Source organism: Oncorhynchus gorbuscha, linkage group LG03, assembly GCF_021184085.1.
Source record: "Oncorhynchus gorbuscha isolate QuinsamMale2020 ecotype Even-year linkage group LG03, OgorEven_v1.0, whole genome shotgun sequence".
Lineage (NCBI taxonomy): Eukaryota > Metazoa > Chordata > Actinopteri > Salmoniformes > Salmonidae > Oncorhynchus > Oncorhynchus gorbuscha.
The window spans coordinates 33,868,392-34,156,749 of record NC_060175.1 but is presented as its reverse complement, the minus strand read 5'-3'; the positions used below and the strand labels follow the sequence as shown (position 1 = coordinate 34,156,749).

At 44.8% G+C, this 288,358-nt stretch overlaps 3 protein-coding genes across 5 annotated transcripts; all 3 read right to left on the bottom strand.

Annotated features, from left to right (window-relative positions):
• Positions 1 to 52,197: 52,197 nt before the first annotated feature.
• LOC124031254 (PAK4-inhibitor inka1-like) lies at positions 52,198 to 55,646 on the bottom strand. Its single transcript, XM_046342307.1, has 3 exons — positions 55,490 to 55,646; positions 55,348 to 55,385; positions 52,198 to 53,304 (listed from the first exon to the last, which is right to left on the bottom strand). Exons 2-3 carry the CDS (start codon positions 55,348 to 55,350, stop codon positions 52,330 to 52,332), a joined length of 978 nt encoding a protein of 325 aa, XP_046198263.1. The 5' UTR covers positions 55,351 to 55,385; positions 55,490 to 55,646; the 3' UTR covers positions 52,198 to 52,329.
• An 11,190-nt stretch (positions 55,647 to 66,836) lies between these two features.
• Positions 66,837 to 159,270, bottom strand: LOC124031253 (guanine nucleotide-binding protein G(i) subunit alpha-2-like). Of its 2 annotated transcripts, none has more exons than XM_046342305.1 (9): positions 158,326 to 159,270; positions 91,468 to 91,510; positions 85,912 to 86,053; positions 82,513 to 82,673; positions 72,669 to 72,797; positions 69,241 to 69,370; positions 68,895 to 69,048; positions 67,324 to 67,538; positions 66,837 to 67,135 (listed from the first exon to the last, which is right to left on the bottom strand). In XM_046342305.1, exons 1-8 carry the CDS (start codon positions 158,441 to 158,443, stop codon positions 67,348 to 67,350), a joined length of 1,068 nt encoding a protein of 355 aa, XP_046198261.1. In that variant the 5' UTR covers positions 158,444 to 159,270; the 3' UTR covers positions 66,837 to 67,135; positions 67,324 to 67,347. The 2 variants fall into 2 exon arrangements, with proteins under 2 accessions (XP_046198261.1, XP_046198262.1); XM_046342306.1 differs by having other exon boundaries at positions 66,837 to 67,124.
• A 4,825-nt stretch (positions 159,271 to 164,095) lies between these two features.
• Positions 164,096 to 206,990, bottom strand: LOC124031252 (sodium-coupled neutral amino acid transporter 3-like). 2 transcript variants are annotated; one of them, XM_046342302.1, is made up of 16 exons: positions 206,721 to 206,990; positions 205,920 to 205,952; positions 205,608 to 205,692; positions 205,340 to 205,455; positions 192,944 to 193,017; positions 190,785 to 190,877; positions 189,655 to 189,736; positions 183,562 to 183,644; positions 182,241 to 182,299; positions 179,649 to 179,786; positions 173,780 to 173,859; positions 173,205 to 173,305; positions 170,877 to 171,001; positions 169,435 to 169,579; positions 168,245 to 168,348; positions 164,096 to 167,061 (listed from the first exon to the last, which is right to left on the bottom strand). In XM_046342302.1, exons 1-16 carry the CDS (start codon positions 206,882 to 206,884, stop codon positions 166,957 to 166,959), a joined length of 1,587 nt encoding a protein of 528 aa, XP_046198258.1. In that variant the 5' UTR covers positions 206,885 to 206,990; the 3' UTR covers positions 164,096 to 166,956. The 2 variants fall into 2 exon arrangements, with proteins under 2 accessions (XP_046198258.1, XP_046198260.1); XM_046342304.1 differs by lacking the exon at positions 205,920 to 205,952.
• Positions 206,991 to 288,358: the final 81,368 nt, after the last annotated feature.

Here is a 288,358-nt window from a genome sequence, read left to right as displayed (position 1 = left end):
ACACACATCAGTCTCTAACATTCCTAGGCCCAACCTATCTGAATCTGAACCCTCCTTTGTGGCCGAGTGGAATGTCCCGTGGTGCGGCGGGCTCCGGGGCCGAGGGGAGCACAGGGGAGCAGTAGCGCCAAGGTCGCCCCTCACAGGCCCGCTTTGTTGACTCCCCACAGCAAGGAGGGCCATCTCCTGCCCTCACAGGAAAAACTCCTATTGGAAACAGATTTTCGCTGACAGTTGACTGTGATCCCAGGCTCAGCTGAAACCACTCTCAGCATCTCCTGCTTTGAAACTCATCTGCCTCATCTGATGGGAGGAAGTGGGGGTTCTTTCCTTCATTATTTCACTTATTTATGACTGTTTTTTCTCTCTCCCTCTCGTCACAGATCTACAGCCATTGCTTCCCTGTGTTCTGATCACGTTTCACTGGTAAACGCATGTTGGGTTTTCAAATGTTAACATGCAGGGTCAGGGACGGGTGGATGGAGCCAGGGAGGAGACACCCAAACCTCAACAGTGTGGCGGAGGTCCAGGCAAATCCCTGTGCAGATGGACCAGCCGTAGCCCCAACATAAATAGTGTAGATGACACACCATCACAAAGCACTTTTAAACCTTCAGCCCCTTCAGCCAGAGGGAGCTAATATCTGAGCCCTGGAGTGCAAATAGGGCAAATAGGGCCCAGATATTGACAGTTATCTATTGGGTATATTCAACTGTCAGGAGAAACATGACTGACCCTGGTGTCAACCCAAACACAGCCTTCCTGCAATGCCCACCACACACGCACACACACACAGAGTCTGGCTGACTCTGGCTGACTGGCACCACACGTGCTGACAGATCAGTCTAATAAATAGTGAATGTGATGGACCATGCTGCTGCTGTGGCGTCTGGTGGATGCTGAACGGATCATTTTATAAGGCATAGGGCATCACATAGGGAACAGGGAATGGCCAGTTGCATAAGAATTGTCAATGGAGCACTCACTCATATGTCAGAGGGATGCAGTACTTCCCTGAAATGTTGTATAAATGTTCCCTCCAAATTGTATTTACCTATGAAAAGCCAACTGACATTGACTCCTGAGGTGCTGACTTGCTGCACACTCGACAACTACTGTGATTATTATTATTTGACCATGCTGGTCAAATCTGAACATTTGAACATCTTGGCCATGTTCTGTTATAATCTCCACCCGGCACAGCCAGAAGAGGGCTGGCCACCCCTCATAGCCTGGTTCCTCTCTAGGTTTCTTCCTAGGTTTTGGCCTTCCTGGGGACTTTTTCCTAGCCACCGTGCTTCTACACCTGCATTGCTTGCTGTTTGGGGTTTTAGGCTGTGTTTCTGTACAGCACTTTGAGATATCAGCTGATGTACGAAGGGCTATATAAATAGATTTGATTTGATTTGATTTGCTACCACACCAAAGCTACTCTCTGTTTATCATACATGCATAGTCACTTTAACTATACATTCATGTACATAACTATACATTCATGTGCATTCATGTACATACTACCAATGACATACTACCATACTATCAATTAGCCCAACTAACCGGTGCCCCCGCACATTGGCTACCCGGACTGTCTGCATTGTGTCCCACCACCCACCACCCGCCAACCCCTCTTTTACTCTACTGCTACTCAGTTTATCATATATCCGTAGTCACTTTAACCATACCCACATGTACATACTACTGCAATTAGCCCGACTTACCGGTGCCTGTATATCGCCTCACTACTGTTATTTTTCACTGCCTTTTTACAATTGTTTTTCATTTCTTTACTTATTTATTGTTCACCTAATACCTATTTTTTAAACTTAAATTGCACTGTTGGTTAGGTCCTGTAAGTAAGCATTTCACTGTAAGGTATACATACACCTGTTGTATTCAGCGCATGTGACAAATCCACTTTGATTTGATTTGAAAGACTCGTTAATTAATACACCCCACCCTGGCAGCTCATATTCCAAATACACCCCAGCAGAAGGGTCATTTCAGCCTGGCAGCTCATTTTCCAACTACACCCCAGCAGAAGGGTCATTTCAGCCTGGCAGCTCATATTCCAAATACACCCCAGCAGAAGGGTCATTTCAGCCTGGCAGCTCATTTTCCAACTACACCCCAGCAGAAGGGTCATTTCAGCCTGGCAGCTCATTTTCCAACTACACCCCAGCAGAAGGGTCATTTCAGCCTGGCAGCTCACTTTCCAGATTTTCGCTGACAGTTGACTGTGATCCCAGGCTCAGCTGAAACCACTCTCAGCATCTCCTGCTTTGAAACTCATCTGCCTCATCTGATGGGAGGAAGTGGGGGTTCTTTCCTTCATTATTTCACTTATTTATGACTGTTTTTTCTCTCTCCCTCTCGTCACAGATCTACAGCCATTGCTTCCCTGTGTTCTGATCACGTTTCACTGGTAAACGCATGTTGGGTTTTCAAATGTTAACATGCAGGGTCAGGGACGGGTGGATGGAGCCAGGGAGGAGACACCCAAACCTCAACAGTGTGGCGGAGGTCCAGGCAAATCCCTGTGCAGATGGACCAGCCGTAGCCCCAACATAAATAGTGTAGATGACACACCATCACAAAGCACTTTTAAACCTTCAGCCCCTTCAGCCAGAGGGAGCTAATATCTGAGCCCTGGAGTGCAAATAGGGCAAATAGGGCCCAGATATTGACAGTTATCTATTGGGTATATTCAACTGTCAGGAGAAACATGACTGACCCTGGTGTCAACCCAAACACAGCCTTCCTGCAATGCCCACCACACACGCACACACACACAGAGTCTGGCTGACTCTGGCTGACTGGCACCACACGTGCTGACAGATCAGTCTAATAAATAGTGAATGTGATGGACCATGCTGCTGCTGTGGCGTCTGGTGGATGCTGAACGGATCATTTTATAAGGCATAGGGCATCACATAGGGAACAGGGAATGGCCAGTTGCATAAGAATTGTCAATGGAGCACTCACTCATATGTCAGAGGGATGCAGTACTTCCCTGAAATGTTGTATAAATGTTCCCTCCAAATTGTATTTACCTATGAAAAGCCAACTGACATTGACTCCTGAGGTGCTGACTTGCTGCACACTCGACAACTACTGTGATTATTATTATTTGACCATGCTGGTCAAATCTGAACATTTGAACATCTTGGCCATGTTCTGTTATAATCTCCACCCGGCACAGCCAGAAGAGGGCTGGCCACCCCTCATAGCCTGGTTCCTCTCTAGGTTTCTTCCTAGGTTTTGGCCTTCCTGGGGACTTTTTCCTAGCCACCGTGCTTCTACACCTGCATTGCTTGCTGTTTGGGGTTTTAGGCTGTGTTTCTGTACAGCACTTTGAGATATCAGCTGATGTACGAAGGGCTATATAAATAGATTTGATTTGATTTGATTTGCTACCACACCAAAGCTACTCTCTGTTTATCATACATGCATAGTCACTTTAACTATACATTCATGTACATAACTATACATTCATGTGCATTCATGTACATACTACCAATGACATACTACCATACTATCAATTAGCCCAACTAACCGGTGCCCCCGCACATTGGCTACCCGGACTGTCTGCATTGTGTCCCACCACCCACCACCCGCCAACCCCTCTTTTACTCTACTGCTACTCAGTTTATCATATATCCGTAGTCACTTTAACCATACCCACATGTACATACTACTGCAATTAGCCCGACTTACCGGTGCCTGTATATCGCCTCACTACTGTTATTTTTCACTGCCTTTTTACAATTGTTTTTCATTTCTTTACTTATTTATTGTTCACCTAATACCTATTTTTTAAACTTAAATTGCACTGTTGGTTAGGTCCTGTAAGTAAGCATTTCACTGTAAGGTATACATACACCTGTTGTATTCAGCGCATGTGACAAATCCACTTTGATTTGATTTGAAAGACTTGTTAATTAATACATCCCACCCTGGCAGCTCATATTCCAAATACACCCCAGCAGAAGGGTCATTTCAGCCTGGCAGCTCATTTTCCAACTACACCGCAGCAGAAGGGTCATTTCAGCCTGGCAGCTCATATTCCAAATACACCCCAGCAGAAGGGTCATTTCAGCCTGGCAGCTCATTTTCCAACTACACCCCAGCAGAAGGGTCATTTCAGCCTGGCAGCTCACTTTCCAGATTTTCGCTGACAGTTGACTGTGATCCCAGGCTCAGCTGAAACCACTCTCAGCATCTCCTGCTTTGAAACTCATCTGCCTCATCTGATGGGAGGAAGTGGGGGTTCTTTCCTTCATTATTTCACTTATTTATGACTGTTTTTCTCTCTCCCTCTCGTCACAGATCTACAGCCATTGCTTCCCTGTGTTCTGATCACGTTTCACTGGTAAACGCATGTTGGGTTTTCAAATGTTAACATGCAGGGTCAGGGACGGGTGGATGGAGCCAGGGAGGAGACACCCAAACCTCAACAGTGTGGCGGAGGTCCAGGCAAATCCCTGTGCAGATGGACCAGCCGTAGCCCCAACATAAATAGTGTAGATGACACACCATCACAAAGCACTTTTAAACCTTCAGCCCCTTCAGCCAGAGGGAGCTAATATCTGAGCCCTGGAGTGCAAATAGGGCAAATAGGGCCCAGATATTGACAGTTATCTATTGGGTATATTCAACTGTCAGGAGAAACATGACTGACCCTGGTGTCAACCCAAACACAGCCTTCCTGCAATGCCCACCACACACGCACACACACACAGAGTCTGGCTGACTCTGGCTGACTGGCACCACACGTGCTGACAGATCAGTCTAATAAATAGTGAATGTGATGGACCATGCTGCTGCTGTGGCGTCTGGTGGATGCTGAACGGATCATTTTATAAGGCATAGGGCATCACATAGGGAACAGGGAATGGCCAGTTGCATAAGAATTGTCAATGGAGCACTCACTCATATGTCAGAGGGATGCAGTACTTCCTGAAATGTTGTATAAATGTTCCCTCCAAATTGTATTTACCTATGAAAAGCCAACTGACATTGACTCCTGAGGTGCTGACTTGCTGCACACTCGACAACTACTGTGATTATTATTATTTGACCATGCTGGTCAAATCTGAACATTTGAACATCTTGGCCATGTTCTGTTATAATCTCCACCCGGCACAGCCAGAAGAGGGCTGGCCACCCCTCATAGCCTGGTTCCTCTCTAGGTTTCTTCCTAGGTTTTGGCCTTCCTGGGGACTTTTTCCTAGCCACCGTGCTTCTACACCTGCATTGCTTGCTGTTTGGGGTTTTAGGCTGTGTTTCTGTACAGCACTTTGAGATATCAGCTGATGTACGAAGGGCTATATAAATAGATTTGATTTGATTTGATTTGCTACCACACCAAAGCTACTCTCTGTTTATCATACATGCATAGTCACTTTAACTATACATTCATGTACATAACTATACATTCATGTGCATTCATGTACATACTACCAATGACATACTACCATACTATCAATTAGCCCAACTAACCGGTGCCCCCGCACATTGGCTACCCGGACTGTCTGCATTGTGTCCCACCACCCACCACCCGCCAACCCCTCTTTTACTCTACTGCTACTCAGTTTATCATATATCCGTAGTCACTTTAACCATACCCACATGTACATACTACTGCAATTAGCCCGACTTACCGGTGCCTGTATATCGCCTCACTACTGTTATTTTTCACTGCCTTTTTACAATTGTTTTTCATTTCTTTACTTATTTATTGTTCACCTAATACCTATTTTTTAAACTTAAATTGCACTGTTGGTTAGGTCCTGTAAGTAAGCATTTCACTGTAAGGTATACATACACCTGTTGTATTCAGCGCATGTGACAAATCCACTTTGATTTGATTTGAAAGACTCGTTAATTAATACACCCCACCCTGGCAGCTCATATTCCAAATACACCCCAGCAGAAGGGTCATTTCAGCCTGGCAGCTCATTTTCCAACTACACCCCAGCAGAAGGGTCATTTCAGCCTGGCAGCTCATATTCCAAATACACCCCAGCAGAAGGGTCATTTCAGCCTGGCAGCTCATTTTCCAACTACACCCCAGCAGAAGGGTCATTTCAGCCTGGCAGCTCATTTTCCAACTACACCCCAGCAGAAGGGTCATTTCAGCCTGGCAGCTCACTTTCCAACTACACCCCAGCAGAAGGGTCATTTCAGCCTGGCAGCTCATTTTCCAACTACACCCCAGCAGAAGGGTCATTTCAGCCTGGCAGCTCATTTTCCAACTACACCCCAGCAGAAGGGTCATTTCAGCCTGGCAGCTCATTTTCCAACTACACCCCAGCAGAAGGGTCATTTCAGCCTGGCAGCTCATTTTCCAACTACACCCCAGCAGAAGGGTCATTTCAGCCTGGCAGCTCATTTTCCAACTACACCCCAGCAGAAGGGTCATTTCAGCCTGGCAGCTCATTTTCCAACTACATCCCAACAGAAGGGTCATTTCAGCCTGGCAGCTCATTTTCCAACTACACCCCAGCAGAAGGGTCATTTCAGCCTGGCAGCTCATTTTCCAACTACACCCCAGCAGAAGGGTCATTTCAGCCTGGCAGCTCATTTTCCAACTACATCCCAACAGAAGGGTCATTTCAGCCTGGCAGCTCATTTTCCAACTACATCCCAACAGAAGGGTCATTTCAGCCTGGCAGCTCATTTTCCAACTACATCCCAACAGAAGGGTCATTTCAGCCTGGCAGCTCATTTTCCAACTACATCCCAACAGAAGGGTCATTTCAGCCTGGCAGCTCATTTTCCAACTACATCCCAACAGAAGGGTAATTTCAGCCTGGCAGCTCATTTTCCAACTATACCCCAGCAGAAGGATAATTTCAGCCTGGCAGATAATTTTCCAACTACACCCCAGCAGAAGGGTCATTTCAGCCAGACCCAGGACAAGGCCAGGTATATTACCCAGTAGCCACTGGGCCATTCCTTTTGGGGGCCATTGTCAGGATTACCATGGTGATAACCCTAAGGGTCAAGGGAAGTGTGGCAGGAGGAGGACCCCCCCATACCGAGGCAGGAACAGGCTCCCAGAGGACCAGACTCTTGGTATGTTTACCTCGCCTCAATTCTTCCACTAATAAATGAACAAAGCAAACAGAACATAGTGCATCTGCTTGATCCTAAGGGAGGAGGAAATAATTCCAAGCCACACAGAACTCTGATGCATGCTGGAAAGCACATGGACACATTGCACGTGGACACAAAACATATACCGTACAGTCAGGGGTCAATTTAAAATATATATGTAATGTCTTGAGATACCTCCTTTGTGTTTTACAGTTATTGCTTGAATAGGATGATTGAGGATTCATTGAGGATGCTCAATGTGTACACACGCTAAGCAGCTGGCAGCTCATTGACATTCTCCAAAAATCATGTGCAAAGCACACCAGCATGAGAGCTCATAAATATAAACACAACCCTCTGATGCATGTGCTATTGTGCAACATTTTGTTTACTTTTAGTATGAGAAGCATGGAGCAAAACCCACATTTTTTCCATTGAAAAGGGATACTTATTTGTGGGCAGCCTGTGTGAGTAACTTGTCCCAGCTAATCTGGGTTTGTGGTGCGGTTAATGCAGGATGATTTCCCCTTCCCTAGGTGTTGTATTTCTCCATGACTAATCCTCCTCTCATTTATAACCTTTTCTCTCCTTTGAGTTGATTCTTCTGCACCGCTGTGCATTACTTCTCCCTCTTCAAAGCCTTTGTCCTGTCTGCCGGTGGTTCAGGCATCAACCTACCTGGGTAGGTCTTCTTAATGACCCATGGGTCTCCTAGCAACCGGGCAGGTGAGCTGGGGGTTCGGAAACAGAGGCAGATGTGGGTGTATTATAATCCATAGTCTCAAACCAAGAGGCTGCAGTAGGGCAAACTAACTCTCTTAAAACATCCCACAAGTTGGGTCCTAGTTTTTCAGCACCATGTAACTTAACATAAGTGTAATCATAGATCAACTTCACCATGATTCTCTCCACACTCCAATTGCTACAGTACAGTACACCTCTATTATTCCAAGTGTGTGTGTGTGCACGTGTGTGCAGCCGTGTGTGTGTGTGCCCGTGTGCCTGTGTGTACGTCCCTGTATGCAACCCGTGCGTGTGTGTAGTCTCCAATCTCTAGGACATAAGGGACCTCAGGAGAGAGCTACAGTATGTCTTCAGGGAGGGTGCGGTGACTTTTCCCAGCTCTCTTTCTCTCTGGCTGTGAGAGATAGAAATGGTGTTCACAGGCCTCTTAATAACATGCATCCTGGGATCTCTAAACTGGGGTTAGCGGGAGAGGGTTCACCCTCCCATCACATTCTCTCCACAGGGTTGGTTGCTGCCATGCCAGAATGACACACTGCAATTTGGCTGGGGCTGCAAGAGTGTATGCTGCAGCGTGCTGCTGGGAAAGAATGTGCGCTCTGTATCATTTTATCCCTCTAGCTCTTGCCTATATTTGAACCTGAAGACATCTACTGAGGCGAAACAGATGCTTTGTTCAGAGTTCAAAGAGGAGGCTGTTATTAGCTGGGCCCAGTGATAAAGCACTGGAGAAGGAATATGGACTGTACATCTCAGTTCTCTCACCACCACAGCCCAGGCTCAACTGACCTCCATCTGGTAGTGCTGCCAAGAGCTGTGGTCTGTGTGTGAGTTAGAGACATGAGCACTTATACTGATCTGATGCTACAAGGGACAAATGTGACATTTAAGAGCTGAACAGCAAGTCATTGAGATTTATGAGTGGAAATCCTCAATGCAAGGTTTGCTTTGTACAAATTTGTGTGGTATGTGTGAATCTCTAAATGAGTAAGCACATTATATAATATTACATGATACAGTTGGAAAGAAAAGAATGACAATACGGTACTGCAATGGCAACAACTTACTGTAACAGTCATCAATTTGTATGCTCTCCAGTTGCAGGGTGGCGTAGTGTGTGACACTCTGTGGTGACAGAGGTACTGCTTATTGTCCTGAGATAGTATGATGAAGTTATATAACTGAATGGAAAGACAGAATAAAACTGTCACACAATTTGTCCAGCTGTATTTATTTCTCTTTCTTTCCCATCTCTCTCATTTTCCATCTATAGTCATGTGTACAGGGGGGGGGGGGCTGGGTCCAGAGAGAGTGTGTTAACTGTGAGCCCCAGTCCTCTTCACAAACGTGACCTCCCTCACGAAGCATTCCAACCTTTTGTGCTATTGAGAAAGGCCTCCTTCAACTATGCAAAGAGCGACACTGCAGGCTGAGAGATGAGTTTCACATATCCCCATCTGCTACGCTAGCAGAAACAAACTGTAGATGTATTAACACACACACACACACACACACACACTGAATCAGCCAGCTGAAAATGGTTAGTAGTGTATTATAATAATAATATTAATATTTCATCATATATAATAACAGTAATATTATCACATTCCCGTTGGATCACATGCATAGAGAGCGTTGATGCAATTCATGCATTTCAATGATATGTTGTTGTTATTCTTGCTGTACTTTCTGGGGCCTATTTTGGGGCTTTCATTCAAAGAGGGGTTAATCAATCAATCACGTTTATTTATAAAACCTTTTTTACATCAGCAGAAGTCACAAAGTGCTGTACAAAAAAAAGCTTAAAACTCCACACAGCAAGCAATGCAGAACAACTCCCTAGAAAGGCAGGAACCTAGAGTAGGAAGATCTAGAGAGGAACCAGACTCTGAGGGGTGGCCTGTTCTGGCTGTGCCGGGTGGTGATTATAAGAATACATTCCCATTAAGGCGTGTGTATTTTTTCTCTACATGCAGTCAGTAGGGTATCAGTTTGTTCCTAGCCTAGCGTTGACAGAGGGGACTCACAAGCCCCTGGCTTGCATCACAGGGCACCCATCTCCCTCCTTATGTCCCAAACAACTTATCCCCCCTCCTCCCCTCCCCATCCTCCCCCCTCCATTAGCCCCTCCGCCCATCTCTCTAGTATATGCTCACTGCAGGTAGCCAACAGTGGGCTACAAGAGGCTCCAGACCCCCTCGCCAACATAAACATAGTAGTGGAGCTCACACACAGAGACAGGTTGGGTCAGAGTTAACACTGGACTGATATGGCTGCTCTGCTGTAGTACTGTTGTACTCGGTGAAAAGCAGTGGCAGTCTTCAGCTTTTGCCTCTTTTGTGTTTATTGACACTCCATCTCCATGACAGTGGAGACAGCATGTACAGCATGTTATTGATTTATTCAATACAAACATGAATGCTGTATGTCTTGCTGTATGTGTTACTAATGGGTTATGTCAGGGGGTCCACTCTGGTTCTTGTTCAGGAGACATGCAGTAGTGGTAGGTGAGAGAGGTGAGGAGGGGCAGACCAGTTCTCTGACTTGCCCCTCTAGCTAGCTTGCAATCTGTTGCCAATTATCCTGATTGGACGGCTGCTGGCCTACAGACAGCCTGCAGTGTGAGCGTGATTAGCTCTCTCCCAATGCTGCAGATACACCATCAGGTGTGAGGACCACATGGAGCAACGGTAATGAGAGATGGGTAGGAGCCATTTGGTGAGGTCCAGCTGTGTTCCACTCAGGCACTTTGGTCAAATAAGATTCCGGTGTTCACAACAGTTAAATCAATTTGGCTACACAATTAAAGGGCTGTTCCACTCAAAATACAACCTTACTTTAAAGCTAATTTTGTAAGGCAAAAGGCTCATTGTGCATGAATTGATGGGAAAGAGAGGGGAAAGAACAGCAGGTCTGGTGGTGTAACATAAGAAGAGACCGGGTACTGAATGGAATAAGTCCTTAAGAAAACAGTTTGAATAGCTTCCGGAATATTCCATTTTCACCATGGCCAAGTGCTATGTCTTTAATTATGAAGTATTTCACCATTTTTTAAACACATATTTGGAACACTTCTAGAAGGTTAGTCCATAGATTCTTACTGAATTGTATAAATGTTTTTGTTGCTGTAGTTATATTTGTATTGGTTTGGTTAAGATTAAGATCATTTTATTGTACACAAGGTCCAACTGAAATCTGACTTCCTCTTTATCCCAACCCCTCCGAAAGACACATACATGTTGGAGAGGTTGGAGCAGCGGGCTGCCACACTGAGCAGTTGTTGTGGGGGGGTTAAATACCTTGCTCAATGGCACAACGGCAGGCAATGGCAGCTAGGATTTGATACCAACAACCCTCCAGTTGCTAGCTCACTTCAACAGATTTCTCCCATCCGACCCGGGATTCAAACTGGCAACCCTCCAGTTTCTGGCTCGCCGCTCTAACCGCTAGCCTACCTGCTGCCAATTTGGCAATATTTTACGCACATTATTAACTGATGTTAAGATGCATGATGATGTTAAGATGATGTTAAGATGTCATAATATGTATGGTATGGTGTGGTTACAAGAAGCAGCATATGTAACCAAACATGATATTTGATGTAGAATAGAATATACTGTAGCTTCCTCTCCGTTTCCACCTCCCATGCTATTGTTTGGACAAGCCACTGTAAACATCTCCATCTCTGGGGAGGACTATTAGTGAATTGAGTTTGTTGATATTCACTCATGACACTAAGGCAGCTCAAGACAAGAGCAGTATCCTTATATAGACTTGGAGCATCAGTCTGTCTGACTGCAGTAAACATCCTCCTCAACCTCAGACTGTCCCATTCAGCCCCATACCTTCTCACTGATATCAGCCTGCTCTCCTCAGCCCCATACCTTCTCACTGATATCAGCCTGCTCTCCTCAGCCCCATACCTTCTCACTGATATCAGCCTGCTCTCCTCAGCCCCATATCTTCTCACTGATATCAGCCTGCTCTCCTCAGCCCCATACCTTCTCACTGATATCAGCCTGCTCTCCTCAGCCCCATACCTTCTCACTGATATCAGCCTGCTCTCTTCAGCCCCATACCTTCTCACTGATATCAGCCTGCTCTCCTCAGCCCCATACCTTCTCACTGATATCAGCCTGCTCTCCTCAGCACCATACCTTCTCACTAATATCAGCCTGCTCTCCTCAGCCCCATACCTTCTCACTGATATCAGCCTGCTCTCCTCAGCCCCATACCTTCTCACTGATATCAGCCTGCTCTCCTCAGCCCCATACCTTCTCATTGATATCAGCCTGCTCTCCTCAGCCCCATACCTTCTCACTGATATCAACCTACTCTCCTCAGCCCCATACCTTCTCACTGATATCAACCTACTCTCCTCAGCCCCATACCTTCTCACTGATATCAACCTGCTCTCCTCAGCACCATACCTTCTCACTGATATCAGCCTGCTCTCCTCAGCCCCATACCTTCTCACTGATATCAGCCTGCTCTCCTCAGCCCCATACCTTCTCACTGATATCAGCCTGCTCTCCTCAGCCCCATACCTTCTCACTGATATCAGCCTGCTCTCCTCAGCCCCATACCTTCTCACTGATATCAGCCTGCTCTCCTCAGCCCCATACATTCTCACTGATATCAGCCTGCTCTCCTCAGCCCCATACCTTCTCACTGATATCAGCCTGCTCTCCTCAGCCCCATACCTTCTCACTGATATCAGCCTGCTCTCCTCAGCCCCATACCTTCTCACTGATATCAACCTACTCTCCTCAGCCCCATACCTTCTCCCTGATATCAGCCTGCTCTCCTCAGCCCCATACCTTCTCACTGATATCAGCCTGCTCTCCTCAGCCCCATACATTCTCATTGATATCAGCCTGCTCTCCTCAGCCCCATACCTTCTCACTGATATCAACCTACTCTCCTCAGCCCCATACCTTCTCATTGATATCAGCCTGCTCTCCTCAGCCCCATACCTTCTCATTGATATCAGCCTGCTCTCCTCAGCCCCATACCTTCTCATTGATATCAGCCTGCTCTCCTCAGCTCTATACCTTCTCACTGATATCAACCTACTCTCCTCAGCCCTATACCTTCTCATTGATATCAGCCTGTTATCCTCAGCCACATAACTTCTCATTGATATCAGTATGCTCTCCTCTGCAGACAATCCCAGAGTCTTACTCTCTCTCTCTCACCATAACTTAACCCATGCTGGCCTTGCTTGGTCCTTTGTGTCATAATGGGTCCCATTGTTTTTAAGAGTGTGATTGGGTCTCTCTACAGTGGTCACTTCTAGCCAAACGTCCAGTTAGGAGCAAACGCTAATAAGCTACTGTCCCTTTGACCAGCAACAGAGGCTGACCCATTGTTTTAAAACTGCAGGCCACATTGATGCTCAGTCTGTCACAAGTGACCCTATTGACAACTTCAACTACTGGGACATCTGCTCTGTGCTAATTTACAGAGTTCTCATCTACAGGACAGACTGCTGCCAGGCTAATTTTCTCTCCAGTGTTAACTGGCAGACCCAGAGGAAGAAGGAAGAGTGTCTCCCTTCACATTGTTCTCCTAACAGACACAATCTGAAGGGGTATTCTCTACATTTAATTTGCCACTGCACACCATTGTTCTGTCTCTATCACTGGTATTGAATTGTGAATTAGTGCATGATTTGTTGCAATGAAAATATACTCTCTGATTCAATACAATTGTCATAAAAAATGCACACTGTAATGCTAATCTATCTCTGTTGATCGTAGCTCCTGTGTGGGAAAACATAAGTGATGATGTCAGCTGTTCTGTGAGTGACCCAGGTTTGTGAGAGTGGGCTCTGCTCTGTGTTGATCTCCTGAGGGTGGGACACAGTCGTTTCTGGGGTGGTGAGGACCTTCAGAGTGTACATGGAAAAAGAGAGGGAGCAGATCATTGGGATTGAATGGATTCTTTCATACCTGGTATAAATGTCCAGTTGAGCAGAGTGTTAAGGGTGTGTTGATGGTTTGTGGGTGCGGCCAGTACTCTGTGCCACATGTGGGCGGATCGGCTCCCGCCCCTCAGAGAGCAGACAGAGGGGCACACATCACCTCAGGGGTCAAGAGGAGTCACACTTCCTGTGGTCCGGGTCGACCGGTCGTCAGACCCCTGCTGTCAGACTCCTTTACTGGCTCCCTGATTGTTCTGATTTATCATCAGGCCCATTGATGTGGAGCCTGTTGAACACCAAAGAGTTTCACCACAAACCAGATGTAGCACCAAACGACCTCTCTGCAGGTCATCACTGAGACTGATAAAACACAAGGAGGAGTGATGGCTCATATACCTTCACTTAGTCTATATGTACTAGGAACTATTTAATCTATAACGAGGTAAACCTCTAACTGGCCAGGCTGGGGTCAAATATAGCATTGGTCGTCACTCACCCCCAGTTTCAAGGCATCATCTGAACTGTCAGAGCGAAACTGCACGACTCATTTCTGGAATTATTTCGGTGGGTAAATACCGGCCTGTAGCGTAGTTTAATGTTTGTGGTAGGGAGGCGTAGTCTGTCCCCAGAGAGAGAGAGACCCACAGGGTGACGTGGCCCTGATCAGGGACTGGAGAAGGAGAAGTGGCCACCATGGTCCTGTGTTTATATGTCTCTGCTGATGGTACATGAAAGCCTACCGCCTCACTAAGGACCAGAGAAAGGATCATCGCCCTGCAACCCTGCTGCGCTCCAGAGAGAGGCAGGTAGTGGAGGCGGCCAGGGACTAATGTGATCACATCAACCCCATTAGGAGGGTCCCACGTGTGGCAGGGCCGAGTGGTAGAGGGAGTGCACACAAAGGGGTGCACTGTCCCCCCCACCCTTCCCCACCATCGGCTGGGTGGAGGAACTGCCTCTTGCTAATGTGAAAATGAACATAGAGGCTAATCAGAGACAGCAGACCCGTGCACTTAACCACTGAAGTACAGATGATGATGCATATTTAAAGTATGAGGCCAGTGACTGTGGTTTCCTTTGGTGTAATGCAATAAGAGAGGGAGTGAGGCACATCTGCAGCCAGGGGAGAGAAGAGAGGCCTGGAGCTACAGCTGTGGTGGGAGACCAGAGGAAAATTCTCTCTCCTTGTACATCACTGGGATTGTGTTCACATACTAACTATGTTCAGGGACATAGTGTTCCACAAACACAAGGCACAACAGCACACAGTTTTTCTACAAAAACTGTCTTTGGATTTGTGGGACTTCAGAGTAGACCTACTACTTTATTTCCAATAGACTTCCTTGATTAAATAAGAAAGATGAGTATAATTTATCTTTCGCGGTTATTCTGGCTAAACATGATAATTTCCTCAAGGAAAAGGCACTGTTGTCGAGCAATCAGTTATAGGTAAATGCAGCAATCAACACCTACATTACAGCAATTACATAGTCTATAGTGAGAGTAAGTAAACACTGACATGAAAACCCAATCAACAGAACCAACCAGCTATTAACTAGCAACCAGCTACCAAACAACTATCATAGCAGCAATGCTCAGTGTCATATTTGGGCTTTTATAGGTTTTATTGCTGCCTTCCCTTCACAAAACATGTAAATAGATCATCTACAAGTCAATACTGCTGGTAATATAAAAAGTATGGGAAAGACACAGCCTGGTCTCATAGACTAGATGTAACATAGTAAACGTAAATCCAGGACATTAGTATGATATGTTCCATTTGGTATGGTTACATAAGACAGAAGGTTACTTAAGGCAAAAACGGAAGGTAGGTGGTTGGTCGATGGATGGATGGATGGATAGGCATTAAATGTGAACGTCTAGCATGGATGGATGGTTGGGCGTATAACACAAATTGTTATACGTCCATCAAATTGGAATTTGTAACAAATAATACGTATTGCAAATTCTTAACAAATTGTATGTATTGCAATTTATTACATATCATACAAATTGTCATTTGTAACACATCATACACAATGGATGATGGACATCCACAAATTAATGCATACCATACGAAATGTAACATATTAAATGGAGGGAGACATATTTACATGTACTATGTTACGTCTACCCAGTGTCTCGGTTGCAGCACCACACGCTAAGAGAATTAATGACTTCTGTAGACTCAACTGTTTACTGAGGTGAATTTATCAAACCCGAGTCTAAACCAATCCATCTTGACAAGTCACAGAGAAGATTGCCAAATTGCTGCAATAACACAGCATTCGACCGAAATCCAACACGTGTTATTTTTAAGTGTAATTTAAAAGAGGATGAAAAGCATAGCTTTTCTGGAATAGCTTCCCTGGTTGTTAGGCTCAGGTTTAACACTCAGCAGGAATGTGAAAGTGAGGATCTTAACTGCAATCAGGCGTGTGTGTGTTTTTGATCTGCACTGAGCAACACGCATTAGTCACAATGACACGTTCCCTGAAAACCAGCCAAGAAACCAGCCTGACTTCCACTGCATAAACACTAGTATTATCAGGGTTTATTAAGCCTGGTTGGCCTGATGTATGTATGTGTGTGTATATATAAGCATATAAGGGTCATTCTACAGAAGTGATGCAAATTGGGGGTTGGAAAAAAATAGAATTTGTATTCTATTTTTCTCAAACTTTTAGCACACGTATTCAAACATATGTCAGGTAGATATACTATATATACTACTCACACACTTTGTTTGTATTGCATATTTAAAATATTTACCTGAATTCCTTACCACTCCACGAAATTTGGCACTACCCAAACATAGAGGTAGAACAATGAAGGTAGAACAATGATTTAGACATTGTTCATCGTTTTGATTAACCTTCTATTACAGATTACTTTTAGAAAATGAATTTGCATACCATTTAAAACAAATTTTTAAACTTAATTTTAACCAGATTTTCAAAAACTAACATTTAATTTAGAAAAATATAATCTCTATTCTTCTCTGTAAAATGTTCAATGTTGGTTGTATGAATCTGAAAATAAACTAGTTGAATGATTGAATTAGTTGGTAGAGCATGGCACAGGCCACTTTAAAATGGAGATGCCCCCTATTAGATGTTCTGTAGGGACATTTCTTAAAAATACATGAAGATTTACCAACTTGCTCACTTATTTTCTCCAAAATGTTTGCAGACTACTCACCATGTGCCATGTTGGAGAGGGCTGCAATCTCATCACCTGGTGATATTTGTCGGGTGTGACATCAAAAGTTGAGACAGCATTCTTTTGGGAAAAGGTTTTAAAAATGTATCAAATATACTAATTAGATCAGTATCTTTCAACGTAATAATATGCAACTTAAGATGTTCTATTGAAATAATAGTGTTAAAAAAACAACTTTCACGTTTGGAGAACGTGGATGAACGTCTAATTCTGCTGTGAGACCGCTTATTGAGTTTGCTACAGCAGGAAAATAATCCTGCAGCAACAGGATGTTAATTACAGTTGCAGTCAGAAGTTTACATACACTTAGGTTGGAGATATAAAACTTGTTGTTCAACCACTCCACAAATTTCTTGTTAACAAGCTATAGTTTTGGCAAGTCAGTTATGAAATCTACTTTGTGCATGACACAAGTAATTTTTCCAACAATTGTTTAGAGACAGATTCTTTCACTTATAATTCACTGTATCACAATTCCAGTGGGTCAGAAGTGTACATACACTAAGTTGACTGTGCCTTTAAAACAACTTGGAAAATTACAGAAAATTATGTATTGGCTTTAGAAGCTTCTGATAGGCTAATTGACATCATTTGAGTCAATTGGAGGTGTACCTGTGGATTTATTTTAAAGCCTACCTTTAAACTCAGCGCCTCTTCGCTTGACATCATGGGAAAATCAAAAGAAATCAGCCAAGACCTCATGGGATCATGCTGCGGTCATACCGCTCGGGAAGGAGACTCGTTCTGTCTCCTAGAGATGAACATACTTTGGTGTGAAAAGTGCAAATCAATCCCAGAACATCAGCAAAGGTCCTTGTGAAAATGCTGGAGGAAACAGGTACAAAAGTATCTATATCCACAGTAAAAATTTGTCCTATATCGACATAACCTGAAAGGCCGCTCAGCAAGGAAGAAGACACTGCTCCAAAACCGCCATAAAAAAGCCAGACTACGGTTTGCAACTGCACATGGGGACATAGAGCATACTTTTTGGAGAAATGTCCTCTGGTCTGATGAAACGAAAATAGAACTGTTTGGCCATAATGACCATCATTATGTTTGGACGAAAAAGGGGAGGCTTGCAAGCCGAAGAACAACATCCCAACAGTGAAGAACAAGGGGATGGGGGGGGGCAGCATCATGTTGTGGGGGAGCTTTGCTGCAGGTGGGACTGGTGCACTTCACAAAATAGTTGGCATCATGAGGAAGGACAATTATGTGGATATATTGAAGCAACATCTCAAGACATCGGTCAGGAAGTTAAAGCTTGGTTGCAATTGGGTCTTCCAAATGAACAATGACCCCAGCATACTTCCAAAGTTGTGGCAAAATGGCTTAAGGACAACAAAGTCAATGTGTTGGTGTAATGCTGCGGGTGTCGTGGGTGTGGAGTCAAACGCAGGAGACGGAGAGTGCAATGCTGTGCGTCTTTAATAGCACCAACGCACCACAGGGTGCTCACAATAGTAACGGCCCCAAACACAGGGAATGAAAATGGACGACGGAAAAGTCATGACCAGGCACTAACACGTACCTCGACAACAGAGCCGAAGGTTACACTGAAATAATCCCACACAACAACCAGGCGGGCCGGCTGTCTAATAAAGACAAACTAATCATATATAAACAGGTGCTACCAATCAACATACAAGGAGGGGGAGGAAAGACAATCAGTGGCAGCTAATAGGCCGGTGACGACGACCGCCGGGCGCCACTCGTGACAGTACCCGCCCCTGACGCGCGGCTCCCGCAGCGCGCCGACACCGGCCTCGAGGTCGCCCCGGAGGACGAGGTGCAGGGCGATCCGGATGGAGTCGATGGAAATCCCTCAACATGGATGGATCCAAGATGTCCCCCACCGGTACCCAGCACCTCTCCTCCGGGCCATACCCCTCCCAGTCCACGAGGTACTGCAGGCCCCTCACCCGGCGTCTTGAGTCCAGAATGGCCCGGATCATGTACGCCGGGGACCCCTCGATGTGCAGAGGGGGGGGGGGACCTCCAGAAACCTCACTGTCCTGCAGAGGACCAGCTACCACCAGCCTGAGGAGAGACACATGAAACGAGGGGTTAATACGATAATAGGAAGGGAGTTGTAATCGATAACACACCTCGTTTATCTTCCTCAGGACTTTAAAGGGCCCTACACACTGCGGACCCAGCTTCCGGCAGGGCAAGCGGAGAGGTAAGTTTCGGGTCGAGAGCCAGACCCTGTCCCCCGGTACAAACACGGGGGCCTCACTGCGGTGGCGGTCAGCACTCCTCTTCTGCCATCCACTCGCTTGTTGTAGAGATTACTGGACGGCCCTCCAGGTCTCCTTGGAGCGCTGTACCCATTCCTCCACCGCAGGAGCCTCGGTCTGGCTCGGATGCCATGGTGCCAGGACCGGCTGATACCCCAACACACACTGAAAAGGGGACACGTTAGTAGAGGAGTGGCGTAGTGAGTTCTGAGGCATTTCAGCCCAGGGAATGTAGCGTGCCCACTCCCCTGGCCGATCCTGGCAATACGACCGCAGAAACCTACCCACCTCCTGGTTCACTCTCTCCACCTGCCCATTACTCTCGGGGTGATAACCGGAGGTCAGGCTGACAGAGACCCCCAAGCGTTCCATGAACGCTCTCCATACCCGAGACGTGAATTGGGGGCCCCGATCAGAAACGATGTCCTCCGGCACCCCGTAGTGCCGAAAGACATGGGTGAATAACGCCTCCGCAGTCTGAAGGGCTGTAGGGATACCGGGCAACGGGAGGAGACGGCAGGACTTAGAGAACCGATCCACAATCACTAGAACCGTGGTGTTCCCCTGAGACGGCGGAAGATCAGTCAGGAAATCTATGGACAGATGTGACCATGGCCTCTGTGGAAGGGGGAGGGGTTGTAACTTCCCTCTAGGAAGGTGCCTAGGAGCCTTACTCTGAGCGCACACTGAACAGGAGGAGACATAACCCTTAACGTCCTTAGCCAAAGTAGGCCACCAATACCTCCCCTGAAGGCTCCCCACTGTCCTCGTCACCCCAGGGTGACCCGAGGAGGGTAGGACATGAGCCCACCGAATCAGCTTGTCCCGAACACCAAGCGGTACGTACCTTCGCCCCGCTGGACACTGAGGAGGCATGGGTTCAGCCCGTAACGCCCGCTCGATATCCGAGTCCACCTCCCATACCACTGGTGCTACCAGCTTTGAGGCGGGAAGGATGGGAGCAGGTTCGGTGGACCCATCCTCCGTGTCGTAAAGGCGGGACCGTGCATCAGCCTTTACGTTCTGGGCGCCCGGTCTATAAGACAATGTAAACCGGAACCGGGTGAAGAATATGGCCCACCTTGCCTGACGTGGGTTAAGTCTCCTAGCTGCCCGAATATACTCCAGGTTCTGGTGGTCGGTCCAGATGAGAAAAGGGTGCTTAGCCCCCTCAAGCCAGTGTCTCCACACCTTCAGAGCTCTAACCACCTCTAGCAACTCCCGGTCCCCCACATCATAGTTACGCTCCGCTGGGCTGAGCTTCCTTGAGAAGAAAGCGCAGGGGCGGAGTTTTGGCGGCGTACCCGAGCGCTGCGATAGCACGGCACCCACCCCAGCCTCGGACGCGTCCACCTCCACTATGAATGCTAGAGAGGGGTCCGGATGCGCCAACACGGGCGCATCAGTGAACAGCGCCTTCAACTTGTTGAACGCTCCGTTCGCCTCTGCTGACCACTGCAACCGCACCGGGCCCCCCTTCAGCAGTGAGGTAATGGGAGCCGCTATCTGGCAAAAACCCTGGATAAACCTCCGGTAGTAGTTGGCAAAACCCAAAAACCGCTGCACCTCCTTTACCGTGGTTGGAGTCGGCCAATTACGCACGGCCCTAATGCGGTCACCCTCCATCACTACCCCAGAGGTGGAAATGCGATTTCCCAGAAAAGAGACGGCTCGTTTAGAGAACACGCATTTCTCAGCCTTGACGTATAGGTCATGCTCCAGCAGTCTACCAAGCACCTTGCGCACCAGAGACACATGCGCGGTGTGAGTGGCCGAGTAGATCAGAATGTCATCGATATATAAACAACCACTCCCTGCCCGCACAGGTCCCTGAGAATCTCGTCTACAAAGGATTGAAAAACGGCTGGAGCATTTTTTAACCCATACGGCATGACGAGGTACTCATAGTGGCCTGATGTGGTACTAAATGTGGTTTTCCACTCGTCTCCCTTCCGAATACGCACCAGACTATACGCGCTCCTGAGATCCAGTTTTGTGAAGAACTGCGCTCCGTGGAATGATTCCACCGCCGTAGCGATGAGAGGTAGAAGGTAACTATACCCCACTGTGATGGCGTTTAGACCTCTATAATCAATATACGGACGCAAAACTCCCTCCTTTTTCCTCACAAAAAAGAAACTCGAGGAGACGGGTGAAATGGAGGGCCGAATGTACCCCTGTCCCAGCGACTCCGTGACATATGTCTCCATTGCCAACGTCTCCTCCTGGGACAGCGGGTACACGTGACTCTTGGGAAGCGCAGCGTCTACCTGGAGATCTATCGTACAATCCCTTCCCGGTCGATAAGGTGGTAATTTAGTCGCTTTCACTTTACTGAAAGCGATTGCCAAATCGGCATACTCGGGGGGAATGCACACCGTGGAACCCTGGTCTGGACTCTCCACCGACGTGGCACCGATGGAAACTCCCAAACACCTTCCAGAACACTCCTCTGACCACCCCTGGAGAACCCCCTGTTTCCACAAAAATTTTGGATTGTGCCGGGCCAGCCAGAGAGTCCCCAGCACCACTGGAAATGCAGGCGAATCAATAATAAAAAATTACTGATACGCTCCCTATGATTCCCCTGCGTCATCATGTCCAGTGGGACCGTGGTCTCCCTGACCATCCCTGTCCCTAATGGCCGGCTATCTAGGGAGTGCACGGGGAAAGGAGAATCTATCGGCACCAGCGGAACCCCTAACTTAAGGCCTCCTCCTCCGGTACCCCTCGGTGCAGCCCCTCCCAACTCCATCGGAATGGAAGCGGAGGGGCTGGGTGGTGGAACGCACAGGACCCTCTCTGAACGCCCGCGGGCAGCCAGCAGATTGTCCAGTCGAATGGACATGTCAATCAGCTGATCCAGTGACAGAGTGGTGTCCCGACACGCTAACTCCCGGCGGACATCCTCTCGGAGACTACACCTGTAGTGGTCCATAAGGGCCCTGTCATTCCACCCAGATCCGGCTGCCAAGGTCCGGAACTCCAGCGCGTAATCCTGGGCGCTCCTCCTCTCCTGCCTGAGATGAAAAAGTTGTTCTCCCACCGCTCGGCCGTCTAGAGGGTGATCAAACATGGCACGGAAGCGGAGGGAAAACTCTGGGTAGTGCTCCCGCGCTGAGTCTGGGCCATTCCAGACTGCGTTCACCCACTCCAGAGCACGACCCGTGAGGCAGGAGATGAGGACACTCACCCTCTCCGCTCCTGAGGGAGTGGGTCTAACGGTGGCCAGGTATAGCTCCAGCTGAAGCAGAAACCCCTGGCAACCCGCCGCCACTCCATCATAAGCCCTCGGTAGCGTCAGACGGAGGGTGCTGGAGTCGAGTGATGGGGAGTCCGGAGCCGGGGGTGCCGAAGGTGGAGAGAGGAGACCACTCCTCTCCCATCGGTCCATTCTCTCCATCACTTGATCCATCGCGGATCCGATCCGATGGAGAACGGTGGTGTGGTGGAGAACCTGTTCCTCCATCGATGGGAGAGGGTTGGCTGCTGCTCCTGCTGACTCCATTCAATTTGATTTAGGTGCGGGATTCTGTAATGCTGCGGGTGTCGTGGGTGTGGAGTCAAACGCAGGAGACGGAGAGTGCAATGCTGTGCGTCTTTAATAGCACCAACGCACTGCAGGGTGCTCACAATAGTAACGGCCCCAAACACAGGGAATGAAAATGTACGACGGAAAAGTCACGACCAGGCACTAACACGTACCTCTACAACAGAGCCGAAGGTTACACTGAAATAATCCCTCACAACAACCAGGCGGGCCGGCTGTCTAATAAAGACAAACTAATCATATATAAACAGGTGCTAGCAATCAACATACAAGGAGGGGGAGGAAAGACAATCAGTGGCAGCTAATAGGCCGGTGACGACGACCACCGAGCGCCACTCGTGACAGTTGGAGTGGCCATCACAACACCCTGACCTCAATCCCACAGACAATCTGTGCGCAGAACTGAAGAAGCATGTGCAAGCAAGGAGGCCTACAAACCTGACTCAGTTACACCAGCTCTGTCAGGAGGAATGGGCCAAAATTTACCCAACTTATTGTGGGAAGCTTGTGTAAGGCTACCCGGACCGTTTGACCCAAGTTAACAATTTAAAGGCAATGCTACCAAATACTAATTGAGTGTATGTAAAATTCTGACCCACTGGTAATGTGATGAAAATTCTCTGTGCTATTATTCTGACATTTCACATTCTTAAAATAAAGTGGTGATCCTAACTGACCTAAGACAGGGAATGTTTACAAGGATTAAATGTCACGAATTGTGAAAAACTTTAAATGTATTTGGGTTTTAACTTTGCTAAGGTGTATGTAAACCTCCGACTTCAACTGTATTATGGGGTTATAATTAATGGACATTTTTTGTAGGTGTTTTTGTACATGTTTTGTTAAGACAAATCAAGTCTGACATTTTAAAGTGGCAATTACAAACTTTAGAAGCCTTGTTAAACCTCAAATACTCTGTTTGCATTTCTCTGCTGTGCAGGAAAATTCTCAGCAACAAAAGAGTGATCAAAATAAGGTCCTTTTTTCATAGACAAAAGATTAAGGAGAGGAACCGCGACGACATTTCAATTGACATAACATATACGGAAACGTTTCAATTTACATTAGCAATGGAATGTTATGTGCCGAGAGAGGGTTTGGGCTTTGCAACTGACATTTACCATGAATATCCCAGTATATCCACTAGCCAGCAGCCTAACCATATTACATGTTTGACTAATGGAACCAAACCACATCACACTTTGGAAAGATGCATTAATTCCCAAGCAAATGCAGACAATTAAAAAAACATATATTTTTAAAAATTAAGGGATTTATTTTCTCATCCGTACACATTACAATTTCGCTTCAAGATAAAAGTTCCTGCGAGCTAGCTAAAGTTAACAGCATGTCTTCATTAAGTAACATAGTCTATTAAAATTGAATATTTGAATATATAAGTAGGCCACAGTAGGCCTACCTTACAACTAAGGCTTCGTTTTTATCATTATCATGCAAATCATTACATGTTGTAAAAGCAAATTGCCACTGAAAACGTGTGTAAGTTAATTCACTTGGAAGTTGCAACAATCTGTTTTGTATGGAAGCCGTTTTTTATGTCAATAGCTACAACAACAAAACAATTAGATAATACATCATTCATATAGGTTATGCTTCTTCATTTATGGCATTTTGTGGCAAATTCCATCTATCCACATTGCAGAGATCAGCACAGCAGGACAACCGGCAAACGTATGGTGAACTGGCATTTAGATTTTGGTTTAATAAAAGATCTAACACAAAAGCGTTGAAAAGATGGACAAAATACTTTTGTTTAGACTGATTTCTCGTGCACAAGTAATCTTTGCTTCAGTCTGATCAACTGTAGGCTATTCGGACAAAACAGAGATGATAGTTCCAGATCGCAAGAAACCCATCTCGTCCAAATAGTTGACTGAAGGGCCTCCTGAGTGGAGCAGCGGTCTAAGGCACTGCATCACAGTTCTAGAGGTATCCCCACAGACCTGGGTTCGATCCCGGGTTGTATCACAACCGGCTGTGATCGGGAGTCCCATAGGGCAGCGCACAATTGGCCCAGCGTTGTTAGGGGAGGGTTTGGCCGGGAGGGCTTTATTTGGCACATTGCACACTAGCAACTCCTTGTGGTGGACCGGGCTCCTGCAGGCTGACCCTAGTCATTAGAACCGTGTTTCTTCTGACACATTGGTACGGCTTACTTCCGGGTTAAGCAGGCGGGTGTTGTTTCCGGGGGACGCATGATTCAATCTTTGCTTCCTGACCCTGTTGGGGAGTTGCAGTGATGAGACAAGATCAAAATTGAGGAGAAAAAGTGTGTATAATACAAGTTTGTCAAAAAGCACCTGGATGATTATCAAGAATGTTCTATGGACCGATGAGTCAAAATGATAACATTTAGGAAGAGATGGGTCCCATTATGTCTGGCGAAGCCTAAACACTACATTCCACAGTAAGAACCTTATACCAACGGTAAAGCATGGTTGTGGTATTGTGATGCTTTGCTGCCTCATGACCTGGACGACTTGCCTTAATAGAAGGAACCATGAATTCTGTTCTTTATCAGATAATTATACAGGGGAATGTTAGGCCATCCTTCTGTGAGTTGAAGCTGAAATGCAGCTGGGTCATGCAGCAAGACAATGAACAAAAACACACAATCAAGTCTACAAAGAAATGGTTAAAAAGCAACAAATGTGAAGTTTTGGAATGGCCTGGTCAAATTTGAGACCTAATCCCAATTGAGATGTTGTGGTAGGACTTGAAACGAGCAGTTCATATCACTTAGTTAAAACCTCTTAGGGCTGCAGCCCTGTACAGGGATCAACATCAGCGGAAATCAGCGGAAATGTTAGAGTGACAACTAATAGTACTCGATACAACTCAAACTTTCATTAAAACACACATGCAGGGTACTCAATTAAAGCTACACTCGTTGTGAATCTTGCCAACATGTCAGAATTTTAAAATGCTTTTCGTCGAAAGCATGAGAAGCTATTATCTGATAGCATGCAACCCCCGAAATACCCAAAGGGGACGTAAACAGAATAATTAGCGTAGCCGGCGCTACACAAAACGCAGAAATAAAATATAAAACATTCATTACCTTTGACGAGCTTCTTTGTTGGCACTCCTATATGTCCCATAAACATCACAATTGGGTCTTTTTTTCCGATTAAATCCGTCCATGTATACCCAAAATGTCCATTTATGAAGCCCGTCTGATCAGGAAAAAACTGCTTTCAAAAACGCAACGTCATTTTTTTTAATTTAAAAAGTTGCCTATAAACTTTGACAAAACACTTCAAACTACTTTGGTAATCCAACTGTAGGTATTAGTAAACGTTAATAATCGATCAAATTGATCACGGGGCGATCTGTATTCGATAGCAGCAAGTCTTGAAATCATGGTCCATATTCTCCCTGTCATAACTTCCTCTGGTGTACCCGAAGACAGGAAGTGCCTATTCCTCATCTAACCAAGGATAAACTTCAGGCCAATTACCAGTACTGGCAACATCGTGTGGAAGCTGTAGGCATTGTAAACTGGATGCTATCTCTTTTCCCTTGCCATAGACAATACAGAGACTGGTGGAGGGATATTTCTTTTGTGTTTTTTGTGAACATTTTTCATTGGGATTTTGCCTCCTACACACGTTCTGTTATAGTCACAGACATGATTTAACCAGTTTTTAACCAGTCTATCCACACATACTAATCATATGCATATACTATATTCCTGGCATGAGTAGCAGGACGTTGAAATTTTGCGTGATTTTTAATAAAAAGCTGAAAAAATTCACAGCCTCCTCAACAGCAGTTCTGCATGGAAGAGTGGAACAAAATCCATCCACAGTGATGTGAGAGACTGATCAACCAAAAGCTTTCTGTAGTTGCATGTAAAGGTGACAAAACCAGTTATTGAGAGTAAGGTGACAATTACTTTGAGCTCAACGAGACAATTCTGTTTCCACCAACTGCCGGGCGTGTGTCATGCGCTTCCTCTGGAGGTAGGGGTCGAGATGTAACAAGTTCACAAGTTTATATTATAGTAAAAAGTCTAACCGAGGAAATTCGCTCAAAACCTCTAGAGAATCTGTTGTAGAGTGAAGACCTGCTAGAATCCTACATCTGTAATGCATGGGACCACAAAGTGAGCTAATAGTACTGACTGAACTCACTAAAGAAGCAGTGCGTCCATCTGTCTGAAGATTGTTGAATTTTGAGGCAATGTCTTTTGAGGCAACATCTTGTTTCTGAGAACCAGGAGTTGTTTTTGCTGTACTGTTTAAATTGCAGCTTAGACCCTAGTCAGAATCTCAGCTGGGCTAGGGCAGTCTCTCCCGCACAGCCACAAACTCTCATTCCAATCTAATATAAATACAAATGCAGTTGGAAATTGACTAAATGAAAGGCAGATTCCATGCTGGATGTGTTTGCAGTTGAAAGAGGACCTCTACTTTCACTACTGTCACGAGTACAGTGGGGAGGGATGGTGGCTGTATAGTGGCTGGATGGTGACCATCTACAGGGGGTCAGTGCCCTGTGGTCAGGGTGATTAGTCAGACAGTGATCAGGCTGTGTGGTCAGATGTGAAGACTTGTCAAGTCCTGCCCTGCAGCATTACTTGTGCTGTGCGCTGAGGGACATGGCATCGTAGGTCAAATATGTCTAGCACGGTCATCAAAGACAAAACAGCCATTCACTACCTCCATTATTCTCACCCTCTTTCGATGTGTGTGTGTGTGTGTGTGTGTGTGTGTGTGCGTGTGTGTACGTGTATCTGTATGCATGTGCATGCATGCGTGAGCAGTAACAATCATGCATGCCTTACCAGTTTTTACAACCAACGTTGAAAAGCTACATTGTTGAGGTGACAGTAATGGTTATGACACTGTTTCACAGTTTCCCACGCTGCATCACATTTGTCACTTGTCTCCGTCATGCTAAACAGCTGAACTGGTTCTGCCAGTCGGCCGTCTGAGGAGAGTTCCCATGTAGAGTGCCATGCCTCTCTGCCGTGCCTTGTGGCGTAGAGAGCTAGCTGTGCCTTGTGGTGCTGCCTGCAATGACTGCTCTCACCGAGCAGTCTGGCCTTTTCCTTGACTCAGTCTTACTCACCTAGTTAGCCTCCGTTCACACAACCAAGTGTCCCACTGACAGTTCATACACATACATTGTGTCCCTTACAGCTGAGAATCAAGATATCCCCTCAGTAGGGTGGTTTTCCTTGGGCCATGGATGGTTTCTGGGACAACTAGGTATAGGAAGGTTTGATAGCCTGGTGTGATTATATCTGAAAACAGGCTTGTGGCTATTGTGTGCCATGTGTGCTGTGTACTGTATTGTACTGTGCTGTGTGGCGTTTGAGGTGTTGGTTGAGGCTGGCTGGGCCTGGCAGGGCAGGGTTGACCTCTACATCAGACTAGGCCACAGCAGTCATTAACTCTAATCTATTTTCAGATCATGTCATCAGATGAGCTCAATCAGAAAGCATCATTAGATCTCAAAATAATAACCACCCCATGACTGGCTAATAATCATGAACTGGCATGGGTCTCTTTATACAAAGATGTGATCTCCATTAGGTGTTTCCCCTGTTTCACTTTAGCTTCAACCATTGACTTCCCATTGCCGATAAACAGTAACTGGCATCTTAAACCGAGAATAAACATAGGACCTGAAATTCAGGTCAAGAGTTTGACACTGCCATAAGGTGGAATTTGTCCTGATAACTCATATGTACTGCTGAGATAAACACCAAGAAAATCTAAGCATAGGCCTTCTATAACATAATCAACCAAAGTAATGAATTGTGGTTCTTTTGCTTGTTATCTTGAAACTACTCAATAGGGCCTTTTAGTGTAGTAACTTATTATCCTAACTTTAAAAGTAGTATAGGTTAGTCACTTGTATTTAGCACTGTAGTTTTGGGGTCTGGGAGAGTGTGTTTGAACTGTGTGTGTGAGTTTAATATTTTACTTTAATATCAGTGACGCTGGGATAGTCTCTTAGTTATACAGTCTCCAGTACGATCTGAAACCTCTGTTTAAAATCAAGAGCGGTCCAGGAGCGTGGGCTTGGGGGCAGTGGCGTCATGCCCATAGGGGACACAGGGGCATGTGCGCCCTCAGATTTGTCCTGTTTAAAAAATATATACAGGACCAGACAAAAGTTTGGACACACCAACTCATTCAAGGGTTTTTCTTTATGTTTTACTCTTTTTTACATTGTAAAACTATTAAAAAACACATATGGAATCATGTAGTAACCCTAATTTTATATTTGATGACAGCTTTGCACACTCTTGGCATTCTCTCAACCAGATGTGTCTGTTACTTGAACTCTGTTAAGCATTTATTTGGGCTGAAATTTTTGAGGTTGGTAACTCTAATGAATGTATCCTCTGCAGCAGAGGTAACTCTGTGTCTTCCATTCCTGTGGAGGTCCTCATGAGAGCCAGTTTCATCATAGTGCTTGATGGTTTTTGTGACTGCACTTGAAGAAACTTTCAAAGTTCTTGAAATGTTCCAGTTTGACTGACCTTCATGTCTTAATATAGTGATGGACTGTCATTTCTCTTTGCTTATTTGAGGGTTCTTGCCATAATACGAACTTGGTATTTTACCTATCTTCTGTAAACCACCCCTACCTTGTAACAACACAACTGATTAGCTCAAACGCAATCGGAAGGAAAGAAATTCCACAAATTAACTTTTAACAAGACACACCTGTTAATTGAAATGCATTCCAGGTGACTACCTCATGAAGCTGGTTGAGAGAATGCCAAGAGTGTGCAAAGCTGTCATCAAGGCAAAGGGTGGCTACTTTGAAGAATGTCAAATATAAAATATACTTTGATTTGTTTAACACTTTTTTGGTTCCATATGTGTTATTTCATAGTATTGATGTCTTCACTATTATTCTACAATGTAGAAAATAGTCAAAATAAAGAATAACCCTTGGTGTGTCTAAACTTTAGACTGGTACTGTATATAATAATATTACTTTTGTTGCTGTTGTTGTTGTTTTGCTGTAATACTACTAGCCACCTACCAATTTTATGAAGTTGGCTTTAGCTAGCCCAAATAGGTTCCCAATGTTCCAACCTCATAACTAGCTACCAAGAAGAATTTCATGGTATCAATCAAGTTAGAGTAGCTAACTTGTCTAACTATCTTAGCTGACATACCTGCTGGCAAGGTTCAGTAAAATAACTAAATGTACTGAAGAAGACTCACATTTCTTTGAAATTCCTGACTTGATTTCCCCTAACAAAAAATGCATCAACTCGTACAGAAATGCCCATAAATGATAATACACATAAGAATTCACATTTCCTGTTGCTGCAGGAATTTTTCTGTACACTCTGTAGCCATACAGCCTGCTACGCATTATGAACACACCAGCCAGGCCATCAGCAAACCACTCTCTGATTAGGGGCCTTTTCTATGATTTCACACTGTTGCCCTGTGGGGCTGGGCGATATGCATTATTGCACATTAGACAACCTACATTTTTCTGATAGAGGATGGTTATTTAACCCATATTGACTTCTCATTAACCCATTACCAGTAATTACACTGGAAGGGTAGAATTATACAGCAGTAGAATGATGTGCATGATCAGTGATCACGAAGTTAGCCTGATATGATTTCATTTTAAAAGCTGGAATCTCCGTAATATGATTTGTTATTGTTTTGTTGATGAAACGGAGGAGAGGAACATCCCAGTATTGTGGAAAAAATAATAATTGCAGGACATATTCTGCTGTTCTATCTCACGTAAAATGACGTCTGAAGGGGAAAAAAGTGTTTGTTTGAAGTAACTTCTTTGTTGTAATATCCCAAGCGGACATGGCAGTTTCATTAAGTATGGATTCCAACATTAACTGGTCCATCATGTGATAATTTGACCATTGAAATAAAGAGAAGGGTGCAATTGAGGCCTGCATGTGGTCTTTCCTGCATCTGCATGAACCCCTCTTTGAACCTACAGTGCATTCAGAAAGTATTCAGACCCCTTCGCTTTTTCCACCTTTTGTTACATCACAGCGTTATTTTAAAATTGATTAAATAAATACAAATCCTCATCAATATACATACAATAACTCATAATGACAAAGCAAAAACTGTTTTTTATAAACTTGTGCAAATGTATAAAAAAATATATAATAATGATGCATAATTTACATAAGTATTCAAACTCTTTGCTATGAGACTAGAAAAACCAAGCCATGAGGTTGAAGGAATTGACCGTAGAGCTCAGAGATTGGATTGTGTCGAGGCACAGATCTGGGGAAGTGTACCAAAACATTTCTGCAACATTGAAGGTCCCCAAGACCACAGTGGCCTGCATCATTCTTAAATTGAAGAAGTTTGGAACCACCAAGACTCTTTCTAGAGCTGACCACCCGGCCAAACTGAGCAATTGGGGGAGAATGGCCTTGTCTGGGCGGTGACCAAGAAACCGAGTTCCTTTGTGGAGATGGGAGAACCTTCCAGAAGGATAATCATCTCTGCAGCACCCCACCAATTAAGCCTCTAGGGTAGAGTGGCCAGACGGAAGCCACTCCTCAGTAAAAGGCACATGACAGCCTGCTTGGAGTTTCCCAAAAGGCACGTAAGATACTCTCAGACCATGAGAAACAAGATTCTTAGGTCTGATGAAACCAAGATTGAACACTTTGGCCTGAATGCCAAGCGTCACGTCTGGAGGAAACCTGGCACCATCCCTACGGTGAAGCATGGTGGTGGCAGTATCATGCTATGTGGATTTTTTTCAGTGGCAGGGACTGGGCGACTAGTCTGGATCGAGGGAAAGATGAACGAAGCAAAGTACAGAGAGATCCTTAATGAAAACCTGCTCCTGCTCTCAGGACCTCAGACTGGGGTGAAGGTTCACCTTCCAACAGGACAACGACCCTCAGCATACAACCAAAACAATGCACGAGTAGCTTCGGGACTAGTCTCTGAATGTCCTTAAGTGGCCCAGCCAGAGCCCAGACTTGAACCCGATCAAACTTCTCTGGAGAGACCTGAAAATAGCCACTCCCCATTCAACCTGACAGAGCTTGAGAGGATCTGCAGAGAAGAATGGGATAAACTCCCCAAATACAGGCGTGTCAAGCTTGTAGCGAGGCTATATTCACTGCCAAAGGTACTTCAACAAAGTTCTGAGTAAACGGTCTGAATAGTTATGTAAATGTCATATTTACATTTTTTTATTTGTTAATACATTTGCAAAAATGTCTAAAAGCCTGTTTTTGCTTTGTAATTATGGGGTATTGTGTGTAGATCTAGGGGGAAAAAACAAATTAATCAATTTCAGAACAAGGCTTTAATGTAACACAATGTGGAAAAAGTGAAGGGGTCTGAATAGTTTCTGAATACATTGGTCCATTTTTAAGCTAGGACTCTGGTACACAGGTGGGAGGTGGGGGCGTTCTAGTACAGTAGGTGGCGGTAATGTAGCAAAACAATAAGCACCATAACCACCGATAAACCCCACTTAAGAAGAAGAAGAGGCGGGGCCGACAACAGTAGCTAGCTAGCTAGGACACAGGTAGACAGTGTCCTTTGCCCCTGAAAAACTCTAATAGTTTAATTTCCCTTTTGGCCAACATTTTAATTACATAGACAATCAGTGGAAATCCAAAACATCAGGTGGCGGTAATGTAGCATAACAATAAGCACCATAACCACCGATAACCACCGATAAACCAAAAGGGGAATCCAAAATATCAAGTGACTCTCAAGCATGAACACACAAGCATGAAGATGTTATCCTCGAGGGGGGCAGGAACCAATGGGATGCTTTAGTGGGGGCAGTCATGCAGGAACCAATGGGATACTTGGGGGGTACAATTCCTGCAAATTCAGGGGCACAAAGGCTGTGTGAAACCAAATGTTTCTTCACTGCAAAAGGCAGTGTGACAGCCTTGTAATTAGTTCTGTAAACCCTCTGTGTCATGTCATCGTTTGGAAAGAGGAAAAAAATAATCTCCTATTTTTTGTTGCATAACAAGGATGAATCTAATGATATCTTTAGTCCTAGCTGCTGGCTCTGCTGACTGATTTAAAGACAGTAACTGTCAGTAGGTCAGGCCTAGGAGTCTGATTTGTGTGTCTGACCCCACATACCCGCCTTCACCACCATATTCTCACTACATCAACATCTGCTTGTGTTCCCACCATTTATATGTACAGCTACTCAGCTCTGCTCTAGATCAAGACAGGGGGTCATTTAACAGATTCTGCCCTCATACAACAAACTATGCTCCAACACTGACAGACCAAGGGTAAAACAGCAGCCAGTCACACAAGTCTAATGGAACATTAGGAAAAATATAGAGTGATGAATATTCCCTGATCTGCAAGTCTGAGAAGCAACCATGCATTTGCCAGGAACAAAGATAATAATAATTTGACAATTTAGGTTATATTGTAACCAATAGTTTCAACTGTTTTATAGGATGATGAAATGTTGTAGGAAGTCAGGATGACACAGGGAACAGAGCAGGAGGAAGTGGGTCAGTGAGAGCACATTGACCACATTGAGACAAACACAGCCTGTCCTCTCTATGGCTGTCTCCTCAACACAGTGCCTGTCCACTGCTTGTCCACTCAACACAACGTGTCTGGGTCTGGAAAATGGCCCCTTTGTTGTAGACTGAAGACTGTGGGAGGGCCTTCTCTATGGAGCCGTGGAGGGGACAATTTGTGACACAGCCATGCTGGGTTCCACTGTGGTCCGCGACAGGAAGACAACTTATCAAGGTCACTGTTCTGACCTCAGCTTCCTGCCTGCCAGAATGACCCATTGTGCAGCTCGTAGACTGACTTCATCACTGCAGTTTGCCCACATTGCTGTACCAGCCTGGTCCAAGTCAGTGGGTTCAACATTTGTATTTAATCCTCACGTCTAACTAACGCTGTCAGGCAGGCCATACATAAGAACAACAGTTAGAGCAGTTGATTCAACTTTAAGCACTACTGATCTCGGACCAGGATACCATTTCTCTCTTTCACACATCCCTGTGGTGTTTCACCATCATACAGCTTTTCCTCCTCAGCTCAAACAACCCACACTCCCCCTCTCTTCTCCTCACAGAGCTGGCTTTGTGTTCATCCTCGGAGCCTCTCCTTATCTCCCCAGACCTTGGGTTCATCTGACCACGAGCCAGAAGTTGCTCCGCCCCTCCTCACTCCCCCAGTCCAAGACATTTCCTGTGTCTCGAAACGTTTGTAGAGCTGCGGTTATTGCTCTCCCTCTCACCCATGTATATTCTAATATAGTCGCCACAGTGGTTAAAGGTGATGTATGTCACGCTTACATGCCACGCTTGCTCTCTGATGTTGTGTTAAATGGGAAATCGAATTTCAATGGATGTATAGTTGCATATCAGTAAGGCTTTATATGTTGTAGGGATGGGCATTTTACATTTTTTTTATTGTCCAAGTACTCGGATATATATTTTTTTGAGCACTCGAATGAAAAAATATGTACCTTTTTAGAATACAAGACCCACACTGGAACAAAAATGTATGCATTTATCTATATGTCAACAGATGCGTAGTTTATCATAGATTTGACAGATAACAAATCCTAATTGCTAAATGCCCCATATCAGCCTGGTCTCGTAGACTTCATTGTGCTATTGTGTGTTTTTTTTCATTATTTGTAACTTATTTTGTACATAATGTTTCTGCCACCGTCTCTTATGACCAAAAAGAGCTTCTGGATATCAGGATAGCGATTACTCACCTCGTACTGGACGAAGATTTTTTCTTTAACGAGTCGGACGCGAAGTATTTACTTCTGACACCCGACAAGGCCCACATCCCCGTTATTCGCATGAAGAAGAGACGGAGATATTGGGGACATAGGTCAGGGGGCCTTGATATTGGGGACATAGGTTAGGGGGCCTTGTAAGGATCTGACGGCAAGTGAGTAATCCCCTTCTACCATCAGTCCTATTATTCAGATAACAAAATCATTGGATAACAAAATGGATGAGTTCCAATCAAGACTATCCTGGCAATGGGACATTAAAAACTGTAATATCTCATGTTTCACCGAGTCATGGCTGAACTACGACATGGATAACATACAGCTGGCTGAGTTTTCAGTCCATAGGCAAGATAGAACAGCTGCCTCTGGTAAGACAAGGGGTGGCAGTCTGTGTCTATTTGTAAATAACAGCTGGTGCACAAAATCTAATATTAAGGAAGTCTCAAGGTATCTCATGACAAGCTGTGGACCACACTATTTACCAAGAGAGTTTTCATCTATATTTTTTTGTAGCTGTCTATTTACCACCACAAACCGATGCTGGCACTAAGACGCACTCAACGAGCTGTATAAGGCCATAAGGAAACAAGAAAATGCTCATCCAGAGGCGGCACTCCTAAAGGCCAGGGACTTTAATCCGTCAAACAGGCAAAGCGTCAATACAGGACTAAGATTGAATCGTACTACACTGGCTCCGATGCTCATCGGATGTGGCAGGGCTTGCAAACTATTACAGACTACAAAGGGAAGCACAGCCACGAGCTGCCCATTGACATGAGCCTACCACACCAGCTAAATAACTTCTATGCTCGCTTCGAGGCAAGCAACATTGAAGCATGCATGAGAGCATCAGCTGTTACGGACAACTGTGTGATCACGCTCTCCATATCCGATGTGAGTAAGATCATTAACAGGTCACCATTCACAAGGCCGCAGGGCCAGACGGATTACCATGATGTGTACTCCGAGCATACGCTGACCAACTGGCAAGTGTCTTCACTGACATTTTCAACCTGTCCCTGACCAAGTCTGTATTACCAACATGTCAAATCAAATCATATTATATTGGTCACATACACATGGTTAGCAGATGTTAACGTGAGTGTAGCAAAATGCTTGTGCTTCTAATTCCGACCGTGCAGTAATATCTAGCAAGTAATCTAACAATTTCACAACAACTACCTTATATACACTTGTGTAAAGGAATGAATAAGAACATGTACATATAAATATATGGATGAGCGATGGCCGAACGGCATAGGCAAGATGCCATCGATGGTATAGAGTACAGTATATACAGTGGGGCAAAAAAATATTTAGTCAGCCACCAATTGTGCAAGTTCTCCCACTTAAAAATATGAGAGGCCTGTAATTTTCATCATAGGTACACTTCAACTATGACAGACAAAATGAGGGGAAAAAATCCAGAAAATGACATTGTAGGATTTTTTATGAATTTATTTGCAAATTATGGTGGAAAATAACTATTTGGTCACCTACAAGCAAGCAAGATTTCTGGCTCTCACAGACCTGTAACTTCTTCTTTAAGAGGCTCCTCTGTCCTCCTCTCGTTACCTGTATTAATGGCACCTGTTTGAACTTGTTATCAGTATAAAAGACACCTGTCCACAACCTCAAACAGTCACACTCCAAACTCCACTATGGCCAAGACCAAAGAGCTGTCAAAGGACACCAGAAACAAAATTGTAGAGCTGCACCAGGCTGGGAAGACTGAATCTGCAATAGGTAAGCAGCTTGGTTTGAAGAAATCAACTGTGGGAGCAATTATTAGGAAATGGAAGACATACAAGACCACTGATAATCTCCCTCAATCTGGGGCTCCACGCAAGATCCCACCCCGTGGGGTCAAAATGATCGCAAGAACGGTGAGCAAAAATCCCAGAACCACACGGGGGACCTAGTGAATGACTTGCAGAGAGCTGGGACCAAAGTAACAAAGCCTACCGTCAGTAACACACTACGCTGCCAGGGACTCAAATCCTGCAGTGGCAGACGTGTCCCGCTGCTTAAGCCAGTACATGTCCAAGCCCGTCATAAGTTTGCTAGAGAGCATTTGGATGATTCAGAAGAAGATTGGGAGAATGTCATATGGTCATATGAAACCAAAATATAACTTTTTGGTAAAAATTCAACTCGTTGTGTTTGGAGGACAAAGAATGCTGAGTTGCATCCAAAGAACACCATACCTACTGTGAACCACGGGGGTGGAAACATCATGCTTTGGGGGCTGTTTTTCTGCAAAGGGACCAGGACGACTGATCCGTGTAAGGAAAGAATGAATGGGGCCATGTATCATGAGATTTTGAGTGAAAACCTCCTTCCATCAGCAAGGGTATTGAAGATGAAACGTGGCTGGGTCTTTCAGCATGACAATGATCCCAAACACACCGCCCAGGCAACGAAGGGGTGGCTTCGAGTGGCCTAGCCAGTCTCCAGATCTCAACCCCATAGAAAATCTTTGGAGGGAGTTGAAAGCCCCAAAACATCACTGCTCTAGAGGAGATCTGCATGGAGGAATGGGCCAAAATACCAGCAACAGTGTGTGAAAACCTTGTGAAGACTTACAGAAAACGTTTGACCTCTGACATTGCCAACAAAGGGTATATAACAAAGTATTGAGATACATTTTTGTTATCGACCAAATACTTATTTTGCACCATAATTTGCAAATAAATTCATTAAAAATCCTACAATGTGATTTTCTGGATTTTTTCCTCATTTTGTCTGTCATAGTTGAAGTGTACCTATGATGAAAATTACAGGCCTTTCTCATCTTTTTAAGTGGGAGAACTTGCACAATTGGTGGCTGACTAAATACTTTTTTGCCCACTCAATGTTAGTGATGGCCGTTTAACAGTCTGATGGCCTTGAGATAGAATCTGTTTTTCAGTCTCTAGGTCCCAGCTTTGATTTACCTGTACTGACCTCGCCTTCTGGATGATAGCAGGGTGAACAGGCAGTGGCTCAGATGGTTGTTATCCTTGATGATATTTTTGGCCTTCCTGTGATATCCGGTGATGTAGGTGTCCTGGAGGGCAGATCGTTTGTCCCCGGTGATGCGTTGTGCAGACCTCACTACCCTCTGGAGAGCCTTACGGTTTTGGGCGGAGCAGTTGCCGTACCAGGCGGTGATACAGCCCGACTGGATGCTCTCGATTGTGCATCTGTAAAGGTTTGTGTGTGTTTTTGGTGACAAGCCAAATATCTTCAGCCTCCTGAGGTTTAAGAGGCGCTGCTGCGCTTTCTTCACCACGCTGTCTGTGTGGGTGGACCCTTTCAGTTTGTCTGTGATGTGTACGCCGAGGTACTTAAACCTTTCCATCTTCAAGCAGACCACCATAGTCCCTATGCCCAAGTACAACAAGGTACTGTAACCTGCCTAAGTGACTACTGACCTGTAGCACTCACGTCTGTAGCCATGAATTGCTTTGAAAGGCTGGTCATGGCTCACATCAATACCATTATCCCAGAAACCCTAGACACACTCCATTTTGCATACTGCCCCAACAGATCCACAGATGATGCCATCTCTATTGCACCCCACACTGCCCTTTCCCACCTGGACAAAAGGAAGACCTATGTGAGAATGCTAATCATCACTAAGCTAAGAAGCCTGAGACTAAACACCTCTCTCCGCCCCAGGTGGTAAGGGTAGGTTACAACACATCTGCCAAGCTGATCCTAAACACAGTGGCCCCTCAGGGGTGCGTGCTCAGTCCCCTCCTGTACTCCTTCTTCACCCATGGCTGCTTGGCCAAGCACGACTCCAAAACCATCATTAAGCTTAGCAGACGATACAACAGGGGTATGCCTGATCATCGACGATGAGACAGCCTATAGTGAGTAACGGTACAGAGGTCAGAGACCTGGCAGTGTGGTGCCAGGATAACAACCTTTCCCTCAATGGGATCAAGACAAAGGAGATGATTCTGGACTACAGAAAAAGGAGGACTGAGCATGCCCCCATTCTCATCAACAGGGCTGTAGTGGAGAAGGTTGAAAGCTTCAAGTTCCTTGTTGTCCACATCACCAACAAAATATCATCAGTCATGAAGAGGGTACGACAACGCCTATTCCCCCCTAGGGGACTGAAAATATTTGCCGTCGGTCCTCAGATCCTCAAAAGGTTCTACAGCTGCACCATCGAGAGCATCCTGACTGGTTGCATCTCCGCCTGGTATGGCAACTGCTCGACCTCCGACTGCAAGGCACTAGAGAGGATAGTGCGTACGGCTCTGTACATCACTGGGGCCAAGCTTCCTGCCATCCAGGACCTCTATACCAGGCAGTGTTAGAGGAAGGCCCAAAATATTGCCAAAGACTCCAGCCACCCTAGTCATAGACTGCTCTCTCTGCTACCATGCGACAAGTGGTACCGGAGCGCCAAGTCGAGGTACAAAAGGCTTCTCAACCACTTCAACCCCCAAGCCATAAGACTCCTGAACAGCTAATCAAATGACCACCCGGACTATTTGCATTGTCCCCACCCCACCCCCATTGTTATTCTGCTGCTCCTCTCTGTTTATTGTCCATGCATAGTCACTTTACCTCTACCTACACGTACATATTACCTCAATTACCTCGACTAACCGGTGCTCCTGCACATTGACTCTGTACCAGTAATCCCTGTATATAGCCTCGCTACTGTTATTTTATTGTTGCTATTTAAAAAATAAATAAATTGTGATTTATTTTCTGTTTATTTATTTTTTCCCCAGTTAATTTAAGTGAATACTTTAACACTTTTTTTCTTAAAACTACACCTGTTGTATTCGGCGCATGTGACCAATCAAATTTGGCTAGCTAACGCTAGCTAACCTTAGCCACCTAAGAAAACATTAGCAACCTAGCCACCTAACTAACTTTAGCCACAACAAATTGGAAGTCGTAACATATCATACGTTTTGCAAATTCGTACCATATTGTACATAATACAATTTGTAACATATACTGAGTGTAAAAAACATTAGGAACACCTTTCTAATATTGAGTTGCACCCCCTTTGCCCTCAAAACCCCCTCAATTCATCAGGGCATGGATTCTACAAGGTGTCGAAAGCGTGTCGAAAGCATTCCACAGAGATGCTGGCCCATGTTGACACTAATGCTTCCCACAGTTGTGCCAAGTTGACAGGATGTCCTTTGAACCATTCTTGATTCACACAGGAAACTGTTGAAAGTAAAAAACCCAGGAGCGTTGCAGTTCTTAATACACGCAAACAGGTGCGCTAGGCACCTACTACCATACCCCGTTCAAAGGCACATCCATTTTCTGTCTTGCCCATTCACCCTATAACTGGCACACATACACAATCCATGTCTCAATCGTCTCATGGCTTAAAAACCATCTTTAACCTGTCTCCCCCCTTCATCTACATTGATTTGAAGTGGATATAACTAGTGACATCATTAAGGGATCATAGCTTTCACCTGGATTCACAGTCAGTCATTGAATGTTTTGTACACTCAGTGTATTGTACGAATTGCAATTCGTAACATACATACAAACTGGATGATGGACATCCACAAATGAATACACACCATACGAACCTTAACATATCAAACTAATTGACATATCCCAGATTTACATGAACTATGTTACAATTTTCAAAATGGATGAACTATTCCACAATGAACACTGCATGGTGATGAATTACGGCCATGGCATCTGTTTGGTGACAAACAAATGTTTTTGCATATTTTCATTGTGGAACCTGTATGTTTAGGGGGGTTATAGCGTAGGCTAACCAATTTCTAAACGGTATTAGCAGTTTGCAAAGTACCTTCAGCGGAAAATAGATTATCAAATTATTATCAAAAATTGCAGCTCATTGTTGGATCACATATTTTCTTACTTCAATCAACCAGTGCACATAGAATTAGTCATAAAACTCATCATTTAGGCGAGGAATGTTGCTTGTGTATCCCATCAGTTAAATATGTTTTTACAGGCATTTATTTCTGGAGCTTGTGTGCTCACTTAGCAGACATGATTGAATGAAACAAAGAAGGGAAAGGGAATTTAGGAAGAAAAATGGTGTGATACTCGGCTTAGTTTCATTTTTGTTGTGCCCTGCAAATGCACATGTACAAATGGAACACTAGAGTCAAAGCAAATGAACGTTGTCTTCAAGACAATTTAACTTGCCCGTTGGGGCAGCCACAAATCACATTCCACCAAATAGTTTTACAGTATTATTATTTTTTTAAATCTCTGGTTAAAAGATCGAGCTTTGATGTCCGTTCGAATACCTGATTACTCTTGCCCATATGTTGTGATTGGAGAGGGAATGTTTATAGTGGTATGGTGGCTGCAATAATAGAAAAGATTCTGGAGCTCAGTTCTACAGGTCCTGCTGGGTATAAAGACAAGAACTAGGGAGAAGAGGCTGATTTATTGATTTTACCCCTCAGAGTCTGTGTGTTTTAGAGAGAGAAAGCATGTGAGGATTCTGGTGACTCTGTTTGTGTGACTGGGAGAATGTGGACATTTGTGTTTGGCAGTGAGAGTGTGTCTCTCCAAACAGTATGTCTTACAGTTTGGTCCTTTCCTGTTTGAGCACAGACACAGAGCGACACACAGACAGCAGCTTCTTCTTATAGCAGGGGCATGGAGGAATGCATCGAACTTCTCTCCATATGTGTTTCACAGCTTTCCATGCTTGGGTTGAGGTCTCTTTGTGACTCTCATTATGTGACTGCAGTTGATCATTGTATAAAATGCACTGAATTCCTACATGTCAAACTGTGATTTCTTACTGTATTCAATGGTCATTTGGCATTGATACTGCATGGGCCAATTGTCGTCAATACGCTTCCCTTTACAAACAAACAAAAACAGACTACACAACGATGTGATATGTTCTGCTTGTGCCATTGTTTCCAACAATTGTCTATTATTGCATGACAGTCTTACTTGGACGTCTCTTTTCTTAGACAAAGAGGGAACTGGACTCTGTTTTATGTGAGTTTAGAAACAAGAGATCGAGCGGGAAACAGAAAGGGCATTAATTGTCTCCAGAGAAGTTCATGTTTTTTCCGTTCTCCTCTATTGTGGTGTCTTTTTCCGATGCTTGGAGACATCACGGTTGTGGCTGGCAGCGGCTGTGCTTTAGTCTCTGTTCGTGACTGCTGGGGTTTTTGGAGAAGAGTGGCCCACATCTAAAATCAAAATCAAATCAATGTGTATTGGTCACATACGCCGAATACAACAGGTGTACACTTTACAGTGACAGTGACTTTACAATGCTTACTTATGAGCCGATTCCCAACAATGCAGAGTTTAAAAATAAGACAAATATTTGCTAAAGAAAAAACGAAATAGTAACACAATAATATAACAATACCGAGGCAATACAAGGAGTACCAGTACCGAGTCAATGTGCAGGGTAACGAGGTTGTTGAGGTAATACAGAATGTACATGTAGGTAGGGGTAAAAGTGACTAGGCAATCATGGTATATAATAAACAGAGTAGCAGCAGCATATGTGAAGAGTGTGAAAGTGAGCGTGTGTTGATCTTGAACAAGTCTGACCATTCTCACATTGCTCATTAAGCATCTACTGTAAATCAGAGGAGGCTGGTGGGATGAGCTATAGGAGGACGGGCTCATTGTAGTGGCTGGAATGGAATAAACAAACAGATCAAACTTATGGAAACCACGTTTTACTCCGTTCCATTCATTCCATTCCAGCCATTACAATAAGCCTGTCCTCCTATAGCTCCTCCCACCAGCCTCCACTGCTGTACATGCAAACAGAGTATAATGTCCATCATGCAAAGTGTTCCTACATGAATCTACTCAATATAACACAAAAAACACTGCACTGCATGAAAACACACAACCTTCACCTGATTTATAGACTCCTACATCAACTGTGATTCGACCTTTAGCACGGCTGTACATGCAGAGGTTGTATTTATACTGAGCCATGTCTTATTTGCCTGTGAAAGAACCTGTTTGGCCCAGCAGAGGAAGAGGGGTTTGACCCCAGGGGTCATGTTTGGCCTTCATTGCGTTACGGCCATGAGAACCCAGGCAGGCTGGCCGGGCTCCATGCAAGCTAAGGCCTTGTGGGATGCTCCCTCTCTGTGTGTGTCAGCACCTCTTATGTTTCCCATGAACCTCATGGTTAAGGTTTAAGACACATCATGACATTTAGAGGAGTACAGCTGTGTGTTGTCACTAGATCATAAAAGTAGAACATATTAAAAAGTCTGTTCTTTTACAAATGGATTAGGGCTATTTCATTATGCAACATTTAATTCTCATGAATAAGATAACGTTTTTTCTTATTTGATGGCAAGAAAAATAACCATTAACATGATTTAAGACTATATAATAAAACTAAAGGCACAATTGTAGGCTGAAAATTAGATATACCATACTCCTCTAGTCCTCCTGACAATGCTGTGAAGGCTGTGTCTGTGAATATGTGGAGTGATTACTGTGTGCTGAGTGAGGACTCATTGCTGACTGCACCTTCTGATTGATTTTATTTACCCAGTCCTCTCATAGAGAGAGATGGGCATTAATCATTTTCAGCTTTTGTCATCCTTTCTCAGACTCCAGCCTTGACTGACTCCACCCACACACACACACCCCTCCCCTGCCCCCCATCCACTTCCTGCCTACCACGCTCTCTCTGTGGAAGATTAGGTAGTGAAGGAGTTTGTGTGTGTGTGTGTGTGTGTGTGTGTGTGTGTGTGTGTGTGTGTGTGTGTGTGTGTGTGTGTGTGTGTGTGTGTGTGTGTGTGTGTGTGTGTGTGTGTGTGTGTGTGTGTGTGTGTGTGTGTGTGTGTGTGTGTGTGTGTGTGTGTGTACTTCTCACGTGGCACCAAGACAGAAGGGAGCGAGAGAGGGAAAAAGAGTTGATTATACCTTCTTTCAGAGACAGAAGTGGTCTAGCCCAGTGGCAGATATATCCTTAATCCTCAGTCTGTCTGAGTCTGGGTCTGATAGTGGGAAGCTCACCACTGGGCAGGGCTCCAACACATTTTTTTAATCCTTATATTGCTTTAGAGTCTGCAAGCCCACTGTGGTCATCATTATTTTCTAGCATTCAAAAGCTAACTCTTCAACTACGTTGTCCTCAGTTACTTTTTCTCTAATATAACAGACATCCTGTGAGATCATTACTGCACATATGGTGTTGTTGTTGTCCACATGTTTGGCCACAGGATGTTTTTTGACCCTCCTGAGTTGACTGAACGATAATGATTCTCACTGAAGAACACTGCTGCTACACTTGGCTAATTCATTTCCATTCCAGAGAGGGACGTTTATGAACGGTTGGTTAAGAGGTAGATAATGAATTTAATAGAAGCATAGACAGTAGGATCAAACTTTCTATAGATAAGTATTCTGGAGAAAGAGCACGACAAACAGCCAGGCTCGTGTTATTATTTAATTGTAAATGTAACCTTCATTTAACGAGGCAAGTCAGTCAGGAACTAATTCTTATTTACCGGAGAACTACCTTGTTCAGGGGCAGAACGACAGAATTTTACCTTGTCAGCTCGGGGATTCAATCGAGCAACCTTTCGGTAACTAGACACTAGGCTACCCGCCACCCCAATGTTGAAACAACTGCTTAGCCTAGTTCTAGCTTGTTGACACCCAGTAGCCAGCACAGTGGGATGAGTTCAGACATGCTCCTTTATCCCCCTCATGTTCCCTCCATCTCTGATCCTGACACCAAACCACATTCCCTGGAAGTGGTAAGGAAAACCAGGGCTTCTGACAAAAATGTTACCACCATTATGTTTTTTTTTTTGGCCAGTCAGACTTCTAGGTGACATATTTTAATAATGTGCATAAAATCCATCATCTTCGGTGTAGTCGGCGTCTGCAGCTTCCAATGTACGGTGAAATGTAAATACACCATGACTGAACTGTTTTATTACTTCTTTCCACTCCCATTTGGAAATTGAGAAAGAAAAGACGGTCCCGGTCTTCACAAGATATCAACTGCTGTTTTGAAACCCTTCCTGGGGTGTGATATTAACCACGGCAGAGCATTTAGAGCGTTGGGCCAGTAACCAAAAGGTCGCTAGTTTGAAGCCCCAGGCCAACAAGGTGAAAAATGTGTTGATGGGATCTTGAGCAAGGCACTTAACCCTCATTGCGCCGGGGTCACCACTGGTAATAGGACACCATAACTCTCAGGGGGAGTTGGGATATGCAAAAAAAGAAAAGAAATACAATACACACTTGTACATGTGTTAAATATAAGCACCCTCTTAATTATTATATTGGTTTTCTATGAAAACCACACATAGCGAGTAGAATCTAAATGTTGTGTTTCGAATTGAGTTGCGAACTAGGCAAAACCCTGAGCACACTACACAGACTGCACAGAGGTATGAGACAAAGGTATGCTAAATGCTAACTGACTATGGCCTTCACACCTTTATCCCAGCCTAAAAGTGGCAACAATCATTACCATGGCTGAGCAGCTCTAGGGCTGATTGGAGGGGCTGTTGGCAGGTACGCTACAAAGTTCTTTGTCACCATCCACCCCAACTCCTCTCATCTCATTTCTAGTCTCTCTGTGAAGAGCATGACCAGTGCTTGAATTGAGCTGGTACAAAATGTTTTGTACTGCCTGACTTCCGGCTCCTCTTATAGAATACTGACTCTACCCGCACCTAACTATATAAAGAGTACCAGCACCCACAATGAGTATCAGTACCTATTTCAGTCCACTTTAAGTACTGCACATCTCCATTCCCTTTGCCCAGTAGTTACCCCCCTGCTGCTCACACCTCTCATCTGAGCCCCCATCCCCTCTGCGACATTTGTCCACTTGATGTCACAAAGACAATTCGTCCACCCCCTGCTCAGATAGCCCCTATTGAAGCCATTCAAATACAGAGCCCGTTTAGGATCCGGTCTGTGTCTATACTGTTCCCAGAGTGTTGGTGCATTTCAGGTTTGGGGGTTACTGATTATACCTGGCTTTCACCCTTTTCTCCTTACAAACTGATCTACTGTAGTTTAGAAAAGCTCTGGGTGAAATAGGTCTACCCCGACACTGTAAAGCCACAAGAATGAGGAACATGCCAAACTTTAACAGAGGTCTGTCTATTTGTCTGATTCACGTTTGCTTCCTCAGATCATCTGCCCGAGTTGATCGCTCGCTGCCTTCATCCTCTCACCTGAATGGCATCGAATGATCTCTAAACCATCACACCTCCGGCATCCACACACCTGTCTGTCTGCCCGCCCGGCTGTCTCACTGACAGTCCTCAGAACCCCAGCAATGATAAAGCTGTGTAGAGAAGCTAGAGTTGACCACTCATAAGTCTTCTTAGGATGACTATGATATTACTATTGTAATCACAGATCTGTAGGGTCTTATTAGGGCAGCAGGTTCTAGTAGTTAAGAGCGTTGGGCCAGTAACCGAAAAGCAGACTAGGTGAAAAATCTATAAACGTGTCCTTGAGCAAGGCACTTAACCACAGGAGGTTGGGGGCACCTTATTTGGGGAGGACAGGCTCGTGGTAATGGCTGGAGCGGAATAGGTGGAATGGTATCAAATACATCCAAATATTGGTTTCCATGTGTTTGATGCCATTCCATTTGCGCAGTTCCAGCCGTAAATATGAGCCGTCCTCCCCTCAGCAACTTCCACTGCACTTAACCCTAATTGCTCCTGTAAGTTACTCTGGATAAGAGTGTCTGCTAAATTACTCAAATGTAAATGTTATTAAAGATATTCAAGGATAATTAAGTGGTGTATTGTTGAAATGATTGCATTTGAACTACATTGGATACTACTATCCATTGGACCAGAGTTCATACAGTAGAGTAGACGTCTCTGGTTGTTACCCATCCCCGGTGTGAGGGAGACACGACACGACAGCTTCATCTCAGTTTAGTAGTTGTCATCCACTCCTGTGTGAGCCCCCTGTGCAGCATGGCACTATAAGGACTGGGATAAGAGGACCAGGCTCATTAGTGGCCCCTTTAATGACTTCTACAATCAGCACATAACACTTTTTTTATTCTGAATTAGCAAAAAACACAACACCTCAAGCATCTACCTACTCAAACTATGATCTATAGACCAAGTCAAGTGGAGGAACAAAGAAAACTTTTTGGAACCTGTATGTTGGTGTAAAGTAGTTTCAGTAAAATGTGCTTGCTCCACAACTCTACAGCTTCATCTCTCTATATCTCTTATCCCTCTATAAATGATTCCCAGAGTTGGAGACAGATTGATGCACTTAGTAGCCGGGGTACCCAATATTTCTAAAAAAGGAAGCTATAGGCACTCAGAATACTTCCATACAAACTTCTAAGTTCAAACCCTCGTTTCTTCAAATACTAGACAAACCACTCTCATCCAGCCTGTTCTTTGTTGAGCATGTTTCTATAAAAATATTTTCTCAGCCATAAGTTTTTCCATACTTTTTTTTCAATGTAGAAACTTAAGAAATTGGAGGATAAGGGTTCACCTCATCACAGCTGCCTCAGGTAGAATGGGCCTGGCTGGCTTTCTTGTAGGAAACCTAGATAAACAGGCAAAGATAAACGACACCCTGAGAGAGTCATCTCTCTTCTCTAATCCCCCGAGTCCTCCTTATCACATGTGATTGGTGGAGCTGTTTGCCCCTATGGAACTCTGGGAGAATGTGTGAGAATCTATGCTGGAAACTCTTTTCGTCTTTACTTCTTAATGCTGTCAATGTACTTTTATCATTCAACTGGACATAATAATTATAGAGGAAACCCTAAATTAGTGTGTATCTTATTTTGGTGTAGATTTCCTATCTGTATCCTGTCTGAGTGAGTTAGCAAATTGTAAACAAATTGTACCTTCCATTAGCCAATGACTGTGGATGAGTGGTCACTACCTGTGAGTCCAGCAGCCAAGTGACTATTAGAGCTGGATAAAGGAGGTGGTGGGCTGTTAGTTTGCTAGTGAGAGCCCTGCTTAGTAAAGCGAGGGATGAGGAGAAGAGTAAACTTATGCTCAATCTGAACACAGCTGCTCTGCTCAACTTCTCCTCACATAGCTCTGTTTGGACACATGAGACATTTGCTCATAAGACAGATGCAGCTGGGGCTGAGGCAGGCAGATATTTGTGTTAATACTCCCCACGGTCTGTAAATAACTTGGTTGTCCTCTTTACGCTCTCTGGGATATATTCAGATATATTCTGTCCCTGTGGATACGGTAATATATTGGAGTGGAACAGTGAGACACAGGAGGTTGGTGGCACCTTAATTGGGGAGAACTGGCTTCTGGTAATGGCTGGAGCAGAATGAGTAGAATGGTATTAAATACATCAAACTCCGTTATCAGCCTTCCTCCCCTCTGCAGCCTCCACTTATGTGAGGACATTGTGTTTAAACTGAGTCAAATATATGCCCTGAGGGAATAAATGAAAAATATATATATGCAGTGAAATGTGTGGTTTTACAAAGTTAGCTATAGCAGTACAGCACCCCAGGAGAAAATCAGGTTTAAGTGTCTTGCTCAAGGGCACATCAACAGATTATTCACCTTGTAGGCTCAGGTTTTCGAATCAGCAACATATTGGTTACTGGCCCAGCACCCTAACCGCTAGGCTACCTGCTGGTTACTGGCCCAACACCCTAACCGCTAGGCTACCTGCTGGTTACTGGCCCAACACTCTAACCGCTAGGCTACCTGCTGGTGACTGGCCCAACACTCTAACCGCTAGGCTACGTGCTGGTTACTGGCCCAACACTCTAACCGCTAGTCTACCTGCTGGTTACTGGCCCAACACTCTAACCGCTAGGCTACCTGCTGGTTACTGGCCCAACACTAGGCTACCTGCTGGTTACTGGCCCAACACTCTAACCGCTAGGCTACCTGCTGGTTACTGGCCCAACACCCTAACCGCTAGGCTACCTGCTGGTTACTGGCCCAACACCCTAACCGCTAGGCTACCTGCTGGTTACTGGCCCAACACCCTAACCGCTAGGCTACCTGCTGGTTACTGGCCCAACACTCTAACCGCTAGGCTACCTGCTGGTGACTGGCCCAACACTCTAACCGCTAGGCTACGTGCTGGTTACTGGCCCAACACTCTAACCGCTAGTCTACCTGCTGGTTACTGGCCCAACACTCTAACCGCTAGGCTACCTGCTGGTTACTGGCCCAACACTAGGCTACCTGCTGGTTACTGGCCCAACACTCTAACCGCTAGGCTACCTGCTGGTTACTGGCCCAACACCCTAACCGCTAGGCTACCTGCTGGTTACTGGCCCAACACCCTAACCGCTAGGCTACCTGCTGGTTACCTGCTGGTTACTGGCCCAACACCCTAACCGCTAGGCTACCTGCTGGTTACTGGCCCAACACCCTAACCGCTAGGCTACCTGCTGGTTACTGGCCCAACACTCTAACCGCTAGGCTACCTGCTGGTTACTGGCCCAACACCCTAACCTCTAGGCTACCTGCTGGTTACTGGCCCAACACTCTAACCGCTAGGCTACCTGCTGGTTACTGGCCCAACACCCTAACCGCTAGGCTACCTGCTGGTTACTGGCCCAACACCCTAACCGCTAGGCTACCTGCTGGTTACTGGCCCAACACCCTAACCGCTAGGCTACCTGCTGGTTACTGGCCCAACACTAACCGCTAGGCTACCTGCTGGTTACTGGCCCAACACTCTAACCGCTAGGCTACCTGCTGGTTACTGGCCCAACACTCTAACCGCTAGGCTACCTGCTGGTTACTGGCCCAACACTCTAACCGCTAGGCTACCTGCTGGTTACTGGCCCAACACTCTAACCGCTAGGCTACCTGCTGGTTACTGGCCCAACACTCTAACCGCTAGGCTACCTGCTGGTTACTGGCCCAACACTCTAACCGCTAGGCTACCTGCTGGTTACTGGCCCAACACCCTAACCGCTAGGCTACCTGCTGGTTACTGGCCCAACACTCTAACCGCTAGGCTACCTGCTGGTTACTGGCCCAACACTCTAACCGCTAGGCTACCTGACACCCTACAGATGAGGGCAAAGTAGAGGAGAAAATATAATTTATTCCAACTTTTGTAAAGAAATCTTTGTGGTCTTTCATTTTATCATTCAATTATTTGATAACGGGAGTGATAAAAACGGTTTAAAAAACCAGTATTCTGGTGACTAAATGGTCCAAATGGTTTCTCAAGCTGGCGTGATTTCTACCACTCTTGATGCAATTTGCCTTGAGTTCTAGATGTTTCTAATTAACAACATAGGGTTGTTCAATTTGATTTCAATCCCTTTTTGACCGCACCCCTTTTGATTTGAACAAAACTTTCTATACATATTTTTCCATGGTAGAAGTGGTCAGAAAGTAACTTTTTGGACCTGAATGCCAAAACATTTAGGAGATAGAGGTGCTCCAAGTTTTGCATACCCCACCCTACCATGAGACGTTCATGTCTTCATCACTGGAAAAGATAAACGGTTGAGGATGATATCATTTAAAAGCTTAAAAACAGGTTTGGCAAACTATTTATAATTTCTAAAATTATAACTGTCACTTTTTAACCATTAACGCCAATTATCTAAAAACACGTAAACACAGATTTGTTTGTGTGCCTTTGACCATATTTCACATAATCGGAGGTGTTTGTGTTGTGCCCGCCATTGGTTGAGACAACATGCTCTTGAAAACAGGGTGGGTGTCATGTTTTGGCTGATAAATGTACTGAAATGGGAATACATTTTTAATTTCCTCTTTCAAATGGTAGCACAAAGCTGGCTGACATAACTTTAATTAAAAAAACATTTATTTCAAGAAATTACAAAATAGTTTGACAACCCTGTTTGTAAGCTTTTCAACTATATCCAACTCAACCATTTATATTTTTTAGTGATGAAAATAAGGATGTCTCACAGTAGTGTGGGGTATGCAAAATGCGGTAACTTTCAGCACCTCCATCTCCTGAATGTTTTGGCACCAAAAAGTCACTTTCTGACCTCTTCTACTATGGGCAAATGTGTATGGAAAGTGTCGTTCAAATCAAAAGTGGTTCGGTCAAAAAGTGAAATCTTTGACATCAAATGGAACAACCCAGTAATTAAACCCTGCATTGCGTTCAAAGTGGAATTATTATTTTACCCCATGATGTCAAAGTGGAATTATATTTTTGTTGTTGAAATTTTAACTAATTAATTAAAAACAAAAAACTGAAATGTCTTGGGTCAATAAGTATTTAACCCATGTTTTAGGGCAAGCCTAAATAAGTTCAGGAGTGAAAAATATTCTTAACAAGTTATGTAACCGATGTGAAATGGCTAGCTAGTTAGCGGTGTGCGGGCTAATAGCGTTTCAATAGGTGACGTCACTCGCTCTGAGACCTTGAAGTAGTTGTTCCCCTTGCTCTGCAAGGGCTGGGGCTTTTGTGGAACGATGGGTAACGATGCTTCGTGGGAGGCAGTTATTGATGTGGGCAGAGGGTCCCTGGTTCCAGCCCAGGTAGGGGCGAGGAGAGGGACGGAAGCTAAACTGTTACATTGATGCTGTTGACCCGGATCACTGATTGCTGCGGAAAAGGAGGAGGTCAAAAGGGTGGTGAGTGTAACGGATGTGAAACGGCTAGCTAGGTAGCGTGGTGCGCGCTAATAGTGACGTCACTCGCTCTGAGACCTTGAAGTCGTTGGTCCCCTTGCTCTGCAAGGGCCGCGGCTTTTGTGGAGCGATGGGTAACGATGCTTTGAAGGTGAATGTAGTCTGTGTGCAGAGGGTCGCTGGGATGAGGAGAGGGATGGAAGCTATACTGTTACAGTTACATAATAAGTTGCATTGACTCCGTGTGCAATAACAGTGTTTAAAATGATTTTTGAATGACTACCTCATTTCTGTACCCCACACATACACATCTGTAAAGTCCCCCAGTCGAGCAGTGAATTCAAGCACAAGTTCAACCATAAAGACCATGGGGGGTTTCCAATGCCTCGCAAAGAAGGGTACCTATTGGTAGATGGGTAAAAAAAAGAAAAAAGACATTGAATATTTTGAGCATAGTGAAGTTATTAATTACACTTGGGATGGTGTATTACACCCAGTCACTACAAAGATACAGGCGTCCTTCCTAACTCCGTTGCGGGAGAGGATTCACCTTCCAGCAGGATAACCTTAAACACAAGGCCAAGTCTATACTGGAGTTGCTTACCAAGAAGACAGTGAATGTTCCTGAGTGGCCAAGTTAAAGTTTTTACTTAAATATACTTGAAAAATCTATGGCAAGACCTGAAAATGGTTGTCTAGCGATGATCAACAACCAATTTGACAGAGCTTAAAATTAATATTTGGGCAAATGTTGCACAATCCAGGTGACTTAGAGACTTACCCAGAAAAACTCACAGCTGTAATCACTGCCAAAGCTGCTTCAACAAATTATTGACTCAGGGTTCTGAATACTTATGTAAATGAGATATTTCTGCATTTCATTTTCAGTAAATTGCACAAAAATGTAAATACATGTTTTCACTTTGTCTTTATGGGGTATTGTTGGAAGATGGCTAAAAAACTACAGCAATTTCATCCACTGTAAGTCAAAGGGATATGAATACTTTCTGAAGGCAATGTATTTTCTATGAAAAAAAATTGATGGAAAAGTTCATGGAAACATAGCTAATGACACAACAAATATTTCCAATTTCAAATAATACAATGTTTTATTTTTGGCAGCTTATAGTCAGAACATAGTGATAACATTTTAAAAAATATTGTGAAACATTGTCTATTGTTCAGAATGAGAGTCTGTTAGTGGCTGACCTGGAGTCAGATGTAGCCAATGATGTCATTACAGATAATAGGCTGTCTGCTGCCAGTCTGCATGAGGGCAGTGAATTGATAGAAGTCTGTGTCTAGATCATGAAGGCCAGAGTGGGACTGGTGGAAGAAGGGGGACTGGCGCGGGGCAGGGGCCTGCACCCCTAGGGGGCAGGAGAGTCGTTTGGGGGCCATAGCTGTCCGACTCACACGAGAAGAAGAATCTGAGGACCTCATCCTCACCCTCTCCTCTACACTCTTTGACATGCCAGCTATTTTCCGCCTCATGTTGACCAAGAAGCCTCGAGCCAGTCTGCACCCAGAGCTGTGCTTCAGTTCTGCTGGTGCGGGGAAGTCCGGTAGGTCCATCCAGTTCTGTATGAGGTCAGCAAAGCTGTTGTCCCCCAGTACCAGAGGTTGTCTGTTCCGTCCCCGCGTCAGCAGCGATGTGGTCCAGTCCTCAGGGTCATTGGCCTCGAATGAGGTCCAACTCTCCAGGGATGCGTCTGATGTGGATTTGGGTCGGACCCGGCCACTGGGGGCCAGGTTGGTGCGGAGGCAGGCAGAGGAGGACACCCGTACATTCCTGGTCCTCCTGAGCACCACGCCCTCGTCCTGCCAGGAGGCCTCAGAGTAGCCAGAGTCAAACTCCAGACTTTTCTCACTACTGGGGGAGGTCAGACCCAGGCCAAGGCCCAGACCCAGCCGGCTGCCTGCATCCTCCTCCTCCTCCAGAGGACTGGCCAGACAGCAGGCTGAGTCATAGGTGCTGGCCGTACTAGCGTCAGAGATGCGCAGACGGGTACGGCGCTCCAGCTGAAGTGCCCTCTGATAGCAGGCTCGTGCCACTGCAGAGCGGCGGGCAGGGGTGATTGCAGGGGCAGCAGCAGGGCAGGTCCTTCTAAAGTGCTTCAGGTCCTGCAGGGACCTCATCATGTAGTGCATCTGGTCCCGCAGGCTGCCTCCAGAGTCACGCAGACACAGCTGGGAGGGACGGAGAGTACACAGAGTCAGACACAGGCTGGTACACAGACACTATGACACATTACTATGTTCACTTAAAGAAAACAAAGTCAGTAGTTGAATGCTATTCTTTTGTTGTTGCAAATATTTTTTATTAAGCCGGTGAATACAAAATGATATAATGCATGTTGTAAATAATGTCCAGCCTGCAGCAGATGTTTGATAGACTGAACATTCTTTATGAAGTCTGGTGAACTCTTTCTAATAAGCACACTGCATTTGTTGGTGACTATAATAGAGACCGGCTCTGTCGGACAGGCTCAGACTTGCTGATTGGGTGACTGCTGCTACGTTTCAACTGTATGAAAAAGCTACACCTCTTCTCTAATGTTGAACTTTCACAGCAACGCACAGCCACAATAAAAAATGCCCTACCTGTCCTGCTGTATCACACCACACTTGAGCAGTTTTCATATAGATCCACCCACACCAAATGTAATATCAAAGTTACCTCCCACCACACCTACTGTACGTTCATTTACTTCACCACACCTGTGCCTAAATGTGTGTACCACAACCATCACCCGCCCACACCATAATGTATTTGAGGTTTTATTTGAACAATATTAAACAACAAGTCTCCCTTCTTCGTCACACTGCAATATAAAGGCTGAAGTCTTATGGAAATGATGACTACTTTTCTGTAGGGGGATCTGCAGGGGGATTGAGGTTTCTCTGATGTAGTTCAAGGCACAGGATGTAGGTATAATGGTGTGTGTCTCCTTAAGAGTGCTGTGTGCCTGCATATGAAAGTCAGCTGTGGCATACTAAAGACCATATGCTCTAATTTCCTCTCCCTCTGATTCACAGGGACCCACTCTGATTGGTCCAAACCAACCAGTGAGCAGTGTCGGCTTACACTCAAAATCAAACAGGGTTGACCGAGCATAAAATTGTGTGAACCACACAACGTTACCTCTAAAGGAAAAAGGTGGGCTATAAAACATGCACAACAAAACACACACCCTGATACTTAAAAAGTGGGATCGAAGAGTAAATCATGTGGCCCTGGAAGAGACTGTAACTGTTAGTTAAAAATAAAACATTGAGAGGATCCATTAACTCTTTTTCATGTCAGTGATAATACCATATGACAGTACCAAATGGCATTACAATTGTCATGATGGCATGTGACCTTCACCTTCAAGCCCTTTATGGGGGGGGGGCTGATCTGACAATGAGGTGAGAAATGTTTAGCAGACCAGAGGAGGAGAGACATAAAGCCCTCTGAGACACAGGTTAATGTGCCAAGACCTTCAGCCTCTGTTTGCTCTCATGACAACACTATTAGATGCAACAGGAACTGGAGTCCGCAGCCACAACACTGGTTGTGTGGTACTCTCATAAAGACACACCACCTCCTATAAAAGTCTGACTTAGATGAAACATTATAATTTAGCTATAGTATAATAAACTTCCTGCAGGGATGCAAAAACATGTGTTCAAAAAGGACAAAGTGATTAAACACCATATCTACTTTCAAGAGTAAAGCTAAATACAACTAGGAAGGAAATGATTATGGAGCCCTTTCCATACAGAGTACATTTAAATCATCTCTAACAAATTAAACAACCATATGCTTCCTAAATTTAGAACACATTTACAAACTGCTATTTCTTTGTTTACCCGACACATGGCATAGCCTGCAGCGGATAGCACCACTCAGCAGAGGCATTTGGGCATGGGCATCTATAGTCATTGTGCGGGACAACGTCGTCTGTGGACAGAGCGTTGCCCTGCAGATGTTGTCCCCGTATGCTGGTGTAAAATAACGCCATTATTTCAGGGACTGACAGTTAATTTAGCTTTTATAAATTCATTGCGCCTATTTAATTTAAAATGTGGCAGGCCTGTAGTTTATCTAATTAATTGTCGTTTTACGCACAGAATAATGTCCATTTGATAAGACTGTGCATAAAACAATTAAAATGCCATTGTCCACTACTGTACTGTATTGCATGATAATCTATGCTTAGGTTACAGAAGGGAGGGAAAAATACTTACCATTTTATTTATTTCAGCATCACCGTGACAATTAACTCCTAAAATATAAAAAAAGAGGAGATTACATTCTGTACGATTTAGTCTAGAAGTATAGTAAGAGCAAACTCCTTCAGAATTGTATAATTAGTCTGTTGATACTCACATTTGATATGGCACGTTGAATCCAGTTTGACATTAATCCCTAAAGGGTTGATGTCTTTCCATAAAGTAAATTTTGCGCACAGCTGTTGGTATGAATCCTCGTGACTGAAGGCGCACGGTGAAGTTGTAGTGATTTTTATCTGTTTCGCTTTCTCCAGCGTGCGCTCTCCAGCCAGTTATAGAGCGTCGCATCTCTGAAGCATTGAAACAGCCAATCAGAGTTTGAAATCTGATCAAGTGAATAGCTAGCTAGTCGCCACCTCTTTGCTACACACATCTGTATCATAATCTTCTAGACATTCACAAATCATGCGCTTGTCATCGGTGGCCTAAATTTCATTTAAAATGGACTTTGTGTCACTGTTCTACACACACTACCCCATAATGTCAAAGTGGAACTATGTTTACGACATTAAAAAAAACGTTGTCATAAAAATGGAGCCTATGCATTTACTAAAACAATGTTTTTATAAATGACAGATGTGTATAAATATTTGTATCATGTTTTGGTACTAAATATGCCGTTTTTTTATTTGACCCCTACTATAAATATAGGTTGAGAAATTCTTCGGGCGTCTCTGAGGTCACGAGTTCAATTTGTCACGACGATTATTCTCTGGAAGACCCGTGTGGAACCAGCAATCCCAAATGGGAAACTGTTCAATCTTTAAAGTATGTGAGGCTACATTGTGCTTGTACGGTATTCCAGCAAATGGAACACAATTCGCTGGTAAAAATTAAATCAGCATCAGAAATGTCAAATCTGGCCTATATGTTGTGGAGGATCCAACGGAATGTAATCTATAGTCTAAGTACATTAAACACATAGCTAAGTGCTTAAAGTATATTGCGCACAAACATGACTGAAATGATTGAAATTACAGATTAATTCAATGTTTGAAAATTAAAGCACGGGGGCTGCCACAGGGATAGAAATGTATAGGGCCACATTTGTCGCCATCTAGTGAGATATATGCTGAAAGCCACTGAGCAGGTGATAACCTACAGTCAATGGGTCGTCACCCATTTGCACCATTGTGTCATGTATTGTTATTCATGTCAGTGTGAAGGTTCACTGTTAATTGGACGAATCCAAATTTGATGGTCTACTATTCATGTGCAGATGTTTTCCTCTCCTCAACCATGATGTGACCAGGTCTGTGTAGGTGCATCATATTGCCGTGACATGTCTCAACGTGCTTCTACAATTTATCATTTTTCTGGAAGTGAGTAGTTGAATACATTTAGTCCACACATATTTTTTCATATGGTGCAAAATCCAATGTATAACCTAGTTCTCCAGATGCCTGACAATTCCATCCTCTAATGCTTATTCTAATGTATAAAACCAGCCCCAGCTACCTCAATGACATCTTGTAATGTCCATGGGGCTGATTTTATAATGATGTGCCATGTTTTAATTAAGTAATTCACAAGATGCTTTTAGGGTCTTTTGAATGTGTTTTTATGAAAAGGGCCACTGCTTTCTATAAAAGGGTCCATCATTATCATTTAATGTCTCTGAAAAAATGTCCATTAACAACTGCACACTTCAATTATAAACGTTTTTATGTGTGTAATAGCAGCTGTAAATGCCACTGCATCTACATTTTGGATCAATTATGGCTGTTTTCTTTAAATGCATTAGGCCTAAGTAATTACACTGTTCCACTTCTTTTGAATGGGTTTGTGGCCCTTAATGCATTATGACCGATCGAAATGTGAATTCATTTTAGGAACATCCAGGCCTTTCTTTCTAATGGATTATATATACAGTATACATTAATTAAGATGCAGTTTTCATGTTCCCAATCTCTTTCCTGTTAATGTGATTGTTATATAATAGAACATGTTATCAGTTATCAGTATTACTGCATTGTCGGAACTAGAAGCACAAGCATTTCGCTACACTCGCATTAACATCTGCTAACCATGTGTATGTGACAAATAAGATTTGATTTGATTTGATTTAATCTTGATTTTAGGATCATAAATGTGGCAAGACCAGGCAGAGTTGATGTGGTCATGTACTGTATATCTGAGGTGGAGTACAGTGCATTCGGAAAGTATTCATACCCCTGGACTTTTTTTTCAGATTTTGTTACATTACAGCGTTATTCTAAAATAGATTAAATATATTTTTTTCATCAACCTACACACAATAAACACCCCATAATAACAAAGCAAACTGGTTTTTAGACATTTTTGCAAATGTATGAAAAAAAAAAAACAGAAATAACTTATTTACATTTGTATTCAGACCCTTTGCTATGAGACTCAAAATTGAGTTCAGGTGCATCCTGTTTCTATTGATCATCCTTGAGATGTTTCTACAATTTGATTGGAGTCCACCTGAGGTAAATTCAATGGATTGGACATGATTTGGAAAGGCACACACCTGTCTATATCAGTGACGATTTTAGCATGTAAATCTTGGTGGGGCAAACACTTTTTTGGGGGGGGGCACGCCAGCAAAGCCACTACACTACACAACACTACAAACGGTGCCCACAAACTGTTAGGGCTTACATAAAACTGTCCCAACAGCAGTCCCAACACCTTACCACTGCTACACCTGGCTATCTGTGGAGCCTTGTCTGGCAGCGAAACAGTTAATTCAGCCTCATTTCAATCAAATCAAATCAAATGAAATTGTATTGGTCACATACACATGGTTAGCAGATGTTATTGCGAGTGTAGCGAAATGCTTGTGCTTCTAGTTCTGACAGTATCTAACAAGTGATATCTAACAATTCAACAACAACTACCTAATATATACAAATCTCAGCAAGGAATGGAATAAGAATATATAAATATATGGATGATATAATATAATATACTGCCTTTAAAAAACATAGCTTCAACAAATGTGGTTTCTACTGACAATTGAGATGTACAAACTATGGCATAAGGGGACGACAAGCGGATAAGAGGCAATCCGTAATTTCAATTAAGACATTCACGAGGGAACTAGGACAGATGTAGTCAATATAGCTATTTGTTCCACACTTTTAAAATGTACAGCGACAGAATTCAGAACATGGGCAGTTCTTGCAGTGTTCTCCCTGTACACCATGTCCAAACCATAGGATAAATCAAGGGGGCATATAAGCAGACAATGAAAGCTCTTACAATATTCAATGATTATATTTAGGTTATAGTCTACATGGGCACCACCAAGTCAGAACAGTAGGCAAAATTAATAGGGATTCCGATGAGGCACATGGGTTACTAACATCTTACTACACAAAATACACTTAGTATTACTTTCTTAGCAACAGTATACATATCTCCCTGGCATATTACATAATTTATGCAGCAGCATACAAGACATTTTTGGACTCACCTTGTTGTGCTGTGCTCACTTGAACAGGAAGGTGGTGCGGCAGTCCTTGAGGGCACATTTTGTCATCAAACGTTGTCATCAAAGTCTGTCATTCTCTGAATTTATGGTGCTTTCAAGACAACTGGGAACTCTGAAAAACACTAGGTCGAATCATGATGACGTCAGTGATCTTCAGATCGTAGCTCTAGAAAGAGGCTAGATTTCCCGACTTACAATTCCGAGTTAGATGATGGTTCTAAACATATTTCCCAGTCAGATCTAGTTTTTTCCTGAGTTACCAGTTGTCTTGAACACACTGAAGTCAGATTTAAGTTATTTTGAGCACGGTAGAAATTATGCTGGATTGACAGTAAAAAATATGCACACTGAAAATAATTGTATAGATTTGCCTGCAACATTTTATACCTGAATCACATGACACTTCGAAATAACTATTTTAGCCACATTTATTAAGAGATATTAGAGAGTAATCAGATATTTAGCATTTTGCTTCTAACAACGATCACACTCACAACCACCACCCCCACCACACAGGGGCGGATTTGGAACAGAAATCGGCCCTGGCATTTCTCCAACACTGGCAATTTTTTTCCCATGATGCCCCCACACCGGCCCATTTTTTCTCAAGGCCCTGACATCGGCCCATTTCTTCCGTGTCCCCCCATTAACCAAATGAGCAAATCCTCCTCCCAAGTTAGACAGGCTCCCTGGGCCAAAAAAGGTCCAGTCCATCTGACATTTGCCAGAAATGCCAGATAGCCAGTCTACCCCTGCCACCGCACCACAAGCCATAACACTCAGCCCAGGTGAACAAGAAGAGTATGTTACTCTTTTTCCTCCTCACGTTCTAAAATCACACATATAATATGCCAGTATAATATATCAGTAGCCCTGCCCTATGTATTTCTGTTCTGTGCAATAACCTCATGCTGTATTGTCGACACAAGCTCTGTATGTTCTGTTTAGTATTTAGAGCAGTGGTCACTGTGTTTTGGCTCCCTCTAGGGTTCATAGACCTCCCTGCATCTGTGTCTGTGTCAGAAAAGTACCCCCTCCAGGAGTGTGGTGGTAGAGTTTCTGGTGCAGAGCTCCAGTTCTCTCTACAGTCAACATCCTCTCTTTTCACTCCAGAGTTAGCAGTGTTTGAGACGCCCATCGTCAACCCTATTAACGTCTCTGGTATCTTCAATGTCCAGGTCGGAACAGACAATTTAGTCAAATATCAGTTTTCATGTCTCTTCAACCCTAACTTTAAGCCTAGCCTCTAATCCACACCCCTGCTTAACCCTAACCCCTGTTTTCAACATGAACAAATGAGACATTAGTGAAGAGAAATATTTTGTGACTAATATTGTGTACGTATAGATAGTGTTGAACGGTTCTCTGGACTATGAGAAGGCCAGCAGGGTGAGTGTTTGTCTGGGCCTGGTCACTGCATCAGGCCATGTAGAGCAGACCTTCCATATCAGTGTGTTGGATGAGAACACGTCACAGTGTGAACCTCTTTTCCAGCTGCCTGGTAACACACCCTCACCTCAATCACTACACATACATTATACACAGTGTTTACATGGCTATCACATGTTTATTACAATGTTATTACAAGGGTATAAGGTTAATGTTTTGTTAAGAGGGTAATTTATTGATGGTCTGATGAGTGTTTGTGTACAGTTGAGGTTCATGTCCCAGAGAACCTGTTCTTGTGACTCTCTACACTGTCCTGGCCTCCGGCCCAGTCCGCAATGACACACTCTCTGTAATATACACACAACTGTATTACTGTACCAATACATAGTCCTATTTGAATGAATGCATTCAGTTATGTAACTGACTAGGTATCCCCTTTCCCTTCCCTTTAGTACAGGTTTAGATAGTGAGTGTTGATACATTTCTGTTTGTGTGTTTGTGCTGCAGGATCAAGATCAAGACTTTGCCTTCTGAATGCTTATCTATTACTTTTTACCTTTATTTAACTAGGCAAGTCAGTTAAGAACAAATTCTTATTTACAATGACGGCCTACCCCGGTCAAACCCAGATGACGCTGGGACAATTGTGATACAGCCTGGGATCAAACCAGGATGTCTGTAGTGACGCCTCAAGCACTGAGATGCAGTGCCTTAGACCTCTGCTCCACTCGGGAGCCCTATCACTCCCATTTATATGTACATTTACATCATTTAGCAGAAGCTCTTAAGCCAGAGCGATTTACAGGAGCAATTAGGGTTAAGTGCCTTTCACCTTGTCGGCTTAGGAATTTGAACCAGCAATCTTTTGATGACTGGCCCAACACTCTAAACGCTAGGCTACCCACCGCCCAGTCTTAAGAGGTTTAATTTCTAGGGTTTATGATACAATTTTGAGTTCATCAGATGTAGAAGTTGTAGAAAGTGTGTTTAACCAAAATCTCTTCTGTCTAGTTGTAACGGTTGTCTTGGGTGGAAGAAGGAGAGGACCAAAGCGCAGCGTTGTTAGTGTTCATCTTATTTAATAATAACCAAAACTGAACACTGACTAACAAAAACAACAAAGTAACAACCGAAACAGTTCTGTCTGGTGCAGACACACAAAGACTGAAAATAACCACCCACAAAACACAATGGAAAACAGGCTACTTAAATATGGTTCTCAATCAGGGACAACAATAGACAGCTGCCTCTGATAGCCAACCCACCCAACTCACGCCCTGACCATACTAAACAAAGACAAAACAAAGGAACTAAGGTCAGAACGCGGCTCAGGACAGACGGGAGACTCTGGCGGCTCAGGACAGACGGGAGACTCTGGCGGCTCAAGAAAGACGGGAGACTCTGGCGGCTCAGGACAGACGGGAGACTCTGGCGGCTCAGGACAGACGGGAGACTCTGGCGGCTCAGGACAGACGGGAGACTCTGGCGGCTCAGGACAGACGGGAGACTCTGGCGGCTCAGGACAGACGGGAGACTCTGGCGGCTCAGGACAGACGGGAGACTCTGGCGGCTCAGGACAGACGGGAGACTCTGGCGGCTCAGGACAGACGGGAGACTCTGGCGGCTCAGGACAGACGGGAGACTCTGGCGGCTCAGGACAGACGGGAGACTCTGGCGGCTCAGGACAGACGGGAGACTCTGGCGGCTCAGGACAGACGGGAGACACTGGCAGCGCTGTAGAGGAGGAAGGCTCTGGCAGCGCTGGACAGGCGGGAGACCCTGTAGGCAGAAGACGGAGAGACAGCCTGGTGTGGGGGGCTGTCACCGGAGGGCTGGTACATGGAGGTGTCACCGGATAGACCGGACCGTGAAGGCGCACAGGAGGTCTCGAGCACAGAGCCTGCCCAACCCTACCTGGTTGAATGCTCCCCGTAGCCAGGCCAGTGCGGCGAGTTGGAATAGCACGCACTGGGCTGTGCTGGCTAACCTGGGACACCATGCGTAGGGCTGGTGCCATGTACACCGGCCAGAGGAGACGCACTGGAGACCAGATGCGCTGAGCCCGCTTCATGGCACCTGGCTCGATGCCCACTCTAGCCCAGCCGATACGAGGAGCTGGGATGTACCGCACCGGCTATGCACACTCACCTGCCCGGTCCCTCTCTCTCCGGTAAGCACGGGAAGTTGGCGCAGGTCTCCTACCTGCCTTCACCACACTCCCCGTGTCCCCCCCCCCAATACATTTTTGGGGCTGCCTTTCGGGCTTCCTTGATTGTTGTGCCAACTCCATTCGCCGGTATCCCTCCTCACACTGCTCCAGAGAATCCCAGGCAGGCTCTGGCACTCTCCCTGGGTCGACCGACCACCTGTCTATCGCCTCCCAAGTTGTGACAAAGTCCAGACCTCACTCCCATATCCAGGAGTCTTATGATCGCTGCTCCTGCTGCTGCTGCCTGTTACCACGCTGCTTGGTCCTTTTTTGGTAGGTGGTTCTGTAACGATTGTCTTCGGGTGGAAGAAGGAGAGGACCAAAGCGCAGCATGGTTAGTGTTCATCTTATTTAAAAATAATCAAAACTGAACACTGAATAACAAAGACAACAAAGTAACAACCGAAACAGTTCTGTCTGGTGCAGACACACAAAGACTGAAAATAACCACCCACAAAACACAATGGAAAACAGACTACCTAAATATGGTTCTCAATCAGGGACAACGATAGACAGCTGCCTCTGATTGAGAACCATATCAGGACAAACACAGAAATAGAAAATATAGAAAAACTAACAGACAACCCACCGAACTCACGCCCTGACCATACTAAACAAAGACAAAACAAAGGAACTAAGGTCAGAACGTGACACTAGTTTCCCAGAATCTTTGAAAACCAAGGACCCGAGGATATTATAGCCACTGTCAGCACTAACCTCACCAACCCTGATGTACTCTATAGTTTTGTGAAAGATCTAACTTTCAAGATTAGAATTGTCAAATTTTTATCTCTCCGATATTATGTCATGAAAATCAATGTTTTATAATATCCTCAAATGCTTTGAAAAACAGAAAGAGCTGAATCCTAAATTACGTTCTCCATGTTTAACTGACATTTTCACTTAAATCTGTCTCTTCCTGTCTCTTGTCCTAACAGAGGATGGTACCATATTTAAGCTACGGTATTATACTGTATGGATACATGTCTGAAAGGATGTATTCTGTTATACTGTACTAGATAAATGTACAAGGGTGCATTAGCTCTTTGCCCATTCATCACCTCCACTTGTGGTTGGTACGGTCCACACCCTGGTCATCATCCTCAGCCTGAACCCCCACTACATACACCTTTTGCTGCTCAAAGTCCAGTCTAATCAGGAAAAAACTATGGATATGGACCCAAGTTGTAGTGGTTAAAGTCATGGTCACATAATGTGGAAAACTCCTGGACATAGACATGACCTAATGTAATCTATCATCAATATACATAAGAAACATAAGGGTTATTTAAGTCTAGTGCCCAGTGAAGTCGTGTTACTTAAACAAATACTTAGGGGGAGTAGAAAGGTGGGAACTCATTGGTGTCCAGTTCCAGGTTCTGACCAATAGAACACTGTGGGCCAGGGCGAGCTCCGCCTCCAGATCTAAGTTATCAGCTGTTCTGATGATAATGTAGTTTTGGATGTAAACTGTGAAATCTACTGTGTATTCATTTTCTGCCAGAATGTAAATGATAATGCTACATTGTGTGACCCAGTGTCTACACTGCTCCCCGTGCACTCACTCAGCTGCACTGATGCAGACAACAACTTTCTAAACCACCATCACTAACGGTACACAGTGTGCGTGTGTAACTACAGAAGTGTCATGTCCATATGTGTCACAGGGGCACATCCCTCCTTCAGATTTGTCTTGAAAAAATGTATTATATATATGTTTTTTGTTTTTTCTCTCTCTGTAATGCTTCTAGTCACTTAGCAATTTTATGAAGCCCAGATAAGTTCCCAGTCTCCCAGCCTCATAACTAGATGTTCTCCTATGTGGTGGATGGGTTCTATGACCACACCATGTTTGAGATCACACTCTCTGTGTCAGATGGCAGCATCACACGGAGGCTGTGATGCTGCCATCTATGTAGTCCCCTGGACCAACAGTGTTCCTACTGTTACAGTAAGCTCAGCCCTGTGGAGACATGGTACACACCACTGTAACACAGAGCTGTATGTGAAGGAAAACCATTTACAATAGGAGACCCATAAGAGACTATCATCTCTCTGCTGTCCCTCAATGTAGAGTTGGTTATTGTAACAGTCCATGATAAGTATATTATGTTAATACCTATGGTTAGGGACCAACAGTTGTGCCTGAATGTCCATCAAAGTAGACAGACGTAAGTGCCATTAGAGAACCAAGTTGTGAATTATAAGACATACTTGTTAAAAAGCAACGTTTACCACTAACTCACACCTTACTGTGTATTATGTTATCTGAGCATGGAAAATATGAACAAACTGAGCACAGAAGGGAGTCAAAATGGAGCCATAGAGAATGACCAGGTACATTTGGGTCGATGGTTTCCAATTGCATCCAACCAAAGATTATCTATTATATTGACAAGATAGCCAAGTGACCGCTCTAACAATGGAAATGTCCTCAATGATTGAAGGCAAGTGAGATCAGGTGAGACCAATCTAGCCAATAAGAGGGCAGATACGCGTGTGAACAACAGGCACAACTAAGTCGTTTTTCTCAAAGTTGCCAGAATGCCACGTGCATCCACTTATATCAGTACATTTGTAACAGACTAAACATTACAAAACTTCTATTCGATCAAATAAGCCTCAATTGAGGAGTCGACATTCTCACATATACCTCCATACAAAAAAGGGTTTCTCACACAGAGAGATTTTGGGCAGAGTAAATCCTCTCACTTCGCCTCTTCCTCTCTGATTCTACTAAGGATGTGGAACAGCATGGGCTTACTTTTGAAAGTGTTTCTCCTAGGCCTCACTAGATGGCACCCTCGGTCTGTCTAAAGTCAGTATTCGAGACAAGCTGATGGTTCATTGCTTTGGAAAACTCTATAATGGGTTACAGTACAGTCTTAGCATAAGGCACAACCTTGATAGAGATTTAACCTGTCAATTCTGTTCTCTCAGAGATTTGATGGGAAGGCACAAGATCCAGGAAAAAGCTGTGCTTTAATATTCATATTAAACAAATAATCTTCTTAAATTAATGAAAATATATTAATTAATCCAATGTTTTCAGGCCTAAATGTGAAGTAAATCTAAAACATGTTTTTGGTTAGTTTCAGGCTGCTGTTAACTGTTCAACTCTACCACAGGATAACAGCGTTGGCTGTAGGGGACGTCCACCATCAACGACCTGCAGCCTGAAGAGGATTCATATGTTTGCAGTGAGGCATTTTAGCGTAATTTTGATTTCAATTACAGGTCAATGTGAAGTTTGTAATATTTGAAAAGATATACTGTATTGAATACATACTCATGCTGACATCCTGTGTTGGAGGCTACTCCTAAAGGAGTATTCCTTGCGTAATTGGTCAGTTGCTCGATTAAGTTCTGGGCCCATACATGTTAAGAGAGGGGATCAAGAATTGCTAGAACGAGGTGCGGAACAATGAGCTCCACCCTCTCTCTTTATAAGTTACGGGCCAACCCCCCCCCACCCCCCCACCCAAACACCGGAACTATTGCTGCTCATTATCCTATGCATCATGTTCAGTCCCGACAGATTCTCCGTTATGTTGGTGTAGACCTCTCCACAAGAGATGACTGTGTGTCATGTAGCTCTGCTCAGCAACAACAATACAAGTGGTTTTGTCTCTCTTCCTTTCGGCTGCTTTTTTCTCCATTGTGGGATAAGGATTTATTTTGGTTGTATTACACCAATAGTTCTAACATGCCTTTAATGATCTGGTTTGGTGGACTAAAACTATATTTGTAGTGTTATATGAACAACTTGTCCATTAGTATGTGAAAATGAATTAAACAATGTGTAGGAAAACACAAGCAAGTGTGTCAGGTGCTATTTTTATTTAAATTAAATAATCATAAGGACTTTTAAAGCATGTAAAATTTGACCAAAAACCCTAACCTATCTCTCAATTAGATTGTGTCTTTCCTTATGACCTATTTATCCTTAAGATGGTTTGACCAAAATGGAAGAAAAATGTATGCATACAGTCGGTCAAACAGTACTGATAAAAGTATATCTAAGAATCAGTTGTAAACTGAAGTGTAGGTACAAACATACTGCAAAAGACATGTAAATGGTACTATAAAAAATAACCATGTTAAGTACATATTTTAAATATCAGTTAGAATTTTTGCTATTCTTTCCCCTGGTTGTGAAGATTTTTTTTCGTTTTTACTTTTCTATATTTTTTTATTTCGATTTTCTAAAAGGAATGTTAAAATATTCTGTGCAGATTACAGAGCTAATATATCTTGTGTCATGCATGAACAATATGCGGTTCGGCTATGAATGAGGAACATATGTAAACATTATTTTAAAAAGCAATCCTTTTTCGATTCATATTCTCTATTCATGCCTGTGCTTCTTTAAAAAAATATGCCTTATGTGATTAAAAGTTTAATGGAATTTGCACATTAGATTTTGTAATTGAAAATAAACAAAGAAAAACAAAACAAAAAAAAAGACAATAAATGTTTGATTCAAGGTCTTAGCTGAAAGAGTTAACAATTATGAGCAACTGGATCAGCAATCGTTGAAATTCTGCAAGGCTCTCCGAGTTCTCAGTCTCTTAGGTGTCTTTAAAAAAAGCAGATAAAAGCAGAAATCGTGGTTGGCCAGTGCAGTCTGTCTGCCCCATCCTTCCTTCTGGTTATCAGAGCTGTTCAAGTCATCTGAGGGAAGACTGAGAAAGGTGAGAGGTTCATGTATACAAGATTCACCTTTAAGTTGCATTCAAAGAACATTAAGTGGTGGTTTCTGTACATTTACGAACACGTATATATCCATGTGTGCATGCGTGTGTGTGAGTGTGTAGTCCATGAGCATGTGTTTGTAAAATGTGTGTGCTCTATTCTATGTGTAGCAGCTCACCTTGACTCTTCCTCAGGCTTCGCTCTAGAAGAGACCACAGTCCTTCAGGTTGTTCTTGATGATGACGTCGGTAACGGCGTCGAAGACAAACTGAACGTTCTTGGTGTCGGTGGCTTGGGTGAAGTGGCTGTAGATCTCCTTGGTGTCCTTCTTCTTGTTCAGGTCCTCAAACTTGGTCTGGATGTAGGCCTGTGCCTCTTCAAATGTGTTGGGACCTGGGTATAGGAGAGGAGGTTAAGACAGGAGTGTTGTGCCCATAGAATTAGATAGGTTGTTCTACTGAGTCTGCACGAGTCATGCAAGGAGAAAACTAGTCAGGTGGAGAAGTGGACCTGCTCTACCAATGGGATTCATGGGGTTTGTCAAGCTAAACTATATAAACAAAAGTATGGACACTACTTCAAATGAGTGGATTCGGCTATTTCAGTCTCACCAGTTGCTGATAGGTGTATAAAATCGAGTACACCGCCATGCAATCTCCATAGACAAACATTGGTAGTAGAATGGACTTACTGAAGAGCTCAGTGACTTTCAACGTGGCACCGTCAAAGGATGCCACCTTTCCAACAAGTCAGTTCATACAATTTCTGCCCTGCTAGAGCTGCCCCGGCTAGAGCTCCCCCAAGTGCTGTTATTGTGAAGTGAAAACGTCTAGGAGCAACAACGGCTCAGCCGCGAAGTGTAGGCCACACAAACTCCCAGAATGGGACCGGTGGGTGCTGAAGCACATAGCGCATAAAAATAATCTGTCCTCGGTTGCAACACTCACTACCAAGTTCCAACCAGCTCTAGAAGCAACTTGATGAAATGGGTTTCCATGGCCGAGCAGCCACACACGGACAAATCGGGTTTGGCGGAAGTCAGGAGAACGCTACCCAAATGCATAATGTCCACTGTAAAGTTTGGTGGAGGAGGAATAATGGTCTGGGGCAGTTTTTCATGGTTAGATCTAGGCCCCTTAGTTCCAGTGGAGGGAAAGCTTAACACTAAAACATAAAATGACATACTAGACGATTCTGTGCTTCTAACCTTCTGGCAACAGTTTGGGGAAGGCCCTTTCCTGTTTCATCATGACAATGCCGCCATGCACAAAGTGAGGTGCATACAGAACTGGTTTGTCGAGACCGGTGTGGAAGAACTTGACTGGCCTGCACAGAAGCCTGATCAATACTCCACCGAACACCTTTGGGATGAATTGGAACGTCTACTGCGAGCCTGGGCTAATCACCCAACATCAGTGCCCGACCTGACTAATGCTCGTGCCTGAATGGAAGTCCCCGCAGCAATGTTCCAACATCTAGTGGAAAGCCTTCCCAGATGAGTAGAGACTATTATTGAGGCAAAGGGGGGACCAACTCCATATTAATGTCCATTATTTTTGGAATGAGATGTTTGATGAGCAGGTGTCCACATACGTTTGGTATTGTAGTGTATACATCTTGCCACTAGATTTCTTCTACTGGTAAAAACTATGCCTCCTAGTCTAACATGAGAATGTCAACATACAAACACTGCCAACTATAAGAGAATATGGAACATTCAGGGGATGCAGAGTTGTGTTACGGTCTTACCAGAGTACTCTGGGAAGCAGATGGTCAGGGGACTGTGGGTGATCTTCTTCTCAAACAAGTCCTTCTTGTTGAGGAACAGGATGATGGAGGTCTCTGTGAACCACTTGTTGTTGCAGATGGAGTCAAATAACTTCATGCTCTCGTGCATCCGGTTCTATGGGGAGATGGAAAGACAGAGAGAGCAAGGGAGGGAGGGAATGAAAACAAAACATTATTTAATTCCAGTTGATCCAGACAAATCAAAATGATTGTGAAGCAATTTCCTTTAGAAATAAAATATCATTTAAAGTGATAAAAGAAATCTAGTTAGTGGCACTTAAAGGACAACAGTGTTCTGCCTCCTCACCATCTCCTCATCCTCAGCCAGCACCAGATCATAGGCACTCATGGCCACACAGAAGATGATGGCTGTGACTCCCTCAAAGCAGTGGATCCACTTCTTCCTCTCAGAACGCTGGCCACCCACGTCAAACATCCTGCAGGAACACAAGGAGACAGTTAGGGTCACCGTTTTACTTCTGTTTACTAGTGGTGCTGTATGCCCACCCCCAACCCCCAGATCAACCTCTAGTCTAGCCCTGTCACTCCTTTGATGTGTGCAGATTTGGAATAAGTGGATAGGTGTAAACAATATGGCGCTGGCTCCCATCTCATTTTTTTACGGGAGCCTCCCCAATGTTGCTTAAACCTATTTGGTCTATTTGGATCTGGAACCACAGGAGGGGATGTTTTCTGCAGGGCCATTCATGACCTCCGTATTGGGATCTATAATTACACCAAAAACACCATGATGATTTGACATTCCTGGATGATCTCCCACTCTCCATTAACTCAGGCCTGGAGGATCTCCCACTCTCCATTAACTCAGGCCTGGAGGATCTCCCACTCTCCATTAACTCAGGCCTGGAGGATCTCCCACTCTCCATTAACTCAGGCCTGGAGGATCTCCCACTCTCCATTAACTCAGGCCTGGAGGATCTCCCACTCTCCATTAACTCAGGCCTGGAGGAGAGGGGAGGCCTGAGGGTCTCTCTGTAGTCCGATCAGCTAGCCTTCCTCTGGGGACCTTCTCTCTCCATGTGCATTGCAGTCAGTCTGCCTCCTCTGTCTCTACCTCTCTCTCTCTCTCTCCCCATCTGTCTCTCTCTTTCTCTCGGTCTCTCTTTTTGTCTCTCTCTGTCTCCATTGGGCAAGACCCTTCGCTGCACAGACCCTGGCATTTTGTTGGTGTATTGGTACAGTGACATTGCCGTGGTTATGAGGCAGGCAGGCTGCAGACGGATGGGTCTGAGGCGCTGAGGGAGGCGATCTAGTAATGTTTGTTTGTTGACACGATTGAGCCCTGCATTACTTTTCACGAGGACATCGACCAACCCACCGACCGGGCACGAGGGCGAGATGAGAGGATGCCCACTTCCCAGTTCCAGTCTGGGTTGTGGAACCCATCTGAGATATTTACTAATCACCACCACCAAGGCATTTCAAAACATGGAGAATAATAATAAATACTGAGACAGTGGCATGGAAGTCTGATGTTTGTCAAATAGCAGACAGACTGTCGGTTTAGTTGTTGCACCGTCAGCCCTGCTAGAAATTCAGCTGATATTTGTGTGAAGTTCCTATGTAATGGAGTGCTACTATGCATTGTGTTGGCAGGCTGAGTAAGTACAGCTCATTACCACAGGGATGTAATGAGTAGTACTCACCTCAACAGGGCTCTCATCAGCTTTAATATCACTCACTGTAACCTGATTCCATCAGACCAGATAAACAGTAGCTAACACTGCTGCAGGGCAGGCAGTGGAACGTTCTGTTATTTGTGTTTGTGTAAAAACACACCCAAACACTGTCTGTCTGTCTGTCTGTCTGTCTGTCTGTCTGTCTGTCTGTCTGTCTGTCTGTCTGTCTGTCTGTCTGTCTGTCTGTCTGTCTGTCTGTCTGTCTGTCTGTCTGTCTGTCTGTCTGTCTGTCTGTCTGTCTGTCTGTCTGTCTGTCTGTCTGTCTGTCTGTCTGTCTGTCTGTCTGTCTGTCTGTCTGTCTGTCTGTCTGTCTGTCTGTCTGTCTGTCTGTCTGTCTGTCTGTCTGTCTGTCTGTCTGTCCATTTACAGTGATAAGAGAGATCTAGTTAGAGACAGACAGACAGACAGACAGACAGACAGACAGACAGACAGACAGACAGACAGACAGACAGACAGACAGACAGACAGACAGACAGACAGACAGACAGACAGACAGACAGACAGACAGACAGACAGACAGACAGACAGACAGACAGACAGACAGACAGACAGACAGACAGACAGACAGACAGACAGACAGACAGACAGACAGACAGACAGACAGACAGACAGACAGACAGACAGACAGACAGACAGACAGACAGACAGACAGACAGACAGACAGACAGACAGACAGACAGACAGACAGACAGACAGACAGACAGACAGACAGACAGACAGACAGACAGACAGACAGACAGACAGACAGACAGACAGACAGACAGACAGACAGACAGACAGACAGACAGACAGACAGACAGACAATAGTGTATCCTGACTCCATTTGGAAGCCTCTATTCCATTTGATGTGTAAAGGTGGTGGGGGTATTGAGATTTAAACAGGAATTTCCTCAGTATTTTATAATTAAGACTGAGAAATAGTTCTGTTATCAAGGATAAGGAGTAATGGAGGCATGGATCCAATTCCAACATTCAAATGAACATGGATTTCTGAAGCCACCGCCAGTGAACACGTCAACCAGTCCATCAACACTCTCACACAACCTTCCCACCATACACACCGATGCACACACAAACTAACAGCACACACAGAGACACACAACCTTCCCACCATACACAACGATGCACACACAAACTAACAGCACACACAGAGACACACAACCTTCCCACCATACACACCGATGCACACACAAACTAACAGCACACACAGAGACACACAACCTTCCCACCATACACACCGATGCACACACAAACTAACAGCACACACAGAGACACACAACCTTCCCACCATACACACCGATGCACACACAAACTAACAGCACACACAGAGACACACAACCTTCCCACCATACACACCGATGCACACACAAACTAACAGCACACACAGAGACACACAATCTTCCCACCATACACACCGATGCACACACAAACTAACAGCACACACAGACACACAACCTTCCCACCATACACACACAAACTAACAGCATACACAGAGACACACAACCTTCCCACCATACACACCGATGCACACACAAACTAACAGCACACACAGAAATACAGAGACACACAGAGACACACAGAGACACACAGAGACACACAGAGACGGAGACACACCGATGCACACACAAACTAACAGCACACACAGAAATACAGAGACAGAGACACACAGAGACAAAGACAGAGACACACAGAGACAGAGACACACAGAGACAGAGACACACAGAAATACAGAGACAGAGACACACAGAGACAGAGACAGAGACACACAGAGACAGAGACACACAGAGACAGAGACACACAGAGACACACAGAGACAGAGAGATAGAGAACCAGACATGGTTAGTCAGATGGAAATAGTATTTTCAAAGTAACATCCAGACAAAATGGTGCTTTGGAGGAATGAATATCGCTAGCTTCACTCCGAAAGACAGAGAGGAAAGAAGAAACAGAGAGGTTATTTTGCGTTTGGGCAATGGAACGAGCAGGGGGTTCAAAATGAATCACGCACACACTAGTACGTCAGCGGTCCACTCACTTAAAGTGCAGGTCTTTGAAGGTGAAGTGTGTCTCCACGATGCCGGTGGTCTTGACTCTGGTCCGCAACACATCCTGCTGTGTGGGGATGTAGTCTGCTTTGGCTATCCTCTCTAGATCATTCAGGTAGCTGACAGGGACAACACACACACACACACACGTCAGAATACAGATACACACAACTGTCAGATTAAAAACCAGGTGGACCCTGTGGCCACGTTGTTAATGGTATTGGTGCTATCTGTTTATTTAACCTTCATCAATATAAACTCACCACTAAGTGGATAGAGACTCATCAGTTTCTATTTGCTTGACTACCTGAAGTGCCCAATCTATGGTGGATATGATACACATCAGCACTCAATCTGCCAGGAGATGCCGACAGCCTTACTCAACACATTTACACACACAAATGACAATGCCATTTGATCCCGGGAAAACCATCTGATTGCGACTGTTGAGAGAGAAAACAATTGTGCTAGTCATAGCGCTTGCCGACAGCCAGGGCAGCGGGCCCTGTCAGATACTGTCAGATTCCTCTCGTGTGGTGTCAGCCGGTCAGCCAGAAGGTAACTCAATGTTTTTTAAGGCCTTAAATTCATGGCAATAAATCTTTGTTTGGAAACAGCTGTCTGTTCATTTATTTAGCAGCAGCGGCCTGTTATGTTATTTGAATATTGAGGACACTTCCTGGCTGTCTGACGCCACTTCCTGGCCCTCTGACACCTCTATCTGAATGGCTGGGTGGAGACAAGGGATGGGAGGCTGGGACTAGTGGGTGATATGGGCTTCACAATTTGGATCAAATCAATGGCTCAACATTTTCATCACACAGTTATTCTTCTGCCTTACAAAGATGTTCTGGATGCTGTGCCTCGTCACTGTATGGTACCATCAGTCACCGTCATGTTCACCTATCATTGGACTACAGACTGGCACGATTTACCACCCTCACATTCTCATGTTCCCTCTCTGTGTTTATACCTGCAGCGGTTGAGTTCTAGAGACTGTTCTATAAACAGTGTGCCCTGAGCTGAGGTTAACACACAAGATCAGTGTGGATGACGGATCACCATCTCAAGCTGAACTTCGGCAAGACGGAGCTGCTCTTCCTCCCGGGGAAGGACTGCCCGTTCCATGATCTCGCCATCACGGTTGACAACTCCATTGTGTCCTCCTCCCAGAGCGCTAAGAACCTTGGCGTGATCCTGGACAACACCCTGTCGTTCTCAACTAACATCAAGGCGGTGGCCCGTTCCTGTAGGTTCATGCTCTACAACATCCGCAGGTACGACCTTGCCTCACACAGGAAGCGGCGCAGGTCCTAATCCAGGCACTTGTCATCTCCCGTCTGGATTACTGCAACTTTGTTGGCTGGGCTCCCTGCCTGTGCCATTAAACCCCTACAACTCATCCAGAACGCCGCAGCCCGTCTAGTGTTCAACCTTCCCAAGTTCTCTCACGTCACCCCGCTCCTCCGCTCTCTCCACTGGCTTCCAGTTGAAGCTCGCATCCGCTACAAGACCATGGTGCTTGCCTACGGAGCTGTGAGGGGAACGGCACCTCAGTACCTCCAGGCTCTGATCAGGCCCTACACCCAAATAAGGGCACTGCGTTCATCCACCTCTGGCCTGCTCGTCTCCCTACCACTGAGGAAGTACAGTTCCCGCTCAGCCCAGTCAAAACTGTTCGCTGCTCTGGCTCCCCAATGGTGGAACAAACTCCCTCACGACGCCAGGACAGCGGAGTCAATCACCACCTTCCGGAGACACCTGAAACCCCACCTCTTTAAGGAATACTTAGGATAGGATAAAGTAATCCTTCTCACCCCCCTTAAAATATTTAGATGCACTATTGTAAAGTGGCTGTTCCACTGGATGTCATAAGGTGAATGCACCAATTTGTAAGTCGCTCTGGATAAGAGCGTCTGCTAAATGACTTAAATGTAAATGTAAATGTAAGATTGTACATCAATATCGTGGCACATCGTTTCATCACAAAACAAAGAGTTCGTGTTCGCTATAATCCTGCCTAAAGTCTGTGCGTATATTAAAAGTGTTCTCCACACACACTCCTTCCTTCATCACAAACCAACATCTCTGATTGAAGGATTCTAATCCCACGCCCCACAGAGAAAGGCCTCCTTTGTTGTGAGGGATTCACATATTGAAACATTGCTTAATATGAGCTTTCGATTTCTAGTATCCAGAGCTTAATTGAATCCTGTGGGCTTACAGTTACAATTTACAAACCCTCCTTCTTCCCCTGTACCTCCTCCCTCTAGCAATGGTTAAACATTATTGTGGTTATTAGCTCTGTGCTTTGATTCATTTGCTCATGGATTTGGCCTTTGGAGAGGAGGTGAGTTACAGTAGTGGAGCTGTAGGAGTGATTCTAGCCTGCTGAGAGGGGACCGGGCCTCTCCCTGTGCTCTGAGATAGATGACAGTCTGGAGGCTGATATTGTTGAAGCACACAGGAAGTCTCTCTAACTACAGTAGTCAAAGTGCTCTGGAGAGGCCTGATGAAATAATGTAAATCCTCATCACCGCCTTCACAACCTCTTGGGGGTCATCACAACAGTACGCTTACCAGAAAGCCAGAGCTTTAATAAGAGCAGGGCGAGTGAGCGAGCGAGGGATTAAAAAGTTATGATTAGATTGGTAATACAAAAAGGGGGAGAGAGAACAATATTGCTCCCTCTGCTCGTTTAATATTTAGTGGATGCCAGGCAATCATTTTGTGACACACTATCTTGTTGTGCATTTTAGAGCCCATTTCCCTGGCACCGTGCAATCTCACCAAGAGGCCTTGTGTCTAATGGACTCGTCTAAGAACAAGTACAACACTCTCCCTCTGTTGCAGGTGGGGATACATGCACAAGTGCTTTTCCAGTCACATAGATGGTGAGTGTATCAGGAATGGTGGAATCAGGGGATGTCTTGTGTTTTCTCAAAATTTCCATATAGAGTGATTGAGGGGCCCTATGGGGCCCGGTGATAAGGGACTCTAACCTACACCACGCTACAGCAGCACTGGGGAGAGAGAGCCTTGCAGTATTAGTGTGTTTTCTTTCATCATTAGACCAACAGCTTAGCAGTACATTACACTGACGGAGCACTACATTACATTGACTCAGTTAAAGGCCTCGATGTTAATGAGCGGCTCTGTGGAGAGGCTCCAGAGAGAGCTGACAGCCTGCGGCATGCAGGCCGGCTGTGTTGGGGTCAGACATTAGAAGCATGACTAGACCTAAATGGAAGTGACATGAGACCTGTTGTTGTTCTACATAGAGAAATACTTACAATGGGAGTCACTATAAAGGACTAACCTGGAACAATAGCATAGCCTTACACTGTAGCATCTGTTGACTGGTCGCTGTGAGAACCAGAGCACAGAACCTTGAATCTGGGCGCAAAGATGCATAGCACTGCTGGTTTCAGGGACAGAGTCAGAGCTGGGACACCAGGTGAGTGGTCTCTCTGGCCAATCAATGACGTCAATCAAGAGCCAGGTAGAGTAGAAAAGAAAAGCAGCAGTACTGCAGACCTCGAGGCAGGATTTTAATATCCCTGGACTAAAGGCTGCAACCAGGCGCGACATGGTCGGTGCCAACCACAAACTGCCACCAATCCCTGGATACCCCAGTGACTCCCTCATTCAGGCTACATTTTCCTGATGGCTGCCTCATGGCCAGCCGAGAGGGAGAAGGAGGAGGGAAAGAGGGAGTGACTGCATATGTGAGCAGTCACTGTGAAACCACACTGTCCTCCACCCTGACTTCAGAGCTCCCGCTGCTATTCGGGACAGGACAGGACAGCTCTACTAGCGTGGGAGCTGAGCAGGCTGCCCCAATGCAGTCAGACTTTGGACACAGAGAACTACACAGAGGTTTCAGAACAGAACTAAAACTACATTCAGACCCATCTCCAGAAATATTGTTGGTAAGCTAAATCAAAGGAAAGATATTTTAGAACATCAAATTGAACTATTAAATGAACACTAGCAGCAGTTAGACAATAGCATTTCCTTGTCTGTTATCACCTCTAATTTGTCTTGGCCATAAAAAATCTTACAGGAAAACAACAACATAGAAAATAAAATATATATTCAGGCTGGGGACTATACAGGTGAATTAAAAACCGGTCTCTAAACAAGCGAAAGTCATCTGTTTGTAAACAACATGTTGGTTGTTTCTTAACTCCCATCATCAAAGTGGATTGATCCAATCTATTATATCAGGAACTGGTCCTCTCTTCAGAAATGGATTCGGGGGAAATTAGGTTTGTGAAAATTCCTGGAAGTTCAGAGTCAGACTAACCCCCATTAATAAACCAATTGGTTCCTAAACAAAGTGATAACACATAGCGCATGCAGCCTTGATCTCTTAATCCCCTTAAAATAGAGATGGGAGACCGAGGGGGGACGGGAGGAGGGAATTTTGGAGTCACTGTGGTGTGAAGCCATTAGAATCAGAGCCTGCTGATCTAGTGTGATGCTGCTGCTTCCCCAAAACTCCCCCTGATTGCTTTGCCCCAGATTCCGAAGGTAAATCCAGTAAAATCACAGCCCAGCCTACTTCAACAGAACCCATTAAGTTTTGTGATCTAGGAGGGGTCATGGAGAGTGGCTGAGCTAATAGTACTATGGCATTGAGGAGCACACCACATCAGTCACTGCCTTTATCAATAAGTGTATCGAGGACGTTGCCCCCACAGTGACCGTACGTACATACCCCAACCAGAAGCCAAGGATTACAGGCAACATTTGCACTGAGCTAAAGGGTAGAGCTGCCGCTTTCAAGGTGCAGGACTCTAACCCAGAAGCTTATAAGAAATCCTGCTATGCCCTCTGACGAACCATCAAACAGGCAAAGCGCCAATACAGGACTAAGATTGAATTGTACTACACTGGCTCTGATGCTTGTCGGATGTAGCAGGGCCTGCAAACTATTACAGACTACAAAGGGAAGCACAGCCGCGAGCTGCCCAGTGACATGATCCTACCAGACGAGCTAAATCACTTCTATGCTTGCATCCAGGCAAGTAACACTGAAACATGCATGAGAGCATCAGCTGTTCCGGACGACTGTGTGATAAAGCTCTCAGTAGCCAACATGAGTAAGACCTTTAAACAAGTCAACATTCACAAGGCCGCTGGTCCAGACAGATTACCAGGACATGTGCTCCGGGCATGTGCTGACCAACTGGCAGGTGTCTTCACTGAAATATTCAACATGTCCCTGATTGAGTCTGTAATACCAACATGCTTCAAGCAGACCACCATAGTCCCTGTGCCCAAGACCACTAAGGTAACCTTCCTAAATGACTACAGACCCGTAGCACTCACGTCCGTAGCCATGAAGTCCTTTGAAAGGCTGGTAATGGACTACATTACAACCATTATCCCAGAAACCCAAAACTCACTAATTTGCATACCGCTCAAACAGATCCTCAGAAGATGAAATCTCTATTGCACTGCACACTGCCCTTTTCTACCTGGACAAAAGGAACACCTACGTGAGAATGCTATTAATTGACTACAGCTCAGAGTTCAACACCATAGTGCTCTCAAAGCTCATCACTAAGCTAAGGATCCTGGGACAAAACAATTCCCTCTGCAACTGGATCCTGGACTTCCTGACGATCTGCCCCCAGGTGGTGTGGGTAGGTTGCAACACATCTACCACGCTGATCCTCAACACGGGAGACCCTCAGGGGTGCGTGCTCAGTCCCCTCCTGTACTCCCTGTTCACCCACGCCTGAATGGCCAGGAACGACTGCAATACCATCATTAAGTTTGCAGACGACAGTGGCAGGCCTGATCACCAACAACGATGAGACAACCTATAGGGAGGACGTCAGAGACCTGGCAGTGTGGTGCCAGAATAACAACATATCCCTCAACGTGATCAAGACAAAGGAGATGATTGTGGACTACAGGAAAAGGAGGACCGAGCACACCCCCATTCTCAACAACGAGGCTGTAGTGGAGCAGGTTGAGAGCTACAGGTCTCTTGGTGTCCACATCACCAACAAACTAGCATGGTCCAAACACACCAAGACAGTCGTGAAGAGGACACAACAAAACCTATTCCCCCTCAGGAGACTGAAAAGATTTGTCATGGGTCCTCAGATCCTCAAAAGGTTCTACAGCTGCAACATCAAGAGCATCCTGACTGGTTGCATCACTGCCTGGTAAGTGATGCCCACCTCTCCGAGATGGGCATCTCCGGCGTGGCCCACGCTTGGATTGCGTCCTACCTGACAGGTCGCTCCTACCAGGTGGCGTGGCGAGAATCTGTCTCCTCACCACGCGCGCTCACCACTGGTGTCCCCCAGGGCTCTGTTCTAGGCCCTCTCCTATTCTCGCTATACACCAAGTCACTTGGCTCTGTCATAACCTCACATGGTCTCTCCTATCATTGCTATGCAGACGACACACAATTAATCTTCTCCTTTCCCCCTTCTGATGACCAGGTGGTGAATCGCATCTCTGCATGTCTGGCAGACATATCAGTGTGGATGACGGATCACCACCTCAAGCTGAACCTCGGCAAGACGGAGCTGCTCTTCCTCCCGGGGAAGGACTGCCCGTTCCATGATCTCGCCATCACGGTTGACAACTCCATTGTGTCCTCCTCCCAGAGCGTTAAGAACCTTGGCGTGATCCTGGACAACACCCTGTCGTTCTCAACTAACATCAAGGCGGTGGCCCGTTCCTGTAGGTTCATGCTCTACAACATCCGCAGAGTACGACCCTGCCTCACACAGGAAGCGGCGCAGGTCCTAATCCAGGCACTTGTCATCTCCCATCTGGATTACTGCAACTCGCTGTTGGCTGGGCTCCCTGCCTGTGCCATTAAACTCCTACAACTCATCCAGAATGCCGCAGCCCGTCTGGTGTTCAACCTTCCCAAGTTCTCTCACGTCACCCCGCTCCTCCGCTCTCTCCACTGGCTTCCAGTTGAAGCTCGCATCCGCTACAAGACCATGGTGCTTGCCTACGGAGCTGTGAGGGGAACGGCACCTCAGTACCTCCAGGCTCTGATCAGGCCCTACACCCAAACAAGGGCACTGAGTTCATCCACCTCTGGCCTGCTCGCCTCCCTACCACTGAGGAAGTACAGTTCCCGCTCAGCCCAGTCAAAACTGTTCGCTGCTCTGGCCCCCCAATGGTGGAACAAACTCCCTCACGACGCCAGGACAGCGGAGTCAATCACCACCTTCCGGAGACACCTGAAACCCCACCTCTTTAAGGAATACCTAGGATAGGATAAGTAATCCCTCTCACCCCCCCCTTTAAGATTTAGATGCACTATTGTAAAGTGACTGTTCCACTGGATGTCATAAGGTGAATGCACCAATTTGTAAGTCGCTCTGGATAAGAGCGTCTGCTAAATGACTTAAATGTAATGTAATGTAAATGCAACTGCTCGGCCTCTGACCACAAGATACTACAGAGGGTAGTGGGTACAGCCCGGTACATCATTGGTGCTAAGATGCCTGCCATCCAGTTCCTCTACACCAGGTGGTGTCAGAAGAAGGCCCTAAAAATTGCCAAAGACAAAAGGCCAAAAGGCTTCTCAACAGCTTTTACCTCTGAGCCATAAGACTCCTGAACAGATAATCAAATGGCTACCTGGACTATTTGAATGGTGTTCCCCCCAACCCCTCTTTTACGCTGCTGCTACTCTGTTCATCATCTATGCATAGTCACCTTAACTATACATTCATGTACATACAGTTGAAGTCGGAAGTTTACATACACTTCGGTCATTAAAGTCATTAGAGTCATTAAAACTCGTTGTTCAACCATTCCACAAATTTCTTGTTAACAAACTATAGTTTTGGCAAGTCGGTTAGGACATCTACTTTGTGCATGACAAGTAATTTTTCCAACAATTGTTTACAGACAGATTATTTCACTTATAATTCACTGTATCACAATTCCACTTGGTCAGAAATTTACATACACTAAGTTGACTGTGCCTTTAAACAGCTTGGATAATTCCATAAAATTATGTCATCGCTTTAGAAGCTTCTGATAGGCTAATTGACATAATTTGAGTCACTTGGAAGTGTACCTATGGATGTATTTTAAGGTCTACCTTCAAACTCATTGCCTCTTTGATTGACATGGGAAAATCAAAAGAACTCAGTCCAAAGAAATTGCAGGCCTCCACAAGCCTGGTTCATCATTGGGAGCAATTTCCAAACGCCTGAAGGTACCACGTTCATCTGTACAAACAATAGTACGCAAGTATAAACACTATGGGACCACGCAGCCGTCATATCACTCAGGAAAGAGATGCGTTCTGTCTCCGAAAGAAGAACGTACTTTGGTGCGAAAAGTGCAAATCAATCCTAGAAAAGCAGCAAAGGACCTTGTGAAGATTCTGGAGGAAACAGGTACAAAAGTATCTATATCCACCGCTCAGCAAGGAAGAAGACACTGCTCCAAAAAGCCAGGCTACGGTTTGCAACTGCACATGGGGACAAAGATAACACTTTTTGGAGAAATGTCCTCTGGTCTGATGAAACAAAAATAGAACTGTTTGGCCATAATGACCATTGTTATGTTTGGAAGAAAAAGGTGGAGGCTTGCAAGCCGAAGAACACCATCCCAGCCATGAAGCACGGGGGTGGCAGCATCATGTTGTGGGGGTGCTTTGCTGCAGGAGGGACTGGTGCACTTCACAAAATAGTTGGCGTTATGAGGAAGTAAAATGATGTGGATATATTGAAGGAACATCTCAAGACATCAGTCAGGAAGTTAAAGCTTGGTCGCAAATGGGTCTTCCAAATGGACAATGACCCCAAGCATACTTCCAAAGTTGTTGCAAAATGGCTTATGGACAACAAAGTCAAGGTATTGGAGTGGCCATCACATAGCCCTGACCTCAATCCCATAGAAAATGTGTAGGCAGAACTGAAAAAGCATGTGTGAGCAAGGAGGCCTACAAACCTGACTCAGTTACAGCAGCTCTGTCATGAGGAATGGGCCAAAATTCACCCAACTTATTGTGGGAAGCTTGTGGAAGGCTACCCGAAACGTCTGACCCCAATTAAACAGTTTAAAGGCAAAGCTACCAAATACTAATTGAGTGTATGTAAAGTTCTGACCCACTGGGAATGTAATGAAAGAAATAAAAGCTGAAATAAATAATCATCTCCACTATCATTCTGACATTTCACATTCTTAAAATAAAGTGGTGATCCTAACTGACAGGGAATTTTTACTTGGATTAAATGTCAGGAATTGTGAAAAAGTTTAAATGTATTTGGCTAAGGTGTATGTAAACTTCCGACTTTATCTGTAATCCCTCAATTAGCACAACTAACCGGTGCCCCCCGCACATGGACTCTGTACTGGTACCACCTGAAAATATAGCCCCGCTACTGTTATTTTAACTGTCATTTATCTTCTTTTTTAAAACATTTTTAAAAGTTCTTTACCTATCTTTTGTTTACCTAATACCTATTTTTTCCAAAAAAATTGCACTGTTGGTTAGGGTTTGTAAATAAGCATTTCACTGTAAGGTCTACTACACCTGTTGTGTTCGGCGCACATGACAAATTAACTTTGACTCGACGGTCTTCCAAAAGTTCCATTCTACAGAGTGTGAGTAAGTTACAGGTAGGCCATTTATGTTTTTGTAGTTTCCCAAAAATGTTTTAAGAGTTAGAAATCACACATCAAAATTGCATATCTTGCATATCTTTGGGTACAGCCTTACAGGTACTATATGGTAACATGGAAAAGAGTAGGACCATGACAAAGTAGACTATGAGCCTGGCAGAGGTACGTAGCCAAGTGAGCAGAGTGGTGTTGGTCGTTACTCACTAGGCAGCCGAGTCGTTGAGCTGGTACTCTCGGGCGCGCGTAAAGCAACCCTGCACCCCTCCGTCGCCCCACAGCCTCTGCATGGCGTTGGACAGGTCGTCTGGCAGGATGCCCTGCTCCTCAGCAGCCCCTGAGAGGGCAAACAGCTGGCGGGCATCATCCTGGAGGCGACACAGACACACACAGGGTTAGGAATGAGTCAGACCAAGTGGAACAGACAAGAGACCTTAACTAATCAACGTTAATAAACTTGGCCATGGTAAAGCAGACAGTAATAGATCAGGTCTCACAAGGTCAATTAGACTGGAGGACACAATTAGACAGTCTGCACTACAAACAGAATAACCATTAAACACAGTAATCATACCTATCCACTGGAGAGACTGTCCTCACTCTTTCTCAGAGCTCTGTGTGTGCGCGTGTGTGTCTCTGTGTGTTCGAGCCAGCAATACAGGTGACTCATCATTCAGTGTAGCCACAGGGGAGCACCCCCCTGGAAGGGTCCATGAGAACAGGATGACTGAGGTAATTATACCTGTAGACACAGGCAGGTTTCCGCCAGGTCTCAGCACTGACTTACACACAGAATGTGGTGTATAGCTTTCCCCTAGCATGGTCCCACACTGACTTACACACAGAATGTGGTGTATAGCTTTCCCCTAGCATGGTCCCACGCTGACTTACACACAGAATGTGGTGTATAGCTTTCCCCTAGCATGGTCCCAGCACTGACTTACACACAGAATGTGGTGTATAGCTTTCCCCTAGCATGGTCCCAGCGCTGACTTACACACAGAATGTGGTGTATAGCTTTCCCCTAGCATGGTCTCAGCACTGACTTACACACAGAATGTGGTGTATAGCTTTTCCCCAGCATGGTCTCAGCACTGACTTACACACAGAATGTGGTGTAATAGCTTTCCCCTAGCATGGTCCCACGCTGACTTATGCAAGCATGTACACACAAACACACAGAGCATCAGAAGGGCCGATTACACAGCTCCCACATCACCTTAGTGCACTGCCCACAAAACCCTCCTGACCATCCCTCCATGCATCGATGCTTTCCAGGGAAAAGATGGACAAACTCCTAAAGCTGCATTGACTGAGAGGAGACATGCTGGCCTAAGTTCCATGCAGCTGGTTAACCTGTGTCTGTCCAGTCCACCCCCAGTCTAACCCAGTCCAGCCCATGAACGGGTTAATAAGTGATGGAGGCGGTTCCAAGAAGAGGAATCAAAACAAATACACCAGGTGATCAAGGCCTCTTTAAAGTAGCTCACAGGAATAGAGTGTGTACTTGAGAGAGTGTATTGTGTTGTAATTCAAGTCTGTGATAAACAGACTAGTTTTATGGCGACTGAAGGAGGATGACCTGTATCATATCAAGACTATGTCACCTGAGCCCACCTCCTCCCTTCAAGAGCCCTTAAGGTGTGCACAATAAGAGAGAACAGTATGGTGTGAATAGGTGGCAAAATTACATTCCCTGGTTTTCCAGTAATCCTGTTGGAGGATTAAGGTTTTCCGGTTTATTCCCTCCTCATTGCAGAAATCCCCCAATCCGGATTTCTGGAAAAGCTGGGAATTGTTTACACTATGTGTGTAAAATGAAAACTAGCGCAGATCTCTGTTGTTACATTAAGTCAAATACTTTAAACAGCCAATCTACAGAACACGTAATACATTAAACTATCAGGCCAAGAGAGTAAGACACCAGAACAGTCCCTCTTACAGTCTCACCCCTGGGGAGCTGCTTTGTAAAGGAAATTAGCATGGCTGGGTTAGCCTCTGCAGCAGTGAATACACCTGATAGATATACTGCAGTGGGGGACTATAGAGAGAGCCCTGCCCCCTTCAGCACTACAGTTACTGGGAGTGGTATTAGACGAGCAAGCGTGTATGTGTGTACAGATTGGTCTGAGACAGGAATAAGCCTACAGCCCATTCCTACTCCATCATTATTAACACCTAAATGACTTAACAAAAGGCCTATCTCAATAGGCATGGGTGCTGTACATTGGTAGTGAATGAGATGCATTAGTCCCATACAATGTAAATCACTTTATCAACCACCATGTACAGTGGGGCAAAAAAGTATTTAGTCAGCCACCAATTGTGCAAGTTCTCCCACTTAAAAAGATGAGAGAGGCCTGTAATTTTCATAGGTACACTTCAACTATGACAGGCAAAATGAGAAGAAAAAAAATCAGAAAATCACATTGTAGGATTTTTAATCATGGCTCTGTTTAGAGCTAGTAAAGCAGCATAATCCACAAAGCCCATTGTTGGAGAATGTAGCCCGTCTTACGGTGTACAACATTATCATTACGAATTCATTATGTCAATCAGGTTAGGTTATAATATATAACACTGGTATAGTTTCACCGCTGTGAAGTTCTGATTTCTGTTTTTTTGTGGTCCTTCTGTAGCTCAGTTGGTAGAGCATGGCGCTTGTAACGCCAGGGTAGTGGGTTCGATCCCCGGGACCACCCATACGTAGAATGTATGCACACATGACTGTAAGTCGCTTTGGATAAACGCGTCTGCTAAATGGCATATATTATATTATTATTATTATCATTTTGAGAGACACCGACAGACCTGCAGAGATTTGTAGCAGGAATATGTCTTGAAGAGCTAGTTACCCCCAATAAACCAACTGTGACACATACCAGCGGGAGAACACTCTTCCCTCTCCATGCCTCCTCTGCACAGGAAGTAGTACAAAATTAGGTCTTTATCTCAACACTTGATCAAATCCAAAATTGGACTTGGTCGAGAGAGTGAGCAGATCGCTCACTTAATAATACTTCTGTTTGGTTGGTAATATGAAGAACAGGAAAATATTTCATAAGATTCCTATTTGCATAGAGAGGAACTGTACATCTTGTTTGGGAGAGACATGGGGGGGCATGACTATAATTGGCTCTTACTCAGAACACATGGATAGTTTTTTATTGTTGTGTCATATATCTCTCAGTAGTTCCCACTGGGCAGACAGGCAGCTTAGCTCTGCAGTGGTCCCCCTAGTCTAATGACACACATGGGCAGCAGGACTGAGTACACATGGCACATCACTGGATGGTACTCACTCACTCCGCCTCATACAAGGTCTGGGAGGCTAAACTACTCAAAACTCTTATCTGTCTGGAGGCTATTGTCACATAGCACTTCAGGAAGAAGAGATACTTGAGCATAGATCATTTCGCCGTCTCACTTCAGACAGATTAGAGCTGGATTAGAGAAGAGGGATAAAGTGGAGAAGTCTGTTTTGTGAGAAGAGTGGGAGCGGTTCAAGGGCTGGTTGGCTTTTAGAGCAGCAGTGGGGTATATGCAGAGAGAACAGTGGCTGCTCAGGTGCACTCAGACACGTGTGTGTGTGTGTGTGTGTCTTACCGCTCGAGCGGCCTCTTCGTAATCGATCTTGAGGTTAGCCATTGCCTTGATGATGGCCATGATTGACTGGATGGTGTTGCTGTAGACCACAGCTCTGTACTGTTTACACTCTTCTTCTGAGTAGCCATCCTCATGGATGATCCTGACAGACACAGGAGAGAGAGAGTCGGAGGGTCATTTAAACAGGAGGGAGAGAGGAGTTGGGTCATTTAAACAGGAGGGAGAGAGGGGTGGGTCATGCAATCTCCATAGCCAAGCGTCAGCTGGAGTGGTGTGGAAGAACTTGACTGGCCTGCACAGAGCCCTGACCTCAACTCCAATGAACACCTTTGGGATGAATTGGAATGCCGACTGCAAGCCAGGCCTAATCGCCCAACATCACTGCCTGATCTCACTAATGCTCTTGTGGCTGAATGGAAGCAAGTCCCTGCAGCAATGTTCCAACATCTAGTGGAAAGCCTTCCCAAAAGAGTGGAGGCTCTTATAGCAGCAAAGGGGGGACAAACTCCATATTAGCGCCCATGATTTTAGAATGAGATGTTCAACGAGCAGGTGCCCATATACCTTTGGTATCTAGTGTATGTGCAGATATTTGCACCATGTCATTGCTCGCTCTCTCGCTCTACTGTGAGTGCATAATGAGCCTCTTGCTCGGTTTCACTCATATGGCGAGGGGTTGAAGCTTATTGGCTGAAACTCAAATTGCTAAGGGGCTGGGCCCACATGTGGGAAAATGTAGGGGAAATGGTGCATCACAGCTTCCAGAAAACAGTCGCTTTCAAACTAGGGATTTCGTGGCTAATTGAGGTTAAACAGTAATTCTGCTCATATATTATGCATGTGTGAAAACTGGAGGTTTACTAGTCGCCAAAGTTCCGGAGCATGTATTTAATAATTGAAACAAGTACTATCTACTTTAATCATTGGCTGTACTATGCATACTGAATACTTCATTCCAGACTGATGTTACTAGTCTGTGGGGGAAGATCCGGTCTCTGCTGAGAGAACACTACAACTAAAACAAATAGACTATAGTATGGAGGAGGGAGATGGAACACATATGTTGATAGTAAAAAGTGGCCAGGCCAAGACAGGAGCTCCTACGCTATGAGCCAAATATTGTACCCCGTCTAGTCACACCAATGAAAGGGAGCCTGCTAGGATGAAGGCCAAATGGGACTTAAATAATTCATTTTATGTTTTTACCTGTATTTAACTAGGCAAGTCAATTAAGAACAAATCTTATTTTCAATGGCAGCCTAGGAACAATTGGCTAACTGCTTTGTTCAGGGGCAGAACAGCAGATTTTGACCTTGTCAGCTCGTGGATTTGATCTTGCAACCTTTCAGTTACTAGTCCAACTCTCTAACCACTAGGCTACCTGCCGCCCCATGAGCTCACAAAGTGTTTATTCTCAATTACAATTCAGCGAAGACAACACACCAAAGAGCCACGCTGGCTGGGGAGGTTGGAGGTGAACCAGGGAGACTTATTTGTTTAAAGTCATGTTCAATTTCCACATAATGTTAAAAAAAACTAGATTTCATGCCGAAACAGACATTTTCCTAGATGAGACTGCAAATTCATAATAGTAATAGTCAAGAAGAACCATAGCAGAATACATTTTACTTCTGAAATCTAAGTTAAATTTTGAAATTCCGAGCAAATCATGATGAAGCCTTTTCCTTGTTAGTGGAGCCCTCAAATTATTTATACTACAGGCAATTATACTGAACAAAAATATAAAACGCAACATGCAACAATTTTACTGATTTAAAGTTCATATAAGGAAATCAATCAACTGAAATGAATGAATTCATTAGGCCCAAATTTATGATTTTCACATGACTGGGCAGGGGCGCAGCCATAGGTGGGCCTGGGAGGGCATAGGCCCACCCACTTCTGAGCGAGGCCCACCCACAGGGAATCAAGGCCCAGTCAATCAGAATCTTTTTTTTCCCCGACAAAAGGACGTTATTACAGTCAGAAAATCCCGCAAGTGAAGAAGCCGGATGTGGAGGTCCTGGGCTGGTGTGGTTACACGTGGTCTGCGGTTGTAAGGCCGGTTCTCTAAAAATATGTTAGAGGTGGCTCATGGTAGAGAAATTAACATGAAATGATCTGGCAACAGCTCTGGTGGACGTTCCTGCAGTCAGCATGCCAATTGCATGCTCCCTTAAAACTTGAGACACATTGTATTGTGTGACAAAACTACACATTTTAAAGTGGCCTTTGTCTCCAGCACAAGGTGCACCTTTGTAATGATCATGCTGTTTAATAAGCTTCTTGATATGCCACACCTGTCAGGTGGATGGATTATCTTGGCAAAGGAGAAATGCTCACTAACAGGGATGTAAACAATGTGTGCACAAAATTGGAGCAAATGGAACATTTCTGGGATCTTTTATTTCAGCTCATGAAACATTGGACCAACACTTTACACGTTGTGTTCATATTTTTGTTCAGTATAATACAAATCATTTTCAAGTCAAAACAAGTTACTGGCTAATGGGTGACGCAGAAAGAGATTTCATCATCAGGATGGTTTTGACAGTGTTTCACCCATGTATTACAGGTGTGTGTGGTGTGTGTGTGTTATTAATCCAGTGTGAAATTATTTAATAGCGTCAGTTGAATTGATCTGTGTGAGTGGATGAAAAAGGGATTGAAAGCATGGCACGACGAGAATGTGGAGGAATAATTCAACCATTGAAGAGTGTGTGTGTGAGTGTGTGTATGTGAATATATAAAGGATAATTGTGTGTGCTTGCATTGATGTGTATGTGGGGGGGAAGGTGTGTGTGTGTTTCGTTATTCCAGGCAGTAACGTCTGTGTTTGTCGTCAAGAATGTCTGTGAGGGATTGAGGGTTTAAATGTGTGTGTGTGTGTTTTCATTTGTGAGATTGAGCAGTAGGGTTATACAGAGACAACATTGCCTCCAGAGCCAAGGTGCTCATAACCATCAGCTTAAGTCCTACAGATTTACCCCAGCGCTCGTCAAAGAACTGCATGGTTCTAGAAAAGGGGAAGTAGGTGTTATAGTACAGCCAGCCAGAGGCCACACAAAACAGGGGCTTGTGTTTGGCTGAATATTCAGATGCACAGGGCACCAACCAGTAACTAACCTATTCGATGTGTTTTCCAGTTTGTGCATAAATGTTTGGCATGAAAAACATGACAAAAGAGTAATGTTCTACAGAACATACAGGTCCAGATCTGCTACCAGGTTAACCTGTATCTTCTCCATATGTTCCAAATGATTCAGCGTGTCTAGTAGGAAGCATCCTGTACAGCGTAGACTTAAGATAACTGTCTACTCTATTGTCAGAGTAGCTCCTTGGAATATGAGCTAGCAGGGAAGGAGTCAATGCATCAATCATGGTGAGAAAAACTCCTCTGGTCCATACCTTTGTGTGTGTGTGTGTGTGTGTGTGTGTGTGTGTGTGTGTGTGTGTGTGTGTGTGTGTGTGGTGTGTGTGTGTGTGTGTCGGTGTGTGTGTGTCGGTGTGTGTGTGTGTGTGTGTGTGTGTGTGTGTCGGTGTGTGTGTGTGTGTCGGTGTGTGTGTGTGTGTGTGTCGGTGTGTGTGTGTGTGTGGTGTGTGTGTGTGTGTGTGTGTGTGTGTGTGTGTCGGTGTGTGTGTGTCGGTGTGTGTCGGTGTGTGTGTGTCGGTGTGTGTCGGTGTGTGTGTGTGTGTGTGTCGGTGTGTGTGTGTGTGTGTCGGTGTGTGTGTGTGTGTGTCGGTGTGTGTGTGTGTGTGTCGGTGTGTGTGTGTGTGTGTGTGTGTGTGTGTGTGTCGTGTGTGTGTGTCGGTGTGTGTGTGTCGGTGTGTGTGTGTGTGGTGTGTGTGTGTGTCGGTGTGTGTGTGTGTCGGTGTGTGTGTGTGTCGGTGTGTGTGGTGTGTGTCGGTGTGTGTCGGTGTGTGTGTGTGTGTCGGTGTGTGTGTGTGTGTGTGTGGTGTGTGTGTGTGTCGGTGTGTGTGTGTGTGTGTCGGTGTGTGTGTGTGTGTGTCGGTGTGTGTGTGTGTGTGTCGGTGTGTGTGTCGGTGTGTGTGTCGGTGTGTGTGTCGGTGTGTGTGTCGGTGTGTGTGTCGGTGTGTGTGTCGGTGTGTGTGTCGGTGTGTGTGTCGGTGTGTCGGTGTGTGTGTGTGTGTGTGTGTGTGTGTGTGTGTGTGTGTGTGTCGGTGTGTCGGTGTGTGTGTGTGTGTGTCGGTGTGTGTGTGTCGGTGTGTGTGTGTCGGTGTGTGGTGTGTCGGTGTGTGTGTCGGTGTGTGTGTGTGTCGGTGTGTGTGTGTGTCGGTGTGTGTGTGTGTGTGTGTGTGTGTCGGTGTGTGTGTGTGTCGGTGTGTGTGTGTGTCGGTGTGTGTGTGTGTCGGTGTGTGTGTGTGTGTCGGTGTGTGTGTGTGTCGGTCGGTGTGTGTGTGTGTGGTCGGTGTGTGTGTGTGTGTCGGTGTGTGTGTGTGTGTCGGTGTGTGTGTGTGTGTGTGTGTGTGTGTGTGTGTGTGTGTGTGTGTGTGTGTGTGTGTGTGTGTGTGTGTGTGTGTGTGTGTGTGTGTGTGTGTGTGTGTGTGTGTGTGTGTGTGTGTGGCTGCCCATTCCCGGGAGGCCTCAAACCCATTAAGTAACAGTTGAGAAAGAAACAGGCTTACAACTGTACGTATAGGAAGTATTGTGCACTTTATAGATCAAATCAAATCTTATCTTAGATCACAAATGATCTTATCTTAAATCACATGCTTCGTAAACAACAGCCGTAGACTAACAGTGAAATGCTTACTTACAGGCCCTTCCAAACAATGCAGAGAGAAAAATTATAACACGAAAAATAAATACACAATGAGTAACAATAACTTGGCTATATACATGGGGTACCAGTACAGAGTCAATGTGCAGGGGTATGAGGTAATTGAGGTAGATATGTACATATATAGGTAGGAGAAAAGTGACTAGGTAACATATGGAGAATAAACAGGAGCAGCAGCGTATGGGATGAGTCAAAAAGGTTAGTGCAAGATGGGTCAATGCAGATAGGGTTCTGCAATAGGCAGCCCGCAGGCCAAATGATTGGATTTGGCCCCCCAAGTTCTGAGATTGTTCGGGGAGGGGACATTAAAGACTGTAAAATGACCAGGAAATCAGCTCAAAGTGATTTTAAATTAGAAAATCTATTCCCAAGTATTCCCATATGTAATCGCATCCCAATGTAATCAAGGTTTTAAATTATTATGTTTTTGTCAAATGTGACATCCGTTTGGGCTTCTTGTGGTCAATTTGTAGTGTAAAAATGATTTATAATTATGTTCCGGCCCCCCTATCATCCGCTGAAGAATAAAATTGGCGGAATATAATTGGGGACACCTTGTATAGATTATAGCATGAGAAAGGATATGTAGAGGATTCTGGGTAACTAGTTTAAGAATGTATTGTCCCTGTCTGCTTATGTTGACAATGACATCAGAGTCAGGTTGTGATATTGGGTTAATTGCTCATGCTTGACGGGAACAGCAGCAAAACCAAACAATGCGGAGACAGCCAGCCAGGCATGGAGCTCTACTTACTTCATCTGTTTCACAATGGTGCTCTTCCCTGACTCTCCAGCACCTGCACAAAGAACAGAAACAGCCAGAGGTTAAAAATACACTCCTGTTAGTGGAGAAATGTAAACAGGCAGCAAGCAAGACCACCTCACATATAAACCCCCTCCTCTTCCTCAGGCCTTAACGCTTACATGCATCTCTCCCTCTGCTTCCTTTCTCGGAGTTAATCCGTCTCTTTTCATATTCCTTCCAGTCGCCCCCTATCCAGTTACAGCCTAACAGTCATGTCAATCTACAGTAGTGCATAATATAAACGGTAGTATCGTTATGCCTGGAGGCCCCCTCTCCACTCAGTGGGTGCCTCACTCGGTCTCATAGGGTTTCACAGAGTTTCCTACGCCCAATAACTCCTGCGTCAACAGCGCGGCCTGTGTGTTAACTTCAGAGGAAGCCGTCGTATTGTAACCCTCCCTCTCCACAGCCGCTGAGACAAGGCACTTAATCATCATTAGCGTTAAATTAAAACGTTGGAGTGCTTTCACAAACAGGATATGGGCCTGTTCTTTCAGATGACGTCATGTTGCTTGTTTCATGTTCAGGGTCCATAAGAAACTCATTGGGATATTTCCCACTGCTGTACTGTTATGTTAAATAGTTGGCTGTCTGGATTAGAGGACAGCAGCACTGAGGAGTTAACTAATCACACAGCGCTAAATGACCCGCAGTCCACCACTAGGGTCATGGTCACTCTGACCCAACAACACTCACTGTTTATATGAAGTGTGTGTCTGTGTGTCAGATCGCACGTTACCCAACAGTAACCATAATCTCCCACCAACAACACAAGCCACTGACATTCCACATTCCATCACAACAGTGATGTGAATACAGAGCACAGAGCAGACACACAGTCAGACTGGGTGGATTCTCTCCATTTAAAACCTCCTTATAGTCCCCATGCTAACCGGCCAATCTAAGAGACACGTCCTCTGCTCCGTTACCCATTCTAAAGAAGCCACTCTCTCAGCTCCCAACAGTTAGAAAGTCACCCTGCACTGATCTGATCCAGTATGTGGGCTGAGTTGATAAGCTGAAATAAAGAAAGAGAAGGAGAAATGGAGGCTCCAAGCCTTGAGCGAGAATTGAAATTGTAATTTTTATTCCTAACTGAACACAGAGGGAAGTGACTCAGAGACACAGTGGAAAGTGTGTGTGTATACATGTTTGGGCACTTGCCCGTTGTGTGTGTACACTCTATATTGATTCATATCTGTATTTTCTCAAGTGCTTGGTGGGGTTGAAGCAATAATACGTTATGAATAAATCATATGAGATATGAGCCTAATAACCCATGGTTCTGTCTGAGCATGTTCACAATCCTTCAACAGTAACATATTGTCTAGAGTAGATTAGAGCCACAGGCTTTGTACACAGGCAGACACTATACAGTCCACTGTAAGGAAACTTTATAAAAAGAAGATGCCAATGTTGATTTTTCCTACAGGATATTCTATAGAAATAAATGAGGGGACAGAGAGACAGAAGGCTACCAGGTTGCCTATAGAGAGTGCTACAGACTGTGGTCCAGTGGTTACATAGAGCCAAGCTGCAAACACACTCCCAGAGAGTTCATAGACCTGTTAACACAGAGGCGTGATGTGACTGAATCCAGCTAGGCCCCCCCCCCCCGCCACACACACACACACATACAAATACACACAACATATTTTTCGCCCTTCACTTGCTCTTGCCCCATTTATTTCTCTCACGCTGTCCCTCTCCCTGCCGCCATGTTGACGATGGTAAATAGAACCGTTGGAGTTTGTCCAGTAAAGCGGAGAACATTAATGAGCTGTAATGACAGCACAACACTGAGGTTTATGACAACAAGAGAGCCGATCTATTGACTGGACACACAAGTATCTCCTATAGACGGATACCGTCCATACTGGCCTCTGTTGTATATGAGTACGAGGTTAGCAAGTGTGTGTGTGGGTTTGATAGATTGTGCTCTAAAAATGTGTGTGCCCTCCTGCTATAATACCCCTGCATTGCTTGCTGTTTGGGGTTTTAGGCTGGGTTTCTGTATAGCACTTAGTGACATCGGCTGATGTAAAAAGGTGCTTTATATATACACATCTGATTGATGTGTGAAGGTAACGTTAAGATGCAATACATTGTGAAAAAGACCAAGCCCATCAAGATCACTTGGCATGGCATATAGGCTCTATAAACCGACATAAAACAACAACTGACACATCAATCGGTCCTTTCCAATTTAAGCTATTCTATAAAATGAATGGTCAATATATGGGGCATTGAACAGTCAGCCTTGTGCAGACTCTGCCACTAGTTGCTTGCTTTTTATGTCACAATATCAGGGTTCAGATCTGCAAACGGTACAGTGAGGGGATCTTAAGAACCACGGTCAGTCAATGGGAAATATCATTATACTCTTGGGTCAAGTATTTCTTTTTGGGGCAATAATCGGCAGAAACGTTACAAATAGGGAGGTTCAGGATCCGCATAACACATCATAGTAAAATGGAGGGATGTATTGCGAAATGAAATAGCAAAATGTCACTATACTGGGAAAGATGGGTTCATCTGTGGACATCAGAGGGCCGTAGTTAAGATCAGAATGAATGGTGTTTTGGCCGCAGTGGGTGAAAATCCGGAACTTGAAGAGGAAATTATGAATATGTCAATTCTTTAACTACAGGTACTGTAGGTGTGAGCCAAAATAGCTGTAAGTAGCAGTAGAAGTATTGTCGTCTGTTAGTATATGCAAACAATTACAATCTATCTGCAACATTAAAGCTGAGCTACTTGCTTATGTGGAAAAACAGCCAAATTGCCTACAGGGAATGCCAGTTGATGACAATGTAAACTGCCTAACTGGTTAAGCTGGAGGTAGCTAGTTCCTGCACACACACTCTCAGACATGGTGGTGTGTTATCACACTGCTGCTCCTGAAACATTCCCCTGCATGAATAATGTACGGAAGCATGCGCAGGCGAGCCAGCACTGCACTGAAGACCTTGAATATTTCATGTACCTGCCAACATGCAAAAGACCACTATGATGTTCACAGCACATAGTTGCATGCACACATGCAGTTGAGTCATACACAGGCATCCGTGCAAGCACATAATGTACACACATAAACAAAATAATACATTAGACTAGTGCAAACACACACACTTAACCAAAGTAATTTGTGCTACATTGTAAGCCACATCAACCTATTCAAGCCTTGTGGTATCTGATTTTTCAACTAGAACAGGTCTTTTGAATGGTAACATTTAATAGAATTCAATTGCATCAAATTCAACAGATTCAAGTGTGGGTTTCTATCAGCACGGACTCTCAGAGCTGTGTTATGGCTGTTGTTGAAGACTGGCCTGCAGATATCATTGCTCTGCCCATCTCCCCCCCCCTCCCTCTCCCTCTCTCCAGATGGAATGCCAGGGACAGCCCCAATAGGGGACTACTCCCTATCTCTAACACAACAAACAGCCTTAATCCCATTCCGACTATATTCACTTTCACTCTACAAAGAGGAAACAATCTGAGCCTGGGTTCTGACCGCCTCTTTTCAACACAGAAGCCTTTGGTATTTGAGCAGATTAAAGCTGTGCAGAGGAAAGCTATTATGAGGAGGATGTTTAGTCTTCCTGCCTGACAGAGGAACTCAGACTGGAGGATAAGTGTGAGTGGATATAGGGCCATTGAGAGCGTCCCTCCACTGTAATAAAAGCATGATGACAGTAGCACAGACACACACTGTATCCCCCATATGGTGCTTCCACAGCCCAGAATCCTTCCAGACACAGTGTGGAAACTCTCACAATTGTTCACTGTGTGCTGAGTGTAAGACTGGGAGTGTGTGTTCGGGAGGGGGGGGGGGGGGGTACATCGCTTGACCTCACATACTGACAGGGAAAACCTCCTACGGTGTGAGATTGAGAGGTACTGTATCACTATAAACAGTCCATTCATCCACTGCTCTAATGAAGATTTTCAAGAGCTAGGGGAGCTGACACACGTGTAGGGTTTCTGAACCGCAGGGGGACAAACACCTAACTGGAGGTGACACCATTCCCTCCACTGTAATACTGAAGTTGTAAACTTGGAAGTAGAAAACCTGAACAGTATATTTGACCTCTCAGCTTCCCTATCAAACCTAAAAATGTCAAGCAGACAACCTCAGAAAATGAACAACAATGACAAATGTGTCCCAATTCAGGAAACGAGGCGCAAGTCACGACTTCACAGGAGAGACGTTTGAACGGAAAAAAATGTTTTTTTATCAAAATGCTTTTTTTGGGCAGAAATGCCTTCTCGAACATGTGAACTTTCATGTGCATTCATAACTAACTTGTATGCCATCTGTAAATACAAATATGATTGTTAAATTACGAACCTTATTGGTTAATAAGGCACAGAAAAAGATAGCAACCTTCCCACTAGTCATGATTGGCTGAGATAATGAGTGGGCTGGACATGCCGAGAGAGGAGTTCGGATTGGTCTACCATATTGAAGGCTGCTGTCTATTTCAGCTGATATATATATCAACGAATTGGTGGGGACACTAGAACAGTCTACAGCACCCTACTAGAATCCGAAGTCAAACGTCTACTGTTTGTTGATAATCTGATGCTTCTGTCCCCAAGCAAGGAGGGCCTACAGTAGCACCTCGATCTTCTGCACAGATTCTGTCAGACCTGGGCCCTGACAGTAAATCTCAGGAAGACAGAAATAGTGTGCCAAAAAATGTCCAGTTCCCAGGAACACAAAAACAAATTCCATCTAGACAACGTTGCGCTAGAGCACACAAAAAACTATACATACCTTGGCCTAAACATCAGCACCACATTTAACTTCCACAAAGCTGTGAACGATCTGAGAGACAAGGCAAAACGGGCCTCCTATGCTATCAAAAGGAATATCAAATTTGACATACCAATTAGGTAAAGAAACCACCGTAGGCAGACCAGGCTCTCAAGAGAAGACTGGGCAGTGTGTGTATAGTTCTGTATTTATTTTCTTAGTCAACCTTGTGTTCTGTTATGTTGTGTACTTGATCGTAGCCCTATTTCTTTGTGTTCTTGAACGTAGCCCTGTCTTTCATTTTTGTTCATTGATTTCACCTGTGTTGGTTACTCACCTGGTCTCATCAGCTCCTTAATTAGTTCAGTTCATTCTGTTAGTTCAGTTCACTTTGTTTGTGCCTTTCCTAGCTCGTTTGTGAGAACCAGTTATAGCCTTCAGTCCTAGTTGACTCACCTGCCTGTTTGCCTACCTGTGTATGAACATTGCCTGTGACCACGGTTCCTACCTTCTGTGAAGGCGAAATAAACACCTGCCGCGCTCTGCACGTGAATCTACACCTTTTTCTCCCTGAGTATTCATTACAGTGTGCACATACTGTAGCCACAAAATGAGGTGGAAACTGAGCTGCACTTCCTAACCTCCTGCCAAATGTATGAACTTATTTGAGACACATATTTCCCACAGATTACACAGACCCCCAAAAAATGTAAAAACAAATCCAATATCTATTGGGTGAAATACCACACAGTGTGCAATCACAGCAGCAAGACATGTGACCTGTTGCCACAAGAAAAGGGCAACCAGTGAAGAACAAACACCACTGTAAATACAACCCATATTTATGTTTATTTATTTTCCCTTTTTACTTTAACTATTTGCACATTGTTAAAACTCTGTATAGACATATGCCATTTGAAATGTCTTTACACTCACACAAGTTCCAAAATAATGTTTACTGTTCATGTTTTATTGTTTATTACAGTGAGGGAAAAAAGTATTTGATCCCCTGCTGATTTTGTACTTTTGCCCACTGACAAAGAAATTATCCGGCTATAATTTTAATGGTAGGTGTATTTGAACAGTGAGAGAGAATAACAACAACAAAATTGTTGGCAATCACAGAGGTCAGATGTTTCTTGTAGTTGGCCACCAGGTTTGCACACATCTCAGGAGGGATTTTGTCCCACTCCTCTTTGCAGATCTTCTCCAAGTAATTAAGGTTTCGAGGCTGACGTTTGGCAACTCGAACCTTCAGCTCCCTCCACATATTTTCTATGGGATTAAGGTCTGGAGACTGGCTAGGCCACTCCAGGAACTTAATGTGCTTCTTCTTGAGCCACTCCTTTGTTGCCATGGCCGTGTGTTTTGGGTCATTGTCATGCTGGAATACCGATCCACGACCCATTTTCAATGCCCTGGCTGAGGGAAGGAGGGTCTCACCCAAGATTTGACGGTACATGGCCCCGTCCATCGTCCCTTTGATGGGGTGAAGTTGTCCAGTCCCCTTAGCAGAAAAACACCCCCAAAGCATAATGTTTCCACCTCCATGTTTGACGGTGAGGATGGTGTTCTTGGCGTCATAGGCAGCATTCCTCCTCCTCCAAACACGGCGAGTTGAGTTGATGCCAAAGAGCTCCATTTTGGTCTCATCTGACCACAACACTTTCACCCAGTTGTCCTCTGAATCATTCAGATGTTCATTGGCAAACTTCAGATGGGCCGTGCTTTCTTGAGCAGGGGGACCTTGCGGGCCTTCACGGTGGAGTGTGTTACCAATTGTTTTCTTGGTGACTATGGTCCCAGCTGCCTTGAGATCATTGACAGATCCTCCCGTGTAGTTCTGGGCTGATTCCTCACTGTTCAAATAAACCTGCCATTAAAATTATAGACTGATCATTTCTTTGTCAGTGGGCAAATGTACTTTTTCCCTCACTGTATCTATTTCACATGCTCTGGCAATGTAAACATAAGTTTCCCATGGGGGGAGAACAGTGGGACAAAGCTCCACTTACAGAGGCCAGAAAATTCCAGGGATATGAGCAAAACAAATACTGCCCGCTGCCTAGCAACCAGGCAATGGAGGAGATAGTTGTGGTTACATCCATTGACTGAAGCTGAGTAGGGAGGCCCTTTTCCAAAAAGCATGAAAGAGGGGAAAAAAAGAGTTGGGGGTGAGGGAAAAGGGCCAGGACCCAGGAAATTGCCTCATTATCAATCAGGCCCAGTGTGGACTGGCAGGAGAGGAGGGTGCAGAGGCAGAAGCAGGGAGCACAACCAACAGAGAAGAATGTGCCAGGGGTGGATGTGCTATGCCAGGGGTGGCTGCGCCAGGGTGCCCACTGGAATAAATGAGACCCAGCTGCAGCAGTACAAACCCAGGGCCAGATCTATGAAGGGTAGAGAGAAAAAAACGTGGAACACTGACATTACCACAGCAGCGAGGGAGAGGAAGCTCACCAGTTTCAATCACATTTCATTCTGAAAATATTAGTCTAGCTAGGAGCTGTTCTACAGAACATGGGTACAATCCAGACATACAAACGGCCCCACCACACAGAAACAAACAAACAAGCTCATACTCACACACCCACTTAAATCATCTGTCCTGGGGGGGGGGACTAATATTGTATATTTTTCAAAACAAATATCCATGTCTTAGGAGAAGAACTTGAGCTGTCTGTATATAGGAGATGTTTAAATCATGAGGTACCTGATAGCACACAGGTCACCTATGAGCACCCAGCCCACAGAGCTACACCACTAATCGCAAAATAAGGGGAGAACGCATTGATCCCGAGTAGAGCTGGTGCGTAGACAGTATTACCGCCACACTGGCGGTCACGAGTCATGAAGGTAGTCAAATTCCACGTGACCATTTAGTCACGGTAATTAGGCTTCTCCAAGCTCTGATGCTGCTGCTGGTCAATAGCAGCCTACCAAACGTGTGAACTGCCTGGTACTCAGCACTCTATTGTCCCTCTAATCACGCTGCCATAAATGCAAATGTTTTCAAAAATCTGATCAAACACTTAATGAGAGCCCATGAGCTCATGTTGCGCAACATTTCTATAGGATATGCAACAGCGTGAGCAAACAGAGTGATGGCCAGAGTGATCCCATCAGCTTTTTACAAGCTAGGCCTACTATATTTTCACTCAACTTTCCTAATATTAGGCACATTGCTTATATTTACAACAGGATTATAGCCCACCTGGCTGGCATGAAAATGAACCACGGAAAAAGCGTCCTCCATTTGCTATTTAAGTGCATAGATTGTGCATTTTGTCCACTGCCCCTGTTTCCATACAGGTGTATGTATATGTAAATGTATATGTATAGTATATATGTAACGACAAGATTAAATCAAGAATAGTCTAATGGGAATACCTATTTCTTTGTTAACCGCTCAACACATAATAGCTACATGTGTGCACTCACTCAAATAATTTGGAGAAAATATCCTTTCTATTTTATTCAGCTATGTTCAATTGTATTCTTAGTACTATAAAATAATGCCACAGAATTCTAAGCAAATCTTGTCTGCTGAAAGAACTAGTGTAGCCCACAGCCATATGGCATCGCCAGATCAGGACCTAACATAAGGTCAACTCAGAGTATGCTATTCTGTTCTTCTGAAATAGACTACATTTTCTTCATATCATGCTTCTCTAGACCTGTCTAAAATAAATAATGGATTTATTGTGATGGTGTAGGCTATATTAAATGAATTTATTAGACTTTTTCAAATGTAGATGTTCCAAAGGTCTGCATTCGTGTCTTGTAGGCAAGGAGATGCTAAATGTGTTTATGTTAATTAACGGTCAATTACCGTGAGACTGACAGTGATTTGCTTGACAATCACCGACTGATGAAATTTCGTGACACCCGCAGCCCTATCCCTGAGGTAGGGGAAGAAATCAACAACAATCCATGTATTTGACCCAAGGGAGGGAGGAAACAGGCTTTCATTAATTAAAGTGTTTACACTGGATGGTTAGGAAGAGGCTACGGTCCTTATTATTGGCCAACATGGGACTCATTGATTAGTGCTCTGATGATGCTGAATAACAGTAATTGGCCATGAACAGCAATAAGAGCAGGGCTGATGAGGCCTCAGGTCTTGGTAAATAAGGATTATATCATAGGAGCAACTGTAGCTAGAAAAGTCAAGAAAAATATGGCCACTTGTGTTGCCATCCCGTGGTTCGCTACTGCCAACAGGCTGCCGGTATTGCCAACAGGCTACCGGTATAACCAATAGGTTGCCAGTTGCCAGTAATGCCAAAAGGTTGCTGGTATTACCAACAGGCTGCTGGTTTTGTTCTGTTACAAATCATCCAGCGTTGGATTAATTTCAGAACATCCAATAATAGTTCATTGCTATGGGTGTTAATAGAGGGCAGTGAATTACTCAACAGCACTTAAAATCAATTCACAGGTTTGATGAAAGGAGGAATAATAGCAGTGATGTAGTTTCAATGCCAGATGTACCAAGGAGACACGGTCTGTCCTGCTTGTCTGTTCAGTCTAGTGAACTTACCAGGCGCTAACAGACAAATGATTGTGGGGGAAAGTATTGTATCGATGGTGACCTTCCTCAAGCTCTGAGCAAAGTGTTTTTCAAAGACTTGTTCGACATTATACTGCACCTGCAAGTACTACTATAGTTATTTATCGCATCCAACAATATGCCTGGGAAAAGGTTTTCACTTCGAGGCAGCGAGAATGTGATCGGGTTATTCATCTCTCAGATCTTTCAGGGGAGGGTCATGTTTTGGGGTCATAGAAAGTTTTGCTAAAATAGCGAGATTGCCTCGCTATTCCATTGGTATAGCAGAGAGCATTTCAGATGGAAAGATGGTTGTGATTGAGTCAGCAGGAGAGGAGCTGATAAGGGATTCATTTGTTCTGTACAGAACTCTGTAGTGGACTGGGTTGAACCCTCCCTTGGCACTGCCTGTGAATGAAGCCTATACTAGGCTTTGCCTGTGGGTCTGTTAGCCTAGCATTTCACTAGCTCAGCGAATGATGCCTATATGCCGGTGGGTGTGTTGGCATGTAGCTAGCTCTGCAGCATGATTAGAGGGTGGTGACAATTGGAGCTGAACACCTCCACATCTGCCACAGGGCAGCCAGGTTCCCTCAATAATCTTGTACTGTGACTGGTCCCATGCATCCTCTTGTCTGTTGTTTAGTGTGACACAGCATTATACTCTGTCTAAACAGCACATTACTACATGAATAGGGCAGGAAAAGCACCAAGCCTTTTTTTGGTCAAGTCAGGTTGTCAGGAGAGTAAATAAAACTCTGGGCCCTCTTATATGTAACCCAGAGAGTTGTGTTTAGTATGTCCAGGCATTAGGAGTTAAGTGCCGGAGCTTCTGTTTACTTACAGAGGGATGATGTAACACAGGGCATCTCTCTCTCTCTCTCTCTCTCTCTCTCTCTGGGCACAAAGGAAACAAAAAAGCTCTTCCCTTTTTGTCCCACTATTTCAAGGCAAGAGGATTTAGAGTTGTGCTTAACACCAACTGCTTTCTCTCATATCTGTATCACCATCATAAACTCAGCAAAAAACTAAACTTCCCTTTTTCAGGACCCTGTTTTTCAAAGATAATTTGTAAAAATACAAATAACTTTACAGATCTTCATTGTGAAGGGTTTAAACACTGTTTCCCATGCTTGTTCAATGAACCATAAACAATTAATGAACATGCACCTGCGGAACGGTCGTTAACACACTAACAGCTTACAGATGGTAGGCAATTAAGGTCACAGTTATGAAAACTTAAGACACCAAAGAGACCTTTCTACTGACTCTGAAAAACATCAAAAGAAAGATGCCCGGGGTTCTTGCTCATCTGCGTGAACGTGCCTTAGGCATGCTGCAAGGAGGCATGAGGACTGCAAATGTGGCCAGGGCAATAAACAGACAGCTGACCGTCCTCACAGTGGCAGACCACGTGTAACAACACCTGCACAGGATCGGTACATCCGAACATCACACCTGCGGGACAGGTACAGGATGGCAACAACAACTGCCTGAGTTACACAAGGAACGCACAGTCCCCATTAGTGCTCAGACTGTCCGCAATAGGCTGAGAGAGGCTGGATTGAAGGCTTGTAGGCCTGTTGTAAGGTAGGTCCTCACCAGACATCACCGGCAACAACATCGCCTTTGGGCACAAACCCACCGTTGCTGGACCAGACAGGACTGGCAAAAAGCGTTCTTCACTGACGAGTCGCAGTTTGGTCTCAACAGGAGTGATTGTCAGATTCGTGTTTATCGTCGAAGGAATGAGCGTTACACCGAGGCCTGTACTCTGGAGCGGGATCGATTTGGAGGTGGAGAGTCCGTCATGGTCTGGAGCAGTGTTTCACAGCATCATCGGACTGAGCTTGTTGTCATTGCAGGCAATTTCAACGCTGTGCGTTACAGGGAAGACATTCTCCTCCCTCATGTGGTACCCTTCCTGCAGACTCATCCTGACATGACCCTCCAGCATGACAATACCACCAGCCACACTGCTCGTTCTGTGCGTGATTTCCTGCAAGACAGGAATGTCAGTGTTCTGCCATGGCCAGTGAACAGCCCGGATCTCAATCCCATTGAGCACGTCTGGGACCTGTTGGATCGGGGGGTGAGGGCTAGGGCCATTCCCTCCAGAAATGTCTGGGAACTTGCAGGTGCCTTGGTGGAAGAGTGGGGTAACATCTCACAGCAAGAACGGGCATTTCTGGTGCAGTCCATGAGGAGGAGATGCACTGCCGTACATAATGCAGCTGGTGGCCACACCAGATACTGACTGTTACTTTTGACTGTTACCCCCTTTGTTCAGGGACACATTATTACATTTCTGATAGTCTGTGGAACATGTTCAGTTTATGTCTCAGTTCTTGAATCTTCTGTTCATACAAATATTTACACATGTTAAGTTAGCTGAAAATAAACACAGTTGACAGTGAGAGGACATTTCTTTTTTTGCTGAGTTTATATCCTCCAACATTCAAATGATGCCTTGGTTGAGTGCGTTTGCTTCCCATGGCAGGATGTTGGTGTTGGCTCTGGACTGTGTGTCCTGTGGGAACTGAGGGGGACATACAAATGCAGCAGTGTGGGGGCCCATGCTACTGTTGATTGTCATTTAGGCCAACGCCTTTACAGCCACCGCCACCTCACATCCCCTCAGTCACCTCACATCCCCTCACTGTCCTCATCTGTGATTAACAAAGCAGCCTCGCCGAATGACTCTTTATCACTTAGTGGCCGACACAGAGGTGGACAAAACAATGAGTTGACTTTGGGCCAGTTTCCCCAGACATAGATTAAGCCTAGTCCTGGACTAAAAAGCTATTTCAATAGAGAATCTCCATTTAGTATACTTTGTAGTCCTAGGCTTTTTTAAAAATGTATTTTTCCTTCAGTTACGAACTAATTCTTATTTTCAATGGCGGCCTAGGAACGTTGGGTTAACTGCCTTGTTCAGGGGTAGAACGACAGATTTTTACCTTGTCAGCTCGGGGATTTGATCTTGTAATATTTCAGTTAATAGTCCAACACTCTAACCACTAGGCTACCTGCCACCCCAAATCCATGTCAGGGACACCGGTCCTAAAATGAAGCGGCATTAGAATCTGAATGGCATTGGAAGTAGAAGCACTACAGTTTTTGTTGATTGCTTCGGTCTTTCTTGTTACAGCTCTCCCTTGTGAAACGTTTTCAGTGGGATCACCTGTATAAACAAAGAATAAATACAAATACAAAAGAAACCATGGATTGTTAAGCATGAACTGTACTACTGTGACAGCACTGTAATATAATCTGTTTTCATCTGACATTATCCAAGTTTATGCAATCAAACCAATTTCCCAATGTAGATTGAATAACTTCTAAGAGGACAATTTTTAAATATTTTTTTAACCTTTATTCTTATTTTTCAATGGCGGCCTAGGAACAGTGGGTTAACTGCCTGTTCGGGGGCAGAGCGACAGATTTGTACCTTGTCAGCTCGGGGATTTGAACTTGCAACCTTTCGGTTATTAGTCCAACCCTCCCGCCCACAATACTTTCAGTTTAGAGGCATTTTGTATTTCTGATTTGATCAGTTATTCGATCAGGCTTTTCTTTGGATTCAGTCAAATGATCCAATATACTAAATACTAAAAGCTGGTAGTTTTTATGCAGCAATACTGTTAGGTTTGGGATATGTAATGTGTTTGTTATCCCTATGGATGTGAACAATAAACAGTTGGATTTCAAAATTCCACAACACTCTCTGGACATGCCCAAACATGTTAAGCCTAATGTTGTTGTAACCACTTTACCTGAGTAATATTTACTAGGTTGCCTTACTGCAAACAAGAGCTAACCTTCTCAAACTGACAATTTATTGAACAAAAGAGCTGCTTGTCTCTCATCCTTAGCGCATACTGTGGGATTGTGTAAATGATCGTGCTATGGGATCCTTTTTACCCAGCCCTTTAAATACACTGATGGTTCTTCCATTTACAGTAATAATAATAATAATAAACAATCGTCATACTGTCTGACAGGACTAGCCAGCTGAGCTGAGTGTGTTATTGAGGTGATGTCTGGCTTGTTATTGTAGTAGCAGTAGAGATGAGTTCTGCAGTGCTCGGGGACAGTGGATTAATAAAAACTAGACTCTTGTTGGTCAAAAAATTAGTGCCACAAGGAAGGAAGGCTGGATGGAGGCAGTTATTCAATCTTCATGTTTTAATATGACACAGACCTTTGTTATTACAGACACACAGTAAGGCAATAGCTGAAAACAGACTTGAATATTGACGAGCCACTCATTTGCCATTTCCTTTGAATCCACTATGGGATGAAGGTTCCCTTCGATCCTATCATTTCTGTCTCAGAACTGGGGGTGAATGTACAGGTTCTGGTTGTAAAGAAGCCCAGCACTCCTAAAGGAGATTACTCTAATGTGAAAACTAAAGGATGGGTAATGAGATTAGATCTGGTGAATACAATATCTGACCTGCAGCATCTAAAGGATGGGTAATGAGATTAGATCTGGTGAATACAACATCTGACCTGCAGCATCTAAAGGATGGGTAATGAGATTAGATCTGGTGAATACAATATCTGACCTGCAGCATCTAAGGGATGGGTAATGAGATTAGATCTGGTGAATACAATATCTGACCTGCAGCATCTAAAGGATGGGTAATGAGATTAGATCTGGTGAATACAACATCTGACCTGCAGCATCTAAAGGATGGGTAATGAGATTAGATCTGGTGAATACAATATCTGACCTGCAGCATCTAAGGGATGGGTAATGAGATTAGATCTGGTGAATACAACATCTGACCTGCAGCATCTAAAGGATGGGTAATGAGATTAGATCTGGTGAATACAACATCTGACCTGCAGCATCTAAGGGATGGGTAATGAGATTAGATCTGGTGAATACAACATCTGACCTGCAGCATCTAAGGGATGGGTAATGAGATTAGATCTGGTGAATACAACATCTGACCTGCAGCATCTAAGGGATGGGTAATGAGATTAGATCTGGTGAATACAACATCTGACCTGCAGCATCTAAAGGATGGGTAATGAGATTAGATCTGGTGAATACAACATCTGACCTGCAGCATCTAAAGGATGGGTAATGAGATTAGATCTGGTGAATACAACATCTGACCTGCAGCATCTAAAGGATGGGTAATGAGATTAGATCTGGTGAATACAACATCTGACCTGCAGCATCTAAGGGATGGGTAATGAGATTAGATCTGGTGAATACAACATCTGACCTGCAGCATCTAAAGGATGGGTAATGAGATTAGATCTGGTGAATACAACATCTGACCTGCAGCATCTAAAGGATGGGTAATGAGATTAGATCTGGTGAATACAACATCTGACCTGCAGCATCTAAAGGATGGGTAATGAGATTAGATCTGGTGAATACAACATCTGACCTGCAGCATCTAAAGGATGGGTAATGAGATTAGATCTGGTGAATACAACATCTGACCTGCAGCATCTAGCTGACCCATGGAACCCCTCCAATGATATTTTATAGCTACTTTCAAATGCCCTGTGATTCAAAGAACCAATCAATCAGAGGGATGAGGAGAGAAAGAAAGCCCCAGGGTTATGAAGTGTTACCTCGATATCCATGCGAGAGAGAGGACTGAATGCTGTTAGGCTCATCTGAGGCCCATCTATTGTGCCTCTTTAAAGTGCTGACTGGTGAATACTGGCGTCTCTGCGGGGAGTGAAATTTGAATGTCATATTTTACTACAAAGCGCTGTGTTATCTAAGGATGTAACGATTCACCAATATCGGGCCCAGGTTCAAATGTTTAACGCGGGAATCCAATCCGATCCAAATGAAGCATGCATCTGTAAGAAAACCGATTCAAACTTTACGAATCGGCGGTTCACTAATTATTTTGTCCTATTATATTTTTCTGCTTTATTCCGAAAATACCTCTAATATGTTGTGGCTGAATTGATGCGTCTTCTCCTTCAGCCTACCAAACTATTATATCGGTAACTGCATATGACATTGATCTACAAGTCAGATAACTGTGTGCACATTGCTGGAAATGCAGCTGTTTACGCCAACGAGAGGTACAGTAGGCCTTCCCCCTATCCCTGTTCTAATATTCATAGGCTACATCTGCACGGCACCTTCAGCATTCAGTTGTTTGTAAAATGGCTTTACAATGTTAAATCATAGGCTTTATTCATTGTTATCAAATGAGCTGTATTTTACCAGTGGAGCTGTGTAGGGCAGTTTACACAACTCACATCTTGCTGATTTTTTAAATTTTACCTTTATTTAACCAGGCAAGTCAGTTAAGAACACATTCTTATTTTCAATGACGGCCTGGGAACAGTGGGTTAACTGCCTGTTCAGGGGCAGAACAACAGATTTGTACCTTGTCAGCTCGGGGGTTTGAACTCGCAACCTTCCGGTTACTAGTCCAACGCTCTAACCACTAGGCTACGCTGCCGCCCCGATTGCACATTATCTGCTGATTGGGGCTTTTCGATTGCCATGTTCACAGTACTAAATATTTTGGGTAGTTCTGCTTTAAACAAAATCAGTGGATTTAGTCATTTTTACATGAACAGGGTAAAGGTGTAATTTCATAACAAGGACAGCAATAATATTTTCTCCCCTGGTCAGAACGGGAGAAGAGAGCAGCTCTCCAGTAAAATTCCAAACAGGCTTTTGAGACGGGGTGAAATCCAAAGCTGTGTTATATTAATTGGCTATGCATGTCATTGATCATTTAAAAATAAATAATAATAATGACATGAATAGCTCAAAATATTTTAATCTGTTATATGATAAGTTAGTCAGTAGGTGATGAGAATTTCTGATAAAAAAGTGAGGGGACAAAAATAGAAATTGCACACACACACGGCCATTCAGCTTCGAGAATTCAGCTCAGACAGATCTAGATCAGCTCCTAAATCCATCGGTATCAGATATTCACTTAGAATGGAAAAAGGAATTGGTTCATGCAACAATTGTTAGTGCATTGAGTCATATCGAACCACATCGATACGTTGGACTAATCAAATCGAACCCACAGTAGAAACTAGTAAGTTCCTCTCTCTATCACAGGCTGTGTACCTTCCTGCCCAGAGTGGACGGAGGTCTGTGAAGTCACCGGAGGCATACAGCAGCAGCAGACCTGTGAGGGAGACATTTTCTCTCCCTGCTTCCCTCCCTGCCTGGATGGATGGCTCAGTGCCACTTCCTACTCCAGGCTGCAGGGAGGGAGGAAATGGAGGGAGATCCTTTGTTGAATCTATGCTGTAGGGTATCAATACACACACACACACACACAGGGCTGGGGCGTGGCTGCTGTGACCCATCTGAGGGCCAGAAGGAGGGAGACCTTCGCTCTCCTCCGATGGCTACAAACCCCCGGGCCAGCAGAGAGCAAGTCTGGACAGCACACTGACAACTGCTGCTGGGAAGGATGACAGGAGAGGGACTGGACATGGGTGTAAATGAGAGTAAGCAAGAAGAGTAAGCAAGAAAAGAGAGAAAGATGATGTATATGTGACTGTACATGCAACACTCCTGACAGTAATGTTTGGTCATCAACAGGAAGTAAAACACAGACAACCCACAGACATCGTCCTCCCTCACAACTCTGGAGCAGTCAAAACACGACACCCACCCATCACCCATCTCATAAAGTCCACAAGATGGACAGACAGGGCCGGCTCTAGGCTTTTAGTGGCCCCCTTCTTGACGGTGGAGGGAAACATTTCAGTTTTAAAGTTCATTTCCTGTAATTCTACACATATTGCCATGGGGTGTAGGGAAAATGTTGCCGTTTTAAAGCAAGTTTTCTGCAATTCTACACATTTTGTAATGACTTATGCCGTGTTAATGTGATAGAGAATGACAAACCAAATTCAATGGGGACCTCCTGGAGCTCAGAGCCCCTGGGCAAGTGCCCCGAGTGCCCGGTCGGTATTCAGCCATGATTAAGTTTAGATAGCTGGCTAGACTAATTAACCAATCTGAAAATTGTAATCTGACATGGCTAATTGAGTGACTGTCAGGTTTTCGTTGACCCAGGTTTATTAGACAAAAGCAATGTCCAGAGATAGAAAGTGGCTGGGGGCCCTAAGCAACCGCTTATGTCACTTGTGCCTGGAACCGGCCCTGTGGACGAAAGTGGGAGGGTGGTGAAAGTAGAAGGAGAAAAAGAAGGAGATGAGATGAGAACGGATGTCTTTCCGGATGTGTTTCCGAATTTCTGAAATTGCAGGTGCCAGTCTATCATCTCTGTTCATTATTGACAGAATATAAACATATCAGACTGGAACATTTGGCTTTTTCTTGTCATCACCCAAAGTATTCTAAACTTAGTTTTTAAGTTGTTCTCTCCTAAAGCAATCTTTTTCAGTTCCCCTGTCAACAGCCTTTCCACTCAGGCCCCCTGTCTTACAGCTACCCTGGCCCTTCCCCTGCCCGACACACACAGACACGTACACACAGAAACAAGTACACCCTCTTTCTCTGCTGGCCCTGTTAAAATAGTAAGGAAACAACGTGTTAGTCTAATTAGAGAGACTGAGGGGAGACTGGGGGGGGGGATGTGAAACCACCTTCCTAAACCACCTTCCTTCCTATCCACTGGAGAGAGAGTGGGTAGAGGGGGCAAGGGCATCGGGAAGGCAGGGAAAGAGAGAGGGTGCTGATGGAAGTCTGAGGAGCAGGACAGCAGCTAATTAATCCTGGCAGACAGAAGAGAGAGGAAGAACAGAAAACAGAGGAGGGTAAGGTGACTAAGCCTCAGGATGTATGATAGAGTAGCAGCAGCGTATATGACAATTGTATGCAAGTGTGTGCGTGTGCGTAGAACAGGTATAAATGTGTGCATGTTGTGTGTGCGTGTGTGTAGAACGGGTATAAATGTGTGCATGTTGTGTGTGTGCGTGTGTGTAGAACGGGTATAAATGTGTGCATGTTGTGTGTGTGTGCGTGTGTGTAGAACGGGTATAAATGTGTGCATGTTGTGTGTGCGTGAACAAATGAGGTAAGTCTGCGTGTGAGCTGGAGTGTTACTGTGTGTAAGTGTGTAGGGTCCTGTGACTGTGCATAGAGAAAATAAGGGTCAACTCAAGGGTCTGTGTAGAGATTTTGTTCGCTATTTAGCGGCTTTATGGTTTAGGGATAGAAGCTATTGGTATCAGACTTAATGCACCGGTACCACTTGCCGTGCGGAAGCAGGGAGAACAGTCTATGATTTGGGTGGCTGGAGTTTAATGATTTTCCGGGCCTTCCATTCACACCGTCTGATATAGAGGTCCTGGATGGCAGGGAGCTTGCCCCGAGTGATATACAGGGCTGTCCGCACCACCCGCTGTAGAGTCATGCAATCAGGGGTTGTGCTGTTGCCATACGAAGCAGTGAACCTTTGGAGGATTTGAGGGCTCATGCTATACCTTTTCAACCTCCTAAAATGTGGGGATTACAGATTGGGACAAGGAAAGGTTGAAAATGACAGTGAATATGCCTGCCAGCTGTTCTGCGCATTCTCAGAATGCACCCTGGGATATAGTCTGGCCCCGTGGCCTTGCAAGTGTTGACCTGATTAAAAGACTCCTTGTCTGCCTCGTGGGGCGAGATCACCCAGTCTGGGTTGGTGGGGGCCCTCCCACAAGGCATGGTGTTATTGTCAAAGCGTCCATAAAATGCATTGAGTTGGTCTTGTAGAGAGCCATCATTGGGCAGATCACCGCTGAGTCTTCCTTTGGCTTTTGATTGGGGAAGCAGCGAACCTTCACTGTGGGGACAAAGTCGAAGATGCATTTCCTAATGAAGCCGGTGACTGAGGTGGTTAGCTCGTCAATGTTACCCCATCCTGGCTCCACCACTCTCTGCCTGATACACCCTGCCTGCCTACTACACACTAAACTAGCACTACTGTAACTGTACAGTACAAACATCAACACTGTAATTACTCTATAATCACCATTATATAGGCTGCTGTTGGCTCAGGAAAAATAGTACTACTTAGTCGGTGTTAAACAAAAAATGTATTTTCATTGTCTGCATCATATTTTAAGCTCTCTATACTGATGTGTCAAAGTTAAGAGTTTTTCCTGACGACGTGAAAACAGAAGCAAGAACAACTCTGGAACCTACTCATACGGAGTGTTTTGAAGTGACTGACTGACTTAAACATAGACCTAATCTCTTGTCTCATGTCTAATCTACCATCCTGCCCCTGTGCTAGAGATAATAAACCAAAAATTACATATGCCGACATTGCCATCAAATGCAATTTTTCTTCTGTCGGTAACTTTGGTGATTAGGCTACCCAAGATGTTTTTGTTTTTTTTGTTTTTTGTTTTATTTGGTCAACAGTAATGTGCATTAACTGGCTTCCTGCAATGAAAGTATCTGCCCTGTCCCTTTTTCGCTTCTGGATCACTCCCGCTCGCCCCTTTCACAGAGTGAAGGGAGAGATGCGTTCTGATAAGCGCAAGCATTTCAAAATGTAATTGCAGGAAAGACACCATTTTTGGAACAACTACTGTTACTATTGTTAGCAAAGAGGAGAGTCAACTTTATATGAGTAGACATCTTTTTTTCTCAACTGTCAAATGGAGTATGTAAATGAGATGTATCATATTTAGAGTTAGCAATATTGATAATGTGTTTTAAGTTCCTACTTCCTCTGTGGTAAATTATGGAACATATATCCTAGGCCAATATGCACAAAAAAGCATGCAGGCAAATTCATCTCTAAAGAGCCAAAAAGAGAGATGATTATTTCCGGATCCTATTGTGACATGTTGTACATAAAAATATTCATCATGCAATCCATGAACATGTTACATGAAATAGCTAACTTTTTAAAATGTATTACTTGGTACTAGAAAAAGTCCATCTAGAGCCCTTCCGCTAATGGGCGGCAGGTAGCCTAGCGGTTAAAGCATTGGGCCAGTAACCAAAAGGTCGCTGGTTTGAATAACCGAGCTGACAAGGTGAAAAGCAAATCTGTCGAGGTGCCCTTGAGCAAGACACTTAATCCTAACTTTCTCCAAGGACACCGTACTACTATGTCTGACCTTGTTAAAACCACACATTTCACTGCACCATACCGGTGTATGTGACAAAACATATGTATTTATATTTAAAGAAAAATGTGTCAATTTATCGCAATGTTACTTTTTGTCCATATCGCCCAGCTCTACCCTGTGCCCTCAAGTCTAATGTTAAGTAAGATATAACTTCTACAGTGATCTCAGTGCTGTAGCTTCATCAATAAGTGCATTGACTACGTAGTCCCCACAGTGACCGTATGTACATATCCCAACCAGAAGCCATGGATTACAGGCAACATCCGCATCAAGCTAAAGACTAGAGCTGCCACTTTCAAGGAGCGGGACACTAATCTGGACACCAGGATTAAGATTGAATCCTACAACTCCGGCTCTGACGCTTGTAGGATATGGCAGGGCTTGAAAACTATTACCGACTACAAAGGGAAACCCAGACACAAGCCGCCCAGTGACGCGAGCCTACCAGATGAGCTAAATGTCTTTTATGCTCGCTTCGAGGCAATCAACACTAAAGCATGCACGAGAGACTGTGTGATAATGCTCTTGGTAGCCGATGTGAGCAAGACATTTTAAACAGGTCAACATTCCCAAATACGCGGGACCAGATTAATTACCAGGACATGTACTCGGGGTGGTAGGTAGCCTAGTGGTTAGAGCGTTGGACTAGTAACCGAAAAGTTGCAAGATCGAATCCCGAGCTGTCAAGGTACAAATCTGCCTTCTGCCCCTGAACAAGGCAGTTAACCCACTGTTCCTAGGCCGTCATTGAAAATAAGAATTTGTTCTTAACTGACTTGCCTAGTTGAATACATTTAAAAAACTGAAAGCATGCGTGGACCAACTGGCAAGTGTCTGACCTTGATATTTTCAATCTCTCTGAGTCCAAATACCTACATGTTTCAAGCAGACCACCATAGTCCCTGTGCCTAAGGAAGCGTAGGTAACCTGCCTAAATTATTACCGCCCCGTAGCACAAGTGCTTCGAAAGGCTGGTCATGGCTCACATCAACAGCATCCTCCCAGATACTATAGACCCACTCAAATTCACATACAGCCCCAACAGATCCACAGATGACGCAATCTCAATCGCACCCCACACTGCCTTTTCCCACCTGGACAAAAGGAACACCTATGTGAGAATTCCGTTCATTGACGACAGCTCAGAGTTCAACACCATAGTGCCCACGAAGCTCATCACTAAGCTAAGGACCCTTGGACTAAACACCTCCCTCTGAAACTGGATTCTGGACTTCCTGACGGGCCGTCCCTAGGTGGCAAGGGTAGGCAACAACACATCTGCCACGCTGATCCTCAACAATGGGGCCCCTCAGGGGTGTGTACTTAGTCCCCTCCTGTACTCACCAACAATGATGATACAGCCTATAGGGTGGAGGTCAGAGAACTGGCAGTGTGGTGTCAGGACAACATCCTCTCCTTCAATGTGAGCAAGACCAAGGAGCTGATCGTGGACTACAGGAAGAGGCGGGCTGAACAGGCCACCATTAACATCAATGGGGCTGTAGAGTTTCAAGTTCGTTAGGGTCCACATCACCAACAATATATTGTGGTCCAAACACAACAAGACAGTGGGCACAACAAAACCTTATCCCCCTCAGGAGTCTGAAAAGATTCAGCATGTGTCCCCAGATCCTCAAAAAGTTCTACAGCTGCACCATCGAGAGCCTCCTGACCGGTTGCGTCACCGCCTGGTATGGCAACTGCTTGGCATCTGACCATAAGGCGCTACAGATGGTAGTGCGTATGGCTCAGTACGTCTCTGGGGCCAAGCTTCCTGCAATCCAGAACCTATATAATAATAATAATAATAATAATAATATATGCCATTTAGCAGACGCTTTTATCCAAAGCGACTTACAGTCATGTGTGCATACATTCTACGTATGGGTGGTCCCGGGAATCGAACCCACTACCCTGGCGTTACAAGCGCCATGCTCTACCAACTGAGCTACAGAGGACCAATATAATAGGCGGTGTCAGAGGAAAGCCCATAAAATTGTCAGAGACTCCAGTCACCCAAGTCATAGACTGTTTTCTCTGCTATTGCATGGCAAGCGGTACCGGAGCACCAAGTCTAGGACCAAAAGGCTCCTGAACAGCTTCTACCTAAGACTGCTGATGGCCACCGGACTATTACATTGGCCACCCGCCCCCCTTCCATTTGTTATGTGCACTGCTGATACTCACTGTTTATTATCTATGCATAGTCACTTCACCCCTACCTACAAAATATTAAATTACCTCTAACCTATACCCATGCACACTGACTCGGTACCGGTAGACTCGTTATTGTTATTGTGTTACTTTTGATTATTTTTTACTTTAGTTTATTTGGTAAATATTTTCTTAACTGTTCTTGAACTGCACTGTTGGTTAAGGACTTGTAAGTAAGCGTTTCACTTTAGGGTCTACACTTGTTGTATTTGGCACATGTGACAAATAAAGTGTGATGTGATTTATTAAGACCACACCGCTAATTGGAGAGAAACAGATGGAAAAGCGGCGTAGGTCCTAATCCAGGCACTTGTCATCTCCCGTCTGGATTACTGCAACTCGCTGTTGGCTGGGCTCCCTGCCTGTGCCATTAAACCCCTACAACTCATCCAGAACGCCGCAGCCCGTCTAGTGTTCAACCTTCCCAAGTTCTCTCACGTCACCCCACTCCTCCGCTCTCTCCACTGGCTTCCAGTTGAAGCTCGCATCCGCTACAAGACCATGGTGCTTGCCTACGGAGCTGTGAGGGGAACGGCACCTCAGTACCTCCAGGCTCTGATCAGGCCCTACACCCAAATAAGGGCACTGCGTTCATCCACCTCTGGCCTGCTCGCCTCCCTACCACTGACGAAGTACAGTTCCCGCTCAGCCCAGTCAAAACTGTTCGCTGCTCTGGCTCCCCAATGGTGGAACAAACTCCCTCACGACGCCAGGACAGCGGAGTCAATCACCACCTTCCGGAGACACCTGAAACCCCATCTCTTTAAGGAATACTTAGGATAGGATAAAGTAATCCTTCTCACCCCCTTCCCCCCCTTAAAATATTTAGATGCACTATTGTAAAGTGGCTGTTCCACTGGATGTCATAAGGTGAATGCACCAATTTGTAAGTCGCTCTGGATAAGAGCGTCTGCTAAATGACTTAAATGTAATGTAAATGAAAAGATTCATCCATAATGGATGCTGACTAGCTCAATGTTTGTTTGTGAGAACGGCCCTGTCGGAGTAATAAGATAAACATCTGGAGCAGGCATTTCAGGCCAACGTAGGCCCTGGAGGCCTGCTACAGCAAATAGACAACTTTCATCTCAGGGTAAAGTGTTACTACCAAATACAGTGGGGACAACATGTTCTGGCACAGAACCCAAGAACCCAGCACAGCATGTCACAATCACAACAAAGAAGGTGTTAGTGCGTACGTGCATGCTTCTGTACAAGACCACTGTGCTTTCTGTGACATTCACCATCACAACAAAGAAGGTGTTAGTGCGTACGTGCGTGCTTCTGTACAAGACCACTGTGCTTTCTGTGACATTCACCATCACAACAAAGAAGGTGTTAGTGCGTACGTGCGTGCTTCAGTACAAGACCACTGTGCTTTCTGTGACATTCACCATCACAACAAAGAAGGTGTTAGTGCGTACGTGCGTGCTTCTGTACAAGACCACTGTGCTTTCTGTGACATTCACCATCACAACCAAGAAGGTGTTAGTGCGTACGTGCGTGCTTCTGTACAAGACCACTGTGCTTTCTGTGACATTCACCATCACAACAAAGAAGGTGTTAGTGCGTACGTGCGTGCTTCTGTACAAGACCACTGTGCTTTCTGTGACATTCACCATCACAACCAAGAAGGTGTTAGTGCGTACGTGCGTGCTTCTGTACAAGACCACTGTGCTTTCTGTGACATTCACCATCACAACCAAGAAGGTGTTAGTGCGTACGTGCGTGCTTCTGTACAAGACCACTGTGCTTTCTGTGACATTCACCATCACAACCAAGAAGGTGTTAGTGCGTACGTGCGTGCTTCTGTACAAGACCACTGTGCTTTCTGTGACATTCACCATCACAACAAAGAAGGTGTTAGTGCGTACTTCTGTACAAGACCACTGTGCTTTCTGTGACATTCACAATCATGAGATCCAAAAAACCTTTAATCAATTGTGAGTGCTGGGCTTTAAAAAATAAATGTGCATACCTTGAGATTGTTCCCTCGCTTACAGAAGCCTTTTAACGATAGTTCATTGAAGAAAATAAGGGTTGAACATGTTCCACAGTCCTCTATGCATCAGGAGTGATCTGACTTTGAGCTTCCTCTTTCTGTCTGGGGGAGGGGTGGACAGGTAACGCTACTGTAACAACACTGCACATCAACTGACATGAGAGAGAGAGGAAGGAGATGATACACTATGCTCTGGATAAGAGCATCTGCTAAATGACTCAAATGTAATGTAAATGTGGAGAGAGAGAGAGAGAGAGAGAGAGAGAGAGAGAGAGAGAGAGAGAGAGAGAGAGAGAGAGAGAAATGTGTTCACTGGAGGCTGCTGATGCATGATGGGCCACTGCAAATGTACAACTGATACATACCTCCATTAGCAGTCTCTCTCTTTTTCTCTCTCAAGAGACCATCATGGGTATATCTCTTCAAAAAGGCAATGATCTATGGTGATTACACTTGGCTCATATGACATAATTTCCCATCAAAACACAAATAACCTGTCCTACAGTACAGTGCAACCAGTTCAAATTACTCTAGAGCTCAGATAAACTATCTGATAATCAGTCAATCAACCGTGTAATACCTTGACGTTGGAGTGCGTAGTAATGGTGAACACCGAACTGAACTCCCCAAGACCCTGCAGTTCTGTAACTAGCACAATAATGAAGAAGAAAGCAAAAGCTGCCATGGCATTGCCACATGCTAGGCAAAGAACTGGAGGGATAGTATGAGATCAACTTCTCAGTTGGACGCACAGATATGCAGAATAAGTCTTGACTATTAAATCATGCTCCTCTTCCTGTCAGAATACTAAACCCGCAAAGTTCTAGTCTCAAAGTCTTCAACAGATAATCCACTCTAATATACACTGACTGTAATAAACATTAGGAACACCTTTCTAATATTGAGTTCAAACTATTCAAACATTCATAGTGCACAACACGAGCCTCTCTCTCTCTCTCACACACACACACAAACACACACACACTAAGTACTCTAAACTGAAAGGTCATTGATCAAAGGTCAGACAAGGCAACAGAGGCTGCCAGTGGTCTTCATAGCCCACCGATCAGAAAAAAGGAGCCGCCGGCTGATGCGCCCAAGGTGGTCCGAGAGAAGACATCATCCCTCACCATCTCAACAGAACTTATTCAAATGTGATATTAAAACCCAGTCACTTCTATGAGACCTTCAGGTCCCTAATGCTGTAGGTAGTTTGGAAGTTTTGAAGGTAGTTTATTTGAGGCGGCAGGGTAGCCTAGTGGTTAGACTGTTGGACTAGTAACCGTAAGGTTGCAAGTTCAAACCCCCGACAAATCTGTCGTTCTGCCCCTGAACAGGCCGTTAACCCACTGTTCCTAGGCTGTCATTGAAAATAAGAATTTGTTCTTAACTGACTTTCCTAGTTAAATAAAGGTTTAAAAAAATTGTGCAAGGGCGCCTGATCTCTGAGGCCAAACTCTGGAATAGTCCAAAGACTTATATCGTATGAAGTGCTTATTAAACATTATGGCCCACTGATGTCTGTGATTAGTGAAACCAAAAGGTTACACATATCAGAAAACTAAAACAAAAGATAGGCATTCTGGCAGTGGCATTCTGGCAGTACTCAGGCATTCTGGCAGTACTCAGACTGTGGATCATAAGGGGCTAAAATTTGACTGTTTTTACTGTCCTCGTTTCTATAATGTTGTTGCCCGTCTCCAGATTAACAGACAGCCAAATATTACCCATGTATATTTTGACATGACCTATTGATTAACCAAACATGGTATTGATCTTATTATAAATATTATTGTGTGCTATAATTTGGAATTTACCTATTTACATATTATTATTTTCTTACATTGTTGCGTCTCAATGGGACACTACACTCTGAGGAAGATGTCAGCTTGGAGTTGAAATGTCAGTTGCCTGTTTGCATCCTGTACAATGAATTAAAGTGAGCTTTTGTTGAGTGCTCCAACTCCCTTTTTAGCTCCAACTAGTCCTTCTGGGAGTTTTTCTTGGTAAGCACTTCTCATGATTTTTGTCATTTGTCTGTTGAAGTTTGAAGGCCCACCTGAACACATATCCGAAATTGTTGCTACTTTAATGCAAGGTCGTTCCAGAAATGTGATCTGACATTAAAGTGGCAACCGGTATGTTGTCTTATGTTAGGACAACATCTACCATAAGAGGCTAAATCTGACATATGGTGAAAACTGACATGCCTTTGAGAATGGGGGAATCCTGTCAGCAATAATAAGAGCTTGCCTTCCTTTACTCCACTTAGGTAGACAGGTGGCAGCTGAGAAGGTGAAAAGCTTCAAGTCTCTCGGCGTACACATCACTGACAATCTGAAATGGTCCACCCACACAGTGTAGAGGCTGAAGAAATGTGGCTTTGCCCCTAAGACCCTCACAAACTTTTACAGATGCTCCATTGAGAGCATCCTGTCAGACTGTATCACTGCCTGGTATGGCAACTGCACCGCCCTTAACCGCAGGGCTCTCCAGAGGGTGATGCAGTCTGCTCAACGCATCACCGGGGGTGCACAGCCTGCCCTACTAGCCGGCTACCTCCCGGTTACTCAACCCTGCATATTAGAGACTGCTGCCCTATGTACATAGACATGGAACACTTGTCACATTAATCATTTTTACATACTGTTTTACCCATTTCATATGTATATACTGTATTCTAGTCAATGCCACTCCAACATTGCTCATCCTAATATTTATATATTTCTTAATTCCATCATTTTACTTTGAGATGTGTGTATTGTTGTGAATTGTTAGATATTGCTGCACTATTGCTAAATATGTGTATGTGACCAATAACCTGTTATTTTATTTGATAACAGGAGCGGACCATGTGTTAAGAATTTTGTGTAACAGCAGACATTGTGTTCGGTACTAAATTGTGTTACAGTAGGTTTGTATATGCTGACAGTCAGAGTAGGCTTAGTGGGAGGCGATATCATCTGTTTACCAGACATACACCATGGTTGTCTCTGTCAGGAAAGAGGTCAGATGAGATTAAGGACCCGTCTGTATGATATAAAGACTGCAGTTAAGCTATTAGGAAAGACCACACTTCTACCCGCTCACATTCGCCATATACAACTCTTCATAATCCCTAACTCAATGCTACCCATGAACCTTTTCATGGCCATTGTGGAGGGAAAGTTCAAATCAACATGTTAATTAAATATCCCACAGGACTCTGCTTTAAGCAACAGCTGTAAGGGCAGGGCATTGACTAACACATTCCCTGCAGATTCCCTTCAGGTCTTCCTTAGTAATGACTGTATGTCGTCATTGTAAATAAGAATTTGTTCTTAATTGACTTGCCTCGTTAAATAAAGGTTAAATAAAATAAAAATAGTCCACAATGCCTAACCGACAGATGTCACTTTGGGCACTCAATCGGACCTCTCTTCCTCCATCATCGTCACTCGTGTTATTTCTCAGATTAAATCGGCTAGCTAGAGCTAGGTGTTTATTTTTTTTACCTCTGTCAAAGTACTGTGTGACATTGTGCCTGACATTGGGAGTGGTTTAAAGCAGCGCAGTAGCCAGTGTTCACTGCTGTAATCTGGCAGAACGAGGGGAAGCAGGGCGGCAGGATTCAATTCATGGAAAATGAAAAAGTCTAATGGTCTATTTTTAGATAAGATAAGACACTCAGCATGCCCACACATTGTGGCCCTTTTTAAAACAGGAAAGGTGTACGCTCTCGGTCACATCATAAAGTCTCATACTGGAGAAATAACAGTGGGAAGTGGCCTGGTGACAAAGCTGAGTGAGAGGACCTGTGATGTATAAAAAAAGGCTTGTTTGTTAACAGAAAGACTACATCGGAAAAGCCCCCTCCATCGCTGTAGCCCACGACAATACTCTGAAAAGTAGAGATCATTTATCTTCTGCAGGCGTTTAACTGTAGGCTACCACCATGAAATTAAATATATGAAAAGAAGGTCAAGCTGTCTTACTGGTACTGACCTTGGGGTCATGAACAAGAGCGAATCTATCCATTTGATACTCATCAAAAGCAAAACACAAGAGAGTCTAACCAATGCATTCGGCACAGTGCACATTCATAGTGAGGCAGAAGTATGTAGCATAATCATAACATAAGCACACACTAGACAGAGGATGGAGATGCTGATTAGTCATACAGTGTGAAATCAATGTTAGAAGAGTACAAGGACACTTCTGAGAAGGATCACAAGAGGAGCCCAAGGGGAGCAGTCAACCACAGGGTAGGGCAGTGGTGGTCATGACATTTTGTCAGCTGGTGATTGTCAAGCAAATAACTGCCGGTCTCACAGTAATTGACAGTTAATTAACAAACACATTTAGCATCCCCTGGCTTCCACACATAGCCCACAAACCACTGATGAAGACCTTTGGAACATCTACATTTTAAAACGTCTAACAAATCCATTTAATATAGCCTACACCATCACAATAAATCCATTATTTATTTTAGACAGGTATAAAGAAACATGATATGAAGAAAATGTAGTCCATTTCAGAATCATTTTGGACTATTTCTTGTCTTACTGCACACAAGCTGGGCATCATTCACAAGTGATTGGCTAATATTGTCATCCATCAGACTATTCTTGATTTAATCTGGTCTTTACATATACTAAATAATGTGTGTGAAATTAGTTTTAATTTAGAATGGACCATTATCATGCACCGGTGTCGAAACAGGGGCAGGGGGAAAAAATACATGTCATCTATGCACCTAAATAGCGAATGGAGGATGCTTTTCCTGTGGTTCATTTTTATGCCAGCCAGGTAGGCTATACTCCTGTTGTAAATATAAGCAATGTGTTTAATATTAGGAACGTTGAAAAAAATATATAGTAGGCATAGTTTATAAATAGCTGATGAGATCCTCCTCTTTTTAATAGAGGCCATTGCTCACGCAGTTGCATAGCCTATAGAAATGTTGTGCAACATGAGCTCATGGGCTCTCATAAAGGGTTTGATTTGATTTTCGATACATTTGCACTGATGTCAGAGTGATTAGAGGGACAAAAGAGTGCTGAGTACCAGGCAGTTCACACGTTTGGTAGGCTACTAATGACCATCAGCAGCATCAGAGCTTGGAGATGCCTAGTTAGTGACTAAACGGTCACGTGGAATTTGACTGCAGTCATGACTCGTGACCTCTGGTGTGGCGGTAATACGATCACCGTAACAGCCCTACACAGACAGGAAATTGATTTTTTTTTTACTGCGTGTTGCCGTGGTAACACCCTCCATGTGAAGTCGGTTGAAAAAATACCACAGGAAATAAAAAGAGGGTGTGAAGATTTTCAAATGGCTCAAACATCTCCCTCAGAGTACATAGGACTGAGGCGGCTCACCAACACATTTTGCAGAATTAAATAATTCATTGTTGAGACGTGTCAACGTCATAAAAGCTGCGCAGGGCCAGCCAAAGCCACTGAATGAAATAGCATAAGTCTGGTCAATAAATCATGAGGTCAAATTGAACTGACAGAGGAGTTAGATATTTCTCTCTGCAGTATCTATCCTCCGGGGCTGTTTCAGTGAGTTTTCGTTTGAGTGGGTTTGAAACCCTCTATCCCTCCTTCATCGTGTGTCATGTTCAGGAGGGTGCAATGTTCACAACTTTGCAGATAGACATGTCAAGGAGAGAGCTTGTCTACACACAGAGCAATATGCTCTTATCTGAACTTTCTATAATGCAGTTTCCTTCTGAACACGACCCTGACTTAAACACACATCATGACCACTTTGTTTCAAAGAAGCATAAAACACTTTTCATGGTGGTAAGTATGACTAAAATGTCATTAGTGTTAGAAAATAGCTTCTCAGAGTTCACAATTTCAATGTCACAGAACCCAACTAGATCATGGCACAGCTCTTCAGCATGCACAACCATCACAGTTGACCCTTACATGTACATGTATCCGAATGAACACCCTCCGAGATCAGATCTGTGCGTGACTGCAGACAGCATTGCAGGACAAAGCAGCGGGGTGTGTGACTGCAGTCCCAGACTGTTGGACTGTCTCCCCTGCCTGCTCCGTCACATTGGCTGGGGGTTGAGAATAAAAGGTCCATTCCACCTACGAGGCCCCGACTGGGCACACGGCTCAGTCACACTGCTGGGCTGCCCTGTTTTGCCTCGCTTTGTCCCCTCAGGCCAGGCCACCCCACTCTGCCTGCCTCATCCCCTTTCCCTTCCTGGGCCCAGGCCCACACTTGGCTCCACAACAACAGCAGTAACACCATATGCTCCACTCCCACTCCTATTTTCACTGGGTCAACTGCACAGCACTAAACCCCTGACAACACAACCGTGATGCAACACATTCCAACGGCAACCAATCCTCTCGCAGACAGAAAGTCCATTTCATTTCACCCCACAGATGTGGTTCAAGATATAAAACTGCACATTTAAGTCATCTTCTCAGCCTCAGAGAAAAGTTTGTTTTGTGAACTTTGTGAGTAGTTTCTGAGGCAGTCTCCTGGCTGGTGTTTTCCTGGTCATTAGTTGGTGTATACCTGCCCTCTGGGCCCAGCAGAGGCTTAGTGGTTGGAGTAATAAAGCAGAGTGGAATAAAACAAACATCGGTAGCAGGTTAGTGTTTATGGATAAGCCCCCGTTACTGTTCCCTCCAGTCCATGAGAGTGAGCGATTAAGTGCTCGAAGAGGAGCCCCGAGGGGGCAGGATAGAGATACAACTATAGCAGATCCAGGATCAGTAGTATACTCCTCTCTCTTCCCAGCTGTGCAGGATGACGCAGAGCTTTAGCATGTGTGCTGTGTGAAAGCCTAGCCACCTGCATCAACAATACTAGGAGTTACTGGTGGATTCCCCAGCAGTAGGGAGGAAGGGAGAGCCAGTCCAGGGCTAGAGAGGAGCTTAGCTCAGCAGAGCAGCGTATTAGGCTAACAGAAGCCAGTGTGTAATTCAGCTTAGGTTAAGTTAGGGGCCTTTATTACAGCTGTGATCAGGGAAACCAGCTGCCCATAAAGGAAGTGACAACTTATCAGTGTTAAAAGAGTAATAACACTTAAAGTAGCCTGACAGTAAGTGTGTTGCTAATGGACAGAGGGAGAGGTGTTAATTAAGAAGTATAAGAAGCTGTGTTGGTCATTCAGATAATCCACCCCCAGAAATACAAATCATGAAATTCCTGTCAATTTGGTGAAAGCTTATGTTCTATCAGTGATTTAACTTCTAAGTGTCTGTCTTTGAAATCAGGAAATCCTGTAGGAACGCGTCATAGATACATGGTTCTCTTCACTGGAGATAACACAATAACACATTTCATAACACTTTTAAAACAATTACCTGCACTCCAGATCACCAAATCAGTTAATAGATGGTATGTGCATAAATGTCGAGAACACATTCCTCCCTTCATAACAAAGTATATATTTTACTTAGATGTACTCAATCTAAACATTGTACCAAATTATTCAACGTACTCACTCGCTCTTGGCAGAGATGAATTGCAAGTTGAACCCGGTGAGATACACTGCACTATCAATCTAGGAGTCTGTTTAGGCAATTTTACAGCTAGCTAGCTACTACACATGCTGATATTGATTATGGTATTATTATGTGTAGCTAAGTTTGCTAGCTAGCTAACCAGCCCAGAGAGCGCAATGCATTGTGGGGTTTGAAGTCGACTTGAGCTGCAACAGATTTCCACAACGATGTTCACCTTGTTATAATGACAAAATGAAACATTTGTTCATCAGAAAATATAGTTCACATATTAGTGATATGTAACACTGAAACACAAATATCTTTCACCGTGCTCGTCTCTGGTTACTCAATGTTTCATTTCATGTCTGTGTGTGTGAGAGAGCGAGTGAATAAGTGTGTGTGTGTAAGCCCTGCGGCGTGTGTGAGTACTCTACAGGAATACGGAGCGGGTTGTGCCCCCACTTTGACAGAGAGCTCTTTGTGTTGAGCACACTGCCCCTGAACCGCCTGGACCTCTAAAGCCTCACTAACTTGCTGCATCGTTGTTTGATTTGCTTTTGTTCACTCCACTTACTTTAGGCATCCCTCTCTCCCTGCAGCTGTAACGCTGGCCCTGGGCTCAGACAGAGTCAGAGACGGACTCCGTAGAAAAGCCAAGGCAGTGAACACACAGTCCATGGTGAATTCTAACGCACACCAAAGTTTAGGACAGTTGTTCACTACAAAAGACACCACAGCACTAGGACTACGGTGGAATACATAGAGTGTAAAAATATCCCAAATGCAGATCAGATTTCAGTGCAAGTAACCATGGGCTCTTTGAAGCTCCAGACCATTAGGCTGTTATATAGCTGTTAGCTACTGCCTGCTCTCCACACAACTAATACCAGATGTGTTCTGGGCTGAGGAGCAGATGGGGACTCTACACTTTAACTACAAAGGCCAAGGGCTGAGAGGATAGTATGGTCCATTCTTACACACATCCTGCAGCTGACCTTTAGTGGCTGTGTGACTCAGTGTGACCACAAGGGTACACCTTGAAATGTTATGAGGTGGAGGAACAGGCATGGCTATGAAATGTCACGTGGCAAAAGTAAAGCTACGACATTCTACAACAAAAAAAGTGTGTGTGTGTGTGTGTGTGTGTGTTGTGTTTAAAGCCTATCAGCTGTGACAACAGTAAGATGTGTCAGAATAACCTTTGTTTGCCAAGTGCATTTACACATACCCAGAATTTGCCTTAGTGAAAGGTGCTGCCTGCAATAGACAATACAAAAAAACAGAATCCAGTCCACATAGACATCATGTAGAATGGAGTATACAGAGCCTTCAGAAAGCATTCACACCTGTTGACCTGTTCCACATGCTGTTGTGTTACAGCTGGAATTCAAAATGGGTTCAAGAAAAAAGAAATACATTCTCACCCATCTACACACAATACCCCATAAGGACAAAGTCAAAACATGTTTAGACATTTTTGCAAATGTATTGAACATTTAAATATTCTCACCCCCTAAGTCAATACTTTTTCAAAGTTTCTTTAGCAGCGATTACAGCTGTGAGTCTGAGTAACTCACTAAGAGCTTTCTACACCTGAATTGTGCAACATTTGAACAGTATTATTTTCAGGAATCTTCAAGCTCTCAAATTGATTGTTGAGCATTGCTAGACAACCTTTTTCAGGGCTTGTCATAGATTCAACCACTCAGGAACATTAACTGTCTTCTTGGTAAGCAACTCCAGTGTAGATTTGGTCTTGTGTTTTAGGTTATTGTCCTGCTGAATGGTGAATTCATGTCCCAGTGTCTGGTGGAAAGCAGACTGAAACAGGGTTTCCTCTAGGATTTTGCCTGTGCTTAGCGCCATACCTTATTATTGTTTAACCTGAAAAACTCCCAATACCTTAACAACTACCAGCATTTCCATTACTTGATGCAACCACCACTATGCTTGAAAATATGGAGTGTGGTACTCAGTAATGTGCTATATGGGATTTGCCCAAAACATAACACTTTGTATCCAGGACAAAAAGTGAATCGCTTTGCCACATTTTTTGCAGTATTACTTTAGTGCCTTGATGCAAACAGGATGCATGTTCTGTACACGCTTCCTCCTTTCACTATGTCAATTAGTTTAGTATTGTGGAGTAACTACAATGTTGTTGATACATCCTCCGTTATCCTATCCCATTAAACTCTAACTGTTAAAAAGTCACCATTGGCCTCAGTGAAATCCCTGAGCGGTTTCCTTCCTGTTCGGCAACAGAGTAAGGAAGGAAGGACGCCTGTATCTTTGTAGTGACTGGGTGCATTGATACACCATTCAAGGTGTAATTAATAACTTCACCATGCTCAAAGGGACACTCAATGTGTTTTTTTTACCCATCTACCAATAGGTGGCCTACTTTGCAAAACATTGGAAAAACTCCCTGGTCTTTGTGGTTGAATCTGTTTTTAAAATTCACTGCTCCACTGAGGGACTTTACAGATAATTGTATGTGTGGGGTACAGAGATGAGGTAGTTATTCAAAAATCATGTTAAACACTATTATTGCACACAGAGTGAGTCCATGCAACTTATTATGTGACTTGTTAAGCACATTTCTACTCCTGAACTTATTTAGGCTTGTCATGACAACGGGGTTGAATTGACTGAAGAAAAGTCAGCTTTATATATAGATTTTATTTTTACATGTAAAAGTTCAAAAACATAATTCCACTTTGACATTATGGGGTATTGTGTGTAGGCCAATAAAACATCTCAATTTAGTCCATTCTAAATTCAGGCTGTAACACAACAAAATGTGGAAAAAGTGAAGAGGTGTGAAAACTTTCTGAAGGCTGCTGCTACTGATTATTATCTACCCTGTTACTTCAAATCAAATCAAATGTATTGGTCACATACACCTGGTTAGCAGATGGTAATGCGAGTGTAGCGAAATGCTTGTGCTTCTAGTTCCGACAATGCAGTAATAACCAACGAGTAATCTAACCTAACAATTCCACAACTACTACCTTATACACACAAGTGTAAAGGGATAAAGAATATGTACATAAAGATATATGAATGAGTGATGGTACAGAACGGCATAGGCAAGATGCAGTAGATGGTAGAGTACAGTATATACATATGAGATGAGTAATGTAGGGTATATAAACATTATATTAAGTGGCATTGTTTAAAGTGGCAAGTGATACATTTTTTACATCAATTTTTCCAATAATAAAGTGGCTGGAGTTGAGTCAGTATGTTGGCAGCAGCCACTCAATGTTAGTGGTCGCTGTTTAACAGTCTGATGGCCTTGAGATAGAAGCTGTTTTTCAGTCTCTCGGTCCCTGCTTTGATGCACCTGTACTGACCTCGCCTTCTGGATGATAGCGGGGTGAACAGGCAGTGGCTTGGGTGGTTGTTGTCCTTGATGATCTTTATGGCCTTCCTGTGACATTGGGTGGTGTAGGTGTCCTGGAGGGGAGGTAGTTTGCCCCCGGTGATGCGTTGTGCAGACCTCACTACCCTCTGGAGAGCCTTACGGTTGTGGGCGGAGCAGTTGCCGTACCAGGCTGTGATACAGCCCGAGAGGATGCTCTCGATTGTGTATCTGTAAAAGTTTGTGAGCGCTTTTGGTGATAAGCCGAATTTCTTCAGCCTCCTGAGGTTGAAGAGGTGCTGTTGCGCCTTCTTCACCACGCTGTCTGTGTGGGTGGACCAATTCAGTTTGTCCAAGATGTGTACGCCGAGGAACTTAAAACTTACTACCCTCTCCACTACTGTCCCGTCGATGTGGATAGGGGGCTGCCCCCTCTGCTGTTTCCTGAAGTACACAATCATCTCCTTCGTTTTGTTGACGTTGAGTGTGAGGTTATTTTCCTGACACCACACTCCGAGGGCCCTCACCTCCTCCCTGTAGGCCGTCTCGTCGTTGTTGGTAATCAAGTCTACTGTAGTGTCACTTCCTCCTAGTCACTTTACTCCTACCTATATGTCCATATCTACCTCAATTACCTCACACCCCTGCATATCGACTCAGTATCATTACTCATTGTCTATTTATTCCTCGTGCTATTATCTTTCTATTATTTGTATATTTTTCTCTCTGCATTGTTGGGAAGAGTCGTAAGTAACAATTCACTGTTAGTCTACACCTGTTGTTTACCAAGCATGACACAAATACAATTTGATTTGACAGACATCTTCATGAAACAACTGTCCCACTGTCACCTTCTTATCCTTCAGCTGGTGAGGGCCAAAACAGACCTGTTTGCTTTCAAAACACAAATCAGTCACAGCGATAAATGCCATGGCAACCACATGGAGTGAAACCCATTGGTGCCAAAGCCTTTCCACACCTCCAGAATAACACCCCACCGACCAGGAGACTGCACACAGGCACTGTCAGCTAGCACTCTAATATTGAAGAACAGATGGGCAGACAAAGCAGATGTATTCTTCCTTGACAACCTGTACTATGAGCATTCTGGACACATGGAGGGGAACATGTAATAGAAAGGCTGTGATAAGAGACATCTTTGTTGTCCTTAACTGACAGCCTTATCAATACTGTTCATCAGTGTTCCTAATGAGCTGCACAGCCCAGAGGTTCCATAGGCCTGATACTGTGTAGGACAAAGGAGTGAGTGAACTGTACAGTAGTCTTAAAGAGAGAGAAGATAGGAAAGTGAACAAAGACAAGTGAAGTATTCATATGACTGTAAGTCGCTTTGGATAAAAGCGTCTGCTAAATGGCATATATTATTATTATTATATATTATTAATTGTCTCTGGTTTTACATGAAGATACTGTTATACACACAGTTACAACACTTAAGGAGTCAACACGTTCTGCCAGCTCTGCTACAGAACACTCACTCAGCCCACTTTATTTTTCAGAACAACACCTCAGTGGCCCCAAACAAACTTATCCGAGAGGCTTAATTGTACGTCAGTTGAGAGTTTGTCATAGAGGCTCTAGTCTATGTAGTTCTACATCCTCTAAAGTTGGTGTTGTGTCTCTTCAAGAGGAAGACAGACCAGTCTGTAGTGCTGGCCTGGCACACTGTATCTCACTGCTGAGGGGAAGTGGAGGTTGGAAAAGAAATAACACAGAAGTAAAATGAATACATTTTTGGCAAAATCTTGAAACTATGCATGGATAGAGCACAGTTCAGAATGTATCAGAAGCCTGGACATAAAGCACATGCCAACATCAATCTAAAGATTTGACTTATGGAAATATATCAAATGAAATTTCAGAACAGCTAATATACTATACCTGTACACACCCCATCTGTAAATAGCACACCCAACTACCTCATCCCCATATTGTTATTTATTTATTTTGCTCTTTTGCACCCCAGTATCTATACTTGCACATCATCATCTGCACATCTATCATTCCAGTGTTAATGCTAAATTGTAAGTATTTCGCCTCTGTGACCTATTTATTGCCTTACCCCCCTAATCTTATTACATTTGCACACAATGTACATATACTTTTTCTAATGTGTTATTGACTGTGTTTGTTTATCCCATGTGTAACCCTGTGCTGTTGTTTTTGTCGCACTGCTTTGCTTTATCTTGGCCAGGTCGCAGTTGTAAATGAAAACTTGGTCTCAACTGGCCTACCTGGTTAAGTAAAGGTGAAATAAAAATAAAATAATATATATGACATTCTAATAAATGAGCTGGCTTACAATAGGCTTGTGTGAGACCGATGAATTGGAGAAGAAATTATAAGACAAGCTTGTGTCGTTCTGAGTGATATGGAGTTTTAAGACACACACCCTCCAACCGTCCCCTCCCTTGTCTGGCATAGTCAACAGGAAGAAGAGTACACTGCAGTAGCCGTCCCTCTGTGGGACTTTAAATTGTAATTGTAATTGTCCTGGGAAAAATGGGGGAAAAGAAGTCAAACTTAAATCGATCACTCCCACCTTCGTAAATGACACATGCCAAGGCAACGTTGAGATCACCGTTTCGATTGACAAACTTCATGTAAAACACAAAACAGTGCATGAAGCTATTGAGCCAAGGCACACATATTCCAAAAACGTACTCCAGTTCTCAGCACATAATCTCTCTGTCAGACTCAGACACACACTTGTTCTGGTCTGGTGTGTGTCTGTCTCTCTCATTTAATGTCAAGTAAGCATCTGAGTCCCAAGCATCGGAGTAATCTCTGCTCTCTTCCTTCCTCCTCCTTTCTCCCTCCTACTCTCCTTTCATTCGGAAGGTCACAGACAGCTTGATCCGCCAACAAACTAATGTCAAGTTAGATCCCTACTGACAGTGTCATTTCTGTCAAAAGGTGGTGAAATGTTAATGCGGTAGAGGCCTAAAGTGAGCACACTGGAATGAATACATAAATTGTATTTGTGTTGCCAAATGAAATCAGTGTGCCACTGCCACCCCTAGATGTGTGGTGTAGACATGGCATCATCCAGGCTCAGCGTATTGATTAATATCACTCCTAATAGACACTGGGTCTCAGTGGGATGCCATACTGTTGCATCATTGTGGCTCCCCGTCAGAATCAAGTGAACTCAGCAGTACGTACAATCAAAGGGAATGTGTCAAACCACTTTAAGGTGAACAAACATTTGAAGTAATATTGTTTAATATGAATGGCTTCAGTCTCTCCGTGTGCTCATTTCCCTCCCCTTTCGTTGGGTTCAGTCAGTGTTTAAGTCAAGTGTGAGCGATGGGTCAAGCGTCAGCAGGGTGTCGAGGGATAACTTACAATTCAATTCAAAGGGTTTTATTGGCTTGGGAAACATATTTACATGATCTACTTTACTTTGCTTTGGCACTCTCTCTCTCGGCTCAGCCCTGCTCTTCCTGCTCCACGGCTCAGTCAGACACCACTGTCATACTTGTCTCGCTTAGTCTTTTTTCCCTCTCTCTCACGTTCTCTCCTAGTTCCCTCAATTTCTCTGCAATCTACATTAGTTCTTTCTACTTTCACTCCTGTATCGTTAACAGTTGTGAACACTATATACACTGTAGCCTTCTCTCTGGTCTACTTCTAGAGGTAGGATCCAGCCCAACACCACAGCCCCCTAGCCTTGGAAGTTAAAACAGGACTCTAGCCCCTTGCTTCCCTTGCCTTCGGACGTCCAATTCCCAACCACCTACCCTTGGCTGCTAAACCACCACGTGGCTCAACTCATCTTCTGAAATTCTGAGGCAGACAGAGCATTGAAAAACATCAGGGTTACACATTGCCTGGGTGGAACTGCATGCACAGGGCTGTAATTGCATGGTGACAATGTTAACAAAACACTCCGTCTGTAGGGAGGAGGCGGCCTGTATTTAGAAGCTGGGGGAGACGAGGAAGGGAGGAGATGATGATTGGGGAGGTGGAGAAGAGAGGGAGGGAGAGGCACTCCCTAACTCTAGTATAGCTTTAACTCAATTGTCTCAATGGTACATTTCTCAGTCTTTAAATCAACCTCCAGTGCAAAGAGCAGTTCATTTGTCATCCTGTGTGTCTGGCCTAACGCAGGGTTCTGTTCTGGTGGGGTCGGAGTCTGACACTGCACGGCTGTGTGTCTCCATCACATAGAATCAATGATAACCGCACATCAGCACTTCAGAAAAGGTACTGTCATCTACTGAAGTAGTGCACATTTGTGTGTCTGTGTGTGCGTTTAGCAGAAGGTCTCACGCAACAGCATTAAGTTGGAAAGTTTAGTAGAACAGAGAAAACAGACGCACTTCAATCACTGTCTGAAAAGTTCAAAACAGGTACGATAGGCACTACAGTCACAGAACTGAAGAAAAACAGGAAATCAAACATCTACAACTGCCAGGGGTTGGCAGACAGACTACACTACACTCAATGCATACTACTGCATCTGTCTGGCTTTATTATCGAATCCAGACGTTTACATGGAGGCTATTCACATCAGATTATCAGTTTACCTTTGACGCACTCACTAGCTGAATGAATGGCTTTGTTGTAGGATACAACACTGCCTCACAGACTGATACAATACTGCAGTTGAATATATGATGGAGGTCAGTGGGACTTCAGACCACAGAGCCAGTCCAGAGCAGAACAAATGGAGCAGCTATCCAGAACATAGAGGACATTTTGGCTATGAAGCCCAGCGGACCACAATTAGACTGGCATGAGTGGACTTGAAGCCAGAGACAGTACTTTGGAAAAGTCCATGGAGACCAGCTGTCCACTTGCCTCAAGACAGCTGGCAGCACTGACAGACAGACCAACAAAAAGACAGACCACACCACAAGAAACCAGCATTCCGCAAGCCATATGTCCCCTCCTCCACTCCCCTCCCAGTCTTTCTTCCACCCTCTATTTCCTGTTTATTTGCAGTTGGGGAACATTGATTTGGCCCCTCTTTCCCTCCCCATCTTTCTTGCTCTCTCTCAACCACTCAGTCGCTCTCTCGCAGGGTGGTAAGGCGATGCCTGTCTGGGTCTCCTAAGGAAGTACAGAATGAAAGAGCCATTTCTCAGTCAGCATGGGCCCGGGAAACCAGAGCCTTTGGCCAGTGTACCTCCATCAGTCAAACAAACACTCACAGACAGCACAAGACCTGACCCACTCAGTTCACTGTCCTGCCTCACACACATCTATTCAGACACACACACGTAGATATGCAAATAAATAAACAGAAAACATTCCAAGAACACCAAAAATGTCACTCAAACAGAAGAGAACTAACAGTCACTGACCAACAACCAAAACAGGTGGGGGGTATTAAGAGGGGTTCTGAAAGATACTCATGGGGGTGTCCTCTGAAAGTTCACTAGCAACAACAACTGGAACCTGAAAGACACCCACCACGAGCACCCACTAAATTTGCCCAAGAAGAAGTGAACAAAAGAAAAACCAACACCAAACTTAAAGACAGGAAGCAAAACAAAAAGGTGGAGCAAAACAGAAAACAGGAAAATCCAAATAAAGGATTGTTGTTCTAGAAATCAAAATAGGGAAAGTCAACTCAAGGTGTTTACCCTCCACATCGATCAAGACAACTAGAGCACTGTGCCAGCTGGACCATCACAGGTGTAACACATACTGACTAACAAGGTGACACCAGTCGGTGCGCTCTACATGCTAACGAGCTGTAAGTGCTAAAGTCCAACCTCAAAAAATAAAAAACAAAGCCTGTAACCCCATCCCCCTTTAAGACAACAAATATATCCTATATTTGGAGAGAGAAAAAAACTAAGCCTGTAGCCCCATCCCCCTTTAAGACAACAAATATATCCTATATTTGGAGAGAGAAAAAAACTAAGCCTGTAGCCCCATCCCCCTTTAAGACAACAAATATATCCTATATTTGGAGAGAGAAAAAAACTAAGCCTGTAGCCCCATCCCCCTTTAAGACAACAAATATATCCTATATTTGGAGAGAGAAAAAAAACTAAGCCTGTAGCCCCATCCCCTTTAAGACAACAAATATATCCTATATTTGGAGAGAGAAAAAACTAAGCCTGTAGCCCCATCCCCCTTTAAGACAACAAATATATCCTATATTTGGAGAGAGAAAAAAACTAAGCCTGTAGCCCCATCCCCCTTTAAGACAACAAATATATCCTATATTTGGAGAGAAAAAAACTAAGCCTGTAGCCCCATCCCCCTTTAAGACAACAAATATATCCTATATTTGGAGAGAAAAAAACAAAGCCTGTAACAAAACACACAAACAGTAAGCAATGTGGTCGTTAAGCTGGCTAATGATTTGTGTTGATATCAGGTGTCAGCGCCAGTCCTACAGTCCCGATGGGGAGAATGCAGCAGATTTACCAAGCAGGAGATCTATAGTATTCAGTGGGGCAGTCCGGCTCTACAGTACACACATTCAATAAAACATACAAGTCATACAGCATGTGTCTGTGCTTATGTACAGGAGAACCAATTTAACTGAATGCCAACATAATTCAGAACCTTCATATCTGACTTCATCACAACCAGTGGGTGACAACTCTATTCTGTCTTCTAAACTAAACCTTGGTACCCCATGTCCCTTCACTCACACACTCCGATGCTGAATTCCAAATGTACCCGTAACCTTACCCACTAACCCTAGGTACTTCATGAAAGAGGTTGGATAGGTAATATCAGCAACATATCAATACATAGTTCCACCTTGCCCCCTGATAAGGTAGTTGGGATACACCGGCCTCTACACAACAGGCTAGAGGTCCATTTGGAATTCAGAAAAAGGCTCTGTAGTGTTCTCTGTTCCCTCTAAGGGTGAAGCTGCCTGGGAGAGTTAAAGCCACCCCCCTCCTCACTCTTCCTTTCTCTTTCTCTCAGTTCCCCCCTTCTTTGGGTTTCCCAGTATCCTCCTGCTAAAAATAGCCCCAGTGTGGGAGAGCAGCAAACAGTAAAACCACATGATTACAAATCACAATAAAGCCCACGGTGCTGTGTGCCTGCCTGACCCAGAAGCTCAGCTGCACCCTACCCCACTCCAACACTTGCCCCCTTTATCCCTCCTCTCCCCTCCTTTCTCTCTCTTCCATTCGCTCAAGCTGCCTCTCTCTCTCGTCTCAATGTGAACCAAGGCTGGTGCCGGTTAATTTAAAAACATTTTTTTTTTCACCTTCATTTTACCAGGTAGGCTAGTTGAGAACAGGTTTTCATTTACAACTGCGACATGGCCAAGATAAAGCAAAGCAGTGTGACACAAACAACAACACATTGAATAAACAAGCGTACAGTCAAAAACACAATAAGAAAAAAAAGTCTATATACAGTGTGTGTAAATGGCGTGAGGTAGGCAGGCAATAAATAGGCCATAGTAGCAACGTAATTACAATTTAGCAGATTAACACTGGAGTGATAAATGAGCAGCTGATGATGTGCAAGTAGAGATACTGTGTGCAAAAGAGCAGAAAAGTAAATAAAAACAATATGGGGATGAGGTAGGTACATTGGGTGGGCAATTTACAGATGGACTATGTACAGCTGCAGCGATCAGTTAGCTGCTCAGATAGCTGATGTTTAAAGTTAGTGAGGGAAATATAAGTCTCCAGCTTCAGTGATTTTTGCAATTCGTTCCAGTCACTGGCAGCAGAGAACTGGAAGGAAAGGAGGCCAAAGAGGTGACCACAGAGTCGTTCAATGTAATTTCAACAAGCCATGACAGCCACCAGATTGTTCTGAAATTGTTTCTGTAGTTAGAAACATGAGATAAGTATTCAGAATATATTTTTTGGGGGGGAATATAATTTGATCTCTGAGAAATTAAGTTAATTGCTTGCACTCAAATTGTCCATTTTAAATTTATAGGGTTCATATAATATTCAATAATTATATTATTTGGACCAAACCTTTTTCTAACAATGAGTAAGACATTATGAATCCAAAGAAGTGATCAAAAGCCATCCACAGAACCCCACACCCCATGCTAATCCCACCCCAACAACAACAACAATAGAGAAGTTACACTATGTCTGACAAGTAGTATGAAACTGTGGCTTGGAGTATTGTTTCTTCATCCTATGTAGCGTATTCTCAGTGAATTTGGTGATGTTTTTCCCCCCTGTTCAAATACATTTGGCATTGAAGTTGTTGGGTTTATGTCCACTAGATTGTGCTGTTCCTGCTATTAGGTGATTTTTGTTAAAGGGATTGTCCTCCCAAATTACATATTGGTTTTCTTACCCTGTAAGCAGTCTATGGACCAAGTATCAGAAACCCATGCTTATTTCATATTTTTTTTTACTTGGCCACTGTTTCAAAATGCTAACTTTTTTGCATGTGTGACACTAATCCAATGCAAGACAATGGTACCTATATTAGCAAATTATCTATAAGTAACATCATTGAGTTAAACAATACATTTTTGTTTCTTTAGGATGAATTGGACATAATGTGTGAAAAATGCTAATATAGGTTCCATTGACTTGTATTGGATTTGTGACAAATGCAAACAAGTTAGTATTTGAAACAGTGGCCAGGTAAACAAAACATGGGTTTCTGTAATACCTGGGCCATAGACTGCTTACAGGGTAAGAAAACGAATATATAATTGTGTAATTTGTGTAACTATCCCTTTAACAATTGGGGAGGTTTCTTATAAAAATAAATTCACCTAACAGCAGGAACAGCCCTATCTAATGGTCAGAACCTGGTAAAATCAGAATGTAGGACAGGACAAAAACTCATTATTCATCTGTTATTTTACCAGGTAAGTTGACGGAGAACACGTTCTCATTTTCAGCAACGACCTGGGGAATAGTTACAGGGGAGAGGAGGGGGATTAATGAGCCAATTGTAAACTGGGGATTATTAGGTGACTGATGGTTTGAGGGCCAGATTGGGAATTTAGCCAGGACACCAGGGTTAACATCCCTACTCTTACAATAAGTGCCATGGGATCTTTAATGACCTCAGAGAGTCAGGACACCCGTTTAACTTCCATCCGAAAGACGGCACCCTACACAGTGCAGTGTCCCCAATCACTGCCCTGGGCCATTGGGATATTTTTTTAGACTAGAGGAAAGAGTGCCTCCTACTGGCCCTCCAACACCACTTCCAGCAGCATGTGGTCTCCCATCCAGGAAATGACCAGGACCAACGCTGCTTAGCTTCAGAAGCAGGCCAGCAGTGGTATGCAGGGTGGTATGCTGCTGGCTTATTAACTTCAATGAATCAGTTCTCTGAACAGAAAAACGAAATACATTTTTTTATCTCTGAGAATACAGTGCATTATATAGGATGAAGAAACAGTAGCCTGAGCCACAGCTCCATACTACTTGTCAAACAGAGAACTGATCAAATCATCAAATCTAATTAGTTGGTCACATGCATCGTAAACAACAGGTGCAGACTAATAGTGAAATGCTTACTTACAGGCCCTCCCAACAATGCAGAGAGAAAAAGGAATAAATATACTGAACAAAAATATAAACGCCAAAATCTAAATGATTTGACTGGGGATTATTAGGTGACCGTGATGGTTTGAGGGCCAATACAGTTCATATAAGGAAATCAATCAATTTAAAAAAATAATAATAATAGGCTCTAATCTATGGATTACACATGACTGGGCAGGGGTGCAGCCATGGGTGGGCCTGGGAGGGTACAGCCAATCAGAATGACTTTTTCCCAACTAAAGGGCTTTATTACAGACAGAAATACTCCTCAATGTTCCAGGTGGCTGGTCTCAGACAATTCCACAGCTGCAGAAACCGGATGTGGAGGTCCTGGACTGGTTACATGTGGTCTGCTGTTGTGAGGCCGGTTGGACGTACTGTCAAATTCTCTAAAACAACGCTGGAGGCGAGGCGGCTTATGGTAAAGAAATTAACATTTAGTTATCTTGCAACAGCATGCCAACTGCACGCTCACAAAACTGGAGACATCTGTGGCATTGTGTTGTGTGACAAAACTGTACATTTTATAGTGACCTTTTATTGTCCCCAGCACAAAGTGCACCTGTGTAATAATCATGATGTTTAATGAGCTTCTTGATATGCCACATCTGTCAGGTCAGATGGATTACCTTGGCAAAGGAGAAATGCTCACTAACAGGGATATAAACCAATTTGTGCACAAAATATGAGAAAAAAAAGTTTTTGTGCATAAGGAACATTTCTGGGCTTTTTATTTCAGCTCATGAAACCAACACTTTACATGTTCCGTTTATATTTTGGTTCAGTGAGTAACGATAACTATAGCTATATACACAGGGTACCAGTACAGAGTCAAAGTGCCATGAAACAATGTAATTGAGGTAGATATGTACATATTGGTAGGGGTAAACGGGATAGATAATAAACAGTAGCAGCAGCGTATGTGGTGAGTCAAAAGATTTAGTGCAAAAATGGTAAATGCAGATAGTCGGGGCAGCTATTTAGCAGTCTTAAGGCTCGGCCCCAGTGATGTACTGGAGGAGGCGTTGTTGTGCCTTTTTCACGACAGTGTTGGTGTGTGTGGACCACGTTCATTCCTTAGTGATGTGGACAAAGAGGAAATCAACACTCTCGACCCTCTCCACTACAGTGGGGATGGGGGTGTGCTTGGCTCTCCGTTTTCTGGAGTCCCCCATCAGCTCCTTCGTCATGCTGACATTGAGGGAGAGGTTGTTCTGGCACTACACTGCCAGGTCACTGACCTCCTCCTTATAGAGTGTCTCATCGTCATCAGTAATCAGACCTACCAACATCATGTCTTCATTAATGATGGTGTTGGAGTCGTACGCGTCCACGCAGTTGTGGGTGAACAGTGAGTACAGGAGAAGACTAAGCATGCCCCTGAGGGGCCCCTGTGTTGTGGGTCAGGGTGGTGGATGTGTTGTTGTCTACCCCCACCACCTGGGGGCGTCCCAGTTACAGAGGGAGGTGTTCAGTCCAAGGGGTCCTGAGCTAGGAGGGCACTATGGTGTTGAACGCTGAGCTGTCGTCAATGAACAGAATTCTCACATAGGTGTTCCTTTTGTCCAGGTGGGAAAGGGCAGTGTGGGGTGCAATAGAGGTGGCATCATCTGTGGATCTGTTAGGGCGGTATGCAAATTGGAGTGAGTCTAGGGTTTCTGGGATGATGGTGTTGATGTGAGCCATGACCAGCTTTTCAAAGCATTTCATGGCTACAGACGTGAGTGCTATGGGTCGGTAGTCATTTAGGCAGGTTACCTTAGTGTTCTTGGGCACAGGCATTATGGTGGTCTGCTTAAAACATGTTGGTATTACAGACTCGGACAGGGAGTCTTGCTAGTTGGTCAGCGCATGCTTGCGGTACACGTCCTGGTAATCCATCTGGCCTTGCGGCCTTGTGAATGTTGACCTGTTTAAAGATGTTAGTTCCAAGTGATGACCTGTCGTTTAGTAACATCTCCTTAGAACAAGTAGAGACAGAGCTATGTGTAGAGACGTCATACTTTAAAGTCTGCTCAATGGGGGTAACTAGTCTGGAGAAGCCTGGGGGACGATGATGTATATGCTGGCTGGGTTAGAATAAGCGAGCAGAGAGGAGAGTGTTGAATGAGTATGATGGCACTTAAAAGCCCAATTCTGATATTTTTTTCACTAATTGACCAATCAGATCCGCTCTGAAAAAGATCTGATGTGTAGAGAACAATTAGTGGGAAAAATATCAGATTTGAGCTGCCTGTGTAAACACACACACACACACACACACACACACACACACACACACACACACACACACACACACACACACACACACACACACACCTGCCTGGCATGGCTCAATACTGAGTTGTTACCAATGTTCCATAAAAAAATGTTGAAAGTTGTGAAAAATCTGTGTAACTTAAAGCGGGGTGTTCACAGTAAATACAGATTTTCACAACTTTCAACAATGGCCAAGTAGGCGACTGTGGCTATTTGATAATAATGTAGGCCTACCAGAGATAGCTACTATAAAAAACAAGGGAGAAAATGCATTGCATAACATTTTAACATGGAAATATACAGTCGAAGTCGGAAGTTTACATACACATTAGCCAAATACATTTAAACTCAGGTATTCACAATTTCTGATATTTAATCCTAGTAATAATTTACTGTTTTAGGTCAGTTACGATCACCACTTTATTTTAAGAATGTGAAATGTCAGAATAACAGAAGAGGGGAAAAAAATAGATTCTTTCTTTCTTCACATTCCCAGTGGGCCAGAAGTTTACATACATTCAATTAGTATTTGGTAGCATTTGCTTTAAATTGTTTAACTTGGGTCAAACATCTCGGGTAGCCTTCCACAAGCTTCCCACAATAAGTTGGGTGAATTTTGGCCCATTCCTCCTGACAGAGCTGGTGTAACGGAGTCAGGTTTGTAAGCCTCCTTGCTCGCACACACTTTTTCAGTTCTGCCCACAAATTTTCTATGGGAGTGAGGTCAGGGCTTTGTAATGGCCACTCCAATACCGTGACTTTATTGTCCTTAAGCCATTTTGCCACGACTTTGGAAGTATGCTTGGGGTCATTGTCCATTTGGAAGACCCATTTCCGACCAAGCTTTAACTGATGTCTTGGGATGTTGCTTCAATATATCCACATCATTTTACTTCCTCATGATTCCATCTATTTTGTTTAGTGCACCAGTCCCTCCTGCAGCAAAGCACCCCCACAACATGATGCTGCCACTTATAATTCGCTGCATCACAATTCCAGTGGGACAGAAGTTTACAGACACTAAGTTGACTGTGCCTTTAAACAGCTTGGAAAAATCCATAAAATTAGGTCACTGCTTTAGAAGCTTCTGATAGGATAATTGACATCATTTGAGTAAATTGGAGGTGTACCTGAGGCCTACCTTCAAACTCACTGCCTCTTTGGTCGAGATAATGGGAAAATCAAAAGGAATCAGCCAAGACCTCAGAAAAAAATGTGAGACCTCCACAAGTCTAATTCATCCTTGGGAGCAATTTCCAAATGCCTGAAGGTACCACGTTCATCTGTACAAACAATAGTATGCAAGTATAAACACCATGGGACCACGCAGCCGCCATACCGCTCAGGAGAGAGATGCGTTCTGTCTCCTAGAGATGAACGTACTTTGGTGCAAAAAGTGCAAAACAATCCCAGAACAACAGCAAAGGACCTTGTGAAGATGCTGGAGGAAACAAGTACAATAGTATCTATATCCACAGTAAAACGAGTATATCGACATAACCTGAAAGGCTGCTCTGCAAGGAAGAGGCCACTACTCCAAAACTGCCATAAAAAAGCCAGACTATGGTTTGCAACTGCACATGGGGACAAAGATTGTACTTTTTGGAGAAATGTCCTCTAATCTGATGAAACAAAAATAGAACTGTTTGGCCATAATGACCATTGTTATATTTGAAGGAAAAAGGGGGAGGCTTGCAAGATGTTAGTCAACTCCTGCAATATAATGAGTAAGTGAGAGAAAGACATTTCATGGTTGGTGGTAATCCTGAAACGCCAACATCTAGATTAAAGAAGAAAAGCAAGTGCAAAGTCCAGATTCAAAGAGCTCAGCTACTTTAAAGGATGATGCATAGTTTTCATGACATGTAGTGGATCACATTTCAGTAGCTCTCAACTGTTTTGGAGGGAGTGAGTACTAGTAGTGATCTGTGCTCAGAGTCAGAGTCAATCTCCAGTGGATTTCCCATCGCAGTTCTGACCCCTTCACCTCCTATCCATGGCAAACGAGAAGAAGTGGGTTAGGTTTCAACCTGGGGCCCAGCCTGGGTTGGAAGGTTTCTGTGTGTGTCCATTTGAGGCTGAGATCAAAGAGGAGACATTACCGATAAACCGGAGCACACAGAAAAGGGGTTTGTGTGTGTGGCCCTTACACACCTCTGTGGCCCTTACACACCTCTGTGTGGTGCTAGCGGGGGAAAGGCACACACACAGCTGGGTTGGCAGAGTACCTGTAGCCCCCTGCCAGCCAGCTAGTCTATTTAAAGCATTCCTAGGACGACACATAATCCGTGTAGATAACGCTGCTATTCAGACACAGTCAGCCTTTTCTACCTCTCTCTTCACCACCAAAACTCAGGTAATAACACACAATTATCAGCACTGCTTCTCCTTAAAAATGTCTCTCTAACCAACTCAACATCATGCAACAAAAGTATGTGTGTGTGTTACACTAGGCATCACATGCTTCAGACTCAGAGAGACTCTTCTGTTGCATCTCCAGATGTCCAGAACTCAGGCCAATACTGACCATGTAATGTGTGGAGGAGTTTTGACTGTCTGGATCAGTCACGGTCAGACTGCCATCCGACCCTCCCAAACACACACACACTACACACTCTGGGCTGGGCCAAATGGGGGAGCAGGCCCAGCATGGGGCCCTCCCACACACACACACTACACACTCTGGGCTGGGCCAAATGGGGGAGCAGGCCCAGCATGGGGCCCTCCGACACACACACACACACACACACACACACACTACACACTCTGGGCAGGGCCAAATGGGGGAGCTGGCCCAGCATGGGGCCCTCCCACACACACACACACACACACACACACACACACTACACACTCTGGGCTGGGCCAAATAGGGGAGCAGGCCCAGCATGGGGCCCTCCCACACACACACTACACACTCTGGGCTGGGCCAAATAGGGGAGCAGGCCCAGCATGGGGCCCTCCCACACACACACACACTACATATAGGGGAGCAGGCCCAGCATGAGGCCCTCCCACACACACACATAGGGGAGCAGGCCCAGCATGAGGCCCTCCCACACACACACACATAGGGGAGCAGGCCCAGCATGGGGCCCTCCCACACACACTACACTTAGGGGAGCAGGCCCAGCATGGGGCCCTCCCACACACACTACACATAGGGGAGCAGGCCCAGCATGGGGCCCTCCCACACACACTACACATAGGGGAGCAGGCCCAGCATGGGGCCCTCCCACACACACTACACATAGGGGAGCAGGCCCAGCATGGGGCCCTCCCACACACACTACACATAGGGGAGCAGGCCCAGCATGGGGCCCTCCCACACACACACTACACATAGGGGAGCAGGCCCAGCATGGGGCCCTCCCACACACACACTACACATAGGGGAGCAGGCCCAGCATGGGGCCCTCCCACACACACACTACACATAGGGGAGCAGGCCCAGCATGGGGCCCTCCCACACACACACTACACATAGGGGAGCAGGCCCAGCATGGGGCCCTCCCACACACACACTACACATAGGGGAGCAGGCCCAGCATGGGGCCCTCCCACACACACACACTACACATAGGGGAGCAGGCCCAGCATGGGGCCCTCCCACACACACACTACACATAGGGGAGCAGGCCCAGCATGGGGCCCTCCCACACACACACTACACATAGGGGAGCAGGCCCAGCATGGGGCCCTCCCACACACACACTACACATAGGGGAGCAGGCCCAGCATGGGGCCCTCCCACACTTCACTACACATAGGGGAGCAGGCCCAGCATGGGGCCCTCCCACACACACACACACACACACACACACTACACATAGGGGAGCAGGCCCAGCACGGGGCCCTCCCACACACACTACACATAGGTGAGCAGGCCCATCATGGGGCCCTCCCACACACACTACACATAGGGGAGCAGGCCCAGCATGGGGCCCTCCCACACACACACTACACATAGGGGAGCAGGCCCAGCATGGGGCCCTCCCACACACACTACACATAGGGGAGCAGGCCCAGCATGGGGCCCTCCCACACACACTACACATAGGGGAGCAGGCCCAGCATGGGGCCCTCCCACACACACTACACATAGGGGAGCAGGCCCAGCATGGGGCCCTCCCACACACACACACTACACATAGGGGAGCAGGCCCAGCATGGGGCCCTCCCACACACACACACTACACATAGGGGAGCAGGCCCAGCATGGGGCCCTCCCACACTTCACTACACATAGGGGAGCAGGCCCAGCATGGGGCCCTCCCACACACACACACACACACACACACACACACTACACATAGGGGAGCAGGCCCAGCACGGGGCCCTCCCACACACACTACACATAGGTGAGCAGGCCCATCATGGGGCCCTCCCACACACACTACACATAGGGGAGCAGGCCCAGCATGGGGCCCTCCCACACACACACTACACATAGGGGAGCAGGCCCAGCATGGGGCCCTCCCACACACACTACACATAGGGGAGCAGGCCCAGCATGGGGCCCTCCCACACACACTACACATAGGGGAGCAGGCCCAGCATGGGGCCCTCCCACACACACTACACATAGGGGAGCAGGCCCAGCATGGGGCCCTCCCACACACACTACACATAGGCGAGCAGGCCCAGCATGGGGCCCTCCCACACACACACTACACATAGGGGAGCAGGCCCAGCATGGGGCCCTCCCACACACACACTACACATAGGGGAGCAGGCCCAGCATGGGGCCCTCCCACACAGCTCCCTACAGGCTCCCCACCGTTTTAAGAGCTGCTTTTATGGGGTGGAAAACAAAAGAGCAAACCCAACGACAAAAACTCTTAGGGTCCCCACATTCTTTCCTAAATCATCAATAGCCTGGGGGGAGTTCTCGTTAAAGGAACTAACTAAAGACTAAGGTCTTAATTATGGGCAAAAGAGGATTTGTTAGTAGACTTCTCACTTGTCAAATAGGAGTCAACTTCATCTTAGGTTCTATACACAAAATGACTGGAGAACCCTATACCTACAGTACTGCCCACAGCCCTGGCTATATATGACATAGTTCATGAATCATGAGCGAGCGCATGGAGGCAATGAAAAACAATTAGTGCAAAAGACCAGGGGACAGGAGAGTTCTGTGTGACCTCAGGGTCAAGAGTTTAGCAAAGCACATCTAGGAAGTTTATCCAGCTGTGGTCCGGCCATAATACACACACATATCAACACTGGAAACAAGGCAGACGGGCAGTGACAACGCTGACAAAGAGGAAGAGATGTTTGGGGTTGACATGTCAAATGTTAGGCTACTCCGAAGATGGGAGAATAGAAACGACTAAAACAGACACTAAGGAAGAGAAGCCAGACAGCTGTTTCAGACTGGATAGACTGAGTCATTGGGTGTTTTATGTGAGTGCTAAAAAGCTAATGGCACTTAAAACACTCTTTCTCCTTTTAATTGTAGTTGTGTCTGTCAGTCAGAGCCAGCCTGTAGCTCTGCATGGCTCCGCCAACAGACACAGGATGGGTGTGCTGGTTTCCTGAGCCAGCGGAACAAAGGATAAGCATCTACTTCTCGTTACTGCAGCCAGCCGAAAGAGGAAGTCAGACATGGGGGAGGGGGGTTGGGACAGGAAATGACATCACTCCACCGGCTCCACAAAATACTCTGCTTTGGGCTATAGCCTTTAAATCTCATGTGGAACAGAGAGAGAGTGGAAAGCCTTGAAGGTGGTATGCAAGGCTGATAAAAAAGAACATAATCCAAATGAAGGGGGGGGCGTAGAGGAAGCTTACCACTTGAGATTAATATTCAGGTAATAAAGCAGAGTGCTTTCTTATCGGCATCCGGCCTAGGAAGATATTTCAACAACCTTAATTAAGAGTTTAAAATAGCTTCCATGTGAGTCAAGGCGAACAGAAAGAGAACGTAGTGAAAAGATGTGCTCATGCATGCGGATGGTTTGGGGCTTCTTTTCCTCTCCATATGTGCACATCTTACTCTACAGCCATGAAATTGAAAACGATCCAGGGAGGACCTTAATTCACAGTGCAAAGGGAGCTGTGGTTCCTTTTGGAAGGCCAACATAATGTTTGGATGTAGCAAGTCATTTACACATAGAAAATCCCATATTTAATTTCAACCAAAGTAAAACGTTGTGGCCTTATAATCGATGTATTGCAGCCTCGGGGGAATATTTATAATGATTAGGTCATTTGGCAGGGGTGCATAACCAGTAGGTGTTTAGCACAAGGAGGGAAACACTGGCCAGAGCACACACAGCTCCAGTGTCCTATACTATAGTCTTCTAAACAGAAGAAAGTGACAAGTCAGGAAAGTGATTCTTCTGGTTAACATGAGCTGGAAGGAAAGGTATGACGAGTGGCTAACTTCCTTCCTGTCTTAATCCCAATGGTCTTAACTGGTCCAGTTGCCAGACATTGGATAGCTGTAGGTCATGTTAGTGCAGTCCTGTAGTAGGAGATCCTATCAAAACTAAATTGACATTCAATTACCGTCTTGATGGGTCAGCTGTCACAACATTAACACCTAGGCCCCCTGTCTTGCTGCAGTCCAAGCATACCTCCCAGGGACAGCCCAGCTATTACCATCATCTACCACCACCATACAAGCCTGTCCGAAGCAATGTGGAGCCTCACTGGTACAAGATGGACACAACTTGCTTTATGTATCAGCACAGTATGAACAATGAGAGCTCTGGAAACAGAACACAGACTGGAAAAGTGGTCCCCATAATATTTGGTGCCCTGGATCTTTCCTGACCATATGACCTGACCAGGAAAAGTCATTATAAAACAGTTATAATAGTCATACTAGACACTAGCGAAGGGTTTTAGCTGATCAAAAGACTTCTCAGAGAAGAGGTGTAGGTGGCACAGTTTCATCAAGGTTAAGGTTAGGGTTACGGGTGGTGCTAAAGTTATTCTACCGGATACATTAAAATGCTCCCTCAGAGGGGGTTGAGGGGAAGGAGGAAAGAGAGCACATTACTAACTCCTCTGTTAGGTTTCTAACAGGTTCATCAACATCAGGGGCCCACCATGACAGTAGAGGGGAAATAACAGATATACACTCACAGTAAGACATGTTTTAAAATGTTTCCAGAGGTTATCTAAGTGAGCTGTTCTACTCCATTATAAAGTCGACAGACAGAACGCAGCCTGGCGGCTACTTAAACTTTCTCTCCAACCTCCCCTCCCTCTAGCTCTCTCTGACACAGAACACACACACATTTAAAGGAGTTTCAGAATGATTGTGTTGGAGGGGGAAAAGACAACACTAGAGGAGATCAGATTAGGCCAGAGCTGTGAACAATGGCAGCAGTTTGGCAAAGCCACCCTGCTGATAAAACAGTGCAGCTCACACCCCGGGCCCAGGAGCTATACACAGGAGTACTGACCACTCCTCTCATTCCCTTTCCTGCACTGTAAATCCTGTGACTGTAAATCGCTTTGGATAAAAGAGTCTGCCTAATGGCATGATCCTATCCCATTCACTCCCATCCTGTACCAATGGTCTCCTGAAGACAGTGTTCTTATCAGCCTGACAATTGGCAGAACATATGTGGGCTAATGCCCACTTGTATTTCTACAGGCATGGAGGAGCACACATAGGGCAGTGTGACCTGAGGGGAACCCAGGACCACATTAAACATCCTACATCATATCTCCATGCAGGAAATCAAACTGTGATGATATTAATCCAATGAAGGGAGGAAGTGGAGGGAGCTTGTGTCATTTGGGAGTTTCTACGTGTGTTTAATGGCATGGACACGCATGCAGAGAGAGCGAGAAAATGTAAACAATCTGATGAGGAAACATTTGCTGTGATGCTAAAGAGGTCTTGGACTTGGGATTCAATGGTGGTTTGCAGCTATTGGCAAATCTGTTTTGATTTCAGAGTGGTCGACAGATTGAAAGAGTCATGCTAGTTTATGGTGGCAGGCAGGGCAGCCAGGGATATATCTGGAACAGACAAATGCTTATTTCATCCTAGGGCCAATGACAGAACACAGAACAGTGGAGTAAAGCAGAGTTTTAGTAGAGTGTTGCCTATGGGCCAAGCAAAATCTCTTCTTCTTGCTCTTGTACCAGATGTGATCTTTACTCTCCCTTGCGTTGTGTAATATAGAAGAATGCCAACCAGCGGTCCCAGCTGATTGCTAGTTTATTTTCTGACAATAGAAAACAGCACATTACATGGGAAGAATTGACATTCACAAGCTCCCCCTCTCTGCAAGCATGACCAAGTAAATTCATCCAACCAACAGGAATACATAAATGTCGAATACATATCTCTGCAGTGGTAAGTGGACACATAACCACTCTCTCACACAAATGCACGCATTAATTAATTGCATTTCCGTGTCAAATTGCCAGTTAGCAACCCATCATTTACGGGATTACCTGACAAACAAATAAACAAACATTACAATAATTCACAGTGATAATTCTTCCAGTGTTCAGCGCATAAAGAATGAAAAATAACTTAATACATAATAGTAAATAAGGTTATCCAAGCAATAATAATAACCCAGACCAATACAGAAACACTTTACGGAAGGCGTTTGAACCCAGTCTGACACAAAGAGAGGATTCAAGATGTGTAATTACTCAACAGCTCCTGTACAGGCTTGTCTGTGTGTGCCCTCACACACACAGTATCAGAGATAAAGGGCATTGCCCTGTGATCTGTCTCTGCTTGTTCCTTCCTCTCACACCACCTCACATACCAGTATGACCAGAGCGTGTGTTTAGTACAGATCCTGCTGCTGCTTTCTCACGTCTTTGCATTGTGGCTAAACAGCAAGCCCACATTGTCCCAGTGGCTTATTCTCATAACTGAAATAGGAAGGATGTTATTCTGGTGTTCTTATGAAGCAGCCAGGGAGACCAGTGAGGATATGGTGTATGTTGAGGCAGAGAGAGGGAGAAGTTGAGGGTGAAGGAGGAGAAGAGAGTTGGGGATTCAGCTGTAATGTATCTATCCTGTTATCAGTGCTCTTGGAGGGAGCAGGGGGGGGATGGTGCTGCCTGCGAGATCCTAGTGGACCCACACTGAGACCTAGTGTCTGCAGGACCAGGCTTTATTCTTACAGCTTTGCACTGTATCCCTTCTGGAGCTTACTTGATGGTGAACAGGTCTTCCCCTAAAGCATTACAATTTCAGCGCCTGGCTGTGAACAGTAATAATGTAACATTAGATTAGACTGATTTCACTAGATCTTTATTGCCATCTCTGCTGGTGCTCGCAGTCATGGCTGAGTCGCTGAGAGCAGCAGACATACTGAGGGACTTTTGTTGATGTCGGCAAACCGAGTCAGACCGACTCCTTCCAGAGAAATACTGCTCCATCTGTGTAATCAGTGTCCTGTAATTACGATCCAGCCCACAGAACTCTGCTACCAACTGTAATGGGGGACTAACCTGGTTATGAAGGGCTCTAACAGGTTCAGTGCCTTCAGAAAGTATTCAGACCCCTTGACTTTTTCCACATGTTATGTTACAGCCTTATTCTAAAATTGATAAATAGTTGTTTCTCCCAATCTACACACAATGACAAAGTAAAAACAGTTTAGACATCTATATAAGTATTCAGACCCTACACTCAATACTTTGTTGAAGCTCCTTTGGCAGCGATTACAGCATTGAGCCTTCTTGGATATGACACTACAAGCTTGGCACAACTGTATTTGGGGAGTTTCACCCATTCTTCTCAGCAGATCCTCTCAAGCTCTGTCCGGGTGGATGGGGAGCATCGCTGCACAGCTATTTTCAGGTCTCTTCAGAGATGTTCGATCGGGATCAAGTCTGGGATCTGGCTGGGCCACTCAAGGACATTCAGAGACTTGTCCCAAAGCCACTCCTGCGTTGTCCTGGCTGTGTGCTTAGGGTCATTGTCCTGTTGGAAGGAGAACCTTCGGCCCAGTCTGAGGTCCTGAGTGCTCTGGAGCAGGTTTTCATCAAGGATCTCTCTGTACTGCTCCGTTCATCTTTTCCTCTATCCTGACTAGTCTCCCAGTCCCTGCTGCTGAAAAACATCCCCACAACATGATGCTGCCACCAGCATGCTTCAGTCTTTCGGTGCCTTTTGGCAAACTCCAAGCGGGCTGTCATGGGCCTTTTACTGAGGAGTCGCTTCTGTCTGGCCACTCTACCATAAAGGCCTAATTGGTGGAGTGTTGCAGAGATGGTTGTCCTTCTGGAAGGTTCTCCCATCTCTACAGAGGAACACTGGAGCTCTGTCAGAGTGACCATCGGGTTCTTGGTCATCTCCCTGACCAAGGTCCTTTTCCCCGGATTGCTCAGTTTGGCCGGGCGGCCAGGTCTAGGAAAATTCTTGTTGGTTCCAAACACCACTGTGTTCTTGGGATCTTCAAAGCTGCAGACATGTTTGTTTAAATCTGACATGCACTGTCAACTGTGGGACCTTACATAGACAGGTGTGTGCCTTTCCAAATCATGTCCAATCAATTGAATTTACCACAGGTGGCCTCCAATCAAGTTGTAGAAACATCTCGAGGATGATCAATGAAAACAGGATGCACCTGAGCTCAATTTCAAGTCTCATAGCAAAGAGTCTGACTACTTATGTAAAGACGGTATGTTTGTTATTTTTAATACATTTGCTTAAAAATCGAAAAACCTGCTGATGAGGAAATACATTTCAGAATAAGGAAGTAACATAACAAAATGTGGAAAAAGTCAAGGATTCTGAACACTTTCTGAAGGCTCTGTATAATACACACACAATAGTCTGCATGTTTATGGTCCCAAATGAGGATGGCAGCCATGCCTCTGAGTCACTACCACTCTGCTCAAAAGATCACACCAATGTCGCTTCTCAGATTTTTGCCTGGGCCTTGCTCCAGTTGATGCTAGCTCTCACCACCAGCAGGCAGGTCAATACAGCCCCTCACTGTGATCAATAGTATTTCCTGGGAGTAGGTCTGTAGAAGAGACTCAATCAAAACATTTAGAGAAATAATGACATCCGTTTATCCTACATCCTACAGGAGGAAATTCCTCAGCAAACATCTTATCCTCTAGCAGTTGGCTTTCTCCTTTATTCTCTAAGAGGAAGAACACACACAAACAGCCACAACAATTGATGTCACGTTCTGGGGTGAAAGCACTCCCAGAGAAGGAGAGGTATGTGCATCAAACTTTGGTACTTGGCTGGTGTAGTGTTTTCCCAGCGATAGATAAGGGAGTGCAAGGTGCACCTGTGTAATGATCATGCTGTTTAATCAGCTTCTTGATATGCCACACCTGTCAGATGGATGGATTATCTTGTCAAAGACTAAATTGTTCAAAAACAGGGGTGTAAACAAATTTGTGCACAATTTTTGAAATAAGCTTTTTGTGTGTATGGAACAGTTTTGGGATCTTTTATTTCAGCTCATGAAACATGAGACCAACACTTTACATGTTGCATGTATATTTTTGTTCAACGTAGATGCCCTGGCCTCTTAAGAGCCCATAGAGAGCCCATGAATCCATATTGTTTACAGCACAGAGGTTTACCTGATGGGTTGGTGAGGTCAGACTGTGCTGCAGGTCAACTGCTCAGGGTTAGTGCATTTAATAATAAGTCCATTTCAAAGCCCCAACTGGATCATTAGGCTTCCTTAGAAATCAATTACTTAGTGGTTCTCAAACTTTTAAAACTCCCCAAAAAGGAATTGTTCAAAGCTTGTGACCCCCTACTCAAGCAAATGGAAGCACACACAACTGTAGCCTGTCTTTACAGACGTAAATAGTGATGCATTTTCAAAATGCAAGAAACTGAAATAAACTGTGTTTTACTCCTGCTTTTTAGCAGGAAGCCATCCATGTTAACAGCCAATATCAACTATGGATATCATGCTACGTCTCTGGAGTCCAGAGCAAGCAGAGATAAGAGATCAGATCAAGATCATTTTATTTGTCAATTGTACACGAGGGCCAACTGAAATCTGACTTCTGCTTTTAACCTAAACCCTACAAAAGACATATACATAAACATTGTTTTTTTGGAGAGGTGCCACATTGGGCACCCAGTGGAGGTTCTGTTGTGAGGGGTTAAGTGCCTTGCTCAAGGGCACAATGGCATCTAGGATTTGATATCAGCAACCCTTCGGTTGCCAGCTCAGTTCCCACCAGAGTTTTTCACATCAGACCCGGGATTCAAACACACAACCCTCCAGTTGATGGCTCACCTCTCTAACAGCTAGGCTACCTGCCGCAGTGTGATGTTATATCTATCTTTTGAAATAGCCAGTAGCCACCCAAACTAGGCCTATCTGAAATATGAAAAATGATCAATGAAATCGCCTGGCAGCCTATTGTTCTGGCACAGATGTGTCCGTGGCAGTTTACTAAACTGGATCAAATGAAACAAGTGCTTTTTGGTCACTAATTGGGATATTCGCACCAGTCATTGGTCTAAAGTCAAGACGCACACCTTTTTGGTTCTGAAGCACAGATTGGACGTTTTGAGGCAAGAACTTGGTGCAATATCATAGGCCTATGTTAGTAACCAGATCGAATAGGCAAAGCTATAAATATAAAATAGAAATGGTATGTATGTAACGTTAGCCTACTATCATGTTGTTTTCCCCAATCAGAAAGCCTCAGAAACCCAGAGATGTTGTGAAAGGCTGGATAAAAATAGGAAGAGAGAATGAATGCTGACTTGGTGTCATGTGTTTTTTCCCTGTCTGTGGGTAGGAGAGTCAGGGCTGGGGAGGAAGAGAGAAGTAATTGCTGCTTGAAGCAAGCTTACATCAGATGCCCCCCCCTTCTTGAGCAGAAACAGTGGTCTGTAAAAAAAAAGCTCAGCACCGGTGCATACTCACATCTCTAAAACATGGATGATCAGCGCTGCATCATAAATTGAGTCTCATCTCGCACACAGAACAGAAGGCCTGATACATTTGGCCTAGAAGCACAAAAGCCCGGTCAAGTTAGTTTCAGTCCTTATGGTGTACTATCACTAATGAGCACTGAGTCATGTAGTGTCATTGCAGAGGCAATACAGTATAGCAACCTTACATTGTTACTATTAGTTGCCATGTTAACGTGTATCATGTAATAAAAGTAACAATCCTTTCATTACCAACGGAAAAAAATAACAGGGCTGCCATATCAGTTTTTCCCCCAACTCTAAATAGACAAGGTTTCTGCCTCGAGAACATGATCTGCATTCCTCATCCACAGTCCAATAAAACAACTTTTGTAATTTCCTGTAAAGAAGCAATCCTTTGTTTCTGCCCTGTTTCATTTATCATATCATCCCTGTTAAGCAGACAGCTGGGGAGGAACGTGGATGTACACAGGACACAATTTCAGACCTGCATCTTTCTCTGATGTACACAAACACACACTTTTTAAACATTCTTGAGCATTAAATACACATGACATAACATCACTTACTATGCCCTGCCCATATTGTGTGGGCATGCAACCATGTGTCTGTGTTTTTACATAAATTCATGGCTAAGCATGCATATAAGCAATGTGTGTGTGTGTTATATATATATATAAATAAATAAATACGAGAGAGAGAGAACCGTGTTTGTGTCTACACTCAAGCCAGTGAATTGTACAGATGTTCACGAAGACCAAGCTGCCGCTCTCACACACAATTTAAGGGAGAGGAAGAATCTGTCAAGGGAAATGTCCATCCCAGTTGAACTGAAAATATGAGGTTAGAAAAATCAAAGTACAAGAAAAATAAACAGAGAGAGAATGACAGAATTCACAGAGGCTCATGTTGCTGGAGCGAGGAGATTGAACGTCGATCAAAGTCCAAAATCTGAAGGGAAGTCATTAAATGTGTGCTTCCTGTTAATGAACACTGGAGCCTTGAAGAGGCATAAACTCCTCTCTGTTGCATTAAATCATGCATGCGAACACCCATGTCACAGCTGAGGTTCTTTAGTAACGTAGTAGTGTCTGGTTAGCGATCCCTGCTTCCTCCACAGCCCTTATGCCCAGTTCTAGGAGAAAAGAGATCCACCATTTTGTTCTATCTGCCATAGATCCAAAAATAGCAGCTGGCTCCATCCTTCATCTCCAGCCCCACAGCTCTCCTAATCTCAAAAAGTTTGCTTTAGGGGACGGGAAGGGATGGGATAGACAGGGGGAGGGTAGTTCAGAAGACATCACGGACAGACAGGCGGAAGAGGTTTCTCAAGCGTGTGGGTCTGCGCGCGTGCCAGTCTGTGGGTCTGCGCGTGTGCGTGCCAGTCTGTGGGTCTGCGCGTGTGCGTGCCAGTCTGTGGGTCTGCGCGTGTGCGTGCCAGTCTGTGGGTCTGCGCGTGTGCCAGTCTGTGGGTCTGCGCGTGTGCCAGTCTGTGGGTCTGCGCGTGTGCCAGTCTGTGGGTCTGCGCGTGTGCCAGTCTGTGGGTCTGCGCGTGTGCCAGTCTGTGGGTCTGCGCGTGTGCCAGTCTGTGGGTCTGCGCGTGTGCCAGTCTGTGGGTCTGCGCGTGTGCCAGTCTGTGGGTCTGCGCGTGTGCCAGTCTGTGGGTCTGCGCGTGTGCCAGTCTGTGGGTCTGCGCGTGTGCCAGTCTGTGGGTCTGCGCGTGTGCCAGTCTGTGGGTCTGCGCGTGTGCCAGTCTGTGGGTCTGCGCGTGTGCCAGTCTGTGGGTCTGCGCGTGTGCCAGTCTGTGGGTCTGTGGGTCTGCGCGTGTGCCAGTCTGTGGGTCTGCACGTGTGCCAGTCTGTGGGTCTGCACGTGTGCCAGTCTGTGGGTCTGCACGTGTGCCAGTCTGTGGGTCTGCACGTGGGTCTGCACGTGTGCCAGTCTGTGGGTCTGCACGTGTGCCAGTCTGTGGGTCTGCACGTGTGCCAGTCTGTGGGTCTGCACGTGTGCCAGTCTGTGGGTCTGCACGTGTGCCAGTCTGTGGGTCTGCACGTGTGCCAGTCTGTGGGTCTGCACGTGTGCCAGTCTGTGGGTCTGCACGTGTGCCAGTCTGTGGGTCTGCACATGTGTCGGGGCTACAGTCAGTGCTGGGAACAGTATACAAACAGCAGCCCACTCAGTCATAATCAGGGCAGTCATTATCATCCAGGCACTCACAGCCATGTCTTATACAACAGCACTGTTGCCCTGTGGCAGTTAGCCACACATCCACCGACCATTAATGGACTGATTTGACACAAGGTTGATATGTAGATTATATGTCATTTATAAACATGGTTTCAAATATTTGTTGAAATCTATGAATTCATAGAGGGTGGGATCCCATCTGTGATGATGGTGCTATGATCTAAAGACATGCCTTATATCAATAATAAAACATTGCAAACGGTTAATGTTTATGATAAGCATATACACTACCGTTCAAAAGTTTGGGGTCACTTAGAAATGTCCTTGTTTTCGAAAGAAAAGCACATTTTTTGACCATTAACATCAAATTGATCAGAAATACAGTGTAGACATTGTTCATGTTGTAAATGACTATTGTAGCTGGAAATGGCAGATTTTTTATGGAATATCTACATAAGCGTACAGAGGCCCATTATCAGCAACCACCTGTGTTCCAATGGCATGTTGTGTTAGCTAATCCAAGTTTATCATTTTAAAAGGCTAATTGATCATAAGAAAACCCCTTTGCAATTATGTTAGCACAACTGAAAACTGTTGTGCTGATTTTAAAGAAGCAATAAAACTGGCCTTTAGACTAGTTGAGTATCTGGAGCATCAACATTAGTGGGTTCGATTACAGGATCAAAATGGCCAGAAACAAAATAACTTTCTTCTGAAACTTGTCAGTCTATTCTTGTTCTGAGAAATGAAGACTATTCCATGCGAGAAATTGCCAAGAAACTGAAGACCTCACACAACGCTGTGTACTAATCTCTTCACAGAACAGCGCAAACTGGCTCTAACCAGAATAGAAAGAGGAGTGGGAGGCCCCGGTGCACAACTGAGCAAGAGGACAAGTACATTAAAGTGTCTAGTTTGAGAAACAGACACCACACAAGTCCTCAACTAGCAGCTTCATTAAATAGTACCCATCTCAACGTCAACAGTGAAGAGAAGACTCCGTGATGCTGGCCTTCTGTACGCCTATGTAGATATTCTATAAAAAATGTGCAGTTTCCAGCTACAATAGTCATTTACAAGATTAGCAATGGCTACACTGTATTTCTGGTCAATTTGTTGTTATTTTAATGGACATTCTTTTTGCTTTTCTTTCAAAAACAATGACATTTCTAAGTGAACCCAAACTTTTGAACAGTGTGTAATATTTATTAATGGTATAATGTGGGGTTAGCGATGTCCTTTTGGTCAATTATTACCTGATATTTCCTCATTGATTGTAGAGGGTTGTCTGTTAATTTCCTGTTCAAAGAATTGACGGGCAATGGGATGGGTTCAAGAGCGAAATAGTTCATCAGGGTACGGGAAAGCAGAAGTTTCTTATCCCATGTGGACGTACATGTTGATATTCCATATAGTATTTATGCTAAAGCACGTGTGCACTGTTATTGAAGTGTATGTGGATGATAATATCTATGTCAATGACCTGAACAGGGGAGTGTTGTAATATAGCATGCATGTTAATTTTTTCATATTGTCATGTATTCTCATTGGTCAGATGGCTTTCTTAAAAAATATATTTAAAAAAACAAAAACAGTATGTGACTTTATGATTGGTTGAAAATGGGAGTTGAAGAAGAATAGTGGGACCACCCCTTGTTTCTAGTTTACTGCTAAACAACATCCCAGGATGCCCTTTTAATTCAGTGTTCAGTTCCCAGGAAGCATTTTGAGTTATATGCTTATTTTCTGGGGCTCATGCCACCATGTTAACAGAGTATTTTGTTTTGGCTCAAGCACATGATTTGGTCGGCTGTTTGGGCTCCAGCTTATTCAAAACATTCCCAACAGGAGCCCTGTGTTTCTGTCAAAGCAATACAGAGAAAGGGAGCAAAGTACACAGCAAGCAAGACTTCACTGTTCAGCATGGGGGGGTTGTGAGGGTGGCTATGGTATGACCTCTGTCAAAAACCTCTCAGAGCAGAGTCATGCAAAAGTTGACTCAAAAGAGGATCCAAATGACTTGTCTTCCACGACAGTCCCTACTCTGTCACGCTCAGGAAAGTCCTCTAAGAAGGGGATAAAGGAGTTCAAGTCCTTTCAACAGCAAACACACCCAGCAAACACACCCACTCACTTATCGTTAATGAAATATTTTATTACAGTGCCCCGAGGTGGCCACAGCTTTATTTCACTCTGTAATTCCCGGAGCACCTGACCTACAACTACCAAAGTCACTGTCAATAAGCTTTGACACACAACTTTAAAACCATGCGGCTCACATTGATTGCAACAAGTGGTGGTGTTATGAGTTAGAGAGGCAACTTGAACAGAACAATGGTACAGACAACATTACAAAATCTTGCCTAAACTAAAGTGACTTATAAATGGTTCAATTCTCTGACTTAGTGAGCACTTTACAGAGTGCAATACTGTAAGCCAGAGTCTATAGCTTGTCGTTAATCATTCATTAATAGGACCAACATAGAGAACATAAGGTGAATGATCTGCCATTGCTTGGAGAGGTCTGAAAACCTCATTATGGATGTAATGGCTTCTTCATTAATAGGCACAGCCGGAGAGCTATGAAAGCAATTTAGAATATTCTCTTCATTAGTTTAAAATGTTGAGGGGAGGCCAGACCTCATGGGGTCGTTCCACCTCAAAAAGCACGAGAAAGAGTATTTCAACACCCACCATCTCAGATTAGCAATCCTGCAACATCATTTTGTTGAATATAATTTGATCTCTGAGAAATTAAGCTAATTGATTGCACAATTTTTCTTCATTTTAATTTATTGGATTTTTAAAAAATGTACCTTTATTTAAATAGGCAAGTCAGTTAAGAACAAATTCTTATTTTCAATGACGCCCAAGGTTAACTGCCTGTTCAGTGGCAGAACAACAGATTTGTACCTTGTCCAACACTCTAACCACTAGAATACCCTGCCGCCCCATATAAATATAAATATAGTACCTAACATCCGATTTGGACCAAACTTTTTTTTCCCCTAACGAATTATACATGTGGAATCCCCAAAAATACTACCCCAAGAATGAGTATATGGTTTTTAGCATTTGTGGCACAAATCCAATGCAATTCAATTGTACCTATATTATAAGTTTTACTCTTCATGTCCAAATCATCCTAAAGTATCTACAAATGTATTGTGTAGCTCAATTATCTTATTTATAGATTATTTGGATATGAAGCACAAAAAGACTTCAAATAGGTACAAATGACTAGTGCCACAATTGCAACAAAATTGCATTTGAAACTGTGGCCAGGTAAACAAAACCAAAGCATTGGTTGCCATAATACCTGCTCCATGAAATGCTTAAAGGGTAAGAAAATAAATATGGCATTTTTGTAATTTTGGTTAACTATCCCTATGAATCACCATAATAGCAGGAAAAGCACCATCTAGTGGTCAGAACCTGGTAATATCAAGATGTACCTAACAACTTCAATTAATAATTTCTCTGAACAAGACGGAAAAAAACTAAGAAATTCACTGAGAATACATTATATTGGATGAATGAAAACACACAGAGCCGCAGCCCCATTCTACTTCCCTACAAACAAACAAAAAGTGCAGTACCTGCAGTCGACAGTGGAATTTTGGACGCAATCATTGGAAAATATCTGCTGCATACTACATTTGAACTGCAGTTATTCTGCAGTTATTTTAGACACAACATTTGCATCATACTGCAGTTATAATGCAATCTTTTTTCGTGAGGGTTGTCAGACAGATAACTGATACTATATACTCGTTGTTGGGGTGGGATGTCCATAGATGTACATTCCTAATTTCTTACTCATTGTTAGAAAACGTTTTGGTTCCAAATGGCCAATTTGGGCGCAAGCAATTAGCGTAATTTCTCAGAGATCAGATTATATTTCATCAAAATAATGTTGCCAGAATGCTTATTTTATCTGTTTCTAACTACAGAAACGATTTCAGAACAATCTGAATTGGTGGTGTCATGGCTTGCTGAAATGACATGGAACGATCCAGTTGTTAGTTGTAGGCTAGTGACTGATTACACCTTTAGGCTACATTATGGGAATCAATCAGCAAACACTTTTTTTGAAGGCATTTTATGATAGGCTAGATTGTATTGCCTGCTACTTGAGTGTAATTAAACATTGACATAGCCTAAGTAGCCTATTGTGCGTTGACAGCAAGTTTTCTGTTTTGAATACTTGGAGAGTTAAGACAATTCCCGCGGTGAGAGGCAATCCTCTGATTTATAACAGAAGCAGCAGTGCAGACTCAGATTTATGTTTACTGGTTCTGATTAATCTGTTCCAGTTGTGCACTGGAGGCTAGAGAACCTCCACTGAAATGGGACAAAGTCTCGGGCATGTAGCTACATCAAAATGGCTAATGAGGGAGATTAGTGAGTTTACCGAGCCTACTCCTCGTCACACACACACTCTGTCTCGCAACATTGCAACAAATTAGATTGCCAGTTCACGATCGTAAAGCTGGATACAATGCAACGTTCATGCGAATCTTCATTGAATGGATTTCGATTTAGACAAGGAATATAATGTTTGGTGGTACATACCCAAAAGGAGCAGTTTCACTTCTCTCGCCGCCTTCTCTCCATCTTCTCGAAGGTTTTTGTCAATCATTTTGGACCTCTCGGCCGCGGCTTTATCTTCCTGACTCACTGTACACCCCATGGTTCCAAGTGCACGCTTCAGGACTGCTGTTTATCGGAACGATATCACACAAAAATGATGTAGCCTATTTAGGGCTCTATTTCTGTGAGTGTTTATTTTTTTTAAATAGTTCCCAGTCCAGTCCAGTGTTGTGGGGTTGAGAAATGCAACTTCCTCTTTGAGAAATACGACTGGAAAATAAGTTTGATTCACCCACAAACCAGCATCCAAATGATTTATTAAATTTAGTCCGAATTCACTTTTCTATTCCAGATGTTTCCTCGTTTGTAAACCAAGTTTAAGGCCTATTTTTGAACATTCTATCCAAGCCGACAGAAAAAATGTCATTTGTTTGTCATTACGAGGACACAAACTTTGAGTAACAACAATTTATTTTGAGGGCGCGTCAATAAAATCAGTTAAGTTCACGTTTTAGACCAAGAAAAAGAGTCACGGAACCTCAGCAAAAGTATTCCAGCTGTGAAGACAGCGGAGCGATTTCCGATGCCAATTTGCAATGAACCAAAATTCAATAAACCACTGTGACGCAGAGCTATGTTGCTCCTCTTCCTCTGAGTTATAATTTAGTCGTTCAGTGTGTGAGTGATGTTATGCACTATTCTCTTCGTTAAGATTTATCACGTTAAAAACCACACCCGTAGCAGCTGTGAAGTTCCTCTCTGCCCAACAAACCGAAGACAGTTCAGTCACCTCCCAAGTCAGCAAAGTGCCAGGGTTTCCACTATAGATAACACAGCCACAAAGTATTGCTAAAAATGTGATTTTTTTTGTCTTAACTTAAATGTAGGGATAGGCATACGATTAGCAGTGTGATTAAGGTTAGTGTTAAGATTAGGGTTAGGTTTAAAATCAGATTTTAAGAAGAAACATTGTAAAAAAAAAATAAGCGGGGTTTATTACTTTATGGCTGTATTAACTAGTGACGACCCAGTGCGAATCGCCCACCTACTTTGCTTCATGGGAAATGTAGTGTTTCATGAAATTGTCGTCAGTGATAAATTTAAAACATGATTAATACAGTATTAATACAATATCTAATTTACTCATTCATCTCATTTAATATATCACAGCCTATTCGTTATTGCACATTACATTTTGCTCATGTCAATGGATAGTATAAGGCCAATTTCATTAGGGTGAACGTTTCTACAAGGACAAATCGATTGAGTTAGTCTTGAAAACATAATAAATTATTGTAGGGGAAATCAAATTAAACTAGTGATTCAAGGCTTTATAAAAAAAAACATTTTATGGACTCTTTAGAAGCACATTGTTAGGTCTACCTAACAAGTCTTTTCAGTGGAGTATTTAAACTAAACAAAAATATAAATGTAACAAGTAAGGTGTTGGTCACATGTTTCCTGAGCTGAAATAAAAGATCCCAGAAATGTTCTATACGCACAACAATCTTATTTCTCTCAACTTTAGTGCACACATTTCTTTACATCCCTGTTAGTGAGCATTTCTCGTTTGCCAAGATAATCCATCCACTTGACAGGTGTGGCATATCAAGAAGTTGATTAAGCAGCATGATCATGACTCAGATGAACCTTGTGCAGGGGACAATAAAATACCATTCTAAAATGTGCAGTTTTGTGCCTCAACACAATGCCACAGATGTCTTAAGCTTTGAGGGAGCGGGCAATTGGCATGCTGACTGCAGGAATGTCCACCAGAGCTGTTGCCAGACAATTGAATGTTTATTTCTCAACCATAAGCCGCCTCAAATGTCTTTTTAGAGAATTTGGCAGTATGTCCAACCGTCCTCACAACCGCAGACCACATGTGTGGCGTCATGTGTGCGAGCGGTTTGCTTATGTCAACCTTATGAACAGAGTACCCCATGGTGACTGTGAGGATATGGCATGGGCATGTGTCACGCCCTGACCTGAGTATTCTTTGTTTTCTTTATATATTTTCATTCGGTCAGGGTGTGACATGGGAGATGTATGTATTTTTGTACTGTCTAGGGTTTTTTGTAGGTTTATGTTTTTTTACCATCTAGGTGTTTATGTATGTCTGTGGTTGCCTGGATTGGTTCTCAATTAGAGGCAGCTGTTCATCGTTGTCTCTAATTGGGAACCATATTTAGGCAGCCATCTTTTTTGGATATTTCGTTGGTTATTGTCTATGTCAAGTTGCCTGTGTCTGCACTGTTTATATATAGCGTCATGGTCGTTGTTTTGTAAGTTTGTTTTAGTGTTCTTTCTTCATTAAATATAGAACATGTATTCATATCACGTTGTGCCTTGGTCTCCTCCATTCGACGAACGTGACAGAATAACCCACCATAAAAGGACCAAGCAGCGTGGTAAAAGGCAGCAGCAGCGATCGCAGGACTCATGGACTTGGGAGGAAATTCTGGACGGAGAAGGACCCTGGGCACAACCAGGGGAATATCGCCGCCCCAAGGCAGAGCTGGAGGCAGCGAAAGCAGAGAGGCGCCGGTATGAGGAAGCAGCATGGCAGCGCGGCTGGAAGCCCGAGAGGCAGCCCCAAAAATGTCTTGTTGGGAGGGGGGGAGCGAGCGAGCAGTCAGAGATTGTCGAGGAGTTATTGGACAGATTGGAAGAGAGTGAACGGAGGGGAGATTATGAGACAATCGAGGAGTTGTTGAAGAAATTGGAGGAGAGTGAAGAGAGAGAGCTGTTGGTTTGGCGTAGTATTCACGGCATGCACGGCACTCACCAGACATGTCACCATGTTTGGGATGCTCTGGATCAATGTGTATGACAGCGTGTTTCAGTTCCTGCCAATATCTAGCAACTTTGCTCAGCCATTGAAGTGGAGTGGAACAACATTCCTCAGGCCACAATCAACAGCCTGATGTGGCATGCTGCATGAGGCAAATGGTGGTCACACCAGATACTGACTGGTTATCTGATCCATGCCCCAACCTTGTTTTTTAAAGGTATCTGTAACCAACAGATGTGTATCTGTATTCCCAGTCATGTGAAATCCATAGATTAGGCCTTAATTAATGTATTTCAATTGACTGATTTCCTTACATTAACTGTAACTCTGTAAAATCTTAGAAATTGTTGCATGTTGCGTTCATACAGTATTTTTGTTCAGTATACTTTTCAGCTTGTTAAAGACTAACTCATCATGTTAAGAGACCTGTCAACATTGCTCTCACTGTTTACCATTTGTAAAAAGCAAGTAGAGAAAGAATCATTTTCTTTACTGTCAAAGCTCTTATTCAGAGTATGCATAAGAAACCCACTTATGGCTCTTGAGTCTCCCCTTGTGGTCTTGGCTGTGCACACGATTCTGATCAGAATGAAAATACTTTTTTTTTAAGAACAATTTTTTATTAATTGGCTCAGGATGCATTATTGACCTTAATCAGTGAATCGGAACTCAAAACCTTAAGACATTGTCAGCTATTAAGATCATATCAATTAGATGTAATATTCTACACTGATGTATGCCTACTGATCAGGTGACTCCATTTCCTCTTAGCTAACTGATATGGTAGGTACTGTATCTGAAAGTGAGTGAAACATATTTCTGCACAATGAGATCTTTGACGAAAGGAATATCAAATCAAAATATAAAGCCCTTCTTATATCAGCAGTTGTCACAAAGTGCTGTACAGAAACCCAGCCTAAAACCCCAAACAGCAAGCAATGCAGGTGTAGAAGCATGGTGGCTAGGAAAAACTCCTTAGAAAGGCCAGAACCTAGGAAGAAACCTAGAGAGGAACCAGGCTCTGAGGGGTGGCCAGTCCTCTTCTGACTGTGCCGGGTGGAGATTATAACAGAACATGGCCAAGCTGGTCATCTATGAAAATTTGAACATCAAGGTCAAATAATAATAATTACAGTGGTTCTAGAGGTTGCAACAGGTCAGCACCTCAGGAGTAAATGTTAGTTGGCTTTTCATAGCCGATCATTCAGAGTATCTCTACCTCTCCTGCTGTCTCGAGAGTTGAAAACAGCAGGTCTGGGACAGGTAGCACGTCCGGTGAACAGGTCAGGGTTCCATAGCCGCAGGTGGAACAGTTGAAACTAGAGCATTGCCACCACCTACATTTCAAAGTACGGTAATGATTGTACCTTATATTAAATATGTGGAATGGCTACTGATAGAGTTTCGGTATCCCAATATGGATATTTCTAAGAATATGCAGGATTTTTTTTATATAGTTGAGTGCCCACTCAACTGTCTAGGTAGAGTGCTCTGCTTTTTTTCTTTTTTCAGGAGGGGAGTAGGCTACATGCAGCTATGTACATGTTTTACACAAAATACACTATCAATATGTTGGTACAAACATAGTTGTCAGTATTGCAAACATAAACAGGCAGTCTAGTGATTTCATGTTCTTCTCAGCTGATGAGTTACATGCAGCTATTCACTCTCACCGTGATATCAGCATATGGCATAACTATGGCACTGGCAATGCAAAAGAAACACCCATTGTCAGACTCTTTTTACTGGTCCGGATACACGCTCGGCTGCCTAGAATGTTTGGCTGCCCAGATGTGGAACACAGCAAGACACAGGCTGTGTTCGAGAGCATCACAACCGTGATGTATCATGGCTAAATTATGAATGACTGACTGATCTACAAATACCAATAAGTCATTATTTATGATGCAAGGTGATTTGTAGATCAGTTAGTCGGCAGTTGCCTGCACTGTCGGCTGCAATGTCGAACAAGCCCACAGACACGCGGTCTAATTAGTGATTGAATGTTATTTTTTCATCATCATAGCAAACATTGGCTAAGCGGCTCAGAAGACAGACAGGCAGTCAAAGTAGTGTTCTTTTTTTGGAACTACGATATGACAGCAACTATAAAGATTAGCCTACATCATTACACAACACTTTTTTTTTGCCGAGATTCATCTGTACACTAAATATATACTTGAGGCTGATATTTGAGGCTACTCTTCACCAACTTCATCCTGCCATAACCCTAATGATAGATTTGATTTCTGAAGCCAATGTTTCATTTATTTTCTTTCTATGAATTTGGCTGCATTCTTAGACTCTCTGGGACACGAGTGCATGGATCCCCAATCTACCTCTGTTGCACTTTCATTAAATGGGGTGCACAAATCTGTCTGCTTTGTTTGCCACAGAAACTGTTACTGTTCTGCAGTAGGCCTGATTTCGAACCCAGGTAGTTATATTGGTGCTGTGACATGCAGGAGACCTGGTTCGAACCCAGTCAGTCACAAGAGCAAGATTAAATAGGGAGTGATGACAGGGCTATTCAACTATTTTCTTATGGGGGCCAAATTGCCCTTTTTGTGACACTCCCTTTTAACATGTCCTGCGCAGCCTTTGAGGGGAACAGAAGGCACGTCCATGTTCCAGAGAGTCTAAACGTTCAGGAATAGCTTAAAGCCAAAACGGTTCAAATGCTATGTGGCATTCAACATGCTACATTGGCTTCAGAAACCGCCGGAAGCTTATTTTTACCACAGAGACCCTTTCATTATAATTGATCTTCTCTACCTTTCCTGGCTGGCAAAGTACCAGAGAACTGAATTTGAAAATGTAATCTGGATGGGGCTCCCGAGTGGCACAGCCGTCAAGGCACTGCATCTCAGTGCTAGAGGCGTTTACTACAGACCCTGGCTCGATTCCAGGCTGTATCACAACCGGCCGTGATTGGCATGCACAGTATGAAGCAACATGTGTATTATACCTTTTATTGTACATAGCGTCATAGGGAGGGACAGATTTGGTGCAATAGGACAGATTTAGAAGTTCCAAAATCATGATGAAAAAAATAAATAATGTTTATTTATTTTTATTGCCACATTGTTTACAGTACAATAAATGCCAGCAATGTATTCAAATATATTGACATTCAATAAAATAAAGACATAAAATGAAGGGAAAAATAGTTTAAAAGCACTTTAAAATGATTACATTTCTCTTTTTAATTATCTGACTAAAACTACAGTTCTTGCTTTTTACATTATACAAACTAGATATGCATATTGAATATAAAGGGTTTACATTTATATACATTATTTAGAAATGCTGGTTGAAGTTGATATTTCATGAACTATACCAATTTCATTTAATCACACAAGGAAATGAGAGAACTGTATAAGGAGCGTTACCAGACAGTCAGATATCATCTCAGCCACTTTCAGAATGTCTCCCCCTGGTGTTACACATGGTATGTGTAAGGGCTGATCTGTCAGAGAATAACATACCAGTTGTATATGAAATCAGAATAACACAAACATGTTGTTAAAATATGACTTTAAACACGGATCTTTATTTAAATAGAAACACATTCATCCATTAAGCTATTAAATAAATGAGTAATAGATAGAGAGAGCAGAGCTGGCTGATCCTGATGTACTGTATACCGGCTCATGCAGACTGGTTATTCTTTAAGGAAACATGTATTAATGATTGATTGAGAGAAGAGTTTGTTGCGCTTTACAACCAAGTTTGACAGCACAATGATACAATACTCATATTCAAAATTACAGCATTCACTGTAGTGTGGAATCTGTAACTTCATCACAAGGAAAACAACAGAGAGAGACAGGAGACATTCCATCTGACTACTGTATCAAACCTGCTCTACACCTGCAAGAGTTGGCAGACAGTCCCCGAAAGCAGCTACAGAGATGCTTAGAAACTGACCAGAAATACTATTCCACTCATACCTGACAACAGAGCAGTCTGAGATTATGAAAGGTTCATAGTCAGGTTTTGAATCTTATTTGACTAATTTGGTAAGAGTCAATGGGATTCATAAGCCTGGGATTTACACATTACACTTATGGTTCATGTATCCATTGATCGTTTCACAATACAATAGTGTATAAGTAAGTACCACAATTAAAAGATGGTAGAGCCATGTTTCATTTCAACAACACAGACACACTCACAATCCTTACAGTATATCCACTGTACATGATCACACACCATGTACACACCATGTACACACCATGTACACACCATGTTCACACACCATGTTCACACTTTAAATCATTGCAGGGCTGCTAAACACTATGCAGACAGAACAGGAGAGAAAGAGCTTCAAGTCGTTGGAGGAAACGTCTTTGTACCATGTTAGACCTTAAATACATATTGTTTTGTAATGTAACATACATAGGATTATACTATTTACTTAGGCTTCAGAGATTGACATTTGTATTATAAAGGGTTGTCCCTTAAAATCATATCTATAAAACGTATGAGTATCTTACAAATAAACTGTTTGCATTTCAATTGATTAATGGCTATAGGAAGAAGTTGTACATATCAGATGACAGTGCTATAACTAACCACCTACTTCGCAGTGATGTTAAAGAGGCATTGATACCACATTGTGTGCTTATCATGGCACCATGACACTAGACTGAACTTTAGTTAGGGGGAAAAACAAGCTTGTCCTGGAAATAACCATATTTACACACGTCATCCTTGATTCTCCACATAATGAATTGACACCGTGAGTTTTCTTTATATTTTTGGGTTATCTCGGATCACGTTCAGTAAATGTTCAGAAACAACATGACAATGCAGAGATATACACCCCCACCGATCCAGGACCAAGTTAACGATAACCTCCACCTCTAAAATAGACCCTCATACTGAGATTATAGCCAGGCATTCCTTCAATTTTAGACATCAGAGCTGCTCCTTGAACCATGAAAAAGCTATTCTGATATAATAATAATAATATGATATGGTTCAGTGCAAGTAACAAAGAGACACACCAATGTGATATGATAGCCTTGATACTGTTGCTGAGGATAGACTCAAAAGGTCCATATTATACCCTTTATCAAATAAAAGTTATAAAAAAATAAATCTCTCTGTATATATATCATACTCTACTGTAATGGTAGAGTCAACCTACTCTATACACACTGTATACACTGTACAGTCGCATATCAGTTGTATGGTTCCATCCTCTGATATCTGTGAGGACTGAAGCCGAGCGTCTAGTAAGATGACACCTGGCCACCAGGGTGACAGCAGCACGGGTCACTGGATGATGCCACTGTCCAATAGCTTTTAATGCCACATTTCCTCAGCTATTGCACAGAATCTTGCCATTACCTAATTTCATGAATAAATTAATACAGTAGACTTTGGCTACAAATATAAAATAACTGTCCAGCCCCCAACGATCTGTTGTGCCTTCTTCTCCCCTACTGTCGAAGAAAGCTACATGGTTGTTTAGACTAAAGTTTGGCAGTTAGATTCTTGCTGTGATTCACAGAGTACACGTGTATAGGGTAATGGGTTATGGGTCTGGTCTGGGGGCAGGGCTGGAATGGGAGGTGGTGGCAGATTCAGTGAGCCAGCTTGACTTTACATTTGTTTCGAATGCACTATCTTTGTCCAGCGGGGAGCAGAAATCTCCAGAAGACTGAACTCGCCATTTCTAGACACTCTGGCCCACTCTTTCTGGAGGAAGAGATTGTACATCCTCTACAAAATATGACCCATGAAAACACAGAGAAAATACCATACAGGTCTAGATTTACAACATAAAAACTGAAGACGGTAAAAGCCGTCTAGTGACCGCTGCTGGCTTTGCTACTCCCCGACGTCCAATCAATGAGGATAAAGCTCAGGCTCATTATCATAAACAGGAAGCCTATTCCAGCGAAGCAGGCAGCCTGCGAGAGAGAGGTAGATGAGAGGGAGAGAGAGAGAGTGAGAAAGAGGGAGGGAGAGAAAGAGAGAGGGGGGAGAGTAGAGGAGAGAGAGTGAGGAAGGATGTGAGAGGGGTAATGCACATAGTTGATGACTCTGTCACTGTTTCAGCCTTAATGCACTCAAAGCTATTAAATCATTATTTTTGTAGTCTAGGGCTTGTGTTTACATTTCTGAATTGTAATTATGATATTAGAGTGGCATGACATTAAAACTGCCTTACTCACTCAGCAAATATATCGAAAGGATTCTGAATGGATGAGTGAATAAAATGGATCTGCATCGTCTATATTTAGCAATTCAAACATCGTTTTAGCAGATAATCTCCAGGCACACTCTCTGTAGTTATTCTTATCTAATTGAAAGCTCACAGTCAAATTCCTATTATGTTATATTCTATTATGTTATATTCTATTATGTTATCATCTATTGTGTTATATTCTATTATGTTATATTATATTATGTTATATTATATTTTGTTATATTCTATTATATTGTTATATTCTATTATGTTATATTCTATTGTTATATTCTAGTATGTTATATTATATTATGTTATATTCTATTATGCTGTATTCTATTATGTTATATTCTATATTGTATTCTATAATGTTATATTCTAGTATGTTATATTCTATTGTTATATTCTATTGTTATATTCTATTGTTATATTATATTATGTTATATTCTATTGTTACATTCTATTATGTTATATTCTATTGTTATATTCTATTATGCTATGTTCTATTATGTTATATTCTATTATGTGCACTTATGCTTAATTGTTTACATGCCCGTACTAAACAAACCGGAAAGATATTTGTCATGTGGGCTCCCAAGTGACACAGCAGTCTGAGGCACTGCATCTCAGTGCTAAAGGCGTCACTACAGACCATGGTTCGATTCCAGGCTGTATCACAACCGGCCGTGATTGGGAGTCCCATTGGGCGGCGCACAATTGGCCCAGCATCGTTAGGGTTTAGCCAGGGTAAGACGTCATTGTAAATAAGAATTTGTTCTTAACTAACTTGCCTAGTTAAACAAAATATGTGTAAAAAATACATAATCTTTAAAAACCAATATTTAACAGTAATGAGTTCCAGTAAGACATGACAGTAGTCTTTGGCGCTAGGGGCCATCGCTCACCAGGATTTTGGGGGTGGAGCGCATGGGCTCCTCCTCTTCAGGTACGATGCGGATGTAGAAAACAGCAGGAAAGATGAAGATGAGGCAGGGGGCAGATGTGGCACCTGTGCGAGGAGAGGACAAAGACACTCTTTAGCCATTGTGTCAAACAATGAGCTTCACAGAACTGTAGAATAGCAAGAGCGCAATTTAACAGTGAGGAGGTAGCCTAGCGATGTCACGACTGTCAGAATGACACCAGCAGAAACTAAATAAATACAATTCAAAAGGCTTTATTGGCATGGAAAGTCTTCAACTTAGTGTTAAACACAACAGATTACTGTTCACTCAAAAATACGAATGAAACTACTCAGAGTATGTGACAATAAAATGCTAAAACTAAGGCATTATAATCCTTGAGGAAATGATTGAACGTTTCAGTTGCATAACGATCACAAGACTTTGATTAAGGTTTATAGTATGCATTCCTGAGGTGATTTAAGAGCTTTCCCCTAAAATGCCTCCAAATCCGTCATTGAGGATTTCATGCATAGGGGATCAAAAGGTCTAGGGGCGAAATGAAAGATGCTATGATCATTAAACTGTGGGGTGGCAGGTAGCCTAGAGGTTAGAGTGTTGGACTAGTAACCGAAAGGTTGCAAGATCAAATCCCCGAGCTGATGAGGTAAAGATCTGTTGTTCTGCCCCTGAACAAGGCAGTTAACCCACTGTTCCTAGCACATCATTGAAAATAAGAATTTGTTCTTAACGGGCTTGCCTAGTTAAATTAAGGTAAATAAACTGTGAGGGCACTTGGTTTACTGTAGAGTATGTGAGGGCAAATAGATCTCTGTCTGTCTGTACAATTACATTTCCTCTTAGTAAAGTCATGATGATAGTGGAGAAGATTAGACTGCTTCATTCCAAAAGGGTCTGAATTAAAATTATATTCCTGAAGTAAAGTTAATAATTTTTTACATTTTGGCACAAATTTGAATTATGCATTCTACTGTATATTATATACATCAATGTCCTACCTCGATAAATCACAAATCAAGTACCAAACGTTTGAATTTATTTACATATCATCGTCATTCCTAAGCTTTCGCTCATAGGCAGTTGTGCCCATTTCTATCCAATGAAGTCCAATTTCAGGTAGCCTTGCGTCATAAGGAATAGTTTCTAGAGATGTGCATTTAAAAACTTCCTACCAATGATGCCGAAAATGCCCAGGATGTTAGGCGCAAAGATGACCAGCATGTTGATGAGAGTGAGCAGTGTGACAGCGATGGCAATGTGACGGGGCCAGTAGAATGTCTTGTTGGGGAAAAACAACTGCTGGATGGCTCTCCTTACCTGATGAGAACATGAGGAGGAAAGCAAAGTCACAACACTATTCTTATTCACAGACACACCCTTCCATCAAAGAGGAGCAGAAAGCTGCTTTAATATAATAATATGCCCTTTTTACAGATGCGTTTATCAAAAGTGCCAGCCAGTTTACATTTTAAGTAAATATAATATACACTGCATTCGGAAGGTATCCAGACCCCTTCCCTTTTTCCACATTTTGTTAAGTTATAGCCTTATTCTAAAATGGATTACATGTATTTATTTCCCCATCAAATTACACACAGTATCCCATAATGACAAAGTGAAAACAGGTTTTTAGACATTTTAGCAAATATGTTACAAATAAAAACAGAAATACCTTATTTACATAAGAATTCAGACCTATGAGACTCGAAATTGGGGAGAAGGTCCTTGGTCAGGGAGGCGACCAAGAACCCGATGGTCACTCTGACAGAGCTCCAGATTTCCTCTGTAGAGATGGGAGAACCTTCCAGAAGGACAACCATGTCTGCAGCACTCCACCAATCAGGCCTTTATTGTAGAGTGACCAGACAGAAGATACTCCTCAGTAAAAGGCACATTATTTTTTTTCAGCGGCAGGGACTGGGAGACAAGTCATGATCAAGAGAAAGATGAACGGAGCAAAGTACAAAGCGATCCTTGATGAAAACCTGCTCCAGAGTGCTCAGGACCTCAGATTGGAGCGAAGTTTAACCTTCCAACAGGACAACGACCCTAAGCACACAGCCAAGACAATGCAGGAGTGGCTTTGGGACAAGACTCTGAATGTCCTTGAGTGGGCCAGCCAGAGCCCGGACTTGAACCCGATCGAACATCTCTGGAGATCTTAGAATAGCTGTGCAGTGACACTCCCCATCCAACCTGACAGAGCTTGAGAGGATCTGCAGACAAGAATGGGAAAATTCCCAAAATACAGGTGTGCCAAGCCTGTAGCATCATACCCAAGAAGACTCAAGGCTGTAATCGCTGCCAAAGGTGCTTCAACTAAGTAATTAGTAAAGGGTCTGAATACTTATGTAAATGTGATATATACGTTTGTTTTTATATAAATTTGCAACAAATTCTAAAAAACAGTTTTTGCTTTGTCATTATATGGTATTGTGTGTAGATTAATGAGGAAATACATGTTTTTTCAATCTATTTTAGAATAAGGCTGAGACGTAAAAAATGTATAATAAATACGAGGGGTTTGGATACTTTCTGAATGCACTGTACATCTTTACTTACACAGTTTCATTGAGCCAGACACCATTTGTGCTGAGGTAACTAGGCTACTCACAGGGAAGAGCACTATGGGGACGGTGAGTGTGACAGCAGTGAGCACGGCCAGACGGACACACAGGATCAGGGTGTCGTACGGGTCCAGACGGCTGTAGGTGTGCAGCAGCTCTGACTCCACCTCACCTATAGGGGGCAGACACACAGGAGGAGTGCTTAGAGAAGCATCAATAACCACCAACTCCAGTAAGAGCAGAACATGTAGTACTAATGATATGCAACATATCATTCACAACAATGTTTTTTCAATCAGACGGCATATCAAATCTGACTTACACATTAGATGCTGCTCTTCATTTTGCTCAGAGCCTTATACTGAGATATAGGTAACTGCCAAAATAAAGGAAACACCAACATAATGTGTTTTAATAGGGCTCTGGACCACCACGAGCCAGAACGGCTTCAATGCACCTTGGCATAGATTCTACAAGTGTCTGGAAATCTATTGGAGGGATGCGACACCATTCTTCCACCAGAAATCCCATAATTTGGTGTTTTGTTGATGGTGATGGAAAACATTGAGATCTGGAGATTATTTTCATGCTCATCAAACCATTCAGTGACCACTCGTGCCCTTTGGATGGGGGCATTGTCATACTATCGTATCCAAAATAACGGCCTGCCCAGAATTATAACCTAAGCATGAAAGGATGTTAATTGTTTAATTAACTCAGGAACCACACCTGTGTGGAAGCACCTGCTCTCAATATACTTTGTATCCCTCATTTACTCAAGTGTTTCCATTATTTAGGCTACCATGGCTATGCTGCCATAGTATGATAATGTCCCCATCCAAAGGGCACGCGTGGTCACTGAATGGTTTGATGAGCATAACGGTGTTTCCGTTATCTGTATATACTAGGGTAATATACTGCTCTGACTGTGCTTATAACATTGTCATAGAATAGAATCACTGGGATATTACAAACCAGTCTGACATGAACAATGGACACTAGGAGGAGTAGTTACTTCATTATGTTTCTCTACCACTATCTAAACTTCTGAAGCCACATGACATGACCCATCGTCCCCATCTGAGACTAACTAACTGATTTTATAACAGCCTCTCAAGCCTAAAAGAGCTGTGTTCATGCAAATGGATGGCACACGTGACAAGTGGCTTTGCTGTTAGCGAAATGAACTAGCCTGAAACTCATGTAAAATGGGCCTGAGAAAAAACATGAGATTCAGCAGCAGGATGAGCAGCAGTGAAAAGAGAGAGAGATGGAGAGAAAACATGGGAGAGGGAGGGAAAGAGAGAGAAAAGGAAGGGAGAGAGAGAGAGAGAGAGAACATGGGAGAGGGAGAGAAAGAGAGAAAAGGAAGGGAGAGAGAGAGAGAACATGGGAGAGGGAGAGAAAGAGAGAGAAAAGGAAGGGAGAGAGAGAGAGAGAACATGGGAGAGGGAGAGAAAGAGAGAAAAGGAAGGGGGGAGAGAGAGAAAAGGAAGGAGAGAGAGAGAGAGAGAGAGAGAGAGAGAGAGAGAGAGAGAGAGAGAGAGAGAGAACATGGGAGAGGGAGAGAAAGAGAGAAAAGGAAGGGGAGAGAGAGAGAAAAGGAAGGGGGAGAGAGAGAGAGAGAGAGAGAGAGAGAGAGAGAGAGAGAGAGAGAGAGAGAGAGAGAGAGAGAGAGAGAGAGAGAGAGAGAGAGAGAGAGAGAGAGAGGGAGAGGGAGAGGGAGAGAAAGAGAGAGAAAAGGAAGGGAGAGAGAGAGAGAGAACATGGGAGAGGGAGAGAAAGAGAGAGAAAAGGAAGGGAGAGAGAGAGAACATGGGAGAGGGAGAGAAAGAGAGAAAAGGAAGGGGGGAAAGAGAGAGAGAACATGGGAGAGGGAGAGAAAGAGAGAAAAGGAAGGGAGAGAGAGAGAGAACATGGGAGAGGGAGAGAAAGAGAGAGAAAAGGAAGGGGGAGAGAGAGAAAAGGAAGGGGGAGAGAGAGAGAAACATTGGAGAGGGAGAGAAAGAGAGAAAAGGAAGGGGGGAGAGAGAGAGAGAACATGGGAGAGGGAGAGAAAGAGAGACAAGGAAGGGGGGAGAGAGAGAGATAGAACATGGGAGAGGGAGAGAAAGAGAGAAAAGGAAGGGAGAGAGAGAGAGAGAACATGGGAGAGGGAGAGAAAGAGAGAGAAAAGGAAGTGGGGAGAGAGAAAAGGAAGGGGGAGAGAGAGAGAACATGGGAGAGGGAGAGAAAGAGAGAAAAGGAAGGGGGGAGAGAGAGAAAAGGAAGGGGGAGAGAGAGAGAGAGAGAGCAGGGGAGAGGGAGCGAGAGAGTGATAGAGAACAGGGGAGTGGGAGAGAAAGAGGTAATGACATGGAGGTGAGGTGCCTCACCATAGAAGGTCAGGTATCCAAACAGAGCAGCCAGGAAGTACATGGTGTACATGACTACAATGGAGATGTTGGACACATGCTGCATCCTTTGCTTGGTGGGGCTGAAATCAGATAATATTGCATGATGTGATGTCACACACACTTACACACACCATACACACAGACACACACACACACCAACATACCCACAAAGACACAAACAAAAAAGGCCAGTTTTATCTTTTGTCATCATATTGTACTTTGACTGAGATTGTTTCAGAAGTTACATAAGATCCAAGACTCAAAGGAATGTAATATTGTGGCTGAACACGTCAGATGAATCTAAAGAGACAGATGTTATAGTGGGTTCAACAGGGCAGCAGGATGATTATCCAGATTATGACCAGGCTAGCCATGTGTATTTACACATGACATTACTGAGAATGCAAGGCAGTGTGCTATATGACACAGGCATATGAGTAGCCAAGCACATAGCTGACATAATGATTTTCCTATCTGCAGTGTGACTGAACTGAATTCAGGGTCCAATAGTAAACAGCTACAGCGTTGCATCCTGTTGCAAGCAGAGCACCTACTTTTTGAGCTCGGTGTAGATGGGCAGGACCTCAGGGTGGCACACAAAGGCAAATGCCAGGATTGGGATGGTGTAGGCCGTCTGGAAAAAATAGAACACTATGAAGTACGTTTGGACATTTTATTAGGATCCCCAATAGCTGTTGCAAAAGCAGCAGCTACTCTTCCTGGGGTCCACACAAAATATGAATCATAATACAGAATGACATAATACAGAACATCATTAGACAAGAACAGCTCAAGGACAGAACTACATACATTTTTGAAAAGGCACACGTAGCCTACATATCAATGCATACATACAAACTATCTAGGTCAACTAGGGGAGAGGCGTTGTGCCGCGAGGTGTTGCTTTATCTGTTTTTTGAAACCAGGTTTGCTGTTTATTTGAGCAATATGAGATGGAAGTTCCATGCAATAAGGGCTCTGTATAATACTGTACGCTTTCTTGAATTTGTTCTGGATTTGGGGGCTGTGAAAAGACCCCTGGTGGCATGTCTGGTGGGGTAAATGTGTGTGTCAGAGCTGTGTGTAAGTTGACTATGCAAACAATTTTGGGATTTTCAACACATGAATGTTTCTTATTAAAAGAAGAAGTGATGCAGTCAGTCTCTCCTAAACTTTTAGCCAAGAGAGACTGGCCTGCATAGTATTCATATCAGCCCTCTGATTACAATGAAGAGAAAAATGTGCCGCTCTATTCTGGGCCAGCTTCAGCTTAATAACTAGGTCTTTCCTTGCAGCACTCGACCATAATCAACCATAAGCATAATCAAGATAAGATAAAACTAGAGCCTGCAGGACATTGTGGAGTGTGGTGTCAAAAAAGCAGAGCGTCTCTATTACAGACATGCCTCTCCCCAACTTTACAACCATTGAATCTATATGTTTTGACCGTGACAGTTTACAATCTAAGGTAACAACAAGTCATTTTGTCTTAACATTTTGTTCAACAGCCATACCATTCATTACCAGATACAGCTGAGGTCTAGAACTTAGGGAATGAGTTGTACCAAATACAATGCTCTTAGTTTTAGATGTTCAGGACCAGTTTATTACTGGCCACCCACACAGTCACCATGGATAAGGCTGCACCAGCCCCAGCCGTCTTACCCCCAACCCATCGTTTTACTAGCCATTAGGGCCTGGACGCACACATCACACAGAGCTAATTGTTTCCCTGTGATTAACTTGGAACTACTGACCAGCTTTAGCCGGCTAACCGATGCCTGGGCTGTAAACTGATCAGCAGGAGGGATTGGCCTAACTAGCCTGGGTGACTAAGGAAATCTCACACATCTTTAAGGGATGCTAATAACAGGATTATATATGGATTATATATGTATATATGGATTATATATGTATAACAATAGGATATATATATACTAGTCAATACTCTACTGCTAATTCTTCAGTGTATGACTGACTACAAAAGACCACAACTATACTGTTACTATTAGTACGGCATAATATGTATATCATATATAATGGCAATTGATGTATTTAACCACTTCAATAGCCCTAGAGTAGAATAGGCGTAGACATTGCCATAGTCAGACAACGTGAGTCACAGAAATGCCAGGCCTTTCCATCAGGGTCTTTTACCTAGAATTAACCCACAGAGAGAGGACTGTTATGAGTCTGATAACCCTAACCCAGAGAGAGAGGACTGTTACTGTGTCTGATAACCCTAACCCAAAGAGAGAGGACTGTTACTGTGTCTGATAACCCTAACCCAGAGAAAGAGGACTGTTCCTGTGTCTGATAACCCTAACCCAGAGTTGGCCTACAGAGAGAGGACTGTTACTGTGTCTGATAACCCTAACCCAGAGAGAGAGGACTGCTACTGTGTCTGATAACCCTAACCCAGAGAGAGAGGATTGTTACTGTGTCTGATAACCCTAACCCAGAGAGAGAGGACTATTACTGTGTCTGATAACCCTAACCCACAGAGAGGACTGTTATTGTGTCTGATAACCCTAACCCAGAGTTTGGCCCACAGAGAGAGGACTGCTACTGTGTCTGATAACCCTAACTCAGAGAGAGAGGACTGTTACTGTGTCTGATAACCCTAACCCAGAGTTGGCCCACAGAGAGAGGACTGTTACTGTGTCTGATAACCCTAACCCAGAGAGAGAGAGGACTGTTACTGTGTCTGATAACCCTAACCCAGAGAGAGAGGACTGTTACTGTGTCTGATAACCCTAACCCAGAGAGAGAGGACTGTTACTGTGTCTGATAACCCTAACCCAGAGAGAGAGGACTGTTACTGTGTCTGATAACCCTAACCCAGAGTTGGCTCACAGAGAGAGGACTGCTACTGTGTCTGATAACCCTAACCCAGAGACAGAGGACTGTTCCTGTGTCTGATAACCCTAACCCAGAGTTGGCCTACAGAGAGAGGACTGTTACTGTGTCTGATAACCCTAACCCAGAGAGAGAGGACTGCTACTGTGTCTGATAACCCTAACCCAGAGTTGGCCTACAAAGAGAGGACTGTTACTGTGTCTGATAACCCTAACCCAGAGAGAGAGGACTATTACTGTGTCTGATAACCCTAACCCACAGAGAGGACTGTTATTGTGTCTGATAACCCTAACCCAGAGTTTGGCCCACAGAGAGAGGACTGTTACTGTGTCTGATAACCCTAACACCGGGGAGAGAGGACTGCTACTGTGTCTGATAACCCTAACCCAGAGTTGGCTCACAGAGAGAGGACTGTTACTGTGTCTGATAACCCTAACACCGGGGAGAGAGGACTGCTACCGTGTCTGATAACCCTAACCCAGAGTTGGCTCACAGAGAGAGGACTGTTACTGTGTCTGATAACCCTAACACAGAGAGGGAGGACTGTTACTGTGTCTGATAACCCTAACCCAGAGAGAGAGGACTGTTACTGTGTCTGATAACCCTAACCCAGAGAGAGAGGACTGCTACTGTGTCTGATAACCCTAACCCAGAGTTGGCCCACAGAGAGAGGACTGTTACTGTGTCTGATAACCCTAACCCAGAGAGAGAGGACTGTCACTGTGTCTGATAACCCTAACACAGAGAGAGAGGACTGTTACTGTGTCTGATAACCCTAACCCAGAGAGAGAGAGGACTGTTACTGTGTCTGATAACCCTAACCCAGAGAGAGAGGACTATTACTGTGTCTGATAACCCTAACACACAGATAGAACTGTTATTGTGTCTGATAACCCTAACCCAGAGTTTGGCCCACAGAGAGAGGACTGTTACTGTGTCTGATAACCCTAACCCAGAGAGAGAGGACTGTTACTGTGTCTGATAACCCTAACCCAGAGAGAGTGTCTGATAACCCTAACCCAGGACTGTTACTGTGTCTGTGTCTGACTAAACCCTAACCCAGAGAGAGAGGACTGTTACTGTGTCTGATAACCCTAACCCACAGAGAGAGGACTGTTACTGTGTCTGATAACCCTAACCCAGAGAGAGAGGACTGTTACTGTGTCTGATAACCCTAACCCAGAGTTGGCTCACAGAGAGAGGACTGTTACTGTGTCTGACTGTGTCTGATAACCCTAACCCAGAGACAGAGAGAGGACTGTTAAGAGAGAGAGGACTGTTACTGTGTCTGAGGACTGTTCCTGTGTCTGATAACCCTAACCCACAGAGAGGGACTGTTACTGTGTGTCTGATAACCCTAACCCAGAGTTTGGCCCACAGAGAGAGGACTGTTACTGTGTCTGATAACCCTAACCCAGAGAGTGAGGACTGTTACTGTGTCTGATAACCCTAACCCAGAGAGAGAGAGGACTGTTACTGTGTCTGATAACCCTAACCCACAGAGAGAGGACTGTTACTGTGTCTGATAACCCTAACCCAGAGTTGGCCCACAGAGAGAGACCTGTGTCTACCAGAGAGAGAGGACTGTTACTGTGTCTGATAACCCTAACCCAGAGAGAGAGATGACTGTTACTGTGTCTGATAACCCTAACCCAGAGTTGGCCCACAGAGAGTGGACTGTTACTCTGTCTGATAACCCTAACCCAGAGAGAGAGAGGACTGTTACTGTGCCTGATAACCCTAACTCAGAGTTGGCCCACAGAGAGTGGACTGTTACTGTGTCTGATAACCCTAACCCAGAGAGATAGAGGACTGTTACTGTGTCTGATAACCCTAACCCAGAGAGAGAGGGGACTGTGACTGTGTATGATAACCCTAACCCAGAGTTGGGCCAAAGAGAGAGAGGACTGTTACTGTGTCTGATAACCCTAACCCAGAGAGAGAGAGGACTGTTACTGTGTCTGATAACCCTAACCCAGAGAGAGAGGACTATTACTGTGTCTGATAACCCTAACACACAGATAGAACTGTTATTGTGTCTGATAACCCTAACCCAGAGTTTGGCCCACAGAGAGAGGACTGTTACTGTGTCTGATAACCCTAACCCAGAGAGAGAGGACTGTTACTGTGTCTGATAACCCTAACCCAGAGAGAGAGGACTGTTACCGTGTCTGATAACCCTAACCCAGAGAGAGAGGACTGTTACTGTGTCTGATAACCCTAACCCAGAGTTGGCTCACAGAGAGAGGACTGCTACTGTGTCTGATAACTCTAACCCAGAGAAAGAGGACTGTTCCTGTGTCTGATAACCCTAACCCACAGAGAGAGGACTGTTACTGTGTCTGATAACCCTAACCCAGAGTTGGCCCACAGAGAGAGACCTGTGTCTACCAGAGAGAGAGGACTGTTACTGTGTCTGATAACCCTAACCCAGAGAGAGAGATGACTGTTACTGTGTCTGATAACCCTAACCCAGAGTTGGCCCACAGAGAGTGGACTGTTACTCTGTCTGATAACCCTAACCCAGAGAGAGAGAGGACTGTTACTGTGTCTGATAACCCTAACCCAGAGTTGGCCCACAGAGAGTGGACTGTTACTCTGTCTGATAACCCTAACCCAGAGAGATAGAGGACTGTTACTGTGTCTGATAACCCTAACCCAGAGAGAGAGGGGACTGTGACTGTGTATGATAACCCTAACCCAGAGTTGGGCCAAAGAGAGAGAGAACTGTTACTGGGTCTGATACAGCCCCAGAGACTGACGTGAGTTCCTGAGTGGTTCTATTTTATAGTCAGACGGGAGCTGGCATTTCAGTCTGGTAACACAGACAATAAATCAATCAAATGTATTTATAAATCAATCTTTACATCAGTAGATGTCACAAAGTGCTGATACAGAAAACCAGAAGCATGGTGGCCAAGAAAAACTCCCTAGAAAGGCAGGAATCTAGGAAGAAACCTAGAGAGGAACCAGGCTCTGAGGGGTGGCCAGTCCTCTTCTGGCTGTGCCCAGTGGAGATTATAAGAGTACATGGCCATTAAGGCCAGATCATTCTTCAAGATGTTCAAACTTTCATAGATGACCAGCAGGGTCAAATAATAATCAGAGTGGTTATTGGGAGTGCAACACGTCAGCACCATAGCCGAGCATTCAGAGGTCGAGACAGCAGGTGAGAGAGAGAGAGAGAGAGAGAGAGAGAGAGAGAGAGAGAGAGGAGAGAGAGAGAGAGAGAGAGAGAGAGAGAGAGAGAGAGAGAGAGAGAGAGAGAGAGAGAGAGAGAGAGAGAGAGAGAGGAGGGGAAGAGAGAGAGCACTGAGACGCTGAACCCTAACCTTCACATGATGGATAATCCTATTGCATCCTATTCAGACGTGCATTACTCTTTCTGGAGCACAAGGGTCTGATGAATGCAGTGTGACTCAACACAGTGGGATTGTTCATAGCACAAACAGGTTAGTGTAAATTATAGATTCTTCCCATTGTCATTAGCAACATGCTACGTTTTTACTTGAATAACAGGGCTGGAATGGATGGACTGATGGAGATGACTATACAGGAACCCACCTGTGAGTTGAGGTTGACCATTTTCGGAATGCAGGCTGGGTTGTAACCAGTGTCATTGGTAACAGAAGTCACACTGGCTGTGCTGTTAAAGGTAAAGTCCAAAAAGGGACAGTGGGTGTGGAACTTCTTATAAATGACCTGTGGAGAGGAAAGAGGAGTTGGGTGGATGAGAGGAGGAGCCTGGAGGGAATGGGCCTGCATACATAATACTAGTCTACACAGAAAGGCTGGAAATATGTTAGGGCCCAGCCAGGGACAGGGAACAGTGGGCATGTATTAGAGCACAGCACTAAAACTAGGTCAATGAAACACACACACATATGGACACACACACATACACACACACAGACACACAGACACACACACACACACACACACACACACACACACACACACACACACACACACACACACACACACACACACACACACACACACACACACACACACACACACACACACACACACACACACACACACACACACACACACACACACACACACACACACACACACACACAGACTAATGCCATTTGAAACTGCTGGGTACACAACTTGTCCACAAAAATCTGAGAGGAAATCGGAATATTAAAGAGGTTGAACCGCTGATCAAATCAAATGAAATGTTATTTGTCACATACACGTTTTTAGCAGATGTTATTGCCGGGGGTAGCGAAATCAGACACTGTGGCTAGATTAACAAGACGTTTATCTTTAAAATGGTGTATAATACTTGTATGTTTGAGGAATGGAATGTTTGATGAATGTTTGAGGAATTTTAATTATGAGATTTCTGTTGTTTTGAATTTGGCGCCCTGCAATTTCACTGGCTGTTGTCGAGGTGGGACGCTACCGTCCCACATATCCCAGAGAAGTTAAATGCGGTGGTATGGACTTTCAGCTTTGTGCGAATGCTGCCATCAATCCATGGTTTCCAGTTTGCATAAAGTCCAGTGAAGTTCCTTGATGGCCGTCTTGGTATCCGCTTGGATGTGCACGGCTGTGACGATAACCGAGGAGAGTTCTCTTGGGAGATAATACGTTCGGCATTCGATTGTGAGGAATTCTAGATTAGGTGAACAAAAGGACTTGAGTTCCTGTATGTTGTTACAATTACACCATGAGAGTCATTAATCATGAAACATACACCCCCGCCCTTCTTTTTACCGGAGAGATGATTATTCCTGTCGCCGCGATGCACTGAAAATCTTGTTGGCTGTATGGACTCCGACAGCATGTCCTCAGCTAGCCATGTTTCCGTGAAACTGAGTATGTTACAATCCCAGATATCTCTTTGGAAAGCAACTCTTGCCCAGATTTAGTCAACTTTGTTAACTAGGGACTGGACATTAGCGAGCAATATACTCGGGAGCGGTGGGTGGTATTCGCGCATCCGAAGCCTCACTGGAAGACTGCTCCGACACCCTCTCCTCCGGTGGTGTCGTTTTGGGTCGGCCTCTGGAATCACTTTGTCTGCAGACAAAGGATCCACTTTGGGAAAGTCGTATTCCTGGTCGTAGTGCTGGTTGTGCTGGTAAGTTGACATCGCTCTGATATTCAATAGTTCTTCCCGGTTGTATGTAATAACACTTAAGGTTTTCTGGGCTAACAATGTAATAAATAATACATAAAAATACAAAATACTGCACAGTTTCCTAAGGACTAGAAGTGAAGCTGACATCTCTATCGGCACAGCACAACAAGGTGTGTTCAAGCATGTCTTGTATGCTGCTGCATAAATTATGTAATATGCCAGGGAGATATGTATACTGTAGCTAACAAAGTAATACTATGTGTATGTTGTGTAGTAAGCTGTTAGTAGCCCATGTGCCTCACCCTAATAATTTGGTCTATTTTCCCCTCATCATTTGTCTACTGCTCTGACTTCGTGTTTCACAAGTAGCCTATAACCTGTGTTTGAGAAATGTAATCATTGAATATTGTAAGAGCTTTTATTGTCTGCTTATATGCCCCCTTTATTTATCCTACGATTCTGACTTGGTGGACAGCGAGAATACTGTAAGAACGGCTCATGTTCTGAATTCTGTCACTGTACATTTTCAAAAGTGCTGAACAAATAGTTATATTGACTACGTCCGCCCTAGCTCGCTCATTAATGTCTTCATCGAAATTACGGATTGCCTTTAATCCGCTTGTTGTCGCCTTATGCCATAGTTTGTACATCTCAATTGTCAGTAGAAACCACATTTGTTTAAGCAAGTCAGCCGTATCAGCTATGTTTTTTTTAAAGGGCGAATTAACCGTTTCGCTGCCAGACAAGGCCCCGCTGATAGCCAGGTGTAGATGTGGTATATTGCAATTCATGTGTCGTTTAGTGTTTTATTGTGTAGTGGCTTTGCTGGCATGCATCCCCCCCCCCCCCCACTAAGATTTGCAAAAAAACATGGTAAAATCGCATGCATATTGTGATCCGGGCACGTAACTCGGGCTGGTGTGTAACTCATGCATTGATGTCGCTGGGAGATTTGCATACAAATGATGTTACACACAGCGTTCCAGATAGGGTTGGGTCCATTACAAGAGCACTGCAACAGGTGGAGGTCTACAGCTGTATAATATGACGGTACATACCGAGATGAGGAAGAAGACCATGCAGGTGAGAGAAAAGCCACTGGTGTAGCCCAGGTACCCTGAAACAACACAGTGACAACATCAGAACTACTCACATCAGACATCACCCTGCTATATCCTCTGAGAAAAGTGATGTGGGAGGTTAGAAGGACTCTCAATATTTCCTCAATCCCAATTCTAATTATAGGGAATATATACAAACATTCCCAGTATCATGACAATGTGTTTGGGTGTGAGATCATAAGCGTGTATGTTCTTAGAGGGCCCAGTGGACTAAACTAAACAGGACTGCATCTCATTACTTTGCCCTGGCAGCATGGGCTCTCTTTCTACTCTCTGCTCTCTCTCTCTCTCTCTCTCTCTCTCTCTCTCTCTCTCTCTCTCTCTCTCTCTCTCTCTCTGTCTGTCTCTCTCTCTCTCTCTCTCTCTCTCTCTCTCTCTCTCTCTCTCTCTCTCTCTCTCTCTCTCTCTCTCTCTCTCTCTCTCTCTCTCTCTCGCTCTGTCTTCTCTATCTTTCTCTTCTCTCTCTCTCAGCTCAATTCTCTGAAGGAGAGAACCGCTTAACAAGAGGTCTGTACTTCTCTCCCAGCCTCCCACCCCTATCTCTGCATCTCTCACCTCTCTCTACTCTGTCTTACTCTCCATCTCTCTCCGTCTCGCTCTTCTCTCTCTCTCTTGTGTAATTGTATAATGAGCAGTTTTTGCCACTGCTATCCGAGTGACATGGGCAAACATAAACAGACAGAGCAACACGTACGGGAGAAAAACACAGAGACTCTTACTCTGTCACTTGATGAAAGCTTTGTAGACATTTCACTTTATCAAACGAGAGAGCTCATTAAATGGACATGAAGCCAGGGAAATCTGAGCTGGGTAGTTTTACATTTTCATAAGACTGCTGAGAGTAACATTATCTGAAATGACACAGTTTAGCACAGATATCTACTTTGAGTCCATCCTAAAACAGTGGGGGAGTGTTTGCCATGTAACACAAGAATAAAGAGAACATGAGAGCGGGCAAGAGAGGGGGATTGGGAAAGAGAAGGAGGAAGAGAAGGAGGGGGAGGAGAAATGAGACAGAAGAGATGGTTTTAATCCTTTCTATCCCTTAATCCTTTCTATCCCTGGAAGGGTTATGGGAATCACAACAAAGAAATTAAATGACTGTTCAAGATTAATAAAAAATATAATATATATATATTTGAAAATATTGAGTCAAGCTGAAAAATAAAATTGGAGAACCTTCATTTACAAAACATAACACAAAATGTCACTTATGATTATAACATTGTTAATTAAACAATTATTAAGGTTTTCTCACCTAGCTGCTTCATCAAAGCCAGAGGCAGGATGACACTGATGGACACCATGATGACCAGGTAGTTCCCATTCAAGTACCACTCACTGGAGGGAGAAAGGGGGAAGAGAGAGAAAGAGAAAGGGGGAGGAGAGGGGGTGAAGAGAGAGAGAGAAAGAGAGACATGTTATATACATAACTCTGTTAAAATAATTTATTACATCTTTAGTCCTTATTTGTAAGGGAAATGTTCAATGTCTCTGCGATGTTAAATGAAAGGAGAAAAACTCCTTGCCAGTTAAGCCATCAGGGATAAGGATAAAATTCCCAATGGACTCACCCCCTGAGGAACTCACTAACTGTTCTCTCAATCACACAGTTGGTAGAGCATGGTGCTCAATGACCACCCATATGTAAAATGTATGTACACATGACTGTAAGTCGCTTTGGATAAACCATCTGCTAAATGGCATACTGTATATTATAGGGATGTGACAATTCACGATATGCACCGGACCCTGATTTTTAAATGTTTAAAATATGACAGCGTTGGTCTGCTGACCCCAATCCAAATATAGCATCATAAAATTGATTCAAACGTTACGAATGGCTGATTCCATAACATTTTATTTTTCATATTACTTTCTACTTTCTGAAAATACCTGATATTTTGTGACAACTGGTGCGTCCTCTCCAATAGTGTCGAACTAAAGGCATGTAACTGTTGACAGTCATTGATCTACAAGTAATTTTGCATTCCGTAATTTGCTTGATTATTGTTATCAACACGCTGTTGAAAACGATGTTACATGACCTAGAGCATGGTTATATCCTTCCTGTTTGGCCCTGTCCAGGGGTGTCATCGGATGGGGCCACAGTGTCTCCTGACCCTTCCTGTCTCAGCCTCCAGTATTTATGCTGCAGTAGTTTATGTGTCGGGGGGCTAGGGTCAGTTTGTTATATCTGGAGTACTTCTCCTGTCCTATCCGGTGTCCTGTGTGAATTTAAGTATGCTCTCTCTAATTCTCTCCTTCTCTCTTTCTTTCTCCCTCTCGGAGGACCTGAGCCCTAGGACCATGCCTCAGGACTACCGGGCATGATAACTCCTTGCTGTCCCCATTTATGAACATTTGAACATCTTGGCCATGTTCTGTTATAATCTCCACCCGGCACAGCCAGAAGAGGACTGGCCACCCCTCAGAGCCTGGTTCCTCTCGGTTTCTTCCTAGGTTTTGGCCTTTCTAGGGAGTTTTACCTAGCCACTGTGCTTCTACACCTGCTTTGCTTGCTGTTTGGGGTTTTAGGCTGGGTTTCTGTACAGCACTTTGAGATATCAGCTGATGTACGAAGGGCTATATAAATAAATTTGATTTGATTTGGTCAAGCACATTAATGTTTCAGACATTTTCGGACTACTAAACAACTATTGATTTAGAACTACAGAGCATTACCACAAGTCGCAAAGAAAACAGGAGCTACCTCCACTATTCCAGCACCATTTCAACATCATCAAATCACCTCTGCTTAGTCTAATACATTGACAACTTAAAGATACCAAAAACAATTTAGTCCAATCAACTTAAGTTAAATACGATGTGGCTGTCCATGGTTCTGATTTCTGCGTGCGTGTGCGTGTGCGTGTGCGTGTGCGTGTGCGTGTGCGTGTGCGTTTGTGCTTGTAGAGTAAAGCCTATGCCATCCTCCTCTATTTCATGTTGACTGTCACACCCTGATCTGTTTCACTTGTCTTGTGCTTGTCTCCACCCCCCTCCAGGAGTCGCCAATTTTCCCCATTATCCCCTGTGCATTTATACTCTGGACTCTGCCCTGGATTACCAACCTTTACCTGCCCTTGACCTGACGTTTGCCTGCCCCCTGTTTTGTAAATAAACATTTGTTATTTCGAACTATCAGATCCCAGGATAAGACAGGGACAGGGACAGTTCAAAATAACAAAAGTTTATTTACAAAACAGGGGGCAGGCAAACGACAGGTCAAGGGCAGGCAGAGGTTGGTAATCTAGAGCAGAGTCCGTAAGGTACAGAACGGCAGGCAGACTCAGGGTCAGGGCAGGCAGAACGGTCGAAAACCGTGAGAACTAGAAAACAGGAACTAACGAGAAACAGGATTACTGGAAAGAACGCTGGTAGGCGTGACAAGACAAGACGAACTGGCAACAGACAAACCGAAAACACAGGAATAAATGCACAGGGGATAATGGGGGAAATGGGCGACTCCTGGAGGGGGGTGGAGACAAGCACAAGACATGTGAAACAGATTAGAGTGTGACATTGATGAAACAGTCTGTCATACAGTACACACGTTTTTTGTTGTCCTAGGCTACCTGGCTAAAATGCTTGCTCGCTAGCCTAACTTTAATTCATGGGCAACATTAGCTAGTTAACATTAGCCTTCTACGTACATCTAGCTACATATTGAACTTCCATCCTCTCAGCCCACAGGTACAACAATGTATGAATTAACAGTTGGATTGTAACCACAGAATGACACATTTTTTATACTTTTTTTCCATGGAAGGCCAGATGTCCGCTGGCTTCCCTTGCCTTTAATGCTACGGGCGGCAACCATGTCATACTCATTTGGACCAGACAACATCAGATAGATGGCCTACAGGCATAGAGACAGAGGGACATTGTTTCGCTCGCTCTGTTGCTTTCTCCTCTGAAATATATTCAGCCTCTTGTGAATTGAAGGAAAATGATGAAGCACAGAGAGAGACGAAATCTAAATTATTTCATGTTTATTTATTTTTTCTTGGTGAATTTTTTGAGGAAGCCTGTCTTCCCTTGGCATCCATGAATATGAGGCACACCTCATGACTAAAGCGGGAGGAGAAACGCCTGGAAAAGAAAGTCATTACATTTGCAAACGGTCAAAACCATTCAATTTCGAGATGGGGGTGAAATGGAAAGTTGTGCTATTCATTGGCTATGTCATAGCTAATTTGTAAGCAATAAATATTGATACACAAACATCCAGCTCAGAGAGGCCCAGCTCTTCAGCTCTATCAGCAGAATGGACAATGAATGGACAAATTAATGTATTTATGCAACAAATGTTTGTGCATCGAATCGTATCACATCAATCCGAATTGCATGAATTCAATTTGTTCTCTAATCAAACCGAATGGCACCGAATTGTTTCAAACTAAAACGTATAGCTCTGTATTGTATCGGAGCCCATATATATATATATATATATATATATATATATATATATATATATATATATATATATATATATATATATATATATATGTCTTCCCAGAACCATTAGACCAGGGATCATCAACTAGATTCAGTTGCGGGATGATTTTTTCTTGAGTGCATGGTCCGGGGGCCGGAGCACAATTACAAATCATTTGTAGACTGCAAATTGATCGCAAGAAGCCTAAACAGATATAATATTTGACTGACACGTAATAATTTCAAACCTTGCTTACATTTGCCATCTTATCGGCTCTTAACCAACCATGCCATTTGGTTCGTTTTTTTTGCGTTGTTTGTAACATGTTTTGTACATAATATTGCTGCTAACATCTCTTATTGCCGAAAAGAGCTCCAGAACAGAACATCAGAACAGCGATTGCTCACCTCAAACTGGACGAATAGTTTTTCTTCAATGAGCTAGACGGGAGGGATATAAACTCAGACAGCTGACAGACAACTCATAAACTCGGACAGCTGACCATCCTCACAGTGGCAGACCACGTGTAACAACACCTGCACAGGATCGGTACATCCGAACATCACAACTGCGGGACAGGTACAGGATGGCAACAACTGCCTGAGTTACACCAGGAACGCACAATCCCTCCATCAGTGCTTAGACTGTCTGCAATATGCTGAGAGAGCCTGGACTGAGGGCTGTGCGTTACAGGGAAGACATCCTCCTCCCTCATGTGGTACCCTTCCTTACAGGCTCATCCTGACATGACAATCCAGCATGACAATGCCACCAGACATACTGCTTGTTCTGTGTGTGATTTACTGCAAGACAGGAATGTCAGTGTTCTGCCATGGCCAGAGAAGTGTCCGGATCTCAATCCTATTGAGCACGTCTGGGACCTTTTGGATCGGAGGGTGAGGGCTAGGGCCATTCCCCCCAGAAATGTCCGGGAACTTGCCTTGGCGGAAGAGTGGGGTAACATCTCACAGAATTGGCAAATCTGGTGCAGTCCATGAGGAGGACATGCACTGCAGTATTTAATACAGCTGGTGGCCACACCAGATACTGACTGTTACTTTTGATTTTGACCCACCCTTTGTTCGGGGACACATTATTAAATTTATGTTAGTCACGTCTGTGGAACATGTTCAATTTATGTCTCAAAATAAACACAGTTGACAGTGAGAGGACGTTTCTTTTGTGCTGAGTTTACTACTACAGACACCTGACCAGGCCCAAATCCACGTGATTCGCTGGAGAAGGAAACTGAAATTTTGTGGGAAAAGATCCGGGTGCCTTGTGAGGATCAGGCATTTTGCTCCATTCATCTACACACAATACTCCATAATGACAAAGCAAAAACATGTTTTTCAGAGACTTGTCCCGAAGCCACTCTTGCGTTGTCTTGGCTGTGTGCTCAGGGTCACTGTCCTGTTGGAAGATGAACCTTCGCCCCAGTCTGAGGTCCTGGGGACTCTGGGGCACACAGCCAAGACAACGCAAGAGTTGTACCTTATCAGCTCAGGGGTTTGAACTTGCAACCTTCCAGTTACTAGTCCAACGCTCTAACCACTAGGCTACACTGCCATCCCAATGAGGAATGAGACTAATGAGGAAAATAATTCATTAATTCGAAGACTATGTGATCAGATATTCAAATATCTGAAAGTTATATTAGGAAAATTATAACTTTATAATCGGAATATTTTCCTTGGTGCCCCGACTTCCTAGTTAATTACAGTTACATGATTAATCAGTTTAATCGCGTAATAATAATTACAGAGAGTTATTTGATAAATAGACTTCAGTTTTAATGATGCCAAAGACACGACAACACATAGAATCCACTGGATTACTAATACTAACCAAATCCACCACATCTGAGACAGTGGAGGAGGTTCATCTCATATTTTCTCTATGACATCATCTGTATTCTAGAGTTGTAACCTGTAGAGTGGTCCATTTGTTGTGCTGTCAGTGTCATGCTGCCCCACCTACACCCCAGCCAACCATCTTGCCATGTGACACAGTCACACATCATCACAGAGACGGGCAGAGGGGACTGACCTTCTGAACCACACAGAACACACAAACACACACTCAAGCATGCATACACACACCACAGCAATTCCAGACACAAACATCAACCACAAAATACTCACACAAACAAACTCTCAATCTACATACAGTATCAACACTCCAGGCAAAGAGCAGATATCTGACAGCCTGGTTGGTAAAACACACACAGCCTTGGGCGCTGATTGATCTATGGCTCGTTCTGTGGAAAGCTCACACACACACAATGTCATTTAGACTGAGAATATGAGGCGTTCTGTGTAGCTGTAAAACACTTCTTGGACATCATTCAGTTCAGTCAGCGTCATAAACACACTGACAGCTGGCCATAACACAAGCCAGTTAGGCACCATATACCAGAGTATAGACAGTGCATAGAGGCTGCTACAGTATACTCAGTCTGTTTCAGGGTAAAGGCCATTGTCTTTGTGCTATCAGGCAACCTGCTCTAGTCTACATAGTGTTATCCTCTGGTTTACGTTTCAGCCGTGGAGCCTGGCTATGTAATGATGTGTGGCTGTATCAGCGTGGCCAGGCTGCCCTCTTCTCCCAGGGTTGTTCTCACACACAGCTGTTCTCAGGCCAGCTGCTTGGCATGGGGCATGGTGACAAAAAGGGCTGCAGACCTGCCAGTGCCAGTAACACCTTAAAATTAGATTGGCTCAACCTGAGAGGAGGTTTCCCCTGTGATGGTTTAACACTGGCTCAGGATCACTGGAGGAATTCACATGCCGTTGGATCATATCTCCTTCTGCTGAACTTTAATGCCCATCCATCCAACTGGATGAAAACACAGGCAGCCACCTTCCCCTACTGTTGTAATATGTAAAGAACATGCTTTATGTTACTCACCCTGATGGCTTGTCGACCCCCAGGAAGGCCTGGATGACCAGAGGGAACTCATACTTCACGATGTACAGGTAACTGGACATGGCTGTGGGAGGGACACACAGAGAGACACAGCTATTAGTAATAGTATCACACACATGTATACTGTATACAGACATACACACACATGCACACACTCACACGTATACACATGCAGTATACACACGCAGTACACACACACAGTATATACACACACACACTTAATCCTTGTGCAGGCTGTGCATATTATCCTGGACAACAAATATTACAAAATACAAGAGAGACAATCATATTCCAGCAAATCTAAATATATCTTAAAACACACACTGACACACACGCTCCCTTTTATCCCTTTCGTATTGAATACTTTGATGTTGTGCTGATATATCCCCTTGAGAAAACGATAGATAACATAACTAAAACAGTGAATTCAGTATCGCTGGTAATCTCTGTGTAGCACAGGTTAACATGGTGACAAGAATGCAAAATGAAGTTCTTGCTATGAGATATCACAGGCATAGAAAGTAGATTTTTCCTCAATGAAGTAGAGAGAGCTAGAAAGTTGAGTATCTGCCAGGCATGCAGAGATGCGTGTCACCACCTGGGTGTCAGAAGGGAGGGAAGGAGAAAAGTAGTTGACTGTCATCCGCATAGCAATGATGGAAGAGACCATGTGAGGATATGATGGAGCCGAGTGACTTGGTGTATAAGAGGAGAGGGCCTAGATTACTGCCCGGTCTGTCCTCCATCCCCTCACACAGACTCAGAATCTCCTCACCTTCCCTATACACACATCAGGGAGAGAGAACAGAAGAACAGCAGGAATGGAGAGATGCAGAAATAGAAAGGGGCATTACTAATAGAGCCAGGCTGCTCTCAGGGGTACCCACTGACAAGGTCATATGATGATGATTATGATGACACATCCCCAGAGAGACACTCTGTGTGTGTGTGTGTGTGTGTGTGTGTGTGTGTGTGTGTGTGTGTGTGTGTGTGTGTGTGTGTGTGTGTGTGTGTGTGTGTGTGTGTGTGTGTGTGTGTGTGTGTGTGTGTGTGTGTGTGTGTGTGTGTGTGTGTGTGTGTGTGTGTGTGTGTGTGTGTGACAGAGACGTCACCTCCGATGTTCTGCAGTGTGATGGCGATGCCAGCAGCCATCTTGCCTGGCGTTCCAAATGCCCTTTGGCCCAGCTGCTCATAAGCCCGGATTCCTGAGGCACAGTCATAAAACACATTCACATACAGAACTGTACTGTGGCGTAGAGCATGTTGGGCACTGGGGAGGGCGATGTGAATTCCTAGTGATCAGTCTAACTAAGCATATGTTGAATTTTTTGCAGAAATGCCTTCTTGAACATGTACACTTTCACGTGTATTAGTAACAAACTTGTATGTCATCTGTAAATGCAAATACAATTGTTAAATTACGAGCCTAGTTGGTTTAACCATGGAAAAAAACAGGAACCTTCCTGATAGCCATGATTGGCTGAGATAATGGATGGGCTGGACATGCTGAGAGATGAGTTCTGATTGGTCTGCCATGTCGCAGGCTGCTCAGTATGTGTAGATAATCTTTGCTACCGTTTTTATTATTTTATCATTATAGCCATAGAGAATTGCAAAACTATTGCTATTGCTCTCAACAACATTTCCACCCTGAATTTAGCAGGTGCCAGATATGTGGGAAAAAGTTGTAATGGATTACTTTCTGGAGGACGATTTTGCCATGCTGACCCTCTCTGACCCTGAAACTGATTCCGACGCTGAGGAAATCCCTGACTTAGGTAAAAACATTGGTGGAAGCAGAGCATGAGAACAAGGTGAAGAAAACTCTGACGTTTGATTATGGAGGGAGTTGAAAAGAGAACACAGAAGGCTGTTGTATAAAACACCTGTCTTCCAGATTACATCTTCAAACTAAGGGCAACCATGGCATCCATGACAGAGAGAGATCTAAAGATCTGATGATTCTTATGGCATTGCACACAGTCGGTGTGAACTGGAGTGACTTGACTCAATGGCCCAAGCAAGCTGTACAAACAAAACGTAAATGACAGATAACTTCTTACTTAGTGAAAGGGGTTCCAGTCTACCGTGAAGCATTCCATGTATATGGGTAAGAGTCTAGCTACATTTTCACATATGATACATTTCATATGTTTTCAAAGTTGTTTTCATTGCAAGTTAAAGCATAATGTTAGCTAAATAGATAACGTTAGGTGGCTGGCTAGCTAGCAAGCTACGTGTATGACCTACGTAGTAATATTATTCATATCTCAGAAATCTGTTTGCATTGCTAGTTATAGCCTACAATTAGCTAGCTAGCTGACATTGAACCTACATATGTTGGTTAGCTTTTACTACCTGCAGATTCATACAACATCCTTTCATGCATGGTAGCTAGCTATGACAATCTATTTGTATTGTTATACTGTATGGGTTGGGATTATGGTTTATTGTTTAGCTAGCTTGCTAGCTACATGTCTAAAAGACTCCACTTCGCCAAATGATTACATGACCCATCAATGTAGCCAGATGTGTCTCGGGGTGATATGGCCTATTGTATTTCTTGAACATGTGAACAGGTCTAGCAATAGAGACCCATCGACTTAGCTACAGTAGATGTGGCTGGGGGTGGTTATAGCCTCTCGTTTACCATAAACAGTAATGTGAAGAGCAACATCACCTGCACCAAAGTCAGATTAGAATATAGGCCAAGGACTAGATAAAGTATTCTTCTACCTGCCGTTTTTCCTAATTGTGGACTACTACTTTCACCACTTTTAGTCTTGAAATCTTTGGTTGTTAACTACATTACCTTACTCACTCTGTTTAGCACATGGCCTCACATGTGAATCCTTAAAAAGATGGGTGGGCCTAAGGCTTAAGAGGGTGTGAACAATGCTAAATGGGTGTAAACAAAGAAGAGCTCTCTAGTAGGTGTAACAAAACATTTAAGGACCATTTTCTCAAAAGTGGGGTTACAGGTTTATCAACCTTCAAATCAGCATTACTTTCCCATTCTTCCTTAACTATAATGTATGATATAACATTTTGAAGCTCTGAATATGTACTTTTATTCAATGTAAAAAACACAATTTAAAACTTAGGAAATAAGACCAAAAAGAGATGGTGGGTCACATATGCTAAAGAGAAGAGGCAGGCTGTGAGGCTATGGGATGTTAACATGACATTAGTCTTCCTGACAGGGGTTGTAGGGCTTGACTGGTGTATGGTCCCCAACAAAAGTCCTGCTCATGGTCTGAAGACTACATACCCACAATGCCAGATGACTTGAGTAGCAAGTGGATGGAGTAAGATGAGAGGACAGCCACTACTGTCAGGAGCACCCTGCAGAGTAGAGAGGAGAGAGCTTCATCATCATCATCCTCATCATCATCAACACCATCATTGTCATAATCACAGGGACTTTTCCGTCATTGAAATCCTTGGGCCGCCTAAGCAATATTTCAGGTCGCCTAAATACATTTTCGGGATGGAAAAACACTTTTAGTGTTAACTTAAATGACTAAAACAAGATATAAAATATGTAGAAAAGATAATGGACCTATTTTTTTATTTTTATAATATAATCTTTGAGAACTAACAATCTGCAAAATGAAAGCTAGACAGTCAGGGAGAATTTGAAATTCCAAAAACAATTAATTTAGCAGTATATATTTAACACAGTATTAGCCATGGCAAAATGCATAGAATTGCAGAACATTTGCTTTAAAACTGCAAAATGTTCTCTTACTGTGGCAGAATATGTAAAATTGCATGAAAATTAAAACTGCAACAACAAAAAATCAGCTGTATAGCAAAATGTGTAGAATTGCAGGAAATTCGCTATAAACTTCACTAATTTCTCACAGCTCCATGGAGAACATTTTCTCTAAAATTCAGCTACGCTGACGGGGAGAATACCATGCCCCACTGCCACGCCCCACTGCCACGCCCCACTGCCAGGCCCCACTGCCACGCCACCCACCTAAGCTCCTTTAATATCCAGAAAAAACCCTGTTATCATCATCATTATCATATTCACCATCATCCTCCTCATCAACACCATCATCACCACCACCACCATCATCCTCCTTAACACCATTATTGTCATAATGATCATCATCATTATTATCATCATCATCATCAACCTCATCCTCAACACCATCATTGTCATAATGATCATTATCACCATCTTCCTCATCCTTATTGAACTTGATATCCCAGCACATTCTGGTGCGGTATGACTGTAACAGCTGTCCTAATCCATGGCTCTACAGATGACATTCATCCATGTAAACCATTGATTCAGCTGGATGTACAGCTGGGTGTTGGGTTATAGGATCTTGAGTCTTGGGTTATGGGGTGCATTCATAAACAGCAACCCACTGACTCAGGTTCACCCAGGGTTAGCCTCATACAGAGCCTCAGCCTCAGCCTTACAGAGCATCAGTCTCACTGGCTGCATTAACTACAAATATCTCCACCATTCCCCCACCACGAGAAACAACCACAAGGACATTAGGGGCGTTATTTAGAGGTGGAAATATTTACAAAGCAAAGCTGACATTGACATTAAGCTGAGGAAAAACCTCAGAGTTAACGAAGAGGAAAAGTAAAACACTCTCTGGTCCAAGATCTCCCAAAATACTGCTGCATGCCCCAGCGGCCAACATCTGGCCGAACAGACCAATCTGATCTCCTACTCCTCCTCTCTCCAACTTTAACTTTTTTTTCTTTCACATTTCTTTCAAATTGTTACTCTTGGCAACTGGAACTGGGCTTGTGTCGGAGAGGCAAAGCACGTCTTTCACCTCAAATTCAACTATTTTCCGTTTCACATTGTTCTGTGTGTCGGGCAGCGTAGTGGAAGAATGCTGCAGGGCTGATTTGTGGTGGAGGAGAAGTTATCCGGGAACAGTGTGGGAGAACTGTGGGACAGTTGGACAGACTGGCAAACGGAGAGAGACAGACAAACTGCATTCCAGCCAGGGCCGGTGCCAGGGCCCGGCTGAGACCTCTGTGTGCCAATTTAAGTCTCCACTATAATCTGAAATGTTAGACCACTACAACGGGGCAAAAAAGCTACATGGGTTTCAGATAAGGGCCAGTGCACAGCTACCTCCCCAATACAGCCTCTGAAAACCCTCTTCGTTCAAGAGTCAGGCCCAGAGCCCTCTGCCAGCCTCAGCTCCAGCCCCTTTCCTTCCAGGAAACACAGAAATCTCCTTACAGCATTCCCACTGCTGGGCACCATAGGCTACTGGTCCCACAAACCCCCTGGCCCTACACAGGCATGAATGGTGTCAGATGTGAGTTAACTGCCTGTTCAGGGGCAGAAGGACAGTCCAATGCTCTAACCACTAGGCTACCCTGCCGCTCCAGGGCCATACCAATAGTGGGTGATTGGAATGCTTGTCAGTGCTGTAATGCTCCATTGGACAGAGTAGGTGTTACAGTAGGTGAGGTCAAAGGAAAGGGTAGGATAGGATAGGATAAAGTACTGGAGGGATTGGATGCTAGTCTGGGTACCAGTCTGTTTAGCTCATTCCACTCCTTGCCACTCCTGTCATGATAAGCTGATTTTTGGCATATCACATGGAATACAAGGAGTGGGATGTTAGCTAAACCAACTGGTACCCAGGCTAATGGGATGCCACAGTGTTAATGTGATGTTAGTTTGGTGTGTTGTTGAGTTTCCCTTTGTTTTTCTGTGTTCAGAGAAGCGTGTGCTGCTGCTATGTAGGTCTGTTGTCCCCCTTGGGAATGAGCAGCTAAGATTCAGACTGACAACGTACGCTGGCAGAAAGAATTGAGAGGAGAGGGAGGTGCACCCTGGAGGCTGGAGCACAGCACACAGTGGTCCATTGAAAAGTTGCTTGACTGGCTGTCCCCCTCCCGAGTCCCTCTACATCAGGATTGGGAAACATTAATGAGGGTGGAGGCCACAAAAAATATGAAGTCATCGTGAGGGGCAGCAGTTGCTCGCAGGTCTGCGACCATGATTACAAATGTAGATAGCTGGCTGCTAGATTAACTTTCGAAAAGGAAAGAAAATGCTGACAAGGGCTAATTGAGTGATTATCAGTGACTGATATAACAAGAGAAAAACTGCTGATGCAAAACCATATTTAGAAATTGCACCTTGTGTATTCTACTACTCTAGCTTGCAACAGTAACTTAAGACCCTAACTGAGTTTCCTGTGCAGCATAAAACTAAACACGCTTCACACACTGTTTATGTGAAATGTACAGATGTAGGATCTTCAAATTGATCCGAGGGCCTTCAAAAGAAGGGCCGCCGGCCTCCAATCCCTGCTCTACAGTACATGTTACTCTCCCTCTCTTTCTCTATCCCTCTCGCTACATCTGTGATACCAGTCAATATGACTGCTTGAGAGCATAATGATTTGAGGCACGTGGATCTAAGTCATTTGTAGTAGATACATACATTCATACTGTAAATGCACACTGATAATTGTTACACTGTATGTCACTGTGGTTCTATTACAAGTGTAGGATCGACATTTGATCACTCTTTTGTTTCAAACTTGTAGTGTATTTGAGTTTTAAAAAGGTTGTAAAGTTTGTAATTTCCACTTTGACATGTCAGACTTGATTTGCCCTAACAAAAAAATGTATCAACCCCAAAGAAAACTCCATGAATTATAATCCACGTAATAATTCAGATTTCCTGTTGCAGCAAGACTATTTTCCCACTATAGCAAACTGGCTCAAATGAAGATCCTACATCTGTACATTTCACATGAACAGTGAAGCATGTTTAATTTTAGGTTGCACAGGAGCAGTTAAGGTTGTATATACTGTAAGTCAGGTGACACAGACAGACAAACAGACAGTGTAGTAACCAGGGTTCAGCTGGTCCAAATCAGTCCAGACCAGACAGAAGACAGGTTGAGAAACCACAGTTACACCAACCAGCTCAAAGTAAATAGCTGTTTTCAGTGTGGAAAAAACTCCTCTAGACATGTCTCTAGCCAGAAAGCTTGAATACAGTCTTTTGGATAATATTTATGTCGGTCATGGTTGTCTTAAATAGTATCAACGCTTCATTTTAGTCACAGTTGGTAAGAAATGTGGGCATGCTGCCAATAAGACAAACACATACTACCTCTGGATAAGAGCGTCTGCTAAATGACTTAAATGTAATGTAAATGTCTAGTTAGGAAATAAAAGATAGTATGTCACCCTACCTACAATTCCACTGACTCTAAAACCTGTGCTACTGCTAGTATACAGTCAATGGATTTGGCATTACTACACACATCCAAAACATTACTTTACCTCTAGCAGTGGTGGAAAAAGAACCCAATTGTCATACTTGAGTAAAAGTAAAGATCCACCACATTTTTGTAATTTAGCAGACAGTCTTATCCAGAGCAATTTAAAGTAGGGAGTGCATACATTTTCACACTGGTCCCCCATTGGAATCAAACCCACAACCCTGGCATTGCAAGTGCTCTGCTCTATCAACTGAGCCACATAGTATTCTACATGACCAAAGGTATGTGGACACCTACTCGTCGAACATCTCATTCCAAAATCATGGGCATTCATATGTAGTTGGTCCCCCTTTTGCTGCTATAACAGCCTCCACTCTTAAGGGAAGGATTTCCACTAGATGTTGGAACATTGCTGGGTAGACTTGCTTCCATTCAGCCACTAGAGCTTTAGTGAGGTCATGCACTGATGTTGGGTGATTAGGCCTGGCTCGCAGTTGGCGTTCCAATTCAACCCAAAAGTGTTCAATAGGGTTGAGGTCAGGGCTCTGTGCAGGGCAAGTTCTTCCACACCGATCTCAGCAAAACATTTCTGTATGGACCTTGCTTTGTGCACGGGGGTATTGTCATGCTGAAACAAGAAAGGGCCTTCCCCAAACTATTGCCACAAAGTTGGAAGCATCTATAATGTATGCTGTATGCTGTAGTGTATGCATGTATGCTGTAGTGTTAAACATTTCCCTCGTTGGAACGAAGGGTCCTAGCACAAAACATGAAAAACAGCTCCAGACCATTATTCCTCCTACGCCAAACTTTGGTTGGCACTATGCAGGTAGCATTCTCCTGGTTAGTCTGTCGGACTGCCAGAGGGTGAAGCGTGATTCACCAATCCAGAGAACGTGTTTCCACTGCTCCAGCATCCAATTGTGGGGAGCCTTACACCACTCCAGCTGATGCTTGGCATTACGCATGGTGATCTTAGGCTTGTGTGCAGCTGCTCGGCCATGGAAACCCATTTCATGAAGCACCCCATAAACAGTTCCTGTGATGACGTTGCTTCCAGAGGCAGTTTGGAACTCGGTAGTGAGTGTTGCAACCAAGGCCAGATGATTTCTACGGGCTACATGCTTCAGCACTCCGCGGTCCCGATCAGTGAGCTTGTGTGGCCTATCACTTCACGGCTGAAGCATAGTTGCCCCTAGATATAACCGTTTCACAATAACAGCACTTACAGTTGACTGAGGCAGCTCTAGCAGGGCAGAAATTTGATGAACTGACTTGTTGGAACGGTGGCATCCTATGACTGTGCCACGTTGAAAGTCACTGAGCTTTTAAGTAAGGCCATTCAACTGCCAATGTTTGTCTATGGAGATCGCATGGCTGTGTGCTCGATTTTATACACCTGTCAGCAACGGGTGTGGCTGAAATAGCCAAATCCACTAATTTGAAGGGCTATCCACATACATTGTATATTTAATGTAATGTACCTTCATAGAAAATAACTCAAGTATGTGAATACTGAATGTGTATGAGTGAAAGTCACCCAGTACAATACTTGAGTAAAAGTCTAAACTTATTTGGTTTTAGATATACTTAAATATCAAAAGTAAATGTAATGCAAAAATATACAGTACTTAAGGTTTAAAAGTAAACCAGATGGCACAATTTGTATTTTATTTTCTATTAATGGATAGCCAGGGGGACACAAAGCTTTTGTGTTTAGTGAGTCCGCCATATCAGAGGCAATAAAGATGACCAGGGATGTTCTCTTGATATGTGTGTTAAGTGGACCATTTTCCTGTCCTGCTAAGCATTTAAAGCGTAACGAGTACTTTTGGTTGTCAGGTAAAATGTATGGAGTAAAAAGTACATTATTTTCTTTAAGAATGTAGTGAACGAAAAGTAAAGTACAGATACCCCAAAAAACAACTTAAGTATTTTTACTTAAGTACTTTACACCACTGACCTCTAGGTAGAAAGCTATTGTATTGTAATCCTATCTAAGGTCACTTGGTAAACAAATCCCTGGGGCTAGGAGAGTTTTCTAATAAATGCAGCATGATAAAGTCTTACAGCACAGAGCACACACAGTGTTTCATGGAACAAGACTTAACAATCCAGATCCCATGGCCTCTGCCAGCTTGTACCCTAGCTGCTGGGGTTAGGAGGTGTGATGGTAGTAGGAGGATGACAAGAGTGGGTGCTAAACCCACAAACACATTACATAACCCCTTCATGACTAATCTGACAGCTGTTAAACTAAGCTCCTGTGACTCGTCCTGACAGCAGATGCCACCACAGCCCAGATTATTCTCCCTAGCTGGCATGGCAGACCCCTGAGAACACACTCATGCACATTCAGTATTCACACATTCAATCACAGCACAAGATAGGACATGCAGATGCAAGCACATTGAGGTTATTTCCAGCATCCATCATTGTAATTGCATTGGTTTAACACTGTCATGTTTGTCATTTATTATCATGTCTTGTCCCTGTGCTCCCCATTCTATTCGTTTCCCTCTGCTGGTCTTATTAGGTTCTTTCCCTCTTTCTATCCCTCTCTCTCCCCCTCCCTCTCTCACTCTCTCGCTCTCTCTTCTCTCTATCGTTCCGTTCCTGCTCCCAGCTGTTCCTATTCCCCTAATCATCATTTAGTCTTCCCACACCTGTTCCCGATCCTTTCCCCTGATTGGAGTCCCTATTTATTCCTTTGTGTTCCGTTCCTGTCCCGTCGGTTCCTTGTTTAGTATTCACCATGCTGTGATTGCGTTTCGCCCTGTCCTGTCGTGTTTTTGCTGTGATTGTGTATCGCCCTGTCCTGTCGTGTTTTTTGCCTTCATCAGATGCTGCGTGTGAGCAGGTGTCTCTGTCAACTACGGCCTGCGCCTACCCGAAGCGACCTGCAGTCTGTGGCCGCTTCTCCTGTTATTCCCCTCTACAGACTAGAGGATTTCTGTTATTCCCTGTTTGGACTTGAATAAACTCTGTTTCTGTTAAGTCGCTTTTGGGTCCTCTTTCACCTGCATGACAGAAGGAACCGACCAAGGAATGGACCCAGCGACTTCAGACGCTCGTTACACTGCCGTCGAGATCCAAGGAGCCATGCTCGGCAGACACGAGCAGGAATTGTCTGCTGCTCGCCATGCCGTGGAGAACCTGGCCGCTCAGGTTTCCGACCTCTCTGGACAGTTCCAGAGTCTACGTCTCGTGCCACCTGTTACTTCCTGGCCTGCCGAGCCTCCAGAACCTAGGGTTAATAACCCACCTTGCTACTCCGGGCAGCCCACTGAGTGCCGCTCCTTTCTCACGCAGTGTGAGATTGTGTTCTCTCTCCAACCCAACACATACTCTAGAGAGAGAGCTCGGGTTGCTTACGTCATTTCACTCCTTACTGGCCGGGCTCGAGAATGGGGCACAGCTATCTGGGAGGCAAGGGCTGATTGCTCTAACAAGTTCCAGAACTTTAAAGAGGAGATGATTCGGGTTTTTGACCGTTCAGTTTTTGGTAGGGAGGCTTCTAGGGCCCTGGCTTCCTTATGCCAAGGTGAACGGTCCATAACGGATTATTCTATTGAGTTTCGCACTCTTGCTGCCTCTAGTGAGTGGAACGAGCCGGCGCTGCTCGCTCGTTTTCTGGAGGGACTCCACGCAGTGGTTAAGGATGAGATTCTCTCCCGGGAGGTTCCTTCAGATGTGGACTCTTTGATTGCTCTCGCCATCCGCATAGAACGACGGGTAGATCTTCGTCACCGGGCTCGTGGAAGAGAGCTCGCATCAACGGTGTTTCCCTGCTCCGCATCGCAACCATCTCCCTCCTCTGGCTTTGAGACTGAGCCCATGCAGCTGGGAGGGATTCGCATCTCGACTAAGGAGAGGGAACGGAGGATCACCAACCGCCTGTGCCTCTATTGCGGAGTTGCTGGACATTTTGTTAATTCATGTCCAGTAAGAGGCCAGAGCCCATCAGTAAGCGGAGGGCTACTGGTGAGCGCTACTACTCAGTCCTCTTCATCTAGATCTTGTACTACTATGTCGGTCCATCTACGCTGGACCGGTTCGGGTGCTACATGCAGTGCCTTGATTGACTCTGGGGCTGAGGGTTGTTTCATGGACGAAGCATGGGTTCGGAAACATAACATTCCTTTCAGACCGTTAGACAAGCCTACGCCCATGTTTGCCTTAGATGGTAGTCATCTTCCCAGTATCAAATTTGAGACACTACCTTTAACTCTCACAGTATCTGGTAACCACAGTGAGACTATTTCTTTTTTGATTTTCCGTTCACCGTTTACACCTGTTGTTTTGGGTCATCCCTGGCTAGTATGTCATAATCCTTCTATTAATTGGTCTAGTAATTCTATCCTATCCTGGAACGTTTCTTGTCATGTGAAGTGTTTAATGTCTGCCATCCCTCCCGTTTCTTCTCTCCCTACTTCTCAGGAGGAACCTGGCGATTTGACAGGAGTGCCGGAGGAATATCATGATCTGCGCACGGTCTTCAGTCGGTCCCGAGCCAACTCCCTTCCTCCTCACCGGTCGTATGATTGTAGTATTGATCTCCTTCCAGGGACCACTCCTCCTCGAGGTAGACTATACTCTCTGTCGGCTCCCGAACGTAAGGCTCTCGAGGATTATTTGTCTGTGTCTCTTGACGCCGGTACCATAGTGCCTTCTTCTTCTCCGGCCGGGGCGGGGTTCTTTTTTGTTAAGAAGAAGGACGGTACTCTGCGCCCCTGCGTGGATTATCGAGGGCTGAATGACATAACGGTTAAGAATCGTTATCCGCTTCCCCTTATGTCATCAGCCTTCGAGATTCTGCAGGGAGCCAGGTGCTTTACTAAGTTGGACCTTCGTAACGCTTACCATCTCGTGCGCATCAGAGAGGGGGACGAGTGGAAAACGGCGTTTAACACTCCGTTAGGGCATTTTGAGTACCGGGTTCTGCCGTTCGGTCTCGCCAATGCGCCAGCTGTTTTTCAGGCATTAGTTAATGATGTTCTGAGAGACATGCTGAACATCTTTGTTTTTGTCTATCTTGACGATATCCTGATTTTTTCTCCGTCACTCGAGATTCATGTTCAGCACGTTCGACGTGTTCTACAGCGCCTTTTAGAGAATTGTCTCTACGTAAAGGCTGAGAAGTGCTCTTTTCATGTCTCCTCCGTTACTTTTCTCGGTTCCGTTATTTCCGCTGAAGGCATTCAGATGGATTCCGCTAAGGTCCAAGCTGTCAGTGATTGGCCCGTTCCAAGGTCACGTGTCGAGTTGCAGCGCTTTTTAGGTTTCGCTAATTTCTATCGGCGTTTCATTCGTAATTTCGGTCAAGTTGCTGCCCCTCTCACAGCTCTTACTTCTGTCAAGACGTGTTTTAAGTGGTCCGGTTCCGCCCAGGGAGCTTTTGATCTTCTAAAAGAACGTTTTACGTCCGCTCCTATCCTCGTTACTCCTGACGTCACTAGACAATTCATTGTCGAGGTTGACGCTTCAGAGGTAGGCGTGGGAGCCATTCTATCCCAGCGCTTCCAGTCTGACGATAAGGTTCATCCGTGCGCTTATTTTTCTCATCGCCTGTCGCCATCTGAGCGCAACTATGATGTGGGTAACCGTGAACTGCTCGCCATCCGCTTAGCCCTAGGCGAATGGCGACAGTGGTTGGAGGGGGCGACCGTTCCTTTTGTCGTTTGGACAGACCATAAGAACCTTGAGTACATCCGTTCTGCCAAACGACTTAATGCCCGTCAAGCTCGTTGGGCGTTGTTTTTCGCTCGTTTCGAGTTTGTGATTTCTTACCGTCCGGGTAGCAAGAACACCAAGCCTGATGCCTTATCCCGTCTGTTTAGTTCTTCTGTGGCTTCTACTGATCCCGAGGGGATTCTTCCTTATGGGCGTGTTGTCGGGTTAACAGTCTGGGGAATTGAAAGACAGGTTAAGCAAGCACTCACGCACACTGCGTCGCCGCGCGCTTGTCCTAGTAACCTCCTTTTCGTTCCTGTTTCCACTCGTCTGGCTGTTCTTCAGTGGGCTCACTCTGCCAAGTTAGCTGGTCATCCCGGTGTTCGAGGCACTCTTGCGTCTATTCGCCAGCGCTTTTGGTGGCCGACTCAGGAGCGTGACACGCGCCGTTTCGTGGCTGCTTGTTCGGACTGCGCGCAGACTAAGTCGGGTAACTCTCCTCCTGCCGGTCGTCTCAGACCGCTCCCCATTCCTTCTCGACCATGGTCTCACATCGCCTTAGACTTCATTACCGGTCTGCCTTTGTCTGCGGGGAAGACTGTGATTCTTACGGTTGTCGATAGGTTCTCTAAGGCGGCACATTTCATTCCCCTCGCTAAACTTCCTTCCGCTAAGGAGACGGCACAAATCATTATTGAGAATGTATTCAGAATTCATGGCCTCCCGTTAGACGCCGTTTCAGACAGAGGCCCGCAATTCACGTCACAGTTTTGGAGGGAGTTCTGTCGTTTGATTGGTGCGTCCGTCAGTCTCTCTTCCGGGTTTCATCCCCAGTCTAACGGTCAAGCAGAGAGGGCCAATCAGACGATTGGTCGCATACTACGCAGCCTTTCTTTCAGAAACCCTGCGTCTTGGGCAGAACAGCTCCCCTGGGCAGAATACGCTCACAATCGCTTCCTTCGTCTGCTACCGGGTTATCTCCGTTTCAGAGTAGTCTGGGTTACCAGCCTCCTCTGTTCTCATCCCAGCTTGCCGAGTCCAGCGTTCCCTCCGCTCAAGCGTTTGTCCAACGTTGTGAGCGCACCTGGAGGAGGGTGAGGTCTGCACTTTGCCGTTACAGGGCACAGACGGTGAGAGCCGCCAATAAACGCAGGATTAAGAGTCCAAGGTATTGTTGCGGCCAGAGAGTGTGGCTTTCCACTCGCAACCTTCCTCTTACGACAGCTTCTCGTAAGTTGACTCCGCGGTTCATTGGTCCGTTCCGTGTCTCCCAGGTCGTCAATCCTGTCGCTGTGCGACTGCTTCTTCCGCGACATCTTCGTCGCGTCCATCCTGTCTTCCATGTCTCCTGTGTTAAGCCCTTTCTTCGCACCCCCGTTCGTCTTCCCTCCCCCCTCCCGTCCTTGTCGAGAGCGCACCTATTTACAAGGTACATAAGATCATGGACATGCGTTCTCGGGGACGGGGTCACCAATACTTAGTGGATTGGGAGGGTTACGGTCCTGAGGAGAGGAGTTGGGTTCCGTCTCGGGACGTGCTGGACCGTTCACTCATCGATGATTTCCTCCGTTGCCGCCAGGATTCCTCCTCGAGTGCGCCAGGAGGCGCTCGGTGAGTGGGGGGGTACTGTCATGTTTGTCATTTATTATCATGTCTTGTCCCTGTGCTCCCCATTCTATTCGTTTCCCTCTGCTGGTCTTATTAGGTTCTTTCCCTCTTTCTATCCCTCTCTCTCCCCCTCCCTCTCTCACTCTCTCGCTCTCTCTTCTCTCTATCGTTCCGTTCCTGCTCCCAGCTGTTCCTATTCCCCTAATCATCATTTAGTCTTCCCACACCTGTTCCCGATCCTTTCCCCTGATTGGAGTCCCTATTTATTCCTTTGTGTTCCGTTCCTGTCCCGTCGGTTCCTTGTTTAGTATTCACCATGCTGTGATTGCGTTTCGCCCTGTCCTGTCGTGTTTTTGCTGTGATTGTGTATCGCCCTGTCCTGTCGTGTTTTTTGCCTTCATCAGATGCTGCGTGTGAGCAGGTGTCTCTGTCAACTACGGCCTGCGCCTACCCGAAGCGACCTGCAGTCTGTGGCCGCTTCTCCTGTTATTCCCCTCTACAGACTAGAGGATTTCTGTTATTCCCTGTTTGGACTTGAATAAACTCTGTTTCTGTTAAGTCGCTTTTGGGTCCTCTTTCACCTGCATGACAAACACAGCAGCACAATGCTGCTATTAGCATATTAATGAGACTTCGCCACGAGCGCCCCATTACATTTCATTATTCCACACAATGCTTGAAATCCCTATTAATCTCAATGCAGATGTGTATCATGAAACACAAGGTTTTACGCACCACCAGCGTGTCACTGCTGTAGTTAATATAGCTATCACAGTAATGATTAATGATGCCGTATTTGCCTTTTATCTAGTGACTAGTTACATACCGAGTTTACCACCTGGTTAATTGCCTTTAAATAATTACAGGGCTATTTCTGTCCAGGGAGGAGCTCCATTCAGAGGGACTAAATGGAATGCAATTAAATCAGAGGAACATTTGTGGCTAATGTGCACATGTCTGACTGGGTTTAAATCCATGTACATACATTTACAGTACCAATTGATCTTATCATTCATCATATAGAACTGTTGGTCATCTATGTTCATCACAATCATGAATTCATTCATACATCCATTCATTAATCCATCCCGTAATTAATTAATTGATTAATTCATCCATCCATCCATCCATCCATGTTGACTCACAGGAATAGAACGACCCCTGTGTTGGCCATGGCATACGACAATCCCAGAATTCCACTTCCCATGATGGCGTTGCCCAAGTTGAACACTGACATTCCAAAAGAGGTTTTCCCCTCAAACTGATTCCATGGAGAAACACATAGAGGTGAACACGCTTGTTAGCACAATGCTTACAACAATCAAAGTTGCTTTACAGAAGAAGAGAATGAACACGTTACAGATTCATCTGAACCATCCACTGGGGTGAAAGCAGCCTATAGGTTCCACTTACATCTGTGAAGCGTGTGGTCTTTTTGTCCTCCATGTTAGACAGGAACTCCTGACTCTCTGCGAGGTTGGCCTCTGGATCCTCACTTCTGTGGGGATTCATGGGAATAAAGCACAGTCATAAGAACATGAAGCAAGAACAATGTTATAAAACCTCAACTCAAGGACGCTCTCTCTGAGAGAATATTGGAATCACATAGGATAACATTCAACTGCTATAGGAGTCTGGGGTTGGTCTGTCCTTATCACAACTCATGATTGTAATGGTGAGAAACAGTACACTGAAACATATCCCTTCCTTGTCAATGTCTCATACCTGACATTTTGGGCACTATTGGGAACAATTTCCCTACAAAGTACCGTAGAGAAAGACGTTCCATCATCCAATGAAAGCACAAAGAGAAAAAACAACAAACACACGCTCAGAAAATGACAGTCTGAGTAAACGCATGTATTCAACTACTTAAGGGCGCATGGGGAGACACTGTACATGTTAAACAGTTGACGTCATTTCCTGTGACTAAGGGCCAGGTCTGTTCCGTGCTGATAGAGGTGACCTCATGATTAGTAGGGCAAAGGAACGCAGGCCCAGACCACATTTAGTACTAGGTACGCATGACCCACATTTCCACACACATATCCAAGGTAGTTAACAAAGAGTAGTGTTGTTGTTGTTGTGGGGTGTGTGAAGGGAGACATGTGACACTCTCAGAGAGTAGTAGTAGTAGGTCACAGCCGTAGCCCGCCCACAGGACTAGGCAGCCAGTAGCAGAGCTCACCTTACCTCTCTGACACGATAAGGCTCAGTGAAGGAATACATTACATTCAACACTAATAGTTTCATTCTCGACCAACATAATATAATGTCTAATACCTAGTACCTAAGTGTATACTTTTTTTTAGCTGAAAAGGTTCCTCTTGTCTGCTATTGTGTATCTAATCTTGTCCACCAGTTGTCTCTCTCTCTCTGTCAAACATGAAATGAGAAAGCAATTGAGCCTGGGGATGAGGTTATCTTCTATCTGAAAGAGTGTTTACTGTACTTTTAGAGATGAAAAGCCTGTGTATTCCTTAGTATGTTTGCAGTCTGCTATCTTGTACCTGAGTGTATACTTACTGCTCTGTGGTGTCTCCTGGTGGTGTTTTTGCTGCTGCTGTGGTTTCCTCCCCAGTCTCATGGCCTTTCCCATTGGCAATAGAGTTAATCTCTGCTGGTGCTGGAGCTGATACTGGCACTGCAGGAGCAGGTTCCATGCTTTCAGCTGCTTTATCTTCACTCATATTTGCTCCAATGTATGTGTGTGTGTGTGTGGGTGTGTAAGTGTTTGTGTGTAAATGTGTGTGTGTGTGCGTGTTTGTGTGTAAATGTGTGTGTGTGTGTAAGTGTTTGTGTGTCTGTGTAAGTGTGTGTGCTGGTGCATGTGTGTGTAAGTGTTTGTATGTGCTGTGGCTGACGTCCTCTTTTCTTTTCCTCTTTTCCTTCAGTAGTCTGTGACAGAATAGACACGTGGCAGTTAGACTACAACTGATGAGTAAATCATGTTCATAATCACTGAAATATTACAAACAGTTCATGCACAGCCATCTATCTGGGGATACAAATTGTACAACTTGAGTACAAATCTATTACAATAATACATTCAGCGATGCTTAACGACTAATACTGCATACAATCAGGCAGGTGGACGTTTATTGGGATGAGTCTTGTCCTAGAGGCAGAACTGAGAGATTTCCGATAGATATGCCAGCAGCAAAGTCAATATTGGCTACATTGTAAAAATGAATGAAAACTAAAATATGCTTTTTGGTCTTAATTTAAGGTTTGGGTTAGGCATTTGGGTTAGCAGTGTGGTTAGCGTTAAGGTTTAGAGCTATGTTTAAAATCTAATTTTATGACTGCGGTTGTGCCTGCTACTGACCACTATGCAGAGCTCCCTTAACAATGACTTGGCCTAAGAGGCAGATAAATGAGGCCTGTTCTTGGCAGATATAATGAGACTGTCTGTGTCTTCCTGGTAGGCCCCAGGTGAACGTGCAGACCAGTTGGCTGGATGCTTTACGGACATATTCAATCTCTCCATATCCCAGTCTGTTGTCCCCACTTGCTTCAACATGTCCATCATTGTTCCTGTACCTAAGAAAGCGAAGTTAACTGAACTAAATGACTATCGCCCCGTAGAACTCACTTCTGTCATCCTGAAGTGCTTTGAGAGGCTAGTTAAGAACCATATCACCTCCACCCTAGACCAGGGATGGGCGACTGGCGATCCGGCCTGCGTCCCTTATGTAGGCTTGCGGATACATTTCCAAAGACAGAACAAAACTCAATCTGGGTCTCAACTTACTCTTAAGAATAGTAGAATACACAAGGTGCAATTTTGACATTTGGTTGTGCATCAGCAGTTTTCCTCTTGTTATGTCAGTCACTGAACATGTCAGCAAAATTTTTTAGATTGGTATGTTAGATTGGTATGTTAGTTGGTATTTTAGACTAGCAACCAGCTGTCTAATAATATCGTAATCACGGTTGAATTACTGACCATGGGTCCCCCATTGATTTTGTTCGTCAGTCTCACTCAGATATCACGATAAAAACGGCAAACATTTTCTCTCCATCCTACGGCAAAATGTGTAAAATTGCAGGAAATTAATTCTAAAGCATAACATGTTTTGCTCACAGATGTGGGAAACAAAATTTCACTTAGGGCTCCCAAAAGGCTCTGACTACATGTTTGGGTGTGGATGTGGGTATGCCCCCCATGATGAGTTCTGATTTTTTGGTGTTTCCCACCCCCATCAAAGTTGCCCATTCCTGCCCTAGACCAACTACCGCCCCAAAAGATCCACGGATGATGCAATCACCATCGCACGGAACACTGTTTTGTATTGCTAGGTATTACTGCACTGTAGGAGCTAGAAACACAAGCATTTCACTGCACGTGCAACAACAGCTGTAAATGGGTCTAAACGGCCAATGTAATTGTATTTTATTTAGTTATAAAGCACTTTCTAAGAACTGGAGGAGTTGACAACACAAACACTTTCTATTGTCAGCTTGTCAAGTTAAAAGCAGCAGCCGTCATCATGGAAGTCAGAAAACTAAGTTGATAAACAACCTTTGTTTCTGGGGAGAATCTCCGGCATTATTTAGTTGTCAGCTGACAGGTATTTCCCTCTATACTGCTCATGAGAGGAAAGGCCCCAGTTAGCTGTGACACTCCAGGCTTTGTGAGGGATGGTTCGGGCCCCTGTATCCTAGGTCCCCTACTGTGGGTATAAGAAGAGCTGCTGGTGTACAGGCCCCGAAAGGCCCCTGAAAGGCTCCTGTGACATGTCTCCCTGTTCCTGTCAACCTCGGCTCCCTGGCTGTCCCTGAAAGCCCCCACAACTAATTTCCACATTAGCTATGCAGCGTAAACAGGGGTAAAGGGCAGATGAAGTAGGGGGATAAGGTGGCACACACACAGTGCAAATCACAGAAGGAGGAGATGAAAGGCAGCAGAACCAGTTACGACCAGCTTAGAACCTGTTCCGGACCTAATTTATTTTGTTATAGCTTGCCATTTCTTTCTTTAATCAGGAAGGTCTTAGCGTAGCGGCAGTGCTCTCACTCTCTCAGTGCTCCAGCCCTCTTCACTGACCCTGGTCCCCTCAGATGACCCGTGCTCCCGCCACCCCCACTTCCCTTCCCCTGCCCGCTTTTCAAAAGTACCTTTTTGTAAAATTATTTTAGCACATCAAACACAGAGGGAGATGTATAAACCCAGAGTCTCCATCGAGCAGTAGCCCCTCATGGCCTGTGTTACTGTGTTACTGTGTCACCGGCCTTCACCAACCACATTGGGCTTCTCTGTCTCTCTGGCTAATGCGGGGCAACGTGGTCAGCTAGCAAAACATGGCACACAATGGCGCATGTTGTGTGGTTTCCTGGGAACGGGCTGGAGAACAGTGGCACTATTGTGCCAGGCATCATTATACCACCGGCGCCCCCTTGGCTGCAGCTCCCTGGGCCACTGGATGGGCTGAAAAGGTAATTCATTGCGCCCTAATTGAAAAGACGGCACCTTGAATTCGACAGCTGCCAGGGTCCCATGCTCACGCACATGTGTGGCAGGGGTCGGGAAGGAGACAGGCAGGGGGTGGTGCCACACACACTAGGACCCCATCACCAGTGAGGAGTCTCTCTGTCACTCAAACAGCCCACCATTCATAGACAGACTGGGCACTCAGAGGAGGACCTGCAGCTAAACTGACATGTGATTGGCTGGCTGGAACACAGTGGGATCTCTGGGATGACGTCACAGGGTGGAGCTTCTCCACAACTTAGCTGATTGGGCAGAATCACATATCCGAGAAACATTGTATGAATGAACTTCCTTCAGCTAACTGGTGTGAAAACACAAACACAGTGTGTTTTCATTCAGCAAGAATGCCTGGAAGATAGCTACCCACAGACACAGGGAATGTGGCACAAATACAGTTTGTTTGAAGACTTAGTTGATTGTTCCTCTAAGTACCTGAGAGAGTGAACCCCTGAAGATGAAAGAGAATGGCAATGAAGAAGAGGATGCTTACAATGGGGAATGTAGGACAGTCACCATGTTATGTAAGCAGCAAGGATACACACAGATCTCCATGTGAAGGACTAGGAGACTTCCCACCAGCGTGTTACATATACACAGATACACTATTAAATATAGTATGAAACATGAGAGAAAAGGTTGTGTATTGATGAGAAGAGGTCTATCCAGGTCCAGTCAAGTAGCGATGAGATCATTCACATCCTGAATAGCATATGGTATGATGCCATCCTCACATCCCCTCCATGCACAATTAAAAAAGCCTGCCTGCCCAGCCATTATCACTTAAATCTCAACACCTCACTTTCCCAGATTAGCCTCCTAAAAGTGTGTGTGAGCAGTTTGACAGGAATTGGATTGTTGGGAGAACGTCATGCAGGCTTACTCAACACCTTTAGGGAGGTGTACATGTGGCGTCAGGTAATTATACCGAGAGCGTTTAATTAAATTCTGCATGCTGTTATTTTAAAGGTCTTTCCATCTATAAATAACTATTAATAGATAGGTTTATTTGCTCTGGCTCTGCATGCAGCATTATTATACACATGGAAAGGCTGACAGAGAGAGAGAGAAGCAGTCATTTGGCAATCATCCCTATATTACTCCCTAAGCCAGTGGATGTTGTGGATGCAGTGGTTTTATAATCCGCCACCGTGTTCTGTTCTCTCAGGGTTTTATGTGTGTATTTGTTGGGTTGGGTCTGTTTTGTGTAGACGGAAGGCAGTGTCCTCAGGGGAAAGGAGCTTGTTCGGTAAGGGTGGGGGTTAGGGGTGGAGGAATGGCACTAGGGGCAGAATTTGGCAAGAGCACATGCCACATTGTTACGCTTCAGTTTGGGAGAAAATCAATGTCCTCATTCCCTGTCTGATCTGTCAGACTTGCTGTTTATCCATGCCCTGCAGAGTCCCAATCCCCAAAAACCTCCAATTTGTCACCCTCCGACCAGCGTCTGTGCTGCTGGTCTTTTGCTGCTCTGACGTAGGATGCACGGCTAAGAGACGTCATCGCAGGAGGGGGGTGTATGAGGGAAAGACATGTTTACAGCTGGCCCTGATCCACATAGCACATTTACCAACACTGATTACTTTTACTGCCATGTGTGTGTGTGTGTGTGTGTGTGTGTGTGTGTGTGTGTGTGTGTGTGTGTGTGTGTGTGTGTGTGTGTGTGTGTGTGTGTGTGTGTGTGTGTGTGTGTGTGTGTGTGTGTGTGTGTGTGTGTGTGTGTGTGTGTGTGTGTGTGTGTGTGTGTGTGTGTGTGTGTGTGTGTGGATGTGGAGGTGTTGTGAAGTTGGCTTTAGCTAGCCCAGATAGTTCCCAATCTCCCAACCTTGTAACTAGCTACCAAGAAGCCATTTCAGGCTATCAATTAAGTTACAGTAGCTAGCTGCAGGCAGGGAGAACACTTTTTCTAACCCATGTGGCTACACACATTTAAATGTATTTTTTCCTTACAACCCATCAATTATAGCACTGTATTGTATTTGTGTGTGCAAGTATTTTGATTAACTGCTTAACCTTTTCACTCGTGAGTTCCAAATATCTCTAATGGTCGCACCAGTGTGAGTTTTTTTACGCGCCTGATGTCACTGTTCCAAAATGTGATTGTTACACAACAGAACAGTGCCTAAAATCAAGACACGCTGCCTGCTAATTATCTATAAGCTATCTTTCAACTTGTACATTTTGAATGATTTTCTAACAAGTTTAATTTTTGGACAACATTTTGAATTGAGGTGTGTTCTGCCACCCCATTAATTCACAAGAAGTGTGAGGACAATTGTTGCGGACAATTTATGTTTGACACTTAACTGAGCCAGACAAACTTCTCTCTTCAATGAGAGACCAAGCACATCCCCAGTGTTTCCCCAGATCAAATAAGCAGAGATTTGTGCATCTCCAGTCAGAACTGTCATGCAGGTGAAAGAGGACCCAAAAGCGACTTAACAGAAACAGAGTTTATTTAAGTCCAAACAGGGAATAACAGAAATCCTCTAGTCTGTAGAGGGGAATAACTGGAGAAGCGGCCACAGACTGCAGGTCGCTTCGGGTAGGCGCAGGCCGTAGTAGACAGAGACACCTGCTCACACGCAGCATCTGATGAAGGCAAAAAACACGACAGGACAGGGCGATACACAATCACAGCAAAAACACGACAGGACAGGGCGAAACGCAATCACAGCATGGTGAATACTAAACAAGGAACCGACGGGACAGGAACGGAACACAAAGGAATAAATAGGGACTCTAATCAGGGGAAAGGATCGGGAACAGGTGTGGGAAGACTAAATGATGATTAGGGGAATAGGAACAGCTGGGAGCAGGAACGGAACGATAGAGAGAAGAGAGAGCGAGAGAGTGAGAGGGGGAGGGGGAGAGAGAGGGATAGAAAGAGGGAAAGAACCCAATAAGACCAGCAGAGGGAAACGAACAGAATGGGGAGCACAGGGACAAGACATGATAATAAATGACAAACATGACAGTACCCCCCACTCACCGAGCGCCTCCTGGCGCACTCGAGGAGGAATCCTGGCGGCAACGGAGGAAATCATCGATGAGTGAACGGTCCAGCACGTCCCGAGACGGAACCCAACTCCTCTCCTCAGGACCGTAACCCTCCCAATCCACTAAGTATTGGTGACCCCGTTCCCGAGAACGCATGTCCATGATCTTATGTACCTTGTAAATAGGTGCGCTCTCGACAAGGACGGGAGGGGGAGGGAAGACGAACGGGGTGCGAAGAAAGGGCTTAACACAGGAGACATGGAAGACAGGATGGACGCGACGAAGATGTCGCGGAAGAAGCAGTCGCACAGCGACAGGATTGACGACCTGGGAGACACGGAACGGACCAATGAACCGCGGAGTCAACTTACGAGAAGCTGTCGTAAGAGGAAGGTTGCGAGTGGAAAGCCACACTCTCTGGCCGCAACAATACCTTGGACTCTTAATCCTGCGTTTATTGGCGGCTCTCACCGTCTGTGCCCTGTAACGGCAAAGTGCAGACCTCACCCTCCTCCAGGTGCGCTCACAACGTTGGACAAACGCTTGAGCGGAGGGAACGCTGGACTCGGCAAGCTGGGATGAGAACAGAGGAGGCTGGTAACCCAGACTACTCTGAAACGGAGATAACCCGGTAGCAGACGAAGGAAGCGAATTGTGAGCGTATTCTGCCCAGGGGAGCTGTTCTGCCCAAGACGCAGGGTTTCTGAAAGAAAGGCTGCGTAGTATGCGACCAATCGTCTGATTGGCCCTCTCTGCTTGACCGTTAGACTGGGGATGAAACCCGGAAGAGAGACTGACGGACGCACCAATCAAACGACAGAACTCCCTCCAAAACTGTGACGTGAATTGCGGGCCTCTGTCTGAAACGGCGTCTAACGGGAGGCCATGAATTCTGAATACATTCTCAATAATGATTTGTGCCGTCTCCTTAGCGGAAGGAAGTTTAGCGAGGGGAATGAAATGTGCCGCCTTAGAGAACCTATCGACAACCGTCAGAATCACAGTCTTCCCCGCAGACAAAGGCAGACCGGTAATGAAGTCTAAGGCAATGTGAGACCATGGTCGAGAAGGAATGGGGAGCGGTCTGAGACGACCGGCAGGAGGAGAGTTACCCGACTTAGTCTGCGCGCAGTCCGAACAAGCAGCCACGAAACGGCGCGTGTCACGCTCCTGAGTCGGCCACCAAAAGCGCTGGCGAATAGACGCAAGAGTGCCTCGAACACCGGGATGACCAGCTAACTTGGCAGAGTGAGCCCACTGAAGAACAGCCAGACGAGTGGAAACAGGAACGAAAAGGAGGTTACTAGGACAAGCGCGCGGCGACGCAGTGTGCGTGAGTGCTTGCTTAACCTGTCTTTCAATTCCCCAGACTGTTAACCCGACAACACGCCCATAAGGAAGAATCCCCTCGGGATCAGTAGAAGCCACAGAAGAACTAAACAGACGGGATAAGGCATCAGGCTTGGTGTTCTTGCTACCCGGACGGTAAGAAATCACAAACTCGAAACGAGCGAAAAACAACGCCCAACGAGCTTGACGGGCATTAAGTCGTTTGGCAGAACGGATGTACTCAAGGTTCTTATGGTCTGTCCAAACGACAAAAGGAACGGTCGCCCCCTCCAACCACTGTCGCCATTCGCCTAGGGCTAAGCGGATGGCGAGCAGTTCACGGTTACCCACATCATAGTTGCGCTCAGATGGCGACAGGCGATGAGAAAAATAAGCGCAAGGATGAACCTTATCGTCAGACTGGAAGCGCTGGGATAGAATGGCTCCCACGCCTACCTCTGAAGCGTCAACCTCGACAATGAATTGTCTAGTGACGTCAGGAGTAACGAGGATAGGAGCGGACGTAAAACGTTCTTTTAGAAGATCAAAAGCTCCCTGGGCGGAACCGGACCACTTAAAACACGTCTTGACAGAAGTAAGAGCTGTGAGAGGGGCAGCAACTTGACCGAAATTACGAATGAAACGCCGATAGAAATTAGCGAAACCTAAAAGCGCTGCAACTCGACACGTGACCTTGGAACGGGCCAATCACTGACAGCTTGGACCTTAGCGGAATCCATCTGAATGCCTTCAGCGGAAATAACGGAACCGAGAAAAGTAACGGAGGAGACATGAAAAGAGCACTTCTCAGCCTTTACGTAGAGACAATTCTCTAAAAGGCGCTGTAGAACACGTCGAACGTGCTGAACATGAATCTCGAGTGACGGAGAAAAAATCAGGATATCGTCAAGATAGACAAAAACAAAAATGTTCAGCATGTCTCTCAGAACATCATTAACTAATGCCTGAAAAACAGCTGGCGCATTGGCGAGACCGAACGGCAGAACCCGGTACTCAAAATGCCCTAACGGAGTGTTAAACGCCGTTTTCCACTCGTCCCCCTCTCTGATGCGCACGAGATGGTAAGCGTTACGAAGGTCCAACTTAGTAAAGCACCTGGCTCCCTGCAGAATCTCGAAGGCTGATGACATAAGGGGAAGCGGATAACGATTCTTAACCGTTATGTCATTCAGCCCTCGATAATCCACGCAGGGCGCAGAGTACCGTCCTTCTTCTTAACAAAAAGAACCCCGCCCCGGCCGGAGAAGAAGAAGGCACTATGGTACCGGCGTCAAGAGACACAGACAAATAATCCTCGAGAGCCTTACGTTCGGGAGCCGACAGAGAGTATAGTCTACCTCGAGGAGGAGTGGTCCCCGGAAGGAGATCAATACTACAATCATACGACCGGTGAGGAGGAAGGGAGTTGGCTCGGGACCGACTGAAGACCGTGCGCAGATCATGATATTCCTCCGGCACTCCTGTCAAATCGCCAGGTTCCTCCTGAGAAGTAGGGACAGAAGAAACGGGAGGGATGGCAGACATTAAACACTTCACATGACAAGAAACGTTCCAGGATAGGATAGAATTACTAGACCAATTAATAGAAGGATTATGACATACTAGCCAGGGATGACCCAAAACAACAGGTGTAAACGGTGAACGGAAAATCAAAAAAGAAATAGTCTCACTGTGGTTACCAGATACTGTGAGGGTTAAAGGTAGTGTCTCAAATCTGATACTGGGAAGATGACTACCATCTAAGGCGAACATGGGCGTAGGCTTCTCTAACTCTCTGAAAGGAATGTCATGTTTCCGAACCCATGCTTCGTCCATGAAACAACCCTCAGCCCCAGAGTCTATCAAGGCACTACATGTAGCACCCGAACCGGTCCAGCGTAGGTGGACCGACAAAGTAGTACAGGACTTTGATGGAGAGACTTGAGTAGTTGCGCTCACCTGTAGCCCTCCGCTTACAGATGAGCTCTGGCTTTTACTGGACATGAATTAACAAAATGTCCAGCAACTCCGCAATAGAGGCACAGGCGGTTGGTGATCCTCCGTTCCCTCTCCTTATTCGAGATGCGAATCCCTCCCAGCTGCATGGGCTCAGTCTCAAAGCCAGAGGAGGGAGATGGTTGCGATGCGGAGCAGGGAAACACCGTTGATGCGAGCTCTCTTCCACGAGCCCGGTGACGAAGATCTACCCGTCGTTCTATGCGGATGGCGAGAGCAATCAAAGAGTCCACATCTGAAGGAACCTCCCGGGAGAGAATCTCATCCTTAACCACTGCGTGGAGTCCCTCCAGAAAACGAGCGAGCAGCGCCGGCTCGTTCCACTCACTAGAGGCAGCAAGAGTGCGAAACTCAATAGAATAATCCGTTATGGACCGTTCACCTTGGCATAAGGAAGCCAGGGCCCTAGAAGCCTCCCCACCAAAAACTGAACGGTCAAAAACCCGAATCATCTCCTCTTTAAAGTTCTGGAATTTGTTAGAGCAATCAGCCCTTGCCTCCCAGATAGCTGTGCCCCATTCTCGAGCCCGGCCAGTAAGGAGTGAAATGACGTAAGCAACCCGAGCTCTCTCTCTAGAGTATGTGTTGGGTTGGAGAGAGAACACAATCTCACACTGCGTGAGAAAGGAGCGGCACTCAGTGGGCTGCCCGGAGTAGCAAGGTGGGTTATTAACCCTAGGTTCTGGAGGCTCGGCAGGCCAGGAAGTAACAGGTGGCACGAGACGTAGACTCTGGAACTGTCCAGAGAGGTCGGAAACCTGAGCGGCCAGGTTCTCCACGGCATGGCGAGCAGCAGACAATTCCTGCTCGTGTCTGCCGAGCATGGCTCCTTGGATCTCGACGGCAGTGTAACGAGCGTCTGAAGTCGCTGGGTCCATTCCTTGGTCGGTTCCTTCTGTCATGCAGGTGAAAGAGGACCCAAAAGCGACTTAACAGAAACAGAGTTTATTTAAGTCCAAACAGGGAATAACAGAAATCCTCTAGTCTGTAGAGGGGAATAACTGGAGAAGCGGCCACAGACTGCAGGTCGCCGGGTAGGCGCAGGCCGTAGTAGACAGAGACACCTGCTCACACGCAGCATCTGATGAAGGCAAAAACACGACAGGACAGGGCGATACACAATCACAGCAAAAACACGACAGGACAGGGCGAAACGCAATCACAGCATGGTGAATACTAAACAAGGAACCGACGGGACAGGAACGGAACACAAAGGAATAAATAGGGACTCTAATCAGGGGAAAGGATCGGGAACAGGTGTGGGAAGACTAAATGATGATTAGGGGAATAGGAACAGCTGGGAGCAGGAACGGAACGATAGAGAGAAGAGAGAGCGAGAGAGTGAGAGGGGGAGGGGGAGAGAGAGGGATAGAAAGAGGGAAAGAACCCAATAAGACCAGCAGAGGGAAACGAACAGAATGGGGAGCACAGGGACAAGACATGATAATAAATGACAAACATGACAAGAACAGGTCTTGCATAAACTTTTCCCCCTGGCACATTTTCCGGCAGGCGCCCGCATTGCCTTCATTGTTGTTTTCCTTACAAATAATAACTTTGGACATGTGTGCATTCCTATTAAAGTAAGTGGCTTATTTTCTGGATATTGTGTGGTTGTTTCTACTGTAGTATACCATAGGTATGTATGGAGCATAATGTATTTACTGTTTTATTCACGTTTTCAAGTACTGGTGACAAATCATGAATTCCGATTCCTGCATGAATTTTAACATCTTGATGCACCCATCCCGTTAGCGGGATCATTTTCAACAACATCCTCTGAATTGCAGAGCGCCAAATTCAAATTAAATTACTAAAAATATTTCATTTTCAAGAAATCACAAGTGCAATATAGCAAAACACAGTGTAATCGGACCAAAGCGCAGCGTGGTAAGTGTGCATACTTTTATTTCAACTGAACACTCAATAACAAAAATAACAAAGGGAATGAATGAAAACCGGAACAGTCCTGTCAGGTGCAGAATCACAAAACATAAAATAACTACCCACAAAAACCCTGTAGGGAAAAAGCTACCTAAGTATGGTTCCCAATCAGAGACAACGATAGACAGCTGTCCCTGATTGAGAACCATACCCGGACAAAACAAAGAAATACAAAAACATAGAAAAAGGAACATAAAATGCCCACCCAAATCACACCCTGACCAAATCAAAATAGAGACATAAAAAGCTCTAAGGTCAGGGCGTGACACACAGTTTAACTTGTTGTTAATCCACCTGGCGTGTCAGATTTCAAAAAAGCTTTTCGGCGAAAGAATACCAAGTGTTTATGTAAGGACATCTCTCTCAGCAGACAAAACATTGCAAACAGCTAGCAGCAAAGTAGATTGGTCATGAAAGTCAGAAAAGCAATAAAATTAATCGCTTACCTTTGATGATCTTCGGATATTTGCACTCACGAGACTCCCAGTTACACAATAAATGTTCCTTTTGTTCCATAAATATTTTTTATATCCAAAATACCTAACAAATGTTTATGTCATCTGTAAATATGAACACAGTTGTTAAATGACGAACCTAGTTGGTTTAGCCATGGAAAAAGAAGGGAAAATTCCGCTAGCCATGATTGGTTGAGATAATGGTTGGCCTGGACATGCCGAGAGATGAGTTCTGATTGGTCTACCATGCCTATAACATGAGCTGCTCAGATAATCCTTGCTGCTGTGGATTTTTCGAAAGATATAGCCTTAGTGAACTACAAAAGTGTTGCTACTGCTCTCAACAACATTGCTGCGATCATGCCATGCTGACACTCTCTGAATCTGAAAATGAATCAGATGAGGAAATCCCTGACTTAGGTCAAAACATTTTAATTAGCCTCCCGGGTGGCGCAGTGGTTAAGGGCGCAGTACTTCAGCGCCAGCTGTTCCACCAGAGACTCTGGGTTCGCGCCCAGGCTCTGTCGTAACTGGCTGTGACTGGGAGGTCTGTGGGGCGATGCACAATTGGACCAGTGTCATCCGGGTTAGGGAGGGCTTGGCCGGTAGGGATATCCTTGTCTCATCGCGCACCAGCGACTCCTGTGGTGAGCCGGGCGCAGTGCACGCTAACTAAGGTTGCCAGGTGCACGGTGTTTCCTCCGACACATTGGTGCGGCTAGCTTCCAGGTTGGATGTGCGCTGTGTTAAGAAGCAGTGCGGCTTGGTTGGGTTGTGTTTCGGAGGATGCATGACTTTTAACCTTCATCTCTCCCGAGCCCGTACGAGAGTTGTAGCGATGAGACAAGATAGTAGCTACTAAAACAATTGGATACCACGAAATTGGGGAGAAAAAGGGGTCAAATTCAAAAAAAAAAAAAAAAAACATTTTAATTGAACCAGACATTGTACAATCCTCTGATGACAGTGATGGGTAAGAAACGGAGATCAACATCACGGAAGAAGTTGACGGAGTTTTGAAATCAGTGGAATGCCCAGTGGAAGCGGAGTCTGAGAAGGAGACAGAAAAAATTCTGACATTTGATTGCAAATGCAGAGGGAGTAGAAAAGAGAACACAGAATGATGTTGCATAAAACACCTGTCTCTGGATTACATCGTCAAACTAAGGGCAACTATGGCCGTGAAGCATTCATCCATGTATACAGGTAAGTGCCTAGCTGCATTTTCAGATATTATACATTTCTAATTTGGTTAGAAAGTCGTTTTCATTGCAAGTTAAAGCGTACGGTTAGCTAGCTAGCTACCGTTATCTGGCAAGCTACGTGTATGATTTGTGTAGTGTCACGAACCGGCTCAAAGCCCGTAACAAAGGGAGACAACGTGGAGATAAGGAGTAGCAAAATATATATTTATTAACTAAAGCAACTAAGTATAATATACAATGGTGTGTGTAATCAGTAATCAGTAGTGTAAGTGAGTGTTTTGTATGCATGAATGTGATAATGCAGGGTGATGAAAGGTGCCAAAACAAACAAAAGGCCACCAAGAACCACAACACAATCCATAAAGGTGTCTGCACGGAGAGAGTCTCTTCCATGAATGTGGAAGAGGTCTATTTATCCTGGGAGACACCTGGCCCAGGTGTTTCCCATGTAGCTGACGACCCTCCCAACTCCGCCCACCGGCATCCTAATAAGGAAACAAGAACAAAGAGAGAATACGGCAGACAGAGTGGGAGGGTCGTCACAGTAGTAATATTATTCACATCTCAGAAAACAGTTTGCATTGATATGTATAGTGTACTGTTAGCTAGCTGGCTAACATTGAACCTAGTTGGTTAGCTTAAGCTACCTGCAGATTCATACTACATAATTTCATACATGGTGGCTCGCTATGACAATCAGTTGTATTGGTACTGGTTGGGATTGTGGTTAATTGTTAGCTACATGTCTAAACAAAGACTTCACTTTACCAGATGATTACATGACCCATCAACTTAGCCAGGTGCCTCTGGGGCTGATTACGGCCATTTATTGTATTTCATGAACATTAGAAGAGGTCTAGACAATATAGACACATCCATTTAGCTAGATGTAGCTGAAGAGGGGGTATTTTAGGCCTCTATTTCACATGACCCACCAAGTGTCTCTAAGTAAGCCTCATCTAATAATGATAAAATATTTGTATCTGAAATGTTTCTTTCAGCATTAGCAAACGCCTGACTCTCCTCCACCAGTCATACAGGGGGAAAAATACCCTGCCCAAACAAGCATAGGTTACACCTCAAGCATGAGAACTTTCAGCGAGTTGTGAACGTCATCAACAACTATGCAGAGGATAATGCAATAGTATTACCAGTAAGCCACACAGGACACAAACATTTTGGTGGAAAGCTACTGCCATCTCATGTGGCAAAAGCAGCGATGTGGAGTCTACAAGGAATCGATGAGAACACTTGGTGTGTAAAGCAATAACAACACATATTTAAATTATTTAACATGTTTGGCACTACTCTTATTGACCTTACATTCTTTATAAATTGTATTTTTACCTGGAGTTTTTACTACTTTCATAATTTTAGTCTTGAAATAAAAAATGTTTTACTACGGTGCCTGTCTAGCACATGGAGTTGGGTGGGGCTAAGGCTTAAGAGGGTGTGATGCTGAATGGGTTTGAACAAAGAAGTGTAAAAACTGAAGCTTCCAGTGATGATCCATGGCCCGGAGCTTCCAGTGATGATCCATGGCACGAAGCGTCCAGCGATGATCCATGGCACGAAGCCTCCAGCAATGATCCATGGCACGGAGCATGCAGCGACGGTCCCCAGTCCGGAGCCTGCAGTGATGGTCCCCAGTCCGGAGCCTGCAGCGACGGTCCCCAGTCCGGAGCCTCCAGTGACGGTCCCCAGTCCAGGGCCTCCAGCGACGGTCCCTAGTCCGGAGCCTCCAGCGACGGTCCCCAGTCCGGAGCCTCCAGCGATTTTGGATTTGTTATTTTTGATTGAGTGTTTCTTGAAAATAAATATCATGAACACTTTCCACGCTGCGCTTTGGTCCACTCTTCCTTCCACCGACGACGAGAGCTGTTTCACAATCATTTGAAACTGCAGCTGGAAAGACTGCAAACTAGCTACACTTCGTTTCATTTGACATTTTTTCAATTGACCTTTCTTTGTATATATCCATAAAAATGATGGCAGCTGATTCATGATTTCAACTGGCTGAAAAACGCTGCCTGCCTGTCTGTCTCGTCCCAACACGTTCATTACCATGCCACAACTCATTTGAATGTTGAAACAATGTTGGAAATGTCGGCGAGACAGACAGCAAGGTTGATACAAATTTCTGCTGTTGAAAACTAAATGTTAGTCTTAAAAAATGTGATATAATGTCTAGATGATTTTATAGTGGATATCAAGTTTATAAAGTGCCTGCCTGGGTTGATGAGACAACGTATTGCACGGTCAGGTGGAACAGAGTAAATAGGCTTTTAACGTCACAGATTTAGCCGGTGGTAACTTGTGGATAAGACACCGGATGGAATGCGGTTTTAACCAATCAGCATTCAGGATTAGATCCACCCGTTGTATAATGTATAGCATTTTGAATATCTGTGTCTGTACATTTATCCAATATACAGTTGAAGTCGGAAGTTTACATAGACTTAGGTTGGAGTCATTAAAACTAGTTTTTCAACCACTCCACAAATTTCTTGTTGACAAACTATAGTTTTGGCAAGCTTCTGATAGGCTAATTGACATCATTTGAGTCAATCGGAGGTGTACCTGTGGATGTTTTTCAAGGCCTACCTCAGTGCCTCTTTGCTTGACATCATGGGAAAATCTAAATAAATCAGCCTTAGAATAAACCTCAATAAACCTTAGAAAAAAAATTGTAGACTTCCAAGTCTGGTTCATCCTTGGGAGCAATTTCCAAATGCCTGAAGGTACCACGTTCATCTGTACAAACAATAGTACGCAAGTATAAACACCAGGGGACCACGCAGCCGTCACACCGCTCAGGAAGGAGACGCATTCTTTCTCCTAGAGATGAACGTACTTTGGTGAAAAAGTGCAAATCAATCCCAGAACAACAGCAAAGGACCTTGTGATAATTCTGGAGGAAACAGGTACAAAAGTATCTATATCCACAGTAAAACAAGTCCTATATCGACATAACCTGAAAGGCCGCTCAGTAAGGAAGAAGCCACTGCTCCAAAACTGCCATAAAAAAGCCAGACTACGGTTTGCAACTGCACATGGGGACAAAGATCGTACTTTTTGGAGAAATGTCCTCTGGTCTGATGAAACTGTTTGGCCATAATGACCATCGTTTTGTTTGGAGGAAAAAAGGGAGGCTTGCAAGCTGAAGAACACCATCCCAACCATGAAGCACAGGGGTGGCAGCATCATGTTGTGGGGGTGCTTTGCTGCAGGAGGGACTGGCGCACTTCACAAGATAGATGGTGACATGAGGAAGGAAAATTATGTGGCTATATTGAAGCAACATCTCAAGACATCAGTCAGGAAGTTAAAGCTTGGTCATAAATGGGTCTTCAAAATGGACAATGACCCCAAGCATACTTCCAAAGTTGTGGCAAAATAGCTTAAGGACAACAAAGTAAACGTATTGGAAAGTCCTGAACTCAATCCTAAAGGAAATTAGTGGGCTAAACTGAAAAAGTGTGTGCGAGCAAGGAGGCCTACAAACCTGACTCAGTTATACTAGCTCTGCCAGGAGGAATAGGACAAAATTCATCCAACTTATTGTGGAAAGCTTGTGGAAGGCTACCCAAAACATTTGACCCAAGTTAACGTCTCTAGGGTACGCTAGCATCCCACCTCGTCAACAGCCAGTGAAACTGCAGGACGCCAAATTCAAAACAACAGAAATTCCAAAATTAAAATTCCTCAAACATACAAGTATTTTACACCATTTTAAAGATACACTTGTTGTAAATCCAGCCACAGTGTCCAATTTCAAAAAGGCTTTACGATGAAAGCACACCAAACGATTATGTTAGGTCAGAGCCAAGTCACAGAAAAACAGCCATTTTTCCAGCCAAATAGAAGAGTCACAAAAAGCAGAAATAGAGATAAAATTCATCACTAACCTTTGATGATCTTCATCAGATGACACTCATAGGACTTCATGTTACACAATACAGGTATGTTTTGTTCGGTAAAGTTCATATTTATATCCAAAAATCTGAGTTTACATTGGCGCGTAATGTTCAGTAGTTCCAAAACATCCGGTGATTTTGCAGAGAGCCACATCAATTTACAGAAATACTCATAATAAACATTGCTAAATGATACAACTGTTATGCATGGCATTTTAGATCCACTTTTCCTTAATGCAACCGCTGTGTCAGATTTTTTTTTCAACTTCACGGAAAAAGCAAACCATGTGATAATCTGAGTACAGCACTCAGACAACAAATCAAGCCAAACAGATATCCGCTATGTTGGAGTCAACAGAAGTCAGAAATAGCATTAGAAATATTCACTTACCTTTGATGAACTTCATCAGAATGCACTCCCAGGAATCCCAGTTCCACAATAACTGTTCGTTTTGTTCGATAATGTCCATCATTTATGTCCAAATACCTCCTCTTTGTTCGCGCGTTTAGCCCAGTATTCCAAATTAATGACGCGAGATCACTTGGAGCAGACGAAAAGTAAAAAAGTTCCGTTACAGTCCGTAGAAACATGTCAAATAATGTATAGAATCAATCTTTGGGATGTTTTAAACATAAATCTTCAATAATGTTCCAACCGGATAATTCCTTTGTCTTCAGAAATGCACATGAACGAGCGTGGCCAGCTCGTGCCTCTCTGGCAGACCTCTGACTCATTCCCCTCTCATTCGCCCCCACTTCACAGTAGAAGCATCAAACAAGGTTCTAAAGACTGTTGACATCTAGTGGAAGCCTTAGGAAGTGCAATATAACCCCATATACACTGTGTATTCGATAGGCCAAGAATTGAAAAACTACAAACCTCAGACTTCCCACTTCCTGGATGGATTTTGTCTCAGATTTTTGCCTGCCAGAATAGTTCAGTTATACTCACAGACATAATTCAATCAGTTTTAGAAAATTCAGAGTGTTTTCTATCCAAATCTATCCAAATCTACTAATTATATGCATATTCTAGCTTTTCTGGCTGAGTAGCAGGCAGTTTAATTTGGGCACGCTTTTCATCCAAAATTCCCAATGCTGCCCCCTACCATAGAGAAGTTAAACAATTTAAAGGCAATGCTACCAAATACTAATTGAGTGTATGTAAACTTCTGACCCACTGTGAATGTGATGAAACAAATAAAATCCGAAACAAATCATTCTCTACTATTATTCTGACATTTCACATTCTTAAAATAAAGTGGTGATTCAAACTGACCTAAGACAGGGAATTTTTACTAGGGTTAAATGTCAGGAATTGTGAAAACTGAGTTTAAATGTATTCGGCTAAGGTGTATGTAAACTTCCGACTTCAACTGTATTTATATATATATATATATATATATTTAAAAATATATATATATATATTTGAACATAAGACCGAAAACAGGTGGAGGTCACATATACCCATTGATTCTTGAAGAGTATACCTTGTAAATGCCTCATGAGTTTAGTTCAACTGTCTAACCCCATCAGAACCCAAAATAGGAGCTTGTTTTACTTAATTGTTTGTAAACAATGTAATTGCAAGCAAACACTGTATAGCTTCAAAGCATGGTTAAAACTACAGTATTATTTTGATCTCATGGATGGTCCTTGCATCCATAGCCCTGTCTATGAATTTGAAAGTAGTTATTTTCTCCAGCCACGTCCCTAAACTGTTTGCCTAAAAATAAAATCTCATATTGTGCCACTGATGTATTTCATTTTGTCCGTCTAGCTACCTGTCAAACTGAAATCCCCTGGGCCCTGAGTGACAACGTGTCTGACTAGAAAACATCTTATCTCTCTAGCGGGCTGAATGTTCAGTGTGGAGAGATTTACAACAGATTAAGAGATGACACTTTTCCACAAAATGTCTCTTATGAGCTGCTAATAGACGTCTCTCCCTGTGTGGCCGGCCATGTTTAAGAGGAAACCGTGGAGAGGAGAGTCTAGGGGCTTCTGACAGCCTGCCTATGTCTGTCCCTAGGATGACTAGATTAGACCAGAGCCACTCTCACTCAGATGGGAAATCAGGATTTAACTTCCCATGCTTGTCGCACACACACACACTATGCTGCTAAAAATAGAATAGCCCCTCCATGTCACACACAGAGGCCTTTTGAGCAGCAGCAAAAGCAAGTGTGAATGGATGGATGGATGGGGATGGATGGATGGATGGATGTAGAGGACTCCTGGAATAACCCTGCTTGGTAAACAGTTAGTTATGAAACGTGCTGGTAGACATTGTGGATGGGTTGAAAAGCCATCTGTTTATTCTCGTTCTACACACACAGCAATCAAAAGGGTGTGCTTCACACTCATCCACATTGCTATATTCATTTAATTCCACAAATACTTATGTGTGAGGGGGATACGCTGGCACCAGCTGTAATCATCATCTTTCCATTCAGCCTACTACTTGGCCTTATTTCAGCAGTATAACCATGCTCTTGTGACTGGACTGCTAAATTAAGTATTTAACCAACTGAATCAATCTACATTACACATGGGACCCTTCAGGTCCAATCTATGTCTATGTGCCTTGAATATTTTGTTTCAAAGTGTAGTCCCAGTCAGTCACAGACCAATATATTGCATGACAGGTGAGGTTGCTGAGACAGTAACAGAACACAGAGCCTCAGAGTAAGACACTTCTGATTCTGTAACAGACGTCCTCTCACCCTTTCACATCACAGATCTGTGACCCATGGCTTCTGCTCTTGCTATTACATGCCTCTGACTCCCAGTGTGATCCGCCATCTGTGTGAATTGGAGATTAACTGGGAACTCAATTTGTCAGTCTGAGATGCTCCTCATCGCTCTCTCTCTCTCTCTCTCACTCGTATATATTGAATACTCCCTCCTTTTTCGGTTAATCTGATACATCACACATTACTCATAGAAATGAAGGCTGGAATATAAACATTGTGATGTAGAGAGTGGGAGATACACAGTATTGCAACCACAGCAATAGCTTGGAATCAGGCCCTTATTGTCACGAATCTCACCGAAGATGGTGCCTCTTCCTGTTCGGGCGGCGCTCGGCGGTCGTCGTCGCCGGCCTATTAGCTGCCATCGATTCCCTTTCCGTTTGTTTCTGTTTATTGGGTTTAATTGGGTACACCTGTTTTGAGTTAGTGTTTGTTTGTAGGCTATTTAAGGGCACTAGGCCCGCTGGGTATTTGTGCGGGCTTGTTCTCTGTTATTTTGGTGTTGGTGTAGAAGTGTATTCCTCATTATTTTCCGGACAGTTTTAGTCCTGTGTATTTTGGACGGGTGGTTTCTTACGCCCTAGTGTTGGCATGTCAATGTCTCCGCTGTCGTTGGAATAAATAGATTCACATACGACATTACCTGCTCTCTGCGTTTGACTCCTCCACCGCACCATTTGTAGAAGTCGTAACACTTATCTGGAAAACTGGCTTCTAACAGGCACACAGAAAATCTGCGGCTGCTTGGCCATGGAAACCCATTTCCAATCAAATCAAATCAAATCAAATGTTATTTGTCACATACAAATGGTTAGCAGATGTTAATGCGAGTGTAGCGAAATGCTTGTGCTTCTAGTTCCGACAATGCAGTAATAACCAACAAGTAATCTAACTAACAATTCCAAAACTACTGTCTTATACACAGTGTAAGGGGATAAGGAATATGTACATAAGGATATATGAATGAGTGATGGTACAGAGCAGCATACAGTAGATGGTATCGAGTACAGTATATACATATGAGATGAGTATGTAAACAAAGTGGCATAGTTAAAGTGGCTAGTGATACATGTATTACATAAGGATGCAGTCGATGATATAGAGTACAGTATATACGTATGCATATGAGATTAATAATGTAGGGTAAGTAACATTATATAAGGTAGCATTGTTTAAAGTGGCTAGTGATATATTTACATAATTTCCCATCAATTCCCATTATTAAAGTGGCTGGAGTTGAGTCAGTGTCAGTGTGTTGGCAGCAGCCACTCAATGTTAGTGGTAGCTGTTTAACAGTCTGATGGCCTTGAGATAGAACCTGTTTTTCAGTCTCTCGGTCCCAGCTTTGATGCACCTGTACTGACCTCGCCTTCTGGATGATAGCGGGGTGAACAGGCAGTGGCTCGGGTGGTTGATGTCCTTGATGATCTTTATGGCCTTCCTGCAACATCGGGTGGTGTAGGTGTCCTGGAAGGCAGGTAGTTTGCCCCCGGTGATGCCTTGTGCAGACCTCACTACCCTCTGGAGAGCCTTACGGTTGAGGGCGGAGCAGTTGCCGTACCAGGCGGTGATACAGCCCGCCAGGATGCTCTTGATTGTGCATCTGTAGAAGTTTCTGAGTGCTTTTGGTGACAAGCCAAATTTCTTCAGCCTCCTGAGGTTGAAGAGGCGCTGCTGCGACTTCTTCACGATGCTGTCTGTGTGAGTGGACCAATTCAGTTTGTCTGTGATGTGTATGCTGAGGAACTTAAAACTTGCTACCCTCTCCACTACTGTTCCATCGATGTGGATAGGGGGGTGTTCACTCTGCTGTTTCCTTAACTCCACAATCATCTCCTTAGCTTTGTTGACGTTGAGTGTGAGGTTTATTTTCCTGACACCACACTCCGAGGGCCCTCACCTCCTCCCTGTAGGCTGTCGCGTCGTTGTTGGTAATCAAGCCTACCACTGTTGTGTCGTCCGCAAACTTGATGATTGAGTAGGAGGCGTGCGTGGCCACGCAGTCGTGGGTGAACAGGGAGTACAGGAGAGGGCTCAGAACGCACCCTTGTGGGGCCCCAGTGTTGAGGATCAGCGGGGAGGAGATGTTGTTGCCTACCCTCACCACCTGGGGGCGGCACGTCACGAAGTCCAGTACCCAGTTGCACAGGGCGGGGTCGAGACCCAGGGTTTCGAGCTTGATGACGAGCTTGGAGGGTACTATGGTGTTGAATGATGCAGAAAAATTAATCCATGCTTTTGTCACTTCTAGGTTAGACTACTGCAATGCTCTATTTTCCGGCTACCCGGATAAAGCACTAAATAAACTTCAGTTAGTGCTAAATACGGCTGCTAGAATCCTGACTAGAACCAAAAAATGTGATCATATTACTCCAGTGCTAGCCTCTCTACACTGGCTTCCTGTCAAAGCAAGGGCTGATTTCAAGGTTTTACTGCTAACCTACAAAGCATTACATGGGCTTGCTCCTACCTACCTCTCTGATTTGGTCCTGCCGTACATACCTATACGTACGCTACGGTCACAAGACGCAGGCCTCCTAATTGTCCCTAGAATTTCTAAGCAAACAGCTGGAGGCAGGGCTTTCTCCTATAGAGCTCCATTTTTATGGAACGGTCTGCCTACCCATGTCAGAGACGCAAACTCGGTCTCAACCTTTAAGTCTTTACTGAAGACTCATCTCTTCAGTGGGTCATATGATTGAGTGTAGTCTGGCCCAGGAGTGGGAAGGTGAACGGAAAGGCTCTGGAGCAACGAACCGCCCTTGCTGTCTCTGCCTGGCCGGTTCCCCTTTTTCCACTGGGATTCTCTGCCTCTAACCCTGTTATGGGGGCTGAGTCACTGGCTTGCTGGGGCTCTCTCGTGCCGTCCCTGGGGGGTGCGTCACCTGGGTGGGTTGATTCACTGTTGTGGTCGGCCTGTCTGGGTTTCCCCCCCCTTTGGGTTGTACCGTGTCGGAGATCTTTGTGGGCTATACTCGGCCTTGTCTCAGGATGGTAAGTTGGTGGTTGTAGATTTCCCTCTAGTGGTGTGGGGGCTGTGCTTTGGCAAAGTGGGTGGGGTTATATCCTTCCTGTTTGGCCCTGTCCGGGGTGTCCTCGGATGGGGCCACAGTGTCTCCTGACCCCTCCTGTCTCAGCCTCCAGTATTTATGCTGCAGTAGTTTATGTGTCGGGGGGCTAGGGTCAGTTTGTTTATCTGGAGTACTTCTCCTGTCCTATTCGGTGTCCTGTGTAAATCTAAGTGTGCGTTCTCTAATTCTCTCCTTCTCTCCTTCTTTCTCTCTCTCGGAGGACCTGAGCCCTAGAACCATGCCCCAGGACTACCTGACATGATGACTCCTTGCTGTCCCCAGTCCACCTGGCCATGCTGCTGCTCCAGTTTCAACTGGCCTGGGCCCTAGGACCATGTCCCAGGACTACCTGACATGAGGACTCCTTGCTGTCCCCAGTCCACCTGGCCATGCTCCTGCTCCAGTTTCAACTGTTCTGCCTTACTATTATTCAACCATGCTGGTCATTTATGAACATTTGAACATCTTGGCCACGTTCTGTTATAATCTCCACCCGGCACAGCCAGAAGAGGACTGGCCACCCCACATATGCTCTCTCTAATTCTCTCTTTCTTTCTCTCTCTCGGAGGACCTGAGCCCTAGGACCGTGCCCCAGGACTACCTGACATGATGGCTCCTTGCTGTCCCCAGTCCACCTGACTGTGCTGCTGCTCCAGTTTCAACTGTTCTGCCTTATTATTATTTGACCATGCTGGTCATTTATGAACATTTGAACATCTTGGTCATTTTCTGTTATAATCTCTACCCGGCACAGCCAGAAGAGGACTGGCCACCCCACATAGCCCGGTTCCTCTCTAGGTTTCTTCCTAGGTTTTGGCCTTTCTAGGGAGTTTTTCCTAGCCACCGTGCTTTTACACCTGCATTGTTTGCTGTTTGGGGTTTTAGGCTGGGTTTCTGTACAGCACTTTGAGATATCAGCTGATGTACGAAGGGCTATATAAATAAATTTGATTTGATTTGATTTGATTTGATTTGAATGCCGAGCTGTAGTCGATGAACAGCATTCTCACATAGGTATTCCTCTTGTCCAGATGGGTTAGGGCAGTGTGCAGTGTGGTTGAGATTGCATCGTCTGTGGACCTATTTGGGCGGTAAGCAAATTGGAGTGGGTCTAGGGTGTCAGGTAGGGTGGAGGTGATATGGTCCTTGACTAGTCTCTCAAAGCACTTCATGATGACGGAAGTGAGTGCTACGGGGCGTTAGTCGTTTAGCTCAGTTACCTTAGCTTTCTTGGGAACAGGAACAATGGTGGCCCTCTTGAAGCATGTGGGAACAGCAGACTGGTATAGGGATTGATTGAATATGTCTGTAAACACACCGGCCAGCTGGTCTGCGCATGCTCTGAGGGCGCGGCTGGGGATGCCGTCTGGGCCTGCAGCCTTGCGAGGGTTAACACGTTTAAATGTCTTACTCACCTCGGCTGCAGTGAAGGAGAGTCTGCATGTTTTCGTTGCAGGCCGTGTCAGTGGCACTGTATTGTCCTCAAAGCAGGCAAAAAAGTTATTTAGTCTACCTGGGAGCAAGACATCCTGGTCCGTGACTGGGCTGGATTTCTTCTTGTAGTCCGTGATTGACTGTAGACCCTGCCACATGCCTCTTGTGTCTGAGCCGTTGAATTGAGATTCTACTTTGTCTCTGTACTGACGCTTAGCTTGTTTGATAGCCTTGCGGAGGGAATAGCTGCACTGTTTGTATTCGGTCATGTTCTAGTCACCTTGCCCTGATTAAAAGCAGTGGTTTGCGCTTTCAGTTTCACGCGAATGCTGCCATCAATCCACGGTTTCTGGTTAGGGAATGTTTTAATCGTTGCTATGGGAACGACATCTTCAACGCACGTTCTAATGAACTCGCACACTGAATCAGCGTATTCGTCAATATTGTTATCTGACGCAATACAAAACATATCCCAGTCCACGTGATGGAAGCAGTCTTGGAGTGTGGAGTCAGCTTGGTCGGAGCAGGGTTGGACAGACCTCAGCGTGGGAACCTCTTGTTTTAGTTTCTGTCTGTAGGCAGGGATCAACAAAATGGAGTCGTGGTCAGCTTTTCCGAAAGGGGGGCGGGGCAGGGCCTTATATGCGTCGCGGAAGTTAGAGTAACAATGATCCAAGGTTTTTCCACCCCTGGTTGCGCAATCGATATGCTGATAAAATTTAGGGAGTCTTGTTTTCAGATTAGCCTTGTTAAAATCCCCAGCTACAATGAATGCAGCCTCCGGATAAATGGATTCCAGTTTGCAAAGAGTCAAATAAAGTTCGTTCAGAGCCATCGATGTGTCTGCTTGGGGGGGATATATACGGCTGTGATTATAATCAAAGATAATTCTCTTGGTAGATAATGCGGTCTACATTTGCTTGTGAGGAATTCTAAATCAGGTGAACAGAAGGATTTGAGTTCCTGTATGTTTCTTTCATCACACCATGTCTCGTTAGCCATAAGGCATACGCCCCCGCCCCTCTTCTTACCAGAAATATGTTTGTTTCTGTCAGCGCGATGCGTGGAGAAACCCGCTGGCTGCACCGCCTCAGATAGCGTCTCTCCAGTGAGCCATGTTTCTGTCATGTTTTGTCATTTATTATCTTGTCTTGTCCCTGTGCTTCCCATTCTATTCGTTTCCCTCTGCTGGTCTTATTAGGTTCTTTCCCTCTTTCTATCCCTCTCTCTCCCCCTCCCTCTCTCACTCTCTCGCTCTCTCTTCTCTCTATCGTTCCGTTCCTGCTCCCAGCTGTTCCTATTCCCCTAATCAATCATTTAGTCTTCCCACACCTGTTCCCGATCCTTTCCCCTGATTAGAGTCCCTATTTCTTCCTTTGTGTTCCGTTCCTGTCCTGTCGGTTCCTTGTCTAGAATTCACCGTGCTGTGTTTGTGTATCGCCCTGTCGTGTCGTGTTTTCCTCAGATGCTGCGTGGTGAGCAGGTGTCTGAGTCTGTCTGGTTCAAGTGCCTTCCCGAGGCAACCTGCTGTTCACCTGCTGTTCAAGATCGAGTCTCCAGTTTGTCCTCGTCATTTCGAGTGAAAGTTGTGTTTTTTGTTTGTATTTACTTTACTGGATTAAAGACTCTGTTTTCGCCAAGTCGCTTTTGGGTCCTCTTTCACCTGCATGACAGAAGGAACCGACCAAGGAATGGACCCAGCGACTTCAGACGCTCGTTACACTGCCGTCGAGATCCAAGGAGCCATGCTCGGCAGACACGAGCAGGAATTGTCTGCTGCTCGCCATGCCGTGGAGAACCTGGCCGCTCAGGTTTCCGACCTCTCTGGACAGTTCCAGAGTCTACGTCTCGTGCCACCTGTTACTTCCTGGCCTGCCGAGCCTCCAGAACCTAGGGTTAATAACCCACCTTGCTACTCCGGGCAGCCCACTGAGTGCCGCTCCTTTCTCACGCAGTGTGAGATTGTGTTCTCTCTCCAACCCAACACATATTCTAGAGAGAGAGCTCGGGTTGCTTACGTCATTTCACTCCTTACTGGCCGGGCTCGAGAATGGGGCACAGCTATCTGGGAGGCAAGGGCTGATTGCTCTAACAAGTTCCAGAACTTTAAAGAGGAGATGATTCGGGTTTTTGACCGTTCAGTTTTTGGTAGGGAGGCTTCTAGGGCCCTGGCTTCCTTATGCCAAGGTGAACGGTCCATAACGGATTATTCTATTGAGTTTCGCACTCTTGCTGCCTCTAGTGAGTGGAACGAGCCGGCGCTGCTCGCTCGTTTTCTGGAGGGACTCCACGCAGTGGTTAAGGATGAGATTCTCTCCCGGGAGGTTCCTTCAGATGTGGACTCTTTGATTGCTCTCGCCATCCGCATAGAACGACGGGTAGATCTTCGTCACCGGGCTCGTGGAAGAGAGCTCGCATCAACGGTGTTTCCCTGCTCCGCATCGCAACCATCTCCCTCCTCTGGCTCAGAGTCTGAGCCCATGCAGCTGGGAGGGATTCGCATCTCGACTAAGGAGAGGGAACGGAGGATCACCAACCGCCTGTGCCTCTATTGCGGAGTTGCTGGACATTTTGTTAATTCATGTCCAGTAAAAGCCAGAGCTCATCTGTAAGCGGAGGGCTACAGGTGAGCGCAACTACTCAAGTCTCTCCATCAAGATCCTGTACTACTTTGTCGGTCCATCTACGCTGGACCGGTTCGGGTGCTACATGTAGTGCCTTGATAGACTCTGGGGCTGAGGGTTGTTTCATGGACGAAGCATGGGTTCGGAAACATGACATTCCTTTCAGAGAGTTAGAGAAGCCTACGCCCATGTTCGCCTTAGATGGTAGTCATCTTCCCAGTATCAGATTTGAGACACTACCTTTAACCCTCACAGTATCTGGTAACCACAGTGAGACTATTTCTTTTTGATTTTTCGTTCACCGTTTACACCTGTTGTTTTGGGTCATCCCTGGCTAGTATGTCATAATCCTTCTATTAATTGGTCTAGTAATTCTATCCTATCCTGGAACGTTTCTTGTCATGTGAAGTGTTTAATGTCTGCCATCCCTCCCGTTTCTTCTGTCCCTACTTCTCAGGAGGAACCTGGCGATTTGACAGGAGTGCCGGAGGAATATCATGATCTGCGCACGGTCTTCAGTCGGTCCCGAGCCAACTCCCTTCCTCCTCACCGGTCGTATGATTGTAGTATTGATCTCCTTCCGGGGACCACTCCTCCTCGGGGTAGACTATACTCTCTGTCGGCTCCCGAACGTAAGGCTCTCGAGGATTATTTGTCTGTGTCTCTTGACGCCGGTACCATAGTGCCTTCTTCCTCTCCGGCCGGGGCGGGGTTCTTTTTGTTAAGAAGAAGGACGGTACTCTGCGCCCCTGCGTGGATTATCGAGGGCTGAATGACATAACGGTTAAGAATCGTTATCCGCTTCCCCTTATGTCATCAGCCTTCGAGATTCTGCAGGGAGCCAGGTGCTTTACTAAGTTGGACCTTCGTAACGCTTACCATCTCGTGCGCATCAGAGAGGGGGACGAGTGGAAAACGGCGTTTAACACTCCGTTAGGGCATTTTGAGTACCGGGTTCTGCCGTTTGGTCTCGCCAATGCGCCAGCTGTTTTTCAGGCATTAGTTAATGATGTTCTGAGAGACATGCTGAACATCTTTGTTTTTGTCTATCTTGACGATATCCTGATTTTTTCTCCGTCACTCGAGATTCATGTTCAGCACGTTCGACGTGTTCTACAGCGCCTTTTAGAGAATTGTCTCTACGTAAAGTCTGAGAAGTGCTCTTTTCATGTCTCCTCCGTTACTTTTCTCGGTTCCGTTATTTCCGCTGAAGGCATTCAGATGGATTCCGCTAAGGTCCAAGCTGTCAGTGATTGGCCCGTTCCAAGGTCACGTGTCGAGTTGCAGCGCTTTTTAGGTTTCGCTAATTTCTATCGGCGTTTCATTCGTAATTTCGGTCAAGTTGCTGTCCCTCTCACAGCTCTTACTTCTGTCAAGACGTGTTTTAAGTGGTCCGGTTCCGCCCAGGGAGCTTTTGATCTTCTAAAAGAACGTTTTACGTCCGCTCCTATCCTCGTTACTCCTGACGTCACTAGACAATTCATTGTCGAGGTTGACGCTTCAGAGGTAGGCGTGGGAGCCATTCTATCCCAGCGCTTCCAGTCTGATGATAAGGTTCATCCTTGCGCTTATTTTTCTCATCGCCTGTCGCCATCTGAGCGCAACTATGATGTGGGTAACCGTGAACTGCTCGCCATCCGCTTAGCCCTAGGCGAATGGCGACAGTGGTTGGAGGGGGCGACCGTTCCTTTTGTCGTTTGGACAGACCATAAGAACCTTGAGTACATCCGTTCTGCCAAACGACTTAATGCCCGTCAAGCTCGTTGGGCGTTGTTTTTCGCTCGTTTCGAGTTTGTGATTTCTTACCGTCCGGGTAGCAAGAACACCAAGCCTGATGCCTTATCCCGTCTGTTTAGTTCTTCTGTGGCTTCTACTGATCCCGAGGGGATTCTTCCTTATGGGCGTGTTGTCGGGTTAACAGTCTGGGGAATTGAAAGACAGGTTAAGCAAGCACTCACGCACACTGCGTCGCCGCGCGCTTGTCCTAGTAACCTCCTTTTCGTCCCTGTTTCCACTCGTCTGGCTGTTCTTCAGTGGGCTCACTCTGCCAAGTTAGCTGGTCATCCTGGTGTTCGAGGCACTCTTGCGTCTATTCGCCAGCGCTTTTGGTGGCCGACTCAGGAGCGTGACACGCGCCGTTTCGTGGCTGCTTGTTCGGACTGCGCGCAGACTAAGTCGGGTAACTCTCCTCCTGCCGGTCGTCTCAGACCGCTCCCCATTCCTTCTCGACCATGGTCTCACATCGCCCTAGACTTCATTACCGGTCTGCCTTTGTCTGCGGGGAAGACTGTGATTCTTACGGTTGTCGATAGGTTCTCTAAGGCGGCACATTTCATTCCCCTCGCTAAACTTCCTTCCGCTAAGGAGACGGCACAAATCATTATCGAGAATGTATTCAGAATTCATGGCCTCCCGTTAGACGCCGTTTCAGACAGAGGCCCGCAATTCACGTCACAGTTTTGGAGGGAGTTCTGTCGTTTGATTGGTGCTCCGTCAGTCTCTCTTCCGGGTTTCATCCCCAGTCTAACGGTCAAGCAGAGAGGGCCAATCAGACGATTGGTCGCATACTACGCAGCCTTTCTTTCAGAAACCCTGCGTCTTGGGCAGAACAGCTCCCCTGGGCAGAATACGCTCACAATTCGCTTCCTTCGTCTGCTACCGGGTTATCTCCGTTTCAGAGTAGTCTGGGTTACCAGCCTCCTCTGTTCTCATCCCAGCTTGCCGAGTCCAGCGTTCCCTCCGCTCAAGCGTTTGTCCAACGTTGTGAGCGCACCTGGAGGAGGGTGAGGTCTGCACTTTGCCGTTACAGGGCACAGACTGTGAGAGCCGCCAATAAACGCAGGATTAAGAGTCCAAGGTATTGTTGCGGCCAGAGAGTGTGGCTTTCCACTCGCAACCTTCCTCTTACGACAGCTTCTCGTAAGTTGACTCCGCGGTTCATTGGTCCGTTCCGTGTCTCCCAGGTCGTCAATCCTGTCGCTGTGCGACTGCTTCTTCCGCGACATCTTCGTCGCGTCCATCCTGTCTTCCATGTCTCCTGTGTTAAGCCCTTTCTTCGCACCCCCGTTCGTCTTCCCTCCCCCTCCCGTCCTTGTCGAGAGCGCACCTATTTACAAGGTACATAAGATCATGGACATGCGTTCTCGGGGACGGGGTCACCAATACTTAGTGGATTGGGAGGGTTACGGTCCTGAGGAGAGGAGTTGGGTTCCGTCTCGGGACGTGCTGGACCGTTCACTCATTGATGATTTCCTCCGTTGCCGCCAGGATTCCTCCTCGAGTGCGCCAGGAGGCGCTCGGTGAGTGGGGGGGTACTGTCATGTTTTGTCATTTATTATCTTGTCTTGTCCCTGTGTTTCCCATTCTATTCGTTTCCCTCTGCTGGTCTTATTAGGTTCTTTCCCTCTTTCTATCCCTCTCTCTCCCCCTCCCTCTCTCACTCTCTCGCTCTCTCTTCTCTCTATCGTTCCGTTCCTGCTCCCAGCTGTTCCTATTCCCCTAATCAATCATTTAGTCTTCCCACACCTGTTCCCGATCCTTTCCCCTGATTAGAGTCCCTATTTCTTCCTTTGTGTTCCGTTCCTGTCCTGTCGGTTCCTTGTCTAGAATTCACCGTGCTGTGTTTGTGTATCGCCCTGTCGTGTCGTGTTTTCCTCAGATGCTGCGTGGTGAGCAGGTGTCTGAGTCTGTCTGGTTCAAGTGCCTTCCCGAGGCAACCTGCTGTTCACCTGCTGTTCAAGATCGAGTCTCCAGTTTGTCCTCGTCATTTCGAGTGAAAGTTGTGTTTTTTGTTTGTATTTACTTTACTGGATTAAAGACTCTGTTTTCGCCAAGTCGCTTTTGGGTCCTCTTTCACCTGCATGACAGTTTCCGTGAAGCAAACAAAGTTACAGTCTCTGATGTCCCTCTGGAATGCTACCCTTGCTCGGATTTCATCAACCTTGTTGTCAAGAGACTGGACATTGGCGACATTGGCGAGAAGAATGCTAGGGAGTGGTGCACGATGTGCCCGTCTCCGGAGTCTGACCAGAAGACCGCCTCGTTTCCCTCTTTTTTGGAGTCGTTTTTTTGGGTCGCTGCATGGGATCCATTCCGTTGTCCTGTTTGAAAGGCAGAACACAGGATCCGCGTCGCGAAAAACATATTCTTGGTCGTACTGATGGTGAGTTGACGCTGATCTTATATTCAGTAGTTCTTCTCGACTGTATGTAATGAAACCTAAGATGACCTGGGGAACTAATGTAAGAAATAACTAATGGGGAACTAATGTAAGAAATAACACGTAAAAAAACAAAAAAACTGCATAGTTTCCTAGGAACGCGAAGCGAGGCGGCCATCTCTGCCGACGCCAGAAGTCCGACGAGCTCCTGACGAACAGTTCCTGTGATGAAGTTGCTTCCAGAGGCAGTTTGAAACTCGGTAATTGCAACCGAAGACAGGCATTTTTTATACACTACGCACTTCAGCAATCAGCTGTCCCGTTCTGTGAGCGTGTGGCATACCACTTTGCGGCTGAGCCGTTGTTGCTCCCATACGTTTCCACTTCAAAATAGCAGCACTTACAGTTGACCAATTTGATGAACTGACTTGTTGGAAAAGTGGCATCCTATGATGCTGCCACGTTGAAATTCACTGAGCTCTTAAGTAAGGCAATTCTACTGCTAAAGTTAATCTATATATTGCATGGCTATGTTTCCAATTTTACACACCTGTCAGCATTGGGTGTGGCTGACATAGCAAAAAGCACTAAATAAACTTCAGTTGGTGCTAAATACGGCTGCTAGAATCCTGACTAGAACCAAAAAAAATGATCATATTACTCCAGTGCTAGCCTCTCTACACTGGCTTCCTGTCAAAGCAAGGGCTGATTTCAAGATTTCAAGGTTTTACTGCTATCCTACAAAGCATTACATGGGCTTGCTCCTACCTACCTCTGATTTGGTTCTGCCGTACATACCTACACGTACGCTACGGTCACAAGACGCAGGCCTCCTAATTGTCCCTAGAATTTCTAAGCAAACAGCTGGAGGCAGGGCTTTCTCATATAGAGCTCCATTCTTATGGAACGGTCTGCCTACCCATGTCAGAGACGCAAACTCGGTCTCAACCTTTAAGTCTTTACTGAAGACTCATCTCTTCAGTGGGTCATATGATTGAGTGTAGTCTGGCCCAGGAGTGGGAAGGTGAACGGAAAGGCTCTGGAGCAACGAACCGCCCTTGCTGTCTCTGCCTGGCCGGTTCCCCTCTTTTCACTGGGATTCTTTGCCTCTAACCCTATTACAGGGGCTGAGTCACTGGTTTACTGGGGCTCTCTCATGCCGTCCCTGGAAGGGGTGCGTCACCTGAGTGGGTTGATTCACTGATGTGGTCATCCTGTCTGGGTTGGCGCCATGGCAGAGATCTTTGTGGGCTATACTCAGCATTGTCTCAGGATGGTAAGCTGGTGGTTGAAGATATCCCTCTAGTGGTGTGGGGGCTGTGCTTAGGCAAAGTGGGTGGGGTTATATTCTTCCTGTTTGGCAATGTCCGGGGGTGTCCTCGGATGGGGCCACAGTGTCTCCTGACCCCTCCTGTCTCAACCTCCAGTATTTATGCTGTAGTAGTTTATGTGTCGGGGGGCTAGGGTCAGTTTGTTATATCTGGAGTACTTCTCCTGTCCTTTTCGGTGTCCTGTGTGAATCTAAGTGTGCGTTCTCTAATTCTCTCCTTCTCTCGTTCTTTCTCTCTCTCGGAGGACCTGAGCCCTAGGACCATGCCCCAGGACTACCTGACATGATGACTCCTTGCTGTCCCCAGTCCACCTGGTCGTGCTGCTGCTCCAGTTTCAACTGTTCTGCCTTATTATTATTCGACCATGCTGGTCATTTAAGAACATTTGAACATCTTGGCCATGTTCTGTTATAATCTCCACCCAGCACAGCCAGAAGAGGACTGGTCACCCCACATATGCTCTCTCTAATTCTCTCTTTCTTTCTCTCTCCCGGAGGACCTGAGCCCTAGGACCATGCCCCAGGACTACCTGACATGATGACTCCTTGCTGTCCCCAGTCCACCTGGCCGTGCTGCTCCAGTTTCAACTGCTCTGCCTTATTATTATTTGACCATGCTGGTAATTTATGAACATTTGGACATCTTGGCCATGTTCTGTTATAATCTCCACCCGGCACAGCCAGAAGAGGACTGGCCACCCCACATAGCCTGGTTCCTCTCTAAGTTTCTTCCTAGGTTTTGGCCTTTCTAGGGAGTTTCTCCTAGCCACTGTACTTCTACACCTGCATTGCTTGCTGTTTGGGGTTTTAGGCTGGGTTTCTGTACAGCACTTTGAGATATCAGCTGATGTACGAAGGGCTATATAAATAAATCTGATTTGATTTGATGCATTGCATCTTAGCTGACATACCTGCTTGCAAGGTCGGTAGACTTTAGAAAACCAAGCAATTACTAAATGTACTAAATAAGACTCAAATTCCTTTCAATCTTTTACCCAGATTTTATCAGAGATGCAGGCAGCTCAATAGGTATGCTTAGATATGCAGAAAAATATACATATTTTTGACAGAATTAAACATAATTATTATGGCTCTAGATTACAGGAAATAGCTGTTTCAGGTGTTTAAAAAATGCAAAATTGTCCATCTTCTAGGCCTAGCCCCCATTCAGACCATCTGCCGGCCATCCTCACGTACTTTGTGCTCCCTCAGATTTTTTGGATGCATGACGTCCCTGTATATGTGCGTGTGTGTATGCGGCCTGTGGGCTCAGGGTGTCGGCAGTGTGTGTTTGTGTGTGTTTGAGTAGGTGTGTATCTGTGGATGAACTCTAATGCAGCGTGGAGGTGTTTGGAAGGGAGTAGAGCTGAGCTGTGTGGTTCCAGTGTCCTACGGCTGGCTGGGCTGCGTGAAGAAGGAGCTGCAGCTGGGTGACTGGAAATGTGATTTATTTATAGAGCAACCCACATCACATCCTCACGCTAGCTCACATTCTCACACTTTCCACCCCACAGGGAGGAAGTGACACTGTAGAATCCTACATCACACTGGTAACAAGACCACAGCACAGCTAGATCAAATAATCAACCAGGAAATGGAGGACACAGGTATGAAGGTCAGCATGTAGAACACAGGTAGAGAACACTGGTAAGAAACATAGGGGGAAATCCTAACGTCCACTTTTAAGTCAAAATGCTCACTTAGTCTCCCATTGACACCAACACTCAGTGAAAATTAAGTGGAAAATAGGATTCGCCCCATTGAGTACAGGTACGAGACTAATGATACATGTAGAAGGATAGAGACCCAGTGGTACAGTATATCAGAGCGAAACACAGACCAAAGGACAACAGTTGAGAGGTCAGGTAATATTGGCAGATGGCAGTGTAGGTCACTAGTAGCAGACCAGAAGAAGAGGGCTTAACATATGAGCAGTGTTTCCACAACACAGTGGAATGGCAGACCGAACAGATGATGTAAAACAGGTGAGAGGGACCTGGCTCAGGTGTATTGGTCAGATATAGGTGTTTGTAAATACTGGTACCAGGATCAACATTGTCAGAATGAGAACAAGAATTGTGGCTTCATAAGGTAGATGACTGCATCCTCTCCTTCACTTCTTTGTAAAGGAACAAAGACAAATTGTATGGCTGAAAAGGTTTCCATCAGAAAAGGTTTCCATGGATATGTTTCCATGGATATGTTTCCATGGATATGTTTCCACTGGATATGTTTCCATGGATATGTTTCCACTGCATATGTTTCCATGGATATGTTTCCACTGGATATGTTTCCATGGATATGTTTCCATGGATATGTTTCCACTGGATATGTTTCCATGGATATGTTTCCACTGGATATGTTTCCATGGATATGTTTCCACTGGATATGTTTCCACTGGATATGTTTCCATGGATATGTTTCCATGGAAATGTTTCCATGGATATGTTTCCATGGATATGTTTCCACTGGAAATGTCTGGTTGATAATTGTTATCTACTTTATGTTTTTTTTCGTGACACCTGGAGTCTAAAATAATTTCTCAATAGATTGTATGACTGCTGAACAGATAAGAGGCTAGCAATAACGTGGAACAATGATATGATTGATCAAATATCCCACTGGTTCATGAGTGTGCACTAAGTTCGAGATCACTCTGACAATTATGTGGAAGGACAGATTGAAGATGCTGAGCCTTACTAGCTGCTATACCTTATTCTGTCAGATGTTTCGTAAAAAACTATGCTGTGGCAAGCTGTCACAATCCTCACATGGAGGATTGAACTTGCCTGAAGTACATTAACAGTGTTCTAACTCAAGTTCTAATGGTTTAGTAGAATGTCTGTTCATTCATACAGTACAACAGCTCAATTTATCTTGTATATTATGTTAGAGAAGGATTCAGGTCAAGTGTAAAAAAAACACGCAAAAAACACCACTTTAAAACAAACACAAGTACATAAGTACATTTAATTGTTTCCGACACAGAAAATGTAGCATAGCTCAAATTTCCTCAATAAATTGATCAGTCTTCGCCAAACATGTAAGACTGTACCAACGTCAGAAGTACTTTCCTATAAGTTCACAGGGCCAGCCGGCTGTATAGTTTACACTGTGGCTCCAAACATCCATAGCACAAGTCAGCTTGTTTGTGGTACTGGGCAGGATGCTTGGCATAAATGAGAGCATTGGCAAAGCAGTATCAGGCATTGACCCATGAAGAAACCTCCATATGGCTAGATGGTATGCTTGTGTCAGCTGTGAAAATGGCAGAGGATAGTCAACACATGGGCTTGTAGTCTGTATGTATGGCTGAGGCTCCTCCTGCACCACTCGTGCCAGCTCATCCTTATATCAGTCATGTGGCCCCAAATAAAGGAGCGAATTCTGCTGGTTCCCCCACCTCCTCTCTATTTATTTATTTTTAACCTTTATTTAACTGGGCAAGTCAGTTAAGAACAAATTCTTATTTACAATGGCAGCCTAGAAAAAGTGGGTTATCTGCCATGTTCAGGGACAGAATGACAGATTTTTACTTTGTCAGTTTAGGGATTAGAACTAGCAACCTTTCAGTTACTGCCCCAATGCCTAGGCTACCGAGGCTACCTGACACCCCTACTCCAGCACATGGATGAGGAGAAAGATTATCACAGGGGCAACCATCCAGCTGGAAATTCAGCGAGTGGCCTCCACCATGGTTCAGCAGCGTGGACCCAGCTACATCACATGCCATGGTACCAGGTGGGTCTAGGGCTAGGCTAACTCCACTGTCATGGGACTTGTGAGCACAAGGGCTTTATGTTCAATTCTTTCAAAAGCATTTATAGTTCACAAAACAGCTGAGATAAGTACTCCATTCTAAGAACTGTGAGATGTGTGTGTAACAACATTAAATACATTTTAATTTCTGGAGGCAGTGGAAATGCGATTCGAGCTAGCCCACCAAGGACAGTCCTAACCGCAATTACTACATCAGGATTAATATGCACTCCTCCGGCTCAGCGCCCCTAGAGACATGGTCCGACCAAATGTAAAATAGATCATGCTGCAGTCAGCAACAACAGCATAGAGATGAAAAATACCTATTTAGAACTGGTAATTGATCTCATGGTGCAAGACTGAATGCAATGAATTCATTACTATTTTGTAGAACCAAAACATATTGTGCTTATCTACCTCACGTCAGTCAAGCAATGCATTCCGTCAAGAGTTGTTCACAATCTAGTCCGGTTGCGGCCACAACTAAACCTTGTTTCAAATGTATCTAGAAATAATATTGTTTGTATGCCTAGCAATCAACAAATTTACATTGTTTAAAGCACACAAGTCTCAGTCACAAATTACCAGGGCCGGCCCACCCTTTAGGCAGGATTAGGCAGCCACTATGGCAACAGATTGATGAGGGCGGCATTTTCCTTGCTAAACTGACAAAGACGCACCTCCAACAAAACATAAAACCAAATGTTATTTGTCACATGCGCCGAATACACTGGTGTTGTCACGCCTTGGTCTTAGTATTTTGTGTTTTCTTTATTTATTTGGTCAGGCCAGGGTGTGACATGGGTTATTGTGGTGTGTTTTTTGTCTTGGGGTTTTGTGGGGTGTCTAATTAGTCTATGGCTGCCTGAGGCGGTTCTCAATCAGAGTCAGGTGATTATCGTTGTCTCTGATTGGGAGCCATATTTAGGCAGCCATATTCTGTGAGTGTTTCGTGGGTGATTGTTTCTGTCTCTGTGTTTGTTTTCACAAGATAGGCTGTATAGGTTTTCGTGTTTTGTTTGTTGTTTTGTATTTAAGTTATTTCATGTATCGTACATATTTTGAATTAAAGAACATGAGTAACCACCACGCCGCATTTTGGTCCGACTCTCTTTCGACAGACGATCGCCGTTACAGAATCACCCACCCCACCCGGACCAAGCGGCGTGTCAACAGGCAGCGAAAGGAGGAACGGACATGGGAGGAAGAATTGTTCAGAGAAGGACCCTGGGATCAGCCTGGAGAATATCGCCGCCCCAAAGAAGAACTGGAGGTGGCGAGAGCTGAGAGGCGCTGGTATGAGGAGAAGCAACAGCGGCAGCAGGAGCAACAATATCAGGACTACACTACTTGGGAGGAAATAGACAGGTGGGCGGTCAACCCAGGGAGAGTACCGGAGCCCGCCTGGGATTCGCTGCAGCAGTGCGAAGAGGGTTATAGGAGAATGGAGTTGGAGAAACAAGCACGACGGCGCAGAAGAAAGCCTGAGAGTCAGCCCCAAAAATGTATTGGGAGGGGGGCTCACGGAGAGTGTGGTAGAGTCAGGAGTCAGACCTGAGCCAACTCTCCCTGTTTATCGTGAGGAGCCAAGGAGGAGACCAGAACCAGAGCCGGTGTTAGAGGTGAGCGAAGCAGAGACTGTGAAGGAGTTAATGGGGAAAGTGGAGGAGAGAGTAATGAGGGAGTTGCTAGTTTGGTGCTTTAGGTACGATATTCGTCCGACGGAGCATGTCGGGGATTTGTGTACCTACCTAGCTTTGCACGTCCTGTGACAGCCCTGCTCTCAGGCTCTCCAGTACAGGCTCTCTGTGTTTGTTTTCACAAGATAGGCTGTATAGGTTTTTGCGTTTCGTTTGTTGTTTTGTATTTAAGTTATTTCATGTATCGTACATATTTTGAATTAAAGAACATGAGTAACCACCACGCCGCATTTTGGTCCGACTCTCTTTCGACAGACGAACGCCGTTACAGGTGTAGACTTTACCGTGAAATGCTTGCTTACAAGCCCCCCAACGATGCACAGTTTACCCCTTAAACGCATACGATCACATATTTGTGATCATAGTTGACTGGTCCCTGCAACGTACCATCACAAATATGTGATTGGAACAGCAGCAACAGAATATATGATGCAACAAACCTGTCTAAACAGCATTGTTGTCTGAAAAGCCTCTAAACAATGTTTTGTACTGCTGGGAAATAAAGCTATTCACAACTTTATTCCTATATTTCACCTTTTACTGTAAAAGACAAATGCGAACTACATCATCCAAACATCACACGGAACACATCCACATCCAAACTCATCCCATAAACCAGTCTCAATAAGGTTGCGCTGACAAAAAAAAAACAAATCATAAGTTAGCGACCTAACAGCTAGACTTGTTAAGAATGTACCACAACTCTGGTGAGCACACCAGAGAAATGTAATATTGTTTAGAGTAGAGATGCATGTCAGCTAAGCTAACAGCAGCTACATTTTTGTTTATCTTTGAAAAGTGAAAACTTCCTAATCCCAGAATGCCATTCACTACAAGACGCTAATAAATCAAGTCAAAACCCATTGCCTGAAAAATATGAATTTAGTTTTTCGCCACTTTTCAGCATTTTACAAATCTTTGATGTACTTGTACCCAGTGCATAGAAGAACTGGAGCACATGACTTGACAAGTCATTTACCATTTTTGACGAATCACAAAGCAAATAAAATGTTATCACCTCACAGATCCTCATCCCAAATACAAGCCTACTACCTAGCCTAACCATAGCGCGAAAGCTAAACAGGGATGAAACCATTTTGGGGGGTATCATTTCATTTGTGTTGGGTGTTTTTGTAACGTTCTGGGTGTAGTGGGTGCGAAGTCAGGCGCAGGAAGCAGAGAGTACAGGGTAGTGCTTTTTATTGCACACACAGCGACCATAAGCCACCCCACGAAACACAGAGCGCACACAAAACAAATGCCCCAAAACACTGGGACTCAAACAGTCCGGAGAAAAGCCCACGAACGAAACAACATCAAACATGCACAGTAGGAACACAAAACAATCCCACACAAAGAGCAGGCGGGCCTACTGGCTAACATAGCCCGACTAATCCGCCTACATACAAAACAGATGAATCCAATAAACAGAAAGGGGAAAATGGATCAGTGGCAGCTAGTAGGCCGGTGACGACGACCGCCGTGCGCCACCCGAACAGGAAGGAGAGCCACTTTCGGTAGGAGTCATGACAGTTTTTTGTCCATGGGTGATAGAAATCGGTGGAAGATAGCTTGGGGGATATAATGCAGGAAATATTACTATGATGGGGGAATTATCAATAAATGGGGGGCAAACACAGGGCAAGTTTATACACTGATTAAAAATAAACACTGGAAAGGGGGGTATGAGCTGAAGTACCATAGTTACAATCTGATACATCGTTCAAAACAACTAGGAACTTGGAAATCTACAACTTCCACTTCAATGTGTTCATGACAACTGGGAACAGTGAAAAAAACAAGCTCAACGGTCATCAATCTCGGAATTCCAACTCAGGAACTTAGGCCTCTTTCTAGAGCTCTGACCTTCCGACCTGAAAATCACTGACGTCATGATTTGACCTCGTATTCAAGTTCCCAGCTGTCTTGAAAGCACCATAAGTTAGTCGAGTGAACTATCCCTTGTTATAACATCTTTGGTCTGATAGACGCTTACGTGACAACCATAATGCATTGTATGATGTCAACAAACATGGCGCCACACATAGCTGGAAAATAGCTTAGCATTAGCTCATCATAAACAGTACAATCTTCAAAAAAATATTTTTACACACATCATATGTGTCCATTACAATTCCTGCAGGAATCGGAACGCATGACTTGTCACCAGTACTTGAAAACGTGAATAAAACATACATACATACGTTATGCTACAGTAGAAACAAGAACACGATATACAGAAAATAAGGTACTTACTTTGATAGGAATGCACACATGCCCAAAGTTATTATTTGTAAGGAAAACAACAATGAAGGCAATACGGCCACCAGCCAGAAAATGTGCCAGGGCGCAAAGGCTTGCTCAAAGTCTGTTCTGACTGGAGATGCGCAATGTCTTCATACTTGATGTGAGGAAACATTGGGGAAGTGCTTGGGCTCTCGATGAAGAAAGAAGTTTGCCCAGCTCAGTAAAGATCTCAAACATAAAGAGTGTGCAATAGTGAAATGAGCTACTTCTTATGTGAATTAATGAGGAGGCGCAACACTCCTCAATTCAAACTGTTGTCAGAAAATAAAACTTGTTCGAAAATAATTTGAAATGTAGAAGTTCAAACATAGCCTATAGATAATTAGCAGGCAGCGTGTCTTGGTTTGAGGGCAGCGCGGGTTAACTGTCCTGTTGCGTAACATGCATAAAATAAATTCACATTGGGGCAACCGTTAGAGGTATTTGGAACTCACATGTGAAAAGCTTTAAAACTATAATGCAAATAAAATAGTAACACAAGAGAAATAAAATAAAATACACAAGAATGGAGCTAAACTCAGCAAATAAAAGCAACGTCCCTTTTTCAGGACCCTGTCTTTCAAAGATAATTCGTAAAAATCCAAATAACTTCACAGATCTTCATTGTAAAGGGTTTAAACACTGTTTCCCATGCTTCTTCAATAAACAATGACTGAACTTGCACCTGTGGAATGGTCGTTAAGACACTAACAGCTTACAGACGGTAGGCAATTAAGGTCACAGTTATGAAATCTTAAGACACTAAAGAGGCCTTTCTACTGACTCAAGGTCCCTGCTCATCTGCGTGAATGTGCCTTTGGCATGCTGCAAGGAGGCATGAGGACTGCAGATGTGGCCAGTGCAATAAATTGCAATGTCCGTACTGTGAGACAGCTAAGACAGCGCTACAGGGAGACAGGATGGACAGCTGATCATCCTCGCAGTGGCAGACCACATGTAACAACACCTACACAGGATACGTACATCCGAACATCACACCTGCGGGACAGGTACAGGATGGCAACAACAACTGCCTGAGTTACACCAGGAACACACAATCCCTTCATCATTGCTCAGACTGTCCTCAATATGCTGAGAGAGGCTGGACTGAGGGCTTGTAGGCCTGTGGTAAGGCAGGTCCTCACCAAACATCACCGGCAACAACGTCGCCTATGGGCAAAAACCCACCGACACAGGACCAGACAGGACTGGCAAAAAGTGGTCTTCACTAATGAGTCGCGGTTTTGTCTCACCAGGGGTGATGGTCCGATTCGCGTTTATCGTTGAAGGAATGAGCGTTACACCGAGGCCTGTACTCTGGAGTGGGATCGATTTGGAGGTGGAGGGTCCGTCATGGTCTGGGGCGGTGTGTCACAACATCATTGGACTGAGCTTGTTGTCATTGCAGGCAATCTCAACGCTGTGTGTTACAGGGAAGACATCCTCCTACCTCATGTGGTACCCTTCCTGAAGTCTCATCCTGACATGACCCTCCAGCATGAACATGCCACCAGCCATACTGCTCGTTCTGTGTGTGATTTCCTGCAAGACAGGAATGTCAGTGTTCTGCCAAGGCCAGCGAAGAGCCTGGATCTCAATCCCATTGAGCATGTCTGGGACCTGTTAGATCGGAGGGTGATGGCTAGGGCCATTCCCCCCAGAAATGTCCGGGAACTTGCAGGTGCCTTGGTGGAAGAGTGGGGAAACATCTCACAGCAAGGACTGACAAATCTGGTGCAGTCCATGAGGAGGAGATGCACTGCAGTAATTAATGCAGCTGGTGGCCACACCAGATACTGACAGTTGTTTTTAATTTTGACCCCCCCCTTTATTCAATTTCTGTTAGTCACATGTCTGTGGAATTTGTTCAGTTTATGTCTCAGTTGCTGAATCTTGTTATGTTCATACAAATATTTACACATGTTATGTTTGCTGAAAGTAAACGCAGTTGACAGTGAGAGGACGTTTCTTTTTTTGCTGAGTATAGTACCAGATTAATGTGCAAAGGTACAAGGTATTTGAGGTAGATACAGTATGGACATGAAAGCAGGGTAAAGTGACTAGGCATCAAGATAGATAGTACTAAGAGTAAAATGATGAGTGTATGCATGTGTGTGTGTGTAATGTGTGTGTATGTGTGTTTGTGTTGTGTCAGTATGCATGTGGGTGTTGTGTGCGTATGTAGTGTATGTGAATGTGTGTGGGTTTTGTGTAGGAGTGCCAATGTAGTGTGTGTGAGTGAATGTGTATACGGTGTATGCACCTCACGTAATTAAATGACTTAAATGTAAATGTAATTCTGCTTAAAAGCAATTACTATTTATCTCTATGAGTGGCATATGGGCTTTTTTGCTGAGAGTTGATGTCGCCCTGTGATAAGAAGTGGCTAATTTGTCAAAGGCAGGGGAGCAAAATATTTTGATTGTCCATTCCCAGCACGCCTCTCCGGGGTGCTGTTGGAGAGACGCATCGCTGTGGTGCTCCACCAACATCTGTCACAAAATCATGTAACAGAAATGACAATTTTAGTCATTTAGCAGACACTCTTAACCAGAGTGACTTACAGGAGCAATTAGGGTTAAGTGCCTTGTTCAAGGGAACATCAACAGATTTTTCACATAGTCAGCTCAGTGATTCAAACCAGCAATCTTTCAGTTACTGGCCCCGTGCTTTTAATCTCTAGGCTATATAGCAGATATAGATATAGCCTATGGTAGAAAGAGTACATATAATGAGACATACACTTTTTTACATGTAATGAGACAGACACTACAGACACTTTACATATAATGAGACATACACTTTTTTACATGTAATGAGACAGACACTACAGACACTTTTTTACATATAATGAGACACACTTTTTTTTACATATAATGAGACAGACACTACAGACACTTTACATGTAATGAGACAGACACTTTTTTACATATAATGAGACAGACACTACAGACACTTTACATGTAATGAGACAGACACTACAGACACTTTACATGTAATGAGACAGACACTTTTTACATCAAGCACATTTCTCAGATCAGATAGCCTAACCTAAATGGCGCCCAAACTGACGTTGTGTGCTGACGTTAACAAACACCATATCCTAAAAACAGGACTGGTCAAAGTAAAATAGACAGTATGGAATGGACAATCAGGCTACTCACAACTGTTGTCCAGGAGTTTCACCCCGTGGGCTAAATTGTCATGATCAGTGGTTTCAAGTTTCTATCAGTCATTTTTTGTTGAGCTGGTCATAGCGGGGGGGAAAGAATACTTCTGCATTTCCCGCTGTTCTCATTGCAAATAGGCTCAGGATAACTCCTGATAAACAGGTAGCTGATATTTACAGCTTAAATAGCCAAATTGATTTGTCACAGGAATCAGGATTAAAAAAGCCATTGCAACTGCCTGTTGGCAAATGGTGGAACATTCAGAAAATTCCATGACAAGTAACACTGTAGGTTACACCCCAGTAAGCACGGACTAACACCAACTATTTGTTAGCTTAGCTGAAACAAATAGATTAGTACCTCTCCTCACTGATGTCACAAGGAGGCCATTGACATCGCAGAGGGGTAAGAGCATGTCTCTGAGTCTGGCCTACTTCTAATTCTAGCCCTGCATCCTGTGCCTAATAGACACCCTGATCACTGCTGCTGAGTGAAAGAGCGTAACTCTGGATGTCCTCCATCAATGCACTCTTATGCAAACGCACACGCACACACGGACAAACACACTTCCTCAGATGTTAAATTGAACAGATGAGTGACATAACTTGATACAAACACATGAGCTTTCCTGATGCAGTGGCCTCAATTTCCAAAACTCAGACAAGTTTTAGCCTGGTCTATTAGACTGTGGTTATGAAACAGCTTTATGAAATAGAAGTTGTGGAATTGTGTGGTGGACCCGGAGGCATTCCCACAACCAAATTAGACACTAAACATTTCATTTGAGGTTTTCATCATTTTATCTTTAGCAAATCGAAAAGTGTGTGTTCTGGTTATTCGAAGACTCTGTGAAAGTAAGAGTCTCAAACACTCTTTTAAAACTGTTCAAATAAGGCCAAAGATATTTGAGTGGATGCTCTTACAAACCCGGACTGATGCCATGCACATTTCCAAAGAAAAGCTAACCACCTACTTCAAAATATTTTATTTTAATACCTCCCTAATCTTGGTAGCTTAGACAATTAAAAAGATTACAGGTAGTTTTCCCTCTCAGACTAGGGATTTACAAAGTACTTCAATGTACAAACAGAACTTATAAAAGAGTTTGGTTTTCATAGCTGAGGATTTCTCTAATGCGCCTTGACTATATCTGATCAGACATACTTGTAGGTTTAATAGGTTAGAATCCTGAGATGTTCCTTATCATTCTGGTACACTTTGAAAGCCTCTGAGTTGAATTGTCTTCCCACAGTCTACATCTCTGGGCCTCAAGTCTCTGTAGGGGAGTTCGGTCTTCCTGCATTGCATGAGTTCAAAAATGTCAAATGTAATTCGTTTCATGTTGACTTGTTATTCCTGCAGAGGTAGAGCAATACATGCAGGCAGGAGGGGGATACATTAGGTAGAAGATACATTAGGTAGAAGATACAATAAGATAGGGATGGAGTGAACCCGTCTACTTAGCAGGCCATTAACTCTCACGCCACCATAGTGAAGATGATACAAGGAGCTATAATGTGGGATTCCATTACATGAACAGCACAAACCAAATGCACTTAAGTTTCAGATTCAGAGAGAGCATGGAAAACCATCTGTGAGACAAGTATCCTACTAAGGCACTCACTACTAGGTAATTATTACAATACTTGGACTGTGATTCAAGTCATACTGCAAATGTGTATCAAACAAGGTAATACCGAGAGAAAAACTGAAAAACACTTGTCAGCCAAGTTTAATTATGTCACATGGATAACAACTCACAAAATGGGAAAAGGATGACACTCTCTCTCTCAAACTCGGAGGGGGGGGTGCAAATTAGGGTTTTGTAGGGGGGGCCTTGAGTGCCTTGCTCAAGGGCACTGACATATTCTTCACATTGTAGGCTCAGGTATTTGAACCAGCTACCTTTCAGTTACTGGCCCAAAGCTCTAACCGCTAGGCTACCTGTCGCCCAGTCAGTAACAAAATTACAAAAAGTAATGTTCACAGTCAAACATGTCACTCTCAAAGGATGAAAATAAAACCACTGATCCAATAAGCCTACACACCAAATAAATTAATATGATATGCTACTAAGTTGAGCTCAATCAAAAACGACGCTACATAAACACACACACACACACACACACTTGTGTGAATCTGTAGTTCAAAGCACACAGCTCTGGCTGGAGCATTCAGTCCGCTCAGCAGTAAGCCAGTGCTCTGGAGTGGGGGTGGGGGCTGGAGGGGGAGAAGGTGAAGGTGGAGAGAGTGAGACAGAGCATGACTCACTGACGAGCCAGCTTTTTCAAATATAGAAACAGTAGTCTTGACAAGCCGACAGAACAGTAACTCACGCCTGCTCCCTCCTGTCAGCTCCAGTAAACACAGTAGTCTCACCTGCTGCCCGCCCTACAAATAGTCCTCAGAAGGGGCTCCGCCCTCTGGGGCTTCTCAGCAACCCAGGTGTATCTAGAAATGCTTGTTATCTGTCTAATGCATAGTGACCCAGAGTTACAGGGTGGGGGGTGTACAATAGATAATACAACTCAACACACCATGTAAAAACGTGTTCCTAAATGCACTATAGGCTTCTGTTGTAGGCTATGTCAATTATAGGGGCCTGATTTGCAAAGGGCAAATTAAAACTTTATTGGACTGGCCTATATGATAATAGCGGAATATATGCCAATAATAAACTATCGCATATGCTAGGTTTAAGTAGTAAACGAGAAGGGGGATACGGATAGCCTATTAAAAATGCCACAGCATCTATTGAAGTGTCGAAGAAATGTGGCAAATATGCCACATGCTGAATACAGACATTTGTATAACATAAACGAATGGCGAATAAAGTATGAACGATCACTAGCTGTCATTTTCTGAACTAGAATTTGAAATTGTAGATGACGAAGGCATTATCATCCAGCGTGGCTGCGCAAGTTACAGTATCACCTGGCGAAAGAGCAAGATCCACGAGCACTGTCTGAGAACTGTTACTTCAGTATTATAACGCCACAATAATGTAACAATGTAACAAGAATGTAACAGCACTCTTTAGGTAAAAGTAATTCGAGAAGATATGTCTTACATTTCAAAAAATGTTTCACAGTATTATTTTTCAATGGAGCGACCATTTGACTCTAGGTGGCAATCCTATTCGATAACAGGTTCATAATATGAATAGTTGTGACTGTTTGATAGCTATATTTATTCTATATTCAGTAGACCACGAAGGGAATGACGAGGGTGACGTATAGCCGACTATGAATATGAAAATAAATTCATTCCACTGAAAATTGACGGTGAATAATAATCTTACCAGAGAGAACTAGAGTGCCACTGTGCCAACTCCGGATATCTCCACACGGATCTTGCCTCCGCTGCTTTACAGTTTTTCCTTCATCTAGTGGCTTCTCTTCTTTCTGTTGCCTGTTAAATGGCAAAAAAGTATATATATATGTATATATATATATATCGTGATCCCTGTTCGCTCCTTCTCAAATGCTATGTAAATGTCATGTGTTCACGAGTAAAATTCTCCTGATCTCTTAAAAGTGGGATGTCGAGTGGGTCCAGGGTCCGCCTACTGCATGCAACCTCCAATCAATTGGTTCTCTCAAGTGCGGTTCCCAGAGCACAACAAAATTGCATTCTTGCACTGTGCTTGCTACATACAGTAGCAGCCTAAATGTCTTTCTTTGTTCTGCACTTTCATTGGACGTTGAATAAACTATACAGAAATAATGATATCCATATGCATGGTTGGTTTTTGATACATTTTTCTATTTTCTCACCAATGTAGGTTAAATCAAGATGTAGTTGCATGATTACTAAACTGCATCGTAGATCATAGAGAATTTACCCAATAATATGGAAGAGAGCATATCACACACAATAGACTGGGTTTCTACGTACAAAAAGGTATTTAGTCAGCCACCAATTGTGCAAGTTCTCCCACTTAAAAAGATGAGAGAGGCCTGTAATTTTCATCATAGATACACTTCAACTATGACAGACAAAATGAGAAAAGAAAATCCAGAAAATCACATTGTAGGATTTTTTATGAATTTATTTGCAAATTATGGTGGAAAATAAGTATTTGGTCACAAACAAGCAAGATTTCTGGCTCTCACAGACCTGTAACTTCTTCTTTAAGAGGTTCCTCTGACCTCCACTCGTTACCTGTATTAATGGCACCTGTTTGAACTTGTTATCAGTATAAAAGACACCTGTCCACAACCTCAAACAGTCACACTCCAAACTCCACTATGGCCAAGACCAAAGAGCTGTCAAAGGACACCAGAAAGAAAATTGTAGACCTACACCAGGCTGGGAAGACTGAATCTGAAATAGGTAAGCAGCTTGGTTTGAAGAAATCAACTGTGGGAGCAATTATTAGGAAATGGAAGACATACAAGACCACTGATAATCTCCCTCGATCTGGGGCTCCACGCAAGATCTCACCCCGTGGGGTCAAAATTATCACAAGAACGGTGAGCAAAAATCCCAGAACCACGGGGGGACCTAGTGAATGACCTGCAGAGAGCTGGGACCAAAGTAACAAAGCCTACCATCAGTAACACACTACGCCACCAGGGACTCAAATCCTGCAGTGCCAGACGTGTCCCCCTGCTTAAGCCAGTACATGTCCAGGCCTGTCTGAAGTTTGCTAGAGAGCATTTGGATGATCCAGAAGAAGATTGGGAGAATGTCATATGGTCAGATGAAACCAAAATAGAACTTTTTGGTAAAAACTCAACTCGTCGTGTTTGGAGGACAAAGAATGCTGAGTTGCATCCAAAGAACACCATACCTACTGTGAATCATGGGGGTGGAAACATTATGCTTTGGGGCTGTTTTTCTGAAAAGGGAGTTGAAAGTCCGTGTTGCCCAGCAACAGCCCCAAAACATCACTGCTCTAGAGGAGATCTGCATGGAGGAATGGACCAAAATACCAGCAACAGTGTGTGAAAACCGTGTGAAGAATTACAGAAAACATTTGACCTCTGTCATTGCCAACAAATGGTATATAACAAAGTATTGAGATAAACTTTTGTTATTGACCAAATACTTATTTTCCACCATAATTTGCAAATAAAATTCATTAAAAATCCTAGTGTGATTTTCTGGATTTCTTTTCTCATTTTGTCTGTCATAGTGTACCTATGTGTACCTATGATGAAAATTACAGGCCTCTCTCATCTTTTTAAGTGGGAGAACATGCACAATTGGTGGCTGACTAAATACTTTTTTTGCCCCACTGTACTTGGCTATTCCATTCCTGTTCAAGGCGTGATGAGCCACCACTTGCAGTGACCTGCTTTGAAGCAGGTGCCACAGAGATGCCATGCAGAAGCATGTCTCAAGACTCTCTTTTGTTTACACACACACACACACACACACACACACACACACACACACACACACACACACACACACACACACACACACACACACACACACACACACACACACACACACACACACACACACACACACACACACACACACACACACACACACACACCATTTCTGGGTCATTGACTGTCTGCTATTCATGAGAGTGCAAAGTGATGCCATAGGGCTTGAAGTGTCCTATTTCTCATGTTCACATTGGGAAGCTCCCTACCTGCATAGGCCTACTGGAGGCTATATCTAAATTCTACTTAGATTCAGTGTTTCTCTCCAAACAGCACTTTGGGCCCCAATGCCTTATGAATAGGATGATGATAGTGACACGCTGAAAGTGTTCTACAGAGGCTCAAATAGATGCATAATCACAGGGAGGATATACATTCATTATATGTCTGAATTACATCTGAATTACAGCTGGGATATTTTTCTTCTTCATGTGGTGTCTTATATATGGATGAGCCACTCCATCTCCTTTGAAGTTGTCAGAGCACTGCAGGCCTAGTGAGTAGTGCAGGGGACATTTCCCCTCTGGAATCTAGAAGCCCAGCAGCTGTTCGTAGGGGGCCCAGTGGGGATTTGTTACCTATTGGGCCATGGAGGCGCAGGCAGCACCATGTGCAGTTCAAAGGTCACTGGAGAACCAGAACAGATGTACACTATGACACAGTTCTGTCTCTTATTACAGAGCAGTCTATTTACAGTATACATTTGGACACTTGAAATACACTCAGCGGCCAGTTTATTAGGTACACCATACTGTTTACGAAAATTGTTAACACCTACAGACAGTAAGTCAAGTGGCTTGCTATACTTAGCTGGTAGGCAGGCATCGAGGCATTCAGTTACTGTTCAATTGAATGTTAGACTGGGCAAAATGAGTGACCTAACTGACTTTGAGCATGATATGATCGTTGGTGCCAGGCACGCCGGTTCCAGTATCTCAGAAACGGCCGGCCTCCTGGGCTTTTCATACCTGACAGTGTCTAGAGTTTACCAGGAATGGTGCGACAAACAAAAAAAGTCCAGTCAGCAGCAGTCCTCTGGGTGAAAACCTGTGGTGGAAAAAGTGACCTTGACTTTGTTGTCCATAAGCCATTTTGCCACAACTTTTGATGTATGCTTGGGGTCATTGTCCATTTGGAAGATCCATTTGAGACCAAACTTTAACTTCCTGACTGATGTCTTGAGATGTTGCTTCAATATATCCACATAATTCTCCTTCCCCATGACGCCATCTATTTTGTGAAGTGCCCCTCTGCAGCAAAGCACCCCCACAAAATGATGCTGCCCCCCATCCCCTATTCTATTGTTTGTACAAATTAATGTGGTACCTTCAAGCATTTTGAAATTGCTCCCAAAGGATGAACCAGACTTGTGGAAGTCTACATGTTTTTCTGAGGTCTTGGCTGATTTCTTTTGATTTTCTCATGATGTCAAGCAATGAGGCACTGAGTTTGAAGGTAGACCTTGAAATACATCCACAGGTACACCTCCAATTGACTCAAATGATGTCAATTAGCCTATCAGAAGCTTATAAAGCCATGACATCATTTTCTGGAATTTTCCAAGTTGTTTAAAGGCACAGTCAACTTAGTGTATGTAAACATCTGATCCACTGGAATTGTGATGCAGTGAATTGTAAGTGAAATAATCTGTCTGTGAACAATTGTTGGAAAAATTACTTCTGTTATGCACAAAGTAGATGTCCTAACCGACTTGCCAAAACTATAGTTAATTAACAAGAAATTTGTGGAGTGGTTGAAAAAAAGTTTGTTGACTCCAACCTATGTTGTATGTAAACCTCCGACTTCAACTGTAAGCATTTTACCACAATGGTGAAAACAGCTTGTTGAAGGATAATTATAATTTAACGAGGCAAGTCAGTTAAGAACAAATTCTGATTTACAATGACAGCCTACCCCTGCCAATGCTGGGCACCACCCTTTGGGACTCCCAATCACAGCCAGATGTGATACAGCCTGGATTTGAACCAGTGACTGTAGTGACACCTCTAACACTGAGATGCAGTGCCTTAGACCGCTGCACCACTCGGAACAAGAGCAAGAATCATGGAAGCTAACAGTCGGGCCACAGACAGGCAAATAACGGTGCAGAACAGCATCTCGGAACACAAAACTCATGGGTCTTTGTCATAGATGGGTGATTGCAGCAGATGACCACACCAGGTTCTGCTCAAATCAGCTATAAACAAGAAGAAGTGGCTCCAGTGGGCACAGGATCACCAAAACTGGACAATTAGGTTGTGGAAAAACATTGCCTGATCCTACGAATCCCAGTTCCTGTTGCGTCATGCTGATGGCAGACAGGATTTGACTTGAGCAGCATGAGTCCATGGCCCCATCCTGCTTGGTGTAAATGGTACAGACTGGTGGCAGCGGTGTAATGGTGTGGGGAATGTTTTCATGGCACACGTTAGGTCCCTTGATACCACTTGAGCAACGTTTCCATTCCCCAAAGAATTCAGGCTGTTCTGGGGCAAAGGGGGTTCGACCCAGTACTAGATGGGTGTACCCAATAAACTGGCCATTACGTGTTTAAGTCATAATGCCCTCGAAGCCGGTGTTTGGAGGATATATTGGTCCGGGTGTTGTTAGGCCAGAGACGAAGTCGCAGGTAAACCGTGTCAATATATCCTCCAAACATCGGCTTCGAGGGCATTATTACTTTTATACATCAAAAACATTATTTTTATGAATTTATTCATACTATTTTATCCTTCCACAAGATATAGTCCCGACACAAATCTAGGGTTGCTACCCAAGCTGGCCGGTCGTTCGTTCTATCGGTTCGGTTGCTAGAGATGCGATCCAGTCGTTCAGTCTTTTTGTTCTGTATCTATGGACACGACCCAGTCGTTTCTTCTAAATGTTCCATTGCCATACTGGCTGGCATGGTTCTTATTCCTTATTTGCTAGCTAGCCAACTACAGATAATTTACAGTCACTTCAAAAGGTGCAGCCAGAATAACATCAAAGTAGCTGCATTTGCATTTGTTTAAGCTGTTTTCAAGTGACATTCATTTGGATACATCCATAACAATGAGCAAATGAGGTGTTTGATTTTGCCTGGCATAGAAAATGTGCTCACTCGTCAGGACTTCGTTGTTCAGGGGAGCTAGCCAACAACACAGCTAACACAATCACTTCAAACTGAAGCTGGAAAGACTGCAAACTAGCTGCACTTTGTTTCGTTTTACATTTACATTTACATTTAAGTCATTTAGCAGACGCTCTTATCCAGAGCGACTTACAAATTGGTGCATTCACCTTATGACCTTTTTTAAATGTACATTTCTTTGTATATATCCATAACAGGGGCGGCAGCGTAGCCTAGTGGTTAGAGCGTTGGACTAGTAACCTGAAGGTTGCGAGTTCAAACCCCCGATTCAAACCCCAAATCTGTCGTTCTGCCCCTGAACAGGCAGTTAACCCACTGTTCCCAGTCCGTCATTGAAAATAAGAATGTGTTCTTAACTGACTTGCCTGGTTAAATAAAGGTAAAATAAATAAAATAAAATGATGCCAGCTGATTCATGACTTCGACTGGCTGAGAAACGTTGCCTGCCTGTCTATCTTATCCCGACACGTTCATCACTATAGGCAGCTGGAGATCGAATTTGAATATTGAAACAATGTTGCAAATATCAGAGAGACAGACAGCAAGGTTTATACAAATCTCTGCTGTTGAAAACTAAATATTAGTCTAAAAGAAATGTGAGGTAACATTGCTTGGCTGGGCGGATGAGACAGTGGATCGCACAGTCAAATGAAACAGAGTAAATAGGCATTTTAGCGTCATAGATTTAGCCAGTGGTAACTGTGGAATAGACACCGGATGGAATGCGGTTTTAACCAATCAGCATTCAGGATTAGACCCACCTGTTGTATAATCACACACACTATGCCTTTCACTTTCAGACAAGAACAATGAATGGGACACCTGGTTCTTGAAGATGCTGATATTTCCTTCCAGCAGAATCATCCAACTGTGTGTGTGTGTGTGTGTGTGTGTGTGTGTGTGTGTGTGTGTGTGTGTTGGTGTTTGCTCCTGGTTTCTGCTGCTATGCTGAGCCAGGTGTGTGTGACTTCACAGCTGTCTCCTTTACAAGTTGATTCTACTACAGAGGGACTCTCAACATTAAATAAAGTGAAGCCAGTTCAGAAAAGGACCCCAAGTGCCTGCCACAGCTGACACATCATATGAGATTGCAGCAATTAGATGCTAGTAAAAATCTTATTTTGCGGTCTATTTAGCTGACCGTTCTGCTCACACATCCTGCTGCCGCTTGCTGCTACTACTACCATACGTTTTCTTCTTGCGTAAATGCGCTCCGCCACCGCCCCAGCCTCCACCAGTTAGGTTCTGTTTTCCTGCTGGGGGATTGGTATATTTTACCACGCTCACTGCTTGTAGGTAATTGTAGGGGCAGAGACTATATCGCCAAGACTTGCATTATTCCATCTTCAATAAATGGTTAAACATATTTCATTTGTGTTTCATTTCTGAATTAGGGCGACAAGTACAACATTTAGGATATTTGATGTATACAGGCCAGTGGTGGTCAGTGCCGTTTAAGATGAGGAAGGATGATTATTATTTTCATGAGCATGGTCTTATTTCTATTATAGCATACTGGATGACTGTCATTCATATTCCATTCACCCAGTTCAATGTGACATCGATAGATCACCCAGTTCAATGTAACATCGATAGGTTTAGGCTACTACATGATACTCAAATTTTCCCTATACCCATCATGAGGTTGCTACAACCTAGCCTATGATTGAAAGTTTATAACGTACACTACCGGTCCAAAGTTTTAGAACACCTGCTTTTTAAAGTTGTTATTTTTTACTATTTTCTACATTGTAAAGTCTGCTGCCTCAGTTTTTATGCTGGCAATTTGCATATACTCCAGAATGTTATGAAGAGTGATCAGATGAATTACAATTAATTGCAAAGTCCCTCTTTGCCTTGCAAATGAACTGAATCCCCCCAAAATATTTCCACTGCATTTCAGCCCTGCCACAAAAGGACCAGCTGACATCATGTCAGTGATTCTCTCGTTAACACAGGTGTGAGTGTTGACGAGGACACGGCTGGAGATCACTCTGTCACGCTGATTGAGTTCGAATAACAGACTGGAATCTTCAATATGAGGGTGGTGCTTGGAATCATTGTTCTTCCTCTGTCAAACATGATTGCCTGCAAGGAAACACGTGCCGTCATCATTGCATTGCACAAAAAGGGCTTCACAGGCAAGGATATTGCTGCCAGTAAGATTGCACCTAAATCAACCATTTATCAGATCATCAAGAACTTCAAGAAGAGCGGTTCAATTGTTGTGAAGAAGGCTTCAGGGTGCCCAAGAAAGTCCAGCAAGCGCCTGGACCGTCTCCTAAAGTTGATTCAGCTTGCGGATCGGGGCACCACCAGTACAGAGCTTGCTCAGGAATGCCAGCAGGCAGGTGTGAGTGCATCTGCACGCACAGTGAGGTGAAGACTTTTGGAGGATGGCCTGGTGTTAAGAAGGGCAGCAAAGAAGCCACTTCTCTCCAGGAAAAACATCAGGGACAGACTGATGTTCTGCAAAAGGTACAGGGATTGGACTGCTGAGGACTGGGGTAAAGTCCTTTTCTCTGATGAATCCCCTTTCCGATTGTTTGGGGCATCTGGAAAAAAGTTTGTCCGGGGAAGACAAGGTGAGCGCTACCATCAGTCCTGTGTCATGCCAACAGTAAATCATCCTGAGACCATTCATGTGTGGGGTAGCTTCTCAGCCAAGGGAATTGGCTCACTCACAATGTTGCCTAAGAACACAGCCATGAATAAAGAATGGTACCAACACATCCTCCAAGAGCAACTTCTCCCAACCGTTCAGGAACAGTTTGGTGACGAACAATGCCTTTTCCAGCATGATATCGCTGTGTCACCTCCACACCATCACACCTCCTCCTCCATGATTTATGGTGGGAATTACACATGCAAAGATTATCCGTTCACCCACAGCGTGTCTCATAAAGACTAACTGACAAAGTTCCACCGGTCTAATGTCCATTGCTCGTGTTTCTTGGCTCAAGAAAGTCTCTTCTTCTTATTGGTGTCCTTTAGTAGTGGTTTCTTTGCAGCAATTCAACCATTCACACAGTCTCCTTTGAACAGTTGATGTTGAGATGTGTCTGTTACTTGAACTCTGTGAAGCATTTATTTGGGCTGCAATTTCTGAGACTGGTAACTCAAATTAATTTATCCTCTGTTATGCAGGTGAATGAGGACCCAAAAGCGACTTGGCGAAAACAGAGTTTTTAATCCAGTAAAGTTACTTTACAAACAAAAGGCATAATACTACTCGTAATGACGAGAACAGACTGGAGACTTGATCAAGAACTGCAGGTTGCCTCGGGAAGGCACTTGAACCTAGCAGACTCAGACACCTGCTCACCACGCAGCATCTGAGGGAAACACGACACGACAGGGCAATACATAGACACAGCACGGTGAACAATAGATAAGGATCCGACAGGGCAGGAACGGAAAACAAGGAGAGAAATAGGGACTCTAATCAGGGAAAAGGATCGGGAACAGGTGTGGGAAGACTAAATGATTGATTAGGGGAATAGGAACAGCTGGGAGCAGGAACGGAACGATAGAGAGAAGAGAGAGCGAGAGAGTGAGAGAGGGAGGGGGAGAGAGAGGGATAGAAAGAGGGAAAGAACCTAATAAGACCAGCAGAGGGAAACGAATAGAAGGGGAAGCACAGGGACAAGACATGATAATCAATGACAAAACATGACAGTACCCCCCACTCACCGAGCGCCTCCTGGCGCACTCGAGGAGGAACCCTGGCGGCAACGGAGGAAATCATCAATAAGCGAACGGTCCAGCACGTCCCGAGACGGAACCCAACTCCTCTCCTCAGGACCGTAACCCTCCCAATCCACTAAGTATTGGTGACCCCGTCCCCGAGAACGCATGTCCATGATCTTACGTACCTTGTAAATAGGTGCGCTCTCGACAAGGACGGGAGGGGGAGGGAAGACGAACGGGGGTGCGAAGAAAGGGCTTGACACAGGAGACGTGGAAGACAGGATGGACGCGACGAAGATGTCGCGGAAGAAGCAGTCGCACAGCGACAGGATTGACGACCTGGGAGACACGGAACGGACCAATGAACCGCGGAGTCAACTTACGAGAAGCTGTCGTAAGAGGAAGGTTGCGAGTGGAAAGCCACACTCTCTGGCCGCAACAATACCTTGGACTCTTAATTCTGCGTTTATTGGCGGCTCTCACAGTCTGTGCCCTGTAACGGCAAAGTGCAGACCTCACCCTCCTCCAGGTGCGCTCACAACGTTGGACAAACGCTTGAGCGGAGGGAACGCTGGACTCGGCAAGCTGGGATGAGAACAGAGGAGGCTGGTAACCCAGACTACTCTGAAACGGAGATAACCCGGTAGCAGACGAAGGAAGCGAGTTGTGAGCGTATTCTGCCCAGGGGAGCTGTTCTGCCCAAGACGCAGGGTTTCTGAAAGAAAGGCTGCGTAGTATGCGACCAATCGTCTGATTGGCCCTCTCTGCTTGACCGTTAGACTGGGGATGAAACCCGGAAGAGAGACTGACGGACGCACCAATCAAACGACAGAACTCCCTCCAAAACTGTGACGTGAATTGCGAGCCTCTGTCTGAAACGGCGTCTAACGGGAGGCCATGAATTCTGAACACATTCTCGATGATGATTTGTGCCGTCTCCTTAGCGGAAGGAAGTTTAGCGAGGGGAATGAAATGTGCCGCCTTAGAGAACCTATCGACAACCGTAAGAATCACAGTCTTCCCCGCAGACAAAGGCAGACCGGTAATGAAGTCTAGGGCGATGTGAGACCATGGTCGAGAAGGAATGGGGAGCGGTCTGAGACGACCGGCAGGAGGAGAGTTACCCGACTTAGTCTGCGCGCAGTCCGAACAAGCAGCCACGAAACGGCGCGTGTCACGCTCCTGAGTCGGCCACCAAAAGCGCTGGCGAATAGACGCAAGAGTGCCTCGAACACCGGGATGACCAGCTAACTTGGCAGAGTGAGCCCACTGAAGAACAGCCAGACGAGTGGAAACAGGAACGAAAAGGAGGTTACTAGGACAAGCGCGCGGCGACGCAGTGTGCGTGAGTGCTTGCTTAACCTGTCTTTCAATTCCCCAGACTGTCAACCCGACAACACGCCCATAAGGAAGAATCCCCTCGGGATCAGTAGAAGCCACAGAAGAACTAAACAGACGGGATAAGGCATCAGGCTTGGTGTTTTTGCTACCCGGACGGTAAGAAATCACAAACTCGAAACGAGCGAAAAACAACGCCCAACGAGCTTGACGGGCATTAAGTCGTTTGGCAGAACGGATGTACTCAAGGTTCTTATGGTCTGTCCAAACGACAAAAGGAACGGTCGCCCCCTCCAACCACTGTCGCCATTCGCCTAGGGCTAAGCGGATGGCGAGCAGTTCACGGTTACCCACATCATAGTTGCGCTCAGATGGCGACAGGCGATGAGAAAAATAAGCGCAAGGATGAACCTTATCGTCAGACTGGAAGCGCTGGGATAGAATGGCTCCCACGCCTACCTCTGAAGCGTCAACCTCGACAATGAATTGTCTAGTGACGTCAGGAGTAACGAGGATAGGAGCGGACGTAAAACGTTCTTTTAGAAGATCAAAAGCTCCCTGGGCGGAACCGGACCACTTAAAACACGTCTTGACAGAAGTAAGAGCTGTGAGAGGGGCAGCAACTTGACCGAAATTACGAATGAAACGCCGATAGAAATTAGCGAAACCTAAAAAGCGCTGCAACTCGACACGTGACCTTGAACGGGCCAATCACTGACAGCTTGGACCTTAGCGGAATCCATCTGAATGCCTTCAGCGGAAATAACGGAACCGAGAAAAGTAACGGAGGAGACATGAAAAGAGCACTTCTCAGCCTTTACGTAGAGACAATTCTCTAAAAGGCGCTGTAGAACATGTCGAACGTGCTGAACATGAATCTCGAGTGACGGTGAAAAAATCAGGATATCGTCAAGATAGACAAAAACAAAGATGTTCAGCATGTCTCTCAGAACATCATTAACTAATGCCTGAAAAACAGCTGGCGCATTGGCGAGACCAAACGGCAGAACCCGGTACTCAAAATGCCCTAACGGAGTGTTAAACGCCGTTTTCCACTCGTCCCCCTCTCTGATGCGCACGAGATGGTAAGCGTTACGAAGGTCCAACTTAGTAAAGCACCTGGCTCCCTGCAGAATCTCGAAGGCTGATGACATAAGGGGAAGCGGATAACGATTCTTAACCGTTATGTCATTCAGCCCTCGATAATCCACGCAGGGGCGCAGAGTACCGTCCTTCTTCTTAACAAAAAGAACCCCGCCCCGGCCGGAGAGGAAGAAGGCACTATGGTACCGGCGTCAAGAGACACAGATAAATAATCCTCGAGAGCCTTACGTTCGGGAGCCGACAGAGAGTATAGTCTACCCCGAGGAGGAGTGGTCCCCGGAAGGAGATCAATACTACAATCATACGACCGGTGAGGAGGAAGGGAGTTGGCTCGGGACCGACTGAAGACCGTGCGCAGATCATGATATTCCTCCGGCACTCCTGTCAAATCGCCAGGTTCCTCCTGAGAAGTGGGGACAGAAGAAATGGGAGGGATGGCAGACATTAAACACTTCACATGACAAGAAACGTTCCAGGATAGGATAGAATTACTAGACCAATTAATAGAAGGATTATGACATACTAGCCAGGGATGACCCAAAACAACAGGTGTAAAAGGTGAACGAAAAATCAAAAAAGAAATAGTCTCACTGTGGTTACCAGATACTGTGAGAGTTAAAGGTAGTGTCTCAAATCTGATACTGGGAAGATGACTACCATCTAAGGCAAACATGGGCGTAGGCTTTTCAAGCCCTTTCAAGCTTAACATCCTTATCATTTATCGCCCTCCAGGTCCCCTCGGAGAGTTCATCAATGAGCTTGATGCCTTGATAAGCTCCTTTCCTGAGGATGGCTCACCTCTCACAGTTCTGGGCGACTTTAACCTCCCCACGTCTACCTTTGACTCATTCCTCTCTGCCTCCTTCTTTCCACTCCTCTCCTCTTTTGACCTCACCCTCTCACCTTCCCCCCCTACTCACAAGGCAGGCAATACGCTCGACCTCATCTTTACTAGATGCTGTTTTTCCACTAACCTCATTGCAACTCCCCTCCAAGTCTCCGACCACTACCTTGTATCCTTTTCCCTCTCGCTCTCATCCAACACTTCCCACACTGCCCCTACTCGGATGGTATCGCGCCGTCCCAACCTTCGCTCTCTCTCCCCCGCTACTCTCTCCTCTTCCATCCTATCATCTCTTCCCTCTGCTCAAACCTTCTCCAACCTATCTCCTGATTCTGCCTCCTCAACCCTCCTCTCCTCCCTTTCTGCATCCTTTGACTCTCTATGTCCCCTATCTTCCAGGCCGGCTCGGTCCTCCCCTCCCGCTCCGTGGCTTGACGACTCATTGCGAGCTCACAGAACAGGGCTCCGGGCAGCCGAGCGGAAATGGAGGAAAACTCGCCTCCCTGCGGACCTGGCATCCTTTCACTCCCTCCTCTCTACATTTTCCTCCTCTGTCTCTGCTGCTAAAGCCACTTTCTACCACTCTAAATTCCAAGCATCTGCCTCTAACCCTAGGAAGCTCTTTGCCACCTTCTCCTCCCTCCTGAATCCTCCTCCCCCCCCCCCCCCTCCCTCTCTGCAGATGACTTCGTCAACCATTTTGAAAAGAAGGTCGACGACATCCGATCCTCGTTTGCTAAGTCAAACGACACCGCTGGTTCTGCTCACAGTGCCCTACCCTGTGCTCTGACCTCTTTCTCCCCTCTCTCTCCAGATGAAATCTCGCGTCTTGTGATGGCCGGCCGCCCAACAACCTGCCCGCTTGACCCTATCCCCTCCTCTCTTCTCCAGACCATTTCCGGAGACCTTCTCCCTTACCTCACCTCGCTCATCAACTTATCCCTGACCGCTGGCTACGTCCCTTCCGTCTTCAAGAGAGCGAGAGTTGCACCCCTTCTGAAAAAACCTACACTCGATCCCTCCGATGTCAACAACTACAGACCAGTATCCCTTCTTTCTTTTCTCTCCAAAACTCTTGAACGTGCCGTCCTTGGTCAGCTCTCCCGCTATCTCTCTCAGAATGACCTTCTTGATCCTAATCAGTCAGGTTTCAAGACTAGTCATTCAACTGAGACTGCTCTTCTCTGTATCACGGAGGCGCTCCGCACCGCTAAAGCTAACTCTCTCTCCTCTGCTCTCATCCTTCTAGACCTATCGGCTGCCTTCGATACTGTGAACCATCAGATCCTCCTCTCCACCCTCTCCGAGTTGGGCATCTCCGGCGTGGCCCACGCTTGGATTGCGTCCTACCTGACAGGTCGCTCCTACCAGGTGGCGTGGCGAGAATCTGTCTCCTCACCATGCGCTCTCACCACTGGTGTCCCCCAGGGCTCTGTTCTAGGCCCTCTCCTATTCTCGCTATACACCAAGTCACTTGGCTCTGTCATAACCTCACATGGTCTCTCCTATCATTGCTATGCAGACGACACACAATTAATCTTCTCCTTTCCCCCTTCTGATGACCAGGTGGCGAATCGCATCTCTGCATGTCTGGCAGACATATCAGTGTGGATGACGGATCACCACCTCAAGCTGAACTTCGGCAAGACGGAGCTGCTCTTCCTCCCGGGGAAGGACTGCCCGTTCCATGATCTCGCCATCACGGTTGACAACTCCATTGTGTCCTCCTCCCAGAGCGCTAAGAACCTTGGCGTGATCCTGGACAACACCCTGTCGTTCTCAACTAACATCAAGGCGGTGGCCCGTTCCTGTAGGTTCATGCTCTACAACATCCGCAGAGTACGACCCTGCCTCACACAGGAAGCGGCACAGGTCCTAATCCAGGCACTTGTCATCTCCCGTCTGGATTACTGCAACTCGCTGTTGGCTGGGCTCCCTGCCTGTGCCATTAAACCCCTACAACTCATCCAGAACGCCGCAGCCCGTCTGGTGTTCAACCTTCCCAAGTTCTCTCACGTCACCCCGCTCCTCCACTCTCTCCACTGGCTTCCAGTTGAAGCTCGCATCCGCTACAAGACCATGGTGCTTGCCTACGGAGCTGTGAGGGGAACGGCACCTCAGTACCTCCAGGCTCTGATCAGGCCCTACACCCAAATAAGGGCACTGCGTTCATCCACCTCTGGCCTGCTCGCCTCCCTACCACTGAGGAAGTACAGTTCCCGCTCAGCCCAGTCAAAACTGTTCGCTGCTCTGGCTCCCCAATGGTGGAACAAACTCCCTCACGACGCCAGGACAGCGGAATCAATCACCACCTTCCGGAGACACCTGAAACCCCACCTCTTTAAGGAATACCTAGGATAGGATAAAGTAATCCTTCTCACCCCCCTTAAAATATGTAGATGCACTATTGTAAAGTGGCTGTTCCACTGGATGTCATAAGGTGAATGCACCAATTTGTAAGTCGCTCTGGATAAGAGCGTCTGCTAAATGACTTAAATGTAAATGTAAATGTAGGCTTGTCTAACTGTCTGAAAGGAATGTCATGTTTCCGAGCCCATGCTTCGTCCATGAAACAACCCTCAGCCCCAGAGTCAATCAAGGCACTGCATGTAGCACCCGAACCGGTCCAGCGTAGATGGACCGACATAGTAGTACAGGATCTAGATGAAGAGACCTGAGTAGTAGCGCTCACCAGTAGCCCTCCGCTTACTGATGAGCTCTGGCCTTTTACTGGACATGAATTGACAAAATGTCCATCAAATCCGCAATAGAGGCACAGGCGGTTGGTGATCCTCCGTTCCCTCTCCTTGGTCGAGATGCGAATACCTCCCAGCTGCATGGGCTCAGTCTCTGAGCCAGAGGAGGGAGATGGTTGCGATGCGGAGCAGGGAAACACCGTTGACGCGAGCTCTCTTCCACGAGCTTGGTGACGAAGATCTACCCGTCGTTCTATGCGGATGGCGAGAGCAATCAAAGAGTCCACACTGGAAGGAACCTCCCGAGAGAGAATCTCATCTTTGACCACTGCGTGGAGTCCCTCCAGAAAACGAGCGAGCAGCGCCGGCTCGTTCCAGTCACTAGAGGCAGCAAGAGTGCGAAACTCTATAGAGTAATCCGTTATGGATCGATCACCTTGGCATAGGGAAGCCAGGGCCCTAGAAGCCTCCCTACCAAAAACTGAACGGTCAAAAACCCGAATCATCTCCTCTTTAAAGTTCTGGTAATTGTTAGAACAATCAGCCCTTGCCTCCCAGATAGCTGTGCCCCACTCTCGAGCCCGGCCAGTAAGGAGTGAAATGACGTAAGCAACCCGAGCTCTCTCGCTAGAGTATGTGTTGGGTTGGAGAGAGAACACAATATCACACTGGGTGAGAAAGGAGCGGCACTCCGTGGGCTTCCCGGAGTAGCAAGGTGGGTTATTAACCCTAGGTTCCGGAGGCTCGGCAGGCCAGGAAGTAACAGGTGGCACGAGACGAAGACTCTGGAACTGTCCAGAGAGGTCGGAAACCTGAGCGGCCAGGTTCTCCACGGCATGGCGAGCAGCAGACAATTCCTGCTCGTGTCTGCCGAGCATGGCTCCTTGGATCTCGACGGCAGTGTTACGAGCATCTGTAGTCGCTGGGTCCATTCCTTGGTCGGATCCTTCTGTTATGCAGGTGAATGAGGACCCAAAAGCGACTTGGCGAAAACAGAGTTTTTAATCCAGTAAAGTTACTTTACAAACAAAAGGCATAATACTACTCGTAATGACGAGAACAGACTGGAGACTTGATCAAGAACTGCAGGTTGCCTCGGGAAGGCACTTGAACCTAGCAGACTCAGACACCTGCTCACCACGCAGCATCTGAGGGAAACACGACACGACAGGGCAATACATAGACACAGCACGGTGAACAATAGATAAGGATCCGACAGGGCAGGAACGGAAAACAAGGAGAGAAATAGGGACTCTAATCAGGGAAAAGGATCGGGAACAGGTGTGGGGAGACTAAATGATTGATTAGGGGAATAGGAACAGCTGGGAGCAGGAACGGAACGATAGAGAGAAGAGAGAGCGAGAGAGTGAGAGAGGGAGGGGGAGAGAGAGGGATAGAAAGAGGGAAAGAACCTAATAAGACCAGCAGAGGGAAACGAATAGAAGGGGAAGCACAGGGACAAGACATGATAATCAATGACAAAACATGACATCCTCTGCAGCAGAGGTAACTCTGGGTCTTCCATTCCTGTGGTTTTCCTCATGAGAGACAGTTTCATCATAGCGCTTGATGGTTTTTGCGACTGCCCTTGATGAAACATTGACTGACCTTCATGTCTTAATGTAATGATGGACTGTTATTTATTTTTGCTTATTTGAGCTGTTCTTGCCATAATATGGACTTGGTCTTTTACCAAATAGGGCTATCTTCTGTATACCCCCCTACCTTGTCACAACACACCTGATTGGCTCAAAAGCATTAAGAAGGAAATAAAAACCACAAATGAACTTTTAAGAAGGCACACCTGTTAATTGAAATGCATTCCAGGTGACTACCTCATGAAGTTGGTTGAGAGAATGCAAGAGTGTGAAAAGCTGTCATCAAGGCAAAGAGTGTCTATTTGTCTATTCTACACTTTTTTGGTTACTACATGATTCCATATGTGTTATTTCATAGTTTTGATGTCTTCACTATTAATCTTCAATATAGAAAATAGTAAAAGTAAAGGAAAACCCTTGAATGAGTAGGTGTTCTAAAACATTTGACCAGTAGTGTAGATGCACAGGTGACAGACAGTTACACAATCAATACCTGCATCTAGCTGATATATGGTGTAATCATTAGTCCAACATTTGCAAACAAGAGTTTCTATTGAACAAATTCAGGTATGTTTATTCTCAATGGTACTCTTAGTCATGATAACAGCAGTAGGTTACACTGTTACTCCTCGCTGTTCTAGACAGGGTAGGTCGCAGGAAAGAAAACAACAACAACAACAAAAAGCAGGGTCTAGACAGCCACAAACCCGGGACAATCCGCAGCTCAAGCCCTTAAGAAAACCCTGCTAGCTTAATAGACAATAGGATCCCGTGTGTGTGTCGTAGGATCCAAAACCAAAAGGTAGCTAGCTTTGAACCAAACTTTTTCAAAAGAGTTTCAAAACTTTCCAAAACAACAAACCGAGCTCTCCCTCATTCCGCGTTCAACAGGAAGTGGTGAAGTGAATATTCTTATAGTTTTATCTAAAAAAACTGTTTAAATGTTTAACAATTTACACTTTTATGAAATAGTCCACCCTCCTCTGATGAGCCTCCACTGATATAGGCTAAACATAATTTTGAAAACTCCCTGAAGTATAACATTTTGTGGGGCTACAATTTTCATGTCCAATTTATTAATCTCCTTTCAAGCCATAACCTCTTCCCCAGGCTCAATTGCTACTGCATATAGACAGAGAGAAAGAACGGAGAGAGAGAGCTGGTGGATGAGATTATTCAAAACATAATCTAATGTCCTGAACTGGCACAGTTAGTAGATTGGCCCACGCCTAAAGTTTACAAAACAAATAACCCAGATAGAACTTTTTTTTTTTAACCAATCAGGCAAATCAAGGTATTATATACCTGTCTACCTAATTGGAGTAGCTCAATTGCACATTCATTTGCACTTTACTGAAGAGTTCATAATTATGACAGTGTGGGTTAATTGTTTAGGATTTTTTAATGGACAAATACCTCAAGAGGAGACTTTCAGAGGAGAATGGCTGTATTGTGCAACGGCAACGTCAAAACTGCCCTCAGCCTGTTAGGGCTGCATCTGCATGTCCAGCCTGTGGCCTGTGGAGGTGGACATGAACATGGGGTCTAGCAATCCTCTACCTTCAGTTCCCCTCCCCATGGCCATCCCTGCAGTCCTATCCATGCACATAATGAGAGGCAAGAGAAAGAAAGGGATCCCTTCACAGATCACTACACGCAATCAATTGGCTGAGTTCTGTTGGGAGATGTTACGATAAAACCCAATTGAGGTCAACTTTTTAAGAAATAAGAGTCTGCAAACGCCCTAATTCTTTAATGAGTTTATGGAGTATATTATAATAATGTCATATAAGAAGAATGTGTAATACTTCGGAAAGTCAGCAGTTGTTGCAGTGGCTCACTAAAGCCTTGTGAAAACACCTCTAATGCTGAATCAGTTGGTCAGGGTCATTACATGGAATAATCATAGAGCTTTGCTTCTACTAAGAAATCAAATGAAGAAACTAAAATCTTTGTGTTAATTCTATTTCATGATATTCTGTGATGGTGCCTTGACAGACTCAGTAATCCCTGCACTGCCAATGGGGGTGAATTTTACCCCGTTTTCTCCCCAATTTCGTGGTATCCAATTGTTTTAGTAGCTACTATCTTGTCTCATCGCTACAACTCCCGTACGGGAGACAAAAGGTTGAAAGTCATGCGTCCTCCAATACACAACCCAACCAAGCCACACTGCTTCTTAACACAGCACGCATCCAACCCGGAAGCCAGCCGCACCAATGTGTCGGAGGAAACACAGTGCACCTGGCAACCTTGGTTAGCGCACACTGCGCCTGTCCCGCCACAGGAGTCACTGGTGCACGATGAGACAAGGATATCCCTACCGTCCAACCCCTCCCTAACCCAGACGGCACTAGGCCAATTGTGCGTCACCTCCCGGTCGTGACCGGTTATGACAGAGCCTGGGCACGAACCCAGAGTCTCTGGTGGCACAGCTGGCGCTACAGTACAGCGCCCTTAAACACTGCGCCACCCGGGAGGCCTCCAATAACTGACTATTGAGAGTTGGTTGCCCTGTTGGTCCGCGGAGACCAATTATTGATCTCTCTGATTCTGGTGGCATGGGGGAGTGTGGTGGCCTTAAGGGGCAAAGTACATGTATTATGTACTGAGTGTACAAAACATTAGGAACACCATCCTACTATTGAGTTGCACACCCTTTTCCCCTCAGAACAGCCTCAATTTGTCAGGGCATGGACTCTACAAGGTGTCGAAAAAGTATTCCACAGGGATGCTGGTCCATGTTGACTTCAATGCTTCCCACTTTCTTGATACACATGGGAAACTGTCAAATGTATTAAAAAAAACAGTAGCGTTGCGGTTCTTGACACACACAAACCGGTGCGCCTTGCAGCTACTACCATACTCTGTTCAAAGGCACTTAAATCACAATCAATGTCTCAGTTGTCTCAAGGCTTAAAGGTCCTTCCTTAACCTGCCTCCTCCCCTTAATCTACAGTGATTGAAGTGGATTTAACTAGTGACATCAATAAGGGATAATAGCTTTCACCCAGATTTACCTGGTCAGTCTATGTCATGGAAAGAACAAGTGTACACTCAAGGTATATGACTTCTGTCAATTATACATTTTGGGGAAAATAACTATCTAACATGGGCAACTGAATCATCCAGCAGATCTATTGGAGTGGCACCAATAGAAAGCATGAAGAATTTGTATCTGTTACATAATGCTGCTGTACCAGCCAGCCAGCCGGTGTAATCAGCCAGTCCCTGAAGCGTTCATCAACAGGAGACATCTGTCATTCCACTGAAATGTTGTTTGTTATTTCCTCAAGACTTCAAGGGACAGAGAAGGTTTTTACAAGACAAGTTCACAGAACACCCCCTCTCATACGCACATAAACACACACAGGGACCACCTGTCACCCCTCACTCAGGCCATCAGAGAACCTGTGCTGTGGTTCACAGACACTCTGCTGGAAACAAAGAACCCCTGAGCATTGTTCCTGCTGCAAGAAGAATTCCAGGAAGTGAGACGTTGTGTGCCTTTTATCGTGTCTTTGGCTATGCCGGATTAATTGCTATGACATGCTATTCTATAAAATAATTTCTCCATAATTAATATCACCTGATTGAGCTAATCATGTAAATATAATTAACTAGAGAGTCGGTCACCACTAAATAATATTTATAGAGCTGTTATCTTCCGAATAAGCTCTTAAAGATGAGTAATTATTTTACATCCATAGCAGTCAACATTAATCGTCATTTTACTTCAGTCTCAATATCTGTAAATTGTAAACTGCAAGAATCCTGGCTAACAAGTTGAATCAGCAATACAAAATTGGGTTTAATGATTTATTTACTAAATACCTAACTAATCACACAGAATAACATATACAAAGAATTAATTATACCTGGATAATTCTTTACGTCATAGGAAACGTCCCTAGCGGGCGAAACAGATATGACAGCTTGTTACACAAAGGAAAAGGGGCTTGGTTGAGTGAAAGAGCGGGAGACTGGAGGAACAAAGGGAAGAAGCTGTGCTATCGTAAATACAGTATCTTATGCATTCTAAATTACCGCCCATTTGGAAAAGGACAATGCAAGAAATATTTACTCTGAGCTGCGCTTCAGTAGGTTTTTGGTAGATGGAAGGCCGTATTGCCAAACCGAGTCCTCTGTCCTTTGAAGAATGTCTCTGGTGGTCACTTGAATAAGTTGTAGTAACCTCGTTGTGTGGTAGATGGGATACTCTGTCTGTTACTTCCTAACCTGCATTTTCAGCTGATGTCGCTAACTCAACGGCTAGGAGGTATCACTTCTGTTGTGAATAAGAGTTCAAGGTTCATACCATTTGCAACCAAAGCTCATGCTGATGTTGGCTTCGTTCTGTAGTTTTTGTCTGAACCATTCTGACATAGGATCGTCATCCTACCTCATGAGAACAGAAAGTTATGTTGTAGTCAAGAGCTTATATAGGAAGGAAGAGGAGGGTGTGTTTGAAAAGTTTTATAGCCTTTGTCCCTTCACAGGGGAGGGCCACTGATTGAGCAGTCTTATCTTATTGTTAAAGGAATTTTTATCAATGATGACTAATTATGTATACATTTCAATCAGGACTGACTAATCAGAATACTATTATGTTACTGTATATGTACTAATTGTCATGTTTTGTCATTTATTATCTTGTCTTGTCCCTGTGCTTCCCATTCTATTCGTTTCCCTCTGCTGGTCTTATTAGGTTCTTTCCCTCTTTCTATCCCTCTCTCTCCCCCTCCCTCTCTCACTCTCTCGCTCTCTCTTCTCTCTATCGTTCCGTTCCTGCTCCCAGCTGTTCCTATTCCCCTAATCAATCATTTAGTCTTCCCACACCTGTTCCCGATCCTTTCCCCTGATTAGAGTCCCTATTTCTTCCTTTGTGTTCCGTTCCTGTCCTGTCGGTTCCTTGTCTAGAATTCACCGTGCTGTGTTTGTGTATCGCCCTGTCGTGTCGTGTTTTCCTCAGATGCTGCGTGGTGAGCAGGTGTCTGAGTCTGTCTGGTTCAAGTGCCTTCCCGAGGCAACCTGCTGTTCACCTGCTGTTCAAGATCGAGTCTCCAGTTTGTCCTCGTCATTTCGAGTGAAAGTTGTGTTTTTTGTTTGTATTTACTTTACTGGATTAAAGACTCTGTTTTCGCCAAGTCGCTTTTGGGTCCTCTTTCACCTGCATGACAGAAGGAACCGACCAAGGAATGGACCCAGCGACTTCAGACGCTCGTTACACTGCCGTCGAGATCCAAGGAGCCATGCTCGGCAGACACGAGCAGGAATTGTCTGCTGCTCGCCATGCCGTGGAGAACCTGGCCGCTCAGGTTTCCGACCTCTCTGGACAGTTCCAGAGTCTACGTCTCGTGCCACCTGTTACTTCCTGGCCTGCCGAGCCTCCAGAACCTAGGGTTAATAACCCACCTTGCTACTCCGGGCAGCCCACTGAGTGCCGCTCCTTTCTCACGCAGTGTGAGATTGTGTTCTCTCTCCAACCCAACACATACTCTAGAGAGAGAGCTCGGGTTGCTTACGTCATTTCACTCCTTACTGGCCGGGCTCGAGAATGGGGCACAGCTATCTGGGAGGCAAGGGCTGATTGCTCTAACAAGTTCCAGAACTTTAAAGAGGAGATGATTCGGGTTTTTGACCGTTCAGTTTTTGGTAGGGAGGCTTCTAGGGCCCTGGCTTCCTTATGCCAAGGTGAACGGTCCATAACGGATTATTCTATTGAGTTTCGCACTCTTGCTGCCTCTAGTGAGTGGAACGAGCCGGCGCTGCTCGCTCGTTTTCTGGAGGGACTCCACGCAGTGGTTAAGGATGAGATTCTCTCCCGGGAGGTTCCTTCAGATGTGGACTCTTTGATTGCTCTCGCCATCCGCATAGAACGACGGGTAGATCTTCGTCACCGGGCTCGTGGAAGAGAGCTCGCATCAACGGTGTTTCCCTGCTCCGCATCGCAACCATCTCCCTCCTCTGGCTCAGAGTCTGAGCCCATGCAGCTGGGAGGGATTCGCATCTCGACTAAGGAGAGGGAACGGAGGATCACCAACCGCCTGTGCCTCTATTGCGGAGTTGCTGGACATTTTGTTAATTCATGTCCAGTAAAAGCCAGAGCTCATCTGTAAGCGGAGGGCTACAGGTGAGCGCAACTACTCAAGTCTCTCCATCAAAATCCTGTACTACTTTGTCGGTCCATCTACGCTGGACCGGTTCGGGTGCTACATGTAGTGCCTTGATAGACTCTGGGGCTGAGGGTTGTTTCATGGACGAAGCATGGGTTCGGAAACATGACATTCCTTTCAGAGAGTTAGAGAAGCCTACGCCCATGTTCGCCTTAGATGGTAGTCATCTTCCCAGTATCAGATTTGAGACACTACCTTTAACCCTCACAGTATCTGGTAACCACAGTGAGACTATTTCTTTTTTGATTTTTCGTTCACCGTTTACACCGGTTGTTTTGGGTCATCCCTGGCTAGTATGTCATAATCCTTCTATTAATTGGTCTAGTAATTCTATCCTATCCTGGAACGTTTCTTGTCATGTGAAGTGTTTAATGTCTGCCATCCCTCCCGTTTCTTCTGTCCCTACTTCTCAGGAGGAACCTGGCGATTTGACAGGAGTGCCGGAGGAATATCATGATCTGCGCACGGTCTTCAGTCGGTCCCGAGCCAACTCCCTTCCTCCTCACCGGTCGTATGATTGTAGTATTGATCTCCTTCCGGGGACCACTCCTCCTCGGGGTAGACTATACTCTCTGTCGGCTCCCGAACGTAAGGCTCTCGAGGATTATTTGTCTGTGTCTCTTGACGCCGGTACCATAGTGCCTTCTTCCTCTCCGGCCGGGGCGGGGTTCTTTTTGTTAAGAAGAAGGACGGTACTCTGCGCCCCTGCGTGGATTATCGAGGGCTGAATGACATAACGGTTAAGAATCGTTATCCGCTTCCCCCTTATGTCATCAGCCTTCGAGATTCTGCAGGGAGCCAGGTGCTTTACTAAGTTGGACCTTCGTAACGCTTACCATCTCGTGCGCATCAGAGAGGGGGGGACGAGTGGAAAACGGCGTTTAACACTCCGTTAGGGCATTTTGAGTACCGGGTTCTGCCGTTTGGTCTCGCCAATGCGCCAGCTGTTTTTCAGGCATTAGTTAATGATGTTCTGAGAGACATGCTGAACATCTTTGTTTTTGTCTATCTTGACGATATCCTGATTTTTTCTCCGTCACTCGAGATTCATGTTCAGCACGTTCGACGTGTTCTACAGCGCCTTTTAGAGAATTGTCTCTACGTAAAGTCTGAGAAGTGCTCTTTTCATGTCTCCTCCGTTACTTTTCTCGGTTCCGTTATTTCCGCTGAAGGCATTCAGATGGATTCCGCTAAGGTCCAAGCTGTCAGTGATTGGCCCGTTCCAAGGTCACGTGTCGAGTTGCAGCGCTTTTTAGGTTTCGCTAATTTCTATCGGCGTTTCATTCGTAATTTCGGTCAAGTTGCTGCCCCTCTCACAGCTCTTACTTCTGTCAAGACGTGTTTTAAGTGGTCCGGTTCCGCCCAGGGAGCTTTTGATCTTCTAAAAGAACGTTTTACGTCCGCTCCTATCCTCGTTACTCCTGACGTCACTAGACAATTCATTGTCGAGGTTGACGCTTCAGAGGTAGGCGTGGGAGCCATTCTATCCCAGCGCTTCCAGTCTGACGATAAGGTTCATCCTTGCGCTTATTTTTCTCATCGCCTGTCGCCATCTGAGCGCAACTATGATGTGGGTAACCGTGAACTGCTCGCCATCCGCTTAGCCCTAGGCGAATGGCGACAGTGGTTGGAGGGGGCGACCGTTCCTTTTGTCGTTTGGACAGACCATAAGAACCTTGAGTACATCCGTTCTGCCAAACGACTTAATGCCCGTCAAGCTCGTTGGGCGTTGTTTTTCGCTCGTTTCGAGTTTGTGATTTCTTACCGTCCGGGTAGCAAGAACACCAAGCCTGATGCCTTATCCCGTCTGTTTAGTTCTTCTGTGGCTTCTACTGATCCCGAGGGATTCTTCCTTATGGGCGTGTTGTCGGGTTAACAGTCTGGGGAATTGAAAGACAGGTTAAGCAAGCACTCACGCACACTGCGTCGCCGCGCGCTTGTCCTAGTAACCTCCTTTTCGTTCCTGTTTCCACTCGTCTGGCTGTTCTTCAGTGGGCTCACTCTGCCAAGTTAGCTGGTCATCCCGGTGTTCGAGGCACTCTTGCGTCTATTCGCCAGCGCTTTTGGTGGCCGACTCAGGAGCGTGACACGCGCCGTTTCGTGGCTGCTTGTTCGGACTGCGCGCAGACTAAGTCGGGTAACTCTCCTCCTGCCGGTCGTCTCAGACCGCTCCCATTCCTTCTCGACCATGGTCTCACATCGCCCTAGACTTCATTACCGGTCTGCCTTTGTCTGCGGGGAAGACTGTGATTCTTACGGTTGTCGATAGGTTCTCTAAGGCGGCACATTTCATTCCCCTCGCTAAACTTCCTTCCGCTAAGGAGACGGCACAAATCATTATCGAGAATGTATTCAGAATTCATGGCCTCCCGTTAGACGCCGTTTCAGACAGAGGCCCGCAATTCACGTCACAGTTTTGGAGGGAGTTCTGTCGTTTGATTGGTGCGTCCGTCAGTCTCTCTTCCGGGTTTCATCCCCAGTCTAACGGTCAAGCAGAGAGGGCCAATCAGACGATTGGTCGCATACTACGCAGCCTTTCTTTCAGAAACCCTGCGTCTTGGGCAGAACAGCTCCCCTGGGCAGAATACGCTCACAATTCGCTTCCTTCGTCTGCTACCGGGTTATCTCCGTTTCAGAGTAGTCTGGGTTACCAGCCTCCTCTGTTCTCATCCCAGCTTGCCGAGTCCAGCGTTCCCTCCGCTCAAGCGTTTGTCCAACGTTGTGAGCGCACCTGGAGGAGGGTGAGGTCTGCACTTTGCCGTTACAGGGCACAGACTGTGAGAGCCGCCAATAAACGCAGGATTAAGAGTCCAAGGTATTGTTGCGGCCAGAGAGTGTGGCTTTCCACTCGCAACCTTCCTCTTACGACAGCTTCTCGTAAGTTGACTCCGCGGTTCATTGGTCCGTTCCGTGTCTCCCAGGTCGTCAATCCTGTCGCTGTGCGACTGCTTCTTCCGCGACATCTTCGTCGCGTCCATCCTGTCTTCCATGTCTCCTGTGTCAAGCCCTTTCTTCGCACCCCCGTTCGTCTTCCCTCCCCCTCCCGTCCTTGTCGAGAGCGCACCTATTTACAAGGTACATAAGATCATGGACATGCGTTCTCGGGGACGGGGTCACCAATACTTAGTGGATTGGGAGGGTTACGGTCCTGAGGAGAGGAGTTGGGTTCCGTCTCGGGACGTGCTGGACCGTTCACTCATTGATGATTTCCTCCGTTGCCGCCAGGATTCCTCCTCGAGTGCGCCAGGAGGCGCTCGGTGAGTGGGGGGTACTGTCATGTTTTGTCATTTATTATCTTGTCTTGTCCCTGTGCTTCCCATTCTATTCGTTTCCCTCTGCTGGTCTTATTAGGTTCTTTCCCTCTTTCTATCCCTCTCTCTCCCCCTCCCTCTCTCACTCTCTCGCTCTCTCTTCTCTCTATCGTTCCGTTCCTGCTCCCAGCTGTTCCTATTCCCCTAATCAATCATTTAGTCTTCCCACACCTGTTCCCGATCCTTTCCCCTGATTAGAGTCCCTATTTCTTCCTTTGTGTTCCGTTCCTGTCCTGTCGGTTCCTTGTCTAGAATTCACCGTGCTGTGTTTGTGTATCGCCCTGTCGTGTCGTGTTTTCCTCAGATGCTGCGTGGTGAGCAGGTGTCTGAGTCTGTCTGGTTCAAGTGCCTTCCCGAGGCAACCTGCTGTTCACCTGCTGTTCAAGATCGAGTCTCCAGTTTGTCCTCGTCATTTCGAGTGAAAGTTGTGTTTTTTGTTTGTATTTACTTTACTGGATTAAAGACTCTGTTTTCGCCAAGTCGCTTTTGGGTCCTCTTTCACCTGCATGACACTAATCAGAATACTATTATGTTACTGTATATGTACTAATCAGAATACTATTATGTTACTGTATATGTATGAATTTTCTTTTTAATCCTAGTACTGAATATAATGTGTGTAAATATAATCAAGAATTAGAACAATGACTGTCTGTACCATGGTAGAAATGAATGAACTTATAGCCAGACTGGCTAGAAGGCTTATCTACACCAGCTGTCCTAAGCTCAGTCATATATCATCTTAATAGGGAGAGACGATGTGAGAACCATACAGCCTTTGTACTAGAGCAGAGATGACACGGGCTGGTACTGAAGCTAATGATGTCATTTTAAGTTTATAACCTGTGGTAAAATGTGTAAGGAGCAGTACTCACGAGTATAAACGCAGCTGGTTGATTTCAAAGGGTGGTCTCTGTCCATTTTATACCAATAAGGGTCTTACAACCTCCTATGAATTGACAGAGTGATTCATTTTAATTGGTTATTAAAACAGAGGAATTTAATTCCTGTAACACTTATGAAAATACAAATCTCACATTTTAGAAGCTAAAATCACATTTCATCCCATCGCAAGTAATTTCATATTCAAACATTTAAATTGAACAACAATTCCATGTGAAGTTTATGTCATCTTATCATTGATGAGAATGTCTCAGATGACAACCGAACTGACATCATATTCATTAAGTACCACTGCATATGTTCAATTGTTCGGATTACCAGAATATAGTTCATTTCTCCCCACATACTGATATTCCCAGAATCTCTATGTTAACCAAGTTTTTTTTAAAGTAACCTCAGTAGGTTAGAGAAGAGAAAAGGGGGGAAGAGGTATTTATGACGGTCATAAACCTATCCCCCAGGCCAACATCATGACACTCTCCAGGAGAGTCCAGACACAGAGGGTCGAGGCCCCAAGAGAGAGGAAGGTGGGGGTGGAATTGAAAGGGATGAAGACATAACAGAATCTCACAAATCCTTAGAATACAGTATTTCTATTAGATCAGGCTTCACTACGGTGTGAAGAACCTTATATTCTGTTCAGTATACACATCTGAAGTGTGTGTGTGTGTGTGTGTGTGTGTGTGTGTGTGTGTGTGTGTGTGTGTGTGTGTGTGTGTGTGTGTGTGTGTGTGTGTGTGTGTGTGTGTGTGTGTGTGTGTGTGTGTGTGTGTGTGTGTGTGTGTGTGTGTGTGTGTGTGTGTGTGTGTGTGTGTGTGTGTGTGTGTGTGTGTGTTGATGCAGTAGAAGTCTTCTGAAGTATATTGTACTAGTACATGCAGGGATCTGTCCCTAGACAAAGGGACCGCAGCACTCACTGACCTCCCTATGGTATGGCTTATTGACCCCACTATGCTGGAGCTTCTCTTGATGAGTTCCTCACATTCTCCTTATGAAGGGGTTGGAGCACAGTGGGCTGTATGAGTGTAATTTTTGTAGACTGCATGCTTGTCTTATCCCTGCCAACAACATCAGACGGGGGCAGGAGCAGGACTGCTAGGAAACTACGGGTCACAATACAGTCCTGGGGTCGGCCGTAGATGATAGACACAAGCTGAAGTCTCCAACTACGCTAAACTTCTGTTTTACAGTAAACCTGGTTATTCAGTCCACATACTGTAACAGCTAGGCAATGGATCTGGCACTGTACAAAGAGAGTCTTTGATTTAGTTGGGTGTGGACATCCACAGTTAATGGGGTTGTTGTTCGCAAACAGTCAGAGACAATAGTGGAAATGGTGCTCTGATGTTAAAAGGAACTGTGGGAAGCAGTAATCTACTATCATGTCAATAGTTTTTTTCTAATGTACTTTGCACTTATCCAATGAGCACCTCACAGGAGTCAACTGTAAATCTAAATGAAATGTGGTCTTAGTTGTCTTAGAGATCATCAAAGTAATCTCTCAGATATGATGGTGAAAAAATATGTCATGGCTTTTTGTTGGGAGGAATAAGAAGAATGAAAAGCATTCCTCTGCCTAATATGAATGCTGAAACTCATAAAATATCTAATCCCTATATAAATTCATGTGGCCATCATATGTTCACTACTCTCCAGTTATTGCCTTTAGATGTCTTGTGTTTGTACAGATGGCCAGACTATTAAAAAGGTGCTTGCCTGGCTGCATGAAGCACTTGTATTACCAGTGTGTGTTTTTTCTTCTGAGAATTGCCTTGGTTGTATTTACCTCTAGGTCACTGAGGAAAATATGTTTCAAAATGTCTCCAGTAAAATGAGGACAAGAACTACATTACGCACTGAAGAGTGAACTTTACCACAATCGGAGAAAGGCCATACTGTTCATGCTGTTATTTTACTTACTATCCTTACATCAAACATATTGAAATGGTAAAGCGTTCACAGAAGACCAGCCTTCCCAGAAGAGTGGAGGCTGTTATAGCAGCAAACTCCATATTAATGCCCATGATTTAGGAATGAGATGTTTGACAAGCAGGTGTCCACATACATTTGGTTAAGTAGTGGATAGGAAGGTTCAGCTGACCCTGTCTGTACCACAAAACCCAGAGCCTTTCCACAGCTGGGACTCACGTTGTCCCAGTGGAACCAGGGCCAGATAACCCAGAGCCTCTCCATAGCTGGGCCTCATGTTGTCCCAGTAGAACCAGGGCCAGATAACTCAGAGCCTCTCCATAGCTGGGCCTCATGTTGTCCCAGTAGAACCAGGGCCAGATAATCCAGAGCCTTTCCATAGCTGGGCCTCATGTTGTCCCAGTGGAACCAGGGCCAGATAACCCAGAGCCTCTCCATAGCTGGGCCTCATGTTGTCCCAGTAGAACCAGGGCCAGATAACCCAGAGCCTTTCCATAGCTGGGCCTCATGTTATCCCAGTGGAACCAGGGCCAGATAACCCAGAGCCTCTCCATAGCTGGGCCTCATGTTATCCCAGTGGAACCAGGGCCAGATAACCCAGAGCCTCTCCATAGCTGGGCCTCACGTTGTCCCAGTGGAACCAGGGCCAGATAACTCAGAGCCTCTCCATAGCTGGGCCTCATGTTGTCCCAGTAGAACCAGGGCCAGATAACCCAGAGCCTTTCCATAGCTGGGCCTCATGTTATCCCAGTGGAACCAGGGCCAGATAACCCAGAGCCTCTCCATAGCTGGGCCTCATGTTATCCCAGTGGAACCAGGGCCAGATAACCCAGAGCCTCTCCATAGCTGGGCCTCATGTTGTCCCAGTGGAACCAGGGCCAGATAACCCAGAGCCTCTCCATAGCTGGGCCTCATGTTGTCCCTGTGGAACCAGGGCGAGATAACCCAGAGCCTCTCCATAGCTGGGCCTCATGTTGTCCCAGTGGAACCAGGGCCAGATAACCCAGAGCCTCTCCATAGCTGGGCCTCATGTTGTCCCAGTAGAACCAGGGCCAGATAACTCAGAGCCTCTCCATAGCTGGGCCTCATGTTGTCCCAGTAGAACCAGGGCCAGATAATCCAGAGCCTTTCCATAGCTGGGCCTCATGTTGTCCCAGTGGAACCAGGGCCAGATAACCCAGAGCCTCTCCATAGCTGGGCCTCATGTTGTCCCAGTACAACCAGGGCCAGATAACCCAGAGCCTTTCCATAGCTGGGCCTCATATTGTCCCAGTAGAACCAGGGCCAGATACCCAGAGCCTCTCCATAGCTGGGCCTCATGTTGTCCCAGTAGAACCAGGGCCAGATAACTCAGAGCCTCTCCATAGCTGGGCCTCATGTTGTCCCAGTAGAACCAGGGCCAGATAACCCAGAGCCTTTCCATAGCTGGGCCTCATGTTATCCCAGTGGAACCAGGGCCAGATAACCCAGAGCCTCTCCATAGCTGGGCCTCATGTTATCCCAGTGGAACCAGGGCCAGATAACCCAGAGCCTCTCCATAGCTGGGCCTCACGTTGTCCCAGTGGAACCAGGGCCAGATAACTCAGAGCCTCTCCATAGCTGGGCCTCATGTTGTCCCAGTAGAACCAGGGCCAGATAACCCAGAGCCTTTCCATAGCTGGGCCTCATGTTATCCCAGTGGAACCAGGGCCAGATAACCCAGAGCCTCTCCATAGCTGGGCCTCATGTTATCCCAGTGGAACCAGGGCCAGATAACCCAGAGCCTCTCCATAGCTGGGCCTCATGTTGTCCCAGTGGAACCAGGGCCAGATAACCCAGAGCCTCTCCATAGCTGGGCCTCATGTTGTCCCTGTGGAACCAGGGCGAGATAACCCAGAGCCTCTCCATAGCTGGGCCTCATGTTGTCCCAGTGGAACCAGGGCCAGATAACCCAGAGCCTCTCCATAGCTGGGCCTCATGTTGTCCCAGTGGAACCAGGGCCAGATAACCCAGAGCCTCTCCATAGCTGGGCCTCATGTTATCCCAGTGGAACCAGGGCCAGATAACCCAGAGCCTCTCCATAGCTGGGCCTCATGTTGTCCCAGTGAAACCAGGGCCAGATAACCCAGAGCCTTTCAACAGCTGGGCCACAGGTGGTTGGTGGCACCTTAATTTGTGAGTACTGATTCGTGGTAATGGCTGGAGCGCAACCTGGTGGAATGGTATCAGATACATCAAACACATGGTTTCCAGGTGTTTGATGCCATTCCATTTGCTCCGTTCCAGACATTATTATCAGTCGTCCTCCCCTCAAAAGCCTCCACTGAGCTGGGTCTCATGTTGTCCCTGTGGAACTAGGGCCATTGAACCTAGAGGAGTCACACCAGGACACTCAGGGGTCACAGCAGGGTCGCCAGAGGACACAGGGGATAACTCCTGTCTGGTTTGTCAAGATTCTCATCATCACAACAAATAAACTAAAGTCCCTTCAATTAGTTAGGGTTATTTAGGTGATAGGACAAAGGGTTATTTAGGTGATAGGACAGGACAGTCTATTACGGGTGAACTGTGTCAAATATGCTTTCTTACATGCTCATGTTGTAGGAATGGAGTTGTGGGTAGTCTAGATGGTTGATTTAGTGTCAAAAGGTTACATTCTTCGTTCAAACCTTAATTTAAACCACACCACTGGTGTGATTTTCATGCAGACTCTCATGCCCCAAAACAAATTCACGCTTTCACTCTTCTAGTTCACATCCCCACATTACCATTACAGATCTAAGAATAGCCTACTGAATAAATATACCTATTTTTTATGCAGAACTTTGAATGTAAATTTCTTTGAAAGAAAATGAGTTGTGTAGTGTCTTAGCTCTTATTACTTATTTATATACTAAGAAAGAGTCAAATACAATACATTGAACTGGAGCTTCACATTTACTGAAATGAGTTAGTACCAGAATAACATAGAACAATCTGCGCAAGACGAAGGGTGCTCCATTCTTAAAGGGGACATCAGTAATTAACAGAACATAACAAGTTGTATTCAAGCGAATTGGTTCGTGTTTGGGAACTAAACTGTATAAATACATACTGTATCTTAGTCAAGGAGTGCTTTGCTGAAAGACATAGTGCCAGTGCTTTCTACCTGCCTTCACTTATCCTCCACTACTGTACAAATCTGCTACACAATCAGTCATTTGGTTTTAGAAAAATGGAAATAGGACATTTGTATCAATAACCCTCTGCCTTCATGTAGTGGTTGTTATGGAAATACAACCGTGTGACTGAGATATATCCATTCATAATCATAGCCTGGCCCACTACCAGATGCAAGTCACGACTCACCTGGTACACAGCATGGGATTCAGTGGGACAGCTGGGGTGACGGGCGCTTGGGCTTCTGGAGTGTGACTGGACGGTGACAGGAGGTGACAGTTGTGTGGATGCTGCTGTTTCTCCAGTCTGGCGGCATAACCATATAGACCTCAATGTGTATAATCAAAATCCTTTAATGTCTGGAGAGATCACAGATCATGCTCTGGGGATCTGAGAAAATATACCAAGGCAAAATGTCACTAAAGAGAGCACCACACCCTTTCTCCAGACTTCAAATCTACAGCCATGACTGCATCAATGGCTATTGTGTTGTATAAAACGCCCTGTAAACTGACATGATAAATTCCAGTAAATCCCTACTCAGTTGTACTAAGATGACACAACTGTCAAAGTGTTCCATTTCACCTTCTACAGAAGAAATAGAAACATCTAATTTTGTAGCTGTGGCATTAATCAACAAGGAGATTTTCATTTGATTTGATTTTATTTCACCTTTATTTAACCAGGTAGGGTAGTTGAGAACAAGTTCTCATTTGCAACTGCGAACTGGCCAAGATAAAGCAAAGCAGTTCGACACATACAACAACACAGAGTTACACATGGAGATAAAAGCTGGCGGTCAATGTAGTGCCTTAATGTCAGTTAATCTGCCGAGGCCTGGCTGTCACTCGGTTACTTGGGGCTGGCTTGGGCCATAGGCCAATCAGGTCACACTCCACCTGATGTGATTCAATGAAAATGCAGGGATTTGCCTGAGATTTTTCCTCTTCTTCAACAAATAAATTAAACAGACTCAAATGAACCACTATTTGTGCTGCCTCTGAAAAGCCGAGTTACAGTAAAGAACCTGTGATGTCACGACCTGCCACCGATTTACACTAATCCACTCCAGGAGGGAGACTGACTGGGCTACAACCAGGTCACCAGTGAGTAGGTGTTGGGGGACAGAGGGAGACTGACTGGGCTACAACCAGGTCACCAGTGAGTTGGTGTTGGGGGACAGAGGGAGACTGGCCTACAACCAGGTCACCAGTGAGTTGGTGTTGGGGGACAGAGGGAGACTAGGCTACAACCAGGTCACCAGTGAGTTGGTGTTGGGGGACAGAGGGAGACTGGGCTATAACCAGGTCACAGGTGAGTAGGTGTTGGGGGACAGAGGGAGACTGACTGGGCTACAACCAGGTCACAGGTGAGTAGGTGTTGGGGGACAGAGGGAGACTGGGCTACAACCAGGTCACCAGTGAGTTGGTGTTGGGGGACAGAGGGAGACTGACTGGGCTACAACCAGGTCACCAGTGAGTTGGTGTTGGGGGACAGAGGGATACTGGGCTACAACCAGGTCACCAGTGAGTTGGTGTTGGGGGACAGAGGGAGACTGAGTGGGCTACAACCAGGTCACCAGTGAGTAGGTGTTGGGGGACAGAGGGAGACTAGGCTACACCCAGGTCACCAGTGAGTTAGTGTTGGGGGACAGAGGGAGACTAGGCTACACCCAGGTGACCAGTGAGTTAGTGTTGGGGGACAGAGGGAGACTAGGCTACAACCAGGTCACCAGTGAGTTAGTGTTGGGGGACAGAGGGAGACTGACTGGGCTACAACCAGATCACCAGTGAGTTGGTGTTGGGGGACAGAGGGAGACTGACTGGGCTACAACCAGGTCACCAGTGAGTTGGTGTTGGGGGACAGAGGGAGACTAGGCTACAACCAGGTCACCAGTGAGTTGGTGTTGGGGGACAGAGGGAGACTAGGCTACACCCAGGTCACCAGTGAGTTAGTGTTGGGGGACAGAGGGAGACTAGGCTACACCCAGGTCACCAGTGAGTAGGTGTTGGGGGACAGAGGGAGACTAGGCTACAACCAGGTCACCAGTGAGTTGGTGTTGGGGGACAGAGGGAGACTAGGCTACACCCAGGTCACCAGTGAGTTAGTGTTGGGGGACAGAGGGAGACTAGGCTACACCCAGGTCACCAGTGAGTTGGTGTTGGGGGACAGAGGGAGACTAGGCTACACCCAGGTCACCAGTGAGTAGGTGCTGGGGGACAGAGGGAGACTGGGCTAGAACCAGGTCACCAGTGAGTAGGTGCTGGGGACATAGGATGTAGTGCTCTTTCCTCCAACTGACAGTAGACTAATATGAGAATGGTACAGTTTGGCTATAATGTAATGTGTCAGCACTTTGTGTGACAAAGGGAGAAGGAATGGAGGGAGGAGGTTGCTTGTCATTTCATCATTGCTGTCATTGGAGCACCAGTCTGCTCACATCAGCCTCATCAGTATTTTAGACCTCATAATATGCAGATGTGTTATTTGCAGGATGTCTAGGACAACAGTGGTCTGTGTATTCTGCAAGTAGGGTCCATCCATAGTTTTCAACTTGAATAAAATATACAAACTTGACCAATATTCAGAAAAACAACAACCCCAAAATAGCCATGCTATTACTGCCATGCTTAACTTTAGCGTACCCTAAAACCTCAATGTTAATTATGTAAGCTGGCTAATGAATAGATCCTACTATGTGAAATGACCGTACTGACCACTGACTAAGGCTGAACACAGTGATGAAAGAAACTAATACTGTTACTGCCCCCTGCTGATACGAAGATAAACATTTGGCAAGTGTGATGTTTGTTACCTCTTGGATCAGGCAACTATAACACCACACACTACAAAATGAAGATAATATCAATTAAGCATTGTATTATTTGGTCTGACAGGGACCGGACGACACATATGGATGACATTATGCAGAACATGTAAAACAACATGGCATCAAGCTCTATGTAAGTTCAGACTATGAGTACTGGTGGTGGATGAGAGCAGGGACTGAGTGGCCTCATCGCCCAGGACCTCTCCCCTCCTCCTGGGACAGAACACTGAGGAGGATGGGTCCATGAGGGAGACCGCCACCTGCCCACACCCTCCATCACCAGGCCTCCCTGCACAGACCCAGCCTACCTCCCCTCACCCTGCCTGCCAGCTGCACATGACACACTAGGAAGTGACAGAGGGGCAGGCAAACCAGTGCAAAGCCCAGCACACACAGAGAGGCCACTATGGGATACCCTCCAAAGTC

Coding starts and splice junctions, on each gene's coding strand:
- LOC124031253 (XM_046342305.1), bottom strand. CDS start 158,443: ATGGGGTGTACAGTGAGTCAGGAAGATAAAGCCGCGGCCGAGAGGTCC. Junction 69,371..72,668: donor TTCAAAGACCTGCACTTTAA/GTGAGTGGACCG, acceptor GTGTTCCTGCAG/GATGTTTGACGTGGGTGGCC. Junction 69,049..69,240: donor TGGCTGAGGATGAGGAGATG/GTGAGGAGGCAG, acceptor ATCTCCCCATAG/AACCGGATGCACGAGAGCAT.
- LOC124031252 (XM_046342302.1), bottom strand. CDS start 206,884: ATGAGTGAAGATAAAGCAGCTGAAAGCATGGAACCTGCTCCTGCAGTG. Junction 205,693..205,919: donor AATAGTGCCCAAAATGTCAG/GTATGAGACATT, acceptor GAATCCCCACAG/AAGTGAGGATCCAGAGGCCA. Junction 171,002..173,204: donor TGGATACCTGACCTTCTATG/GTGAGGCACCTC, acceptor TGCCCCCTATAG/GTGAGGTGGAGTCAGAGCTG.